The sequence below is a fragment of the Diorhabda sublineata genome, chromosome 8 (genome assembly GCF_026230105.1).
Source record: "Diorhabda sublineata isolate icDioSubl1.1 chromosome 8, icDioSubl1.1, whole genome shotgun sequence".
Taxonomy (NCBI): Eukaryota; Metazoa; Arthropoda; class Insecta; order Coleoptera; family Chrysomelidae; genus Diorhabda; species Diorhabda sublineata.
The window spans coordinates 6962087-7201184 of NC_079481.1; the positions used below are offsets into that span (position 1 = coordinate 6962087).

Consider the following 239098-nt stretch of genomic DNA (forward strand, 5'->3'; position numbering starts at 1 on the left):
TTATCTAACACCCCTGTATATTTTACAGTTATTATGTTTTTGTTATGAATCACAAAAAAAATTATAGAAATAGAATGGAGATTGTCAAAAAAATTGATAAATACAGGATGTATCTCAAAAATAGTTTTAAATGTAAAGTATGAATTCAAAATTTGATGTTTTTATGTAACACCCCTGTATATTTTACAGTTATTATGTTTTTGTTATGAATCACAAAAAAATAATAGAAATAGAACGGACATTGTCAAAAAAATTAATAAATACAGGTCTCAAAAATCTAAAAAAAAATATTAAATGTAAAGTTAGAATTCAAAATGTGATGTTTTTAACTAACCCCCCTGTATATTTCACAGTTATTATGGTTTTGTTATGAATCACAAAAAAATGATAGAAATAGAACGGACATTATCAAAAAAATTGATAAATACACGTCTCAAAAATCTCAAAAATAATTTTAAATGTAAAGTATGAATTCAAAATTTGATGTTTTTATCTAACACCCCTGTATATTTTACAGTTATTATGTTTTTGTTATGAATCACAAAAAAAATTATAGAAATAGAATGGAGATTGTCAAAAAAATTGATAAATACAGGATGTATCTCAAAAATAGTTTTAAATGTAAAATTAGAATTCAAAATGTGATGTTTTTAACTAACCCCCCTGTATATTTCACAGTTATTATGGTTTTGTTATGAATCACAAAAAAATGATAGAAATAGAACGGACATTATCAAAAAAATTGATAAATACACGTCTCAAAAATCTCAAAAATAATTTTAAATGTAAAGTATGAATTCAAAATTTGATGTTTTTATCTAACACCCCTGTATATTTTACAGTTATTATGTTTTTGTTATGAATCACAAAAAAAATTATAGAAATAGAATGGAGATTGTCAAAAAAATTGATAAATACAGGATGTATCTCAAAAATAGTTTTAAATGTAAAATTAGAATTCAAAATGTGATGTTTTTAACTAACCCCCCTGTATATTTCACAGTTATTATGGTTTTGTTATGAATCACAAAAAAATGATAGAAATAGAACGGACATTATCAAAAAAATTGATAAATACACGTCTCAAAAATCTCAAAAATAATTTTAAATGTAAAGTATGAATTCAAAATTTGATGTTTTTATCTAACACCCCTGTATATTTTACAGTTATTATGTTTTTGTTATGAATCACAAAAAAAATTATAGAAATAGAATGGAGATTGTCAAAAAAATTGATAAATACAGGATGTATCTCAAAAATAGTTTTAAATGTAAAATTAGAATTCAAAATGTGATGTTTTTAACTAACCCCCCTGTATATTTCACAGTTATTATGGTTTTGTTATGAATCACAAAAAAAATTATAGAAATAGAATGGAGATTGTCAAAAAAATTGATAAATACAGGATGTATCTCAAAAATAGTTTTAAATGTAAAATTAGAATTCAAAATGTGATGTTTTTAACTAACCCCCCTGTATATTTCACAGTTATTATGGTTTTGTTATGAATCACAAAAAAATGATAGAAATAGAACGGACATTATCAAAAAAATTGATAAATACACGTCTCAAAAATCTCAAAAATAATTTTAAATGTAAAGTATGAATTCAAAATTTGATGTTTTTATCTAACACCCCTGTATATTTTACAGTTATTATGTTTTTGTTATGAATCACAAAAAAAATTATAGAAATAGAATGGAGATTGTCAAAAAAATTGATAAATACAGGATGTATCTCAAAAATAGTTTTAAATGTAAAATTAGAATTCAAAATGTGATGTTTTTAACTAACCCCCCTGTATATTTCACAGTTATTATGGTTTTGTTATGAATCACAAAAAAATGATAGAAATAGAACGGACATTATCAAAAAAATTGATAAATACACGTCTCAAAAATCTCAAAAATAATTTTAAATGTAAAGTATGAATTCAAAATTTGATGTTTTTATCTAACACCCCTGTATATTTTACAGTTATTATGTTTTTGTTATGAATCACAAAAAAAATTATAGAAATAGAATGGAGATTGTCAAAAAAATTGATAAATACAGGATGTATCTCAAAAATAGTTTTAAATGTAAAATTAGAATTCAAAATGTGATGTTTTTAACTAACCCCCCTGTATATTTCACAGTTATTATGGTTTTGTTATGAATCACAAAAAAATAATAGAAATAGAACGGACATTGTCAAAAAAATTGATAAATACACGTCTCAAAAATCTCAAAAATAGTTTTAAATGTAAAGTATGAATTCAAAATTTGATGTTTTTATCTAACACCCCTGTATATTTTCAGTAATAGTTTTGTTTTAAAACACTAATGAAAATATCAAAAAAAAATATAAGTACATAAGTACAGGGTGTATTTCAAAAAACCTTTCCTAGTTAAAATAATAATTCAATACGTAATGTTTTTTTCTAGAACCCCCGTATATTTTAAGTAATGTTTTTTAAAAAACTAATGAAAATAGTAGAAATGGATATCGAGGATCAAAAAAAAATTCATAGGATGTATCTCAAAAAACCTTTTCTAGTTGTAATAAAATTTCAATATTTGATTTTTTTTCTAAATCCCCTGTATCTTTTCAGTAATGGTCTTTTGTTTTAAAACACTAATGAAAATAGTAGAAATGGATACAGGGAATCAAAAAAATATAAATACAGGGTGTATCTCAAAAAACCATTTCTAGTTAAAGTAAAATTTCGATATGTGATGTTTTTTCTAAACTCATCTCGTAACGTGCAGGTGAATTATGTTTTAAATCTATTTAAATTCATGCCATTATGTTCGTTCCGTTATTTCTAAGTCTGTAATCATTTTTTTTTAATCTCTTTAATTATAAAATGCAGGTATAACTATTCCACTAAACATATAGACCATTGCATTCGAAAGTTAAAAACAAAAAGGATACAAGTTATTAGTTTAATTATTCAGCCAATTATTATTTTCCGGATATGTAGGTCGACACAAAACAGATAATTAAGACGAAAGTTTTCGTATTAATGAAAATCCTATCAGTGAAAACTATAGTTAGTGTCTAAGATGTAAAAAGAAAAAATCATCTTCGTCGAGTTCATCAACCATTCTACTAACTTAACCAAAACCCTTCATAATACAGTAAAAACGTGATCAATTTGAAAAAGTTAGGTTAGAATTCTCCGTTTCATGTTAAACTGTGGTTTAAACTACCCCCAGACTTCCGGTAAAATTTAAACCGAATTTTATCAATAAACGCCATCTTTAAAACGTGAAAGGTTTAAAAATCAAAATCCATTAGTTGATGCTCAATATCAACTCTATTCAACAAACTTTCTTCGCTGTCCAAGGTCATTAAGCTTCAGTTGTTGTGTTGATTCAATTTGTAAGAAATGGAGACGCAGATTTTGAGCTAAATGATTCTTGAAATTTGCAATTCTTGTACATAATGCTTCGATATTGACATATCTTTGGTATTTCCAACGGACCCTGTCTCATTTTTATTACCCATAAATTACCAGTTGTCGATTTGTTTTCTTTTTAGGGTTGACAACACTTGACTGCATAAATGGCGGTGAATTTAAATGTTGCGTCCATTTTGGAACATATTGATTCGAATGATTTCATTTATTGGATTTAAGCAAACAAATAACCTAAAAAAAATGAATGATTGTGATTTTTTTTCATTAGGAAATATCCCTCAATATGCCACGCGTGTTTACAGGCGATCGAGTTCAATAAAACTCTCAAACAAAAACGTATGTAGACATTCTAAGAAAGGGTTATGTGTAGCGACATAAGACAAGACGTGAGCAAGTGTACAGCCACCGCTTAGTTTTATTTAAAGTTACTAAAAAACTAATGTCGCTATCAAGGCCTACAAGTTGCAATTGTAATTGTTAACTCTCTAAAAAACACATACGTCTTTGCAACATTGTAGGCTACTATTCGCAGTGGCGCAGCTCCAACAAATAGTAGCGTCGGTCACTAAAGAGCGAATTTAAAAATATAAAATAAATATCTTCCACAATAAACTATCTATCCACACACTTGCTGTAAATCTATCGATGTTAACCTCGTCTGCTGGTGGACACAATCGACTCTTTTTCATTGCAAGAAACGACCTGATGTCCGCCGAAGCTAAATTGGGATTGTACGAAGGCTGTGGAAGCAAAATCAGCCAAAAACTTCTGAACTCTTAAAGAAGAATACGTCAAGAAATCGTTTCGCGAATGAATATTGAATGTGGCAGCTAAACTTCGAAATGCTAAACGAAAATACAACTGTGTGGACTTCTTTTTGTACACCAGGCAAAAGTCTGTGTGAACTTGATGCCAAAAAATCTGACTCCTGACCAAAAGCGTCAACGGGTCTGCTCAGATTTCCTTGAAAGGTTAGAAAGCTTTGAAAGGGACCCAATTTGAGTCGATGGAAGCGGTGAAGCAGAGCTCCTAAAGGCATTCACCAAAGAAGACTTCCAGCATTGCTTCAATCAATGGAAAAAACGTATGGAAAGGTGTGTAGCGGAGGCAAGGAAAGGATTTTTATAATAAAACCTTTTTTCGTAACCAGTTTCATTATTTAATAGCCAGACCTCGTAGTTTCTAAAATTATTTCCAACCCCCCAGACTGATTAGATCGCCTTCTACTTGCCATTATTTAATTCCCTTAACAGTATCGTAAATGTACTAAATATAGTTTTTTCTCATTAAAAGGTTTCTGGTCTCTACTTTGAGGCCCTTTAACTCCAAAGGGATTTGAGGTTATAGAGGTAAATTACCTCCAATCGTCATATTTTAAGCTCCCTTTTGTTGTTTCTTATGCGGGACACCCCGTATATCGTAGAGGATATAATATACTTTCCAACTACTACCCGTATATATGTGGCATTAGATTGTAACTAGGTGACGTGTGTTTTAAATCAAATAGAATGAAATAAAGGTTTATATACATGTAAATATATTTTTATTAACATAATATAAATGATTTATACCCATTTAAACGCCGCCACTGAAAACTGGACACATACCTATATGTTGATAATGAGTTTTATCGACTATACCAAAACAACTCAGTTTTTGTTTATGGCTGTTGATTAATATCAAGAATATTATTTAAATAACTGGATTTTATTTAATTAATTACAAAAGTTTCTTTGATTATACGTATAGATAATGATTTATTATTTGCCAAAATTGATGACTTTTTTTTATAATATGATTTTTTAGTTACATCATTTCTTTTTAGTTCTAATTAAAACGAGACTACTGAGTGGTGAATCAGAATATCAATTCTCGTACGTTTCTTTTTCAAGTTAACACTTACCCTTTTCAAATCGGCAAATAATTAAACAAAAAAACTTGCAGCAGTTGTTTTCTCAGAACGATTGCGGCCATTGTATATTGTCGATTTATCCTTTTAGAGACGTCGTAAGCCTCTCCTTGTCATGTTCGAACAAATAAATGATTTAAATCCAAACGAGAAATACTCACCTATTAATTGTTGGACTCTGTTAGGTTTACAAAAGATTTACAGTGTCGTAACTAATAACAAAATGTTTAATATTTTATAAGTAGTTATAAGCATATCACTCAAAATTATATTTGATTTATAATATCGATTTATTCATTAAGAAAAGTTTAAAGTAATCGTTTATAAGATTTTAAATTTTTATATTAAAAAGAAATTCAATCAGAAATGAATCGTCACTTTTTAAATTTTTCGGCAACAGTTTCCATATTATTTTTCATACCTTCCAGCTAATGTATTTGATATACTATATTTTACTATATTAGCTTCCGGCATTTTAAGAATTATTCAGAAATTTGATATTGAAATATGAATATTTCAATCAATTTGAGTCAACATCAAACCGTATAAAACGGGAAAATATAGTCATTATTTATTCATTTGACAAGATGTCAGTCATTTTTCGCTAGACTGTATAGTTGTGTCTAAAGCTCCACGTAACGGAGACTCAATAAAAATGCAAAATAAATTGCGTCAACATTTTTATATTTAAAACGTTTCGTATTTTCTGAAACTATGTATATAATGCTCCTCTGACGTCATCATTTATTTATTTGGATTCACATCTGTTACATTGCATGAAATTGTCTATGTCTAAAGCTCCATTTAACGGAATACTTGTTATACAACCTCGTATAAAAGTGCAGTATACAACTTCACGTCAATATCTATTCATTTAAAATTATGTCTAACGTATTTCGTGAGAATTTATAGCTGTGTCTAAAACTCCACGAAGCGGATTTTTTGTTATACAAGACCTTATAAAAGTTTAGTATAAGGACAATCTGTACATTATTCGGATCGGATCATTTATTGAAGTGAATTGATAACTGTCATATGTCAAGAGTTGCGTCTAAAGATACTCTTAACGGAAAGCTTGTTATAAAAGCTCATAAATAAGTGTAGTACACTACTTCACATCAATATATTTATTTAAAATTATATCTGTCATATTTCATGAGAATTTGGAGTTGTGTCTAATGCTCCACATAACGGAATTTTTGTTATAAAAGATCATAAAACCAGTGCAGCATAACTGTAGATGGTACAGCATCGTTTATTTAAGTTAATTGGTAATTGTCATATTTCAAGAGAGTAGATAGTTGAGTCTAAGGCTTCACTTTGCCGAACTTTTGTTATACAAGCTCGTAGAAAAGTGTATTACACGTCTTCACGTCAATATATGTCTGTGGTATTTCATGAGAATTTATAGTTGTGTCTAAAGCTCCACGTAACGAATATTTTTCATACAGTATACTACTTCATGTCAATTTATATATTAAAAATAATGCGTGACATATCTCACAAAACTATATGATTATGTCTAATGTTCCGAATAACGTGATATATGATATATTTATCGATAATTAAGAGAGACCTAACAAATTAGGGGAAAGACAAAATTTTAATAAAAAAAGTCGTCAAGTTTCAGAAAACAATTATATAGGGTGTTTCCCAATCAGAAGATCAGAGAAACACATTTTTTATATGGGAAATGATAGTTCGGTTAAAAATTTCACAAATCATTTTGGTTTGTGATACATTGGTTCGTCTTGTATATAATTCATGGGAGAGTGCACCTGAAAAATGTCTTTCAATCATCACCGGTCCCGTCTGTTAACGACACAACAATTACTCGGTTGTCTTATTTCATCGGTGCTGGTGCTGATGACGGAACCGCTAAATTACCAGAATTGCAGCCGTGTGTGTAACTAAAATGCAACATAACAGGTTTCCTAGTGTACTTAACTGCTTTTATGAACCAACGTTTGTTGTGATCATAATTTATTTTTCGTCAAAACTTCTCATTCGTTTCGAAATTAACAATTAATCTATCATTTGTTCCTTTGGTACAATCTCGAACAACTCGGAACTGCTTGTTCGTAATATTACTCACATTATTTGAGTTGAATATGACATTTTTTAATTTATTTTTGAAAATATAAAAAAATTAATATTAATTATAGATATTTGTCTTTAAATATCAGAAAAAATTGATGTTTTATTAAGTATCAACCCCTGAGTTGCTCGTAGTGAAGTTCTATGACCATCAGTTGACAATTGACAGTTGACGTTCATAATTAAAAAGTCAGTTTAATATTTTTTATATATTAATAATGATATAATATCATAAGATTTGAATATAATTCATTTCATTCATATTAATATACGCAAAAATAAATAAAGCCTCATAAAAATTTTATCTCGTTATCTTAACACATAATACAAGGTGTAGTAGGTGAAATACATACAACGTTAATATTTTTCGTAATAAAAATTATTTCAGCGTATTTTTTATCACACTTTGTATGTCTACGCCTTTAAAGTGTAATTGAATGGAAAAAAATCTTATTGGAAACCCATTATTGCATTTATTATTCTAGAATTTGTTCATGTTATTAAATATAATCTATAGTTCTTATTGAAATGTCCACCCAAATCATCTAAAAACCTCTTCCAAAAGCCCCCTTTCCTTTATGCAGCACTTTGCAACGTTCTCTACAGACTCGTCCTCTTCTAACGAGTGTATTTCCTTAATCTCCATACTATTTTCAAAGTCTGGCAACTCTGTACGAATTCGGTGACGTGGATTTTTTGGTCTACTATAAACTTTTTCAGTTTGATCTCAATTTAATGTTGGTATCACTTATTTCAGAATTCTTTACTTGTTTAAAACATTTTTAATCACCAATTGGATAGATGTTTAACATTCCTCCAGTAGAACAAATCTTTGGGTATAAATAAGTTCTAAAATGACATATTTAAAATTTGTATAGGTTAGAACAATTTTTTAATGTACCCTGTACATCATAACAATGAAATACGTATGTTAAAGAGCTTCGACAACAGTACTTAAAGTCAAAATGAAATTATAAGAAATTTTTTACTGTCCCCGGTAAACTACTTTTACGTCAAATAAATCAAATCGTTGAAAGTAATAATTCAACCCCTTAAGTAAATATTCACTTTTCATTAACTTTATAGACGATTTAAAGTAATAATCAGCCTGTTGACTAAGTACATAGTATATCCGTCGAAGCGAGGATTTACTCTGAAATCATTATAGGCAATTTGTGTGTGTAGTGGCATAGGTCGTTACTTAGCAGTGCCGTAAAGAGACTATTGGCATACCATGCTGCCGACATTGTTCACATTACTCACTTCTTAGGTTAGTAGATACAGAGCAGTATTCACCAAAAAGATAAAAAAATACCTCTCAACATTAAATAATATAGAAAAAAGAACAAATAAAATCGATAATAAATAAAATATATAAACAACGTGAAGGTAGGCAACATCTTATACACAAATAATTCGTAAATTCTAAATTTTATTTCTTTTATATTATTTCTTATATTAATTGTGATAATTTTAATTATTATATTTAGCTTCTGAATATTTCTATATATTTTGAAAATGAAAATTTGGAATAAAGTAACGATTTAATTATTTACTTTGGAATGATGTGGCATAAATGTATGTGTTTCGTGTTAAGTCCGTTTCTGTATATTCTATGATAGGTTCATAACGCATGTGGTCTTCTCTTGTTCTGTGTTGATACAAAAAAATGTGATATAATCTCTAAAGAAAAGCAACTACCTACTAGGTAATAACCTTGAGCTTTCCGTGTTTTTAATTACATAAAATCTCGCAAAAAATATGTGAACTTCTAAAAGGGAGAACCAACATTGTTGTTGTTTTATAGGTTCCCAGAACGCACTAGTGGAACTATTAGTAATTTCAGATATTTTTACGGAGTAGTACTTTACAGTACCGGATTAACAAACACAATAAATTCATCGAACTATATAATATTATCAGTGAGTACTATTTTGATATACAAATAAATAGTGTTTGTTAAGAAATACACTCTAAAAAATAGTGACTAAAATTATTTTATATAAAACAAGGTGAGTATAACAAATCAAAATCGTCTGTGATGTATTAAAGGGGTTAAATCATTAGATGCAATGTTTCAAGTGAATTTTGAACCTTAAACGTCAGTTTAAACCATAGATATCGACATTTTCACGTTTTGTAGATGCGTTCACTTCCGGCTTAAACGTTACCATCAGTGTGAGGGTAGCTTAAACTTTAATCTATTAATAATTATAACCTAACTTTTCCAAATTGTTCACGTTTTTACGATATTACCTTGCGTAAAAGGTTTTATGTATTCTAAAATGAATGAAGATACACACTTCGTAGTTGATGAAATAATTATGAACATTCACTTAATGCTAATCATCGAATTTAAAGTAAAGAAAAGAGGTGGAAAGAGTATCTTTGTCAATGGAATTGTTTGATTCGATTGTGTGAATAACGCATCGAGATTTAGGCGGCTCGGAATTGAGGTTATTTCAATATCGACAAAAAAGATCTTATTGAGGCTGAATCCACACTTGTATTAGAAATACCCAAAAATCGACTACTCGCAAGAGTTTGAAGTTATAGGTAATGATGGATTATCAGAATCAAAAGAATGACAGATGACAATTGAGAGCTATCGCGTCGTATAGGATGACATTTGACAACTTATACAGACAAGAAACACGTGGAATGGGATAACACATGGTTTATGATGATCGATTACTATCAACTAATAATAAACGACAAATGAAAATTAAAACGTGACCTTTGGCAGATGATAGACTATTAGAAACGCTAGAAAAATGACAATTAAGAACTATCACGTTGTATAGAATGATATTTCACAAATGATAGATTATCAAACTCAAAAGAAGAAGACTACAATTGAGAATTATTGCGTCGTATAGGATGACATTTGACAACTTACACATTACCAGATACAAGAAACAGGTGGTTTATAATGAGTGACGTATAACAGATTACTATAAACTGATAATAAACGACATACGACAAATAAAACGTGACATTTGACAGATGATAGATTATCATAGACGCTAGAAAAATGACAGATGACATTTGAGCAGTGAAAAGCGTAACGTATGACGTATTAATTATTTTGTTCGCTCATGAATATGTGAATATTGGAGGAAATTTCAACTAGAGCATATTTTCAACCTTTTACTTACACTATCATATGAATATTATTATTTTGATGATTTTGTTTAATCAAGTTTAGGAGTTTTTTCATCCAAAGTTCTGTCGTTTTTCTTTAAATTCTTTTTTTTTGGTAAATTATTAGTTGGAATGCTGGAATGAAACCAAAGTCAATGGTTTTAATATATTGTATTAACAGTAAATTATACACAACAAAATAATAGGTACAACCGATATCGCAAGCCTCTGTAAAAAGCAGTATAATTTTTTTTTCAAATAAAAATTATTAAATCAGACTAAAAACTATTTAAAAAATATATTACATCTGTTATTCTATTTAAAAAAATTCGATTTGAATCAATTACTTGCAAAAAAAACAAAATTTAGTCAAAATATTAAAATAGGAACCAAAACTTGGTATTTCGGCCACAAAACACATTCGACAAAATTTTAAAAACAACAAAGAATATCTATATCGAACATACTGTGGATCATAGAATATGGAACTCGATAAGAAATTTTTAGATATTCTCTATTGCTCTCAATATTTTTTTATATGTAATGGAATCACGCCATCGCTGATACCGGTAATGAACTATGTTTGGGTTTCGTCTTATTAACAAAAACCTTAATGCAACCGTTAAAGTCTGCTGATATTAAGACGTAGCCACCGCAACCTTTGGTATGTTGTTCCACCATCGGATCTTCGATCTATAGTAAAATTTTCGCAATTAATTCAATAAAAAAAAACAAAAAAGAATATGTGATATCTGACGTTTGACATATGATAAACCTTAGACAAATAACAAGTGACAAATAAGAAATAATATAGGGTTTATTGTAAGTGACATTTGACAATTAACAAGTAACTCATAGTTAATACGCGGTTTATACTGAGACAGTTGACAAACGACAAGTATCACTTCGTTTATGATTAATGACATTTGACAAATGACAATTGAGGCATGGTTCATAACAAGTGACAATCAAAAATGATCAACAGGGACGAATAACAACCGACAGACGGCACATAAAATGTTATACACTGTTTATATTGAGACAAGTATCACTTCGTTTATGATTAATGACATTTGACAAATGACAATTGAGGCATGGTTCATAACAAGTGACAATCAAAAATGATCAACAGGGACGAATAACAACCGACAGACGGCAAATAAAATGTTATACACTGTTTATATTGAGAGAAGTATCACTTCGTTTATGATTAATGACATTTGACAAATGACAATTGAGGCATGGTTCATAACAAGTGACAATCAAAAATGATCAACAGGGACGAATAACAACCGACAGACGGCAAATAAAATGTTATACACTGTTTATATTGAGACAAGTATCACTTCGTTTATGATTAATGACATTTGACAAATGACAATTGAGGCATGGTTCATAACAAGTGACAATCAAAAATGATCAACAGGGACGAATAACAACCGACAGACGGCACATAAAATGTTATATACTGTTTATATTGAGACAAGTATCACTTCGTTTATGATTAATGACATTTGACAAATGACAATTGAGGCATGGTTCATAACAAGTGACAATCAAAAATGATCAACAGGGACGAATAACAACCGACAGACGGCAAATAAAATGTTATACACTGTTTATATTGAGACAAGTATGACTTCGTTTATGATTAATGACATTTGACAAATGACAATTGAGGCATGGTTCATAACAAGTGACAATCAAAAATGATCAACAGGGACGAATAACAACCGACAGACGGCAAATAAAATGTTATACACTGTTTATATTGAGACAAGTATCACTTCGTTTATGATTAATGACATTTGACAAATGACAATTGAGGCATGGTTCATAACAAGTGACAATCAAAAATGATCAACAGGGACGAATAACAACCGACAGACGGCAAATAAAATGTTATACACTGTTTATATTGAGACAAGTATGACTTCGTTTATGATTAATGACATTTGACAAATGACAATTGAGGCATGGTTCATAACAAGTGACAATCAAAAATGATCAACAGGGACGAATAACAACCGACAGACGGCAAATAAAATGTTATACACTGTTTATATTGAGACAAGTATCACTTCGTTTATGATTAATGACATTTGACAAATGACAATTGAGGCATGGTTCATAACAAGTGACAATCAAAAATGATCAACAGGGACGAATAACAACCGACAGACGGCACATAAAATGTTATACACTGTTTATATTGAGATAAGTATCACTTCGTTTATGATTAATGACATTTGACAAATGACAATTGAGGCATGGTTCATAACAAGTGACAATCAAAAATGATCAACAGGGACGAATAACAACCGACAGACGGCACATAAAATGTTATACACTGTTTATATTGAGACAAGTATCACTTCGTTTATGATTAATGACATTTGACAAATGACAATTGAGGCATGGTTCATAACAAGTGACAATCAAAAATGATCAACAGGGACGAATAACAACCGACAGACGGCAAATAAAATGTTATACACTGTTTATATTGAGACAAGTATCACTTCGTTTATGATTAATGACATTTGACAAATGACAATGGAGGCATGGTTCATAACAAGTGACAATCAAAAATGATCAACAGGGACGAATAACAACCGACAGACGGCAAATAAAATGTTATACACTGTTTATATTGAGACAAGTATCACTTCGTTTATGATTAGTGACATTTGACAAATGACAATTAAAAGGTAAATACCGGAGACAAGTAAGAAATTTCAAACGGTAAATGAAATTCAATACACTTCTAGATTAAGCGGCATTTGACAAATGACAAGTGACACACAATTTATGAAAAAAGACATCCGGAAGTGAAGTTTAATGCACGATTCATGCTAAAATATGTAACAAATGACAAGTGACACAATTTATAAAAAAAAACATTTAAAAGTGAAATGTAATACACGATTCATGTTAAGACATTTGACAAATGAGAATAATCACATAGTTCAAATTAACAGATGATCGTATACAGGGAAAAAATATTTTTGAGATTAAAATTAAGTGACGAATAAAAATGTTTGTTTCGAACAAAAATAACGAACCTTTTTATCGGCATCTTCTTCTTGTTTTAGCTGCCTCCGACTTTCCTCCATCATTTCGATAATGGCGTCCGGATTCGGTGCGAAAATGGCACAAGTTACTGTAGCGTTGTGGGCTTTGATAGCTTCCCAAAAGTCGTTTCTGTCTCTGCGCACCGAGGAAAATTTCGCGTAATCGTGATTCGTTTTCCAAATGTAAATATCCCTATTTTCCGATCCGCTTATTATATATTTTCCGTCGTGACTAAAACTCGCTTTGATTTGGCTACTCATATTCACATATCCTTTATATTTACAAGAAACGTTCAGATCCCTCAAATCGTACTGTCTGATTCTGCTGTCGTTTGACGTAACCAAAATTTTGTCTTCGCCCGGCATCGGTTCGATTCCGCTGATCTTTCTACCGACGGCGTTGCGCCCTCTAGAAGAACGAACGTGTATTTGAGTGTGATATTTCAATTGATCTGTTATGTAAAATATGCAACGCCCGTCGTATGTACCGACTACGGCGAATTTGCCGTTCTGACAAAAATTCGCTGCCGTTATCAATTTCGTATTGCCTTCCACTTCGTTCCATACCGCCACCTGCAATTTTTCCAAATGTCAAACACAAAATTATCATTTGTTCGATGGATGATACGTGACATTTGACAAGTTGATTAACAGTGACACATCACAAGTGACATTTAACAAGTATTGACAGAGACAATAAATTACCAAAGACAAGTGACAGATGACAAACAAGAAAAGGCACCACATGGTTCATGATAAGTGACATTTGACACATGATACTAGTAATAACATATGTGTATAATGACAATTTGACAAATGATAGGTAACCATCGAAGTTCAACATATGATAAATTATCGAGCACAAGTGACAGATGACAAAAGAAATATGGCACAAAGTTCAAAAAAATTGACATTTGGCAAATGACAGATGACAACGCACAATAAAAACTGACATTTGACAAATAGTAGACTCAAAAGGATGAATGAAAAGTGTAATTTGGCAAATAGTTTCAAATAACAAATTATATTTGACAAATAGTACTTTAACATCGACACATAACAAGTGAAATTTAACAAATGATAATTATCAAGGACAAGTGACAGATGACAAACGAAATGTGACATATTGTTCATGATAAGTGACTTTTAACAAATGAGAGATGAACAGATATAATAACAAATGAGATTTGACAAATAGTAGACTGAAAAAACCAAATAAGAAATGCGATTTAACAAATGGTATCCTAATAAGGACATATAACAAGTGTCATATGACAAATTATTAGAAAGAAGTGGCAGAAGACAAACGAGAGCTAGCACAAGATACATTTGACAAATTACACGTGATTAACAACGATTAAAACTCATATGTGATTTGACAAATAACAAATGACCAGGAACTAACGACAAGTGACATTTGACAATTAGATTGACAGCGACGTATAACAAGTGACATTTGACAAGTGATAGGTGAGTATTTAAAAAGAAATACGAACTTTTTTGTCGGGTATGTTCCACAATCTCAATTTTCCGTCCAATGAACCGCTGAGGAAATATCTGTCGTCTCTAGGATGGAAAACGATGGCGGTAACGAAATCGATATGTTGAAAACAGCAAAGACATTCTTTCCTAGAGATATGCCACAATCTGACAGTCTTATCCATGGAAGATGATAATATGAAATAATTTTTCGACCAAGATACGTCGAGGAGATCGGAAGTGTGGCCGGTGTAAGTGCAAAACGGTTTCGGCATGAACGTTAATTTGCTAGCTTCCTCGGCGGACATTCCTTCGTAGGCGACGTGATGGGAAACTTCGGCGGAATGATGGGAGACGAGAGATTCTTGGGAAGGCGTAGGCGAAACTTTTTCGGCGTTGTATTTTGTTCTCATATCCTAATTACGGAGAAAAGCGATATCAAAATTTTTCCATTTTCGTCTCATATTTTTTTTATTTGCAACAATCTCTGAAGAAAAGTTAAATCTGGCAACGTAGCATATAAACGTCACTGATACCCTTCAGTATAGTTCGGTAAATAGAATGCCTTTATCATTAACTGAGCAAGTCAATTAGCAAACAAATCGGGAGATAGGGCAGTGTTGCCGGATTAATTCGAGAACCTTTCCTCAAAATAGTAACTAATGAATCAAATTACCGGTTAAGCTTTTTAATAACACGATGAAATATTAATCGTTTTTGACGTTTTATGCACTTTAATTCTCTTAGTCTGGCAACACTGGAACACAGTAACATTAAAAGCCCTCAGTTTAGCAATTTAAATTGAAGAAACAGTCACTAGATTTATAAAACAGAATATTTTACAGCGTTGCCAAATTTTGGGACGTAAAATTGAACCGTTACAGGTGCATAATGATTTAATGTGGAAAATATTTTTTTTCTACACTAAAAAAAAAATTTCGAACATACCAAAATACTTTTTAATAAAAAAAGTAACTACGATCATAAAGCAGAATAATTTACAATTACAGTTGTCAATTGAATTGAATAACAATTTAAAGAAGAGATTAAGAAATTTGTTTTTTTTTTGTAAAAACTAATAAAAATAAATTTAAAAAAATATTTCGATTTCGATAATTCGATTACCTGAAAAAATGGATACGCATCTCTGACGACCCATATCCTTAAAATTTTATCCTGTCCAGCTGTAGCCAACAATCTTCCACAACAGGAAAATTTCATACACCATATGGGTCCTTCGTGTTGATCGTCATTGAGCTCTTGAACATGCTCAACTTTTTCAAATTCGTACGGTCCCTTATGAGAATTGGAAGCCTATAATGAAAACAAATTTCAGGGGTAACAAGATAACTGAAATATAAATTTCAGTAATATACCTTCAATTTACAACACTGCTCTCCGGGATGAACGTTATCCACAATATCGATAACGTCTTCCTTATGTCTGGCATGGGAAACTTCTTGAGCTATAGATTTAGCTTTGTGCATCGTTTTTTTAACGGTAGACCCCAAGAACCTCTTCAATTTGGCAGTTTTCTGTCTTATACCGCCAACTTCCGTATCGTTCTCTTCCACTACAGGTATCTCGGATTTTTTATCCTCGCTTTCTTCATCGGTATCTTTATCTTTTTCCATACTAGAACTACTGACGTACTCCGATGTGATCCTCATTATATGTAAAGAAAGAGGATTAATACATTGGGGTAATTTATCTTCGGCGACGCTCAGTGGTACCCTTTCGCCTGTATCCAAATTGAGTACGGTGACTTGTTCCAATATTTCCAAATCAGAAAGTTGCTTTCCTGAATCCGTATGCGTTCGAACGTGAGTCGTGAGGTTTTTGAGGAAATTTTCGTCGCCTGCTGATTTTCTACGTTCTCTCGATGAATGTTTACTATCATTTTGATGCGTACCTCTAAAATTAAAAAGAAAATCCAATTTTTATTCGGTATTAATATTCAATTTGTATACCTATGAGGCCCCAAACTGTAATGTCCTACACTACTTCTATTACCGGACCCCCTGGGACTACTACTAACGTTATTCTTCTCAATAGAAACTATCAATTTATCCTGATTATCACTGTGGCGAGCTTTTAGACTTTCGTTATCCTGCGGTTTAACAACGAATTGTCCTTTTATGGCTTGTCTGATATCCAGAGAATGACCGGAACGTAAAGTGGAACTTCGACTTTGTTGATCGCTCTGTAATATTTTTTCGGATTTCGTTGATTTCACCGATGGTAGTCGCTCTAAAGAATGTTCAAATTCTCTTGTTAATGATTCTATAGTAGTAGCAGGGCTAGCTAGGTCAGTAGATTCGAAATTAGTGCTAGAAACCGATTTCTAAAATAAAAATTATTCGTGAGACTTGTCGAAAAGTGAAAAGGTACAAGTGGAAAGCTCAACTAAACAAAAAATATACACAAAACGTGTCAATAGATAATTAGAACCTATACACACTGAAATTATTTCGATTTTTACAATTTTTATATAAAAAATTAATTAGTTTAAAAAATTATATATATATATATATATAGATAGATAGATAGATATAATCAAAGATTTCTTTATATGAAGGGGTAAAATGGGGTGAATAAACCTTCAATTATTTTAGTAGTAGGCGGTTTATTTACAGTATTTCTTCTAAATAATTTATAGGAAAGTCTATTTATTTATTACTTTCGTTTGTTTTTGTTCTAGAACTTTTTAGAATTTTATTTAGGCATATAAATGATTTGTGTAAACTCAGTTAGCATCAAAAAGAACCATTTTTTATTGGTTTGCTGAATTTAAGTGTGGTCGTACATACTCCTTCTGTAGGGTAAATGAGGAAAAAAAATATTTGATTCTTTTTTTTCCAGAATCTATTATTAAAAATCAAACAACCAGTTGATAGATAATAGAGGGGATGTGAACCTAAGATTTGGGGTATTTTTCAATCAATTTTGATACTAAATAAATTTCCTATATTAATTAATATACAAAAAACAATATATATAATAAATAACAACAATATATATCCCTTCAGGTACTTTTTTTCGTTTCAAGAATCAAATATTAATAATAACCTAACCTAAAAATTAATACAATTACAAGGTTAAGTTAGATTATTATTAATATTTGATTCTTCAAACGAAAAAAGTACCTGAAGGAATGGTTTCTACCCCCTATATACATATATATTATTATTAAGCTTAATTTTCTCTATAACATTTTAATAAAATCGAAGGCTTATAACCTAATCTAGAGAATAACCAAAACTGTTTCTATTCACCCCATTTTACGATACATTCCAATTTCCTGAACGTTTTGTGCTACTTCCTATATGCTTGATGTCCAAAAGATACAACACATCAATTCATGGGAACCCATCGTTATCCATTAATTCATATAAATCGATAATCCTAAGTAATTAAGGTTGTGTTAATTTCGTGAAATATGTTCATGATAAACGAATAGATAACAAAATTTGGAAGATGGAAGATTGATGGGATAAATAAATAAAAGACGAAAAACCAACTTCAAGGAAACCTTCCAAAAAATGACACGAAAGACTGTATAGTACAGAAACAAGACTAAGTCTTAAGAAAAAAGAAAGAAGTTAACAAAATTTGGAACATGGAAGTTTGATGAAGATAAATAGACAAACCAACTTCAAGCAAACCTCCCAAGAGATGGCACCTAGACATCTACTTCACAAGATACTGAATCATAGAAGAAACAAGATTAAGTCTTAAGAAAAATGAAGATAACAAAATAAAACACGCAAAAGTTTTCTATAAAATATTCAAAAATTAAAAAAAAAACTTTATTTTGTTTTGAATGAACCCTTTCCATTCTACAGGGATATAAGAAAGTTGATTTGGATTACAACCAACATTTCTGGTGTACAACTTACATGGTTAAAAATAATTAATATGTAAAAATCATGAATAAATTATTGATTGGGTAACTTTTTGGACATCATGTATATATATTGAAAACTAAAATCTTACTGTGAGTGCCAGTGTCGTTGTCGGTACTTTATTTTTCTTTTTACGTCTAGGTGGAGCAATGGGTGCATCTACACCAGTCGACGTGTTAGATTGTAAACAATCGAAATTTTTTTGTGATGATTTTGTGCTAGCAATAACATCGGGTTCTTGCAACGGAAGACATGCTTTTTCGGAAGGGCTCGCTTGTGGTATACCTGCAGATAAATCTCCATTTTTTTTCTTCATTAAATCAAACAAAATCAGTTCAAAATTCGTAATTTATATTGAAAACGAATATTCAATTGATTTTAGATATACTATACCACACATTGAGTTAGTTAATCTGACTTTTTACATGCTTGTTACAGACATTAAAACAAAAAAATATTATTTCAATCGAAATATTTCCCCTGTATTGATTAAAAAAAAGCCTCCCGGTGTGTTAAATTTTTACAAAAACATATTAAAGTGAATAAAATAACAACATTTTCAATAACAAAGTATTTACAATACGTCCCCTCACCTGGAGATAAAGTGAGCGTACTGGGATACTGAGAATATTGTTTGTTTGAACTTTGTGTTGATTCTGAATCCAAAGAACTGGAAGACAAAGCTGAAACTGATGTTTTCTTTACGGGATCTAAGAAAAATATAGTTTTTTTTTTATAAAAATTCAACTCCTTGCTATGTAAAAAGATTAAAATAAATTACGTCATACCGTTATCTTGTACACCCCCTAAAATTCTTCCAATTCGTCCTAGAGAATTAAGGCTCTGTAAACTGACAGTATCTTGTTCTATAATCCGAAAAGGATGCGTAGCTCTGCTTGTTACTGCAAATACTCCTTCCACCGATGAATTTTGACTATTCGGTGGTGTAATGTTCCCCGTTTGATAATCATCATCATCCTGTAACCTCTGACGAAGTTCTTTAAATCTCTTTCTACCACCCACTGATACTTCTTTTACTCTATCTTCAGATATCTGCTTCAATTTATCATTCTCCTGACAATTCACATCAAAATTTTTATCTTCTTGAATACCTGATATGTTTGGTTCTGAACTAGCCCTTTTTGTGATATTATTCTCTTTTATAGATTTCTTAAGTTTCCTACAAATAGAACCCTAGGAAAATCTGACATTTACCTTGTCAATTCTAAATATACAGGTAGGTAATATAATTTATATTATACAAAAACCATTTATCAAATTTTGAAGTTTTTTTATATTTAAAATGAACGATAATATACTAAAAATTTAAAAAAATAAAGAAATTTAAAGTCGTTAAGAGGATCGTGAAATAAAACATCCGGATAATAATTGTCACAGAGATACCAAAAATTAGTTAATCAAGAAAGGCTTGTTTGTTTATCTGCTGTCAAGTAAATAAAGTGAAAGTCGCGAAGAATTTTCTTTAATTACTATTCAACTTGAAAATTGTCGCAATATACAAGCAACATCGAAGGTAAGTAGTTAATATTATTTATAAACTGCAATTTAATTATTGTACCTTGTACTTCTGGGCGAAATATCTTCCGCATCGTAAAATTCATCGGAGTCACTATCACTAGACATACTTGTCGTGTTTAACGTTCATTGCAATATTTATTTAATTATTATGAAAGGTAAACATATTTGTGTAGGTGTATCACTAAAATTTTGATAAAATATAAGATTATTTTTCAATTTCCACTTGTCAACAAAAAGATTGACAGTCTACAAGATAGTTTTAAATCTCTACTTTGCCGACACATACCTTTAAGGGAGGTCTACACGTATCATTAAAATAATTATTCAACGATAAAGGTTTTTAATAAATTTTACGTTATAATTACAGAAAATACGTCTCGTTCGGATAAAAATTTAAAAATATTGGTTTGACAGTATAAAAAGTAGAAATGTTTCAAATAAGGGATATTTTAATTTATGGTAAAATTATATTAAAAATTCAATAGTGTTCTTGTTTTAGATTAATTTTGAAAAATATCTCTGAATTTTTAATTTATAATAAATAATATATCGCGCATTGACCAATAAGAATCGCTTATTGTGAATACGTAATTTATTTACAACAAATAGGAATTGTCGAAATTTATAGTGTAAAATAACAAAAAAAAAGTTAAGTTGTCATCCTGAAAGTTGACGTCTTAAACCCACCTTAATATATTTTGATCTTTAACTCAGAACCACAGCAAACCTCAAATACGCTCTCCGCTCAAGGTTGTTTTCTCTTGCAAGAACCAAATCAACATGGAGGACTTAACTGTGGAAGTATGCGGCGAAAACGGCGCTCTTTATAAGGTTCGTACGACTTTATACGCTTAATTTTTCAACCGAAAACCAATTATAGTAGTAGCTTACTTTTTGACGAGTTATTTTTAATATTAGGTCATGATTACTAGTAAGTACTTCTTTGGAATTTTTAGAAAATGTGATTCACTAAACGCGGTTCTTTTGACGCCATGACCATTTGACAGGGCGTGAGTTCACCATGTGTCTTTATATCGTTAAGAAAATATATTTTCGGGCGATATTTACCGTGCTAGATATATGTAATATGTCGAAATATTTTATTAGTATCGTGAATCATTATGATAAAGGTTAGGTTCAAGAGGTATCATATTACTCTACTTTTTCGATATTCAAATACAATTTCCCATTTCAGGGTTACGTTATAGATGTTTTCGACGAAGAGGTCCTTATACATTTTGAAGATGAGTGAGTTTCTCAACAAATAATAATCTTTATGGTTTCACTAATTCGGTTTTTTTCCCACAGTTGGCAACCAGATTCAAAGTTTCCTTATTCCCAAGTTAAATTACCACCAAAGTCTGAAGCAAAGATAGAATTCACAGAAAATATGGAAGTTGAGGTATATTCTAGTGCGAATAGTCAGGAAGGTTATGGATGGTGGAAATCAAGAATAAAGGTAAATTATTATTTTTTTTATTAACAAATATGTGAAGAAATTTTTCAGTGTTATTAAAAGAATTGTTAATACTTGAAAATAATCGTTTTTTTACTAGATTTGTATTTATATAAAGTTTATTTCTATATTTAGGTCATATTTCTAATTTATTTTAATAGCTTGAGATAAATCGTTTGTAATCAGATAAAATTTAATACTTTTTTTCTATTGCGAACTTATGCATTAGAGTTATGTGAAATTTAATAAAAAAAAACTTTCTAGTTTTGAAAATATCAAAACTTCATTATTTTTTATTCAAATGTGCATCTCAATCATTTCCTTTTGAAATTTTGATAAATTTTAGCAAATATTTCAACTTTGATAAAGTGATGACTGTTAATTATTTTTATACTAGAAATTTGAAACAATAGAGATTTTAAATATACATTTAATCCATGAGTAACAAAGGTGTAATTTATGGTAATTTGTGATAATTTATCATGACATTAATGTTCGTTGTAAAAAAGATGAATAATTTTAATAAAAATTGTTCTCAATTGTTTTTATATTCCCCAAAGTTTTAAAAACTCGTGTACATGATGAAATAATAACTACAAAAGGATTTATCTTTATAGTTAATTTCATAACCATTAGAATTTACAATTCTATAGGTTATTTTATTGACCTGGAGGCTTCAATAAAATAAATATGTCCTGATGAGACTTCTACAGTGAGAAAATCTCATTTTAGATGTCCTAACAGGTAGCATAGAGGAATCAATGGAAATGAACAAGGAAACAGAGGAAGAGGAGAGGATCAGATTTGAAAATGAGTTAATACAAAAATATGTTAGAGGATTCCTTCATAACATCAACTGTGCTGGAAGAGGTGTACAAGAAGAAAGTAAAGAAAAAATATTGACTTTATAAAATTGTGTGTAGAAAAATAAGTCTGCGGTGACCCCTGGTGTAAAAGCAGCCAAAAAATTAAGAGGATGGAAGATGAAGGAAAAAGAATGGAGAAATGAGAGTGTTGAAGGGGAGAGCGAAATGGAAGTGATGGTGAGAAAGCTAGGGGAGATGAGTAATCTCATAGAGGCGGCCAAAATCGGATATCCAGAAATTATAAGAAGAATCGGAGAAATGAAGACTAAAGGGATGAAACTCCTCTTAAATGAGGTACAAAATCCAAACTATAGCGACCTTCGAAGTTGAATCAACAAAAGTCACCCTTGGTTAAGTTTCTTTTTATATCACAATTTCACAAAATGGTTTAGCTCTGAAAAAATTCTAAATATTTGATATACTGTTATTGGAAAATATTCTGAGGGAAAATTCAGCTTAAGAGGAAATGGACGCAAAGCAAAAATTTAACAATAACATGGAAATGAACGATATTAAACAAAATCTAATCATAATATATAATCAATTTAAAAAATCCAAATCGATTATATAGCCTTAGAGGCATTGCACTCACCTTATAGTGAACTAAAGAGGCATTCAGCGACGCTAATCCCGACAGTAAAACTAAAGACAGGATATCTGACAGATCACCTCAGAATTCTTGAACTGATAAAGTTAGAAAGCACTGACAAACCGATGTACCAAATGAACACCATTATTTGCAAAGATATCCCATTCTCAATGGTAATTAATGACTGTAAATAAAAATCTTCCAAGGGGTTGAAATGTGTCTTATCTGGTACACAAATGACCTTGCTTCGCTAGTTAGATGACGTTGAGGCGGACCTGATCCAGCCAGGGGGCACCATGCTTAGGACAGAAAGGATTGGCAGTTGATTGTTGAGAAAACCATTGTTCTCAAAGGAACGTAGCGCTGGTTAAAGAAGAAAAAGAGTTGCCATCATACCTTATATTCATTTGGAATTAAACTACAAATTAGAGCATTGTAAATGACAGCGACAAGCGTTTTTTTTTTATTTTTTGTCCACGCATTCTTTATTTTTCTGTATATCTTTATTGTTGTTTTTTTTTTGTTGCATTTAGATGATGAAAGGCGATTTCTACGTAATCGAATACGTAGGATGGGAAAATACTTACACGGAAATAGTTAGCGTCGATCGTCTTAGGTTTAAAAATAGTAATCCACCAATCGATAAAACAACGTTCCATAAATTTGAAATAGAAGTTCCTGAAGATGTACGTGAATAGTAAGTTGAATCGAACCACGAAAATGTATCAAATGAATTTCAATTTGTTTTTTTTTGTTGTTGTCGCCACAGTGCCAAGATAGAAAACGCCCACAAAGAGTTCCAAAACGCAATAGGCGCCGGTTATATAAGCTACAACGCCGATAAGGGTGTTCTAATAGTAATATCTCGAAACGAATGGAGTCGTAAACGAGCCTCGATACTTCAAGATATGCATTTCAGAAGTCTATCACAAAAAGTGTTCTTATTAAAACGTACCGAGGAAGCTGCGAGGCAGTTGGAAAGTACCAAACTGGCGACAATAGGAGGGTAAGATAAATGTAAAATACAACCTTTAATGCACTAATTTTTTGAGCCCTCGTTATATAATTCATCATATCTTGTAACATTTCTTTTAGGTATTCTGATGAGTTCATTGTTAGAGAAGATTTAATGGGTTTGGCTATAGGAGCCCACGGTGCTAATATCCAGCAAGCTAGAAAAGTAGACGGTATAACGAATATTGAATTGGAAGAAAATTCGTGCACGTTTAAAATTTTCGGCGAGACTGACGAGGCTGTGAAAAAGGCACGATCAATGTTAGAATACGGTGAAGAATCTCTTCAAGTACCGAGGGCTCTAGTTGGAAAAGTTATCGGTAGAAGCGGTAAAATAATCCAAGAAATCGTAGACAAAAGTGGAGTGGTAAATTAATTTTCTCACCCTCTATATCTCGATTGAATATTTTTTTTATTTTTCAGGTTCGGGTTAAAATTGAAGGGGATAATGAACCGCAGCCGACGATCCCTCGAGAAGAAGGGCAGGTACCTTTCGTTTTTGTAGGAACCGTAGAAAGTATATCGAACGCAAAAGTGCTTCTTCAGTATCATTTAGCTCATCTTAAGGTAATTTTTTTCTCTAATTTTGATAATTTTTCCAATAATTAAGGATAAAACATAATAAACAAATGATGATACATGAGATACGATTGAAAAATCCGCCATAAAAACAGGGATTTTTAAGAAAAAAATTCATTTGAACCGGAAGATTTTTCCGTTTTCTAAAACCACGAAACGAAGGGAGCGAGATGGTATAGAATTACCAAAAATTGTGTTTTCCAGTTCATTGAAATGTTGAATTAGTTTTGAGACACCTGTTATATCAATTTTTTTTCATGTAACCATCCCTTTAGTAATTAGCTTAGAATTCTGAAGACCAGATGACCAGAAACTGGTGATCAGATGCCATTGCAGATTCTGTTAGCAAACCATGGAAACAGCAAATTTCATGTCCATCTAAACTCCTCTGAAAGGGGTAGTCAACCCAAAAGAAGAGTAATTATATTTTGAAGGAAAAAGATATACAGTCTTGTACAAAATATCTTCTAGGTCTAGAAGAAGAGCAGCTGGGAAGCCAAAACAATCTACAATCTAACCAATGAGGAAAAAACTTTCACATTCTTGGTACTAATAATAATGGTGTTCAAAGTTGATCCTCAGTATTGAAAGTGGTGACTTCTAACCGCTAGGTTTTAGACATATAAACCTTGTTTTTAAGTAGAATAATCTTGAACGCTGTAAACTTTTGATCAAAATGTTTTGTTTTTATTTTCGTAGGAAGTGGAACAATTGAGACAAGAAAAATTGGAAATCGATCAACAGTTGCGCAGTATACATGGTACCGGTATGGGTTCGATGCAGAGCCTATCGATGAACCGCCGTAACGATCGTGGTTACAATTCGGATATGGACGGCGGTAATCGATCGGGTAGAGGAGGTTCGATGAGAGGTCGAGGCGGTCGGGGCCGAGGCGGTAGAGGCGGCAACGACAGATACAATTCCGGTAGTAGTAATATTTCAGATTACGTTAACAATTTGGATAAACGTAAACATATCGGCAATTCTAGAGGTCATACGACGAACGGTCGACCGCCCCGAGGCGGTAGATCGCACAATAGAATAGATGTCGAAGTAATGGGGGATGACAAGGAACAAAAGTGATTTTATCAGAACGGATTTTTTTTTGTACGAAACGCCGATTAGGCTTTATACATCACTTTGCTTTTAGTATCGTTGGTGTGTAAAGCCAGAAAAAAACGATTTCCGAGTGACTTTATAGACTGACCCGGCCGATGACGATTTTTTCCGAACTCTAAATGAAACTCTTGTTGATCGTTCGTTTCTTTACGCGAACGTTTCAACAAAATACGATATGGACTATAAAAAAAATAATAAAAAATGATTTTGTGCTATTTCGGCATATTTAACGCGGTATGCTTCTACTCGATGTTTTCAATTAAAAAAAAATCGCTTTTACGAACTTGTCGTCCTTACAGGATCAATTTTTTTTCTAATTATCCTTTCGGACAAATCTGATAGCGGATTGTCGACAAATATATATATATATATTGTACATATATGTATTACTTTTGACTTATTCATTGCATATAATACAGCAGGTCGTGTTTTTAGGAACAAGAAATAAAATAGGGGTTAACGCTAAAATTTCTATTAATTTACAAGATTTGATTGAAATATTACGATATCAACCCCATATCTAATATCCCTGGTGTTATTTTATAGCTAAATTGTTACCCAAAACTTGAAATTACAAAATATGGTCCTACCTACCCGGCTCAGAGGACCAGATAAATCCTTATATCGTCATGTCACAATCGGCTCGAAAGAGCAGAAAATGTAATTTTGAGTATCGGTGTAGAAGTTTTCCCAAAATTTCTAAGTGTATCTTAATGGAAAAGTCTATTCCTTTCCAAATAAAGATTATATTCTCCAATTTTATTCTTTTTATGAAACTTGAGGGATTAAATTTTCCACATAGTTCTTTGCCATGGTCACTAGAAGCAAGATCTTGAAGATATGATGGCACGGTTTGACCAATCCAATGTGATATTTGTGAATTTTGATCAATGTATTTACAATTTTTGTAACTTTTGCTGATCAATTATTAATCCCTCATTACTATTTATCTTTTTTTGAGCTAATTTTTCCAAAAAAAAACTTGCATTCCACTGTTTGTTTAACCAATCTTGTATTAGGGATGTGTTGGTGTATTTTATATACCTCTAACCTTATTTAAACATCATCCAGTACCATTTTATTATTTTTTTCTATTTTTTCAACTTTATTGGTGGTCGAAGTGGTGCTGGGAGTGTCTTCTTTCAAAAACAAATATTTAACGACTTTGATTACTTAATATTTCGTGTAAAATCCCGCAACGACTTTCTCAAGTGATTGTCAAACAATAATTTTGAAATTTGGCTTCGTATGTATTGTTCACTCTGTAGATTCTATCGAGATTTTACTGTAATTGTAAAAACTTACTATCTACCTCATATTACTACACCAAACCTCATGTAATTACACTTTCTGGTCCTTCGAGCCTACCACACGTCAAATCCGGCTCGAAGGACCAGAAACTGTAATTATATGAGTTTTGGTGTGTGTGTGTGTGTTAATTTGTTCCTATTGATACGGCTCGCTTTATATTATTAACGATTCAATTTTTTTGCTTTACATGCTCGCTAGATATTGGCTTGTGTGTACTTAATATTTTTTTTTCTTAAAAAAAAAAATAACCAGCTCGCGATAAATAGTTTAGTTCTTCCTGTATTAGAATTACTATAATATGGTATTTGTAATATGTAAAATGGAATTTTTGATAATCGACTCAAAAATTCGCCAAATTTTTCTATTATAAATGGACTTTTTGTATAATATTGTAATGGTAGGTGCAGTTTGTTTTCAAAATATAAATATAGGGTAAAAATTGGGTAAGTTAGTTGAGGCGTTTTAAAAAAAATCGAATATGAAATTCCTAGAACCGTCTCATATTTGTACTACATCAATTCTAATCTGGTCCTTCGAGCCGGATTTAAATCAGCGTTTATAATACCTGAGCTACTTTCTTCCAGTGACATTTTCCTATGCTTTGGGTCCACAATTTGCCCTTTCCATAGTTACTAGGTCTTTTCTTCGAGACAAATTGACTTTATTAGTCATTTATTTAGATCCATCACATCTATTTCCTTCCAGTGACCTCATTTGCACTTTCCATTGCTTCCATATCTTTCCTCCAAGCCAAATTTGCCTCTTTAGGGCATTGATTTGGATCCCTCGGTGTCTTCCATATATTTTATTGATATCCCAGCTAAATAATTTTGATACTTCGTTATTTTCTGATCGCCTTCATGTCTCAAGCTTTCACAATGGTGAAAGCTTGAGACATCCCCTCAAAACCATATATCTCGTAAAGATGTATTTGATTTTCAAAAAATACATTTAAATGTCATTAATCTGGTCCTTCGAGCCGGAGAGACGTAATGCTCAAAGGACCAAATAGTGTAATTTTCGTACATCGTTTAATACGTTTATTGAAAAATCCTTTCAGTTATAAACATCTGCACCTTCCATCCGGATTGTAACGACATCAATTTGGATGTACACTTGAAACAGCAAACAAATATTGAATTTTGTGTGTTTGCTGGTTGGGTGAATATACGGTATTAGTAAACCCAAAAAAGCTTTTTAAATATGTCAACATGTATTTGAAAAAAAAAAAATGCTGGAAGGGTACCAACGCAAGTTACACGTATATATAGATATATAATCGTATAGTGAGTAATTCAAGTTTGTAAATTCTATTTGTTGACCTGGGTTTTTATCTAACCGCTTTTAGTTTCGATAATTTTTTTTTAATTTTGAAATTGACGGTTTTGGATGAAATTGAAAGAAAAATACGTCAAGGAATTATAAATAACCAATTTTTCTATTAATACAAGGTTTTCGATATGAAAAAAGTGTTTAAAATTTACTTTTAGTTGTTTGTCTTGATGTAAGATCCACTTTCCTATATATCCAGTTTCTTCTGGATCTACTTGTCCTTTAATAGAGTCTTAATAACATATCCTGCGGATATAATTTGCTCATTTGATAGCTTCTATTTTTTACTTCAAATATCCTTTTTGACATTTATTCGGGTCCTTGGTATCTTTCATTATCTTCTGGGCCTAATTCTCCACCAGTGGCCTCTTCTTCCTGGTATGTCCGAGGGATATAATTTTATAATTTGAACTTTCAATTGCTTTCGTTTCTTAAAATCAAATTATATCCATCGATAAGGTTCCAAAGTGTCTTACCATATATTTCCACGACTTTGGTCAGTATTCCATTGCGGCTTCCTTGTTTATAATGACTGCTCTACTTTGGGGTGACTCTCATTGAGAATACAGCCACCCCCACATACATCAAGTTCCTTCCAAAACCTTTTTCCAAGCTATATTTATATTAGGTCATTAATTTGGAACCCTTGGTCTCTCTCCATTAGTTTCCAAAATTTCAAACAATATTCCATTGCGGTTTTCGGTTTTGGTTACTTTTTTTTATTGATATCAAATAAATCATTCCTCCAAGATGTTATCTTCTCAGTTGTCCCCTATTTTTCATCCTTATCCTCCAAAATGGATAAATCTCGTGTCATCCGTATCGAAATAGTTTTAAATAAAATTTGGCAACTCTTTAATCTGTCATTTTAATGGAAAACGAAGATTCAATTTTTTTTTTTTTTCAATTTAAGGCATCATAATTTTTCTTTTACATTTAGGGGTTGACGAATAGAATATGCTTTCGTTGAGTTTGCTAATAATGTGAAAAAAAAAACCATAAAAAAATTGACAACCTTGAATGCCAAATTAAAATGGCAAAGACTGGCTCACTAAATATGTCTTGTATCTTAATTGTGAGACTTTTTTTAGAAATATAACTTGATACAAAAAAAAACATTTTTGTTTTATTTCTAATAAAATGAGCTCGTGACTGGTATACCCTTCCAGCAAATTCGAATAATGGGTTTAAAAAAAGTTTGTCGATGTTTTTTTTTGCTAATTTTCTTACTAATACCCGCTTGTGCATGAGTGCTTGAAGGGTTGAAAGTCCTTGCTCTATCTAACAAATTTTCAAAACTTTTTAACACATTATTTGGTCCTTCGAGCTTACTATGATTCAAATCCGGCTCGAAGAACCAAAAATTTACCTTATCTGGTCCTACGAGTTTACTATGTTTCAAATCCGGCTCGAAGGACCAAACGATCACGTTATCTGGTTTTACGAGCTTACTATGATTCGAATCCGGCTCGAAGGACCAAATGGGGTGTTGATTATATTTATATCGATAGTTTTTCAGTTTTTTTTTACATAAAAACAATAACACGGAAGTTTTTTTATCAATCTTATGTTATTTTCAAGTTTAGATCACTGATTGGTGAAAAAATTGTCGTATTTTCAGATTTTCGGTTACTATAGGTTTCTTTAATCTTTTTATTTTGAAAGGAACGTTATTTGTTTTGCAGTGGTTTATATTTTTGATTATTCATGGGGGTTCTAAGTTGGAATTACTGAATTTTTATACTGAACACTATCACTACAACAACATTCGGAATTATATTTTCTGATCCTTCGAGTCGCGTACGAATCGACGATATGTAGACGGCTCGAAGGACTAGATAATGTAATAGTGAATGTTGTATTGGTGGTAAACTGTTAATGTTAACTTTTTGCGGAAAAAACAATAGACTGTAGATAAACAATACGTACTGCTTTTAACAAAATTTACGGTTACACTGTCTGGTCCTTCGAGCCGAAAACCAACTAACGATGTATGAAGGCTCGAAGGACGAGATAATGTAATAGTGAATGTTGTGGTGAACAATTTTTTTACTGTATGTTTCTTACAGTCCTGAAAAATTTTTTTTAAAATTTTAATATTTCTTGAAAACTAATGATTTTATCGATACTAAGTTGTTATTCCTCGTTATATATTCCAATTACACTATCTGGTCCTTTAAGCCGTATACCAACCAGGCTCTAAGAACCAACGCAAGTGATCAATCACCGCCAGTTACGAAAATTATCATTTTTCATTGAAATAATTGCAAACAGGTTCTCGACATCAGACTCCGGATACGGCGGACGAACGAGTCCACGATTTACCGCCACGTTATTATGGTGGACTGAGAGGTAGAGGTCGTAGGGATCCGAGGCGAGACGACAGAAGACGTACCACCGATGACGAGGACACGGTTTTAGATAGCCAAGACGTATCCAGCGTCGATAGAGGTGAGATTATACATTATTTTACGTTATTTTATAACGGAAATCGAAGTTTAAACAAATATTATGACGTGATTTTGTTTCCTTTCATGTCGTTCGATTATTTTGTACGAATTATATATCAAATGTTCTCGTAGACTACGATGTAGAACAATCCGGATAACTTTTAATAAATTTTTTTTGTTTTTTGTTTATTTTTTATTAATGTTAAATATACGGGGAACATTATAAGATACGTTTTGGTGAAAGTATATGAAAATAAGTGTTTTGTAAATGGCTCTCTGTAGAGTCGGTATCGAGCGCAGACGTACCTCTACCCTCCGATGGGGGATCTCAACGTAGACGGAGACGTCGTGGAAGACAACGCAGTCATACTCGTTCCGAAACGTCGACAACTCGACAAGTTGGTGATAATCGTAAGTCTATCTCCGGTAATGGCAAAAATTAATCGAAGAAATTAATGCTTTCGATAACGTTTCATTTGTTTTTCATCATTAATAAACCCTGTTTGCTTTAATTTGATTGATGACTAAAATAGCAGCTGCGGGTACATCAAATTCGCCCGAAAATTTTTTGAAATGACATATTTAAAGTGACAGCTGTCATATTTTGAGCTCGTTCCCTCCAAAAAGCGAGTATCTATCGGTAAATAAAGGATTTAAGATGGTTTCTACTATTTATTTGCAGAAAGCGCTTTAAAACTTTTTTTGAAGCCTGTTTTTTGTTATTGACTATTTCTTTTTCTAATACATAGAAAGTACAAGAAGAAACAATATTTTTTCTACGATAAGACCACAATCGATGAGCTCAAGTCCCAAACAGTTGATTTTAACACAATTCGAAAGTTTCTTCGTCCAATTTTTTGCTATTTTCAATTACTGTTTATAAAAAAAATAACAAAAACTTTTATCGCGAATTTTCCGATACCATTTCGAGTTTTTTCCAGTTTTTAGTAACCAAACGTACAAAATTTACGGTTACACTCTCTGGACTTTCGAACCGGTAACCAACTAACGATGTATGAAGGTTCGAAGGACCAGATATTTTAAGTTGAATGTCGACTAATAGTTAAATTTTACAACTGCTATTTTGGAATGTTGATTAACGAACCGAGCTTTAAACATTTCATAATTGCTTGTTACTAATGATTTGTTAATTAATTACTGTCAAAAAATGTATTTTCTATTTTTTTTTTGACATTTATACTATCCTCCGAAAGCTTGGAGAATTGTTTTTAATGTAATTAATACCATATCTTCGGAAACGACTAAAATAAATATAATAAATTGATAGTTGATTCATATAACGAGTTATTCTCAGCAAGTCCTGTCATTTCATACCCAAATTGAGGGATTGCATTAAAAATAACTAGTCAGCCATCTTAGATATTTCGCCATGTTGATTTCAGAGTGACGTCATTTCATTTTTTCGTGTTATAGCAAGTCCTTTGATTTGATACTCATAGGAGTATATCAAAATTAGTCCGCCTGTAACCTAAAAGGTCACATTTTGGTCTCCGACTAAGCTCATTATGTTAATGTGTGTTGTCAGGGTTCGTTGAAAGATTTTGATGCTTACAAGTTCTAAACGGGACGCCACTCAGTTTTTTAACCTAAACTGAGAAAAGTATAGAAATAGGTTGAGGTATCTTTAGGAATAAAGCTACTTGTTGAAAATAAAATACAATGATTTATATTTGAAATTATAAAAAAACAGGTTAAAAAAGTTACCCGCAAAACTAATAAGAGTTGATCTGACCTTTAACAACACATGAGACTCCCTACTTGTCAGGAAAATACAAACAGGACCACATCCTTGGAATGCGGTCAGGAATTAAAAAAGTTCGTTCTGTTAATTGTCCTCGACTGGGTAGTTCCACGAGTCAAAGTTTGACGTTAAATCCCAATTAAAGTCGTCTAAGTTTCAAACCCCAATAAAGGTCCTATGTCCATAACTAGGTCCCTTCCTTTTTAACGAAGTCTCAGTCGGAAATATCACGACTTCCGCAAATATAGAATTTGGAGCCAAATTTAAAAATTTATAATCAAATCCCTAATGAAACATTCTACATCGGTTGACAGCCAAAAAGAAAATATGAGTGAAGTTAACAGCAGACTTCTGCCGTCATGACGACAATCCAGCCAGGTACAACAATATTGGTTCCAGAGTGACGTCATTTCATTTTTTTCGAATTATTATCAGCAAGCCTTTTCATTAGGTACCCATATTATAGGGCGGCATTGAAATTAATTAGTTTCATCTGATACTAATGTTATAGTAGTATCTTGAAAATAACTAATCCGCCATCTTGATTTCAGAGTGACTTCATTTCATTTGGTCGAATTATATCAGCAAGCCATTTCATCTGATCCCCATATTGTAGTATTGCATTGAAAATAATTGATCCGCCATTTTGAAATAACTAGTCAACCATATTGGATGGTTCGCCATGTTTATTTCAGACTGTTGTCATTTCATTTTTTGAGTTGTTACTCTGAGCAAGCCATTTCTTTTGTAACCCATATTGCAGGAGTACAATGCAAATAATTTATCCGCCATGTTGATTTCACACTGACGTCATTTTATTCCTTCGATTTATTCTCAGTCAGTATTGCTTTTACGACGTCATCTTGAATGTTTCGCCATTTTGGTTGGTTTGGTCAGGTTCAAAAGTAACTAGTCCGCCATGTGAGGATTAAAATGGCTGACCATGTATTACCATTCAAATTCAAAATGTCGGCTGAATTAGTCGAATCGAACAAACATACGAAGCAAGTTGCATTAAAGCTTAGTATGAAGTTGTCAATTTGGTTACGGTTCACGTACTAATAACTCAAATGTCATTGGAACCGACGCCCAATTCTATTGAAAACAGTATTTGTTTCAGTGAGCAACCACCACGGCGCCACCGGTACTAACGACGTGTCTCACACCAACGACAGCGGACATCACGACATTTCGAGACCTCGCGACCCGAAAAACCGCCCAAACAGACCGCCACCGACTCGCCGAAATGATCCCAAACCAAAGGAAACCATGGTGAACGGTACAAGTACATAGAGTTGTATGTTTCGACGTTACATTAATCATATTTGTGCGCTGTCGGCCGTTGTGGTATAGTAAAGTGTTAAAATTGAAAATGAAGAATGCGCAGCTTTAGGTATTTTACCTATTTATTTGGACTTTACCCTACCGCAAAGGCAGCTCGAATTTTTTTTTTTTATTTTTAGTTGTCGTTATTGTTAATTTTTTTTGTGTTGCATATCTTTCCCCGGTATAGTCACGACTTGGAAAAAAAAATTTTAAAATATATATTTAAGTGGGTGGTCTGCTACCCCACCTCGGATGAGACCCAGAAAGACTGTTTGGTTCTGTGAACCGTCACAGAAGAGACTGTTTTACTACAATGTTCAGCGAAGTCTGTGAAAGTGTGTGATTGACAATTTAAAAATTTTCATGTAAAACCTGGAAGATTTGTGACAACTTTTCTAATTTTTCATACATTGGATATCGAACTCTCTCTCCCCCATTTAGGCGCACATTTTTTTCTCGTCGTTGTTATTTCTTAGGCACAAGAAGTACGTTTATAATGATGGTCGTTATCTGGTCCTTCGAGCCGGATTTGTATCATGAGGCTCGAAGGACCAGTTGGTAGTAAAGAATTTATATCGGTATTTTTTTTTTTTTTTCGTAGAAATATACTCTGAAAGTATTTCCACACAATATATTTTTGTTTTCAATTTTATATCGTTATTAATTGCTCAAAAATTAATGAAACTATTTGAAACAATAGATATTTTTTGAATTTAATTCCATTATTTAATTGATATTGAGGTATTCCTAGAACCGCTATAAATAACAATTTTGCAATCTGGGCTTTCGAGCCGGGTTTAAAACAGCGCCATGTTGAAGATCCAAACGGTTATGAATGTTCGGCATATTTATATCGGTAGTTTTTTAGCAAAAATTCGAAATTTGATCGTTGTTTATCACTCATCGCATTATTTTTTTCTATATTTTAAACCAAACAAGACGTACTATCAGTACAAGAATCCTGGTTCTTCGAGCCGCGTATAAACCAACGACTTATAGAGAGCTCGAAGGCCTGGTTGTTTATTTGAAGTTTTCAAAAAAAATTTGCAGAAGAATACGACATAATTTTCGTTATCGAAACATTCGATTCTCACATTTTTTGTTTTATCTCATTTATTTGATTATTTTTATTTATTTAAATAAATTTACAACTTATTGCGATTTACGTACCTCTTGTGCCCTTAACCTCGAAATAGTGGCATAAATATACAAGTTAATACAGTTTAGCAGCAATTGATGGTAAATATTGTAATTATATCAATTTCCATTAATTTTTTTCCATTTTTCGTTGAATATGTCTTATCACGAAGAAACTTTTCCGGGTGTAAAATCATTTATTTTTATTTTTTTAATTTTTCTCACTAGAAGTGAATTTTCATTATCTTTGTATGTAGTTTCCGATAAATGGCGCTAATTAACGCAATTCTTGGAAAAAATTGTTAAATCGTATATTTCAACCTCTAATTTTATGCCACTGGAGGATTGTTTAAAAATATTCTCTACATATTCGATTTCCTTCATTTACCATCGGTTAATTAATTTTTTGAAAAAAAATATTTCTGTAAAATTTGTATTTATATATTTTATTTATTATTTTTTATTTTGTTTCTCTTGGTAGTTTGTAGCACTGTAAAAAAATTACAGATTTGTTCTTTTTTTCCTTTTGTAATATTAAGTGTAACATTGTAAATACACACGTCGTCCTGATTTTTTTTGTAGATTTTACAGCGTTTTGATTAGTTGCTCATGTTATGTTTAAATTACACCGATATGTTTATATGCTGTGTATTAATATCACATTTTGCATTAAATAAAATGAGTAAAAATCCTTATTTGTTTTTTTTTTCCATTCCATAATTTTTTTCATCAACGAATTTTACATATAATGTTTATTATCATGGACCAAAAAACAATTTTTACGTTGTTTATACGATTTACTCGTTTCACGGACCAAACGACAATTTCCGGATTACAGAAACAGTTTATTTTTTGTATACAACGCTAGATGGCTCCGTTAATATAATAGAATTGAAATTTGCGAAATTGAGTCTTAAAGTAAATAATTTTGTATTGGTAGCATTGGATTAATTAGCTCTATTCGTGGCTTTGGTTCTGAATTGGCTTGAAGAAATTTGTCGTTCTTAATAACTATTTCGATGGTTCTGCCAACATAAATAGAAATAAAGTGATGCAAATATGAATTATTTATATTTTTGGTCAATAAATCGAGAAAATTAAACAAAATTGACAAAAATCAACAGATAATTGATAGTTATTGAACAAAATAAACGAAAAAGTGAACAGAAATGACAAACCAGCAGCAAATGAAAAAATCAAAGATTAGCATCCAATATATGACAGTTATCGATAGAAATCAACAGATATCGATATTATCAGACAGAAATTGATAGCAATCTATGATAATCGATTGTAAGCAAATGAAATCTTCAGAAATCTACATTGATTGATGAAAATGAACGGATCTTGATCCTAATAAACAAAAGTCATTATAAATTAAAATCCTATTTTCAAGATTAGTTCTCATAATATATTCTCGATTCTTTTTCAAATATGTATTTAAAACTACAAGGCATAGATCTTCTATTTTTAAAGGTTAGTTTTCAAACCATTTTATTAATTCTTCTTTTTCAAATAAAATAAAATAAAACTACAGAGCATTCAATCAACTTCTATTTTTAAGGTTAGTGTTCATAATACGATTCTTCTTTTTTTACTTTAATTTATTAATTTTTTGTAGATTAAGAGAAAATGTACAAAAAAAGTTTATTTGATTACTTTTACAAAAAGTTATCAGAATATTTATATATCAAAAATCATGTTTGCATATTTTTTTTTTCTAAAAACAAAATTCTTTAAAATCGGACAATTTTTCTAATTTCTAAATCCATAAAACGATGAAACTGCAATAGTATATAATTATCGTAAATTTTATTAGATTTAGCAACCTTTTCTATGCTACAAGTTCATAGTACACCCTCTCCTTCGTAAAACTAAGAGGTTATAATTATTCCTATTAACAATGCAGCGTTACCACATATTTCATGTAAAAATCCTGGTTGTTGAAAACTACTTTTTATAGTAAGAAATCGAAAATTCAGTATAAAAATTCGTTTCATAATACACTTAAATCCAAGCCCCGCTTTCTATTCTTCATATGAGCTTCTGCAATTTTAGCAAAAGCTTCCATATTCAATAACCTGTAATTAGTTGCCAAAAACCGCTCTACAGTAGGATTCAAACTATCAATACCGTGGCTAATAATGTTCCAACCGAGTTCTATTCCTGTACCAAAATCGCATTCATCCGTTGCAATACTTGTATAAGTAAAAACTGGTTGGAGTTCCGAGAGACATTTCTGTTTATCTTCTTGGGTTTTAGAGTTTTGCAGTTTAGTCAGATTCACTTCTAAATCTTTGTTACTTAAAGCCAATTCCCTGTATCCTATTTGAGTCCTATAAAAAGAATCCGTTCAACTACATCCAAATATAAAGTAATCAACTCACTTTTTATCATAAGGTACACAAAGACCGATTTTATTGAAGGTTCTTGTAACTATTTTCTTTTCTCTAGCGATCATTTCTTTGGTTTTACTCGCCATATCGATACCAAGTTTTCCTGCTTCTTCAATTAACTTTGATTGTAGTTTTCCTATCGACATTTTCCTAAAAGGATTACCAGTCTTCTTGAGGTCCTCTAAAAATATACTAAAACACAAATCGAAATGAATTTATTTAAATATTTTCATTGGAAACTGTATAATTTTGAATTTCCACAAATAATTCACCCTAGAATAAGACTCAAAGAACTAGAGGAGGAAATTATTTCAAAATTGTTTCGGGCTGATAAAATTACAAAGTAAAAAATTTTTTAATCTATATAGCTCATAGAAAATAGATTCTTCATTTGAAGAATATGTTTTGATAAAAGATAATTCAATTGGAAGCCTATAAAGAAGATAAAAAACTGCTAATAAAAGAAAGTTATTATAAACCATTCTACAAGGAAAAAACAGATTTATTTGCACCAAATCTCACCACAATTTTTTAACCGCTTACCCAAGATGTGCAACAAAACCAATCACGTCGAATAGTAACAAAAGATACCGTACAAACTGTACCACCAAAATAAAATTACTGAATTAGGAAATAATCAACTGAAAACGACCAAATTGCCAAAATACTGGTGGAGTAGTCTTCCTAACCCAATCAACATCACATTATATTACCCTAAAAATCCACTTTCAGTTGTTCCCAAACTAATTCTACCAACACCCACAACAAATTTGTATTTCAATAGGAATGTTTAACAATACAAGTTTATTAACTCAAAAACTAATAAACAGAGTTTTAGAAAATTAATAATACCTCATTACTTGATGTTTATCAAGCCTTTGACAAGATCCAACACCTGGAACTGCAATACAAAATCAGTAACAAATTTCCTTATATGATACAAAACAACAGAAATTGATAACACTGATATCCTGTTCAAGCTAACTACAAAGATTGAAGATAATAAAAGCAAATTACTACACATAACATTGATTATTTATGAGAATACTCATGTTAAACAATACCACAAGAAGATAATGTCAAAGACTCTACTGGAAACAAAGTATCAGCAAAAAGAAAACACAACTTGACATAAAAGCAAAGGAACTGCACTAGTTGATGGAGAAAAAAAAAATAAAGAAACAAAATCTTGATTACAAAATGATCATCAAACTCATATGGACCTATGGAATCACAATATATGGAACCACACCATCCAAATAGATCTAGTTGAACGAAAAAATACAAAAGAGAACTGAAAAACTTCACAAAATCTTAAAAATTCATCTAAACTCACTATTAGAAGAACTATTAGTAACAAAACATAACAAACAAGTGGCCAATAGACCTAAAATGGGGTATTTTCTTGATAAACTTCACTAAGACATTGCAGAGGCCAGAGGAATAAGTAAAAGTTATTAAATTAAACCTTAGAATATAAAATAGACAATTCACAAAATTTTTTATAATAAAATCGAAATAAAAACTCGCTTCACCCTGTAATTAAAACGTTAAACAAAATTTTTGTTTAATTACAAAATCAATTAACTTGCTATGCTAAAAATAGTGAAATATTAACCCAAATTTAAAGATAAAATCCAGAAATACAAACATTTAAAAGAACAAACTTGTATATAAAGGAAAATAATATTTTTAAATTGACTTACTTAACTGCCGAAAATATATTTCCCCCCATAGGTGTTAAGATACCGTTCTTTTTGGGAGAATTAGATACTAAAAGTACCGGTAATTTATCTGGATCGTCTCTAAAATATCCAATATGATAACCAGAAATATCGTCAGTTCTTAGGACAGTTTGAAGTTCAGGTGGATCCCTATAATACCTCCAATGAATTAGATATTCGTTTTCTGTCTTTTTTACATTCAAAAACTTCCCTAGAAACAATAATATGACCTAAAATGTAAAAAATAAATATTATTTAACATGTTACCTGCAAGTACATCATACGGTCCTACTAAATAAAGTCCAACTTCTTTAAAAGCTTCCAAAGGATTTGATGGCTTGAGTTTTTCACAAAGATCCCAAAATTGGTAAAAATCATCAGGCATGGAAACTAAAAACTTCTCCTTGATGAAAATCGACCATTGTTCTCGATTAGATTCTTCTGGAATTAAAATTATGTAACGATAAAATACCTTAAATTAAATTACTCACCATTCTTTTGGGAAATGTCGCTTTTTATTGTATCCGTACTACTGGCATTATCTAACTTGTCTAATATATCTTTAAATGAATTATTTCCATCAAAACTGCTTAAATTACTACACGAACTTTCACTGACAGAATCGGATACATCATTATTAACTTTTATATTTGTGTCGGAATTTATTGAACTGTCGGAATCGTCTTGAATTGAAATATCCTCGGATTCTGATTCATCTTTAATTGCCGCTACTTTATCTTCAGTTTTAAACTTCTTCGTAGATCTATCCGAAGAATTCACCATCTATGCATATATTGTGATATCACGTATTTTGTATTAAATGCAGAAAATGAGTTTACCTTTCTCTTTATGGGATGTTTATATTTCTTTAAGTGTGCAGGATTCTTTTGATAGCATTTTGCACCGTACTTACAAGGAGTTCGTTTGTCTAATTGATACTTTTTATTTTCTTCCTCCATTTTTTAACCAGAATAACAATAATTTGATCACTTTAAAAAAATTTTGTGCTTCTTGAACGTAAATAAATTTAAACTGTCATGTAAAAAATTTAAATAGCCCATAAAATGGTTGTATGACAAATGACAGTTTACTTTAAACAAAGTTGACAGCTGTTTAATGATATTCGGAAATTACGATATTTTTCTATCTTCTTGACAAAATTAACCCAATTTTGACTTTTTTCTGCCTCTTGAACGTAAATAAATGAAAACTGCCAAATAAGATATTCAAACTTTCTACGAGTTAGCTGTATGACAAATTATACTGAGCAGAGTTGCCAGTTGTTTTATAATATAAACAAATTATAATATTTTTTCCTATCTTTTTAATAAAATTAAACTAATTTTAACTTTATAGTTCATTTAGAAAAAGTTATGTGAAAGTTGATTGTAGACTCCACAATTCTTATACTCTGATCTGCTTACGTTGAGCATACAAAATTGACTTTATTTTAGGCACTCAACAAATTCCAAAAATATATGAAGCGTAGATGAAATCATTATACGTGTATTAGGGAAAAGTATATTTTAAAAGTTGGCACTAATGTATCGATCTTCGATGTGGGATTTATTATTCTCATAATCGAGCAATTATGTCATTTGTCAATTGCATTCTAAATAAAATTCATAGTGTAAAATATAGTCAGTTCTTTTATAGTTATTTAATAGAGAATATCAAAAGTTAGAATCAAAGTTGCGATCTTTGTATTTTTTATTTCCTATAATTCATTTTGAGGTGACGTCACAACTATCCTTCATATTGTCTTGGAGGACGCATATTGGGCTATTTTCATGAAAATTGTGGTTATATTGTTGTTTTTTGCCCAAAGCTATTCATTTCCATCAAAACATCTCTCAAAATAATCAATTCTCTATACAAAAATGGAATAAAGTGTTTGTCCACCACGACAGTATGGCCGACGTCTCAAATCACCTTATTCGAGATGACCTATTGATTGAATTATCTGTAATTTGTAAACTCAAAATATCATTTTAGGATAAAATTTACAACGTGGCAACAGTGTAAATATCTCTAGTTTTAAACGTAAAAAGGTAAAGGTACAAAAAAAGACAACGTTTACTTAAATAAGTTTATTATACATTTTTTCTATTAAAATCACTTATAACCGTAAATAAATATTTTTTTATAATAAATAGTTAATTTCAATAAGATAAGCTTGATTTACAACGACTTTGGACAACGTTTTAAATTATATTTACAATCATTTCATAATAAATATACAAAATAAATAGATATGTATATATATAGGACAATTAAAAAGTCGTAAAACATTGTTATCGTTGTGACGATTTTGCTATTTTAAAAATATCCGTTACGAATAAGATTTGTACGTCCTCGACCTTCTTTTATGTTTCACTGTACAAAAAAGTATCATGGAAGATATCAATCCATACAACTATAAAAAAAAGCATTGCATTGAAATATTTTATTATTTATATAGAAAATTCGAGTTTAATTTAGTCAACAACGCCATATGTCACTTGTCAAAGTTAATAGCTATATTGATCTAATTAGTAATAGTAAAGTGAGGTTAGAATTTTAACTTACTTGAAAGAAAGCAATTAGTATACCAACAAATCCAATAATATCCAGTCTTCTTATGAAAAAATTGTGTATTTGGGCGTAACAGCCTTGGGTATAAATATTTACATCTCTAATTTTACCACAATTAAGGTCGTAATTAGCTGGAAGGCAACAGGAATCTGGTACCCATTTCTCGTCCGGCCAAGCGTCTATCATATACCAATCTTCATAACTTTTAACCCCACAACATCCAAACTTGAAAAATTAAAATTAAATATCACATTAATTAAACAATTAAATTCGTTTTACTTGAACTTGTATATTATCCCATATCTGCACTAAACTGTTCGGCCCTCGTAAAGACGTATTGTAATGATGGTATATGCCGTTTTGTAATTCCTCGCTGAACGTGTGTTTCAAGCTGTCTCGAAATATGAAAGCTAAAGATCCGAAAATAAACTCCAGCAAAAATATGAATACGACTAGGCAAAAATACTAAAAATGAAAAAATGATAGGGAATACCAAAAATACGTCGAACGAAATTTTTACCGTTATAAGCATACATCTGTTTTGAAACCATGAACCACAACATGCGAAAAAAGAAAAAGTAAAAGTTATGATTCCTAAAGCTATGGCTAAAGCATCAGCACTAAGTAAGGCGAACTGAGGTAGTAAATTCGTATACCCCTCGTAGGCTACTCGTAGCCATATTCCGCCACCCAATAAACCGCAACCAGTAATCTGTAACATAACCACAATACATAATTATTTTATTTATATTTATATATTTATATTTATAAATATTTTTAAGATGCAATTTCATGTGGACGCTCGACGCTTGCTCAAAACGTCAAATAAGATCACGTGGTACAATTTTGACTGGAAACGTCATCTTAAATTGATGCAGCGTCGAAACTAATCATTGTTAATTTTTCACATGATTAACCTACGAATTTAAATAAACAATTATTGAACAAATCATCTAATAACAAAAGTGATATATTTTTTCGGTGTTTTGAGCTCTACTCTGCATTAATTTAAGACGGCGCTCCAGACGAATTTATACCACGTGTCCTTATATTTGAAAGCTTACTTACTAGAAAAAACTTAAGGAATACGTAGTTTCAGCTGTATTAGTTTATTGAAATAGATCTAAATAGTATCTGTGGAGTTTTCTTAATATCACAAAACAACTCTCGATACCGGAAGAAACCAAAAAAAACCTATTACGGTCGATTGTTTACCCCACGAGTCATTCTGACGTTGATCAGCTGTTTTCTTAGATTTACTAATAAAAAGAAGATTTCAAAAGCAAAATTAGAATAATAAATTTCGTATGTTTTGGGTTTAATGGAAATATCTTTCATAATACATTAAAAAGAGAAATTTATGACGATTATATAAATACTATTGTTTGCTTACATCTATTTAACGTCATAAATTTATTTCTTTATTAAGAAAACAATAACAGTAGAGATCTCTAGTACCCATTGTGTATACAATTACAGCTTTTTATTCTCACGTACTTACATAATTATTAATAGACTTTCGAGAAATATCAAAATTTAATGTTCGAAATAATAAAACGAATTTGAAAATAAACTTTTCGTTGTTATAGTATACAAATAGTATTTGAAATGATGCTTTAAAATAATTTTATGTTCCATAGAATCTTTCAATCATTCTTTACAACAGTCACAATTATTTTCAATATTTAATGTTAGAAACATGTTTCATCGTCAATGATTTGCTAAATGACTTGTTCATAGTAGCATTACGAGCGGCAAAGGGGCCGTTGAGCACACGTCGTACCCCATCTGGTGGCTGCCCAACGAAATTGATCCTATTTGATCCAAACTGCAGTTCTTTGTGTAAATGTTCAAAATGACTTGTGATTGTTGACGTATTATGAATATAAACTTACCCAAAACAACACATTAACCCAACAAAACACTACTCGTATACAAGTATAACCACTAATCGACATCTTCAAGCTTGTGCACCATCAGTTCGTTAACCTGCAAAGTGTTTTTTTTTTATAAACAATTTAAAAAAAAACAGCGAAGTAACACTAATTTACTTGTTAACATATAATACTTGAATCGACGTTTTTTTTGCAAGTGGACTTCAACCGAGTCCGAAATATGATAAACTAATTTGTTGACCTCCAGTTGAACATATTATTGTAAACATTTGAATAATTTATTATTATTTTTGGTACATATTTCGAAATTTGTATTGATTAGATATCGGGTGCTATTAGCATAAGGCAGGAATTGACTAGAATAGGTTTTTAGAAGAATCTGGTTCTGTTTATTGACTCATGATGGATGTAGACGATTCAAGAGTCAAACAGTTTAAATTTATCATATTTAGTACAGTGAACAACGGTAAAAATGTGGTATCACCTCAGGATTCCACCAAGACGTATGGATTTGCGTGAAATTTAGGAATTAAGTTCTATTTATTCAAATATTCACTTCAAAATCTACCCTATGCCAATATATGCAAATAATTGTAATAGATCAAAACTACCCCTTATTGTCAAAATTCAATAAAATAAAATTCAAACCATTTAGAAATTAAAAAAAAAAACATTATTAGGATTAAAATTAAAATCGCATGATGTTATAGTTTACTATTTATGTTTTTCAATCCTTAATCATTGTATTTCAACCCTTAAAAAACCCCTCTTATGATAAAAATGTAAAAAAAACAAATATAGTTAGTATTTCATCTCACTTAACTTATATTAAATGTTTTTTTATTTTATTCAACTCAAATGTAACTTTTTCACCAATTTATCACCCTTAAAAATCATCCCTTATTACGAAAAAGTTGAAAAAAAAAAACAATTCTGATCTTATTTATAGAATTAAAAATATTAGGTATGTTAAATTGACTTTTTTCGTAGTGCTTGATTTGTAAATTATTATTTTTATCCCTTATAAACTACCCCAAACTTCTTGATCCTATTATTTGTATTAAATTAAAGTGATTTGAGAATTTATAACATTTTATTTCAATTAAGGAGGGTAGAAATGATGTTTTTTCATGAAATGGAGGGATTCTATCTTATTTTCGTCTTATAGAGTCTCATTTTAATGTTTTTTTAAAGTTGTTCAAAAAATATTCAATACATTTTTTTCGTAAAATTGACGGTTTTTCATTTAATAAATTTTTCAAAATCTTCTATTCACTAAATAAATTCCACCTCTAATAACTCGGTCTGTATTAGGTAACCAAAAAAACAAAACATTCTTTTCATTTTTTTCAAACTACATTTAACCCCCCTACAGTTTTTTCGATAAAATCTAAAGTTTTTGAACTATTTGTGAAAAATTCATTGAAAATGCTTTTTTCCATCGATTTCTACAATTAGTTTCAATAAAAAAATTACTTCCCCCTAGTTGGGGTGATATTAACCCCCAGAGAGCACATATCGGCATAGAGTAGACTTCTCTTTTTCAGGTATTTACAATCTACTGTTAAAATTTCAAGCAAATCGTCTTGTTGGAAATCTGAGATAAAAGCCGTGGTTCACTGGACTAATAATCTAAATTGGTCATTTAGTCAACCATAGATTTATTTAACTAACTCTAATAACATTACAAATGGAAAAAAACACTGTTTTAATAAATGAAATATTCATTTTTTAGTGATATATACAAACTTATCAAAAAATTATTATTAACTCATTATAATTGTGAATTTATTAGCATATATTCGTGAAACTATCATATGATAAAATTATAATGTGTAATGACGTCATTCATATCACCAAGGTTATATATTGCAACCGAATAGTTACCAGACCTAATACATTTTTATCATGTTTGTCAGTAAAAAAAGTTAATTTATTTTTTTACTGTAATATATTACAGAATTCGGTTCATTTAATAATACAGTAGCGTTACTGTAGATAATTTAAGTTTTAAGTACGATTTATAATTATTTTAAAACAAGTTTTATTATTGGCGTTGTTAAAGATATTAATATAAAATCGTATTTGAGTTAGAGAATCTTTATATATAAATTATTATTTATTCTTATTGCGTTTTTTCTAAATATCATGCATATATATAACTTCATTAAGTTGGTCATTATTAAAATTTAACGCCATCTTCACTTTTAACTGCAAAGCTATAAGATCAATTATTTAATTTTCCCGTACTACAGGAAACTGTAAAAAGCTCATCTCTCTACTTGTATTCAAGGATATCGAAATTTTTATTGTTTTTATTATAATTTATGTGAATAGAAGTTATTTAGGAACAATAATAAATGATTATCACAACTTTCAACGACATATTTTTAGTTTTGTTTAAGCCCGCCATCTACATGTTCAAACCTACAAAAATAATTTCGACACATTACAGGTAACTGTAACAGTATTGATACAATTATCATGTTTATTGTTGTGATCAAAGTAACTATGTTAACACTGAATTATCAAATTTATTTTTGACAACATAAACGTGAAAAGGAAAATGCCTTTAGCAGACGTCGAAAAAGCTTTATTAAAATACGAAAAAGATGAAGAAAAAATTGATAAAAAACTGCAAGAAATAAAAAGTGATAAAAATCTAAACGTGAAAAAGTCTGAATTTACTTCGATTAATACTCTAGATCGCGCTGTGAAAAGAAATAAGGAGTTTATCAATGAATTAGAGGTCATTAAAGGTAAAAAATAAATATTTACCCTTTTGAATATATTACAAAAAAACTAGTGACTAAAATCTTGTTTTTTGTTTTAAAAGGTAACCTCCGTTCAAAAGCTATTTATAGTCCAACAGAAATGCAGTGGAAAAGAATTTGCGAAAATTACAAAGTCGAGCCATCATTACCCGTCACAACTTGGAAATGTATTTCACCTATTTTCGTTTAAATTGCTACAAAATACTGAAGCCGCCACTGGCGAGTTTCTAGAAATCGTCCGTGAACGGAATAGAAATAGCGTGATATAAATTTCTAAGAAAATATGGCGAGGGAGAACTAGAATTAATGTTTAACCAAAGAAAAAAATCTGTAAAACAATGTATAAATAAAATAAATCGGAACATCGCTTAGTTTTTTTTTTCGTATAAAACTTTCTCTTTAGATAGAATTCTTCTAATAGTACACTATAAATTCAAAGAAATGGCTTAGAATTTTCTTAAAAGTCATAAATCTGTTGGTTACTTTCACGTACAGATCTAATAATTTGTTAAATGAACCGAGATACATCTAATTTCCATAATAAGATTACCGATCTGTCAAAACCACGTGACCATAAATAGTCAATTGAAATTACTGAGTGGATTGATTGAATTGAGGTTACATTCAACTTCTTTTAAGATATTTAATTTGATATATTTATACGTATATTCAAAGTAACTCGTTTTGAATAATTTTAAAGTCTAATAATAAAATTCTTGACCTTCTTTCAAAGACATATGATTTCATTGTTAACATATTCTTTTTTTTTTGGTTCATTCGCGACGAAACAATGAAGTGTCACATAACTGTATATCGAATAAAATGTCACTGAAGAATGTAATCGAGGTTTATGTCTAACTAGACCATCACATAAATTGTTAATTTAAAAAAAATATATTATAAGACAAATAATTTTCAAGAAAAAGTTTGTTTTAAGATTGTTGTCACGTTTATTTTAAGATAATGTGTCAACTTTTATTAATTATATAATTGCTAGTTATAATACGAGGGGTATTCAAAAATTTAAACATCGTTATTGTTTTTATAGTATTTTATTACTACTTCAATCATTTTTATAATAAAATTTCAAGTCCTAGTTTAGCAATATCTGCGTATAGTAATAAAAAGAGTGAAATCGATGCGTTTTGTATAACGTATATCACAGTTTTCTTAACTATGTCAATGAACTGTTCCAAGATCTATTCGATTTAATCGTTTTATAAGAAATCAATGATATCAATTACGTTTGATTGCTTGTAACAGAAACTCTTTTAATTGATATTTATATTAGCACACAGCTGTTTTTCTTTAAATTATTTTTTTAAATCGATTCTGTAGGTGGATAACTTTACTAATTTTATAGCTTGTTGACTTTTAACAAGGTAAATGTCAAGCTTATTAATATCGTTTGATAATCAGGCCAAAGTTATTTCGCTTAATATACAGGGTGAATAAATAGACGAAGAATATATATGTAATATAGTCAACGTTATTTAGTGTTAATTGATTTTTGTGTATTTTTTTTGATTTATAACCAAATTAAATATACTGTTAGGACTGACGAAAAACATATACGACGTCTAAGTGCTTTACCGTGAAGTACTTCCAGCATCGCTCAAGTACTTGAAAACTTTTAAGGTCCAGACGAGATATACGGACACGAACAATAATAATTTCAATGTCTGGATGTCTGTTTAGATGAAGCGATTTTATTTGAGATCATTTTCAAAACACCAGATGGAAATTTACAGTAGTTGAGCTAAATATACGTATTCTTTAAAATTTAATGCGAGTTCAAATTATAGACCGGCTTTATTTAGATCAGCATTATCACTTCAAAATCAGATGGAAGGATAAATATTGAAAGTTTGTTCGAGCAATAAACAAATAATACGAGGTGTGATCAAAATATACCGAAAAATAATGTTTACTACTTAATACCAGTTAAGATGATCTTTGTAAATTGGTAATAGTGAAGTAAACAGTAATAAGGTCGAAGTTTCAACTCGAAGAAAGGTTTAGAACGATGTATCAATGATAAATTGTGTTTCAAATGGATATAAATATACTTAACAAAGTAAAATATGGTATGAACTATTTAAAAATGTTGATGAGTGAGTTAAGGATGTTTGTCGACGTCAAAACCAGACGAAAAACTTGTTTATTAAAACAGGCGATTGATTATACAAAAGTTTAGCGAAGAAAGAGAACCAAAAATTGAAAAAATACTTTGTTTTTCATCGTTAAGTTGTATAAAATGTTTTAATCACACCTGGTATAATACTAATTACATCTAATAACATAAAACGACTTTATATATTTCTATTAGTCTTCCTTCTGTGTTCGATCTAAAAAACGTATCACACAATTTATTAAAACAAAATTTTACGTACATAATTTATGGTTCTTAACGACAAATAATCTAATATTGGATCAAACAAAGCTTTAAAAATAATATAATGTTTCAGTACGCATGTGACCTTTTTTTTTAATCACCTTGTATTATTTCATAAAGTTTAGTGGAATTTGTAACTCCCCTATTTAGGAAAGGGATTTAATAAACACTTTGTATTGTTGTAGTCACGTTTTTTTCAACATAAAAACCATAGTCCAGCCAGAACTGAATTGTACTGAATTATACAAACTGGTTTTACTACGTTAAATTTAATTAAAACCAGTAGCTCAATGTTAATGTCAAGTCAACATTCACTACCTTTCAAAGCTTAATGGCATTTAGAAAACTATTTTCTATTCCATAAAAGTATTCGGAATATATGTGTATTAACACAATTAGATTTAATTATATACGTACGCCACTGTACTTTTCAGGCACAACATAAAAACTATTATAATAAATAAAGAGTAACCTTGTGAATATTTTTATGTATTAAGAAATACCCTGTATAATTTACCATTTGTAAGTAGCGGGAAAATGACAACTTTTTGTGTGTAGGTAGTATACACATCACACCTATTTCTGAATGGAGATCGTATCTACCTACCCAAAAAACATTCAACAGGTTTATTGACACATTGATTACAGGTACCCAAATTGACGCATACAATATATACACAAAAAGATTGTACCACCAAAAAAGGTACAGTTCCGTAAAAGCATTATGCAAATATTTGTCTTTTCCAGCGGTTTTTAACTTCTAAAAGGATATAGGTACTTTAAGATGGTGTTTGATTAGATCTTTAAATTGTAAACTGTAGCTATGAGCTTATTAAAATTAAATATTTAGTCGATTTTATGGTCAATAAACATTTTCATAACATATGAAACCCATATAGCACTATAGTTTGATATTTCGTACCAGAACAAAAACCTAATATTCTATTAATTTAAAAAATATAATATTGTACTTATTTTTAATTGTTATTAAAAGTTTTATAAATGATTTAAATAAACGATATTTAGAATATCTAATAAATATTAATAAAATGTCTGTACACTACTATAATACGTAATACTCACCTTAGTTCCTTATAGTTTTGAATCCTATAATTTCAAAACACATGTTTGTTGAATTCATAAAAACAAGGTCAAGATCGGTTAATTTTGTATTGGAACTTTCTCAATAAGATCATCGATAGAATATGTAAATATTGCGTAAATGATTCGTCAATAAAAAGCGCCAAAACAAACACATTTACCACCAATGCACAACATGTACTGTTGATATTTTTTGAATTTCCTACTTCCATGTTTTGAAGTTCCGAACTACGTCGATCGGCAATTGTCGGATGAGCTCGAATGGCGGGATTTCAGTGACTTAACAGAGGTTTACAATTAGGTAAGTTTAAGGGTAATTTATTGATTTTTCATAAAAAAGGATGATTAATTGATAAAAAAAGTGAATTAAATGTCTATATATAACTATAATTGATATATTTTGGAGAAAATAAAATGTTCGACTCGAATTCAGATTAAAATTGAGTAGCAACATCATGTTGTCAATTTTTAAAAATCAGTGGTAATATCAATTCATTTCTGTAAATAAATTATATTTTGAATGTTTTAAAGAGAATAATTCACTTCAATTAGTTTATAACTATAATAAAATTACGATTTTATTCTCGATGTCACACGACTACCACCGCTTAAAATATAATTTTTAGATTTTGTTCAATGTCTGCAATTGTTAATACTAATGTCAAAATTTCTTCATTTTCATAGAGTTAATATTGAAGATAGAGAGATCGTTATAATGTCAAAACCGTACGAACGGTAAAGGAAAATAACAAATATTATTTTAATATCGATTAGAGAGAGGTAGAGAATGGTTTTATCTTTATTGAAATAATATCATCCCTTTTAGCCGCTTTCTCTATCTTTAATTTACTTCATTTAATGTTGGCTCAACTTATTGGTCTCTTTCAACAATATGTGAATATGAGGAACTAAAAAAAATTCTCTAAAGCTCAACAATTATATTTTTTTAATATGTTTCAGGACAAAAATATAAAAAAGAATTTTCAAAATTCATTATAATTCAATTATTTAATTTCTTTTTTTTAATCTTCCCAACTTTTAGGTCAAAAAACAAGGAAAAAATAAATATATTTTTTTTTAAATTTACTGTATTCATAAAATTCTTTCTTTTTTTAAATTTCTTCATATTTCAAGATGAAACCAAGGATAAAAATAAAAAAATTAAAATTTTCATATAAAAAAAAACAATTTATTCAAACCAATAAATAAAAATTTTTGAAATTTATATCAAACTCCATTTTTGGGCTGTTCAAAAACGTGATCAGGAATTTTTTCCTGATTAAACAACTCTACAAACCTAATCAAAGTATTTTTTAAATCATAATCGCATTCTTCTAGATACCTAAAAATCGAAATAAAATAATCCACGAAGAAAGAAGCACGAAACGTTACTCACTTAATGCACCACTGAGTGTTCATGTTGGTGATGAGCTTAATGGCTTTTAAAACGTGTTTTCGTTCCTCTGGATTCTGAGGAACGCTAGGGGTTTCAATTAAGGGCTGTTTGTACTTGAAACTATCCCTTACTTGCCAAGAAAGAGCGTTGTATACGTGAATTTGATCATTTACTATGTAACACAACCCATCCCTATTAATTATTTCAATTACAAATGTCCTAAAAAAACCGTATATCCTTTCGTCTGTCGAAATACCATCGATACATTCTTTAAACACCCCAGATATTGATAAAATAATGGAACTATTCTAAAAACACGGATAAGGAATGATCTAAATGAAAATTGCACGAAATTTTCAACTTACTGTATAACTCATAACGTCTACTGTAAAAGAATAAGGATCGTGTTGTGTAGCTGGTAAATTTAACAAAATATTCGCGATTTGTTGATTTCCTAAATATAAATTGTTATGCATCATCGAAAAATTTGCTAATTTTTGCAAATTTCTCGATATTTGACTGTAGGTGTGTATCCTGAAATGTACACAATATTGGAATTCTAAAAACGCAATCAATAAATAGTTTGGGTACCTTGCGCTTATAGATGTCACTTGATTTGGGTAATAAGTGGAATTTAGTGAAAGCATAGCGTCTTTATGATACAATTCCTTCAAACCTTCCCTATTATTCGAATCGTAAACGTGATAAAAATGTTCTAAAAATTGATTCACTAAAGGGGCCACTTGAAAATTGCAGAAATAATTACGTTTAGCAACAGGTAAATTGTCTAATTTCAAAAGTTGACCATCCTAAAAACACATCCTACTAATATCACTATTTTTATAAATTTAAATCACATAACGAACTTTATTCACGAAACATAACCTCTAAAAAGTGTTGTTCATCATAACATAAGATGTTTTTGCGCAGTTATCACGTACTTTTTTTCCTGTTTAGTATAAAATAATGTAGGCAAATAATAAAAGATTCAAATTTTATATGATTATTTATAAAAAGCAAATTAGAAACGAGAAACACGAAGAAAAATTCTAAAATAATGTCCATATTTTGACAATAATAAATTTTAAAACATCGTTGTTATACACGACTACCAATATTAAGTATGTAATTTCCTCTGATACAAGAGAAATGATTTCACTCACACTTTAGATATTTATATTTAGTTCGGTGGCTGCAAATGTCATTACCACACCACACGAATGCCAACGTTTATATGTAATTTTGTCGATAGCTGTACTTGTTGTACTGTACTAGATATTTATGTTTAGTGGCTGCAATTATTAACCTAAATGTCAAAAGTAAAGTTAGGTTAGATAAATAAACTGAGGCAGAGGTAACGTTTTTAACTTTGTTAAATGTGAGTATAAATTTATATTATATTAGTTAAAAATATTATTTTATTAATTATTAACAATAGAAAATATTATATGTGCATTTTTTTTAGCAAATAATTCAGATATTTTTATATTGTTATTTGAAAAATACATTTAGTTTAAAATAAATCAGCCCTACCCTGGTAAAGCAACATATTTCTATGGAAGTGAAAAATTACTTACTAACTTTCTAAGTCCTTTAACTGTATTGGTTATTAATTTAACATACTCATCTACAGATAGCTTTTCACAGAAAGGATTTCCGTCTAAATACAATTCAGTCAATTTGAAAATATTCAAATAATGTAAATTATCAATATTCGATATCTAAAAAATAGATATCAAGTGAAAAAATGGGGAGATTATGTTGTTTTGGAGGGGGGAAATATTCATCTATACTACGGAAAAGTGTTCAGAATAATTGTTATTTCTCCAAAAAAAATTAGCAGAAATAAAACTTTAAAATAAGAAAACAATATACACACAAAATAAGTAAAAAAAAAACAGAAATTAAGTTAAATAATCAATTTTAAAATAATTATAACAAAAGATTACTTACATTGTTATATCTTAAATCTATACTCTTGATGTAAGGTACTTGTGTTAACAGGGACTCCAAAGGATTCAATATTTTGATTCCGTTATTTTGCAATAAATATACCTCAGGATGTGGAAATAAAGATTTCGCTAAATGCAGTACAAAAAACATTATTTTTGGTTGGGAAAGTGGACAATACTCTAATAAATCTGAAATATAGAAGATTATAAATTTGTAAACAATAAAAAATAATCATGAATTTACCTTGTTCTTCATGGAATTTAACCAAATTAAGCACTTTAGTTAAAGTATTAAATCTTTTTGTCAAAACTACCAAAATATTTTTCTTAATGTCTATTGTAAACTCTTTTGTTGTAGCAAATTTTAATACAAGGTTGAGTTGAAACTGAAAATGTTTATATATGTCTTATAATTTAATAATACTCGCTTAAACTTACCTTTTTATTAGTTTTTGGATTAGCAACAACTAAATTATCTTTACAAAGTTTTTCTATAGCGTGTTCACAATTCCTCGCTAAAAAATTAGCGCCGTGATTGTCTCTCCAAAATGATACTGGAATCAAGTCCATAGGATAAACTTGTTCCATAATTGCATCTAATATATCATTTCGAGATGTAGACGCAGCATTGCAAACCTATTAAAAAAACTTTTCATTTATAATATAATTTAATTCAATATTTGATCACATACGATAAATTTATGCCAATAGTTCTGACTAGAAAGTAGAGCTTTGTTTTTATATATTATACCGGTTGGGAGATTTGATGCAGTAACGTAAACTGCTCCTGAATTAGGCATCATATTAGCCGCCTTTCCGATTTTCATTTTCACTATGCTTCTATCAAATTAACTGATTAACTACACTATTAATTATTTGAGGTTAAAAATTGTTGACGTTTGATAGCTTTGTTCGTTGGTTAAGTCTAGAATCGATTCTGAATTAGTTGGTAATTTATTTAAGATCGATGTAATGCTCATGTTTTCTTCTATAAGAAAGGTTACAACTTGACGTTTGATCTCAGAACACAGCTGATTTAACAAATTTTGCTACCGCTTTCTAGCAAAAATTAAATACGCTTCGAAACATTGCTTCCAGAACGTGTAGATTTTGTAGCGTATGATTGGTTGTGTAATAGTTGCACTAGGTTTCGTTCGCTGAATGCAACCATGATTGGTAAATGTAAAAGCGGATTTTTTGAAATTTTTTCACTACTCGAATAAAATTTATTTTTTTCAATAAGAAATATTGTTCTACTATTTAGATTGATTTAATTAAATATGGAAACTTTTCATTCAATTCTATAAAAGTTTTTGAGATCACATGAAATTGCCTAAGAATGTCAAATGTCAATCTTTTCAGTTGTCAAAATTATTATATATTGTGAAATGCTCATGTTTTTCAAATAAAAAATAATTTTTGATCAACTAATGTTTTCTATATAATGAAAAAAAAAGTAAGTTTTATTTTTAAATATTTATAAAACGTTTATTTTGTTCTTAATATTATAGCGTAATAATGTTTTGTAGTCGAAACGCATTATTCTAAGAAATACTAATTAATGAATGTTGTCTAAAATAATTCATTGTCAGAATTTACAAAGATTAGTAGAAATATGCCGGCAGCTACTTTAGGTAGCCTTGCACATCCGAATAATGAAGATTGCGGTATTCGAGACGTATGGGCTCATAATTTGGAAGAAGAATTTCGAACAATACGACAAATAGGTACTTAATACACAAATAAATCAACTTTTTTTTGTTACAAATTTAATTTTTAGTGCAGAAATATCAATATGTAGCTATGGATACTGAGTTTCCCGGTGTAGTAGCTAGACCTATTGGAGAATTTCGCAGTTCAGCTGATTATCAATACCAAATGTTGCGGTGTAATGTAGATTTATTGAGAATAATACAATTGGGGCTCACGTTTCTCGATGATAATGGAAAAACCCCGGGAGGTGTATACACAACGTGGCAATTCAATTTCAAATTCAATCTTCAGTAAGTATATTTGAATTGTTACCAATATTTATAGTTATTTTTATTATATTTTTCAGCGAGGATATGTACGCACAGGACAGTATCGATTTATTACAAAACTCTGGGATCCAATTTAAGAAACATGAAGATGAAGGTATAGAACCACTGGAATTTGCGGAATTACTCATGTCGTCCGGGATAGTTTTAGTGGAAAATATCAAATGGCTTTCCTTCCATTCCGGCTACGATTTTGGATATCTCATCAAATTATTAACTGATAATCATTTACCGCATGACGAAAACGAATTCTTCGATTTACTGAAAATATATTTCCCTACGATATACGACGTGAAGGTAATTTTTTTCATTATTTTCATAATTGTTTTTTCTAATTAATGTTTTCGTTTTTAGTATTTAATGAAATCTTGTAAAAATTTGAAAGGGGGGTTACAAGAAGTGGCGGAACAACTAGAATTGGAAAGGATAGGACCCCAACATCAAGCAGGATCGGATTCCCTTTTAACAGGAATGGCTTTTTTCAAAATGAAAGAGGTATGCTCAAATTTTTATTTATTAAGGATAATTTGATGAAAAAATTTAAAGTTTTATAACTAAATCAGTAAATTTTTGATAATTTGATTAATATATATATATATATATATATGTATATATATACATCTTCAGTGGATGTGTTAAAAATAATATTTATTAATCAAAATATGTTTAGAAGAGTATTCAGGACTATTGTATTGAGTGTTTCAAATATGCTCAATTATAAAATTAATTATAAATTTTTCATTTAAAGCAAAATTAGGATTACCCCAAATGGTTTCTTGGTTTCTCCATTATTTATTCCATTTTTTAAGGGGAGTTGTGAAAAAAAAACAAATTTATATATATATATATATATATATATATATATATATGTCAATATGTAGAATTTGTGGATCTAATACAATGTTTAAATACTTCCAAGCATATTCTATGATAGATAGACCAATTTCAAAACCCCCGATATGTTACAATGAATTTATTTAAATGAAGAAAAAAAAATATGATTTTCTCAATGCTAGTATCAAAATCTGGCAACATTCCGCAACTATAACATTATATTTGTTGAATGAGGTGGATATATTTTGATTTGGTGTTGACTTTTAGATGTTTTTCGAAGATACCATCGACGATTCGAAATTTTCGGGTCATCTGTACGGACTCGGTACTTCTTTCGCAGTAAACGGTACCACTAACAATTATTCAAACGACAATGGTGACACGACGAACTCTTCATGAAACTTACTTGTCCGTTGTCTTTTGAAATTGTTGAATATAACGTGGCAAAAAAATTAATGTGACTCATATTTCTGAAAAAAAAAACAACTAAATATAATGATGAATAATGCATACTGTGGACTTCTGTTGTCATAATAGATTTTAAGTTTTTTTTTTATGTTTTAAAATTAGGTTTTTAAACTCGTAAATTTTTGGAATATTGGAATTAGAAATTTAATAAAATATTTGAATTTAATTGTTGGGTTTTTATTTTCAATTTCACTTATTGTTGACGTTGACAGATGAAAGGTAAAATTTTAACCAATAGAATACGAAAAAAGTATGACAATATGAAATGGAACCAATAGGTGTTAAATATTCCTTCATATTAGATAAAGAGAGATAGTCACCAGTAGCGTGTACATTTATATTATCATATTATTGACAGATGACAAGGAAAATTTGCACAGAGTTAGAAGAAGATATGGCAACATGATAGGGGAGAAATAGTTGTCGAATGTTCTTCCATATTAGATCAAAAGAGATACTTGCCAGTGGCGTGCATATTTCTGTTATAAATATTTTAATTCATCGATCATTATTGACATTGACATATGACAGGTACAATTTGAACTAATAGTCTCCAAAAAGATAGGGAACCAATATGTGTCAAATATTAGATAAAAACAGTGTCATCAATGGCGTGCGAGAAAAATGGGGAACCAATAGGTGACGAATGTTCATTCTTATTAAATAAAAAGAGATAGTTACTATTGGCGTGCATTTTTTTGTTATCAGTATTCTAATTCGTCGATAATTATTGACGTTGACAACTGACATGTAAAAATTGAACTAATATCGTGCGAAAAAGATGGAGAACCAATGGGTGTCGAATGTTCTTTTATATTAGATAAAGAGAAGGTCATCAGTAGCGTGCACTTTTTAGTTATCAATATTCTAATTCGTCGATAATTATTGACGTTTACAGCTGTGAGTATTTTAATTGAAAATTTGTTTTTGGAATAAAGGTTTTGATGTATATAGAAAAGTTAGGTTATGTAAAATTGATTGTTTCTAAATAAATTATAATCTCAAATCACTGAGAATCGCACTAAACACGTGACTAATTAAATAATCGCAGGCTATATAAAATTCGTACAATGTTTTTTCCACTTTAAATCATAATTTTCTTTCTTTATCTATTTTTTAGTAATTTTTCAGGTATCTTAAAGGTAAATAAAATTCAATTTCATCCTGTAAAAAATGTATTATCACTTTATATATATATATATATATATATACATGAATAAATATATTGGAATTATTCCATAAAATCATATAACATATAAATAATACAAAATAAAATGAGTACCAGTAGATAGACAATTTTTTTTAATTAAAGTAGTACCTGATTATACTTTACAAATTTTAATTTTGTTATATTCACAAATAAAATTAAACACATCCCTTTGTTAACGAGCCGCTAATGTTAATAGAACAAGATGAACGTTTCAAAATCCACTATAAATTTCAATTTGTCGTTTTTGTTTCATAATTGTTTTATAATAAAGATTATTTGTGCTACTACCTAGATAAATTGAATTTACTACAATTTAGTTCAAAAATAAAATCCCTTTTTAACGAGTCGCCATTGATAAACATCAAAACATTTCAATAAGAATAGAGTGAGAGAGGTATAGAAAGATTGACAACAATTGCAAACTATGTTTTAGTTTTTTTATTTGCATTTCTTTATTTTTATTTTTAAATTAAAATTCGTTTTTTATCTGATTTAAAAAATTATAGATATTTGATATAACCCTAAGTTAATTACAAGAACAATGCGTTTTAAAATGAGTAGACAAAGAGAGGGAAATCAAACAAATATAGAATAACTTATGTATTAATCTAGTCGGCTGTTAACTGACAGTTAATTCAGAAGAAGGCGTTGGATTGTGTCGTGTCTGTCGTGAATAATTTTAAATTTTTATAAATTTAGTGTGGAGAAACTAATAATTAAATGTAAACAAATTGAAATAAGTGAAAGTTTTTAATGACTTTTGTGTGTAAAAGTGCAGTGGTATCTACAAAACACAATCATTTATCCAGGAGTCCAGGTATGTGTAAACTTTTTGTTGGGCTCACATAACCTATAAAATATTAGCTCGTCTAACAATAAGGAAGTATTCAATAAGCTAGATGGCAATTTTGGGTATAAATAATTTGTCTTGAAATATAAATTATGTAAATATAGGTTATATTTGAACATATATTTCAAAAACAATTTTATCTGAAAATAAAATTCAAGTGATATAAAATATTTGAATATAACAGGTAGATTCAATAATTTTATCGAAAATTATTTAAATAACTATTATTAGTTAAATCAAAACATTACTTTTCGTTTTAAATTTATTATAATTGGTTCGAATATTTATCGAAATTGAACATAAAATCACATACACCATCACAGAGAAAAATCAAAAAGTATTATTAGAAAAAAATTTCTATCACAATTGAATAAATGACTAAAGGGATTCTGCCTTTTAGGTCCGGACAATATCATTCGGTACGAATTGTTAATTTTGGTAATTTTAAAATATCAAATAATACTTTGTACAAATATATTTCTTCTCAATGTAATCATTTTACATGTGATCCAATTATTTTCAAACCCGGACTATTCTAAATTCTACTAAGTTCTCATTTTGAGCATAAAAAATTACCAAAATATACCTTTTTCAATATTATATCATAAAACTAAATAATAAAGTATAAGATCACCAATTCCACACAATACTTAAGAGTATATACTAAAACATTGATTGAAAAAATAATTATTTATGGATTTATTTTTGATTTTAAAGAAAAAAAATATAAATTAAACGTTTAATTTGACTAGGTTATTCAAAATTTAGAAAAAAATTGTATGTATACATTTTTATACACAAGAATCTTTAATTATCCCTCAAACTCTTTACGAGGAAACGCGAGTGTGAAAGTGAGGACAGGTCTGTTGTGTCCTCTCGTGTCCCTGTCGGTTTTATGGGCGTTTTCCCTATTTTGACTTTTTTTTTTAGTTAGGTAACATAAATTAAGAAATTATAATATCGGTAGGGATATAAAGTATATAATTCTCTTGAATCACGTCCGTTTTGTAGTGGACGTAGCGGGCAACTGTTTAAATCGAGAGTGAGGATGGCTGGTACTCCTGCCGCCTTAATTCGTGTCAAGATTACCTGAGAGACGCCTCGCGATAGTTTGGATCGGATATAACAGATGAGATATTCTTAGAAGATATTTGGCACCGTGGTATTGCTATTTAATTAATTTTATTTATATTGATTGACATTTTTTATTTTCTTAAGATATTTGTGTAAAAACTTTGATGAATTATTGAAGAAAAACTAAATCCATTTCGAATTGATACAAATCTTAAATCAATATAAATGAACAATGGATTTGGTCATAATAATAAATCGAATATGTAATATCCATGCTCGATACTAGGCTTTAGTCAAAATTGGTTACTAAAATACCATAAAAATGATATTAATTAGATAATATCGATTGATAAGATTCAATTTTTGTGATCACTTTAGCACTTTATATAATGAAAATAATTGATAAATCTCATTTATTCTTCCCTAAATAATCATCAGATATTTATTTATCGAAAAAAATTAGATTCAACAGAATCAATATGTACAGGGGTTGGTTCAAAATCATTATTATCTGTTTAAGGTATACAGGACTACTTTATATGTATTAAAAAATGAAGTTTTGTTCTAAGTTCGTTGATTCTGCTCCTGGGATCATTTTCACACGTTTATTTATCAAAAAAAAAATTGAATTGATATATTTAATATGTACAGGGGTTGGTTCAAAATCATTTTAGTCTGTTTGGGGTATTCAGTACTAGTTTGAATCTTAAAAAATTGAAGTTATATTCTAAGCTCGTTGATTCTGCGGATCGTTGTCACACGTTTATTTATCGAAAAAAATTAGATTTGACAGATTTAATATGTACAGGGGTTGGTTCAAAGTCATTATTACCTGTTTGGGGTATTCGGTACTACTTTGAATCTTAAAAAATTGAAACTAAATTCTAAGGTCGTTGATTCTGCCCCTTGGATTGTTTTCTTCTTTTAATTCAAAAATATTTTAGAAACAAATTTTGATCATACCCTTGATTCGGCCCCGGTTTTTTCGGGTTCTATTCATTCTTTTGATCGTTTCGTCTCTGTATGTTAACATCGGGTGTTGGGGCGACATCGTGAAAATTCCTTAACATCATCTCTTCTAATGTTAATTAATTAATTTTTTTCAATGTTACTTTAATCGAGTGAGAAGTACAAATAACTTGCACTGTTGCCAAACTTTTTTGCATTTGTGTAAGAATTTCTCATCAGGTATGAAATTTAGACAAATTCGTTTTTCAATAATTTGAAGATTTAGTTAAAAATTTGATGGGTATTCATCCTTAAATCAATACAAATATAGATTTATATATAAAATTATATAGTAAATAATGTTGATTGGTACAAAAAGAACCATTTTAATGTAATTTCGAAGACGATGCTTCCTTTCAATTGCACCTAAAATGTTTTTTAAAAAATAGTCTCTTCATTATCATTCATTTCATAAATTTTAATAAACAGAATCATGAAATTTTGCACAATATCTTATTTCTTCGAAAAGAAAAAAACTACACTGAAAAAATATCTTTTTTCAAATTTGAAATTCGTTATGTTTATATTATAAAGTCAAATTAAATTTGATTTACAATTTTTTTTGTATTTTATGATTGATTCTATTTATTATCATTCTTGTGACTTTTTCGTCGAAGGTGTAAACTATATTATTTCTACGACTATTTCTATATTGTTTTTTTTTTATTTTGCCATTGCTATGATTGAAAATGACCCAGACTATTCCTTCTTAAAACTAGTGATGTGTTTTTTATAAGGTACGGATTAAACAAATGGTATGATAATAAAAATGTACCATACATACAAACTCATTTAAATTGTAAATATACACGTCAAATCTGAAGTTATTAAAAAAAAATTTGTACCAAATTAAAGGGCGCAAATTTTGTGAATAACTTTAGCTCTTGTTTTTTGTGCAATATAAATGAGTCGGACTGTATACATCTTATGTAGTGCAAATTGATTATTTGTACAAAATACTGCAACAGTATTTTCATGATAGATAATTTAATTTAAAAATTAAAATAGATATTCCAGTAAATTTTTGATTTTTTCTTTATTTTTCATAAAAATAAATATTTTTGATATTTTATGGAAAGTTAAAAAAATGTGCTGTTTCCGATTGAATCATTTGTATAAACAGTGGTGCCAACTTGAGTATTATAATACTATATATTATATAGTATTATATATATAGTCCTAGAGAAAAGTTGTTAAAATAGATTTTAACAGAAATAAATTGTTTTTCAATTAGTAAAAAAATATAACAGTTTGAAAATAATTTGATAAAAGACCCTTACGAGTTGAAATTTGTAGTATTTATTATGATGATATTTACGACTAAATAGTTCCAAAATCGTTTAATAATCAATTTCAAATTTAGGGCATTTTATTGTTAAATTTAGGGGATTTTCAAATAGATTTGGGGAAACATTTTCTCTCAGTTGGCTTCACTGTCTGCAGTAGTTCCTATATTATCAACATTATTTTAATACTGAATCTTTCCATTATGGTTTCTGTTAAAAATTTATCTATTTTTTAAAAAAATAACAAAACATTAGTAGGAATAATATTTAAAGGAAATCGATCAGTTTTATGAGTATTTTTTAAGAATAATAATCAATTTAACTTGCCATATTAATAAAAATAATAAAAAAATAATTCAATCGAAATATTATAGCAAAGATATTAAAAATTAATTATGAAAAACAATGTATATAAGACAGATATGGCAAATAATTGAAAATAGATTTGAGCAGCATTGAAACTTTTTATAAAAATGTCAGTAAAAGATTTGATTTTATTTATTCGGTTTAACACTGTTTAGCTGCAAAAATTGTGATATTTTAGATTTTGGAATGTGTAAAATCTCAAGTAGGGTTAATTAAGTATCTAAATTGGCATTGGCACCATAGGATACCGGGAGTTTTCAAAATTGATTTACCCATTGGGTGGTATACAATTTTCTTGGGTAAATACATGGTTTGCTGGGATTTTTTTTAGATTAAAACTGTTAGAACATCAACGTCCATTTTTTATTGTGATACAGGGGTGTACTAGACGAATCAGTCTTTGTTTACTGAATTTCAATAATATAATGTTTATATTAACGAAATGAAACTCTTTAATTTGCACAATTAAAAATTGGAAATACATGATTAAAATTTCTATTTTTGAGTATTTTTAACTAATTTGAAAACTGATCGATCTACGATAAATATTTTTCGTAAAAATTTTGAAAAAAAAAAATACAAAATTGAGTATCTATTTTACTTTTCGCTGTTTTTGGGCAAATCTCACGATCTATTTATAATACTTGACTGTATTTGAAATAAAAAAAAAATGTAAATCTACCGATTTTGCATCAACTTGATCCGAAGCATAAAATACGCCACTATCCTGAGGAAAATGAAGAGTCCTCCTAATACCCCGACGTCGATGAGGTAACTTTCCATATCGCCGCTCATCGACATTTGTTCTAAAAATTTCTTGGGATATTTGAAATGACAGTAATCAATGTTACACGCCAATTTAGGCCTATCCATACCATATATTGCTATCATACAAGCTTCGAAACCGTACTTGAGGTAACTCAAATACGGTAACCACCTCAAATAGAAAGGAATGTCGTTTAAATTCGAGAAGAATCCCGAAAAAAGTACCATGGGGATGGTGGAAATCGGTCCGAGGAATACTCCACCCTGCAGGGAAAGAAAATTGTGTTAAGGTGGAAATATTTCGATTTAAAATTCAATATTTTCATTTTTTTTTTGTGGTACTTACCTCGATATTGAAAGCAGCACCAATAAGTAATCCAAAACTTTGTGATACCAACGCTATCAGTACCGTCACTAACAGTATCATACCGAATCTAGTGGCATCTAAAGGTTGAGATGTGATGAAGTAGACGCCTATAATGTAGCACAAGGTCATTACAATCTGAAAAATAAAAATTTTGACATATATAACTATGAAACAACCTTGTTTATACGTCCATATGTCAATAAAATAAGGTACCCAAGAAGCTACTACCCTCTCCACTCCCTTGGATCACTACTAAACGATCCCTTTCCTCAAAGCCTGCTATCGATAGTCTACGAAGAACTTCCTGAAAATTGTCTTGCCCCGCTTGACAATTCCTCCATCGCCGTTCTGCAGAGGAAATTTTTTCCTATATCAGGGCAAAATCTTAAACGTCCTCTTTCCAAAAAATATAGTATAGTATAAAAAAAATATGAACTCACCTGAAACGGTATGTCGGCCAAAGTTTTCGCCATGTAATAGGCTTTCAGGGAATACCAATAATTCAGGTGTTCCCTAATAGTTACAGACATCTCTAGCGGAACTAAAAACAATTATTATTCACAGGAAAATCGTCATTTATAAAATAGATTTTAGGGGTTAAAATTTGTGTACTTACAAGTTAAAATAGTCGGCATCATGGCTGTGTACATCATAAACATGACGCAGAAGAATAAACACCCTGCGTTACTAGTAACTTTAGCAGCGTCTTGTCCTATGTCGTAATAGATTAGGCCTATGAGACACCCTATCACAAAATGAGACACTATTCTCATTCTAGTCAGAGTTTTGTCCATTAAAATCATGTACATACTCCTTTTGAGCAAAATTGTAAATTGTTGAAGACCAGTCGTCGAAAAACCTACAAAAATCCATAGGAAAATGCTTAAGGCTGAGTGGTTATAGAGGCGCATCCGTCATAATATGTTATTTTCGATTTATTTCATCCTGTATATTGGAGGAAATATTTGAGGGTTGTAAATGTAAAAATTTTGATAAACAATTATGTATTTTCGTATTTTTGGTGTAAGGGATAGTTTTATACTATTAAAATCAGAAAGAACAATCTTTAAATAACTAAAATTTATCTAAATATAAATAATATTTAGCGGTAAATCTGGTAATCTGAGAGACATTAAAAATAGTATTATTTTCAAAAATGAACCGTTAAATAATTAGATGTTTTCTTAAGGTTACATGGTGAGAAAGGCGCATTCACCATACGTATAAGTTCATTTAGTTACTATATTTGGGGTTGGAAACTAAACGAATTGATGTTTTTTTAGACATTTCCGTGTTAGAAAATTCAGAAATTTCATTGAACCAATCAAGTACTTAAGGTTACGTGGTAAAAGTAGAAAGGCGCATCCACATTTGTGAAAATTATTAGAAATCTGGAAACGTAAAAAAATCCAATCAACCAAATACTTAAGGTTACGTGGTTTAAGAGGCGCATCCACCATACGTAGAAATTATTGAAAATCTCTTTTTTTGATTTTTAAATATTGGAAACGTGAAAAATTTCATTTAATTAAATACTTAAGGTTACGTGGTTGAAGAGGCGCGTCCACCATACATAGAAATTATTAAAAATCATTTTTTTTTTCGATTTTTAAATATTGGAAACGTGAAAAATTTCATTTAATTAAATACTTAAGGTTACGTGGGTGAAGAGGCGCATCCACCATACGTAGAAATTATTGAAAATCTTTTTTTTTTCGATTTTCAAATATTGGAAACGTGAAAAATTTCATTTAATTAAATACTTAAGGTTACGTGGGTGAAGAGGCGCATCCACCATGCGTAGAAATTATTGAAAATCATTTTTTTTTTCGATTTTCAAATATTGGAAACGTGAAAAATTTCATTTAATTAAATACTTGAGGTTACGTGGTTGAAGAGGCGCGTCCACCACAGGTATAAATTATAAATACTCGACTTCTTTCGATATTTGGAGGTTGGAAATGAAAAAAAATTCGTTTAACCAAATACTTAAGGTAACGTGGTTAAAGAGGCGCATCCACCATATATAGAAATTATATTTTTTCGATATTTGATTATGGGAATCGGGAAAAAATACAAAATATCCAAATAAAAAACCTCATTTAGGAATATGAGAGGTGAATCAACATAAAAATAGAATATATTTTACCATTTTTTTCCGAAGGCGATAGATTCTCGGACGAATCTAAAAGCGATGTGGTGCAAGTTACGGGCGTTGTGGGAGTTGCGGATTTGGCGGAACCATTTGGCACAGTAATCACATCTCCTGTGGTATTTTTGCAATGTCCAATATCTTTGACGATATCGTTGGATACGGTCTTACTATTTCTGTGATCGGGCGTTGCGAATTGATTACATCTACCGGCGTTTACGGCTATAACTAATTTTTGTACGTAATCACCGTGTTCCCCGCACGCCACTTCCATAACTACAAACGAAAATAATAAAAAATCCACACTGTATATAGTAATATTATTATTGATTACCGTAATCGGCTGGGTTGTGGTAACCGGGACAGTTGAGACCCATGCTGGATAGAAATGGTACTAGTCCTATTACGGGTCCTCTATAAATGCATTGTCCTTCGGCTAACATGTAGAGGTGATCGAACATTTCGAAGAGTCTAGCGGATGGTTGGTGGATGGTACAGATGATCGTCCTCCCCCCTCCGGCGAGCGATTTTAGTAAACAGAGACATTGAAAACACGAAGAACTATCCAAACCGCTGGTGGGTTCATCGAAAAACATAACTGGTGGATTATTAACCAATTCAAGACCGATCGATAATCTTTTTCTTTGACCGCCGGATAGATTTGAAGAGGTGATGTCGAGGCAACTCTGCAGTCCTAAATTTTCCAGTATTTCATTGACGACGACTTTTTTTTCTGATAGAGTCACGGTTTTACCCAATTTGAGATTGGCGGATACCATCATGGCTTCTTTAACTGTTAGGTGAGGTGATAGGCAATCGTCTTGCATTATATAACAAGACATTTTTCTGAATCTCCTCAAATTTCTCACTTTACCGTTAATTTTCACTTGACCGCTGAGATTTGATGTCCTGGAAAAGGATAAAATGCAAGAATTCGTTTTAGTTCGACTCGATTTTCCGCGGAAATGGTGTCCATCAGAAGTTAGTAGGCATATAAGAGGGAAAGAGATGAGAATAGCTTGGGACACCCTGATTCAAAATTAACAAAATATCTTTTGTTACCCGATAAGATTCCTATTAGTATTCGTAGATTGTTCTGACTTAGGTCAGAAGATCTTCCCTGGTCATAATTTCCCAGGAGAGTCTTTGCCTGTCACATCCACTGTAAATAAACTCCCTTAATAAAACGATAAACCGATGCCTGACCCAGAAAATTCAAAATAACCTACTCAATATTCAAATAACACACAATTAAATCAATTCTTCCCGATGTATCTGACTTTGGGAAAACCCAAAACCTTCTACCCACTCTTCCATACTTATACGAATCCAGGCGAGGCGTTTGGAATCGTGGAGAAATTTTTTCTGTTTCGAGGTCGCGAAGCTATCAGATCTCGAAAACCGAGACTTCAGCGAAGCTGCGCCGTTTCCAGAGATTTGGCTCGCCCGACCACAGAAGAATTCAGGTTCCATGAAGGGCTTATCAGCTATTTAAACTCCCTTCACTCCTGTGAATCCTGGAATAGTTGGTTTGGGAGATTCTTAGACGTGTTTCAAACATATTCGATAGGGATCAAACCTGGATTTCGTGCAGTCCATTTAATAGCACTGATATCAACATATTTTAGTACCTAGTGGTACTTACTATGTACAGGCGCGAAAACGCGAAACTATCCCTTTGGTTTCGGCGATAATCCCTTCCAGCGTGCATCCCCTTGAGGTCTGAGTTGTTGGGGGCCAGATCGGGAAAATACGGTGGACGATGGAGTCATGTTTCATCTATCGACGTATTGAGGATTGAGCAGCTCCAGAAACTTGATATCTTTAGGGTCGCGGTTATGTCAATCAGCTTCACTTTTTTGATGTTTTCGCATCCTTCAAGCTTGACAAACCACTTTTCAAGTCCGATTAATTTCTATCAAACTAAGCATTGATTTCAATAGTATTTGTTTTGCCAAAAATTCCTTTTTTCCCAATTTTGAAAACCAAATGTTATAATTCACAAACTGAGAGTATGTCAGTTGTCAAAATGATAGTGGCGCCATCGTCTTGGAGATATTGACGAACTAATATGATAATTTTCCAATAGACAAATTTTGCAAATTAACTTTGCTTATAATTCATTAAAAAAGTCAGTCCTTCATCAGAATCTACGATAAATAAGTACCATATACGAGTGATTCACGATAATTAGGTTAATTATAGTAATGGCGAAAGTTTTCGAGTAGAAACTCAGCCAAAAGTTGAAAAAAACTGTTGTAGAATTTAATTTTTTGGTGGTTATTTCAAAAGGTTTTAAAACGAGCATTATATACGGGTTGTCCCACGACGAGTTAAAACTATCTGTATATGACGAAATACTTATAGTAAAATCATGAAAATTTCTACGTTTGTGTTTTCGGATACGATCTTTTCAACTAAAATATTTTCAAAGATGGCCGGTTCTACTAGAACCTGTAACTTTGTTATTTTAAATAGAACATCCTGTATATTAATACATTTTTGAAATCTACGTAAAATTTTAGTATACTTTTGTCTAAAAACTTTTTTTCGAAAAATGCATGCTTTTTAAGTTATTAATTTTTTTGTAAAAAAATTTAACCATTGCAGACCCTTATAAATTATTTTTTTACAAGGATACCATTAAAGATATGGAAATAGTTTCTGTTCGATTGCTTTTAGCGAGGTCAAACGTATTTGGATCTATGTTGAAAAATTTTTCATTTTATACAGGGTGAGTATAAAAAGTGTTCAAAGTTTAACTTGATAAATAGGACCACCCGGTTTTTTCTATTTTAATGCATTTGGGGGTAAAAAATAAGTCAAATTCATGTATACTTTTCTATACGTAAACCTTACCGTTATCCGGATATTAAATGTTTTCTGTAAATTTTTAGACGTGTGATCTAAATTTTATTTTGACCCGTTGTTACAAACACTAAGAAATAAAAAAAGTATTTTTCTTTATCTTGTCGAGATCTGTAAAAGAAATCAAATTAATTTGTACCGGAAGTCAGCCATATTTGAAAATATTTTAATTAAAAAGACGTATCCGAAAACTTAAACGTAGAAATTTTCATGATTTTACTAGTATTTACTAAGTATTTTGCTACATACAGATAGTTTTAACTCGTCGTGGGACACCCTGTATATGTACATAAGGAACCGGTATTGTTAGTGAATGGTAGGTTCACGATGAGGTTAGTTTAGGTTTTTGCACTATACAAATCGCGAAAATATCGAAATATAACTTTGACATAAACCTGGTATATACCAAAATTATTAAAAATAAATATTTACTTACTTGTAACCGGCCAAAATGTTCATCAATGTGCTTTTACCGGCTCCCGAAGGTCCCATGATTCCCGTCAATTCGCCAGACTTGCATTTTCCGCTGATGCATTTCAAAATCGTCTTGTACCCCCTTTTTCTACCCTCCGATACCGAATAGGATAAATCGTTGAAGGTAATATCGACCGGAGGTCTTTTCGGTAAATGCGTTAACGATATCATCGGTCTTTTGTGATTACTGGGACTGCTATTCGGTACTTTTCTCAACGCGCCCCCGCTGTTGATGGTTATCGACGACGAGCCGTTGTATAAGTTAGTCTGAGAGCCACTGGAATACGAATAAAAACACATACGTTAGCGAGGAATTTAATTCCAGGTTATTATTACTATTTGTTCGTTAATAAAGTGACCTTTTCGACGGGGGCCAATTGAGATAAGTGCCGGTGATTACTCTCGAGAAAAATATACAATATCATCCGATTTCATTTATTATTGGGTCTCATCAGTATAATACACCTATATTTCTTTCACAGCTTCAACAAACTCAAATCTTGTTCTTTTTCGTACAGATTTGATCTTATGAAAAATGTAGAAGTCGCGTGGTGCACGATCCGGCGAGTTAGGCGGATGGTCTAACACTGGAATGTTGTATATGCGAGTTTCTTTAAAATATTTAAATCGAACACGACAATCCGTTGCTTTTTCACGCCAAAACAAAAAAAAAACAGTTTCTATATACACGAAGGCAACGGTTATACTGATTTGTCATCAGATACGGTGGACATCGCGTTCGGAAAAGTAGGCTCAGGGTTTCGTTACTGGCCACGTGTCACGATTTTATTTTACATTGGAAAAACCACATACAGAACAGTTTCGTTGAATAATTATTTAAAAAATTATTTTCTTTTATGGGGTTCAAATCTTCCCTATTCAAAACTAGCATTATGGTTAGATTCCATCGACCTTGGTACCTTTCACCATACTAGCCGTTAACGACCTTCAAATTCTCGGAAAAAAATAATAAATGGGAATTGAAAAACTTAATATACGATTTATACAGGGTCTGTTCTGAAAGTGGTTGGATTTTTATTCGTGAAAATAGTGAAAACGGTTAGAATTTTTCGTAATAGCACCCTTCTGAATCTACACACTTCTGCTAAAAAGTTTTCCGGAAATTTTCTGGAATCCTGTCCAGTTGACTATACAGTGTGTCCCACGATTAGTTAAAACTATCTGAAATATTTAAGAAGATGGCCGGTTCTACTAGAACCGGTAACTTTGTTATTTTAAATAGAACACCCTGTATATTAATAAATTTTTGAAATCTACGTAAAATTTTAGAATAATTTTGTTTAAAAACTTTTTTCGAGAAATGCGTCCGTTTTGAGTTATTAATTTTTTTGTAAATAATTTAACCCTTTTAAATTATTTTTTTACGGGGATACCCTTAAAGATATGAAAATGGTTTTTGTTCAGTTTTTTTTAGCAATGTCAGATGTATTTGAATCTATGTTGAAAAATTTTTCATTTTATACAGAGTGTGTATAAAAAGTGTTTAAAGTTCAACTTCATAAATATCAAATCTCCTTATGTTTTTAAATAGAACCACCCGGTTTTTTCTATTTTGGTGCATTCAGGGGTAAAAACTAAGGTAAATTCATGTATACTTTTCTATAACCCTTAGCGTTATCCAGATATTAAATGTTTTCTGTAGATTTGTAGATGTTAAAATTTTCACGATTTTACCATATACAGATAGTTTCAACACGTCGTGGGACACCCTGTATAGTTAACTGGACAGGTTTCCAGAAAATTTAGAGTTTCTGGGATACGAATTTAAAGTTTGACTATTTTTGGTCTTTGCTGCGCCTTTTTCCAAAGACTAATTTGTTGGATAGAAATTGGTAGAATAAGGAAAATTTTAATAGGAGGAGGGTTTTTTGGAGTGGGCCCTGATATAGGAATTGCTCCTCTGCAGGAAACCTGAGTCAGAAAATAGCTTAAAAACGGAATTTTTCTCAATAAAATACTTGTTTTAGCATATTATACTCAGCCAGCAACAACTAACAGATCTACTAACTAAATTTTTTGTTATTTTTTATAATAACTTACTAGATAATCATGATTTATACACTACCGATCGCAATTCAGTCGTTCAACCACTAAACGCATTCGACTACTGATTCGATCTTCAAGTGCAATAGATTCCAGATTAATTTCAAGTATTAATTGTTTTTAACAACATTGTATGAGCAAATGTGTAAAGTTCAATTATCGGAATATATTTTATTACGTATCTTTCCGGTCAGACGTTGAAATAAAAAAAAAAATGATTTGCTTACCTTAAAACAGAGGCGTTATTTAGAGATTCAGTTTCCTTGTACAAAGGCGAACAAGTCGCTTTGGTGTAAGCGACAGCTTGATTCGTGTCATCTTGATCCAAAGATAAATTTATTTTTATACATTTTGAATCATCCGCCATTTTCTTACGTTTGGTCATAAGTTCTTCAGGCTGTGCCACCCTTAACAACCAACAAAAACCTATAACAAAAATTTTTTTAGGACGTTAACTAACAAATTTCCCCTTGGGAAGTATTTGAAAGCGACTATCTCGAAACCATTAGCCTTAGCTTTATAATGAATGTTCTATGTCGTGAAAATCATAATTTATTTGAAATGAGTATTTAGTGTTTTCGCCACTGGTCCTAATAACAGCTTCCAATCGCTTTTTCGTGGATCTAATAAGTTTATTTGCTTGATGCTATCCCATTTTTAGTTAACGCCGTTTAGAAATCCGATTTCTAGACTGTTGCAAGCTTTCTAGCCCGAACTTTTCTGTTAAGTAGCGGAAATTCCAATATACTGTAAATATTACCTTACGTTACCTGCAGTATGATGAATTTTTCGCCGAAGAACCGACGTTATCCCTTAAAATTTCTTTTATGTATTGGTTCGCACTTAAACTCCCCGTTCCACCGCCACAAACCTCCTCCAAAAGCCACATTCTCTTTTATGCAACACCTCGTGCATCTTTCTCCAGGTCTTCTGAACAATGAGACCAAGCAGGTCTCTAATTAACCTGTTTTCTGGCAAATCCTGGGCTGGGGTTAATTTCGAGCCAGTAGCCCTGTAGGTTTCTGACCGTCCAGACACCAACTGCCACAATTCACGTTTTTCTGAGCCCTTGAACGACGGTAGCCGCCTTAAGTGTTCTTCTGAGTGTCCAGCATCTCCTTGCATTTCTTGGCGGACTTGAATAACGGAGATTTTGATTTCTCAGCGTTGAGCTGACAATAAATCGATCATCTCTGACTGACTCTTGTCGAGTCCACCGGCCATTTTCAGCTGAGACTGGCCAAACTTGAAGATTTTACTCCAAGGACTTGCGATTCCAGGGGGTCGAGTTTTTTGCTCCCTAGTGTATAATTTTATCATAAAATTTCGCATTTGCTTGGTGGAAAGCGACAAATGAAAAGATGACGGTAGAGGTACATAATGGTTCTAAAAATTCGCTGGATTGAGTGCGAAGACTTCAATAAATATTCTTTTTTTCAAAAATAACACTTTTTTTGATAAACTAACCGTCATCGTATACTATAAAATTATTACGAGATTTCTAATACATTTAAACCTAATCAAATCATTTACGATATAAAATAATTTTGTTGTAATCCATCTCGATTCCAAATTATTACAATGTTGGAATATTGGAATAAATAATCGTTAGATACCTTAATTTTTGGATTAAGTACTCGAGAAAACATTATTACGATAATAAATGATTTATTTTGAAATAGTAGAACAAAAACTTGCGGAATCTCTCAAAATTTAATTTACGAAATAGAAAATTTCTAATTACTTTGAGTCTAAATAGATTTCAAGTTTCAGCTTAGATCCATTTTATTATGCGAGAGTTGAGATCCCTGATATTGACATTTTCAGTGATGAACGTACTCAGAATGTTTCGTCGTGCGATGATTTTCGACGTGGAATAAACCAAAATTTGACAATCGTTCAAAAAAATGTCGATTGGTGCTCAGAAATGATGAAAAGATTCAATGACGGTACTTCAAAAATCACCGAGCTCACACACATCATTTCAAACAAAAACGTTTTTGAATAGTCAAAACATCGAATTTGATGGGTCTTCCGCCTTCCGCAGACAAAAATAAATCGCGAGTTCAACGTTTTTCTAGACCCGAAGAGGCGGTTGGTGCGTCCAAATCATATGTTTTGGAGGTACCTTAATCGGAATGGGAAAAATGCTTCGACAATTGGTTCAAACGCATGTAAAAGTGTTTTTGTTTGTCGAAAATTAAGTAGCAACCCTCTTAATAGACCACTCAGTCAAGTTTTTTCGAAAAATGTCGTCCTGTTATGAAATTTTTGATCAAAAAAGGATTAACAACAACACAAATCAAAAATAGATCGGAGGCTGTTTAAGGCGACTTGTGTCATTCAATTTCAACAATTAATAATTGGTCTAAGTTGTTTAATTGTTGACGAGAATCTTTAGAAGATGATCCATGTCCTGTGACGACGACTATTCCAATAAATTGCTGGCATTTCCAAAACAAGGATTCTACATGAGGACCAAGAAAGTGTAATCTGGAAAGGACTTCTTGCGCAAAACAGGCCACCCTGCTTTGCTTTCTAAGTCTTCTATACACGAATGTGGCTTTACACAGATGTTGGGTACCTACGATATAGTCCTGATCTGATTCCGTAAGACTATTTTTTTCGCGAAGCTGTAGGTGGCATAGATTGTGGATTTTTGTCGCTTATGTAGCTGTTCTGGAATGGGCTTTGTCACTAATCAAAATAATACTTGGAACAATTAATAAAAAAAAATCATTATTAGTCGTAAGAAAAATTTTTTGAAATTTTTTTACGAGTGTTCATATTTTCTATTGTTTTAAACAACGTATTGACAGAATAAAATTCTGAATGATGAATATGAAATTAATTTCGTCAACAATTGATTATAGCATGTTTTCAATTTCTGGTCACGTTTGTTTGTTATCCGAAGGTGAAATATTCGCCTTACTAATATGAATCATATCAATAATTATGAAACAAATCATAAAAACCAAAAAAAAGATAAGAGAAACGATTGAGAAGGAAGGGGAAAAGATCAGAGAAACGGATGTGTGACCTGGCGCATTGTCTTGATGAAAAAACTCGTGTTGCAAAAAGTAATTCTTCGCCGTAGATCAACGCCATGACCTTGCCTGCAGATGGAACGGTCTTTGGACGGACCCTGTTCCCTTTCATCCAAAAATTCGTGAATTTCTGTGAACCATGGCCAAACGCTCGATGGAAACGTCTTCACGACGCTGCGATGCTGGTTTTAGCGGGTCGTTTAAACTCTGCCACCAAATATTTTACTGTTGATAGGATCAGTTCCACTTAGAAAAGAATCTAGTTCAGCTTGTACATTGGTTTGGCTACATTGTACGGTTTATAGAGAGTTTGAAACGACACGTAGAACAAGCATAACCCAACCTAGCTTAAACTAAATTTGAAAAAGACTTAAAGAAAAGTCGAAACGTCAAATTTTATCTTTCTTCCAAAAATTATTGAAAAAACTAATTTTAAAACAGAACAGAACATTTAGATACATTAATTTTGAATTTATAGACATTTTTCGGTTTTTTCGTGCTCAGATTACTTTTTTTAAAAAAATTATTGTATTTATGGTTAGAGTACATTCTAATGATGAAAAAAATGACTGCCCCCAAGTGCTTAAACAATTTTATATTCCACATTTAGAGTCCCTAATCCCTAATATACAAAAAAAATCTGCAATTTTGAAAAATCATTAGCTGATCTATACTCGTAATTCAAAGTTCAGTACCACGTACAAATCATGTATATATTCCGATGAGGTAGCTGATTAATTTCATATCTAGTTTGTTAGACTAATGTAGCGACATAAAATTGTTTATAACCTGTAAATTAATACAGATATCCTTGGAATTGTCATATATGCAAGAATAGCTTTTAGATAAATACGTTCGACATTCTTTAATGAGTTTTATCTTGTTTTGTTTTGTCGACATACCATCGATAAACTACACCCACCATTAATTTATTTAAGAAAAAAAAACTACAACGATTGCAAATTCACTTAAAGATAATATATTAATGCCCAATCAAGTTTTTATGAGCCCGAGAAAATAATAATTGACTAGTAATAGTTAATCGTAGTTTGTTTATTTTCTTAAAATCCATCTGAGTTTTTTTTTGCAATCTGAATTTTGAAAATCTTCTCGCTCATTTCAACCCACCTCTTGACAAGGGTCTTTGGCGGTTTAAAACACTGAAGATGAACGTATTGTATTGATCAGTAAACGTGATCAACGACTCGTGGGCTCAGAAATACCAGATCGGATCAATGAATCTGAGGATCTTCTACAGTGTAAAGGAGATTGAGAGAAACTGGTCATTTTGGATGGGTAGCAGGGAAGAAGACGTCAAAATAAAATTGAGAGGTTGCAGTGGGCTAAATAACAAAAAATCGGAGGTATGAAATGTGAAAAAGATCGAGGAGTTTAAGTTTTGAGGTCTAATACTGGTAAAAATTGAAAGAATTTTGAAGGAAGAAGACTATAAAAATATTAGAGGAAGTTTTGGCTGGCATGACAACGATCCTAAGCATTCCTAGAAAATTTGAAATAATTGGAAAGGAAGAATTCACTGAAAGTGACGATTTGGGCGTCACAGTCGCCCGAACTCAACCCAATTGATCTGTGGGACAAATTTAACAGGAAAGTCACAAATCAGTGCCCTATTTTCACTTCAAATTTTTGGATTATATTGAAAAACGAATGGAACCATATGGACGACGATTATTTTTCGAAAATATTACAGGAAATGCCAAAATTGTGCAACAAAATTCATATATTACGTTATTCGAAATATAAATATCAAAATCGAAAAATCGTTTTGTTTTTATTTGTGTGTATCAAGCGAGCTAAGGGGTGAGCAAAAACTTTTGACCAGTAGTGTATATATAAAATCAGTTAATACGACTGCTATTTCGTATTTTCAAAATTTTAACTTCTTTAGACACATTTTCTCAATATTTCCATAAAATATCAATTTTATTTGGTTATTTTCACTTTATTTGCCGCAAAAATAGAGAAATCGAGGATTGAAAAAATTTTTTAAAACTTTGATAACTACATTTTTTTACCCCTATAAAATTGGCTGGCTCGAGTCAAAAAAGTGGGTTCGCGAATCAAAAATAGTTTTTGAAATATTCAAAAAAAAGTTGTTCCAACAGAGCCCCCTCAAAAATATTCGTAAAAATATTTATCGTAAACGAAAAAATGTGAAAACTTTCGAGTGTCCTAAGCTTCAAACTTTTTTTCAATAGTTTTTTTGGAACACGTGTTGAGAATTAAATATTTGTTGAAAGTTTTAAAATTCCCAGTTCTCCGTCTATTTATTTATTTTACTTTTTAAAGTACAGAATCAAAAGGATTTTTGAAAAAAAAAACGGCATCTCGCTAATTATTTAGATAAGTAATCAAAACCTGAGACTGAATGTTTTTTCCTAATCATATAAAACGCGAAATAGTTATTATTTTATTGCTTTTCAAAGAATCCTAATGTAAATATTTTGATTACATACCTGGTCTAACGAACTTCTATATCTGTGACTACGTTAACGAAAAATATTTGTATAAAACTTAACTGAAATATGTGAGTAAATTCTACAATTATTTTAAAGAAAAATTATTTGTTATACAATTTTCTTCAAGTTTAAAACTTGGAGGGTTTTCAAGTCCAAAATTTTACCTTCATTTCCTCATAATTATACGAAAATTCCTATGATATGGCAACGCTGATGTGATTATGTCAAATCTGACATTGACATCTTGAAGTTTGACATTTTTAATGGTGATGGTGCGATGATTTTCGACGTGGATTTAACAGTGATGAAGCACCATCTTTAGCAACCGTTTTTGGCTGGTTTTCGGACTTAGTCGTGGTCGCACAGGATGAAGTTCGTCCAAAATCGGCTGTGTGCCAGAAAACATCGATGCTGTGCGTAAACTGATATTGATATCACATTTTGAAGGTACCTCAATCTCAAAAATTTAATAGCAACTCTCGTATTCTTAATAATTTAATTATATTGGTAACATTTCGTAAAACAATGGTAATTTATTAATTTCTTCAAAATGTAAATTGTCTCTCGATAATTATATAATTTGTATAAATTAAAAACCATAAAATGGCTGATGTATATAAATAATTCCGTTTAAGTTACTATTTTAGAGAATCATTAGAATATTTAAATTATTAGAATATTTGATCACCATAATAATTAATAATTAATTCTAGGTTATTTTTTTTGAGACACAAGGACATTGTATTTTTATCCAATATAGGTAGTTACATCGTAAATTTATGCAAATACATAAACTTTATTCTAATTTTGTTGAAAATATATAAAAAAATAAAAAAAAAGACAGAGTGAGAATATATATAAAATATATATATATATATATATATATATATATATATATATATATATATATATATATATATATATATATAAATTAGCCCCTTCGTAAATAAAACAATGAAAACCAAACAAAATTCCACAGGGAGTTAATTGAAAACTAAAAAGAATCTCTAGTCGTCGATACGAGGTCTGTCTAAAAAATTTCCGACCTTAACCTGAACGTCACGAGAATTTCAGCCATTTTGATCCTTTGTGTGACATTTCAAGTTTTTATGTTGATCTTTTGTGATAATAACACTTTACTGCTAACATGCGAGTATTTTTGCAACAAGATGAAACCGCAAATATGTTTGTGAAACAATTATTAGACATTGGAAATGGAATATACAAAAGAGGGGATGTCTTGATCCCGCGTATTCCGACGGATTTTAAACGTTTACAATTTCCGGTACGTCTGGCATTTGCGATGACCATAAATAAATCGCAAGGCCATTCTTTGGAAGTTAACGGAATCAACTTGAAGTTTCCCCGTCGTGAGCTCACATTAGTGGGACTGAAACAAAACGATCCAACCCGCCAAAAAGCATGGATGTTGCTGCCCCAGCAGCGGTTTCAAATTTCAATCCCACCAACATGAAATGGCTGAAACAAAGAATTAATTAACCGTCCTTCATATTTATCAGATCTGACCCCTAGCGATTTTATCTTATTTTCTAATCTTAGGAGAAGGAAGGAAAGATTGTCATAAGTAAACGATTATTTTGAATATTAAGACTATTACTTCGAAAGATAAGTGGATTTTTAAAAATCAAAATGATTATGGAAAAACTTCTATTCGTATAATCCTGAAGGTCCTTTACTGATTTTTTTATCAATTATTTTACGATTTATTACAAATAAATCTAAATAAATTATAACCAGAAGCAATTATTTTTCAATATATGTGGACAATTTCATAACATCTTGTCGTCCTTGATTTTCGGTCAAACCTTCTACGTTTTGTTTTCAAATAAATATCGAATAACAAAATAAGATTTAATTTTAATTTATGCTTTTTCGAATAATTTTACGAAATCGAGAAAATTCAATTCATTTCATCTACAACCACAAGACGACGACTTTACATCTTTCTATTTTGAAAATTTTAATCGCGTGTTAATTCGATGGTTAGCGCGTGAAAAAACGTATTATTAAGGTCTCCGTAGTGTAGTAGTTAGAGTACGAGGCTCACATGCGGTAGGTCCCAGGTTCAAATCGCGCTAATGCCATTTTTTGTTTTTCTACTTATGTAGTAATAATTATTTTTAGTTATAATCTTGATTAAAATATTAATAAACATATTTTATACGGAAAAATACCATTAAAATTCTGTATTTTGATAATATATTCGATATTAGAAAAAATATTGTATGCAATTCGTGTGTAAAGCCCTTTTTTCGTCTCATGTGTTTGTCGACAATTTTCATATTCGTCGAAAAAATACGACTTTACATATTTGTTACATAAATAACTATTTAATTATAATTTTTTGGTTTAAATTCGTTGAAGGTGTAGCATATTAATTTCTTATTCTCTGCTAATTTATATTAAACTAAAATATAATTTTTTCTATTTGCCCTTGTGACAGTTACATTCTTCCATTTCCCTAACATCTATTCTTAGCGACATATAAATATTTAATAAATTTTATTATCGATTATGGAAGCAATTTTCTACCATAAATTTCCAGACAATTAAATTAATTATTGCAAAAAGAAATTTGTTACGATACTAAAAATGACTTTTTATTTTACTAATAATAATAATATAAATTATATTAATGTATATGAACAATGTAATACTGTTTAACACATTTATGTTAGTTTTAAAACAATAATTCTAATCAGAATCAAAGTTCGACTGCATTTAATACAAAAAAACACTCTTCCTTAACAAACCAAACAAAAACGATGACTCACGAATCACTCTTCACGTACCAAACATCCCGATTGTTTAAATCCAATCAAAAATCTTTAACGAACATGTTGATAGTTATAATGACGATTATTAAAAATAAAAAAAAATAGAAAGCCGTAATACGTAATACGATAATTACCCGGAAAAACTACGAAAGGTTAATTTTGACTTGTACTCACCATTTACACCGATAATACACTTAATAACACTTTCTTCCAGATCTTAATCATTAATATCATCGATCTATAAAGTTCTAATTTACTTAATAAACAACATCTTTTAGTTTTCAGTATTCGTCAGCTGTTCCGCTTATACCAACACAAAGGTTTTGGTGTACTGATCTAATAGTGTGTATTCTAGGCTATGGAGTTGAATGCGACTGTGTTTAATCGACGTTGCCGGATCGTCTAACTTGAACGAAAAGTGTTGCCTCTTTGTCTCAATCAGTCGATCTTTGTACCACTGCAGATTTGATATTATCATTGTTCGAAATTATGAAATATTTTATTTAAAATAAGTGTCTTAAATAGTAAAATGATTTGCATTATCTAATCATTTAAATAATTAGAAATAAGCACATTTATTTAACAAAATTTTAATTGAAATTTAAAAAAAAAAATTTAACTATATTTTTATTAAAAATAAACGTGAAAGTGAACGGAATAAAATAAATAATTAGTCTAACCTTGCTTGTAAATCAAAAAAGTAATCACAAAGACTTTCATTTGTATTTTTAAATATATTTTATTATAATTTCGGGTTGGTTAGAAGAAATTGTCCCGATAAAGGGATGAAAAATGTGAAATGTCCGTTTTTCACGCTTATCTCGTGGAAAAATAGTTTTCACAAAGTCGCAGTACTACCTTTCGAATATATAATATAAATTTCTCATTTAAATAACTATAAATATTTAATTACGTGTTTTGTAAAATATCCGCAGTCAAATTAGTGCGTAAAGGTCATTAACTATCATTTATTCTTTACTACTCTGGAATTCCAACCGATCCGACAACGCCGCTTCCCCCACACGATATAAAGAATCGAAGTTCCTTGGTTCGCGTGTACCTATCACAAATTATTCTAAAGCGTTACACTTTAGGTTCATATTATGATTCAATTTGACGTAAATATCGCTCTTACGGTATTCGGTGCAGACGAACTGATGAGTGTTGTCCTTACAGGGAAGTTTTTGAACTTTGGCGACTATGTTCGGTACAATTGGTGTGCAAAAATTTGAACGGCGATGAATAAAGCCCCCGTAATGGAATGATGAGGCTAGATTATTGTCCGTAATAGTTTTATTTGGTTTCCCACTTATTGTTTAGATAATGACATACATTATTATTGTTATTAGAGATATTTTATTCTGTCATACATAGTCTCCTTCGAATTTTGCTTCCTTATATCGAGTGTATCATCTATACCCAAATTCATTCACAAAAAAGTTTTAGCTTTAAACAAAATAATTTTCAAATCAAATCTACGTAACGCGGGACAAGGAAGTTTAAGCGCTATTTACCCTAAATTTAAGTGAGAAAAAAATATAGTAATTAATCTTCAGAAGACGTGAAATCATGTTTGCTTATGAAAATTGATATCAGCAAATTGTTTAGCTTTTAATCAACAATGATATAATTTTAATACTTCTGGTAACTAAAATTATTTTAACGTATCCTATATTAAAATCAATACAATGGAGCTTAAAATTCTTCACAACCAACGTTGCATTGAAACTAAACTTCTCTATCAGAGTTGTCGGTCATTTGACTTTTATCATGTTTACCAACTAGTGAAAAATAAAATAACCACGTCCTGACAATTTCTCGCGTTGATTGTGATGAAATGATTTCTTGGCGCTGCAATGGATTTTAAATCTACAAAAATAAGTTACTAAAGTTGGTCATCCAAAAATATAAATATGATGTATAATATCGTAAGAGTATCGTTGCACATAAATCAACAATATTTTTATATTTGGGGTGACTAAAATCCCTTTTAACGAGGTCGTTATTACAATCGATATAAAATGGCTATCATAGGCTTGAATTCTTAACATTTAACGTTACACTGAAAATTAGCTTGTATACTGAACTTCCGGTCATATGATCTCTGTCAGGATCGGATTTACAGTATGTTATTTGTGCCTACAGCACCGGAACCCCCAAAATAAAGACTATAGAAAAAAATTTTTTAAAAAAAGCCGGGGAGGTTTCGTTAACACTAATATTTAATTTCAGATATGATTATCTTATTTATTAAAAATCACTAGTAGAAAAATTGTTCGCTTTATTTGTAGAAGAGAAATACGTGGCGATTTTTTTTTCATTTATACCAACTGTCGTAAAATGCAATAACTATATACTGGCAATTTCTCGCGTTGATATATATTTTTAAATTGTCACTAAATCGGGTATTTAATTGTATTAAAATGAATAAAACTATAGTTAAATAAAAATCATTTAATAAAAATATAACAATAAAGGTGAAATTATCTAAATTTTATTTTAAATATGTACGGGGTATCTCAAATTCGAGAATATGAAACCTTTCAGAGATAATGACATCAGGTTATTCAACGTCACTAAGTTTCAATCATCTTCATGCTGAAATTCCTCGATAGCTTGTTGAATTATGGAAATGTGCGGAAATATGTGAGGATTTTAATAAAGGAAAAACAATATGGACGGCTTAGTAACATCAATTAAGTTTTTACACAAAAAATTAGCTCTCCGGATTTAACCCCTAGTGACTATTTTCTGTTTCCAAACCTGAAGAAGGATAAAAAATTGTAGATACTACAAACTAATCGACCCAGCCTTGTAAACGCTGAAGTATATATAAAAAAATACGTCTCATTTTCAGTTTTTGAAATCCTATTGATATTCTTCAAATTTGGGACACCCGGTACAAATAACGACGAAAATATTAAGTTTTGACAGTAATTTGTGGGTTCGAATTGAACCATTTCTTTTTGATGTAATAAACGGCTACGAAAGCTACAGCTAAGAATCCTAAACCAGCTACGATGCCTGTCGCTATTGCCCTTAAACTTTTGAATCCTGGAAGTATCGCTTTGACTTTGTCACTAACCGATTGTTGATCATCTATAGATAAAGCGACTACTTGTATGTCATATTCCGTGCCTTCTGATAGATTTGTTACTGGAAATTTTAAAATTAATGTTAAAAAATAAGTAATAAATGAAAAATAACTCAAGAATGGTTGATAAATTGGTGGGGATAATATACTAACTCTTAACAAGACATGATATCCTAATATATAATATTTTTACCCTACCCTGTAATAAAATTTGCATTCTTAAAATTAAAATGATTATAGTAAGGAAACACACTGTATATTAAAAATATACCTACTCAAATACGATGTATTGATTGTATCAGCAGATCCAAAGAAATAATCATCACTTCCTTTGGTCCATCTGACGATGTACCATTTCAAAAATTCCAGACCGTATTCAGGTTTCTGCCAAGATACTAATAAACCCCCTTCTGTAGGATGAACAGTCACATTTCGAGGATAACCCACCGGGGGAAATTTTGAAATAAATCTAGCTTCTGGTTCACCTTCCAGCTCTTTTGTCCAAACGGTTATTGATTTACTGAAAAATCCATCTTCGTTGTCGTCTTTACACATTACCATGAATTCATAAGCCTTCCCTAGAAATTTGGAAACCAATAAAGATGTATCCTTCGAAACAAATAATAATAGATTTTCTTTAGGACGAAAAGTCGTACAAAACACCGCAGAAGACGAATCATTTTCCATCAAGACTCTCACACATCAGTTTATAGAAAAACGTTTTTGAATAATCAAATCATCTCAGCTTGGTACTTAATGATTTCTTCTTATTCCCGCAGATCGAAAATAAATTGTGAGTTCAACGTTATTCTACACCTAAAGAAACGGTTGATGCGTTCAAATAATATGTTTTAGAGATATCTCAATCGAAATAGAAAAAATGGTTCATACGCAAGCAAAAGTGTATTGATCTTAATGGAGAATATATTGAAAAGCAATAAAACCATATCCATTTATAAATATTTGATTTTATTTGTCTATCTCAAAATTTAGTAGCAGCCCTCGTATATGGAAAAATAATTTGCATCTCTTATGCCGAAAAGTATGTTCCTGACTATTGTCATCTCTACATACTAAAATTAAAAACCTGTTTTTTTAGTTCAGTTTTAAATTTGCGAACTTCACGATTTGCTTACATTTTTTCGTCTTCGTTTTTCCTTCAACTGAGCATGACTGACACCTATTGGCCTCTTAGACACTGTTAAGTAAGAAGGGATAGGAAGTTTTTTAGTTATTTTAAACACTTTTTCATCAATACGCGGAAACATTTCTATATATAAGTGAAATTTAGACGCGAATTGATTGAAATTTATTATATTCGTAAGTGGTTTCAAGAAATACGTCAACGTTATAAAGAAACTATTGCGTCCCGCCTTTATATTAATGATTCTTAAATAAAAAAGAAGAAGAAGGAGATTGTAAATATCTCCTTATAAATAAACGCATCCGTAGTAGTTATCTCGTTTATATTTTCTCAAATGTGCAATGTTAGTTATTATGTGAATTAGTAAGGTGATTTAAAAAATATATCAGCGAAATTACACTGATGCACTCATAATTCGGATTGAAAGGTAACTAAAAAGTAAAAGTAAGCCTCACGTTTTTCAATAGTATTCAATCATACCTGGGTTCAAATTAGTTATAGTAGCTTCCATATTTTGTGTATTAGTTACAGAGTAAGTTTTCCATTCGTTAGTATCTTTTTCTTTGTACCAAACACTAAAATCGACATTGATTCGCTGCCGATTGACTAGCCATGTTAAGTGTACTGTTGTAGCCGACGATACTGCCGATAGATTGTATGGAGCACTGGAAGGAACATTTTCTACTAATAACTCGGTTTCTACAGTGATTGTAGCCGCTTTATTCGTCGCAGAACATTGATAAATACCTCTATCTTTCGTTTGAATATCCATAATTGTCAAGTTTCCGTCTTTGATAAAGTATCGACCTACTGGTAAAGTTGTACCGTCTTTCTGTTAAAAAAATGTGTTTAGGGTATTTAAAAATAGTTTGTATTTATTATAACATGTCCACTGTGAAGATTCTACTCACCTTATACCAAACAATAATAGGTTTATGACCATCTTCACCATCTCTAGCGTCACAAGTCATTTCCACTGTTTCCCCTAATTTCCTCAAATATAAATTATGAGGTGTTGTGACGAAAACTGGAGGTTTTTGTACGATAACGTGCATATTCGTCGAAGGTCCAGCTGTGCCTAAATCGTTATAAGGTGTGCAAGTATAAACACCATTGTGAGTTTCGTCAACTTTACTTATGTATAAGCTTCCGTTGCGTCTATAAAAAACACCTTGTATATTATAAGGATCGAAAAGGAAACCGTCTTTATCCCATCGGAGGTTAGTCAAAGGTGGATTGGCTCGGTAATTGCAGTCGAGTATAGCTGGACGGCCGAATGGTAAGTGAATTTCCGGTGGGGCGTATACTACTTTCGCTTTATCTAAAATAAAAAAAAAATTACGGTATTTCTAAATTATCGCGCTCCCCTCGTATTTTGGCTTTATAAAAAGAGATAGGGAGTGGTGTATAGGTGTTATTTCTTAGTTTAACAAGCTTCTATACCTCTAATTTTCTATCAAAAAGTACAGATACTATGTGTGTTTGAAATTCTTCTATGTTTTATATTTTTCTATGTTGAAGTATAGAACAGTTGTCATTTGAAAAAAGAAGAAGAAACTTGATCAAGAAAGAAAAAAGCGCGGTAAGAATATTATTAATTTATTGTTTGTTGAAGGATATATTTATTGTGATAAAAAGTTTTAAGTGAATTGGTTATTCGTGAAAGAATCCAAAATGAGTGTTGGTGAAATCTAACAATGTGAAAAAAGGTAGAGTTTGTAAAGGAAATCCGCTGTAAAAATAATTGCCCTTACATTGTACATTGAGGTAGGCTCTAGCAGTTTGTCTTTCGCCTTCGTAATTAGAAGCTTCACATTCGTATTCTCCAGTATCCCCAGAATCAGTCGGACGTATAACCAACGTATTATCTTTAGTTACCCAAGATCTAGTTAACAAATCGTGGTATTCCGATAATTCTATACCGTCTTTAAACCATTTCACTTTAATCTCGTAATCTTTAGTAAGACATGTAAATTCTACTTCGGCTCCTTCCAAAACGGTCTTGTTAAGAGGAGGAATAGCTAATAAATTTCCACCTAAAGTAGAAAACAATATGATGAAAATTTTATGTTAAATTTGTGATGAAGGTAATTACTTACCGCTAACAGTGAGATGGAACCACGTGCCGTTGTTTCTCCACGGTGGTGTTCTATTAGGGAAGAGAGTTCGGCATTCGAACCATCCAGCATCGGATTCTCTGATTGATGTTAAATTAATGGAACCCATACCGTAAATGGGGTGAGGTATTTTCGTTATCAATGTTATTCTACCGACGTAATCGTCGGCTTCCGTTATTCGTCCGTCGTACCAGGAATAAATAACTTCTCCCTGTAATTTTTATAACTTATAGTTTCATATTTTGAGGTTATGTTACTCGACATAATCTAATAACCCAGTTATTGTTGATTTTAATTTTCAATTTGTTGGAGTTTTCAAAACATTTTTTTATGAATTAATTAAAGATGGTTTAAGTGAGGTTAGGTAGGGTCTTTAATTGATGCGCGTTATCTGTCGGTTTTATTCTAATTACATTGGGTTTACAATATAAATGAGGATATTTTCGAAAAATTATCAATTAAGAGTTTTGAAAATATAATATATCATTAAATTGCGCTGCAATTTATCCACTATATGCGATCAGTTTGATTGGTAGTTAACTACTCGTACTAAAAGCCCTAAAACATACCATTCCCGCCTTATAACTGGCTAACTATAAGGCGGGGGTTGGAGTACTGATAAACATTCTTATTAGTTATTTCTGAAAGGGGATGTTTGTGTTGTATTATAGGATAGATAACAAGGTTCTAGTTAAATTAAAGTGATGAATATGCATTCTAAAACCAGATATTATAAACAAGGTTGATTTTCACATTATTAATAATAAAAGTAGCGGTTTTTAAGTGAGGAAAAAATTGTATGAGAACCTTTTTTTGTTAATATTCTGTGAATTTATGAATAAAATGTAGAAGATATATATTCATATATAATTCCCAATAACTTGTGAAGTATATAACCTATAAATGCGAAATATTTTTCGTTGGTTGAGTATTTCATGTTAATTGAATGTTATTGAAGCACCTAGAAATTTATCAGGTTTTCCAATTTTTTATAATGGGGCGAAAAATATTTTTTAAATTTTTAGTATTTGAAATTTTCTGTTCTAATTTCCTTAAATGTTTTGATTGTGTGAAATTGCACAATATTCAAATTTTCTACAAAATTTTGAAAATCTTTGTGAAAATGTGTGATTTTTGGAAAATTATTAAAATATCTTTCTAATTTTTGGGGTTTTAATTTCTGTTTATCTAAATTAGTTCAATTTTATTTTTTCTTCTCAATTTACATAAACGCGTAAAATTTTTGGAAAAATTTGAAAATATTTGTTTTTCCAATTTTGATTATTTTTGGATTTTTAAAATTCCTCTAAATTTCTTCAATTTTCAAGTTTTCTACGAATGATTGAAAATCTATCAAATATTTTTAAAAATATCGTGAACTTTCCAATTGAGTATTTTCGATTTTTCAAAATTTCTCCTATTTTCACACAAATTTTCTTTACTAATTACAGAAACTCTTCACATTTTTTGAATTAAATTTCTGGGAAAAATGTTAATGACGTGACTTTCCAATTTTTGACTATTTTTGAAACTTCAATATTTCCCTTATTTTAATTTTGTATACAAATTTTGAAATTTTTCTTCTCAAATTACAGAAATGGGTAGAATTTTTGGAAAAACAAAAATATGTTGTTTTTGCAATTTTGAGTATTCTTGAATCTTTAAAATACTTTTTAAATCTCTTTAATTTTTTTACAAATTTCTGAAAATCTATAAAACATTTTTAAAAATATCGTGACCTTTCCAATTTTTGAATATTTTCGATTTTTCAAAGTCTCTCCAATTTTCACACAACGTTTCTTTACTGATTACAAAAACTTTTCACATTTTTTTAATTAAATTTCTGGGAAAAATGTTAATGTCGTGACTTTCCAATTTTTGAGTATTTTTGAAATTTAAAAATTTCTCCAGTTTTCAGTTTTTATACTTTTCAAATTTTTCTTCACAAATTACAAAAACGCCTAAAATTTTTGGAAAAATGGAAATATCTTGTTTTTTGCAATTTTGAGTATTCTAAATTTTTTTAATTTCCTAATTTTTTAATTATTTTACAAATTTCTGAAAATCTATCAAACATTTTCAAAAATATCGTGAACTTTCCAATTTCTGAAAAAAAATGTTAAATGTCGTGGGGTTTCCGTGTCATGAAATTTACGAAAATATTTTGTTTCTCCAATTTTGATTATTTTTGAATATCTAAAATTTATCTAATTTCTTCAATTTAACACAAATTTTCAAAATTTTTCTTACAAATTTTCAATCTCTTTGAATGCTTAAAATTTCTGGAAAAAGTTTCAGTATTTAGAAATTTCCAAAATTCCTTAAATTCCCTAAATTTCTCCGATATATCCATTACATACAATTTCCAAAAATCTCTTGATCTATTTTTGAAATATTATATTTACATAAAGTTTCGAAATATTAAATTCTCTTTAAATTTTGCTTTTTCAATTTTCCACATTATTTCTGAACTTTTCAAATCATTTTTGAGAAGTTTTAATTTCCAAAATTTCCAAATTTTTGATTATGAATAACATTTTTGAAACCTAAATTCTACAGATTTCTTAAATTTTTATATTTTCCATGATTTCTAAATTTCTTTCATTGATTTCCGAAATAAAATTTCCATCCGAATATTTCAAATTTCATAAATGTTTTTTCACATTTTTTGTATAACTTTAACAATTGTTAAATATTAAATTTTCACAAAATTTCCGATTTTTCAACTCACTGCTAATTATTTGAATCGTACAACTTTTTGTATTCTGAACATTTTCTATGTTAAATAATATTTTGAATATTTCAGCTATACGTATTTTCAGTTTCAGATTATTTTTACGCTCTGTTTTCTCTCTATTCAAAATGTCTTTTCGAATTAATAAAATTTTCTATTATTTTCAAATATATTCCGAATTTTCTTGATGTAATTCTTGAAATGTTTTCCAAATCTCATATTTTCCAACTTTTCTGAATTTCACATTCAATATATACACTAAATCTACCCACCTTCCTTTTCCAAAATAGTTTATACGGTATCGGAAAATTCTGCGGAAAATCAATTTCACAATTAAAAACCACATGATCACCCACGGCAGCAGTCAGATATTTCGGTCGATTTTCCTGAAAATAATAACCTCCAACGGCACTGACAACGAAAAAAACCACAACGCAAATAATCGCCCCATTCATTTTCAATAAGAGGTTGTTGAGTACGCGTGCGGATTGAACGTCAACATTAAAATAAACTAGATCGGGCAAATCAAATATAATAACATCGAGAATTGAAGACCAACCTAGATATAGCATTTTACGTAGGGTCATTCAAGTTGTTTAGCAGAAAATAAAAAATACATGAAAGGATGGACCGTTTCCTGTATTTAATTTTGTTACGTGGCTAATTATTGAAGAAAAACACCAATTATTATCTTTAATTTCTTTTAACGTCCATTTATCTTCAGGAAAATCACCTCACGTCTCTTTCATGCATTAATTTTAATATACCATGCAGATCATTTCAATTAAACTAGTAAATAATCCAATAAAACACTTTTTGATCATCAATAAACGTAAGGAAATATCAACAGTTGGTAGCGGCGGTCAAACCTTGTTTATTAACACTCCCTGTAACCCTTTCTTTTCCAAATGTCCTGTACAAAATTTGGACATATGTTTATGATCACTGTCCATTTGGAAAATGGATCCATGTCCAATTAATCGCGAACCAAAAGAAACGGCATTTTGTTCCTAAAATTTTGTCTCATAATTCAATCAATTTTCATCAAATCGCCGATTCCATGGTTAGAAAAACCACCCCAGACTATAATTGTTCGTTGTCATCATCTTTTCTTGGGCACTAGGTCGAACGTAAATTCTTCGTTTTGAACCGAATAGCTCAAATTTCTCCAACTTCTTGTTTTGTGGCCTTAGCAAAGGTTTTCAAACGGCGACTGTAGTTAATAATAAAACATGTAACGTCAGGTAATAATAAGTCGGAAGCATGTGTTTTTTTGAAGCTAAATACCCCTTATTATTGACCGATGGGACACAAAAGCAAAGCATTTAGTCGTAAATCGTAAAATGGATGTACGTGCAAAAGTACTTGTTCCAAATTTTAATCTTCTCCATGTTTCGAAAAATATCTCGTAATGAATTTTGTTATTGAATTCATTTCGTTTTCATTGACTATTATCTAAGGTTACAGATAATAATGTTTGTTTGTTCGTTTAAATATGTAAACAACTATATTTTTGCACGATGTTTTCGTCGCAACTTTTGTTTTTATTTGTTACTGACACATACTGCATGTTGTAATATTTTATATTGGAGAAAAACAGAAGAAAAAAGTGCAAAATAATACATTTAGTACATTAATTGACCCAAAGATACGTACATTATATCTGTAACTATTCTGTGGATAACGCGGTTGCTTAGTGCTGATAAAAAGCTCGCTCGCAACAGAAATACAACCCATACAATGTATTTCATCCGAAAACCGTGTTCTAAAGAAAGTAAAACCCTTTTTTTGGCCTTTAAGGTCGAGCTCACAGTCTTTTGGTACTTTAAACATGGAATTTTTGATTTCCTGACACGTTTTGCGCCTGTCTTTTCGATCGATATTATTACAGAAACCTTCCATCAACACTTCCAAGTTGTGATATATTATTTTGAAGAACGAACTACATAAAGCAAAACAATAACTAAAAAGGTTAGATTTATAGCGTTAATTGACCTAAAAATACGTACATTATATCTGTAACTTATCTGTGGATAACGCGGTTGCTTAGTGCTGATAAAAAGCTCGCTCGCAACAGAAATACTACCCATACAATGTATTTCATCCGAAAACCGTGTTCTAAAGAAAGTAAAACCCTTTTTTTGGCCTTTAAGGTCGAGCTCACAGTCTTTTGGTATTTTAAACATGGAATTTTTGATTTCCTGACACGTTTTGCGCCTGTCTCTTCGATCGATATTATTACAGAAACCTTCCATCAACACTTTCAAAGTTGTGATATATTATTTTGAAGAACGAACTACATAAAGCAAAACAATAACTAAAAAGGTTAGATTTATAGCGTTAATTGACCTAAAAATACGTACATCAAATCTGTAACTGTCCTGTGGATAACGCGATTGCTTAATGCTGATAAAAAGCTCGCTCGCAACAGAAATGCAATCCTTGCAATGGATTCCGTCCTTCCATCAGAAAATCTACTTGGATTCACGAAACAACTTTCATTGACCCCTTCAAACCTGTGCCCTCAACTTACCTGCGCTTTGCATAGCAGATCTGTACCTTGTAAAGGACAAAGCTGTCCAGGATATTGAATAATGAACCTTCAAATATAACTAATGCAGAAAAAAGTATCGAGCTTCGTTACGTTATATCGCTTTATCCACCTTATCCTCCTGATCTGATTCCCTTCGATAACTAGGCGGAATGCGATTTTAAACAAATGAGGTAAGGGAGGTAAGGGGTAAGTTAGTCGCTGTCTGTGTATTTTATTTTAGAACTAAAGTGAGGGAAACAAGTTGATTAATATTTTTACGAAATTGAAAAAAAAAAAATAAGGAACTAACTGCATCTTACTGTAATTCTTATTGACTTAATGTATTAATTATCTCGTTGCAATCCTCCAACGTAAAAAGGTCAATTATAAGGTTGCGCAGTCATGTTGTGGCTATTAATTACCAAATTTAAGACTTTCGGTAAGGTAATGAGGTAAATGACGAATATTTGCATGAATTTGTTTTTTTGTATGCTTCATAGTGAACGAGTTCTATTAGTAATCATTTAGAAAAATTCTTATTAAAAATGTATGTATGTTTATTAGCTCTGGCTTAAAACGATCCCGTAGTTTGTCCTATATATTTTAGGTATAAAACGCGTAAATTTTGTCGGAATACACACAACACCAACAACTTTTTATTAAAATAATTCTCAAAATGTTTTTATTCGTAATTAGTGGCAACTTTTGTCGTACATCAACGTAAATAAAAACTAAAGGAAATATTGAATTAACGTCATTTTATAAACAGCCGCAATTTTAAATTTAATAGCCTCCTACGAACATTTTAAAATATCTTGAGGAGTTGTTGAAACTTTTAGGCCTTTCCTCATCATCGTTTTAAAACACTACGTTTACAGACCTTTTTATTTACACATTTCACTATTAATACAACTAATTTATGTTTTAAATACACTATTCATTAGTTTCTAATCGCGATTTGAGTTCTCGTTAGTCGCATTAATTAAACTATTATCTCACCAGTTGTGTCATATTTATACTTATAAGTATATTTCTCGAAAATTCGATTTTCCAGAATTCGTCATGCATTATCCTATATTTGAACGTTCTACAGTGGTTTATTAATCGGAAAGCCTTCTAGAACTATAAAATTAAGTGGTTTCGTTATAAAATTTCCTTTAAAAATGATTTTATGTTTATAGATCAAATTAATCGTAAAATTTCGTGATATTGGACACATCTCACTATTAATACAACTAATTTATGTTTTAAATACACTATTCATTAGTTTCTAATCGCGATTCGAGTTCTCGTTAGTCGCATTAATTAAACTATTATCTCTCCAGTTGTGTCATATTTATATTTATAAGTATTTTTCTCGAAAATTCGATTTTTCAGAATTCGTCATGCATTATCCTATATTTGAACGTTCTAGAGTGGTTTATTAATCGGAAAGCCTTCTAGAACTATAAAATTGAGTGGTTTCTTTATAAAATATCCTTTGAAAGTGATTAAAATTCACCCCTTTGAGATAATGAACGTTTTTTAATATAATTCAAGTATTTAAATCCCTATATAATAAAAACACATAAGAGGGTTGCTCCTGTTTTTAACAAATTTTTTAACTGCATTGAAATATTCATCCACAATTGCTACATTGTCTTTGTTTAAATTAGCGTCATTCTAGAAAGTTTTATGGACACGTTTTCAACATTTCTTCCATAAGGAATATTCTCCTCTCTACTCTTTATAAATAACAATTGTCCACAACCGTTTTTACTACATTAGGCAACCAATCTTACAATTAAACAGCTCCGTGTTTTAAGGTTTGATAACTATGATTGAAAGATGAGTGACAAGTGACAATTGACATTAGAACCGGCTTTAATTGATTATGATTAGACATACAAGCTTTTCCTATTTTGATGGTCGTTGGAACATTTATAAACTTCAAGGCCTTAACCACACTAATTTTTTTTTCTCCATATTTAGTTAAGAAGAAAAATAATTTCCATTTCGTACGAGTTAGGTGTATGTGAAATTTTGACAGGTGACATAAACATGGCGGAAACTAAGGTAGGGAACGTGTCACTTTTCCACTATTCTTCAAGGAAATAAAAGTGTGAGAATTAAAGAAAATAAATAGATCTGGCAACGTTTTATTGTATTTTTATTTAGATGTGATGCTTTATACAGCGTAGTTACATAGTAACAACTGTCGGTTTACTACTTAACACTTACAACTAAAAATTTCTACAACTAAATCGTCAGTGTGCTTCGTGAAATGATATTAATATACAGGTAGTTTTTTTTTCATATCCCGTTTAACTTTTAGAAAAGATCAAGTGCCTAGTGAACATGCAAAATGTTATTAAAAATGTCTCCGTCCTTATTTATCAGTAATAAATATCATTGGCAAGATTTTTTTTTGTATTTTGGAAATTTAACATTTTGTGAAGGCGCAAAAGCACTTTTGAAAATTTATAACTACAAGTGGTGTTGCTTTTACGCCTTCGGTATCCCCTAAAGTACTCGGTTTTTTTTTTAAAAGGGGGCTAGCGCAATTTTTGAGCTTTCCAAAAACATATATAAAAAAAAATGATTTAGGTGAACGAAAATCAATTCCTTCCTGTAGGGATTAGTACTTCCGGTATTACCAGCATTCCAGATAATTATAATGAATAAAATATGCTACTTTCGAACACAGAACTATTCCTTCAAATTTAGAGCAGAACGGTAACTTTGAAAGAGCGTTTGCGATTGGTTCCTAAACTGAATCGGAATTGAACCAGCGAACAAAGTATATCATACTTCTTTGTTTTTTATTTTTCTATGGTGAAGTAGAAAACAGTTGTCATTTCAAAAAAAGAAGAGAGACCTAACCAAGAAAGAAAAATCGCAGTACGAATAGAAAGTGTTTAGTTGTTTAAAGAATTAACTGTTATTTGTATTATTGGTTGTGAATAAAAGTGATTCAATTATTTGTGAATGAATTGAAAACTAGTTTTGGTGAAATGTAAACAATGTAAGAGAAGGCTACTTTTTATAGGTAGTATTATTATTTAGAGCTGTAAAAACATGAAAAATCAACATTTTTTGTATATTTTGTTTTGTGTAAATTGAGAAAAAACTATAATAACTTCATTGGACAGATTTAAAACCGTGAAATTAATGTAAGTTTTGCATTTTTTGTTGTCCCTATAATTTTTTCGTAAACACAAAGATTTAAAAAAAAAATTCATTGAAATCTGATGATTTTCTGGAACTAAAAAACGAGATTACTGTTATAGTGTACTATAACTGCGTAATTAATCAACAAAATCAACGTTGTTATAGGAATAGCTCAAAAATTGTAAGAATCTCCTAGCCACACACCTAATAGTATATAAATCAGTCAAAAACAAACAAATAAATTAAATTATGAATTGTACTAAATCAGATATCACTTATACAACGATAAATTCGTAAAAATATAAAAAATAAAGTAAAATATATTATTCATCGAATAAATATGAATTTGATTTAGTCTAAATCTCAAAAAAAAAACAGTTTGAAATATGAACAAAAGCGTGAACAATTTCTTTTCATATTTACAATTATTATCAAAATTAATCTTTAATTATAAATATTGTTCACAAATACGTCCATTAACAAAAATAAAAAGTATAGATACAAGGTGTACCAAACAAACTAGAAAATGGGGACATACTCAATCCCAGGCTAATAAATATGTGGCATCTACTTCTAGATTATCACAGTTTTATACGAAAATAATGATAATTGAGGATATAAAAATGTCGTGAAAATTTTGTTTGTTAAATATTTGAAACCCCCACTTGAATTACCCGTAAATTGATAATCATTTTCAAAAATAAAAAAACGTTCACTCTACCATACTCTTAAACCAATGAGAATCAACTAATAATATTGAAACAATGTTACAAAATTTTGAATTTGTTTTTTATACCTTTTATTTTTATGATTACAAATTATTTTTTTTTGTATTTAAATAAATTAATTAACATAAACTAGATGTTTTCAGTTATTTGGAAGTGGGTTTTAATTTAATTTATTTTTTCTTGCATTCAAGATAAATATGACAGTAGAGTTTGAAAAACCGAGATTTTCTCACTTTTATAACCAAAAAATTTAGAAAACCATAAATTCCCCGATTTTTCTTCGAAAATTGTATTTTTTTCGGCAAGTACATATAAAAAAAATATAATTTAAGCAATTTTTAGGTTAAGATTCACTTTGTTTATGTTACATTAATTTCATAACGTTTTGATTAGGGTATAAATTTTTTTTATTATCAATAAAAAGGTCCCCCTTTTTATTGCAAACAAATTGTATACGCTCGAAATTTTTTTTGGTATTGAAAATTTAGTTGATTCTCGTTTGAAATCCAAAAAGATTTAATAATATTATTGCACTTACATTACATCACTCAATAAGTCGTGTAACTGACACACAGATGGCAGTGCCATTGTTAAATCCGTATGACGTTTATGAAGTACCAACTTTCAAAATAGTCTGTGTAAAATTTCGCGACATTTCGATTAGTCAGAAAAAAGTGAGCAATTAATTTCAAAATCACTGATTCAAAACAATTTCTTGTGTGGTCGTACATACACTAATGATGGTGAGGGTTCTGGTCGTCCAGAAAACATCAAAAAAGTCCACAAAGCCTCCAGTGACTACTGGATATTCGCCGATGTCAAAAAAATGTTTTCCGGTAAGAAATTCAGATCAAATGAAGAAGCTGAAACTGAAGCCTATTTTAAGGCAAAAGACAAATCCTTATACAAGGACGGCATCGAAAAGTTGGAGAAACGTTGGAATACTGTATTAAAGGAAGAATAAAATCGATTTTTGGCAAAAAAAATGTTACAGTTAGTCACACGACTTGTTGAATGATGTGTTAAAACCTCCACTTTTAGTTTGTTTGGTTATATTTTCATAGAAATACTAAAACTGTTAACAAAAGTGAAAAAGCAATCAAAACGAAACGGATAATAATATTTTCTAACCAAACATTTTGATATGAAATGACAGTAGCAGAAGTACTCATACCGATCGATTTTTTCTCGATTAATCGATTCTATTGAATTTCCATAAAACAACGTTTTATGAGTTGACGTTTCCTCTTATGTGTTCTGTGAAGCGAACTGGAAATGAACTGTCATTGACAAAATTCGGGATACTACTAAATCCTAATATAGTTTATTAAGTAAATGGTGTAATGTTAATTTCAAACGATGATTTAAAAAATGTTTTTGTTTTTATAATTTGTTTCCAAGGTCCTTTGTTTATATATATTTAAAAAAAAAAATGATATAGGTTAGTAGTTTCCGTTTCGTTTTGACGCCGTGGCCCAACTTGGGATCCTAGGGGCGCCTCTAGTAGACGCAAGGTACATCACTATATATATAATGTGATCCTAAACATCTAATATTACAAAACGCAACAGCCTCTCTTGTTTAACAATGGCGTAACGAAAGGGTGGGTAAAAATATAAACTGGGGGGAAAATTTTTTTTGGTTACGCCACTGTTGGTGATCACGATCTCGAAGACCGCGCTAAAGCGTTAGAATTTATTGAAAAAGAATGATTCGATGAGAAATAAATTGTTGTAGTACAATCAAAAAAATTTTTATTAACGAAATATTTTTCGTTAAATTCGATTTAAATTGTTTGGGTTCCATCATTTTTTTTTGTGTAAATAACTTAAATTTTTTTATATCGAATTTCCCATTAAATTTATTAAACTATATTTTGGAAAAATATTTTTGTATGGGGTTTTTGAATTGTTAAAATTTTTTTGAATGTAATTCAATAGATTTAATTTCTCTTTCTATATCGATCATTCCTTCGAACACGTTGATACGTGTATTATAAAGTTGTGTAGTTTTTGGATTTGTACTGGAAGATTAAATTTTGAAATAGTTTTTTTTAGTCTTCTGTTTTTATGTAAAAACTGGATTTATTTTTCAAAATAAAATCAATGACCTAATTTAGGATCTTTTTTATTCCACAACAAAATAAATCGCATGAACGACAGATTTTCCTTATAGCCTTCCAGTGACAATCCGAGTTTGAGCCTCGTACTTATCCCTACATTAGAAATTACCTATGACAAATGTGTTTTTGTTTTTTTTTTAGTAATTTTATAACTTATAATCTTATTTAATTAATAATTTGATCTTATAAACGTCTCGTTTGGTTCTGTTATACATTTATTACAATATTTAGAACATATTTCGTTTTTTGCTTGTAGTTGTTACGATATCACACTGAAATCGACAAATATGAGTTTTTTGTATAGAAAATCCGATTTGGAAGCTCTAGAAATATCTCGATGATTATTTTTTTTTATAATACATCCTCCGAAATTGAATTAATCAAAAATGTGATCAATAATAATGACAAATGATTTAGAAAAACATTGTAATTTGTACTCTATACAAACCGAGTAAAATCTCACTCAAATACAACATGGAAACCTCACCCAGATACAATTTTATTGGAAATTTCAATTTTAAAAATGTACAGAAAAAATTATTCATTAAAAAATATTTTAGACTCAAAATCATTCAAAGACTTATTGATCAAAATATGGACCTGAGTCTTTCAAATTTCTCTTTCGAGTCCACTTCGTCCGCTTTTTTGATGTAGACCCATTTTTTTGAGATGAGGTCCTAGATACCTCGGTATTTATTTCAGAAGTTCCTCGGTTTCATTTCTTAGACTTATTTGTAAGGTGAAGTTCTGTATTGACTTTATTTTAGTTCTTGAGATTGGGATTTTAGCTCTACTAATTTTTTTCTGAATTGGGATTCTTTTCCATCTCCAACTCAATAGAGTTGTGGAAGCGAGTGTTTTTTTTTTTCGAAGACCTCACCAACTCGATTTTAAGATGGCATAATTATGTCTACAATGTATTTTTCAAGATGAGGGCCTCAGAGTCAGTCTTAAATTGTTCGCTCAGTTGGTGTAATCACTTCGTCATTTTCTCAAAATTTTCTCGCTATCTCTGTTTTTTAAATATATTGTCCTTATTTGCTTGATATTTTTTTTTCTTCCCTTATCGACTTATTTTGAGATGGAATTCCGCCTCCTCGGTTTTTTTTGAAATGGAATTCTCGCCTCGTCCACTTTGTTAGAGGTAGAATTCCCGCCTCGTTAACTTAGTTTGTGATCAAATTCCCTCCTCGTCGACTTTGTTTGAAATGGAATTCCCGCCTCGTCGACTTTCTTTGATGTGGAATTCCCGCCTCGTAAACTTAGTTGGAGATCAAATTCTTGCCTCGTCGACTTTGTTTGAGGTGGAATTCCCGCCTCGTAAACTTGGAGATCAAATTCTTGCCTCGTCGACTTTGTTTGAGGTGGAATTCCCGCCTCGTAAACTTGGAGATCAAATTCCTGCCTGGTCGACTTTGAGGTGGAATTTCTGCCTCGACGACTTTTGGGGTGAGATTCCCAACTTGCAGACTTTTTTTGAGGGGGGGTATGTCCGCCTCGTAGGTGGACATACCCCCTCAGATGAGGACTTCAGTTTATCGACCGTTTTTTTGACTTCTTTCAAAATTGAGTCTCCGCTTCCTCAATTTTTTTCTGTATTTATTATTATTATTAAATTTTTACTAAAACAGTTGCATAAAAAAAATAATTGAATTGAAAATTTATTTAATGCGATTCCAAGAATTTTGATATTCAAATATACCTAGAGCTTCAAATATTTGACACAAAATAAAAACGACGAATTCACGCACTCACCAAAGAAAAATAAATTGTGCATCAACAGGCACTTTCCAATTCCTGGCTTCGTCTTCTGCTGGCTTGCCTTTTCCTGAACTCGTTGAATTCTTGCTTCATGGCCTGAACTCTGGCGTCGATGTTGTCGTATCTGCTTCTTATGATTCCGTAGCTTTTCCGTTGAGGAGGTCCAGGACCGGAAGTATCTAAATCTATATCTCTAGAGCCTGTCGGTGTGGAAGGAGTAGGCGTGGGTGTACTGGGATCGAATTCGTAATGGCCGTCGACGCTACCGACATCTACAGCCTTGTGAATGTGATCCGAGGCCGAAGGAGAAGAACTGGCGATATCCAGCCAATGGCCAACAAGGGAGGGAGGCGGTGGTGGTAACATGGATGGCACAGGTGGCGGTGGTCTGTAAGGCGGTAGACCCCAACCTATCAACGTACTACCGCTGTGCGAACTCTGATTTTGTTGCGAAGTATTCTTACTTCCGAATCCGCTCGAGCTAGATCTACTTTCTGGTGATCTATCGAGGTGATCCAGCTCGGGAGCGCTTCTCGCTATCCGCGCGTGTCTGGGCGGTAACAATCTAGAGCTTCTGGCTAGTCTATGTTGAGGTATTACCCTAGGACTATCTCGTACAGGATGAACGGGAATAAAACCTTGATGTTCTTCGTGGATGGCTTTTAGCGGTGGTAGTTCTTGGGAATATCTTTCGTGAACGGATTTTAGTTGCATGAAACCTGGCGGCGTGGGAAACGACCGCTCTCCCGAGCTGGTATATCTAACTGAGCTCAAATCACTAAAGTACATGGGAGACCAAGGAGTTAATAATAATCCGCTGGAAGTCGCCGGGCTGCTTGACATCACTTGGGGTGTATGGGGACTGTATATTGTTTGTAAAGGTTTCAAATTCGATTGTTGTTGATACCTTTGTCCGATGATGAAAGCGGGTAATCCAGAAGCAGATTGTCCCGAAGCGTCAGATCGTAGACTGAGTTCGCTGGGATAACCTACGAGCGGTCTTCGCCACGAAGCTCGATTATTAGCGCCTCGTTTCGGTAAAAATCCCCCGTCGTCGCTGCTCGAAATGTTAGAGGCACTATCGGCGCGCAAACTCAACACCGAATCGACCAAAACGAAACGACCGTCGGCCGCTCTGGATATACGCGCCAAAGATTTGGAAGGAGAACCTGGATGGAGGTAGTCTGGATGCCAGGTGAGACTTGATAGGCTACCGGAACGGCATCGATCTCTCGGCCATATCCAGTTCGCGATGAATGCCAGAGTTCTCAAACCTGGTATTCGGCCTTTTCTAAGTCTGAAGGAAAAAATTTTTCACATTTTATTCATTTCTATGGAAGGAAAATTGCCAATTTTTTCTATTGTTACTGTACTTTTTTAACAAAAATAAATATTTTGACAGTAGATTGGATCGAATAAATGAATTTGAAATTTGAAAATAAGCTCCACAATTCGATATACGAGGGTTATTTAAAAACTGTGAGTCGACCTGTTTCCTAACCTCGAATTTCCACTTGCACAAGAGATATTTTTATCGGCGATGGACGTTATCACATGCCAGAATGTTTATTTTGATCATATGGATAGGTTAAAAAGGTTTAAATAGACTTAAAAGGGGTCCATGACGAAAAATAAAGGTCGGAATTTTTCATACAACCCTCGTATGTACAGTAATCATGAAAAAATTAGAAATTTTGAATTTTTCCTTAAATCTAACACAGAACAAAAAATCATTCGCGTGAACACCATGCACAATACAATGAAACTTCAACAACAAAAAATGTTTGAAGACGTAGTCGTTGCTACAAGGTGAGTATGAACTATAAAATCACTAGTGATTTAGTGGAAATTTTAGTTTAAGTAAAATTAGCGTGTGCCGTTTAATGTTTGTTATTATTTTTTTGACGCACCTTGTATATTCTTCATTTCATGCATTACTAATTTGTAAATTATCGTTCCTGCAATAAAAATAGTTATAGACTATATTTAATCTAACACAAACACCAAAATACGCATGCTCTATTAATTTATTTTGTTAGAATGGAAGCATATATCGAAATTCATTTATTTAACACAAAAAATGATTTCCCTTTTTTATTTATTAAGACGTACACATCGGTGAAATAAAACATTTCCATTTACCTCGTAAGATGATTTTCCAGAGTTCACAATTTATTTCACAACGTCCCCTCGTTTTATTAGCAGATTTTTTTTAAATATAGTTTTGGCTTATGTCATTCTAAGGATTCTAGAAGTATGATTACCGTAGAATTTAAAACTTGGCTTCGTTAATTGACGGGAATAAATTTGAAAAATAATTTTACGAATTTTAAATTTCCGTTGAAACTGCGATGTTTTTTTAATTTTCGAATTTGAATTAGAATCATTAAAAAAGTGACTCCATGGTTGATATTAAAAAAATATCTTCAAGAATATCAAAAAAATGTCAAATAATAAATGTTTACATTATAATTTCCTACAAAAATGTTTTGAATCACATTTGATGTACTTACAATAAAAATAAATATTGAATAAATTGATAAAATATTTCAAAATGTGTTTTTTTAAACCAATATCTATTCATGTATAACAAGTAAATAACCATTTAAATTTTAGAAAGCAGTTTTTTGGATCGAAAATTGAAAATGAGGTAATTTTTTTATCAAAAAAGCTGTAGAAGTGCAATTTAAATCGCGGCATCAGATTTTCATTCAAAACAAATTTGTTTTTGTTACGCCGTCCTGATGAGATACAAAAACATCAAAACCGGTTACCTTTAAGAAAATCCGTAGATTGTTTGGCAACTTTTTATAATTAAATCATTATGATACGCGATAATTGGAAAAAACTGTTTTCATTTCCCCGCTTTTCAAAAACATTTTTATTACGTCAAACTTATAAAATCTGTTCCCTTTGCAATTCCAACTAGTCGTCCTATCCCATGAAGGCTCTCTAGTATTCTACATATTCTACAATTTCTCTCCAAGTGATCACAACAGCTTGAGAAAGGATGAATATCGTCGCTTCCTTTTCTATACCTCATGACCTGTGATTAAGTCTATTAAAGTCTTTGCTTTTAGTTGCCGTATTTCCACCTCAAAGTTTGAGAAGTTTGCCTTATCTCTAACTGCTGTTCGTTTAATTCGCAAACTAAAGAAACATTGAATCGTGGATTATCATTTTGATGTTGGTCATTTTAGATCAGCGATTCCCAAAATGGTACGAGTGAACCTCTGGAGGTCCACGAAAGGCTCGATAGAGGCATCCACAAATTTCCATCGTTAGATCAGTGGTTAAGGTGACCTCCCAGGGATCCAAAAGAGACCTCGACATGGATTTAAGCAACTCGTTATGGATCAGTGATTCTTAAATTGGTCAAATTGAAACCCTACAGATCCATGGGAGAGATTGAACCAGGGGTTTAGGTGAATTTTCATCATTAGTTCTTCACATTTTTTGATCCAAGAGGACAAACAGTTTGAGAACCTCTGTGCTACTTTTTCCTCCAAAGTATCAGTATATTGAGGGCCTAAATTATTTTGATTTATCAGTCAGGAAATTTTTTTGTTCTACAAAAATGTTAATTTCGATATAATTTTACTACTGAATAACAAAAACCGGAATATTTAAATTTTTTCAACGATTTTTTTTAACCGCTTTCATTTTTTTGTGGAGTTCACAAAACCGGTCTAATTAGGGTACAAAACATCGTTAACAACACAATGAAAAACAGGTCCCAACTTCGTTAATTATAATGTAAGTTTTCGATAGTTTCGACACGTGAAATAAATTATTATAAATAACATTTGATTTATGATTTATTTTAGATACCTTATATATCGGAAACATGAAATTTGGAAGTTTTTCCTTACACAATTTAATTAGTATCCGAGGTGTAATGTAATCAATAAATACGATCTAACAGTTACTTGTGTTTAAACATATCATATACCCTAACAGTGGCGTGCCCAGAATTTTGCTCTGGGAGGAAGGGGTCAGGGCAAAATCCACTAAACCTCCGGGGGGTCTATAATGTAGCGGGGAACCATTTTTTTATATAAGACAGATCAAATTCTAGTAATTTCTTACAAAATATAAATTGTTTGATTTGTTTCGTGGAAAATTATTATATTTTTTGGCTCGGGGGTCCTATCCCCCCCACTTGGCACGCCACTATAGCCTAATGTGTTAAAACCAGAAGTAAACTTTGATAAAATCGATCTTGAAAAACGAATTTGAATAAAATTTTGGCTCTAGTTACATAAAAGCTCATAGAATGTTAGAATTTGTCTATAGAGTGGAAATGTATCAATTGGGATCTTTGGAATCAAAAATAAAGGCGATTGAGGGGTTAAAACGTTTTAAAAACGATAAGGGAAATATAATAAAGCAATACAGTCCAGTTCCATTATGATAACCACCTTATAGACAAGATTTAGCCCTGAGTGACTTCTGAATATAAAAAACGTGCTAGATTTTGACACAATTTTTAACGCAAGATGTAGAATTTTGATAGAAAACTTCTAGGAATGATTCCAGCCGTGGAAATCAACCAACAGGAATCAATAGTGTTTCGTTCAACAAGTTTTAGCATTTTTTTTAATCGCGCCTCGTATTTTTCATTGATTTTTTTTTACTTTATGAAATATCGTGGTACGTGTCCCTAATTGCCAGAAAAGTTCACGTGTTTTCAATAATTTGAGGTTATGTTCTGTTCAGTGTGCTGTTTAAAACCACAACAATCAAATTTCACCTTTAAAAGAAGTTGTTTTTTTTTAACTAGAAGAAATTTACTTCAAATAACACGTTGTTATTGATTCAACTCCTGATAATAAAATTATCAACATCGCCTCAATGTATTAGAGGAAACAATGACCTTCTAAATCATCCGATTTAATCCCGTTGGACTTCTTTTTATGGTGAGCAATTATGGGTAATAATAAATTATGAGTTGGGACTTCTTTTAAAGGTAATGTCGAAGCTTTTTAGTGCTGGCATGTAGAAAAGAAAAAACAAAAAACTAATACGTGTGCAAAGTGCAAACAGACGAGTGGGCAGTTCAATATCTGCGTAATTCTTCACCTTTTTTCCTCCTGCGCAGATCCAGGTGGAGCATTAATAACACATTTTTTTTTATAATAGGTGATCATCGATCCATTACAAAAAAAAATCGAAAAAAATGTCTTTCGAATTAAATTTTATAAAGGCGGATAGTCAAAATAACTACACATGCGTAGCACTTATTTTATTGCCGGCATTGGTAGTTTGAACATATATAGGGTGCGGTGAAAATAATTTTTTTTGTAATGGATATAAATTTGAAACAATCGCGTTCATTTTTTTGAGGAAAAGTTTGACAAAATAGTTATCAAAAAAATTCAATTCAAATTAATCTCAAAATAAAAATTTTAACCGACTAAAAATATACTAATACTAATTAAAAGTTCCCAACAAATGTTGAGGTTAGAATATTTCTTTCTATTCATGTCACCCTGTGTCTAATAACTTTATTACTTCCCCTCGTATTACATTACTTTTCCACTGAACAGGAAATTCATTTAAAATAATTATTTATAGATTAGTATACAAGGTGTAGCCAGTAAAATATGGTGACGATTTAATCAATTAAAAATAAATTTTGTATACATTAGTATACAAGGTATGGTCAATAATACGGAATTCGAATATTGTTGTATCAAAGTTGATAAGAATAGTTAGTGACGTTAATGACATTTTTTGAAGTAATTTTGTCAAACTGCTTCGAGAATTGCGAAAAAAAATTGAAATAACTTTTTTATGAAAAGTACTATAATAATCTATGTCTCACATATCATTGCATAGTAGTGTTAACGTAATAAGTTTGATTTTTTTTGATTTCGGAAATAAGTAAATTAAAAAATTTTGTAAAATATGGAAAAACTACGAAAGCCAATTGATTGAAAAAAAAATTATGGATAGAAAATTATTCCTTTTTTACAATTAGGTTAATTTTTAATTGAGATGTGTATGAAAAGACATGCATTACGTTAACAAAACCGTCCTAAAACATAAGTCAGCCATTTTCTAAAAAAAGTTAGAAAATAAGGAAAATTTCAAATTTTCCGTGAAAAAAATTTTAAATCGGACACAGAATCTTGAAACATCGTTAATAGAGTCGAACTGTGACCTTTCACATTACGAAATTTTCCGAAAATTTGACGTACAGAGAGAAAAGAGAAATGCATATTATAGAAAAAAAATTTCAACATGACAGAAACTCCTTGGATATAACTTTGAAAAAAATCAAGCGATAAATATATATAAAAATGAAATTGTAACTTGTTCTGATCTGATGAGACCCAATTAAATACAAACTGTTCGATAGAATTTATACTGTCGTTCTTGTAACTGCGAGAAGACAATTTTGTTCTGATGAGACCTGATTAAATGTAAACTGGTCGACATAATTTATACTCTAGTTATTGTAACTGTGAAAAGACATCCTGTTTTGATGAGACCCGATTAAATAGAAACTGCTCGACAGAATTTATATTTTTGTTCTTGTAATTGCGAGAAGATATTGTTCTGTTCTAACGAAACCCGATTAAATAGAAACTAGTCAACAAGTATATTTTCGTTCTTGTAATTGAGAGACGATATAATTCTGGTCTGATGAGACCCGATTAAATAGAAACAGGTCATCAGAATTTATACTGCAAGAAAACTTTTGTTATTGTAATTGCGGGAAGTTATAGGATTATTCTGATGAGATACGAATGAATAAAAACCGGTAGATAGAATAAATACTTTTGTTGTCAGAAATTTTGATATGTAGTAACAGAAACAATGAAAATTTGTATAAATATAGATATCTAATATTCGATAATAGGTTTTAATATTTTTTTTTTCATAATTTTGAACAATAATTTTTAGAAAATGGCTGGAACGCACCTACACAAAAACGACCTGCTAAACGTGGTCAAAACATTCCAGGAACAAATGAAGCACACTTAAGTGAGAGACTGGCGGTAAAGAAAAATATGCCGTCAGCGTTTCTCACTCTACGGGCGGCCGTAAATCTCGCCAATTTAGTGCGATAATATTTTTATTATAAAAAAAAAGAAGAAGAAAAACGGTCCAATTACTTAGAAATTATTTGTTGTTATCGCAATTTTTAGCGAGATCAAAGAGCCTGACGCTTACGGTTCGTGTCTAAACTTGTCCCAGGAATTATGAAAACGCTCTCATAGTCGCGGTACGATTCCGTTTCAACCGTCCTACAAGAAGACAGGTTTTCAGTTGTTTTTTTTTTCCGATAATTCAAATTCTAATTCAGATCCAAAAGAAAAGAAGAAACTCCTCATACAGAGACGAGAAAATTCGAAAATTTTTCGTTCCGACACAAAAGTTGAGGTTAGAATGTTTTAGGTTATGTCACACTGCCTCTAACATCATAACCTCTCTTCGTATTAAGCCACTCCAATTAATAATATACTGAATGATGCAATTAATGTACAGGGTATAATCAATAATTTATAATGACCATAAAATATATTTATGCATTATCATTAAAACCAAAATTTGAGGTTAGTTTGTTTGTTTTAGGTCATGTATAACAACATCGTAACTTCCACTCGTATAGAGCAACTTATCGACTGAAAATATATTGAATGATTCAATTGATATACGAGGTATGGTCAATAAAATAAAAGTTATTCGTCAGATACAAAAATTGAGGTTAGAACGTTTGTTTTAGGTTCTGTTTGATAACATCATAACCTCATCTCGTTTTTAGCAACTTTTCGACGAAAAATTCACCGATTAATAAATTTTTATTACGGGCATGTCAAAAAAATAAATTTGTAATTTTTTTTTTGCATCAGTACTAAAATTGAGGTTAGAATGTTAAGTTTCAGGTTGTGTTTGATGACTTCACAACCTCCCTTCATTTTAAACTAATTTTCAACTATAAATTTACCAAATAGTTAATTCTTATACGGGGTATGGTCAATAAAATAAAAGTTATTCGTCAGATACAAAAATTGAGGTTAGAACGTTTGTTTTAGGTTCTGTTTGATAACATCATAACCTCATCTCGTTTTTAGCAACTTTTCGACGAAAAATTCACCGAATAATAAATTTTTATTACGGGCATGGTCAAAAAAATAAATTTGTAATTTTTTTTTGCATCAGTACTAAAATTGAGGTTAGAATGTTTAGTTTCCGGTTGTGTTTGATGACATCGTAACCTCCCTTCATTTTGAACTACTTTTCAACTATAAATTTACCAAATAGTTAATTTTTATACGGGGTATGGTCAATAAAATAAAAGTTATTTGTCAGACACAAAAGTTGAGGTTAGTATGTTTGTTTCACGTTGTGATTAATGGCATCATAACCTCCCCTCGTTTTTAACTACTTTTCGACGAAACATTTACCGAATAAATAATTCTTTTAAACGGGGTAGGGTTTATAAAAATTTGTAATTAAGTTTGATTGCATCAGTTTTTAGTTCGACGTAAAAGTTGAGGTTAGAATGTTTCAGGTTATGTCACATTGCCTCTAACACTAACTTCAACTAAAAATATACTGAATGATGTAATTATTGTACAGGGTATGGTCAATAAATTGTAATGACGATAAAATAAATTTTTTTATGCATTAGTTTTTCATTTCAACCAAAAATTGAGGTTAGAATATTCGGTTTAGGTTGTGCCTGAATTTTTGTTGGGAATAATAAATTTTTTTGGTAAATAATGGAAATTTTCACAGGATTTTTTTAATATATACCAAAATATAGACCAAAGTGAATTTTAATATTATTGATAAAGTAAACAATTTCAAACTACTACAATTAATAATAATAATAATAGGATATTAGTTTTATACCTAAAATTGAGTTTTGTGTTGTGTTGTAAATAAAAAAGTGCAACTCACTTTTTCAAAGGCACTTGACTGTCTGTAGCGTTACCTCCATTTCTCGAATCTGTTATACGACAGGCTACCATATTGTAAGCTATAAAAAAATAGCATTTTTCAATTTTTCTGTTAGCATTCAACAAAGAAAAAACAAAAAATGCCACACGCTTGTTTCACAACCACACTAAAATTACTCGATCCCTCCAAAATGCGTCCCTTTTACGACATTTTCCACCTTAAGAAAGATAAAGAATATAAATCCGGCAAATATAATGGTCGAAATCTTTCCAAAAGCTAAAGTTACGTCGTAGATAACGCGAAATGGTAACTGTGCAGCACCCAATTCCTCACGACCACCGCACACCTGTCAAAGAAGTTGATCCATTTAGAACCACCATTAAATCTTCTTCATGACTTCAATTTGGGAATGGGGACCGTAAAGAGGGCACAACATCATTGAAAGGCGTTTTCCTACCGCTATTACAAAGGTGCACATCGTCTGGGGCTTTCGAGAATACTTCCAACAGAACTAGATCGAAGGGGATACTTTTTTGACGTAAACTCTTGCGCGATTAGATTTGGTGTGTGATGTAAGATCCGATATTGATGACCTCGTTTCGTTTTGAAAGCTCTAGTATGTTAACATAGCACAGTACTGTCATTATTCGACCGACAGCAACACTTGAACATCATCCATCCATTTTGTTTTCGAGTTTCAGGATCATAGTGAAGTATTCTGGTCTCGTATTCTGTGATTATCCAGCTTCTCACTTCCTTTCATTTTTGTTCTATAAAACCTCAAATAGATAACGGTTTATTTGTTGATATCCAACTCTGCACACAACCCAAAAATGGTTAAGACGCTGGTCATCAAGTTTATATGAGTGGTAACGGATTCCATTGATTCATGCCATTGTTGGAATAGCTTCAAACACGTGATCCCATCGAAACACGTAGTATTGCCAGTTCTCGAGTCACGATTAATTTACCAGAAGTTGATTAACAACCCTCGTAGATCCACACCGTTACAGAAGAAAAAAACGAAGATTTAGAAGAAGAGATTGAAATTTCGTATGATAAAAACGACGTTTCGGCAACGATTCAAAATTAAACTACCTCATGAAGACGCTAGTAGGGAGAAAAATATTTTTGGAAATATTTGAACTAACCTTTTTCTTGTTTCCGTCGTTTGCGTTTATTGCAAATTTTGACCGCGCAAACGGACAGCGTAATGGCGACTATGAAGAAGAGGATACCACCTACGACGCCGGCAGTAAGGGCTTTGTGTTTGACGCGAGCCGGCACTGAAAATTTCACTTCTTCGCTGGTTTCGTAACTCTTGCCGGAGTAAGCCAGAATGCGGAAATAGTAAGTGCGACCGCCTACTAGGTTTTTAACTGCAAAAAACATAAAAAGAATTTTCTTTTGTACATTCGACGTCACATTACGAAACCGACGTGACTTGATTTTACGGTAAAAAGACGCGTTTCACAGTGAAAAGTTTTCATATGAAGCATAGTCTTATAGTGAAAAGTGAAATTCACAACGAATATTTCACAAAATAATGTCAAGCATATCGAAAATTGATGGAATTTCACAGAAAACATTAAAATTTCATAGTAAAAAGGCGAGTTTCACAGTGAAATGTTTTCATATGAAGAGTCTTATAGTGAAAAGTGAAGTTTCACAACGAATATTTCACAAGATAATGTCAAGGATGTCAAAAATTGATGGAATTTCAGATGAAAACATTAAAATTTCACAGGTAAAAGGCGAGTTTCACAGTGAAATGTTTTCATATGATGAGTCTTATAGTGAAAAGTGCAGTTTCATGACGAATATTTCTCAAGATAATGTTAAGGATGTCAAAAATTGATGGAATTTCACATGAAAACATTAAAATTTCACAGTAAAAGTCGAGTTTCCACGATAAAAATTAAACTTCTTTGAAGAAAACAAATTTTACGGTAAAGACACATTTCTAAGATATATGGTGAATTTTCATATGAAGTGTAGTTTTATTGTGAAAAGTGAGGTTTCACAGTAAATAATTCACATAATGTCAAAAATTGATCATACTTTTAAAGTGAAAAGTAATATTTTATAAAAGAAAGTCAATTATATCAAGACTTAATCAAATTGCACAATAAGACTTTAGGAATTCACAAAGTAGGAGCAACTTTTGCAACAAAAAAGTTTTCAGTAATAAAAATTGAATATCAGAAAAAATGTTAAATTTTTTAGAAAAGTTTTGTAATGGAAAGAGCGATTTCATAGTAAATAATGACCAGAAGAATGTCAATTATGTCAAAAATTGATGGAATTTCACAAAAAACATTCAAATTTCACAGCTAAAAGTTCTAGTTTCTATAACGAAGATTCAAACTTCTCAGAAAAAACAAATTGATCGAACTGAATCTGAAAGTTTACAGTAAAAAGACGCGTTTCACTGTGAAAAGTGAAGAATTAATCAAATTTCACAATAAAACTTTAGGACTTCACAAAGTAGCCCCAACTTTTGCAAAAAACCTGTTACGGAAAAACGAATATACATCAAAAAAAATTTCACAGTGAAAAGTCACATGAAACATAGTTTTGTAATGAAAAGTAAGGTAATAAGATATGAAAAAAATATATAAATGGGTACTTACCTAAATAATGGGTGTCTTCGGGTCTAATTTGAGCTTTGTTCAATGTCTTCCATGGTCCATCAGTCCTATATTTGATCACATAGTGTTGTATGAGTTCAGCTCTTTCAACTGGTGGCATCCACGTGATTAAGAAACCGTTACTGATCTCGTTAACGGTCAGGTTTCGGGGTACGCCTGGTTTTGGTCCTAGATACATTATATAACCAATAACAAGATACACCGTTGCCAATTTATTTAATTATAGTATTGAAAAATTTGCTTGAATTGAATTTAATTGTTAGGAGGAACTGACAACATCGTTAACAATACAAGATTTATGAAAAACGTACTGTAAAACATTTTAATTTTGCAATTAAAAAATTTTGGTTCTGTTTTAGGCCTAATTTGGTCTCATCAGTATAACACATGATAAACCACGTTTTCATATACCGTTGAAATTGTACAATAATTATTGTTTTGGAAAAAAAGTAAAAATTTTTCGATTTTTCTTCTTACCCGCATCATCGTTTGGTGTCATGAAGGGCGTTGGGGTAATTTTTATAGGTTTTTGTTGACCCACCTCTAAGCAGCCGGAATAAAAGAAGGTATAAGTCAATTTATTGAAAAATTTCACCAAAAAAATGAAAACCCCCCGAAATTCAGCTACAATAATAATAAATTTACTCACCCACAGTTCGCACTGTAATAATCTTGCTCATCATTCCATCTCCCAAAGCATTCTTTCCTATCACGTGGAATTCGTAATTAGTTCCCGGAGCTAACCTATTTATTGTTACAGTAGTCGCACCAGATGGTGTTACGGGAATCGTCGACCATTCTGTTGTTCCGGCTTCTCTGTACCACATGGTATATTCCTGTTTGTAGTCCGGGCCTCCGCTGTAGCCAGGTAACCAGCTGAGGGTTACGGAAAATTCCGTAGCTATTCCGGTAAGGTTGTATGGTGCGTGGGGTTGAGTTCCTGTCAACAGATCGACTTGTTCGGTGGATTCACACATCGTTTTATCGAAATGGCAATTATGACAATAGTGACAATGAAATTTTACAAACAAAAAGTATTTTTTTTAAAATATTGTAGATATAAGTGAATTATGAATTAAATTTTTTTTACTGTGAAAATACAGTTTTCACAGTCAAAACTCAAACGAAAAAATTCTACAAAGTTGGAAGTAAATTTTACATTAAAAAGTTTCTACCGAGAAAAGTGTAATTTCGCAGAAAAATACTGAGTTTAATTGAAAAAAATCGCAAAAAAAACAAAAGTCGAGTTTTTATAATGAACATTCAGACTTCTCTTAGGTGAAGACACTTTTTCGAGTGAAAAGTGGAATTTTGAATGAATATTTTATAGAAAAATGTCAAGTTTCATTGAAATAAGTCGATTGAAAACCAAAAAGTTGATGTTTTAAAGTGAAATTGTCGAGAAAACAAAATTTGTAGAAAAAATATTAAATTTCACGGTGAAAAGACAAGTTTTACAGCGAAATGTTTTATGGAAAAAGTCAAATTTCATTGAAATAAGTCGAATAAAAGCCAAAAAGTTGGTGATTTAAAGTGAAAATGTCGAGAAAACAAATTTTATAAAAAATATAATAAATTTTACGGTAAAAAGTCCAATTTTCACAATAACCATGGTTTTATAAAAATTTCACAGAAGATTGTCGAAGTTGTTTGAAATTCATGGAATATCACAAAGTAGAAACAAATTTTGCAAGAAATAGTTTCCATTCAATAAAAATGAATTTTGTGAAATTTTATAGTGAAAAGATATATTTCACAATGAAAAGTCAAATTTTAGAAAGTAAATAAATCAAAGTGAAACTTGGAAAGATCATAAAAAATAGAGAAATCTTCGAGGAACAAAATGAAATCCGATAGTGAAAATATTCAGATGCCAAATTTTCATAGAGACAGTGATATCTGGTGTTCATATCAAAAAAAAGCATTAAAGTTTAGATTAGTCGATTTTTTCAGGTTTTCCATTGATTTCCATTTTTTTTTTTTTGAAAAAAGTTCCTCAAACTAAATCGAATTTCACAATAAAAATTCAGTGCAACAAAAATATAATTTTACAGTGAAATGTTTTAGTTAGGTTTGCAAAGCAAAAAGGTAAGTTTTAAGTAAATATGAAATTTGATAGAAAAAAATCTGAAATTATAAACAATCTTATGGAAAATATGGAAATTTGGAAAGAACGAGTGAAATTTGAGAAGGGAAGTCAAATTTTTCACAATAAACAAGACATTTCACAGTATAGAAAAACACAATACGTAATTTTTTTTCTATTCGGGAACAAACCATTGAAAAGAAAAGCGCATAAAAATTTCGACTTAAAATTAACACGTAAACTGACGATTTGTCTCTTACCTTCTACCACTAACTGCGTCCCCGTGATGATCGTAGCTACTTCGTTGGTAGCGACGCATTGATAAAATCCGAAATCCAAGCGACGAATCGACTCCAAAGTCAAATTGCCTCCAACTAACTTGACGCGGTTCTTCGGTAGCGGAGTACCTGAGAAGAAAACGAGCCGATACAATTTTCAATAGTTGCCGGATATTAATCGACTCACCGTCTCTTCTCTGCCATTGTATGGTAGGTTTTTGTGTACCTTCGGCTTCGACGGCATCGCAGGGCATGTCGACGGACTCCCCTACTTTCCTCTGGTACATCGTTTCCGGTTCGATGATGAATGTTGGCGGTTTTCTAACCAATACTTCCATTTGTCCGGAACTACCTTGGGTACCTTGCGCGTTGTAAGGGGTACAAGTATATCGACCCTTGAAATATATAATTTATGAGTTGTTTGGAAGGTTATTAAGGCACACGCTTTTCGAAGCGAACCCTTTTTGTTCCGAAAGGGTCTTGGAATGTGAATTCTGGGGTAGACTCGTAAATTTTTAATAAACGTTACTTCGGGTATGGTAGGAAATAATTAATTATGTGTTTTTTTTTTCAATTTTGGAAACGCTGTAAGGGTTGAAAATAAATTTTGGATAAATTGTATGGTGAAAAGACAAGTTTCAAGGCAAAAAGACACGTTTCAAGGTGAAAACTCAAGTTTTGCAGGTTTCACATTTTAGAGTAACGGCAAGTTGGCAAAAAGTTAATTGAATTTTACCAAAAAAATGAGAATTGATCAAGTAAATCGGAATTTTTATGAAAAAAATTGAATTGTACATGTTTTCTCCAAGAAAACTTTGTTTTTATTGAAATAAATTGAACAGAAACCAAAATGTGAGATTTTCACAAAAAACTTTTATTACAAAAAGTTTTGTTTTTATAGAAGAAAACAAAATATTCAATAAAATTTTCGGTGAAAAGTGAAATTTCATAATTAAAAAAATAATTTCTAAGAAAAATATTGCGATTTCACAGTGAAAATTCAATTAAACATCATAGAAACAGAAAATTTAATGATGAAAAATCAAATTTTGCAAAAAATACAGTTTTTTCTCGAGAAATTTCGCAGTGAAAAGTGAAATATGAGTTTTTGCAACAAAAGAATGTAAATTTTGGCAAAAATAAATGGAATAATAATTAAGATATTACAGAAGCAAACAAAAATTCAAAATATTTTGCAGTAAAAAGACAATTTCCCATATAAAGTAAAATATGAGGTTTTCAGCACAAATTTTACAGTTTATCGTTAAGAAATATAGCAGGAAAATAAATTTTTCATAAAAAGTATAATTTCATAGTGAATATTGAGGTTTTACACAGAAAAATATAAAATTTCATATTTATAAAAATAATGAATTTACAACTAAAGTTTTATAAAAAAATTACTTTTACAAAGTTTCAAAAAAATAATTTCTAAGAAAAATAATTGCGATTTCACAGTAAAAATTTAATCACTACCATCGAAACTGAAAATTTTATGATAATAAGTTAAATACAGTTTTTCGTTGAGAAAGTTTACAGTGAAATAAATTTCCCATGAAAAGTATAATTTTATAGTGAAAACTGAGGTTTCACACAGAATAATGTCAAATTTGACAAAAATAATGGATTTACAACCAAAGTTGCACGAAAAAAATGAGTTTTACAAAAGAAAACAAAATTTAAAAAAAATCTCCGAAAGTTCATGATAAGAAAATGATTTGTAAGAAAATTATTGCGATTTCACAGTGAAAATTTAATTACATATAATAGTAACTGAAAATTTCATGGTGAAAAGCAAAATTTTACATGTTTTCGTTGAGAAAATTTATAGTAAAATAAATTTCGCATAAAAAGTATAATTTTATAGTGAAAACTGAGGTTTCACACAGAAAAATGTCAAATTTGACAGAAGTAATGGATTTTTCGTTGAGAAAGTTTACAGTGAAATAAATTTTCCATGAAAAGTATAATTTTATAGTGAAAACTGAGGTTTCACACAGAAGAATGTCAAATTTGACAAAAATAATGGATTTACAACCAAAGTTTCACGAAAAAAATGAGTTTTACAAAAGAAAACAAAGTTTCAAAAATTTCCCAAACTTCATGATAAAAAAATGATTTCTAAGAAAATTATTGCGATTTCACAATGAAAATTAAATCACATTTAATAGTAACTGAAAATTTCATGGTGACAAGCAAAATTTTACATGTTTTCGTTGAGAAAATTTATAGTAAAATAAATTTCCCATGAAAAGTATAATTTTATAGTGAAAACTGAGAAAAATTACAAAGAAATTTAAACTATTCTCGTTGAATAGTAAAGTAAAAAAATGAAATTTTATAGTGAAAAGTTAGTTTTCACAATGAAAAGTCAAATTTTATAACAAAATTTCAACAAACCAAAAGAATTTAATATTTTCTGAATTATACAAGCAAATGCTTACGAGCTTCACTTTTTTTTATATTATGATCGTTTTTCAAAAATTTAAAAAAATATTTTCGTCCTTTACCACGGAGATGAAATAAATAAATTTGACAGATTTTCTCATTTCAAACCAATTTAAATACCTACCATCTAGGGCTACCAATAAAACGTTTAATTATATACATTTCACACTACAAAAACAATTCAACAACGTTGCCACACTTTCAAAAAAATAAGGATATTGAGGAAACTATAATTACCTGATGGTTTTCATTGACTCTGGTGAACAATAACGAACCATTATTCATAATGACGATATCCTTGGTCTGGTAAGGTTCCAATAATCGTTTGTCCTTAGTCCACGTGACGTATTGCAATGGAGGATTCGCCTTAATATAACACTGAACCACGCCAGCTAGACGAAACGGCAGGTACTGTATCGTGGGAGTAAACGTTACTTTCGCCGGATCTGAAACCAAAATCAAAACACGCATATTTTTTTTTAATACACATATGTGAAAACAAAAATTCAACTTACATTCGACGTTTAAGTAGGCCGATGCTGATTGGGGTTCCCCGATACCGTTGCTAACCTCGCAAAGATATTGACCGGAATCCTCCGAACTAACCGGATTTATAACTAGAGAACCGTCTCTTTTGATGGTGACTCTCGTTTCCAATGAAGCTAATTCCTTAACCGGGGCGCCTTCCCTGAACCATTTGACGGTTACGTTGCCCGGTTGCGCTTTAGCTTCGCAATTGAATTGGACTTTTTCGCCTTCTAATTTCGTTTGGTTCGTCGGTGGTACCATAATAACTGCGCCCCCTGCTATTATCACACGAGCCGTATGCGAAATTTGACCTTCGCCGTTACGAGCTATGCAAGTGTAATCTCCTATATCTTCATGTCGGATGTTGGATATACGTAATTCGGTGCCGTCGTTGAAAATGCCTTTAAAAAAACAAATTTTTGGCGCTAAAATTCGGTTTACTTTGAAGATGGAAACATGTCTATCGAAACAAGCGTTAATTTGCACCCCAATGGCTACGAGTTCCTCGAATTTGGAAACAAAATGGGCTAAATCTGGGGAGAATACAACGGTTCGTAGCCCAATTAGGTAGTTGGTACGTTATCGTGGTAAAAGAGCATCCAATCGGTCAAATAATTCCATCCTGTATGCGTTTTTTTCCTTTTCCAGATAAATCACACCTTTGGGAATCCAAAAAACGGTGATCGTCACCTCTTCGATCGATAGGATAGTCTTCATCTTCTTTGGAGCACGTTCGTCGAGAACAATCCACTGTTTCTGTCCATGGTGTGTACTAGTGGATCCGTGTTTTCATCTACTATCACGGATTGCTCATTGAGAGCGTTAAACACTGCTCGAAACGGTATCACGATTGTTATCGAGATTGGATATGAGGGTGGCTTATCAAAAACCAACGTACAACTAAATTGAAATCCCAATTTTTGGTAGTCACCATCGAAGGAAAATAATCGCACAGCAAACGAACGTTCTTTAGTTTTCATAAGCGATTTCCTTCTTAAAAAATGAATCCATATTGCTCTTTTTCCATTTTCCAAGATCAGCTTCCACGATCGGTCAGAACAAAATTAGGACTCCAACTCGAAATCTCTATATAAGGGCCATCGGGCGGCGATGCTAAATACACATCAGACTTCCCTCGTATAACGAAAATGGACCAGAGTAACCGGGCAAGAAGGTAAAGGAAAAATGAAGATAATAAATTAGAACGTCATAAAGACCATTAAAGGAATAGGACTTCATAAAGAAAACCATTAAAGGAAATAGGACGAAAGAAAAACCATTAAAAGAATAGAACGTCATAAAGAGGAACCATTAAAGGAATAGGACTTCATAAAAGAGAAACAATTAAAGGAAATAGGACGAAGAAGAACCATTAAAAGAATAGAACGTCATAAAGAGGAACCATTCAAGGATATAGGACGAAAGAGGAACCATTCAAGGAATAGGACGTCATAAAGAGGAACCATTAAAGGAATAGGACTTCATAAAGAGGAACCATTCAAGGATATAGGACGAAAGAGGAACCATTCAAGGAATAGGACGTCATAAAGAGGAACCATTAAAGGAATAGGACTTCATAAAGAGGAACCATTAAAGGAAATAGGACGAAAGAAAAACCATTAAAAGAATAGAACGTCATAAAGAGGAACCATTAAAGGAATAGGACTTCATAAAAGAGAAACAATTAAAGGAAATAGGACGAAGAAGAACCATTAAAAGAATAGAACGTCATAAAGAGGAACCATTCAAGGATATAGGACGAAAGAGGAACCATTCAAGGAATAGGACGTCATAAAGAGGAACCATTAAAGGAATAGGACTTCATAAAGAGGAACCATTCAAGGATATAGGACGAAAGAAAAACCATTAAAAGAATAGAACGTCATAAAGAGGAACCATTAAAGGAATAGGACTTCATAAAGAGGAACCATTCAAGGATATAGGACGAAAGAGGAACCATTCAAGGAATAGGACGTCATAAAGAGGAACCATTAAAGGAATAGGACTTCATAAAAGAGAAACAATTAAAGGAAATAGGACGAAAGAAAAACCATTAAAAGAATAGAACGTCATAAAGAGGAACCATTCAAGGATATAGGACGAAAGAGGAACCATTCAAGGAATAGGACGTCATAAAGAGGAACCATTAAAGGAATAGGACTTCATAAAGAGAAACATTAAAGGAAATAGGACGAAAGAAAAACCATTAAAAGAATAGAACGTCATAAAAAGGAACCATTAAAGGAATAGGACTTCATAAAAGAGAAACAATTAAAGGAAATAGGACGAAGAAGAACCATTAAAGGAATAGAACGCCATAAAAGAGAACCATTAAAGGATTAGAATTTTATAAAGAGGAATTATTAAGGAAAATAGGACGTCATAATAGAGAGCCATTCAAGGAAATAGGACGTGTTAAAAAAAGAACCAATAGAGGAAATAGGACGTCATAAAGGAGAACCACAAAAGGGGATTAAAAAGACATAAAGGAGAACCATTAGAGGAAATGAAAGTAAATTACCTATCGTCGAAGATGGTTCGACAGGATTGGCGTCTTTGAACCAAAGAATTTCAGGAGTGGGCGTCCCTTCGGCTTGACAATTTAGAATAATGGCGTCCCCCAGGTTAACGTAGATGATATCTTCGGGTGTCACTACGAACCTGGGGGGTGCGTGCACGTCCAAATGGAACCAAGTACCGTTTTTCGGCTGATTGGGAGGACGGTTGAGGAATACCACTTTGCATTCATACCTTCAACACACGAAAAAAATCGTAGTAGTTTAGATTTTTTTTTTTGGTATATGAGTTGTGGACTCACCATCCTTGGTCCGATTCTCTAATATTTGTGAGGTTAAGGGAGGCGGCTCCATATGGGGAATCCGGCGATACCCTCGATACCCTACCTTCGTATCCTTCACCGCTGTGCGTCGGGTAACTTTCATACCAAATGTAAATCGGTATGTCCTGTCCCTTTAAAAAGTACTCAATCAGGGCGCTGCCTTTCTATATACATACAAAAATGACTTTAATCCTTCACTTCAAAATTACGATAAGCAATCATTAAATTATTTCATTGATGTATTGATTTTGAAAAAGATGAGAGTTGAAAGTAAGAAAAAGTAGGTACTACCACCACATCTGATTTTTCTAGTTAAATTTCTTTCTTAAATTAATCGTTACTAATTCAACTAGAAACTAATTTCTACCAATCTCAGATTTGTTTTCTAATGTACGAGGTACGATCAAAATTTACGTCTCCAAAGAAATGTTTTTGGTTCATTTTCAATTCCTGGAAAGAGGTGGATGTGGATAGACAAGAAGATTATTTAGCGACCAAAAATGAAAATACTGAGCCGTTTACTCATTTTTTAAGTCGCTCACAAACATTTCGTGAGCTACTTTGACGCAAGTTTAAACAGAGCTTAAGCTACGCAGCTTCAACAGCATTCTCGTCCCAGAACTCAATCGATTCAAAATGCAACGTTTTTTCACTTTGGGAAAGGAAGAGAAGTCACTGTGGTATAGAAACGTCGAATAGGATGGATCGAATCTTTCTGGGTGTACTCTGTCTCTAAGTCATAGAGTATTTCGCGATAGAAAACTCGATTCCAGGTGGAATATCGAAAAAACTGAACTGAACTTCAGTTTCTATTTCGACTTTCTACTGCTGGCTTATTTCCTTTGTGGTAATTCAAGATAAAAAGTTCAAATTTTAGTTTGAACGCTACTTTATTCGATAGTTTCGAGAGAATACAAAAAAGAACCGCGCAAATCACACTCGCCACAGAAAAGGGAGAAAAACAAAGGTTGTTATTATGTTAGTTAATAAAAAATGATAATAAACCTAGAAAATAACCGTTTTAGGAAAATTGTGAGGTTAGGTTATGATATTTGATCATTTTTGTCTACATATAATTAATTAGAACGTTTCTAAGGAATCTAAATTACATACTCACTTTTCCCGATCGACTAAAGAGAGAGATTAAAGTCATTTTAAGGGAGAAAAGGCCCAACAAAAGACCGTTAATTAACACAACAACAATGTCTACGAAAAGCTGAAAAGCATTTTCCAAACTTTATAATATTAAATCGAGCACAAACAATACCCTAACCGTTCAGCACAACAACAATGAAAAACATTACGAATTTTTTTTATTATATATATAACGTGCTCAAATTATATCGTCTAATTCCATTCTCACACAATATTTAAAACGTAGTTTCAAATCTACCGGTATAAATGTTCAAAGAGCGTAGCTGTTAAACCATTCTTACCAAGATCTAAATCAAACTGTAACAAAACAGGTTGTAAGGCAAGAGCCGTTCGTGTTAGACCTCTCGAAAAATACATTTTCTACAGCAAATTTTTTTGTCTTTTAATATGCCAGACATTTGTCTAAAGCGATTGTTTTATTCCTACCGCCATGTTGCTTATGTCACCTGTCAAATTTTCAAATAAATCTGACAGATAGGGTAGTTATTGTTTTCCTTGTTGCATGAATAAAAAAGAACGAGAAACCGAGAAAAATTCACATAAATATTAATTCATTTTCGTAAATTATGTAACGCCTAATATATAATCACCCATATTTGCAGAATGAATCAAAAAAATTTTTTTCTAATACACCCCAACCTGTTAAAATATTTTTGTGTCATATAATGTATAAAAGCTTGAATTTTGAAAAAATAAATGTTAGTCGTAAATAGTTACCTTTTTGTTCCTTAATCTTTTTACGTTCAATTTATACTATACCGCTGTTTCCGAGTTAATTCAATCTCTTACTGTATACTAATCGAGTCGGAACTAATTCCAACCGTCAATTAAAGAGGATCACCTTTAATCGTAGACCTTCCTGTTCAATAAGTTCCCAACCAGAGAAACCAGGAAGGTCCCTGGAGTTTGTAAATAGCGATTGGACATCGGGGACATGACGAGATTTACAAGATAACAAATAAGGTTTGGTTAGAGACAAATAAAAAATATTTTTGTCTCGTTAATTTATGGATTTCTCATATAATCAATTATTTCTTTTTTGTAATCAAACGTGTTAGAACGAATTTAGACGAATTTTTAGGCTATGTATTATTTGTTATGCATAGTAAGTACTACTAAAAAAAACTAATCTTAAACAAGCAGCCACAGAGAGATAGAGAGAGACAGAAATCAGTAATCGCATTAAGTTTTTTTGTTTTTGTCAAATTGGTAGCACCACACACCACTCATTGGCTTGAAAAGATGATAAAATTTCCATTCTTATTAATATGTTTATTCCCTTTGATATAAATATCACCGAATTATTTTCATTTCATTTTATTTCTTAGAAATTTGTAAACGTGTCTGTAGAGATGGTCGCGCATGCAAAAACCGTTGTAACAATAGTTGTTTAGGAACACACGCATCTTGAATTTTCTAGGTTCACAATATGGCGTTTTATATGAAAAATCACGTTATTTTAGAAATATTGGGCATTAAAAAAATATTTTCATATCTATATATTCCAACTACCGAAAATAAACTGATTTATTAAGTTCGTTCCAAACCATCAAAAAACCATCCTTGGTATGGTGACGAGTCTGCGCAATAGAGGTTATGTGTTCCAGCCGAACAGTTACGGTTATATGAACGATTTTGTTTTGTTTGTTTTCTTCCAACCGACTTAGTTTGTAAACAGTTTTCGGGACGGTTTTTGCGATACTTGGTTCATAACATGTACTGTTACCAGAACCGTGCATAGCCGAAGATTGCGCAGAAAATATCATTTAAACTGTCCATATTAGCAAGTTGGAACAAACCTATTGAAAATGTGACATAACGCCCATCTCTATACATGATATAAATAATGACATATAGTAGACAAAAAAGAAGAAGAGAAGCTGTTAAAAGAAATGGCGTAATGGTTTACTATTGTATTATTAAATAAAAATAAAGAAGTTTGTGTTGGGTATTATTAACAAATAAATAAATAACTGCAATATTTATAATTAACAGATCCTAAATCGGTGCTTCTATATGAGTTTTAAGTTATATGTAAGGTTTTGATGTGTATTTCTTTAAAGTGTAAAAATGCGATTACTGAAAGTAAGTTTTGTTTTTGTTAGTATTAGGATTTATTTTGAAAAATAGATACAATTAGAAATTTTTTCATGCTAGTATTTGGATAAATTATCTTGTGAAACTGGTGCAAAGAAAATATATTGCTTCACAACATTGATATTTAGAAAATGATTCAATGGCATTTTCGTTTATGCGTTTTATTACGAAATATCTAACAAAAGTTTTTTTTCTTGTCCCAGATACATTTTCAATACCTGTTTTTAGTGGATTCATTAGTTTATACCCCTAATTTTTGTTTTAAATTTTGTAACTATAATTGTATTAGATATTATACTAGGAAACATTTAATTAACCGTTTTTCAACCATGTCAAATTAATGAACATTTGTTCAGTTCGGCACAATATTAATTTTATCCAAAAAGCAAACTAAATTTCCATGAATTTCGCTGCCAAAACGACTCTCTACAAACATTCAACTAAATGAAATACTACCAAACATGAATATCGATATTCATTTTAACTAAAAAACAGAATGCCCGTTCGTAATAAAACACATAAATGTTACGTTGATATAGAATCCAATGAAAATGATGATAAAACTTTTTTTACTCTGCTCTCTATATCCCAGAGACAGTGGCGTAACCAATATTTTTTCCTACGTCAAATAAATTTTTTTTTTATTAAATATTTCGAGAATTGAATAAATAAAATGACCTTAATATGTAATGAATTGTAAATAATACCAGGAGTGGTCGAAAAATAGTATGAACTGAATTTATGAAAAAATCAGATAAACATAGTTAGAATTTATACGTGGATATATCAAAAAAAGTTGATTAAGTATATAAATCCATTCACTATCCATTTGATTCTAAACATGTTGGAATTTCCTAACCATTAGTGATATTCGTACTGAACACACTGTTTACACCTAACCAACACTCACAATTACACTATTTGAAGCGTGTTTCCACCAAGTTATAGTCTTCAGAGGCTGAAGGTAAACAGTGTCTGAAGATGATAACTTGGTTAGCGAAACGCGCTTCAGACAGTGTAATTGTGAGTGTTAGTGTAGTGGTTGTTTAAATAGTGTGTTTAGTATGTTGTTTCTTTTTTCAAAACAAATAAGGGACGTTCTCTAACACTAAGATTCAAATTTTATAGATTTTTGACGTGAAAACATCTTCTAGGTCATGTCAAAATCGTTTTAAACCATCAAAAACACATGCGCATAACAAAAATTCACTGTTACGGCTATACTGATTTGTTTATAGTGTCACTATATTCGTAACAGAACAAGAATGAAGCTGCCAGATGATGGCTGTTGATGCGTGCGCAGTTCTGTAGCACAGTTAGTCTCGTTAGAAATTTCTAGGCTATATTATACGGAGTATACCGTGGGATTTATAAAAGAAAGGCGGAGACAGATATTGAAATAGAAGATATTAAGAAATATGTTAGATTTATTCGAATGTACATTCAAAAATTGGATTCATCTATTGATATTCGTTATATTTTCGTGGTTTTTTATATTTTTTCGTAAATTTAGGGTAATTTCAAAGTATCTCAACGATTTTTTTAAAATACACTTTCTGAATTTCTTATATTGGATACGCCATTGATCAATTCAACGAAATATACTGTGGCCAAATATATTTAAACAAAAACTAAAATTTTGCGTGAAGCGTCAGGTTGGTTTTACGCAACTTTTGACACCTCCGAGATTAAAATTAAATTGTCAAATTAGAAAAAACGACGACAATAAATTGCTTAACACTTTTTCGCGTCATATATCCAACATTGAATCGAAAAATCATTTTTACCCTTAGTTTCGTACAGACCACTTCTCGGTGTGCTCGCAGACGCGAATATCTCGACCGAAAAATCACGAGTCCATGCAAATTCCTTTTCAAGTAGCCGTTGAATCTTCACCTTGGTGAGGAAGCCCAGCCGCCGCCCTCCTCGGGCGCGTCTACGTGGGCATTAGGAGCAAAGCGCTGCTCATTTTATTCGCTCAATCCAAAGCCGAGAGATGTATGTATGAACAATGTCTGAGGGAAATCTGACGAAAACCACGACAAATCCTTCTCTTTCCGTCAAGAGCTCTGAGAAAACAGGGGCCACGGAACCCGCTGCTCCCAAAGCATCGGTTCCTACCGATGTCGAAGCTTTGACTTGTGCTTTTGCCAAGATCCAACTCAAGGAAGGCCAAGGCCACAAGTGACTTCCAACTCGAAGGTCCTGGTGAACTTTTAAAGAGGCAAAGAACGTTCATGAATCAACGAGTTGAATCCAGTGCTAGAACAGCTGGTGGATTTCATTGACGCAGTGATTGCAGCCAGGGCAATGGAACCAAGCCATCGCAGTTACTGCCTCTTCGGTTAATTCGTCGAAAGGTTCAAGAGAAAGAGTCTGATCGCTTTTTAAAGAAAGCCTTTGGTAACTTCAAGTGGATAACGACGAACATGCAATGACTAGTTTCTGAACAAACTCGGAAAAGTGTATAAGGCGTCTTTTTTTTTAATTTTACACATTTCGTGCTTTATATTTCCGATTTATCAATTTTTTCACGTTTCGAATATAATCCTCTCATTTTATTTAATCCTGTCAATGACAGCTTCTACGAGATAAAAATTTATATCTGGCTTATTTCCGCGATCAATGCCCGCGGTAATTATGGTCCAGTAAATGTCATAAACCAACTTTATTGCTCTTATATTTGATTTTAGTAGATCCGCCCTTTTATATCGACGATCTTTTGTTCCACTGGATTGTCGATGAAAATTAGTTTTGGATTTTTATTAACGAAACTTTAAGAGTAAATTCGAAAATATAAAATGTCTTTTGAAGTAAAGTATTAAGCTATTTATCGATTAGTTCATCTTGCGAAATCTCTTTTAATTTTGTAATTTCGCAAGTACCAAACCATGGGCTTATTTCAAAGTCCAATTTACGAGATCGTGGCCACCATTATCACAGTAAGAGAGCAGATGTTGTGAAATCCTACCGTTTCGCCTACCTTCTTCTCCCATTGCAACACGTATGGCACGGGATGTCCCTCAGGGAACTCCACGTGGCAATTGAACACCACCGACTCACCGAGTATTGCTGTGATGTGCACTGCATCTTGAATACAGTCAACTGAAATTTAAATAGAAATGATCCATTGTTTAATTGGACTATTAGACCATCATTCAACTATTACTACCTGACGTTTCGTCACAATCGATCCAAGCAGCAAGAAATAACGTCACGAGACACTCTCTTGGATTCGTGACACTAAGAACTGGAAGGCAGATGAGTTTGCAAAAGGAGGGTCGAGAGGAGAGAATGCGCAAGAGGCAGCAACCGATGAAATTGTTAAAAGTTGCCATGGCACATGAATCAGAGTCAAACATTAGGATATATGGTCAACGATAATCGGAGCCAAGGATTAACGAAGAGAATACAAAAAAGATTACAAGGAACAATCCAAGAGACCATTGGAGTGGTCATTGTTCCGTTGTGGTAAAGGAGAAATGACATCAATATTACCTCGAAAGAATAGCAGAATTAGGAAAAGTAAGGAACTTTATTTTGGAACTCCTAGATCGTAGATAACACCATGGGCCTCGGATCTTCGAGTGAACCAAAATTTTTCCCTTGAAGAGACTCAATAAGCTCGCTAACGAAAGAACTATAGGACAACTCTGGTTACCTGGACATAGAGGACTTAGAAGCAATTACAGAACCTGGATTCACATCGTGGGAAATTAAGAAAAAACTTTTTAAAAGAGACTAGATTGTAGATTGTTTCGGGGAGTCGTTTTGAGTTTATAGCAACTCTGCACCTATACCTAGAACATACTATTCGCAGAGTAGATGTTCTTTGCTTGTTAGCAGAATCTGCTGATGTCGTACAGGTTATAAGAGATTAAGTACACGACATCCTCTTCAGAGGACATGTAGAAGTCGTTCAAATGAACACTTAGAAGATAATCCTTGGATTTAAACTAGTGGAAGATCTTTGTTTTCTAGTCAGCGACATCTGGAGGGTTTTCCAATACTGGAAAGCGTCTATACCGACAAAGCGGACTTCAAATGAGTTATTTAAGCTACTCGCTCTCGATTGAACGAATATACTTTATAAAATCGTACGTTATAAAGCGAGGAAATTGTCAAATAGTACGTTTCCTATTTATACGTGTTATATTAGATTTAGAGGGTTGTTGTACAACACATTAAGGGAATACACCCGTTCATCTTGAAGTTTTGGAAACCTATCAAATATTCATTGATTAATAACTGGGTTTAATCAATGGGTATCTTGGTAATGCATAGAGTAGTTTCTCTTCGTCATGGTCGTTTTTGTTTGTCTTAAGTACAATCAAATCTAAATCTTTTGAATATAAAGCACGGTATAGTAGAAAAATATGGATAATTCTTAGGAACCCCCATAGCCTTCAATGTTTTTACAGTAAAACCAAACTACGACTTTTTATAAACCAAATTCAAGTATTAACGCACCCTCACGACTGTCTCAAACTGTCGACGTTCCTTAATTTCGGGGAAAATAACTTTTGACAACAGCGTAATCTTCCCTACATCGATGAATCGAAATAATTTCCTTAGTTTAGGGAAAAACTACGTTTGACAACATCGCAAAACTGATATGTTTGGAGCTTCGGCAACACTGTAATCTACAAACTTTTGTTTACAGTAAATTATCGAAATTCCTTAGTTTTGAGGGAAAGATAGCTTCGACAACAGCGTGAATCCTTTATATTTTTCTAGTTATCCAACGTCCCTATGTCTAATGAAAAACAATTTCGGCAACACTGCAATTTCTAAACGTTGAGTTATATTTAGTTAATAAATCTGCCCAGTTCTAAAGATGTTTACAGCAGGTTATCAGTTTTTGGAAGACAAACTATCAAATGTCTTCAATTCCAGGAAAAATTACTTATGGCAACACAGCATTAACTGTCACAAAAAGTGTTTTTTTTTTGCTTACCTGTTTGTATCAAGACGAAAATGAATAAGGCTGTAAGAAGTGTATACGCGGGAAAAGAGCTTTGAGGCAGTACCGGTACCGTTGCGTTGGTCAATGGACGAAACTTGCCCTTTGGGTTTGTACACATGCCCATCCCGGCGGTCCCATACTCCCAGCTAACTTAACCTCATTACCGGTTCGTCTGAAACAAAGAAAAAATATAAATACAGAAGGATATCAAAACAATGTTGTCTGGAATTTAAATTCCAGTTCTATTTTTATCACCGGTAGCGCTTCGATCGCAGTTACGAGCATGCGCAGCAATTACTCGGGCTCAACTTGCAGTTGAGTAAAATATTTAAGCAAATCTGCGAGGTTTACGGCCATGAATGATTCAATGATTAGAAGAACCAGACAGGACGTGATCAAGATCACGAAGTAGAAAGATATTGACGCCTAACTTCAACCCAGTCAGTTTACTGCGAGACCATTAAGTCAAGGATTACTGTCAATAGGTGTTGTTTTATCCCCTTACAACCTCCGCACAACCTGGATCTGGATCGTAGCGATTTTCGTCTCTTCTTACAATTAACATCTTTCTTGTTAGTTGCTAAACAATGTATTTATTGATATATAAGGAGTAGGACTTACGATGATGACCCCAGAAGTACCTGTCCTGAGAGTTTAAACGAGGACGAGTACGATCTGAGAAGACCAGCATCGCAGTGGTTGACCAAATGAGGCGAGGACACCAGAAATGTTAAAGAAAGCGGTACTGGATGATCGTCGACTGGAAGTTTGCGAGCTAGCAGGCATAGTAGGTGAAGTACATCGAATATTAACTGAAAATTTGGACATGAGAAAGCTGTGCGCTAGTTGGGTGCCGCGTTTGCTCACAATGGAACAAAAACAGCGTCGTGAAACGTGGATCCATCACTTCACAATCAAAACAATGGACTGGAAAGGAAGTAGCGTCTTTAAAGGCCAGGACTGTTCTATCTACGGGTAAGATCATGGCGTTGGTTTTTTTGGGATAATCTTCAGAAAAGGAAAACTATCTTTGGCAGGTCTTATGCGAACTTATTGCAACGTTTCAGCGAAGAAATTGAGCATTTGGCTATGAGGAAAATTTTGTTTTGTCAATACAATGCACCCAAATCAAAAAAACAATCAAAACAATGGACTGGAAAAGGAAAACCAGCTCCAAAGAAGGCAACGATCGATCCATCTGCAAGGTTTGTTGGGTTGCGGTTGGGATAATTTTCATGACTATTTTGAAAAGAAAAAAGCCGAATTTGGTTAAGAATAAAGTGTTGTTTCATCAAGAAAATGCACCAGGTCAAATATCCGTTATTGCTATGGTCAAAATTAATGAATTAGATGCACCCTCTTCTCCAAATTTATCCCCCTCGGATTATTTTCTATTTCCAAACTTGAAAATTGGCTCGGTATTAAAAAATTATCCAACATTATATTTTCTTTCCCCGAAATTTTTGTTGGATCAGATACTTCGAAGACCATCCTCGTAGTTTCCTCTTCGATAGATATTCTTGGTGAATAACGACCAAAATTTCGTGTTTTCTGCCGTGATTATTGCAGGTAAACCAACTTATATCTCTAAACTAGTTTATACCACTTTGTTTAAGTTTGTTGAAGACCCTGCTAACTTCAATTGTTGTGTAGTAGTCCTGTTGTTTGGAACTTCTTCGAAATTGTGTAAATATGAAATATATAATTTAACTAATTATCTTATATACAGAACGTAATCAAATATTATTATATCAAAGCAAAAAATAACGTCAAAAAACAATTGTTGAAAATTAATTTGATGTCTTCGTTCGTAAAAGTACAAAAATGAAAGTGTTGTAAATCTACAAGCTATATCTGTCAAAAAAAAATTACAAAAAGATTCGATTCCTCTACAAAATCTGGTATAAAATTCCACTCCTAACCTATATCAAGAAACCCTGGATGCAGCTAAAAGTTATTAAACGATCTGGAACGAAAACTAATAAATATATTACCAAATTAGAGATTTCTTCTTTGACTGAACATGCCGTTTTGAAAAACCTTGCCATTTCACTCGATCACACCATACACTAACGTCCGAAAAATTATTACCATGCGTTAATTACACTATTAGACAGTTTCCCGAGGGTTATATAATATTTAAAAACCGTCGAAAAGTACCATGGAATGTTTTAACTTCTAAACTAACCGATAGGGGAAGCTATAAAATTTTAAAACGAAAAACTACACTATTAGCTTTATCTAGTGTATATGTTGTACGCCCTCTGAGATACTGTCATATTGATCCGACCCGCTAGGATTGGCGCGGAATTCTCAAATGCCGCGAAAAACGCCGAACGTCGACGACGCATCCCGACGGGATTTCCTCAAAGGAACGTTAGCGAATAAAGGAAAATTTACAAAATTAGGTGAAATTAGTTAAATATTTACGTAAAAAGAATTTCACGTCACGAAATTTATGCGGAACGGACATCGCCTCTTCATTGTTGGAAAATCTTTAACCACACAGAACAGAAAATAATCTAAGGATGCTAAATCTGGCGAATAAAGTACCAATTCAAACTTTAGTTCATTAATTTTGGCCATTGCAATAACGGATGTGTGAACTGGTGATTTGTCTTGATGTTTTCTTCGTTCAAACGTTGATAGTCAATGGAAATTATCCCAAAAACCCGACGCCATGATCTTGCCTGCAGATGGAAGAGTCTTTGCCTTCTTTGGAGACGCTACTTCCTTCCAAGTCCATTGTTTTGATTGTGAAGTGATGTACCCACGTTTCATCATCGACAAACACTCGATGGAAACATCTTCACGACGTTGTTTTTGTTCCTAACGCGGCACCCATCTTTCCCATGTCCAAATTGGCGACGATTAACATTAACCTCGCAGTACTACAGGCACTTCCTGGTGCGACCGTCTGGAGCTGTCAAAAAGTGACAAAAAATTATACGTATTTTCGTATCCACGATTACTTTCCCTACCAAACTCTATAGGTCTGTTTTTTTTTCTGTTAAAATTTTATTAACCCTTCCAGGAGGCGTGTATAGACGTCAAATTAGAAACATCGTCTTTTTGTGATCGTACGTCCTTGGCAGGACGAATATTATTTCTCACCTGTTCGTTTTCGTGAATAATCTTTTGTTTTTTGTCGTATTTTTACTGTGTTGGAATTAAACGTTTTAAAATTTAATATTTTACGAAGAAAAATCTGTTTTACAGCGAATGAACATTTTTCTTTAAAAGGAATTAAAACAGTAATGGACGCAAATCCGACAAAAGCATCCTCTGGTAGTTGTAATAAATCTTCACAGACGTCCTGCACTTAAAATGAAATGAAACAGGTGAGCGGTTCTCTGAATTTATACCCCCAACAAACAGTTTTTGATTTATAGGTTAGAATGTTATTTTTTTTTTCAACAATTTCAATGCTACTATGGAATGGTTACATCATAGACCGATTCATATATTTATATACGAGAATTGGCTGAGAAGTTTCGACATAGTGTCTATACATAACCTTTTTAACCTTTTGTTTGAGGTTAGGTAAGAGGAAAAAGTCCCTAGGGATTTAGTTAGACATGAGAAACTAACCTTTTCAAACGATAGTTGTCGTTTTCCTTCTTAAAACAGGCATACCATCCTCGTAAGATAAAAACTGTCAATGTCAACGAAAATTTGAGGTTAGGTAAGAGGAAAAGTTCCTGGGGATTTAGTTAGAAATGAAAAACACTCTAAGGTCGATTCGAATACATAGATTGACATTGGTTATGGTATTGGAAATGACGGGTGTTGTATATAAAATAAGATTCATTAGGTTGCAGGCGCTAGGAACTTGGCGGGATTCCTTTTCTCCTAGTTAATTAGTTAAATGCTGCAGAGAATTCGAAGATGAACGTTCCGGATGAAAATCGATTTTGGAACGAAGGAATCACGAAAATGCTGAAAAATCGAGATAATTCCTGATGTCAGCAAGTCCTGCATGTTTGAAAGAGCCCTTTAAGCTATCGACTTCTACGACTAAAACATAAAGAAGATGGTACCCAGTATGTGAAAATGCACGGATTTATTACTCGATGCCGATAAACATGTTTTTCATTGTGAAAATTCGTTGGGAAACTCATTTTACGGACCTGTGCAACCTTAGAGAAAAAAAAAATAACATTTTCCCGAATTCAAAAATATCAAAGATCGACGTACAGTTATTGAACATCCCATGTGTTTACCTGATTTGAACATGTGTGATTTCTGTTTATTATTTAACCTGAAAAAATATTCGTTTCACGATTGAGGATAGTTCAGATAGAAAAACTTAATAATTTTTTGGACAGTATTCAGATACAAGCTTATAGAATCGACATAAATACAAATTTTTTCGTAAAAAACTTGTTTTTGTTTTCCCTATCAAATTTCCTGATGCTAAACATTCCGTTATCGAAATTTTTCGTCAACGGTGCAAAGTCTGGACTAAAGGCCGGATGTAGTGGGAGTTTAATAGCATTTTTCCCAATAGTCTTGTTGCAACTTTTCTTATTTACTTTCTCGCTAGGTTCTGGATACCTATTTCACGTATTTTTATAAAAATTCTATGCTGAAATTGCTCATTTTCGGCTTGCCGTCCTCCATGATGTTGGCAAGGCGATTTTTTTACTTTTTCTAACCTTGCGAAGAAGAGCTTTTGATCAGGAGTCAGCTTTTTTTATGCAGACTTTAGTCATATGAAATTCATCGTGTAAAATTTTTCTAACCGTTTCTTTATCATTGTTAACAGCCTCGGCAATCATCCCGATGCTCATTCGACTATCTGCAAGCACAATTTAGTTGATTTTGGAAACTATTTCCGGAATTGAAACAGTTACAGTGCGACTTGGGCGCTGGTCATCTTCAGTGCTCCCTAGGCCCTCACTAAAACGTTTAAACCACTCAAAAACACGCGCACGAGATAGAGAATTGTCTCCATTGGCCTCTTGCAACAATTTATAGCTCTCAGTTGGAGTTTTTTTCAAAAAACACGTATTTTGGAACGTGCATAGACAAGATATCTAAATACCCAACGCGTCTAGGGCGCCCTCTAGGCGCGTAGTCTCGTTATTTAATAGCCAGACCTCGTATAATTCTATGTTGTGTTATCATTAATTTCCCAACGAACTATTCTAGTGTTAATCGATTAAAGTGACAGTGACACGTCGTTGAAAACGATCCTTTTTCTATTTCCTAACTTTAATAGCTACAAAATTCCTGTGAATAACGGAACAAATAGGTTTTCAGTATCCTGGATGCCCTATTTCATCCACAGTGGGACGGTGAAGCGCGACGGGCCAGGGTGTAGGATCTTTTTCACGTGTCTGCAATTTTGGTTCAGTAATGACGTCAGGGGCGGGTCAATGACGTCACGACGTATCGATTTAGCGAAACGAGAATATATATATATATATGTATAAAGAGAGAGAAGGAACGTAAGAGAACATCAGGCGAAAGGCAGAAATGCCTTCGGCTGAAAATGTATTGTATTACAATGTATAAATTGGTCCTTGCTAAAATAGCAATAGATGATCCTGAGGGCAATTGCAAAATTTGAAGGAAAAGGGGAGTTGGAACGGGCGCGAGCATTATTTCGAAAATGGAAGATCCCCAAGATCGAAAAGTTACAATAACCTTTGTATTTTATGAAACGAAACAAGCAGTTACGTAATTTTGTCAAAATCTGTTTGTATACAATTACTTTGAATAGGAATTATCAATTGGGAAATTCGGGAGGCGATAAATTCATCATTTCAATATCAAAAATTACTTCTAGAGGATGAACCTTTAGTTCTACATTTAAAAAAAATCAATCGGAGAGAAGGTAAAGACCGTCGTGGTGTCAGTTTTTTGGCATAATTTTCATTGACCATCTTGAAAAAGGAAAAACTACCAACGGCGAATATTATTACAACGTTTGAGCGAAGAAAGCAAGCAAAAACGACCCGATTTGGCCAAGAAGAAAGTGTTGTTTCATCAAGACAATGCGCCAGCTCATGGCTGCATGCAATGGCTAAAATTAATTAAATAAAGTTTGAATTGCCATCACTTTCGCCAGATTTAACCCCCTCTGACTATTTTATATTCCCAGACTTGAAAAATAGACTCAGCGGCCAAAGATTTATTGAGTAAAATAGTTCGGGGACTCGCTCGATTTCAATCGACGATCATCCAGTACCTATTTGTGGATTTTCTTCAATATTTCTGGATTCGTCACCTCATTTGATCGACCGCTGCGATGCTGGATAGGTCTACTGTTGATAACAAACTCACCCAGAGTAGAATTTAGTTTACGTTTTATAATGGTTGGCCTACGCTCCTCAATTAAAAGTATTATATCACATAACGATGACCAATTTACAAATTCACTGAAAACTTTGATTATTAACGGCTACCAAACAACGTGACATGTTCAAACTTGAAACATATGCGGTATAGAGCAACTACCGCCATCTCTAGACCAGTTCAGGTACTTCAGGCGCAATTTCACGTACACTAATGAGTTTTTATATTAAAATTATCCATTATGAACGTAAGGTTGATTTAAAATAAAAATTTAGAATCTAATAAGAATGTTTTTGCTACGTTTTGGAAAAAGGAACATTTTAAAAAATTGGAAGTTACGAGCAGGTAAATTGAAAAGTGACATTTTACGAATGCTCTATAGTTTTATTACTCTTTCATTTATAAAAATAGACTATAACCTCATCTATTACACGCTTCTGGTGACAATAATTGAAAATTTAAGAAAGAGGCGCTTTAAAAAGTAAAAGAATGATAACGTTCCAAGATGACGTAAAAGATATGATTCGTATATTTTATATGCTTCAACAAGTTCAAATTATTTGGTCATCATTATTAATTTATGGGTCTCATATTAAACACGCCCATATATACGGTTTACCGTTTGTATTGATATGTTAGATAGTGACCTGATAGGGTTAATTATGATTGAGGTTAGAGATAGAGTATTAGGGGAACGTTCTATAGGGTTTAGATAAGCTGACAGGCGAGCAAACCACTAGGGAGGATATCAAAATATTTGATTTCGATATTATAAAGTTTATTCTTAAAAAAATAAAGTGTCTGTATAAGATATAAGTTAGTTTTTATTAAGAAAAATGAAATTTTGCCCTACGTAACGTTTATTTAAGTATAGCTCGTCCTCTGATATAGACCGCGAAGCCGGCACTGTTCCATAATGTTTACCTATGCTAAAGTTTGGCGTGTGCACTGGATATTTTTTTGTCACCTGTTTATATTACGTTGTAAACAATTTATTTTTGGCAAACTAGATTTCAAGTAAACGAAATTTCTGAATTGGACTCTTCCAATAAGGATCTAGCAGTTAATAATTTTACGTTATCGAGATGGTATAAAGTTAACTGTAATTGAAATTTTTAGTTTAAAAAAAAATAATTTGTACGAGAACGTCGACGAAGCGAACTTCTATGTTCCCTGTCTGTGAAAACTTCTCCTTGATTTCCCGCGAGACCATAACTTATCGAACAATCTTCAGAGTGTTATCTGCAGAACGTCCAGATTTAATTTTTCATTTCCGAAAAGAAAAATAATCTTTATTCATTAAAGTACCTCGAAGTATTTTGAAAAAATCTACAATTTTGGGTCAATCGTTGTTTATCGAAAATAATCCCTTTATTTGGGATCAAAACTTTGTTGTGTGGGGTTATTATGATTGGAAAAGAAGGAGAGCTGGGACTCTGTTCCCACTTAAAACTGCGTTTTTAGTAAAAAATTCAATGTGTTTGTATTAGCGTTTTTTTGTAAAACAATAGCAAGCGATTTTTTATATCCCTATGGTATATATATATATATATATAAAAAAAATGAATAAATAAACCCCTCAAAAATTACCAGCTTCTCCCCACATCTCCCTTTTGAGGGGTTTTCGACCCAAACTATAAAAGAGAGCTATTAGATATTCACTCAGACTGAACCTTAGGGCTCACTACCGAGACTTAGTTTGCCTAATTCGTAAGCACGCCTCCACGTTCAGAATTACTTAAGTGCTCGATATTTTACAATGCAAAAAAATGCACAATCATTTGCCAATTGAAATCAAAGGCTCTCTCTCTTAGATAACTAATTGCGTAATTATTGTTCAAAATGACGTCTATACAAGAAATTAGACACTATGGTACTATGGGACAATTTCTACCATTGAAGTACTTCGTATTGCTTGTCGTATCTAAGCTAGTTAGGTCTGGAGATCTAGGGGTGACGATATAAATAAACTTCCACGTCATTACGAATGGTTGAGGTTATGTCTTCTAAAATAACTGGCGATTCGTTTGTTAAAATTGAGTTTTTCAGGATTGTTGTGTATAATATTTAATAGCCAGTTGCAAAATAGTAAATAGAGGAAAAATTCTCGTCTATGCGGCCCAGTTTTTTCCAATAGCTTGTTATTATTTACTTTTCCTTGAGGACTTCATCCAGCGAAACTGGAACTTATAATACTTAATAAGAGAAGAATTTCCTTGGAAAAAAAGACAATTTCCAAAGTTCTCGACTAGTAAATATTTATTCTATTCAGTTTGTTTGCATCTGATTGCATATTGAAATATGGAAATCGGCATTTTCTCCGGTATCAATAGCTTTAGGTTGTGAGACATGCAATCCGAAAATTTCGATCAGAAATGGCTAATGGAAAATTCATACAAGTTGTCAGTATTGGTTATAACATTTAAACGACCGTGTAAACCATAATAAAATTATATAAATTTGTATATAATTATACAGAGGGTGTCTCATAAGTTCAAAGCAGCCGTAGCAGCGAAGGAAATTTCTTCAATTGAAAGGGAAGACGCAGTTAGGTATTTGGTACATTAGTTTGTCCCTTTGGATATCCACTTAAGCTTTTTCTACTTTAAAATGAAGAGGAGGAAAATTAAAAAGCAAGCAGAACGATTGGTGCCTTCCGTTTGGAGATGTCTGTGGATATTGATCTTGAACTTCTGCAGGTTGTACTACCATGGTAGCTAGAATCTACAGGCTTGCACTTCTCCAAAGAAATCGATGTTCTAGGGGATTGCAGACGAATTCGGTATTCACGAGACGCGTCTTACAAAAACTGCTCCAGATGGGATTATGTTGGACAACTCGGGAAAGCTGCGTTAGGTCAGCGGTTGATGTGGGCGACGACACCAGCTACTACCTAGGAAACATCAACTTTGACTTCAAACCTTCCCGAGGTGTGTTCACCAAGAAGGAACGGTCTCAATTGGTGATATTCCATCTGGATCTGACGTCCAAGCCACATCTAGATGTCGAAATTCGATTGCTGGCTTCGATGTACCAACTCCAGGCAATTGTTGAATTTGAATTTGACCAAAAGAGTCCGTTTTTTCTTTTGTGGTCATTACGATTGATCAATCTCCTCAAATCAACGTTGGAATTTTCGATATGCGAGTTTCAAACACTTGGGAAAGTCGTTTGACTCGTCACTTTAAAGGTTTCAAACAAAGTTACGGGATTAGATTATGAATAGGATGGCAATGAAATGATTATTCTAAATGTAATGTATATTAGTTTATAAATGATGTAGATTAACTTTGTTACAAGTTGTTTTGAAAAGATCGTAATCCATGAGGAAAAAAATCAAATCTGTATTTCCATCTAAATCCGCAATCTCATACCTTCATTTAGTCCCACTTGTTTGTAATAGATTTCATTTTTCGATACGTGAAAGCCGTGAAAGTTTTCCGAAATGCCGGCGTTGTTAAAGTTTACGATGTGGCTTTTTCAGAACTATAATTCACTTTTCCTTCTACATTCGCACCAGATAGGTTACGGAATATCGAATCAATTTATGCGTTTAAATCAAGCTTTCCTTTTTTTTTAAAAAAAAAAGTCGAAAAAATTTGATTTCAGAATTGTTTGTTGATAGGCAGCGTTTTTTAACTTCATTCAATCTTTAATAAAGTTTTTTCGACGTATTTTCCGTTATGTAAGATAAATTGTTAGTTTCGTTGAATCATTAGCCTTTTTTACTTTGGGTATTGTACCTGGTCCAACACAAAAATTTTTAAATTACTCAACGTAATCTCATTTTAGCTCCAAACACTTTTCCCATCGATGTTCAATTAAATGCAGATATTATTGTTGGAAAATCTTTAACCGCGCAGTTATTTTTTCCAATCTAGGAACAGAAAATAATCTGAGAAGGCTAAATCTGGCGAATAGCGAGCATGAAGTATCAAGTCAAATTTTAATTTATTGATATTGGCCATTGCAAGTATTTTAATTTTTGATACGTTAAGTTTTTTCAAATTTCTACAAAAACCGATGATTTGAGATATATGAATTTACTAACGAAGTCCCCTTAATTTAAAGCGTAGAATCCAATGGTAAAGAGAAAAATGGGGGTTGCCATTTGAAAAAATTAAGTTTTTGAGGTTTTTATATAGCGAAATTCGGCATTATTTTCTGAACACCCTATATAAATTTTAGTCAAGGTTTTCACAGATTTTGAAAACTGTAAGTGTTATTTGTCCAAATCCGAAAAATATTAGACCTGACTCACTTAAACTTAGAAATATAATTTTTTTAGTGGAGGGCTGCATGTGTCCAAAAATTTCGAAAATGTGAAATAATTTAGGCATACGATGCCTTATATAAAGTTATATCGAAATTTCGCGTATATTCCAAAAATTTAATAAAAACCATAGCATTCCGTTCAAAAAAAGCGAGTTTGGGTCTCAGAAAACTAAAATTATTTTAGCAAGCAAATTTTTGAGAAACTAGTCGCAACAATCAACAAATTAGAAGAAGAAGCAAGCAATTACGGACTGGAAATAAATGCAGAAAAAACAAAATATACGAAAATATAAAATCACAAATACTCAACTGGGCTGGGCATATAATGAAAAAATAACGCAATGAACCCCAAGATGTTTAGAAACCGAAACGTGTGTTTTAATGTTTAAATAATTTCCACAATATGAGTTTCGTTTTCAAACGCTGCGATCGATTCAAAATAAAATGTAAGCGACATCTTTTATTCGGTCTCGCAAATAAAAATCTAAGCAAGTTAAGTCTGGAGATACGGGTGGCCAAATGGATAACCTTCAACTCTTATACTTGAACTTCGTTTTTTTCAGTTATTATTAAAAAAAATCGTTACAAAAACGATTTTTGGGGTTGAATTTACTAATTTCCACCCCCGGGAAGAAGTGGTATACGTACAATAGCCCAATTTCCAGTAGTCCAGCCCCAATTTCATCATAATTAGTCTTGATTGAATTAATCACAAATTGTATGTGACTGGACTATAAACCACAACTAATTCAAACATCCTGTATATATATTATCGAAAAGCGACAAATCAATTTCTTATTGTATCGATAATTGAACGATTTAGATAAAAATTTTTCGTGAAAAGAGTATATTGACACAATCCCTTATGTTTGGTGGTGGTGCTGTTTCGACCGAGAAAATCGATACTTCAACCCTGTAGCGGGTGCGGTTTGGATTCACTCAATCGTCCTTTATATAAAAAAAAATCGTAATAACGACTCGAGTAACATAAATACCTGATTCAGGTCGATTTTTTATCTCAATTATACGAGGGTTGCTACATAAATTTCAAGATTTGCTACTTTTCCAAATTAGATCGTAGTTGCACTTCGCTACAGGATGAATTTCGTCAAAAGTCAGCTGTTATATTAGAAAACAAGCTGCAAAGATTTGTTCGCGTCGGATACCGCGTAATTTGACAATCGAAATAACTAGATCTGTCACCGTTCCGTATTAACCCTCGTATATATACATTTATTTAAATAACCCTAAACGGATGTAAGTCCGGTGAGTTTGGAGTCCATTCGGTTTTACCAGGTTCTATTATCGAAAGTACTTTGAATCCAACGCTTGCTGGAATCGAATCCCTTAAAATCAACAGGAAATAACGAGGTTCGTGCGAGAATTTAATATTATTATCTAATTACGTTTCATATTATACATAAAGTGTAATTAGAGCATACAAAAAACAGAGGCGTGCATTTTTTTGTGTATTAAACTCAATTTCACTAAATAAGAATCGAGTAATAAGAAATTTCTTATTTTTTAGGTTAAGTTCTTCTGGTTTCCTTATTGGTTTGTTTATAATTGAAAAACGAAAAAAAATTTACGCGATTATCAACCTTAAATTGTTTTTTCCGACAGAATGATTTCTAAACAGTTCTTTGATTTGAATAGTGGTCATATGAACACAAATTGTGCTTAAATCTCGAAATAATTGATAAACTCATATTATTTTTTGGTAAAACTAAAAACAACTGACATCGGCATACATTTCAAAGACGATACGATAAAAAATGAAATTATTTTTTATCTATAAAGTCAGAAAAAACTTTTGTACTGAACTAAACTTTATAATAAACAAACCTGTATATAAAATAAATTTTTACACGCTCTATATAGAATTGAATGAATCAACGTCTTCAAATTACCATAATTACTAATTTTCACCATAATTTTTCATGTAATTTCATTATAATACCTTAAGAATTCTCGCATGAATCTATTCGAATAAAATGTACTCGTTGGTATTTATTTTACATAAACAGTTCAGTGTAGGAAACTTTATTAAATTCTATAATACTATAAATTCAATCTCTATTCAATAAATTTCTATCGTAAAAAGCTAATTACTTTGTTTAAATACAGATTAAAAATAATACAGGGTGATTGATTAGTACGACAAAGTCCAGTGCCTCCTTTGTCGTAACCTGGTGAACCGTTTCACCAGCCAAATGGCCGCAGCTGTATCCACACGCCCCCCATTTAAATTAATAACAAAAAAATACAAATACTAAATCCCCAAACCGAGAAAAACCGTTTTTTAATAATGTATTAGTATTTTGATTCACCCTGTAACAGATTCGATGAATATTAAAGAAATAAATAATTTTTCGAAAATTTTACTACTATTCGAATATTTTCCAAGCAACATATATTCAGTCTTGAATTTCTCTTACACTATACAGGGTATTGAACTTGATACGATTTTTATAGAAAATTTGTTATAACTTTTCAAATACCCCGTAGAACACATCACAAACTCTATATAATTTTAACGAGGAAATCAATCTATTTGCAAGTATGTAATAAAATACAGGGTAATTCATTTGAAAAAAAAAACAAGAAAATAATGTATTAGTATTTTGATTCAACCTGTAACAGATTCGATGAATATTAAAGAAATAAATAATTTTTCGAAAATTTTACTACTATTCGAATGTTTTCGAAGCAACATATATTCAGTCTTGAATTTCTCTTACACTATACAGGGTTTTGAACTTGATACGATTTTTATAGAAAATTTGTTATAACTTTTCAAATACCCCGTAGTACACATGACAACTCTATATAATTTTAACGAGGAAATCAATCTAATTGCAAGTATGTAATAAAATACAGGGTAATTCATTTGAAAAAAAAAAACAAGAAAATAATGAATTAGTATTTTGATTCACCCTGTAACAGATTCGATGAATATTAAAGAAATAAATAATTTTTCGAAAATTTTACTACTATTCCAATGTTTTCGAAGCAACATATATTCAGTCTTGAATTTCTCTTACACTATACAGGGTATTGTACTTGATACGATTTTTATAGAAAATTTGTTATAACTTTTCAAATACCCCGTAGAACACATGACAACTCTATATAATTTTAACGAGGAAATCAATCTAATTGCAAGTATGTAATAAAATACAGGGTAATTCATTTGAAAAAAAAAACAAGAAAATAATGTATTAGTATTTTGATTCACCCTGTAACAGATTCGATGAATATTAAAGAAATAAATAATTTTTCGAAAATTTTACTACTATTTGAATGTTTTCGAAGCAACATATATTCAGTCTTGAATTTCTCTTACACTATACAGGGTATTGTACTTGATACGATTTTTATAGAAAATTTGTTATAACTTTTCAAATACCCCGTAGAACACATCACAAACTCTATATAATTTTAACGAGGAAATCAATCTAATTGCAAGTATGTAATAAAATACAGCGTAATTCATTCAAAAAAAAAACAAGAAAATAATGTATTAGTATTTTGATTCACCCTGTAACAGATTCGATGAATATTAAAGAAATAAATAATTTTTCAAAAATTTTACTACTATTCGAATGTTTTCGAAGCAACATATATTCAGTCTTGAATTTCTCTTACACTATACAGGGTTTTGAACTTGATACGATTTTTATAGAAAATTTGTTATAACTTTTCAAATACCCCGTAGTACACATGACAACTCTATATAATTTTAACGAGGAAATCAATCTAATTGCAAGTATGTAATAAAATACAGCGTAATTCATTCAAAAAAAAACAAGAAAATAATGTATTAGTATTTTGATTCACCCTGTAACAGATTCGATGAATATTAAAGAAATAAATAATTTTTCGAAAATTTTACTACTATTTGAATGTTTTCGAAGCAACATATATTCAGTCTTGAATTTCTCTTACACTATACAGGGTTTTGAACTTGATACGATTTTTATAGAAAATTTGTTATAACTTTTCAAATACCCCGTAGAACACATGACAACTCTATATAATTTTAACGAGGAAATCAATCTAATTGCAAGTATGTAATAAAATACAGCGTAATTCATTCAAAAAAAAAACAAGAAAATAATGTATTAGTATTTTGATTCACCCTGTAACAGATTCGATGAATATTAAAGAAATAAATAATTTTTCAAAAATTTTACTACTATTCGAATGTTTTCGAAGCAACATATATTCAGTCTTGAATTTCTCTTACACTATACAGGGTTTTGAACTTGATACGATTTTTATAGAAAATTTGTTATAACTTTTCAAATACCCCGTAGTACACATGACAACTCTATATAATTTTAACGAGGAAATCAATCTAATTGCAAGTATGTAATAAAATACAGCGTAATTCATTCAAAAAAAAAACAAGAAAATAATGTATTAGTATTTTGATTCACCCTGTAACAGATTCGATGAATATTAAAGAAATAAATAATTTTTCAAAAATTTTACTACTATTCGAATGTTTTCGAAGCAACATATATTCAGTCTTGAATTTCTCTTACACTATACAGGGTATTGTAGTTGATACGATTTTTATAGAAAATTTGTTATAACTTTTCAAATACCCCGTAGAACACATCACAAACTCTATATAATTTTAACGAGGAAATCAATCTAATTGCAAGTATGTAATAAAATACAGGGTAATTCATTTGAAAAAAAAAACAAGAAAATAATGAATTAGTATTTTGATTCACCCTGTAACAGATTCGATGAATATTAAAGAAATAAATAATTTTTCGAAAATTTTACTACTATTTGAATGTTTTCGAAGCAACATATATTCAGTCTTGAATTTCTCTTACACTATACAGGGTATTGTAGTTGATACGATTTTTATAGAAAATTTGTTATAACTTTTCAAATACCCCGTAGAACACATCACAAACTCTATATAATTTTAACGAGGAAATCAATCTAATTGCAAGTATGTTATAAAATACAGGGTAATTCATTTGAAAAAAAAACAAGAAAATAATGAATTAGTATTTTGATTCACCCTGTAACAGATTCGATGAATATTAAAGAAATAAATAATTTTTCGAAAATTTTACTACTATTCCAATGTTTTCGAAGCAACATATATTCAGTCTTGAATTTCTCTTACACTATACAGGGTATTGTACTTGATACGATTTTTATAGAAAATTTGTTATAACTTTTCAAATACCCCGTAGAACACATCACAAACTCTATATAATTTTAACGAGGAAATCAATCTAATTGCAAGTATGTAATAAAATACAGCGTAATTCATTCAAAAAAAAAACAAGAAAATAATGTATTAGTATTTTGATTCACCCTGTAACAGATTCGATGAATATTAAAGAAATAAATAATTTTTCGAAAATTTTACTACTATTCCAATGTTTTCGAAGCAACATATATTCAGTCTTGAATTTCTCTTACACTATACAGGGTATTGTACTTGATACGATTTTTATAGAAAATTTGTTATAACTTTTCAAATACCACGTAGAACACATGACAACTCTATATAATTTTAACGAGGAAATCGATCTCATTGCAAGTATGTAATAAAATACAGCGTAATTCATTCAAAAAAAAAAAACAAGAAAATAATGTATTAGTATTTTGATTCACCCTGTAACAGATTCGATGAATATTAAAGAAATAAATAATTTTTCGAAAATTTTAGTACTTTTCGAATGTTTACAGGGTATTGTACTTGATACGATTTTTATAGAAAATTTGTTATAACTTTTCAAATACCCCATAGAACACAACATGCAATAAATATGGGATGTTTCATTCTGGAACACCCTGTAAGATTGTAAATAATTTTAAAATGTCAAGACTATAACCCCTAAAATTTTCGAATTGATATCTCGAAAGACAAAGGAGACACTGAACTTTATCGCACTAATGAATCACCCTGTATATATACAAAACCTATTCTCCCTATTTATAACCTCAAATTTTATGCGCCGACGCATCGTTTCCGAATGGTGACTATAAATTACATCGTTGCTGATGAATCCTTGCGGGAATTTAAAAATAGACCTTACTTGTGTATGTATGTGTGTGTGTGTGTGTCTGTGTGTGTGTGTGGAGTAGGTCAGCATTGCAAAAAATATATATGTATACAAAAATAGATAAATGCGGAAATATGACATTAATTTCATATACAAAAGACATATGCGTAGGTAAGGGGTATCAAATATCAAAATTATTGACTATAAATATGATGATGCTTTTCACTATACACTGTGTTTAAAAAAACATACAGAGGTGATAATAATTTGAAAAGTAATACTAATTTCAAGGGATACATTTTAGTATTATATTTGTATATTACAAAGCGTGTATCTTCGATAATCAAATTTTCTTTACGATGATTTTTTTTAAATTTAAAATATGAAAATTTGACTTATAAAACTATTTAAATTATTATATTCGAAGAATTCCTCAAAGTTAGGAAAAACTTCCTTTTTAATTAAAGATACGCCTTTTAGTGGTTTCAAGAGAACCTTCAAAAAAACTTGAAAGTAGATTAGTTTGGAGTTCAAATGGCAAACTTATTAAAAAAATATAAGAATTTTTTTTTAATGAAAGTTAAGTAGATGATAAAAACTTTCTGGGGATGCTCTAAAATAAAACAGAACCAAAACTGAACATTTAATATACAGGGAGTTAACAAAACAAAAACCGTTAGTTTGAATATTTAATATACAGGGAGTTAACAAAACAAAAACCGTTATTGTGAACATTTTATATACAGGGAGTTAACAAAACAAAAACCGTTAGTTTGAACATTTAATATACAGGGAGTTAACAAAACAAGTACCGTTAGTGTGAACATTTAATATACAGGGAGTTAACAAAACAAAAACCGTTAGTTTGAACATTTAATATACAGGGAGTTAACAAAACAAGTACCGTTAGTGTGAACATTTAATATACAGGGAGTTAACAAAACAAAAACCGTTAGTTTGAACATTTAATATACAGGGAGTTAACAAAACAAGTACCGTTAGTGTGAACATTTAATATACAGGGAGTTAACAAAACAAAAACCGTTAGTTTGAACATTTAATATACAGGGAGTTAACAAAACAAGTACCGTTAGTGTGAACATTTAATATACAGGGAGTTAACAAAACAAAAACCGTTAGTTTGAACATTTAATATACAGGGAGTTAACAAAACAAGTACCGTTAGTGTGAACATTTAATATACAGGGAGTTAACAAAACAAAAACCGTTAGTGTGAACATTTAATATACAGGGAGTTAACAAAACAAGTACCGTTAGTGTGAACATTTAATATACAGGGAGTTAACAAAACAAAAATCGTTAGTGTGAACATTTAATATACAGGGAGTTAACAAAACAAGTACCGTTACTGTGAACATTTAATATACAAGGAGTTAACAAAACAAAAACCGTTAGTTTGAACATTTAATATACAGGGAGTTAACAAAACAAGTACCGTTAGTGTGAACATTTAATATACAGGGAGTTAACAAAACAAAAATCGTTAGTGTGAACATTTAATATACAGGGAGTTAACAAAACAAAAACCGTTAGTTTGAACATTTAATATACAGGGAGTTAACAAAACAAAAACCGTTAGTTTGAACATTTAATATACAGGGAGTTAACAAAACAAAAACCGTTAGTGTGAACATTTTATATACAGGGAGTTAACAAAACAAGTACATTTAATAATAAATCTAAAATTAACGAGATCTATTTTTATATCAGCTTTAAAGCTTTTGTATGTATACTCAATGTACGAGGATGGTTCAATAAGTACCTAGCCTGACCTAGAGACGGCGGTAGTTACGTCAGAGCACCAGGAAGTACCTGTAGTACTTTGAGGTTAATGTTCAGCATTGAGAAAGTCGCTGCGCTACTACTAGCTATTACAGAGCCATCTGTTGTTCTGATCACATACTATATTTGCACAATTTGGACATGGGAAAGCTGTGCGCTAGTTGGGTGCCGTGTGTACTCACAATGGAACAAAAACAGCGTCTTGAAGATGTTTCTATCGAGTGTTTGGCGATGATGAAACGTGTGTCCATCACTTTAAAATCAAAACAATGGACTTAGAAGGAAGAAGCGTCTCCAAAGATGACAAAGACTCTTCCATCTGCAGGCAAGGTCATGGCGTCGGTTTTTTGAGATGCGCGTTGTATAATTTTCATTGAAAAAGGAAAAATTATCAATGGCGAGTATTTTTTTGAACTTTTTGCCACGTTTGGGCAAAGAAATTAAATAAAAACGGTTAAAAAGAAAATTTGAATTGCTACCTCATGCGCTCTATTCGCCAGATTTAGCCCCTGATTTTATGTTCTGAGACTTGAAAAAATGTATCGGTGGTCAAATATTTTCCAACAATGAAGAGGCGATGTCGGCAGTTAATAGCTAAAAGGAGAAATTCCAAAATTTTTGTGTTTTCTTTGTTGTGCCAGGTGCTTCTGGGGCCACCCTCGTATATCCTTAAGAAAAAATTGTAAACTGATTCCTTATTTGTTCAGGATGTTGGTTTTTTTTATGATTTCGCTATACACGCACTGGGGTTTCTGTAAGGATTCGATATCGTCTTCTGACCACATTTACTTTGTAAAAAAAGTCGTTTTTGATATTTATTTTTTGAATAACGACAAAATTAAAAATATGCAATAAAAAAAATAACAAATTTACGCGAATTTCCTTTTATTTCCAATTATCAATTGAAAGGAAAAAATAATATTTCCACTGTATGAATTTTAATTAAATTATTTGGAATTTTATCTGGATTATGGTTTAAACTGACACTCAACAGCTGAGATATCGCGTTCTGGTTCAATTAGAAACAATTAATGGATACAGATTATGGAAATCCACTTCAAGTGCTACAAATTTGAAGATCCAATCCTAACTTTACATCTTGGATAATGAACATTTTGCGTTTTCTTCTTCCTCTTTCAATAGAACCAGGTCCTGTTCAATCCTGTACGTTTGGCCCTCTTCCTGGATCTTCCTGAGAAGCTGAACTCCAACTCTCGTACCACCTCTTTGGTGGTCTGCCTACAGTTCTGCGTGTGTTCGGTCTGTGGGAGTTTTAGCCCATTTTGTCCATCTGTCTTCGGTCTGTCTGTCATCTTGCGTGATTTGTCGTATACCACTGACATTTTTCGAGTCATTCGAATGTCCCAAGTACCTTGTATGACCCTCTGAAGAGGGTTTTATTGTACTTTTTCTTCGGCCTTTTGTTTAGAAAGCTTTTTATCAATTAGAGCACTTTTCACTAATCCATACAAGTATCACATGGTGCATTGAAACCTTGTCGATTATCACAGTGAATAAATTTAGTTTTATTCGAGGTGGTCATACTAAAATCTGGTCAGATACATTCACGAATCACGATATTTTGACATGAAAACTTTGTTACTAAGCATTTTATATCTAATAATTTAGCATGTTTACCAAACATCATGAGAAGCGACTTTTTTCTTTTGATAAAATGTTTTCTTTTTATTATTTGAGTGGCCTTGACCGATTTGTACGTATATAGAGAAATGCCCACGAATCAATTTCTCTATTACATAACAATCGCGTGGAAGTAAAAACAAGTTAACAATGAAAATAAAAAAATATATTCATAACGAATCTAAATAATTTAATACGTAATGATTGATATTAATAAATTACAAAGTTTTAGGTAAATCGAAAAATGGTGGACGTGATTTTAACAGATTAGAACAAAGCACCACGTTCGAGAAAATCAAATTGACATCTATCTAGTTTAAAAAAGTCGACGTAATATTTTTTTGGATTCGCAAACATTTTCTTTTTGAGAGAATTTCTGTGTACAGTAGAGAAATTCCATGGGTTTTTTGATGTTTTCGTTAAAGTTAGGTTCCCTTTGCAGGGTATAAGAAGAATATATAGTATAGGGTAGTTTTGAATGTAAGCTTGAGTGGTCATCCAAGTAAAGTAATTCAAAATTGATTGCTAGTTACAGAAATGTTTTTTTTATATAAAAACGAACCGTTAATTGCGTTTAGTGACTGTTCTTTACGTAATCAAACCGTCATTTGTATTTAGAGACGGTCTTTTTCGAAACTGCACCGTCATTATTTGTCTATACATACTGTCTTTTCCAAAAACCAACCGTTATTTGTCTTCAGAGACTGTCTGAACTCATTATTTGTCTTTAGAGACTGTCTATTCAAAAAAACAACCGTTATTTGTCTTCAGAGACTGTCTGAAATCATTATTTGTCTTTAGAGACTGTCTTTTCCAAAAATCAACCGTTATTTGTCTTCAGAGACTGTCTGAAATCATTGTTTGTCTTTAGAGACTGTCTTTTCCAAAAACCAACTGTCATTTGTGTTAAGAGACTGTCTGAGGTCATTAGTTGTCTTTACACACTGTCTTTTCCAAAAATCAACCGTTATTTGTGTTAAGAGACTGTCTGAAGTCATTATTTGTCTTTGGAGACTGTCTTTTCCAAAAACCAACTGTCGTTTGTGTTGAGAGACTGTCTGCACTCATTATTTGCCTTTAGAGACTGTCTTTTCCAAAAATCAACCGTTATTTGTCTTCAGAGACTGTCTGAAATCATTGTTTGTCTTTAGAGACTGTCTTTTCCAAAAACCAACTGTCATTTGTGTTAAGAGACTGTCTGAGGTCATTAGTTGTCTTTACACACTGTCTTTTCCAAAAATCAACCGTTATTTGTGTTAAGAGACTGTCTGAAGTCATTATTTGCCTTTAGAGACTGTCTATTCCAAAAACCAACCGTTATTTGTCTTCAGAGACTGTCTGAAATCATTGTTTGTCTTTAGAGACTGTCTTTTCCAAAAACCAACTGTCGTTTGTGTTGAGAGACTGTCTGCACTCATTATTTGCCTTTAGAGACTGTCTTCTCCAAAAATCAAACCGTCATTTGTGTCAAGTGACTGTCTGAACTCATTATTTGCCTTTAGAGACTGTCTATTCCAAAAACTAACCGTTATTTGTCTTCAGAGACTGTCTGAAATCATTGTTTGTCTTTAGAGACTGTCTTTTCCAAAAACCAACTGTCATTTGTGTTAAGAGACTGTCTGAAGTCATTAGTTGTCTTTACACACTTACAGACTTGTACACACATTTGACTGTCTGAACTCATTATTTGCCTTTAGAGACTGTCTTCTCCAAAAATCAAACCGTCATTTGTGTTAAGAGACTGTCTGAAGTCATTATTTGCCTTTAGAGACTGTCTATTCCAAAAACCAACCGTTATTTGTCTTCAGAGACTGTCTGAAATCATTGTTTGTCTTTAGAGACTGTCTTTTCCAAAAACCAACTGTCATTTGTGATAAGAGACTGTCTGAGGTCATTAGTTGTCTTTACACACTGTCTTTTCCAAAAATCAACCGTTATTTGTGTTAAGAGACTGTCTGGAGTCATTATTTGTCTTAATAGACTGTTTTTTCCAAAAACCAACCGTCATTTGTGTCAAGTGACTGTCTGAAGTCATTATTTGTCTTAATAGACTGTTTTTTCCAAAAACCAACTGTCATTTGTGTTAAGAGACTGTCTGAGGTCATTAGTTGTCTTTACACACTGTCTTTTCCAAAAATCAACCGTTATTTGTGTTAAGAGACTGTCTGAAGTCATTATTTGCCTTTAGAGACTGTCTATTCCAAAAACCAACCGTTATTTGTCTTCAGAGACTGTCTGAAATCATTGTTTGTCTTTAGAGTCTGTCTTTTCCAAAAACCAACTGTCATTTGTGTTAAGAGACTGTCTGAGGTCATTAGTTGTCTTTACACACTGTCTTTTCCAAAAATCAACCGTTATTTGTGTTAAGAGACTGTCTGAAGTCATTATTTGCCTTTAGAGACTGTCTATTCCAAAAACCAACCGTTATTTGTCTTCAGAGACTGTCTGAAATCATTGTTTGTCTTTAGAGTCTGTCTTTTCCAAAAACCAACTGTCATTTGTGTTAAGAGACTGTCTGAGGTCATTAGTTGTCTTTACACACTGTCTTTTCCAAAAATCAACCGTTATTTGTGTTAAGAGACTGTCTGAAGTCATTATTTGCCTTTAGAGACTGTCTATTCCAAAAACCAACCGTTATTTGTCTTCAGAGACTGTCTGAAATCATTGTTTGTCTTTAGAGTCTGTCTTTTCCAAAAACCAACTGTCATTTGTGTTAAGAGACTGTCTGAGGTCATTAGTTGTCTTTACACACTGTCTTTTCCAAAAATCAACCGTTATTTGTGTTAAGAGACTGTTTGAAGTCATTATTTGCCTTTAGAGACTGTCTATTCCAAAAACCAACCGTTATTTGTCTTCAGAGACTGTCTGAAATCATTGTTTGTCTTTAGAGACTGTCTTTTCCAAAAACCAACTGTCATTTGTGTTAAGAGACTGTCTGAGGTCATTAGTTGTCTTTACACACTGTCTTTTCCAAAAATCAACCGTTATTTGTGTTAAGAGACTGTCTGAAGTCATTATTTGCCTTTAGAGACTGTCTATTCCAAAAACCAACCGTTATTTGTCTTCAGAGACTGTCTGAAATCATTGTTTGTCTTTAGAGACTGTCTTTTCCAAAAACCAACTGTCATTTGTGATAAGAGACTGTCTGAGGTCATTAGTTGTCTTTACACACTGTCTTTTCCAAAAATCAACCGTTATTTGTGTTAAGAGACTGTCTGGAGTCATTATTTGTCTTAATAGACTGTTTTTTCCAAAAACCAACCGTCATTTGTGTCAAGTGACTGTCTGAAGTCATTATTTGTCTTAATAGACTGTTTTTTCCAAAAACCAACTGTCATTTGTGTTAAGAGACTGTCTGAGGTCATTAGTTGTCTTTACACACTGTCTTTTCCAAAAACCAACCATTATTTGTCTTCAGAGACTGTCTGAAATCATTGTTTGTCTTTAGAGACTGTCTTTTCCAAAAACCAACTGTCATTTGTGTTAAGAGACTGTCTGAGGTCATTAGTTGTCTTTACACACTGTCTTTTCCAAAAATCAACCGTTATTTGTGTTAAGAGACTGTTTGAAGTCATTATTTGCCTTTAGAGACTGTCTATTCCAAAAACCAACCGTTATTTGTCTTCAGAGACTGTCTGAAATCATTGTTTGTCTTTAGAGACTGTCTTTTCCAAAAACCAACTGTCATTTGTGATAAGAGACTGTCTGAGGTCATTAGTTGTCTTTACACACTGTCTTTTCCAAAAATCAACCGTTATTTGTGTTAAGAGACTGTCTGGAGTCATTATTTGTCTTAATAGACTGTTTTTTCCAAAAACCAACCGTCATTTGTGTCAAGTGACTGTCTGAAGTCATTATTTGTCTTAATAGACTGTTTTTTCCAAAAACCAACTGTCATTTGTGTTAAGAGACTGTCTGAGGTCATTAGTTGTCTTTACACACTGTCTTTTCCAAAAACCAACCGTTATTTGTCTTCAGAGACTGTCTGAAATCATTGTTTGTCTTTAGAGACTGTCTTTTCCAAAAACCAACTGTCATTTGTGTTAAGAGACTGTCTGAGGTCATTAGTTGTCTTTACACACTGTCTTTTCCAAAAATCAACCGTTATTTGTGTTAAGAGACTGTCTGAAATCATTGTTTGTCTTTAGAGACTGTCTTTTCCAAAAATCAACCGTTATTTGTGTTAAGAGTCTGTCTGAAGTCATTATTTGCCTTTAGAGACTGTCTATTCCAAAAACCAACCGTTATTTGTCTTCAGAGACTGTCTGAAATCATTGTTTGTCTTTAGAGTCTGTCTTTTCCAAAAACCAACTGTCATTTGTGTTAAGAGACTGTCTGAGGTCATTAGTTGTCTTTACACACTGTCTTTTCCAAAAATCAACCGTTATTTGTGTTAAGAGACTGTCTGAAGTCATTATTTGCCTTTAGAGACTGTCTATTCCAAAAACCAACCGTTATTTGTCTTCAGAGACTGTCTGAAATCATTGTTTGTCTTTAGAGTCTGTCTTTTCCAAAAACCAACTGTCATTTGTGTTAAGAGACTGTCTGAGGTCATTAGTTGTCTTTACACACTGTCTTTTCCAAAAATCAACCGTTATTTGTATTAAGAGACTGTCTGAAGTCATTATTTGCCTTTAGAGACTGTCTATTCCAAAAACCAACCGTTATTTGTCTTCAGAGACTGTCTGAAATCATTGTTTGTCTTTAGAGTCTGTCTTTTCCAAAAACCAACTGTCATTTGTGTTAAGAGACTGTCTGAGGTCATTAGTTGTCTTTACACACTGTCTTTTCCAAAAATCAACCGTTATTTGTGTTAAGAGACTGTTTGAAGTCATTATTTGCCTTTAGAGACTGTCTATTCCAAAAACCAACCGTTATTTGTCTTCAGAGACTGTCTGAAATCATTGTTTGTCTTTAGAGACTGTCTTTTCCAAAAACCAACTGTCATTTGTGTTAAGAGACTGTCTGAGGTCATTAGTTGTCTTTACACACTGTCTTTTCCAAAAATCAACCGTTATTTGTGTTAAGAGACTGTCTGAAGTCATTATTTGCCTTTAGAGACTGTCTATTCCAAAAACCAACCGTTATTTGTCTTCAGAGACTGTCTGAAATCATTGTTTGTCTTTAGAGACTGTCTTTTCCAAAAACCAACTGTCATTTGTGATAAGAGACTGTCTGAGGTCATTAGTTGTCTTTACACACTGTCTTTTCCAAAAATCAACCGTTATTTGTGTTAAGAGACTGTCTGGAGTCATTATTTGTCTTAATAGACTGTTTTTTCCAAAAACCAACCGTCATTTGTGTCAAGTGACTGTCTGAAGTCATTATTTGTCTTAATAGACTGTTTTTTCCAAAAACCAACTGTCATTTGTGTTAAGAGACTGTCTGAGGTCATTAGTTGTCTTTACACACTGTCTTTTCCAAAAACCAACCATTATTTGTCTTCAGAGACTGTCTGAAATCATTGTTTGTCTTTAGAGACTGTCTTTTCCAAAAACCAACTGTCATTTGTGTTAAGAGACTGTCTGAGGTCATTAGTTGTCTTTACACACTGTCTTTTCCAAAAATCAACCGTCATTTGTGTTAAGAGACTGTCTGAGGTCATTAGTTGTCTTTACACACTGTCTTTTCCAAAAACCAACCGTTATTTGTCTTCAGAGACTGTCTGAAATCATTGTTTGTCTTTAGAGACTGTCTTTTCCAAAAACCAACTGTCATTTGTGTTAAGAGACTGTCTGAGGTCATTAGTTGTCTTTACACACTGTCTTTTCCAAAAATCAACCGTTATTTGTGTTAAGAGACTGTCTGAAATCATTGTTTGTCTTTAGAGACTGTCTTTTCCAAAAATCAACCGTTATTTGTGTTAAGAGACTGTCTGAAGTCATTATTTGTCTTAATAGACTGTTTTTTCCAAAAACCAACCGTCATTTGTGTCAAGTGACTGTCTGAAGTCATTATTTGTCTTAATAGACTGTTTTTTCCAAAAACCAACTGTCATTTGTGTTAAGAGACTGTCTGAGGTCATTAGTTGTCTTTACACACTGTCTTTTCCAAAAACCAACCGTTATTTGTCTTCAGAGACTGTCTGAAATTATTGTTTGTCTTTAGAGACTGTCTTTTCCAAAAACCAACTGTCATTTGTGTTAAGAGACTGTCTGAGGTCATTAGTTGTCTTTACACACTGTCTTTTCCAAAAATCAACCGTTATTTGTGTCAAGTGACTGTCTGAACTCATTATTTGCCTTTAGAGACTGTCTTTTCCAAAAATCAACCGTTATTTGTGTTAAGAGACTGTCTGAAGTCATTAGTTGTCTTTACACACTTACAGACTTGTACACACATTTGACTGTCTGAACTCATTATTTGCCTTTAGAGACTGTCTTCTCCAAAAATCAAACCGTCATTTGTGTCAAGTGACTGTCTGAACTCATTATTTGCCTTTAGAGACTGTCTTCTCCAAAAATCAAACCGTCATTTGTGTCAAGTGACTGTCTGAACTCATTATTTGCCTTTAGAGACTGTCTATTCCAAAAACTAACCGTTATTTGTCTTCAGAGACTGTCTGAAATCATTGTTTGTCTTTAGAGACTAGTCTTTTCCAAAAATCAACCGTTATTTGTCTTCAGAGACTGTCTGAAATCATTGTTTGTCTTTAGAGACTGTCTTTTCCAAAAACCAACTGTCATTTGTGTTAAGAGACTGTCTGAGGTCATTAGTTGTCTTTACACACTGTCTTTTCCAAAAATCAACCGTTATTTGTGTTAAGAGACTGTCTGAAGTCATTATTTGTCTTTAGAGACTGTCTTTTCCAAAAACCAACCGACATTTGTGTCAAGTGACTGTCTGAAGTCATTATTTGTCTTAATAGACTGTTTTTTCCAAAAACCAACTGTCATTTGTATTAAGAGACTGTCTGAGGTCATTAGTTGTTTTTACACACTGTCTTTTCCAAAAACCAACCGTTATTTGTCTTCAGAGACTGTCTGAAATCATTGTTTGTCTTTAGAGACTGTCTTTTCCAAAAACCAACTGTCATTTGTGTTAAGAGACTGTCTGAGGTCATTAGTTGTCTTTACACACTGTCTTTTCCAAAAATCAACTGTCGTTTGTGTTGAGAGACTGTCTGCACTCATTATTTGCCTTTAGAGACTGTCTTCTCCAAAAATCAAACCGTCATTTGTGTCAAGTGACTCTCTGAACTCATTATTTGCCTTTAGAGACTGTCTATTCCAAAAACCAACCGTTATTTGTCTTCAGAGACTGTCTGAAATCATTGTTTGTCTTTAGAGACTGTCTTTTCCAAAAACCAACTGTCATTTGTGTTAAGAGACTGTCTGAAGTCATTAGTTGTCTTTACACACTTACAGACTTGTACACACATTTGACTCTCTGAACTCATTATTTGCCTTTAGAGACTGTCTATTCCAAAAACCAACCGTTATTTGTGTTCAGAGACTGTCTGAAGTCATTATTTGTCTTTAGACACTGTATTTTCCAAAAACCAACTGTCATTTGTGTTCAGAGACTGTCTGAAGTCATTATTTGTCTTAATAGACTGTTTTTTCCAAAAACCAACCGTCATTTGTGTTCAGAGACTGTCTGAAGTCATTGTTTGTCTTTAGAGACTGCCTTTTCCAAAAACCAACTGTCATTTGTGTCAAGTGACTGTCTGAAGTCATTGTTTGTCTTTAGAGACTGTCTTTTCCAAAAACCAACTGTCATTTTTCTTTGAAGACTATCTTTTACAAAGAAGGAGCCGTCATGCAAGTCAAGAAACTAACTCAAGTCTTGTTTAGTCTTTAGAGACCATCTTTTCCAAAAACCAAACCGTCATTTGTCATCAGACATTGTATTTTCAAGAAACAAACTGTCATTTGTCTTTGGAGACTGTCTTTGACAAAACCGAGCCGCCAGTTGAGTTTAGGAACTGTCTCACGTCATAATTTTTCTTTAGAGACTGCCCTCTTCGAAAACAAACTGTCACTTTTCTTTACAGGCTGCTTTTGTGAAAAATCAACCGTCATTTAATTTTAGAAACTGTATTTTTAAAAAAACAAAGCATCATTTATCCCGAGAGACTGTTTTTTTACAAAAATTTAAGTATAAAAATTGGCTTTTTAATTTAAAACAATTACGATGAGAAAAATCTTTTTAATTCAACTCCATTTCTCAATTTACTATAGAATCTCCCTCTAGCGGAAAACAATTGATCTATATAATTAACGTGAATCTTTAATATTGCCAACTGTTATTCAACATTTTTTGTACAAATTAATGAATTATTTAAATGCGGAATTGAAAAATAAAAACAGATAACAATATTTTTAACAAACATATCGCGAAAAGGTCGCAACCTAGTGCATCTGGTCAACTGATTTACAACGGTTTCGAAATCGCTTCAACACAAACAAAAATTATTACTTGAATCTACTACTCTTACAAGAAACGGATGGATTGGATCTGAAGGTCATCCTCTTCGTCGTTGACGAAGGAAACGGTTGGAAAGAATAAATTTAAATTTAATGCAATCGATAAAAAAAGCTGACATCAAATTAAAAATAAGCTAAAACATTGACATTATTTTTTCAAAATAGATGAAAGCCTCTCCAAAAATAATAGTCGATTCATTTTAACCCATATTTTTCTATTTACAACACTGATTATTACATATCATATTAGACCCCCGCAGTTAAGAAAATTTAGCAGTTTTTCTTGTCTGCTTCACCCTAATTCGGGGCTAGTTTTAGTATAATACGTCAAATCTTTACCGAAAACAACACTAATTACCAGATTTATATCCCTGTAACTTTTCCCTTTAAAGAAAGGGAATCTATACATTTCTCTACATGTCGGACAGACCAAGCTACTTAAAAAATCATCAATCATAACAACAAGCAAATAATAATAATTTCAAATGTTTATAAATGAATTTTTTCACAATTAGATAGTACATTTCAAAATAATGAAACATAATTTTCATATAAAAATTTTTAAAAGTCTACCTTAGAACTGCCGTTTTGTAGGTAGGCAGTACGTAAAACCGCAAGAATGCCAAGAAGTCAAAGAACAACATACCTTTAAAAAGTATTCCCAAGTTTTAAATTCCAATGTAGGTACAGAAGGTAAAACTTAAAACACGAAACCAAATTAAATCACATACACAACCACGTACACTATTTCATTCAAAAATTATTTAAATCGACAGTTAATATTTGTTTAGAAAATAAAAATGATCGTTTAAATTCTAAGATGTAGTCGCTAGCGATTATCGAATGTTTCGAAAACCCAGGCTACTAAGAGTCGAAGCGTACAAACGCCCGTACCCAGTCCAATCTATACTACAGACGGTTTAAATGCTCGTCTTGCGTACTAGAGATGATACAGGGTGGATACCCAATCGAACTATCCCAGCTACTGAAAGATTTCGACTCGGAAAGCGTTCTTTTCCTTTATAATCATAATTATAAATAACCATTGGTCATTTTCAATATTTTCCATATATTTAAAACTCTTATACCCAAAATGACATCTTGAAATACATTTAAAAGGCTATTAGAAAGTATAAATATCATTTCTAATCTTAATAATGCAATTAAATTATAAAATAATAACAAATTAATCTTATTCTGATCAAATTTTAACCCCTGCAATGTCTCCCAATAGCAAAACGCTTTTTTTACCATGAAAATAGTGATAACGTTTTTTCAAATTCAAAAAATTATGAATTAAAAAACAAACGAAATATTGTAACGGTATTTTACGTTATTTATAACCAAACATCAACATTCAACACATTCTTTTACAAATTTATTATCTAAATTTTAGCATGTCGTTTGGTCCAATATATGCGGTGACACTACTAGAAAAAAAAACTGGTTTTCGGAACAGTTGCTGAATGTATTTATCGCGTCTATTATCATGCTAGAGATCACATTTAATAAGAGAATATATCTGTATCTATGTTTATACGTATTTATATACCAAATCCTTGTGGTCATTCATTCAACGAGAACCGAGATGATATAGGTGAATGGCCTCGACTCTGAACCTTTGTAAAATGTGTAAACATACCTTTACAGTTGTTGAACTAACTGCAAGGTGTATACAATGCACTCGTTTATTTACAATAATGGTTATATACTTATCAATAATTTATATAACAAAGATATTTTTTATCACATCACCTGTTTATTCAATCTTATTTTTTTAGTAGCCCTCGTAATAAATATTATTATAAATAGTCACGTTTCTTTAACCAGTTCGTACGAATATATTATTGCATTCTTTATTATAATCCCTTTGAAATATTATTTACTTATATTTCACTCACAACCCTAAACAATGATTAGTACTTCGTATAAAACAGAGTTTACGAAATTATTGTCGTCTACTCTTTTCATTACATTGTAAACAATTGTGAATATACAAATAAATTTATTTTAATAATATTTTAAAATTAATAATTGTCTAAATGTACGTATTAATTGAAACAAATTTTGTATTCAAAAACTTTACTTACCCAATTTAGGTATGCCGTTTTGAAACATTTCATTTACACACACTCACACTGTAATATTATTTATTTATATCCAAGAAATTGCGTATATCTAACCGAACACAATTTTTTATCACTACATTTCTGTTTTTTTATCATCATAACGGTAACAAAAAATAATGGGATAAACACTTTTTTTCATTTATTCTTAAGCCCTACTGGCATAAACAAGTTAAAAAAAATATGTCTATGTTTCGAATAGACACAAGATTGAATGGTATGCAACTAATTATACACATGTCTTCTTAGAAAATAAAAATTTCTTTGAAATTTGTTGAATAAATATAACTACAAATCAATTTTAAATATTCGCTTTTCTTATAAAAAATATAATATATGAACTTATGGATTATATCAATAGAATTTTTTTCATTCAAAACCACTACACAATATAAAAGTAGTTGTATTTTTGGTTGCATAAAACCAAAAATAATTACGATATAAGTTTAAATATATTTTTTTGAATTCAGAAAACTATACGGATAACTTTATTATTTTTCCACATGATTGTTTTTACCATTATTAACAATAAAATGTTATCGTTATGATTTACCAAGCAAATTTATACAAAAAAAAATATTTGGTTGTTAGAATTTGAAATGAAGCAGTAATTTCATAATAATTATTTAAACATAATGAGGTATATACAATTTTTTTTCAAAATAACTAATATTCATAGTTAATTATATAGTAAGCTTACGAAAAGTAAACGTAAATTCTTAAGTTTCCCTCACATTTTTTAGCGGAAACGTGTTGGCAATTGTCATCTGTCAAATAGTTGATAGGGTACAATTACTTTTCTTTTTGATTCGGAAGTGAGCACGTTGTGGAAGAAGTAAGTTATTTTAACAATATTTTCATAAAATATATCTGAAAACTAAATGAAAACAATATAATTCTTGAATATTAATCGTAATAAAACGACACGTTGAAATAATAAGACATTTCTATTACAGAATCTGCCACAATGCAAATTTTCGTGAAAACTCTCACAGGAAAAACAATCACCCTCGAGGTGGAACCGTCAGATACAATAGAAAATGTGAAAGCAAAAATCCAGGATAAAGAAGGCATTCCTCCTGATCAACAACGTTTGATTTTCGCAGGAAAACAACTCGAAGATGGACGTACCCTATCAGACTACAACATCCAAAAGGAATCCACTCTTCACTTGGTGCTTCGTTTGAGGGGAGGTATCATCGAACCGTCTCTACGTATATTGGCTATGAAGTACAACTGTGACAAGATGATATGTCGTAAATGCTACGCTAGATTACATCCCAGAGCCACAAACTGCAGAAAGACCAAATGTGGACACACGAACAACTTGCGCCCCAAGAAGAAGATCAAGTAGACAATTAACCCGAGTTTTATTTTCTATTTGAATGTTAATATATTAATATTACAAATGTTACTTGAAGATTGATTCATTATAGGAAACAAGATCATCCTAAAATGTGTTTTATTTCATTATGAGTGCTTTGAGGTGGTAAATTTATCGATTAAATGCATTAAATGAAATACAAGTTTGTCTATACTTTTTAAATGGGAGTTATATAGTGAAATTTTACTGGTGATCAAAACTGTTGGAGAAAATCAAGGTAGTAGTTTCTATTTCTTCTTTATGTTTGTAATTTTTTTTCTGGCTGCTAATTATTTTTTGGGTATTAAAATTTAACTAAATTTCAACGTTTTTATTAACTTTCCCAAAATTAAACAAAACTTGTGCAGAAAATATTCCCTCAAGTCTATTATTTACGTCTTGGACGAAAATAAATATTGAAATCTATAGAAATTCCTAATCTGCCATTTTTCTAGAAAAAAGTCAATAGAAGTAATAAAAATGTTTTTGCATAAATAAAACACAAATTTTATTATATTTATTTTCGTGCAGAAAGTGTTTTAATTCTAATGAATTTCACTTGATACAATAATTTCTATAATATTTTATAATTAGTTTATATTACAATCGGAAATTTTGACAATGACGTTTAACTGCTAACTTCATGGCACTAAAAATCTTCAATTAATATGTATTTCGTATATTTTTAATAAAATAATATTGAAATTTATATTTTCATTTAAATTAACTAAACATTTATTAATTTCTAATCGTAATTAATTTTCATTTGTGTTTTAATTGTAATCGGAACTTTTGACAATGACTTTAGCTGCTAACTTCATGCCCTTGAAAATAAAATAAATTAAGGAAGTATTTTGTGTATATTTAATAAAATATTATTTCTTCCAAAATTTTTGACATTAATAATTTCTAATATTTCATTATTAGTTTTCATCTGTATTTATATTATCAGAAATTTTGACAATGACGTTTAGTTGCTAATTTCACGTCGCTAAAAATCTTCTGCATATTAAATAAAACTTTATTTAAATTATTATCTAAATTTTTAAAATTTACATTTTGATTAAAATTAACTAAACATTTCTAATGTCTAAAATTTTATAATTAGTTTTCATTTGCGTAATTATTGTAATCGGAAATATTGAAGATGACGTCTAGCTACTAACTTCACGCCGCTAAAAATCTTCAATAAATATTTTTTTTCAATTTTATATTTTTGATGAAAAACTAACTAAACATTTATAATTCCAACTCTACTTTCACTATGGATAATAGTAATGGAAAAGTGTTTTACCCCATCATCAACTCAATTCAAAGAATTGCTTTATACGAGACTAAATCGGTAAGAAAATAATTTTGAAAACAAAACAATCCTTTAAATTGAAATTTCAATAAATTTGATGCTAGAAAAGAAGTGTTTTTATTATAGAAATATTATCTAGTTGGATCAAACAACACCCAAACTCGATTTCGCTTATTAAAAATAGATCGAATGGAATCTAAAGATTTAGAAATATACGATGATAAAGTTGAATACACGGCAGAGGAAATTCGCAATTTAATCGGTATGATCGAGTCGGGAAATAGAAGATCCGGTGGGGGAGGTTTTTCAAAAGTAATATCAGCATTTGGTATTGTAGGTATGAAAACTATAAATTTCACCCTATAATACATTATATCTCGCGTTTTCTTTATAGGTTTCATAAAATTCTTGGAAGGTTATTATATTATACTAATCACCAAACGAAGGAGAGTTGCTCTTATAGGTCATTACACAATTTATAAAATTGAAGATACTTCAATGGTTTATATCCCTCATGAATCTATCAGAATCGTACATTCCGACGAGGCTCGCTACGTCAAGATGTTCCAAAACATTGATCTCGCCAGTAATTTTTATTACAGGTAAGTGAATTTAACTACAATTGAATACTTTTTAATTCCGTGGTGTTATAGTTACAGTTACGATTTAACTCACACGCTTCAATATAATTTGTCCACTCCTAAGAGGTTCATACACGATAAAAAAGACGTGAATCTTTCAACTTCAATTTTATCGAATTCCTCTAATCACGAATCCCAAACTTTTGGTATTAGGACACAGCCACACAAGAAATTTGTGTGGAATCATCATCTACTTAGGTTGTTACTTATTTCGAGGTTTCTTCATATTTTTAACGATTTTTTTTAATTGTAGTGAAGCTTTAAAAACCGAACTGCATCCTGATTGGGTGCTTTATATAATTCACGGTTTTATAGATCAGTTAAATATTAATGTTTTCGGTAAAGCTATTTATATTACTTTGATAGCGAGGAGATCTTCTCGATACGCCGGGACGAGATTTTTAAAACGTGGCGCCAATTTCCAGGGAGATGTTGCTAATGAAGTGGAAACTGAACAAATAGTTCATGATTCTAGTATTTCCTATTTTAATAAAAGTCATTTTACGTCGTTTGTACAAATGAGGGGTTCAATTCCAGGTATTGTCGTAATTTTTTAGTAAATCATTTATTTATAGGTTATATGTCATTAAAATTGATTTACACTATTTTTATTGGACAATTAATTGCACTTTCAATCAGTAAATTTTTTAACCAATGAACATATCTAATTTTATTACTAAATTATTTAAAAACCAATAGAAATCTTCGATATTATGTTGTAGTAATTTTTGGTTTTCTTTAGTTGACATCATTGGTTATAAATGTCAATAGTTCATTGACAGTTCGGATATCTTCGCAGGGTGGCCACAATCTCATTCGAATTCTTGTTATGTTTGTAAACAGCGAGTTTTTCGTTTTTTTTTTTAATTCTTAATGTCAGGAAAAATTATTTATAAATACCTCATTATTATTTTATTGTATATAGCTTATCTTTTTTCCGATTTCTCGCCATTTTCATCAACATATGAAAGCATTAAATTGCACTGTCAGAACTTAGAAGAAATGCTTGTTTAAGAGCCTTGAAACAGGGTCAAAATTGTTTATAATTTATATTTTTTATCTTATCGACATTTCACATTAATGCTTAAGGTCAAACAATACAGGGTGTCTTAGAATATTAAGGCTTTTTTTGTATGATTACTATAAAACTATAGGAACAGTGGAGACTGACATTATTTATGAAACCCTCTATATTCAATTTAATTTATTTTGTCGTAATAATGTTAAAAAATGCTAAATATGTACGTTAAAAGTTGATACTTTGTGTGCCACCTAGGCAAAATGGCCGAATTGTCAAAGTCAGGTGTTCTAGAAGGGTCTATTCAACTGTATAGTATATGGAAAGAGAAACAACTCGCATTTCTGAGGTTATGTTTTTGTCATTATAATTGTTATGTTTACTACACAGTTTTATTTTGTTTTGATCGTTTTCTTTGTGCTTTTTTTGAGTGTTATATTTAATATTTACATTTTCTCTTTGAACCTATATTATAGTTTAATGATTTTTTGTGTAAACTCTGGTTTTATAATTGAGGTAAGTTTTTTAAACTATTTTAATAAATTTATACCAGTGTTTCATTAGTTTATAAGTACGATTTAAGAAGTTATTGAAGAAAAATAGATATCAAAAAGCGGCCAAATTAATAACTTTTAATATTTCGTATAAAATTATAAATAATTACTTGAAATAATTTATATTTGTTTCTCCATTATTTTTTATATTTTTAGTATCTCATTGATAAACGAATGAAAATACTTAGGTCGTGATATCTAAGTTAAAATAAATACAAAAAAATTATTAAAAATAACAAACTAATTGGGACATAACCTAGAAATGCGAACTTTTTCGTCGATTCAGCCCTCCTAGGTCAATTTTTTTGTATTCTGTGTTTCAATTTCCATGATATATGACGCGACCTAAAATGTGTCGTCAGGTCATTGGAAACAGGAGATGGGAAAAATGTTATCGAAACCCGCAATAACCATAGATTTCTACGATCCTTTCGCTGAAACGGCGGGAGCTCATTTTAACGAGCTCTTAAAACGATACGGAGCTCCTATTATTATATTGAATTTAGTGAAATCTAGAGAAAGAAAGAAACAGGAATGTCTTTTGAGTGATCGATTGTGTTCGGCTGTTGACTATTTGAATCAATTTTTACCAAACAAACATCGAATTATTTACAAGAATTTCGATATGGCGAAAAAAATTAAAGACCCTAATTCGAATGTAATGGGGCACTTGGCAGGGATTGCTAAGCACGTCGTTATGAAAGTCGGTATTTTTAATAACAAACCAAAATTTTATAACCAAAAAGACGATACTGTTGTTGGACAAAATTCGAATGAATTCGGGAGTTTACAGACTGGTATTGTTAGGACAAATTGTGTGGATTGTCTTGACAGGACCAACACTGCACAGTTCGCAATAGGAAAATGCGTTTTGGGTAAGTACGGTACTTGTAAATTTTGAATAATTTCACAATGTTTAATAATCTTTTGTTTCTTTCTAAAATATTATATTTCTACCAAAAATAAAGCAATTTTGGAATAATATGTTTATTTTAATGTAAAATTCACGCTCTAGGTACCATTAACTGCTTGTAATGTAATGACATTTACACAAACGAAAGATATATCGAAGTGAATCGTTTGAATAGTTTTGAAAAATGTCGATTATACATCGATATTTATTATATCAAAATTCAATCTTAATTTTTTTAGTTAAAAATGATAATTAGATATTTGAATATATTTTGTATATTAATTTGACACGGTTAAGGGACGAACTACACAATTTAAATGAAATTAATTTGAAATATAACAAAACTTTTAAAACAATATCGATTTTAATATTATCAGTAATCGATACTTCGATAAATACATGTTATTGGTTACATTTCCCAACGACAATGTACACAACTGTTAAAATTCATATTCCACTATTTTAAGATTACAAAATGGCGAATATATAGTGAAGTGAACATATATGTAGTTGAAAGTAACTATTTCATATGAATATGAATTTCATATAACTTTTTCATAGTATTCATGATAACACGTTTTTATTTCAACGTTATTTGCTATTGTTTGAATTATCGCCATGTTTTCGTGACGACCCTATCCGACTAATATTTTGGTTAGTTGAGTGAAATGCTACCTAAGTTATAATATTCTGTTTAATTATTCACTTGTATAACTTATCAAATACATAAGTGTAAAAGTTTTGTGTGAAATGTGGTATGAAAATTCAATAAAATAACGTTTAATATGGTATAACATTGCTCGATAAGGTCCGGAATCAATATATCGATTTATTTCTATAGAGATCAATTTGACGTAAGTTTTTAATTTATTTTGTAAATTCTAAAACCTCCTTTGTCTTTATAAAATCATAATAATGATCTGAAAGAAACTTGAGATTTGAAAAAATTGCCATAAACTATTTTTATATAATTCTTTTATATGTATAATAAAAACAAGTATTAAATTTTTACTGTATTCATCGTATTGATATTTTAATTTTATTCGCTTAGAAACTATAGTTTTCTTAATTTTACTATTAATTGAACATTAACGTATCTACAGTGAACGTCAGAAGTAAATATTTTGATAAATATTTATTTTATGGTTATCGTTTAGTTATACGAGGGCTGCTCCTTAAGTTTTGAAATTGACAAATAAAAACAAATCCTTCTGTGTATTCAAAAGAGTTTGTGTTTGATAGTATCCTCTCTAATCTATAGAACCTGTTACAAAAATTTATTATTATGGAAGTAAAAAACCATGAAAACTGAAAAAATCCACAAAGCTTTAGGGATTGTCGTTTTGCGTTTTGTTCAAACTATCATGGCAGATTTCAGTATTTTATTATAATCAAAATTAGATTTATTAGATAAATATAAATTACTTCACTTTTATAATTGAATTAAAATCGATAATAATAACCCGGTAAGTTAGTTAAAACTCCCCAAACCCTCAATGGTTTTATTTTTTCTATATTTTTCCTGTGCACAGGTTACCAATTATGCGCATTGGGGGTGATAGATACCCCTAACCTGGAATTCGATACGGATTGCGTGCGTATGTTGGAATCTTTATACGAAGATCATGGAGACACTTTAGCCCTTCAATACGGGGGTTCTCAATTAGTTCACCGTATAAAAACTTATAGAAAAACGGCACCGTGGACGTCCCAAGGCAACGACATCGTCCAAACGATCAGTAGATATTACAGCAACACTTTTTCCGATGCAGAAAAACAAAACGCTATTAATTTATTTTTGGGAGTGTTTCAACCGGAAGAAGATAAACCCCAAATTTGGGAATATACTACCGATTATTATTTCCACCATAAACCGTTTGTTTTCGGTTCAAAATCTTTGACTCAATGGTGGGACGAAGGGGTTTTGAGGAGCTTACCTTATGCTTATAATGATTTAACTAAGGGCTGTTCCGAATTGATACAGGTCTGTTTTTAGAGAAATTTTTTGTCGTGGGAAATTTGGTTTGGTATGATGATATTTTAGGTGCATTCCCAAGATGCCGAAATGATTGATTCATATGTAGAATATTACAGGCCATACGAATTGACGGTTTTAAGCGACGTTTTCGCTTTGAAGATTTCCAATTCGATTAGAGACTTTATGCCAACTTCCACTATAAATTTTAGTCCGTTTACTATAAGAGTTAGACCGGTTCGAAGGAGGGAGCACAATTCTAGTAAACCGAATGCTATGAAAAATCCTTCGGTTACTGGACAGAGTTCAGTTTGTTCGACTGCTTCTAGTACGAGGTAATTTGTGAATTATCTTCTTTTTTTTTGATGATTTGTTATATATAATTAATTGTTTGTTGAGTTTAGGTTTGCCCCGTATACAATTTCTAAAATTTATTTGAAATTTATATGTAAAAATGTCATTTTCGAATTAATATGCTTTTTGAATTAATTTTAATATTTAATCGAACAAAAATGTGGCAATTTTCAAATTCTGTTTCTGATTTTATCAAATTTTTGGAAAATTCTGGATATTTTGTGAAATGTGAATTTGTGAAAAAAGTTAATTTTAATATTAAATGGACTAAAAATTATCAGAAAATTGAAAAATTATTTGAGAAAATTGGTGAATTCAGGAAAAAATGGAATTTGGAAAATGTTTTGAAAAACTTTCAAAGAAATTCAAATTATAGCAAAATTGTTAGAAAAAAATTAAATTTGAATGGAAAAATGTTAATATTCCAAATAGTTTCATAATTTTTTTAGTTTATTTATAAGAAATCTAAAAATTATAAAAATTAGGGCTATTTGTATAATGCACAAATGAAAATTCGGAAAATTGGAAAATTATCTAGTTTGGAAACAAATTTGAATGAAAAATCCATCGAGAAACTTCTTTTTCAATTTTGTAAATATGTGGAAAATTGGAATAATCCTTGAATTTAGAGAAAATCTCAAAATATCGCATTTCCAAAAATCTTACTAGAATTTTTTCATATTTTTTGGGAAATTCTAGATATTTCCAAAAATTTTAAAAATGCTAAAAAATTTGTAAATCCTTGAATTGAAAAAATATTCAAATTTTTCGAATTTTTTTTTAGAAAATAGTCATTTTCAAAAAAGCGGGGCAATACAAAAAAAATTGTAATTTTGTTGGAAAAACAAAAAAGGCCAACAAAATATGTAAAGGAATTTGTGGATAATTTATCAATAAATAATCCTTGAAAAAATTATTATTCTCCAAATGGTTTTTCGAACTCTCCTAAATTTTTTCGGAAATTGTGGAAATTTTCAAAATATTGTAAAACCTTATTTTCCAAATTTTCTTTTGAATTTTTCTAGATTTTTCAAAAATTTTTACAAATTTAAAAAAATCGGTGAAAATTTAAAAACCACGTAAATTTGTTAGATCAGAAAAATCTTTTTCAAAATATAATCTCAGCTAAAAACCGAAAATAAAAAAAAGTTTCAAAATGTGTATTTTCCAAATCTTTTTCCCAATTTTCCAAAATGTCTCTTAATTTTTCTGTATATCTTAGAAACTTCTACAAATTAAAAAAAATGTAAAAAGGGTTTTCCAATTTTCCACCAAATTTACGAGTTTTAAGAATTATAAATTTTAACCAAAAATCGAAAATCCGAGGAAAAATTTGCAGGAATTAAAAAAATGTGAATTTTCCGAATTCTTTTTTGAATTTTTTTAGATGTAGATATAGAGAAATGCGAAAAAAACCAAATTTTAAAAAAATATAAAAACGTTTCTCAATACAAATTAAAAAAAAAACAATTTTTCCCATTTAATTTCACACATCCACAATTAATTTTCAATAATTTTTCCACTTTACTGTGGAACCCTTCAAATTTCAGTTCGAGTTCTGATGAAGGCTCAGCAGACGAAGAGGAAAGTTCGAATACCAACGATTCATTAGCAGTACCATCGAAAGACACCATACCAGAACCGATCACTTTCAAATCCCTTTTCCCTACCATGAAACAAGTTTACGGTACCGAATTGAAAAAACCGAATTTCCAAGACGTCCTAACCTATAAAAAGTACGTCCACATTTGAAAATTTCCTTATATTTTGATTTCTTTAATTTATTTTTGACACTAGGTACGTTCTGATAGGGAAAAAAGCGATCGGTACAGCGAAAAACGTTTTCCAATCCATTTCCACCAATCAAAAGATGTTGGACGAGTTTTCCACTGATTCAGTTTACCGAGTTACCCCTCCGGAGGTGTCGGCGACGTCTATAGATATTTACAAGCGGTACGTACAAGTTGGACAAAATGGGGGCTTTTCCCCGAAAACTAGTGATATTCAAATATACGAAATGTACGCCAAATACGAATAATTTTTTTTATCTGTGATTATTTTTTTATTATATTATTTACTATTTTATTGAAAATTAAACGTATTGTTAGAATTTTCGTTTTATTTAGTTTTTTCGTCGAATATACAGCATAAGCAAATAAAATAAGCGATATTCAACACTAAACCATCATAAATTAAGATAACAACAATTTAAATGGTGAATTATTTAAAAAAAAAACATTACTAGAGATATTTTATGTTTTATTACTTTCCCAAAAAGTTCCCTAAAAAAATCAATATCGATAAGACATGTAATATTTAGGCAACACACATTACATCTTCACTTCCGGAAAAGATGGGTTCTTTTATATAGGCAACACATATTACATCGTCAAATCAAATTTTTTTATATACAGACAATATACATCACATCGTCAAAAAGTTTATTTGAGTGTATAGGCAACACAAATTACATGGTCAATTCAAATTTTTTTCGTATATAGGCAACACATATTACAGCGTCAATTAAATTGTTTTGGTATATAGGCAACACACATTACGCTCTTTTATAAATTATGATAAAACATGTGTACACGATGTATTATTCAGAAACAAACAAGATAAAATATATTTCATGATATATTAATCTATTGAAAAATGCTTTAAAACGTTCTAAAAGGAAATTTATAAATATTTAGAAGACATACTGTAACATTATGAACATAGTATTTAGACAACACACATCACCTCGTCAATTTGACAAAAAGTTTGCTTGAGTCTATAGGCTACACATATTACATAGTCAATTCAAATTATTTTGGTATATAGGCAACACATATTACGTTCTCTTATAAATTATATGATAAATACAGTTTAAATAAGAAATCTTATGCAACACACATTATGGTGAATACTTATAAAATGTATACAATTGGATCTAGTATTTAGACAATACACATTACAATGAGTAATTATTTTCACGACAGTTACGTGATTCTATTGGATCTAATGCACTACAGATATACTTGTAAGCTGCTTTTTCAATAAATTATATTGAATGATGCGAAAAAAAACTCTTAATACTCAACAAAATTTTATTAATGGTAAATTATATACAAGGTGTCAAATATCAGTTTGAAAAACGGCCCGCGAAATAAACTAAAAGAGAAACGGCTCCAGTTCCAATCTGAAAAAAAAACTTTAGTTATACAGGTTGTCCTATAAAATAAAAACAGCGATTATATAATTAATTCAAGATTAAAAAGATTTTTTTTATTTGAAATATTTGACATATATGTCAAACTCACTTGTACAACTGCCATAATGTAACACTGAGATTTTAAAATATTCTGGTGCCATACTAAATCTCTACTCATCGAATCCAAACAGGATCTGCCGAAAGATGTTTCCGCTGTACATTCATCCTGAAAAGATTTTTTTTTTTTTTGAGAAACATCATAAAAAAATTTCTCATTTCGAAATCTAGTAGCGGCACTCACTTCATTACAACAAGAATTTGGAATATCCAAACCCACGGTTTCCCAGTCGTGGTAATTGGAAATTCCGCAACATTCTAAACGTTGTTGCATTCGATCCCACGCATACTTATCATCTTCGCTTGTATTATATCTCAAAAAAGAAAAACTGACGGATTTATTCAAATCGCTATTTTCCAAGGAAGAATATATTTGGTTATCGCCATTTTCCGTTTTCACCGTATAATTTAATCCTATAGATGAGCCAGTTATTAACAAAATACTCGAAAGCGTTATAATTATCAAAAGCTAGAACAAATAAATTTATTTCACCGGTGTCAATGACCTCATAAATCAGACGCCATAATGTAGCGGTAAGCACAATATGGCGTCTGATTATACTACATCCAATAATTATCCGTTTTATATAATTTCAAATAGTTAAATTAAATAAAATCAGTCTGTTTCTGAATTTTTTGTATTATTTATATAAAATAATATATATTATTCATAACTATATATACTGAGTTTAATTTTTTTTATGCATTAGTCCATTTGAAGTTCTATTAATGACAACTGACAGTTAAATACGTCAGCAATAGACAACCGGAGCGTGATGTCATGTGTATAATATGGTAATGTGGTATTTTTTTTCGAAAATGTATCAAAGAAAATTCGAAGAAATCCGAAATCACTAAACATTTATTCGATCGTCAACGTAGTTAAAACTTTGTTTGGAAAGTGTTTCCTGACCTGCTCTAATAGCGGTATGTGACGTCAACACTCCTGTAGTCTATTTTATATACATTTTTACGACGTTGTCACATTTATTTTTATAATTTCAACTATTTTTTTTCAATTTAGTTGATACTAGTACTAAAAAGTTATTATTTGGTTACTACAATTATGTGCTAGCATGCCAAATAAACTCATAAAAAATACTTTATTAAAGTGGTTGTTTTTAAAAGACAAAAAATTATAGAAGTAATTATTATTTTAAGTTTTTAAGCAAAAAAAATTGAATGAAAAGCATGGAGACTGATCAGACATAGTCAAACTTTATTTATAAGATATTTCAATTATCATTAATTCACTATTCGGAATGTAAGCAAGTGAAAATAATGGAACATTAGTACAAGTGGTAAAATAGTAAATTTTTCAATAATATCCGTTTATTTTATAAGCTGTCTTAATTGAGACGAAAACAAACGATTAAAAATGAGTGAAAAAATTGTATTATATCTAAACCTCAATCTACTTTCTAGATGTCAGACTATTTACAAATTCTGGCAACGCTGTTCAAATGTGACCTCGTACTAATTCAGAAACAAATATGGCGTCAACTCATAACATTATTGCCACTATCAGAGTATTAACGTAAATTTCAGTATACAATGAATTATTGTTTTACGGGTTGCATAATTTTATAAAACGCTATTTATTGTTATCAGTTTATTAATAAAATGAGGGGGATTAGCAGGATCATATAAAATTATTTTTACCTACATAAAATACGTCGAATTTTGTTTTAAAATATTTAATTTGATATCATGTTTGTTTGAGTGGCTGCGAAATATAATAACAATGTTAAAATAATGATTTTAAAAAATAATAAGTGCTATAAATCGGTTATTATTGGTTAGATTCTCGTAAGCTTACCAAATACGTAGATATTAATCTTTTCCTGGTGTTGTGTGACGATGCAGCTATCCAAAATCCAGGTAAAAGTAAAAAAGCCGCCGGTAAGCTAAAATACGGTATATCTACCTTTATATCCAACAAGTAACGGTAATTTACTGCTTTAATTACTAACGACCAAATAGACAGACCGATTAAGGATAAACTTGAACTCTAAAAACTTGAAAATGATAAAAAAAATGAAGATAAATTCGTTGAGTATCTAATAAACGATACGTACGAGCATAAGAACAGCTAAAAAACATAACATGAAACAAATTTCTCCTATTTGTCTACCACTTTGACTCGGCGGTACCGTTAACGGTCGATTTTTTCTCATTTTACCATTCCAAGGAAATTCCCATGAATCTGACGAAGATGTTGGTTTTAGCATGTCTGAAATTATATTAGGATTCGATAATTCGATCGAGGAATGTTTGAAAAACACATGGAAAATGTAAAAAAGTTTCTTAAATGACAGAAAAGTGAATAGACAGTAACAGGAAAAGTGCAATAAAGCGGTGTTTACACTGTTGAAGTGAGTTGATTATGTCAGTTTATTCAAAATGGCGACAATAGCTATTCTCGAAACGAATTAAGTTCTAGCTGAAGAATTAGCAAACATTATGCATAATAAGAAACAAAAGAGGGAGAAAATTTGAGTTATTGAGTGAATTACTCATAGAGTGGCACAAGAATCTTCAAATAACCTGAGTGAATTGAAAATGAAACGTTCCGAAAATTTTTCATGGATGATTGAACAACAGTTCCACTACTTACTAGAACAAGTTAAATTTTAATTTGGAAAACTTTTTTACCTCACATAAAACTAGAAATAACCCTATTTCCTTAAAAAATTTACATTTGCAAAGTACCAAAGTAATCTTCTCCCTTCTTTTATCGTAAAATTCAATACATTCAAATCAGTGACGGTTTACATGTTCAATTCGTTTTCATTGTATCATTTGACTTGATCAACTCACTTTATTAGTGTAAACGCTCCTTAAGAACTCGAGATGTAGTAGAAGGTCATCGATTTGTAACAATGAATATTGAGCTTGTTTTTATAGGAATGTTTGAAGATTTAACATTATTTCGTCAGTAATTACTTGTAGAAACAATTTTGGGTTCCATTATTATAATTTATACAGGTTGTAAATAAAAAGTACAAAAGTAAATAGAAATAAAATTTTCTAACCTCAAATTTGTTATATTGGTAATCGATGAATATTTCTTGGTTGAGTTTACTCATATAAAAATAAGAATTTATTTACAATAATGATAAAAAACGATATTTATTATTATATAATTAATTAGTAAGGAAAATAATCAGATTAAGTATACAGGTTATTTGTTTCTACTGTTTAAATTTAAAATCAAAAAATGATATTGTGTAATAAATTCCAATACAAGAAAACAAGGAATAAAAATTGTTTTAAAGACAGAATTTTATAATTATTAGAACGTATATTTGAATTTGAGTGGGTAAAAAAGACTATTTCATGTTTTATTCACTCAACCACGCGCTTTTTTCTAATCAATAAAAGTAATAATGAATTTTAGTTTAATTAGCAATAATTTGACATACCTTGAACATTAAACTATAATTTCTAATCACATTTAATAGTCCTATAAGAGTTACAGTCACTTTACCCATTATTAACACTGAAATTTTGCTTACAAATCTAACAGGAAGTAATACAGGATCATATTAATTGTTGTCACAAATTTGTTTGTTTGCTTTGATGAGACGAAATCCTCTTTATATTTCACTCGAACGATATTGCCAATGTCAATATTATTTATGTCGATACGTTTCAATATAAAATAGGAAAAATTTGCACCTAAGTATGAATCGTATTTAATGTAGATAATAAATTGATTACATTATCTGTCGAGACACGTAGCGATAACCATATTTTTTTATTGATAGTGATTATTCACAGAAATTCATAAACATTTTTCACATACCACAATATTTTTGGTGAATTTTTTGGATTTTCCACCAGAGGCGTCGATTTGTCAAATAATCAAATTATTAAATATGAAAGAAAGATTACAATGCACCTACAATATTTTTATAATTTTTAATTTAAGCAAAATAAATAATATAAAGAAATAGATATTCGTTTTGTTTATGTCATGAATAGACGCCATATTGTTAACTTCTTCGAAAATATTCTCATGAGTGTTGACATCACATACCGGCGCCATATTTACGTTCATATTACCAACATTGAATTAAACCTAAAGGAAGCTTCTGTCTTATAATTTTAATAACCAAAACTATGAAAAATATTGTCTCAGAATGTTGAAAATGACAGTAGAAATTCTAAAAATTCACAATTATTAAACGGAAATAATTTAATGTATGGTCAAATTTCTCTTACTAGTATAATATGGCGTCCATTACCATGCTTTTGGTATATATTCGATTATATACTATAATTTCAACAAATTGACCCCAATAGCAGATTTTAGATCCGCATTTTAATTTTTTTAAAACCCAGAGCGAGCGTATTAAATTTTCTCGACAGTCAAAGTTACGTATTTAAATTTGTTTTACTAGGCTAAGGCCGCTAGTACACTATCATGATTTTACGTAAGTTTCATTATATTTGATTGTTATTATTATAATTTTTCTTCATTTGTTGTGTTATAAAATGGATATACCAGTTTTTTGCTTATTGTACTTGGTCCATAATCATCATTTGCTTACTTGAAAAGCAACTTAGAAAAACTAGAAATTCAGTTATCAAAAAAAGAGAACTATTTAGAAAATGAAAGAGGCTCCGTTAAAAGTGTCCAAATTGATTTTCCACCACACTCCAACTTCTGTACAACCTTCAATAGTATATTGTTTCTCTTTTATAATCATTAATTATCACATTATACATCATTTTACTTGCATGCATTCAGATATTGAAAGTTTTGTGGCGGATACTGTCCACTGAAGCTTCTCAGACGCCATTTTGATTGCAAGTAATAAGATAATTCACTTCATATTTATTTTTTCTTTATAATTGATTGAGTATTGTTTATTTATGAAAATATACAACCATAATATTTGGTACATTACAATTAAATAATATTCACCTACGATAATAGATCCATAATAATGTAAACCGGCTTAAGATATAAATGGTTTATATATATATATATATATATATATATATATATATATATATATATATATATATATATATATATATATATATATATATATATATATATATATATATATATATATATATATATATATATATATATATATATATATATATATTTATACTGTGTATGTTTAGAATAAATATTAATTATACATACCTGATCAAATTTTCTATTGTGAATTAAGATTCAGGATTCACTATCATTCTTGTCGTGTTTCAATCATCCAAGGTCACATGGGGACTTTAACCGCACATAAAAAATGTGCTATTTTTGTCACTTTTTATTTCAATAATTGATTTTTTTAAATCACATCCCAAATAGAATAAAACAAATTATTGTACGGAAGTGAAAGTTAGTCAAAAAATGATGGCGAGATCTTCTAATCACATAACCTTTAGATCTTACTCACTTTTTATTTATTCACCTCAAATGTTAATATTACAATTTTATTAATTGAAATAAAACTTTTTTTTAACGTCTTAGTTATATTCGATTATGAAATATTGACACTTGCTTTAGTTTCTACTTCCACAACTGTACCCTAAGATTATATACTCAAAGGACTGTACCGGTCCTTTTGTTACCAGTATTTCGCGCGAATTTCATTTGCGTTACCATGACAACAGACTATTAGTCAATAACGATCGTTATATCGATTTTAACGTGGTGAAGTTAAAGCACAGAGTCGGCTCAAGGGAAAATTATTTTAAATTAGTACTTTTGTTTTATTATTTTAATTTTTTTAAATAACTACAACTAAGTAATAAGAAAACATAGTATTTAGTTTTAAAATTATATTTCGAAAACTATAACATCTTTAATTAAAAGTAAATCATTTTAAATCCAGCCCGTCCGTACACGCCCTGTCAATTTTGATTTCGCCGATAACGGATTTCCCTTATTATCATCCCTAGTTGACGAATGCGTGTCAGAAACATCCGGTTCCTTATTATCCTTTTTATTTTTATCGTAGTTTGTTATTGAATCATCGAGCGGTGATTGTTTTCCACGTGTTTCTTGATTCAAATTGGTTTTTGGAGTTTCTTCAGTAGGTATTTGTTGGAGTATTAAAGTGTCCGGTTTCAGAATAATCTGAGACACATCTGCACCAGACGGTTCATTACTTTTTGAGGAAGTACCGTTGGGATTTTCTTTTGGTTCCTCAATTGTACCAGGTTCGTCTGAAATAGTAAGTTCACATAAATTTCTATTATGACAAATTTATATTTGACCACTTTGTATATATTTCGGATCTATTAGATTTAATTTCAACTTTATATCATTCAGTATAGACGAATTGTAGTAGTACCAAAGCTTGTAGAGTACAGACTTTTGAAAACGTTTTTCAAATTAACCTTGGAAATTATTGGAGTGAAATAAGATATAAACTGTCAATTTTGAAAATAATTAGAATTAGAAAGATTGTATGTGATAGAAGATAAAATATTTCACTTACCAGGAGTTGTTAATTCGATTAAAGGAGGGAGACTCTCCTTATTTGTATCCTGGAATGTTTTAGAGAAAACTAAAAATAAACTCAATACGTAAACAACCAAATCCCAATAACCTTTTTGAAACTATAGTTTCAGGCATTAAATGAAGCAGTATAACTGTGATTGCTTGGTTACTGGAGGTTTGATTGTGATGGGAATTCAAAATTAGAAGCCAGAATGTATTGAAACCGCTTTTCAATTTCATAAAACAAAAATAAAAATCATCAATATATTCAGTTTTTTTAAAACAACTTAAGGAACCATCAAAACTTAGTAATTTAAAGAGATTTTCAAAAAAATGATTTTCGAATAAAGTTCTGCCTATCAAAATGTGATTTTTCATTTTTTTTTTAATTTCCGCATGCATAAAATTATAAAACAATAAATATACAAAAAAATTTAGAAAAATAATTTATAGACAATGAACTTGTCACAAATATTGGGATAGTATATTTATAAACAAATAACGAATAAAAATTTTCTTTTACCTAATAAATATCTTGTCCCAATACAGATATGAAAATAAATATTAGAAAAGTTTTATCTTAAATGACCTCGAATAACAACATTTAGTCCGTCTCTGTTGAATTAGCGGCATGGAGAGGAGAATGCGTCGAGGAGCCACCATTTTGATCTTTACATGAGTTACAGTTGCTAAGTGTCTCTCATGAAATTATAAGGTTATGGCGCTTATGTGTTAAAATGATCAAATTTTTATAAAAATTATGCGAAAACAGACATTTCGTCCCAAAAAGGGATTGTTGCAGTGCTAATATAAATAATACCAATAATTGAGGTTTATAATTTCAGTTCGAAATGGTGATTATACGTTGTTACAGGTGATTCGGTGTTGAAGATTTTTTTTGTGGCGTGCTAGTGTTTTCATAGTTTTGGTTATAGATACGTATTCTTAGTTTATAAGTGTCAGTTAGTGAACATTGCAGGTGTCAAGTTCCGATTTTTAGTAATAACGATGTTGTACGTGAAAAAAAGTGTAAAATTATTAAAAAGTTGGAACATAGAAGGTGTTTCCATTCACCGGTGAGTAGACCTGTATTATATGTACTGTAAAATTGATGTAACAATTTTCAAGTTATTAGTTATGTTTATTAATTATGTACATCTTTTTGGAGTTGGGTAATAATTATATTTACACAGATTTATATTAAAATGTCGACTTTGTTAGAAGCATTATACCGAATTAATACACATTTTTAAATAAGTTTTATAGGTGTACGACCTCAAAGACCTATTTTATTTGTGTTATTACGTGTTTTATACTGAAGTAACGTACCGTATTTTCAAATTTGCCGCCGAAATTAAGATCAACATGGTAGCGAGTACGTGCGCACATGTTAACGCTTATTCTCCCTTCCATCTCTCTAGGTAATAGTGGTGATGTCACGTTCAGGTTCCAAATAAAACAAACTTTTCTTATAAATTTGAATAGATGTGGTAACATCGTTTCAAAAGTATAACAAAGTTAAAAAACATTAACGTACGTGAAATAATTTTGGTAACATTATGTAATAATTATTGATTCATTTATTTAACCTTTCAATTAAATAAAATAGTAACCTCAACGTTCTCGATCTATTTGGAACCCAGAGACTCACATCTAATGTCATGTGATGTTAAATTTTCAACACCATTCTCGGAGATACTTCAGAGCCGGATTAAGGACTTTGATTTCGATTAATGGAATAAATTGCGTTCGGTATAATTTATTTATTTTGAATTACGTGATAACTTTAATTTTGAGTATAATTATTTGCAGATTATGTATGTGTTGTTGAAATAGGTGAAAACTGTTTTTAAGGTGAAAAACGGTTTCTTTAAATTCGGGACGTATTTCGGGTGATTTATCTGAGGATGATTACGCTAACGTCTAACTACGCTCCTGGATATATTTTCGGGTAAAGCAACCATTATTGAATGGTACATTAAAAAGAGGTGACAAAAACTATTTATAGAGATGTAAATGTTATTTATTGACGTATCGATCTACGATTCTAAATATCGTTGTATATTTATCGACTTACGTTCTGCGCAATAAAATCATCGCCAGATTGTGCCTTGTCTTGTTTATCTTGAACTTCAATCGCACCTCTATTACCAGTAGAAGTGTTAGAGATCGCGGCACCTTTCAAACCAATGATTTTTTTAAAATTTGTGTTAACGATTTTTCTAAGATTAAGTTAAGCTTATAGTTAAAAATAACTCGGGATTATTAATGTTTGGGTAGTGTTTGTGTTACGTATATTTAATTGGAATGGAAAAGAAAACGAGGAAAATTACATGGTAGGGTGATTGAAAGGTAGGATTTATCCTTTTAATAAGTAATTTTGTTACTCAAAGTTATAAAAAGTACATAAATTATAACCTTTGAGATGAAACATCGAAATGTTTATAGTTTTTAAATAAATAGCTGTTTAATTTTTTGTGAGACATTTAAATAATACCAATTCTTGTTAAAAAATTTGATCGTAATTAAATAATTATCTGAAATATTTTGTTTTGATATTTTTCTGGTCATTTGCCGTTTATTTATTGAAAATATTAGAAAAAAACTAGAATTTTTTTTTAGAATCTACACATTTTGGGAATTTTTATAAACCTAACATCAATTTGGTTGTTTTTCGATATTTCGGGCGCCATTTCAGAGATCACCTCTTTAAAGAACATTTTTATAGTGTATTTTGACGTTTACATAACATTTTTTTCAATATTTTGGGCCCCATTTCAAAGATAATTTGGAAATCTTTTGGAAACAACATTTTTATTTGTATAATTTGGACATTATACATCGGTTTTGAATATTTTTGTGACCACTTTTCGTTTATTTATTCCAAAATCTTGAAAAAATGGGTATTTTTTGTTGAAATCTATTATTTTTATCATTCCAAGATTAATCCAGCAGATTTTCAATATTTGGGACGTTCTCTCAGTGTTTATCGTTCCCTTACTCGTTCAAAATTTGAAAAAAGTGGGTTTTTGGATAAAATATTGAATATTTTTGAAATATTCACTATACCTCAGTGTATCTTTAAATATTATGGACGCCATTTCACAGATAATCCAGGAATATTTTTATTAGTGTAATTTGGACTTTATATCATAGTTTTGGACATTTATGTGTTAATTGGTCACCTATTTATCGAAAATTATGAAAAAACTACCATTTTTTTTTATCTATCAATTTTTCGAAATTTTTATAAACTTTGTTTTTCTAAAAACTTTCTAAAAAAACATTTTTCTTAGTGTTATTTGGCATTCACATAACATTTTTTAATATTTTGCGTCATTTTAGCGTTTCTCGTTCCATTAGTAGCTCAAAATTTGAAAAAAAATTTCAAAATCTTTCAAAAACATTTTTATTAGAGGAATTTAGAGAAATTTTTGATCATTTTTTGTTACTCTTTCCTTTCCACCTTCAAATTTAAAAAAAATGTTTGAAATTTTTGTAATATTCCTTCTGTAAATCTATTTTTAAATACTTTAGTCGCAATATTCCAGAAAATTTCAAGATATTCTAACTTTTATCAGTGTAATTTAGTGGAATTTCCATTTATTTTGAGTTTTTTACAAAAATATTCGAAATTTTTGTCAATATTATTCTATTATTCTATACAATACAATACTAAACATACAAAAAATTTTTTTCTGAGTGTATTCTTAAATATTTTGGTCGCTATTTCACAGATAATTTTAAGATCTTTCAAATACAACATTTTTATCAGTGTAATTTAGAGGAATTATCGCTTACTTTTTGTTTTTTACAAAAATATTTGAAATTTTTGTGAATATTCTGTTTCTGAGTGTATTCTTAAATATTTTGGTCGCTATTTCACAGATAATTTTAAGATCTTTCAAATACAACATTTTTATCAGTGTAATTTAGAGGAATTATCGCTTATTTTTTGTTTTTTACAAAAATATTTGAAATTTTTGTGAATATTCTGTTTCTGAGTGTATTCTTAAATATTTTGGTCGCTATTTCACAGATAATTTTAAGATCTTTCAAATACAACATTTTTATCAGTGTAATTTAGAGGAATTATCGCTTACTTTTTGTTTTTTACAAAAATATTCGAAATTTTTGTGAATATTCTTTTTCTGAGTGTATTCTTAAATATTTTGGTCGCTATTTCACAGATAATTTTAAGATCTTTCAAATACAACATTTTTATCAGTGTAATTTAGAGGAATTATCGCTTATTTTTTGTTTTTTACAAAAATATTTGAAATTTTTGTGAATATTCTGTTTCTGAGTGTATTCTTAAATATTTTGGTCGCTATTTCACAGATAATTTTAAGATCTTTCAAATACAACATTTTTATCAGTGTAATTTAGAGGAATTATCGCTTACTTTTTGTTTTTTACAAAAATATTCGAAATTTTTGTGAATATTCTTTTTCTGAGTGTATTCTTAAATATTTTGGTCGCTATTTCACAGATAATTTTAAGATCTTTCAAATACAACATTTTTATCAGTGTAATTTAGAGGAATTATCGCTTATTTTTTGTTTTTTACAAAAATATTTGAAATTTTTGTGAATATTCTTTTTCTGAGTGTATTCTTAAATATTTTGGTCGCTATTTCACAGATAATTTTAAGATCTTTCAAATACAACATTTTTATCAGTGTAATTTAGAGGAATTATCGCTTACTTTTTGTTTTTTACAAAAATATTTGAAATTTTTGTGAATATTCTGTTTCTGAGTGTATTCTTAAATATTTTGGTCGCTATTTCACAGATAATTTTAAGATCTTTCAAATACAACATTTTTATCAGTGTAATTTAGAGGAATTATCGCTTATTTTTTGTTTTTTACAAAAATATTTGAAATTTTTGTGAATATTCTGTTTCTGAGTGTATTCTTAAATATTTTGGTCGCTATTTCACAGATAATTTTAAGATCTTTCAAATACAACATTTTTATCAGTGTAATTTAGAGGAATTATCGCTTACTTTTTGTTTTTTACAAAAATATTCGAAATTTTTGTGAATATTCTGTTTCTGAGTGTATTCTTAAATATTTTGGTCGTCATTTTATAAAAAAGTTCAAGATTTTTTCTGAATAATTATTTTTATTAGTGTAATAATTACCTTCAAATTTAACAGATTGTTTACGTTCTATAGCTTCCTCCCCACCAGCTTCTTTATTTTCGGAAATCCTTTCCGTTTCCGATTTATATTCAAATCGAATTTTCTTATTCATAAATTTAGCGTAAGCCACTCTCGCCGTTTTCGGTATTTCCGTTAAATTAGGATTATATTCTAGAAAAATATATCGAAAAATTAAACAAACTAAGTTGTTAATTCTTCATCCTTCACTCACCCAATAATTTATCATCGTCTAAAACCGTATTACTCAAAATGTGTCTCCTCAAACTTTGCCTCTTTATTCTACTAGCCTCTAATTCTTGGGCGGTACCTATAGGATTGGAAGTCGTTGTATTCTTTCTTACTAACGCGTTCCAATCTTTTTTAGTCGATTTGAAAGTCGCCCTGCGGCCTATAACTTTGGCTATATGACCGAAAACGTTTTTCGTTTCGGTCGGGTTCATTTTCATTTCTTGAACTATACCTTCGACTATACCTATATGGAAATCTTTCATCAGACGTCTTTCCATCATTTTCCCCTTTTTCCCGGCAACTGAAATACGTGAAACATCATATTTCATTTAAATCACTTAACAACACGAGAAAATAGTAAAATTATTTCATATAACAAAATAACTGTAACATCTCTAACAATGATAAACAAATCAAAACATAACCTTTACATTTTTCATCCTTTTCTATCGAATATTAATGCATATACATACAACAGGTACGTTTGTCTTTTATTAAGTGATGACGTTCTTTTGGATACCGTAAAACACCGTTGCCAGTTTTTAAAAATAATATTGAAATCAAAGGAAATGTATATACTTACGTTGAGTATCTTCTAGATTAATTTGCGGCGTTTTCATCCCGTTTTTTCTCAATATATCAATCAATTCGTATCTCAAACTAGAAATATCTTGTCTTATTTCCATTACATCATCTTCAGTTACGCCGTAATCGTCTCTTTTCCTTTGCTCAGCCGTAACGTATCTTCTCACCAATAGTTTCATTACGGTTTCGTGTCTTTCGCGTACTTTTTCTCTAGATTTCGCCTGTAAATTTAAAAAAAAATCTACCGCATGTAATAATTAGCAAAATTTGTATTATGACGTACTTTAAAACTCGTAGTATTGATTGCGCCTTTATCACAACCGAAATTTCTAAGTAAAACTTTCGGACTTGGCATTATATTGAATGGAGGTGGGAGAGTATCGCCAGAATCGAAGTAGTTTACCCATAATCGACTTCTAGCGAATTTCCATTCCGTATCGGAACGTTCCTAGAACGTCGGTTAGGAGTTATTCGTGGTTAAGAAAAAAAAATAAAAATCGATTTATTTTTATTCCTATTTAATCTATCATTCGATTTTTACCGATTATGACTCATAGAAACACAAATTTATTTTCGACTTTTCGCTACTAAGCATCTTAAAAACGTCCGCATTTCATTTGTAGATTAAAGTTATAGTCCAGTCAAATTAGTTTAACTTTTATAACGACTTACGAAATTTTATTGTCAATTAAATATTTAGTTATTATTTTATCGTTTTGAGAGATTTGCTAAGCTATAATTGAGATTTTTATATACAGGGTAAGTAATTTTTGATTATTTTAAATAAGTTGTATATACTTACAGAAATAATCTGATAGGAATTTGACATCATCGCAATAAGCATATTGAGTAAAACTATGATGTTTATCACCGAATACGATCCAAACATCAATAGCGCCCAAAATCTTGTAAAACCTTTTATACCAGTTAGTTCGAAACACATCAGATCTACTAGTCCGAAGCTAGCCCAGAAAAGGGACTGAGACGTTTCGAACAAACTGAAAAAATCATCAGATAAATCACGATATCGTGTATAAATAATTTATTTACTTCGCGTATCTTCTCCAAATTGTACAAGCTTTATCGTTATTATCAAAATCCGGTAAACCACTCGGTAAATGGTAGCATTTCTTCTTTTCCAATTCGGCGTAGTACCACAGTAATTGGTTCAAACCTACGAAAGTTAATTACTTTAGAAACACACGAAAATTAGCGACTGAAGAATGCTTTTATGTTATCGAAACGTCGTTAAAACAATGACAAATCCCTGTTACTCACCACACCCAAAAGCGAACAACACCAACGTGTAGATAAAGAAGAATTTGACAATATCGATAATCATACGACCTAGAGATATTTGAAGAGGTCCTAGATGAGGATTGACACTGAATATATGTACCAACTTGAGAAAACTGCAAAAAAAAAACAATAAAAATGAATATAATAAGTCGTTTCCTATGATATTTCGAAAGTTCTTTTAGAACAAACGCGTTTGAGGTACTTCTGGAGACATTTTTAATAACCTAAAGTCACAGTTTCATGTGTAATTTCCTTATCTGAATCAAGCGTGATTTACAGTGGCTGATTCGACGTCCCGATTTGTCCCCTTGTTACTTTTTTGTGTTCCCGTCGTAAGATTTAGAAAACAATATATAACAATTTGTCTTTTGTGTATTTTATTTCCACACTTAGTATTTTGAAAGTCTGTACTTCGGTACGTCATATGCATTTGACAGACGCGCGCCATCTGTGTGTCAGTCACCCGACTTATTGAGTGACGTAATGTATGCTATGTGAAATAAAAGGATAGTTTTGTTAATAGTCAATATATTTGATGTTTCGACCTAATTACTGTTTTCATCAAAATATAATTTGAAATTGACAACAATTACGATTGAATTTACTTCATGTCCACGCTTGGTATTTGAAAAAAATTCGGTATAGAAAGAAAGGAACATTAGAAATATCAATCGGATCAATAAAAACTAATTGTTTTAATATGGGGTGTAAAACACACCCTAGTTTAAGTTAATTATATTTATTGTGTTGTACAGACATCAACAGATGTTGTCGTAACATCGTTGAATTCTGTTTCAGATAGGTTTTTATGAAAAAAAAAGTGATTAGACGAAGGTAAGTTTTTCAAAAACAAAATATCTATTAAAAATAATTTTTTTTTTAAATTAAATACCTGAATATCATCCCGGCAGCAAAAGCTCCTTCTGATAGTAGCATGGGTTCGAAAGAATCCCACTCTTCTCTTGGGTACCAAGTCGTTTTACCTTCTCTTTCGTCTCTCTAGGAAGGAATAAAAAAAATTCGCCTCCGAGATGGAAAAACACAATTTATAGTCCGGTCAAAATAGACATGTCAAATGAATAAATTCCCACAGTGTTAAATTTTCGATTTTTCTCGTAAACGGTGAGTTTTATCAAAAAATTGGATGAAATAAAAATTGTAGATCATAAAATTATCTATAAAAAATATCCGTATACTTTTTTCGCTTAGAACCACCATTTACGAGGAAAATTCAAAAAAATCTAAAATTTGTATCGTAACTTTTTTTAGGACACATAACATCAATGAAAACTTTACGTCTCCACTAAAAGTCAACTCTATAGGAATTTTAGTTGTTCCAACAATTTTTTTTATCTAATTTGCCCGGTCTATTAGTTCATTTTTGTAATAAAGTTATTTTTTTTATAAAATACACGTCAATATGTTACTATAAGATTCAAGAATCATTAAAAGTTAAATGAAATATATAACACACTATTTTCAACAAGTTTACAAGATTTTGTACCACCCTGTAGTTGTTTACGATGATTAAATTTATCGCATGTCATCCGCGTTTAGTATTTTTTCCCCAAAAACTCACGTGACTCAATTCATGATCGATAAATTATTTTAATAAATTACTTGCCCAACAAATATAGATTGTGGTTATTCTAAGCGTTAACCATATTACGTAAAAAATATTCGTTATAAAATCCACGATATTCCATAAATCAGATATATATTCTTCCAACCCGTCACACCATAACGAACGCATTTCACCCCATATCAAACCTACGAGCAAAATCAGATTTAGATTCTTTCAACATACCTACAACATAACCTCAATAATTGAAAAAAATCAACATACAGACATTAATCTCATTTAATTATCGACTGTTGTTAGTAAGTAGAAGAGAGAAATATTTTGGTCTCAGTTGGCAACGTTGTAAGCAGAGTATTCTATGATCGCTAGAAAGTTCGTAACTTAACAGTGTTGTCAGACTATCTTTAGTATCTAATATGATTAAAATTTACTTACATTGCGTAGAAAAATGTTTTATTGTAAGTTTAAAGAAATGGTTACAATAAAGGAAGTATTATTATTTTATTGTGATTAATTAATATCCGAATTGTATATCTTTTTAACAAACTTTCATTAAAATTTAAAAAATGACAAAACATAGTACAAAAACTGGAAATAACAGTTTTATCTTATTGGCAACACTGCAATAATCGTATCTCACTTTAATATTGTAACGAATTTTAATTGTATGGAAGCAATTTTTCCAAATAAGTTTTATAGATAAATAAAACTGGCAAATGCGCAATATTCTCAACGAATGATTTTTTTAGGTTAATTAGGAAACTTAACACTTACAATTTGGCACATAAAATCGCTTAAGACGATCATTTTTCTAAATATATTTTGAAATCGATTGCTTTAAAGAAAATATGAAAAATAAAAATTATTAAAATACTTACTTATGACATAAAATATGACACCACACTCCGCTATCCCAAAAAACGCCCCCCTCTCTTTCCTTTTCCATTCTTTAACCATATCTTGCACCCAATCGGTACCAAACCATTCGAGAAAAAGAACTTCCACTCTTTGTGAAGCTGCCCCCAACAGCGCTGAAATAATATTTGTTATAAACTTATTTTTTAACGTTATTAAATCATATTAATCATAAATAAGCTACGCGCCATTAGCGTGTTCTTCTTTACTGTTTTGGCGCCATTTCACATGACGCAGCTAGCATTAGAAAACACGACGTTGCCGTCAATATTTTTTTATAAGTAAAACTTAACCATAAAATAGTTAGCAGCACAACACAATAAAATGAACAATTAAACTTATTTTTTCTTTGTTTTGATTGAGTTAGTATTACATTATTTAAAATATTTTATAAAAATGTGTAATAATCCTTTAAATCATCTCTGAAGTAAATTTAAACTTGGCATTTTGGTCTCAAATCTATAACATATTATTTCGTTCATTATTGGTGGTTACGACGTTGCCAGTTTTATAAGAAAACGATATTTCAGACAGTATTTAGTGAACTATATCATAAATGACTTACTGAGAAAAAACGCATACGAAGCGGAATGGCAGATGAATTTGACGAAAGGTTTCTTCATAAACGACCCCATTTGGGAATTAGGAGCAACCATATAAATCATACAATATACTGGAAACATCATACCGATTTTTGCTACTTGTATACCTTGACCTATCATATTTTTTCTCCTAAAACCAGGTAACCCTTCATACCAAATCGTTGCAAGTAGCTGCTGGACATTAGGATGAGCAATAAACTGAAAAAAAAAAATAAAATGTATTGACTTTCGTGCACAACGTGGCAAAGTTGTATTAATGAAATACGTTCTACAGAAAGATTTCAATTAGTAACTGAGCGACATCTAACGGTTATCTAAGCAATTATGAAGTTTAATTTAATTCTTACCGCTTTTTGTTTATAATTAATGGCCATTTTTAACCTTTCTAATGTTTGTCTTTCTCCCGTTACCCAAATATCCCCATCCGGATCGTAATTTAACATTATTTCCAATTCGTAGGAAGTTCTAGCGTGATCTAATAAACTAGTAGCAAATTGTTGGACTTGGCTTCTCATATCCTTAAAAGATACAGATTTTATTTCTACAAAATATCGTTAGAGGGAGCTAATATTATATTAAGTGAATGACATTCTGTCATTTCATACTGACATCATGTAGACGAAATCATTATGAGTTTCAAATCATCAAAAGTTTGCACTTGTATCCATTTCTTTGATTCTGTACCAGACAAGAGTATCGTGAGGGAAAACGTTGTAAAACATTTGGACGGAAAAGGTATAAACGTTGTGATAAAAGATGATACAGATATGAAACAAGAACAAAGTAAAGAGAAAGAAACATCGCATAATAATTCAAAACGGAAAAGAAAATTCGGTTTACGTAAAAAACATGCTGATAATGTTACGATTAATTTAGAAAAAATGCCAAAAAAAACCGTGAAATTGAAAACACAACAAGTTATAGATATACCAGAACACATACACGATATGTGTAGCTTTATATTGAGACATGTTGAGGTTAAGGGAATTTTCAAAAAGAAAGGCAATTCAAGTAAACAAGAAGGTATGAGTTTAATCCAAACAGTTTAAATTCAAGCTTGGCAACACTGTAAATTGTTAAATCTTATATGAAATGGTTACCTTCCTTATCGGTAGAATCAGTTACGGGGTTGCCGGTTTTATGAATAGTTGATCAAAATAGACGTTTTTTTTTTCATTTAAATATAATTAAATATCGCATTTATTGTAAATAAGAATTATTTTAGAAATTCACTCTATGTTAAGTAATCAATTATATAAACCAACCCTTTAAATCTACCTTTAATGACATATTTTAATAAAATAATTGGTTTTAACAAATATAACTTGGCAACGTTGTATAAAGTTGAGTTGATCATCGATAGAACAAGTTACGGCGTTGCCAATTTTATTGATAGTTGTTTTAGTAAACACAACTATGGAAAAACCTCGAATTATGACTCGTTTTATTTTTGATATGAAGTTATACAAATACTAGAACACATACACGATATGTGTAGTTTTATATTGAAACATGTTGAGGTTAAGGTAATTTTTAAATAGATAAGGCAATTCAAGTAAACAAGAAGGTATGAGTTTAAACCCAAACAGTTTAAATTCAAGCCTGGCAACACTGTAAATTGTTAAATCTTATATGAAACGGTTACCTTCATTATCGGTAGAATCGTTACGGGGTTGCCGGTTTTATGAATAGTTGATAAACTTGAGACTGATTTTAAGGTTATGTATATATACACATTGGAGGGTTATAAACACGTTTCATACAAAAAAAATTAGAAAATAATCAAAATAGACGTTTTTTTTTCATTTAAATATAATTAAATATCGCATTTATTGTAAATAAGAATTATTTTAGAAATTCACTCTATGTTAATAATTGTTTTTAACAAATATAACTTGGCAACGTTGTATAAAGTTGAGTTGATCATCGATAGAACAAGTTACGGCGTTGCCAATTTTATTGATAGTTGTTTTAGTAAACACAACTATGGAAAAACCTCGAATTATGACTCGTTTTATTTTTGATATGAAGTTATACAAATACTAGAACACATACACGATATGTGTAGTTTTATATTGAAACATGTTGAGGTTAAGGTAATTTTTAAATAGATAAGGCAATTCAAGTAAACAAGAAGGTATGAGTTTTAAATTCAAGCTTGTCAACACTGTAAATTGTTAAATCTTATATGAAACGGTTACCTTCATTATCGGTAGAATCGTTAAGGGGTTGCCGGTTTTATAAATAGTTGGTAAACTTAAGACTGATTTTAAGGTTATACTTTTATTTTGAATAATTTGCATGCAAATACATTTTAATGTATAAATTATGGTTTCGGAAATGATTCTGATGATAATCTACTAGTTACTTGGTTTGTTGGGGAAAAATTTGATATATTGGAATTTTTTCGTACCAAATTAATTTTTATAAAAATTTATGGTTTAACTTTATAGTTTAAATTATGTATACACTGGAGGTCTTATATTTGGAGGGTTATAAACACGTTTAATACAAAAAAAAATTGAAAAATTATCAAAATAGACGTTTTTTTTATTCAAATATAATTAAATGCCACTTTTATTGCAAATAAGAATTATTTTAGAAGTTTACACTATAATAAGTAATGAAATATAATGAATCAACCCTTTAAATCCACCCTTGATGAAAAATTATGAATAAAATTGTTTTTAAAAAAATTTAAGCTTGGCAACGTTGTATATAGTTGCGTTGATCATCGATAGAACAAGTTACGGCGTTGCCAATTTTATTAATAGTTTTTTTAGTAAACTTGAGATCGATACATTTCCACCAAAACACAACTGAGAAAAAACATCGAATTATGACTCGTTTTATTTTTGATAAAGGTTTCTGTAAATGTGAATTATACTTTTAAATTACCATTGGTATTTGTAGAAAACTTTATGATTGGTTGATAAATCGATAGTTTTTTTTGGCTACATTTCAATCATCTTAAACAGTTCGAATGGCCAAAACATTCCACCAAAAATTGATATAAACAAAACTGAGTATTCCATGTTTATGTTGTTGCCGAATCTCTGGCATATAATTATGTCATATTTCGAAAATTTCTTATTACAATTTTGATTATTTGTAATTTTAAATTATTTTAAGGTAGCAATAACACATATGATTAAATATAACCAATGTATTCCGACCGAAATTTACTCTCCGATCGACGTGAGTGGGGCCCTGCTTAAAACTTTGAAATTACTACGAGAACCAGTAATTCCATGTAAATATCACCCTTTACTGTACGCTTGTTACGACCACGAAGACAACGAGAACCTTTTGCTGTTAGCGTGCTTGTTAATGCCAGTAGAAAACGTAAATATTTTGGCTTATTTGATGCAATTTTTCAACGAAGTTTCTAAACATAACGTTACAAGTCAAACGAACTTAATCGAGCAGATAGGGTCTGCCATAATGCCCTTTTCAGAAAACAAATACAAATCCAATAAAATCATCGGTATATTAATGAATAAATCTGAATTTATTGGAATGGTTCCCGAAGTGATGACGTATAAATGGCCTTTAAGGAAGCCCAAAACTATTTGCGACAAATTTAACGATGTCATTAAGTCGTTTGGAAAAATATTCAGGAGAATAAAACATTCAACTTATTCAAATCGTTTTTTTAATTAAGGTTATGTGCATCTAAGACTTGACTTTGTCAAATCTAACCTATAAATTTTTTGTACAACTCGAATTACTTCGTTATTATCTTAAGTTTTTGCGTCATGGGTAGTACAAAGAGTAACGATTTTTGCTATAAATACGGGGTGTGTTCAAATATTGTAGAAAAGTTCGTAAAAAATATCTAGTTTGAATATTTTTTGAAGTCTTGCTCCCCCGATTGTGTGTATGGAATATTTAAATACGACGGTTGCTTCTTGAGTTTTTAAATCTCTTTTTAGCTCTATAGACTTTTCCGAGGGAGCTAAATCTGGCGAATGAGATAGCAATTCATACTTTAGACCATTATAATAATGGCTGTGTCAGCTGGTGTATTGTTTTGATGAAACCACACTTCTTTCTAAGCCAAATTCGGTCGTTTTCACTTGATTTCTTCGATGAAACGTCAATGAGAATTATCCCAAAAAACCGACGCGTACAGATACAAAGGTCTTTGCCTTCTTTGGAGTTGGTTCGCCATTTTCAGTCCATTATTTTGATTGTTTTTTTGATTCGAGTGTGAAGTGATGGACCCACGTTTCATCTATGGTTATGAAACGACTTTATTTTTGTGAAACACTCGATTGAAACATCTTCACGATGCTGTTTTTGTTCCGTTGTGACCAAAAGTGGCACCCATCTTGTGTACGGCTTTTTAAAGTCCAAATTTTCAGGTAATATACGATGTACTGCACTTTTTGAGCCAAGACCTCCAAAAAAGCATTTTGTAGTTTTTTTTTAAAAAAAATTCATGCTTAAAGGACTCAAAAATGGTACATTCCGCGATTGAACGCATTAAACGTCAAAATTTTAGTTTTATAAATTTGTAATTCCCAAAATGCTGCGTATCATTAACATATTTTGAGTTATTTTGAAGAAAAGGCGGTTCTTCACTAAATTACTCAATTTTTTTCAAAAATATTTACTTCGAACTGGTCAAACACTCACAATATATTAAAAGTACACAAATAACTCAAATTGTGACATGGTTTTTTTTAAATGGGGTGAGATTTATTTTTTACAACGAGAAAATTGAAATCGACATCAATTCCCTTCATAACTCATTCAGTTTTGATGCTAGAAACTTTTATAAAAAATAAAAATGAAGGATTTTCGGAGGACTTTGGAAAAGGTTCTATAAGTTAATCCCGAAAAAAGCCTCAATTTTTGGTTATTTAAAAATCAACTTTACACAATCAAGAATTCCGTTTGTATTGGGTGTGCATGCATCACAAATTTCCATTTATTTGTAAAAAACCGACAATATCTCTCGCGACTTCCAGAAAAAACCTCCCACCCTTAGGAAAAAAGCAGCCCCTACACAGGGTGTACTTATAAATATAGAACAAATAGAACTTAATTAGTTAATTATGTCTTACAATATACTCCATCTTGAATTCGGTTTCCATCTTGCTAAGTCTTCTAAGATCCCACGATAGTTCGAAAGCTGTTAATAGAGGATCATTCGAAGATAAAGATATCAAAGAGGGCGAAGATAGAGCCCTGTAAGCGTTAATTCTCGCTTGTGAATGTCGAAGAGAATCAGCTTTACTCGAGAAAACGCATTCGTCGCATCCGCATCTAGAAACGATGGAAAATTAACAATCAAGTTGAGGCAATTGAAATCACGCACCTCACGTCGTGAGGCATTGGCAGGGTAGCACCTCTATCTAGAAGTAATTTTATTATTTCGTAATTGTTTTTGTGGGCGGCCAATATTAGAGGTGTTATGTCGGAGGTAAACGTTGAAGCCGAACGATCTATTTTCTCCCAACTCTGAAAAAATACCAATAAAAGAAGACCATTACTGCACTTTTTATTACTTACGTAAGGTTCACCAACGGCATGATGTTCTTCTTCCCAGTTCAATAAAACTTCTACGGCTTCGACGTATTCTTCTTTAATTGCGTGTAAAAGACCGTCCTAAAAAAATTTTATTTCAATAACCGTACAAAATTCTTGAATATCAGCTTATAAACTTTTCACCTTGACTTGTATATTTTCGACAAGAAGCAGTTTGATAAGTTCGATGTTTTCGTTTTCGATTGCTGATATAAGGGCGGATCGATTCAATGGATCCACGCAATTTATATCAAATTCAGCCGGATTATCTTTATATTCGTCTATAATCCTAAATAAAACAAAATATATACAGAGTGAATCATATAAATAACGCAAATACCAAATATATAATGAATCTCGTATATATATACGTTTTAACGTTAAATCACCACTAATTAACACCCCAAAATCATTCTATCGCCTTCTCCTCCCCATGTGGTTCGGTTGCTTCGAAATTTCGTCATATTTTGAACTATGTTTTATATTGGTTGTTATGAGGGACACCCTGTATATTAATATGCGTCATACTGTACCTTTTAACGGTAGCACAATCACCCCGTTCGGCATGAAGTAAAAAAGTTTTTTCTATTTGCGACAAAGGTCTATCTAATAATTCTTTTAGAATAGGTTCATCATTTGGATCATCCCCCGTATTATTTATCAATTGTTCAATCGATTCTCCGATCTTCATTATGTACAGATCGAAACTGGAAAAATAAATATTTCAAAATACGTCTCGATATCGATATTAATCGATTGTTTATCTGATTTCCGATCGATTCCGATATTTAATATTCTTTTATATCTGTCAAACTGTCAAAATATTTCACTAACAGTTATTCAATTGGCATGTACGTTTGTTAAGAAAATGATTTTTTTTTAATAAAATATAAAATCGAACTTACTATTTACGAATAAATCACGTCGTACATTTCATATTAACATCACTGGGTCGTTGATATACTGATTATAGTGGGTAAATATGATAAAAAAAACCATTTAAGTGTTGCCCCAATCGACTACAAGCTGATAATTCAATTAATGTCTTAAAAATCGATTGATTTCAATATAAAGATTAACCGAGTTTCTTATATGGTTTCGGCGTTTCTTCAAGGCACAACTCGATCGTAATTTTTATTTACCAGGTATGTCCGAAAAGTTAACTGAAATATTTTCGACGTATAAATAAGTTCTGCACAACTATTTACCAAAACGATGGGGGACTGAATCCAAACGTGGCTGTAACAACTTGACATTCGCGAAAAACTACGATAATCCGCATATCGTTAAAAAAAGTGTGAAGGTTTCAGATCTGGGGATCTCGATGGTCATTTCATAGCTTCCCTTCTATGTATAAATCTGTTCAGGATATTAGATTCTATAGGTTAAGGATAATTAATAGTTAGGCGTTCATTCCTATTAGAAACTTCTTAGAATTTTCTTCGTGTTAAGTCAATTTTTATTTACAAAACTGTAGTACTCTATCAAAATCATATTGCAGTAATTCCAGGAGAATTTTAAGTATTTGTGCATACAATTTATCTACTTCTGTGTATAACAGCACTGGGTATCTACGAGGGTGATCCCAGAAGTACCTGGTTCAACAAAGAAAAGGTTTTTGTTTCATTGTGAATTAACGCGGCATCCATGTTGCGCGCAGCTTTCTCGTGTCCAAATTTTTGGTTAATATGCGTTGTACCGAACTTTTTGAAATGTCTAATATGTCTGCTGTCTCACCAAGAGTAGAATTTGTTTGAAGGTTTCTAAAAACGTAAATTGGAGATTACTAGGAAACGAAGTATGTATAAATTCATCCATACGATTTAAATAAATAAGAAAAAATATTAATACTTACATATATATTGGTTAGTTTAGAGATAAAGTTAAAGTGTTTTCTAAAATATTGTATGGGGTACTAAATTTTAGGTTAATATGTCAATTTTCCTTATTGCTCCATTGATTTTCGAAGGACGACTAATATATAATCCAATTATTTCATAACTGGATATCTAATGGAATTAAATCCCCATGGTGTTCACAAAATATTTCTCATTTTCTTTCTAGACGTAAGATGTTTTAGTTTTATCTTAATCAGCGTCTTTTCATTTTTTTTATTTTATTTTTGGAAATGGATGAAGATGTCGTAAGTAGAAAAATTCTTTCTCTTTATTATCAAATTTGACAAATGTTTCGAATCTTGACTAAAATTTTTGAAAAATAATTTCAAAAAATGAAAATTTCTTCTCTCGCCTTCTGCGTTTGGTTTCTCTGATTTTTTCGAAAACAAATTATGGTGTACCATTAAGAATTAACCGCTCTATTTTGCTCTAAAGCAGGGGTCACCAAACTTTGAAGCCTTCGGGCCAGGATAATTTTTTAGTTGGGATTAATTCCATATTTGTTATTTGTTAGTTAATAAATATGCTCAAGTTAGATCTTCTAGTTGAGTTTTCTACATCATCATAGTTTTACCTTGCAATTAAATAAAGTAATTATCACTCTGTGTTTCCATTCTTTTCCATACAACTTATCACAGTACAAACACAGTCTTAAGCTGTCGCGGGCCGGATTGATGGAACTGGCGGGCCGGATCTGGCCCGCGAACCGTAGTTTGGAGACCCCTGCTCTAATGAAACAACAAGCGAGCAGCTTTTGGTTGACATGACTCGAATTAAAATCCCCATAAAATCGATTGTTGTTTAGTTTTTTTTTGTTCATATCCATAGATCCATGATTCTTGATCCTGTAGACGCATTTTGAAGCATCTCCATTGAATTATTTCAGTATATCTTTGCACCAATCGACACGAGTTCTTTTTGAGTTTATGTTGAGGCGTGGAATCAAAAAATTCGTATATTTTTGGTCAGAAAATGTTTCTCGTAATTTGGCATTTGTCTAATTTTCCAAATAGAAACATTACGTGTTTGTTTGGAACCCAAATATTCAGAAAAGCAACACATGGAATAAAAATCGAAACTTAGAAGTCTTAGTACGCCCTCTAAGGGTTTGGAAATCGTAATCGACGATGATTCATACTTTACCTTTAACGGGAATGAAACGGTGAATAAAAAGACTTGTTTTTGTCAGAAAGACCATTCAGAATTGTATTTCGAAAGATACAAAAAGTTGAATTCGAAATTGTTTGTATGGTTGTCATTTTGGAAAGTCAGTAACCGCCAAAATATATGAAAAAAAGTGTGTTAGATCTTTCTTTCAGAAATGAAGAGCATCCTGAAGGAAATTTTGTGTTTTGGCCAAATGTAATGTAAATGACCAAAAAGTAGGTTCTAACTTTTTACAAAACCAACAAGGCTAATTTCACAAATAAATTGATAAAAAAACAGGAGTAGACACTTTTTAGTAGCCCCATGAGAAACTCTACATACGTCAGAAGTATGTAAAGTTTCTCATGACTCACCCTATATATATTTTTAGGTAGATATTGAGTCTCGTATGACTCGTAGATCATTAATAATGCCCAAACTACCAAACGTTTTAACTTTAGAAGAGAAAAAATATCTTTTAGCGGTGGAAAGAGGTGATTTAGCCAACGTTCGAAGGTATAAATCATACATATATATATACAATCACTCAATAAGTCGTCTGACTAACTAAGAAAAACCCTTTTTTTTGCTAAAAATCCATATGTAATCTCCTTCATGAGCAATACAATCATTCCAACGCTTTTTTTGAGATCAGATAATAGCCAGTAGTCACTGGGTGCCAGATCTGATCTATACGGTAGCAATTTGTTCAATTTAACCATCGGTGCATTGTTTTTGTGGAACAGTAGTTTTTTCTTCGACATTTTTCTTTTATTTTTGCATTCAAACGATCCAACAACTCAATTTAGTACCTTCCCAACTGACTGTTGTACCTTTGAACGTTGCAGTCCTTTCGGATGATGATCGTTTTAATTCCCGATTGAAGTGAAGGATCCATGTCACATATCGATGCAAAAAATCTGATTTATTACGTATAAACATGACCAGAACGCATATCTCATATCCTTATAACCTCAATCATTCAATTTTCTGTAGTAATTACCTCAATATGGTGACCAGAACGTCCACCATTAAATTAGCTTCACTTAAATAGCTGTCAGTTTATGAAGTTGGTAGTTCCTAAACGTCATAATGGATTTGACAATGACATCGCCATCTGTTAGTCGGTCACGTGACTTATTGAGTGACGTTATAGGTATTTTATCGAGTAACGACTTGGATGAAATTTTTTTAGGATATTACAGAGAGCGCAGAAAAGACCAGGCACTCTCGATATTAATTGTATGGACAGTTTAGGTAGAGGAGCTTTAACGATAGCGATCGATCAAGAAAATTTAGAAATCGTTGAAATATTAGTGGTCATGGGAGTTGAGACTAAAGATTCTCTTTTGCACGCCATAAACGCGGAATTCGTCGAGGCAGTCGAGCTACTTTTGGAACACGAAGAGCTCATCCATAAAGAAGGAGAACCATACGTAAATACGCAATCGCAATCGGTGTTTTTTTTAAATTAAATATAGTTTTTTAGAGTTGGCAAAAAGTCGATATTAACACGGCTATGTTCACGCCAGATTTAACCCCGCTCATTTTGGCTGCTCATAGAAACAATTATGAGATCCTGAAACTCTTATTGGATAGAGGGGCCACTGTTCCCATGCCTCACGATATCAAGTAAGTAATCAATATTTAATTACACAATTACAGCTGGAGTTTTGATCATCATCGAATTTTAGCTCCCGGTTTGGTCGTTATCTGAGTTTCGTCCAATTTTTGGTTATTTCTCTTCCCCGTGGGTCGTGCAGGTCTGCCTCTTCTAGTTTCCGTCGTGTATGATCTATCCATATCTTGTACTTGGTCTTTTTCCTTTATGTTCCAAAGGTAGATCTGTTAGTATGAACATTAACATGGATCTGAACCTTAAGTCTTGATCAGGATCAGTCCAAAACTGTCTTACGGTCATCTATCTAACTCCTTCTGCAGCTTGGGTCATATATCTCACTATCTCTTTCTTTCAGATGCGGATGTAACGAATGCCTACAAAAATCAGAAGAAGATTCGCTCAGACATTCTTTATCTAGATTAAACGAGTATAAAGCCCTTGCCAGTCCGTCCCTTATCGCCCTTTCCTCTAGCGATCCTTTATTAACGGCTTTTCAGTTGTCTTGGGAATTGAGGAATTTGGCATTTGCCGAACCTGTAAGTAATCATAAATTTTTTTCATTAATTTAAATAATTTTTCTACAGAATGCGAGCTCTCTAATATATATTTTTCGTTATTTCAAGTCTAGTTTGCGATCCGATCTTCAGAGACCGGACATAACCTAACTTTCGGTCTCTGAAGACGAATTCGATTATCGAAACCCCAGGCGAAAGTTTTTGTTATAATATCTTTACAGGAATGTAAATCTGAATACATGGATTTGCGATTACAATGTCAACAGTTCGCCGTTGATTTGTTACATCAATCTAGAAATTCGCAAGAATTGGCGATAATACTGAATCACGATCCGGAAAATCCCCCTTACCAAGAAGGGGAGCACATGAAATTAGCTAGACTAGAATTAGCTATCCAATATAAACAAAAAAAGGTTTGTATTTTTATATAAAAAGAATTTACGTAATTTCCTGCTATAACATTTATCTAAATTTAACAAAAAAATGAACGTTTCCTTTAAATTGTACCAGATTTGTTAGTGCCAACTCTAGCTTAGATATAACCCCACAGGAAAAGTCCATAGGTATTAAATCGGAATTGCGTGAAGGCCAACTCATATCATCTCTCCTGTAGATCAATTTACCACGAAAAATTTCACGAACTCGTTGCCGAAATCTATCGGAAGCGGCTTGAACATACTCCGTCGTAATCTGGAGTTCGGGCACGAAGAAATCGTCTAACATCTGTTCTCAATTCGCCGTAGGAATTTCAGATGCTTCATCATTAAACTGAAATTTGTAAGGGTGCTCGCTCAAAGGAACAGCGAGCTTCCGGATGGACAAGTGAGGCTCGCTACGAACACACCGAGTGACCGTTATAAAAAACGGTTTATCTAATGTTGGATCCGAATTTCTCGATCCGTCTTCCAATTATTACAGCACCTGGAGCGTCTTTGAAATCACGAACTCGTTGCCGAAATCTATCGGAAGCGGCTTGAACATACTCCGTCGTAATCTGGAGTTCGGGCACGAAGAAATCGTCTAACATCTGTTCTCAATTCGCCGTAGGAATTTCAGATGCTTCATCATTAAACTGAAATTTGTAAGGGTGCTCGCTCAAAGGAACAGCGAGCTTCCGGATGGACAAGTGAGGCTCGCTACGAACACACCGAGTGACCGTTATAAAAAACGGTTTATCTAATGTTGGATCCGAATTTCTCGATCCGTCTTCCAATTATTACAGCACCTGGAGCGTCTTTGAAATCACGAACTCGTTGCCGAAATCTATCGGAAGCGGCTTGAACATACTCCGTCGTAATCTGGAGTTCGGGCACGAAGAAATCGTCTAACATCTGTTCTCAATTCGCCGTAGGAATTTCAGATGCTTCATCATTAAACTGAAATTTGTAAGGGTGCTCGCTCAAAGGAACAGCGAGCTTCCGGATGGACAAGTGAGGCTCGCTACGAACACACCGAGTGACCGTTATAAACAACGGTTTATCTAATGTTGGATCCGAATTTCTCGATCCGTCTTCCAATTATTACAGCACCTGGAGCGTCTTTGAAATCATGAACTCGTTGCTGAAATCTATTGGAAGCTGTTTGAAGATGCTCCGTCGTAATTTGAAGTTCAGGCACGAAGAAATTGTCTAACATCTGCTTTTTAAAGCTCTAAATTCGCTGTAGGAATTTCAGATACTTCAAAATTAAACTGAATTTTGTAAGGGTGCTCGCACAAAGGAACAGCGAGCTTCCGGATGGACAAGTGAGGCTCGCTACGAACACACCGAGTGACCGTTATAAAAAACGGTTTATCTAATGTTGGATCCGAATTTCTCGATCCGTCTTCCAATTATTACAGCACCTGGAGCGTCTTTGAAATCACGAACTCGTTGCCGAAATCTATCGGAAGCGGCTTGAACATACTCCGTCGTAATCTGGAGTTCGGGCACGAAGAAATCGTCTAACATCTGTTCTCAATTCGCCGTAGGAATTTCAGATGCTTCATCATTAAACTGAAATTTGTAAGGGTGCTCGCTCAAAGGAACAGCGAGCTTCCGGATGGACAAGTGAGGCTCGCTACGAACACACCGAGTGACCGTTATAAAAAACGGTTTATCTAATGTTGGATCCGAATTTCTCGATCCGTCTTCCAATTATTACAGCACCTGGAGCGTCTTTGAAATCACGAACTCGTTGCCGAAATCTATCGGAAGCGGCTTGAACATACTCCGTCGTAATCTGGAGTTCGGGCACGAAGAAATCGTCTAACATCTGTTCTCAATTCGCCGTAGGAATTTCAGATGCTTCATCATTAAACTGAAATTTGTAAGGGTGCTCGCTCAAAGGAACAGCGAGCTTCCGGATGGACAAGTGAGGCTCGCTACGAACACACCGAGTGACCGTTATAAACAACGGTTTATCTAATGTTGGATCCGAATTTCTCGATCCGTCTTCCAATTATTACAGCACCTGGAGCGTCTTTGAAATCATGAACTCGTTGCTGAAATCTATTGGAAGCTGTTTGAAGATGCTCCGTCGTAATTTGAAGTTCAGGCACGAAGAAATTGTCTAACATCTGCTTTTTAAAGCTCTAAATTCGCTGTAGGAATTTCAGATACTTCAAAATTAAACTGAATTTTGTAAGGGTGCTCGCACAAAGGAACAGCGAGCTTCCGGATGGACAAGTGAGGCTCGCTACGAACACACCGAGTGACCGTTATAAAAAACGGTTTATCTAATGTTGGATCCGAATTTCTCGATCCGTCTTCCAATTATTACAGCACCTGGAGCGTCTTTGAAATCACGAATTCGTTGCTGAAATTTATCGGAAGCTGTTTGAAGATGCTCCGTCGTAATTTGAAGTTCAGTCACGAAGAAATCGTTCAACATCTGCTCTCAATTCGCTGTAGGAATTTCAGGTGCTTCATCATTAAACTGAAATTTGTAAGGGTGCTCGCTCAAAGGAACAGCGAGCTTCCGGATGGACAAGTGAGGCTCGCTACGAACACACCGAGTGACCGTTATAAACAACGGTTTATCTAATGTTGGATCCGAATTTCTCGATCCGTCTTCCAATTAGTACAGCACCTGGAGCGTCTTTGAAATCACGAATTCGTTGCTGAAATCTATCGGAAGCTGTTTGAAGATGCTCCGACGTAATTTGAAGCTCAGGAACGAAGAAATCGTTCAACATCTGCTCTCAATTCGCTGTAGGAATTTCAGGTGCTTCATCATTAAACTGAAATTTGTAAGGGTGCTCGCTCAAAGGAACAGCGAGCTTCCGGATGGACAAGTGAGGCTCGCTACGAACACACCGAGTGACCGTTATAAAAAACGGTTTATCTAATGTTGGATCCGAATTTCTCGATCCGTCTTCCAATTATTACAGCACCTGGAGCGTCTTTGAAATCACGAATTCGTTGCTGAAATTTATCGGAAGCTGTTTGAAGATGCTCCGTCGTAATTTGAAGCTCAGGAACGAAGAAATCGTTCAACATCTGCTCTCAATTCGCTGTAGGAATTTCAGGTGCTTCATCATTAAACTGAAATTTGTAAGGGTGCTCGCTCAAAGGAACAGCGAGCTTCCGGATGGACAAGTGAGGCTCGCTACGAACACACCGAGTGACCGTTATAAAAAACGGTTTATCTAATGTTGGATCCGAATTTCTCGATCCGTCTTCCAATTATTACAGCACCTGGAGCGTCTTTGAAATCACGAATTCGTTGCTGAAATCTATTGGAAGCTGTTTGAACATACTCCGTCGTAATCTGGAGTTCGGGCACGAAGAAATCGTTCAACATCTGCTCTCAATTCGCTGTAGGAATTTCAGGTGCTTCATCATTAAACTGAAATTTGTAAGGGTGCTCGCTCAAAGGAACAGCGAGCTTCCGGATGGACAAGTGAGGCTCGCTACGAACACACCGAGCGACTGTTATAAAAAACGGTTTATCTAATGTTGGATCCGAATTTCTCGATCCGTCTTCCAATTATTACAGCACCTGGAGCGTCTTTGAAATCACGAATTCGTTGCTGAAATCTATCGGAAGTTGTTTGAAGATGCTCCGACGTAATTTGAAGCTCAGGAACGAAGAAATCGTCTAACATCTGCTTTTTAAAGCTCTAAATTCGCTGTAGGAATTTCAGATACTTCAAAATTAAACTGAATTTTGTAAGGGTGCTCGCACAAAGGAACAGCGAGCTTCCGGATGGACAATTGAGGCTCGCCACGAACACACCGAGTGACACGTTTTGGACCATTATCGGTTTATCCAGTGTTGGATCCGGTTTCTTCGAGTTTCTCGATCCGTTTTCCAATTAGAACAGCACCTGGAGCATCTTTGAAATTACGAGTTTTGCGCAAATTCCCGAGAACCGGGTTTACCTCCCGTGCCTTTCTTCTGAAACACCTTGTACAATAATTTCTTGATTTTTAAATAAATATTGATCGTTGTAATATAGCGGGAACTTTATCAATGTTAGGTTAGGTTCTTATTCGTTTCAGTTTGTATCTCATCCGAATATTCAACAGCTGTTGGCCGCTATTTGGTACGAGGGCGTTCCGGGTTTTAGACGAAAATCTAACAAAGAAAAAATTATGATAATCGTGAAAGTAGCACTACTATTTCCTTTTTACTGTTTATTATACATGGTGGCGCCGGAAACTAAAACGGGAAAACTTATGAGGAAACCTTTCATGAAGTTTTTAATTCATGCTTCTTCGTACCTTTTTTTTCTGTGTAAGTAAATCATTTTTATATATCTATTAGGTCTATTTTGATGTTTTTTTTTTCGAGAATTGATGTCGATGTTTATCAAAATTGGATTGAAAATCGTGTTATCGAGATATTATATATACAGAGTGATTCATTAAACGAAAAAAAAACAATCATTAAAGCTTTTAGTGAGTTGGTGTGTAAACTTTCGTTGTTTTATCCAAATGTTGTGTTTTTATACAAAATTAAAAAATTTCAAACAAAACTGTCATTTTTTGGTAGTTTAAATATTTTTTTTTTCGAGTGTTTTTTTTATTTTACTTTGTTTTTATTATTTTTGCGTCTCAGTGTAGCGGGAATTTATTATTTATACACTGGAAAAAATGAAAAATTTTGTTTACGTATCGAGTGTTGTTAGTCCGAGAAAATAAAGTATAAATTTGAATTTGGAATTTGAGACATTTTCTCCGATATTTCTTTCATTTTTACTTTCACAAAAAAATTGTAAGAATCAAAATCGTAGGAACTTATATGCCCTATAACATTATAGAATTATATTTGAAAAAAAAATTTTTAACTATTAATTTTTCAAAAATTTTTGAAACATTTTGATTTATACGGTATATAATATAGTAAATATTGAAAAAACAAATTAAAATTTTATTTAAATATAAAGGAAATGTTTCTAAAAAAGTTGTTGTTTTTCAATTTTGAAAATTCATAATGGCGGATTCGTCAACTGAATTTGAAATAAATGAAACAAATTCAATTTACTCCGCCTCCATTTTGAATTTTCAAAATTGAAAAACAACAACTTTTTTAGAAACATTTTCCTCATATTTAAATAGAATTTTAATTCGTTTTTTTTGATATTTACTATATTTACCGTATAAATCAAAATGTTTCCAAAAGTTTTCGTCAATTTTTGAAAAATTGAAGGTTAAAATTTTTTTTTTTTAAATATTTGACTGTTTGAATGTCATACAATTTTTTTAGGAAACTTCCTTATTTTAAATAAATTAATAAACATTTAACTTCATACACAAAATTCGTACGACTAATTAAAAAAAACACAATTTTTCACTAAAAATCACCTTCAAGACCAATACGACCATTCCAGCGCTTCTCTAACTTCTCGATGCCGTTCTTGTAGAAGGATTTGTCTTTTAACTCAAAATTTGAGTCAATTTGAGCTAAATTTCTTACCAGCGAGCATTTTTTTGTAATCAGCGAAAAGTTATTAGTCATTGAAGGTCAGATCTGGACAATACGGTGGATTAGGAAGCAATTCGTTCAATTCAACCATCGTTGCCATCGACTTGCGAATCGGTGCGTTGTCTTGGTGAAACTGTGGTTTTTTCTTCGACATTTTTCCTTGTTTTTTGCATTCAAATAATCCAACAACTCTATGGAGTATTCACCATGGATTGTTTCTTCCTTTTGGAGATATTAGATGAACAATATTCCATGTCCATCACGAAATAGTTGAACCATAAGCTTCCCAACTGACTTTTGTGCCTTTGGACGCTTCGAACGTGGTGCAGTCCACTCAGATGATGATCGTTTCTTTTCCGGAGCGAAATTATGGATCCAAGTTTCACCCATCGTCACATATGGATGCAAAAATAACTGTACCCATGACCAAACACTGCTATGAATCATCAACGTTGTTGTTTTCGATAGACTGTGAATCAAACGCGGCGCCCACTTTGAAAAAAGTTTCCTCATGGTCAAATGTTCTTTTTTCTTTCGAGTTAGTACTCAATTAACGTTATATGGATATGATAATGTTATATGTGGTAACGACTTCGATAAAATAATGGAAAGATGGAAGTCAAAGAGGACCGTGATGAAAACAAAGAAAAGATAAAGGAGAAAGAAGTTGCAGAAGGCTCCAGGACCTTTCAAATGGTATAGACCCAAAAATATAATTTGAAATACTGCAAACATACCAAAATACTGGGAAGTAGCATTGTTACTAGTGCTGGGAAAATCCTAGATGAAAAACTGAATCAGATCAGTAAGGAAATGGTTCGAAAGGCGTTTGTCAAGCACTCCTCAATGTTTGCGAACAGAAATCTAAACCTCCACGTCAGAATAAGATTCATGGAATGTTATGTGTGGTCAGTACTGCTGGAAATTTGGACCTTGAAAGCTCAAATGATACAAAAACCTTGAGGTATTTGATACGTGGCATCCTGAAGATAACCTCGACTGACAGAATCACCAATCTAAGAAGCATTGATCGCAAAAGAAAACTGTTGACAATTATTAAGAAGACACAACGACAAATACAGAATATGATGCAGGACAGAGTACTTAGAGGGAAAGAAAGTAATCGGCAGGAAGAAGAAATCCTGGCAGGAGAATGAGAAGACGGCATGAGAAGAAGAATAAGACGCGCTTCCACGTCAACAATCACATCAACACTGTTAACTACCTTTTCTCAAACCTGGTTATATCGACCAAAATCTACTGTACAAGCAGTTATATAAACTCCTTATCAAGAGTTTTTTCCCACCTCATTTATCCATTAACCAATCGGCTGATTTTATTTTTCCAGTGCTACTGATTCTAGTATCACTTAGAGCCGACGATTTGGTTTTAGAATATTTCGGATCGGATACAATGCGAGATTACGTTAGACAAAAATATGACAGACAAAGAGGAAACCCACCAACTATATTAGAATACGCGGTCCTGTTGTACGTCATAGGTAAACGATCGAAACAAAAATATAGTGTGTTCGTAAAGTGTAGAGGTCGGCGTAAGTCAGGCACAAATTTGAATTAAGATAATAACAAAAGAAATTCGAAATTACTGCGAGTGTTCGAACGGAGAAGCAGGTCCGGCGAGGATGACAGGCTGTTCGCGAACAATTCAAAATTTTTCAATTGTAATTCGAAGATCGGGAAGAACGCGTGGTGCGCGCGGTCTTTGGGAAAAATCACTTAACACTCAACGAATTCTCGTCTGGCTATCCATTTTAAAAACTGAACATTAAACTCCATCCTACATGAAACGACTGATTTTCGCGAGTGTTCGTTTAGCTACGCGAATCATCGAGCGTGTGCTCGTATGGATCTATGGATATCTGCCCACACAAGCACCCCTGGTAGGTTTAACTCGATGGATATATGAGGATTCTGGTCGTCCTAGTACACGTATGAAGGTTGCATCATCCGACTGCAAAATGGAATGCTAGAACGAAGAACCGCTCGCGAAATTCCAATCTGCGATCCTGGTGAAGGAAACGCGGACGATAAACTTGATATCAGTCGTCGAGAATTCGACGCGTCGTTAACAGAGCCTCTTTTTAGCAATTTTTGATACTACTTCCACACTTTTGAACGATTTTGTCGCGGTGGAGTCGGAATTTATTGTTGGAAATCTCCCGATAGCCGCATTGCAGATTGTTTCGTCTGCTCAACTAACGCCATCGCTACTATTTCCATAATTTCGTTGGTTGTTACTGATATCAGTCGCCGAGAATGCGGCGCGTCGGTAACAGAGCCCGTTTTTAGCAATTTTTGAAACGTCTTCCACATTTTTGAACGATTTTGTCGCGGTGGAGTCGGAAATTATTGTTGGAAATCTCCCGATAGCCGCATTGCAGATTGTTTCGTCTGTTCAACTAACGCCATCGCTACTATTTCCATAATTTCGTTGGTTGTTACTGATATCAGTCGCCGAGAATGCGGCGCGTCGGTAACAGAGCCCGTTTTTAGCAATTTTTGAAACGTCTTCCACATTTTTGAACGATTTTGTCGCGGTGGAGTCGGAATTTATTGTTGGAAATCTCCAGATAGCCGCATTGCAGATTGTTTCAGCTGCTCAACTATCACCACCGCTACTATTTCCATAATTTCGTTGGTTGTTACTGATATCAATCGTCGAGAATGCGGCGCGTCGGTAACAGAGCCCGTTTTAAGAATTTTTGAACTCTTGAAGCGTGAGCTTGTATCGATTATTCACGCGTCTACACGTGTTATCATAACGCAGACACAACTGTCTGAAGAACGAACACGACAGCGTTGCCGGACTTTCCTGATTCACGCCGACCTCTGTATACAAGAACGAATTGAAACGTTTGTTGTTTCCCAAGGATTCATTTTCGAGGAAACCCAAGAGATATTTGTGGAAGGGATAAATTCGTATTTAAGGAACTTATGGAACTTCATCGATTTCACGAGGAACGTTTTATATACGGCGGTTTTCTTTTTACGTATCGCGTCGTATTTTCAACAAGCCGCCGAAATTGAAAACGACGAAGAAACCGCTAAAATCAGAAGGGAAAATTGGAACGCTTTCGATCCGCAGTTGATCGCCGAAGGATTATTCGCCGCCGCTAATATTTTCAGGTAAATTCATTGAATTTTGAACGAACGCGATGAAATATTTCTTTCATTTCAGCGCCTTGAAATTAGTTCACCTTTTTTCTATAAATCCGCATTTGGGACCGCTCCAAATATCTTTGGGTCGGATGGTTATTGATATAGTTAAATTCTTCTTCATCTATTCGTTGGTACTTTTCGCTTTTGCTTGCGGTACGTGTTTAATCGAATTATTACATAAATTACCTTAAAAAAATTATCTTTAGGTCTAAATCAATTATTGTGGTACTTCTCCGATCTGGAGAAACAGAAATGTTATCATCTGCCTAATGGAGAACCGGATTTTGATGGCGCTTCCGATTCTTGTATGAAATGGAGGCGATTCGCTAAGTAACAAAAAAAAACCGAAGAATTTTCCGTTGTAATAATGATAACGCATTTTTTTTAGTGTATTCGAATCGTCCCAATCGCTTTTTTGGGCCAGTTTTGGTATGGTAGATCTCGATAGTTTCGAATTGACCGGTATAAAAACGTACACGAGATTTTGGGGTCTACTGATGTTCGGTTCGTACAGCGTCATCAACGTTATCGTTCTCCTGAATCTTCTCATAGCCATGATGTCTAATTCTTATGCTACTATCGATGTAAGTCTCGTCGAAATTTATGTCTATTATTGTTGCTTTCGCCGAATTTGATCGTTTCTTTAAGTTTTAGCCGAATCTTCGTATCTTCGGCCGCAATTACGAACGCATCCATCTAAAGTTTAATCCATTTTAGCATTTACGAACGCGATCTCCTTCACCTAAAATTGAATCGACAATCGGGCGCATTCACCTTAATTTTGATCGAAAATGTCAAAATTTTATCGATTTCAGCAACTACGAGCGCATTCGCCTGATTTTCAACCGGTAATATCTTAATTTTCGATGAAAATGTGGATCCATCCACCATCCACCGAAATTTTGCTTGATTTTTTGCGTTACGAGCACGTTCGTCTGAATTCTGATCGATTTCATTGATTACCAGTGCATTTACTTGAATTCTTATCGATTTTAGCGATTACGAGCGCATTCGCCTGATTTTCAACCGGTAATTTCCTAAATTTTCGATGAAAATGTGAGCGCATCCACCATCCACCGAAATTTTGCTTGATTTTTTGCGTTACGAGCACGTTCGTCTGAATTCTGATCGATTTCATTGATTACCAGTGCATTTACTTGAATTCTTATCGATTTTAGCGATTACGAGCGCATTCGCCTGATTTTCAACCGGTAATTTCCTAAATTTTCGATGAAAATGTGAGCGCATCCACCATCCACCGAAATTTTGCTTGATTTTTGGCGTTACGGACGCATTCGTCTGAATTCTGGTCGTTTTCAACGAATACGGGCGAATTCACTTGAATTCTGATCGATTTCAACGATTGCGAGCGAATTCCGAGAATCGACTAAATTTTCCGTGAAATGTGAGCGCATCCACCAAAATTTCGATCCATTTTTGGCGTTACGGGCGCGCTCATTTCGGCAATTAAGAATTTTATCCGGGCCCCTCCACCGACATTTTAATCGATTCCTGAGCGTATTCACGTAAATTTTGATCGATAATTTCAATTTTGAAAGCGTCTATTTAAATTTTAATCGATTTTATCATTTAGAAGTCAAAATTTCAATCGAAAATCTCAATTTCGATCACATGCACCTGAATTTCATTCGATTTTCGCAGTAATGGGCGACTTTACCGAAATTTCAATCGATTCTTGGAGTTACAAGCGTATTAAACTAAATTTTAATCGATAATTTCAACTTTGCACGCATCCACTTAAATTATAATCGATTCTAGTATTTATGAGTGCGTTCCTTAAAATTTTTAATCGAGAATATCAACTTTGAACGCATTCAACTCAATTTTAATTAAGTTTCGCAACTTCGATCGCATCTATCGAAATTTTAATCGATTCCTTGGGTTACGAGCGAATTCACTCTAATCTTAATCGAGAATTTTAGCCTTTAACGCATTTACTCAAATTCCCTCCCCTATAATCACGAAAAAAAAATAGTCAATTTGAGATATTTTAGGTTTTAACATCCCAAAAAATAGTTTTACGTAAAAAATGTGTATAATCTTTTTTGTAGAACTTTTTATGAATTCCATTTTTTGTTTGAAACTTTTTTCTATAAAATCGATATTTTCAGAAATATTCGGCAAAATAGATCTGGCTGACTCAGAATATATCGATAAGAGTCAAATTGACTTACCTAACCTAACCTTACGTAGCCTAACCTAACCTCAACTAACTTAACCTAGCGTAACCGAACATAACCTAACCTTCTCCTATTGCTTGCTGTCGTTGACTACCAATATTTTAGGTTATAACCGCAAAACGAATAGTATTACGTAAAAAACGTATATAACCTTTCTTGTAGAGCTTCATTTTTTGTTCGAAACTTTTTCGGAGATATTTAGACTTTATTGTTAGGTTCAAGATATTTCGTAACCTTTTCAGGAACATTCGGATACCGAATGGAAATTCGCCAGGACGAAACTATGGATGAGCTACTTCGAAGAAACCGGCACCCTACCGCCACCTTTCAACATTTTCCCGAAACCGAAGATGCTTTTGAAAATGTTCGGGCTACGAAAAAAGGACAAACTTAAAAAGATGTCGACTAAAGTAATTAAACGTAGTTATCTTAACACGTTTACTAGCGATTTTATTTTCTAGAGGAGGAATAGAGAAGAGAAAGAAAGAGATTATAGGTACACGGCTGTAATGAGGGCGTTAGTTTGGCGATACGTTTCGGCGAAACATAGAAAATGCGACGAATCTTCGGTCACCGAAGACGATATCAACGAATTGAAGAGTGATATTTCTTCGTTCCGGTACGAATTACTGGAAGTTTTAGGTAAAAACGGAATGGATATTTCGTGCGCCGAAAAAAAAGACAAAGGTAATGAAACTTCCGTATCGATAATGATAACGAAATATTAACTAATTTTTTTTTTATTTTTGCAGCTATATTAGGTCGGAAAATGAAAGTTTGGGAAAGGAGATTAATGAAAGATTTCAAAGTAGCTCCGGTATCGCAAGACGAAGAAGTAAACTTGGAATTATTCGCACCACCACCGGAAAACGAAAGCTCCCTAGCGAGGTATAAAACCATAGATAAATTAATTTAATATTTCAGAAATAAATAATCCCCCAATTTTGCTACAATTATCATTAAAAGTTGTTCTTTATTGAAAAAAGATAATCTCGAAAAGGATTCTTACCGATAAAGTTTCGTTTACTCCCCAGCTTTTTTCAGAGTTATACAAAATTTACCGAATATATCCGAAAATACGTCAATATGACGTATTTTAGATCATAACGGCCGAAAAAATAGTTTTACGAAAAAAACGTATATAACCTTTTTTGTAGAGCTTCTTACGAACTTTATTTTTTGTTTGAAACTTTTTTCTCTAAAATTAATTATTTCGGAAATATTCACCAAAATTTTTAATGGGGACGAAAGGCAAACGAAACGTTGTCGTTTTATAAGTTATACTGTCACTATGACGTTCACGTGTTCGGTTTCCAGATTCAGAAGAGTTGCCAGATTGGCCGTTCTCGATTCTAATACTCTAAAATGGAGACAAGTTGTTAAAAGTGCCCAAATAGCGTAAGTCGATATTTAAATTTTTCGGGACATACTGTATAACACTCCTTTTTGTAGTTCACAAATTGGTCGATGCCATCGAAAAGATGAATTGAAGAAACAAAAAAATCTACAACGGGCCATCGCCGAAGCGCAGCGTTTAGCGAATTCCAAAAGTCCGGATAATATTTCCGGTACATCGACACCGATCATTCTACCGGATTTAACTGGAACCGATTTAGTTCGATTAATAAAAGGGGATGATACTTCAGGTATTTACGCGTAGAAACAAATTTTTTTTGGCTGTATACTTCGAAGAAAAAGGCCGATAATAAAAGAAGAAAAAACGCGCCAACTTAACTTTGTCTAGTCTTTGATTTGAGTCCGTGGCTTTAGTATTAAAAGTAAGAGACCGACAAAAAGAAAAAAGAAGAAGATTCAAAAATATTTCGGATTTGAAATAGCCTCCAGTTCGAATTTCCGAGGGTCTATCACCAAACTTTGCAGTCGAAGTGACTTTAGCAGAAACAAAGTTACAACTTTGGACTTTCAGACCTCCTAGTGGTACAGGAAGTGATTCTTAAACCTCACCGATAAAATCGATTACCTCCAATCTAATCATCCGAACCAAATCGCTGGTGACTGTTCATCGAGTTAGCTGGTTAAATTTTTCCAACAGAACTGAAGATGATGGACGAGAAACTGAAGATTTTGCCAACTCAATGAACCAACCGGAGCCCCCGATCGAGATGGTGCCTTTACTAGCCTCCTAGGCTCGGTCGAATGGAAGCATCTAAAGGATTTCCTTGGAATAACAATTTCAAAGACCCTTCAGTAAGTACAAACGAGATTTCTGGAGCTAAATCTAAAGCTGTAGACTAAAGATGATGGATCAATCGCAGTAATCGGAAAAGAGGAACTTGTTGGATCGAATTTTTGCTTCAAACTTTCGATTCGCGAGGAAAAACTACCATCGACTCAACCTCGAGCTGGTGCATCGATGCCAGAAATAAAATTTCGATATCCGGACGTGGCGAAACTTCTCAAAGGCTTCGACGTCAATAAAGCCACCGACTCCGATGGAATACCACCAATAGTATTGAAGAAATGCGCAACCGCGATACGAATTCATTGTTCGGTTTCATATCTAACCCCAGCCGTGCAGAAGACCGATTCCTATACCAGGACCCACTCCAACAAATCCTCCTCCTTATCCTACCAAATTTTAACCAACGAATCTCTCTTATCCATACCAAAAAAATGTAAAAAGACGGTTCCTAGCAATTACCGTCCGATTGTTGCAGTCCATTGCAATAGCATTCAAGGTTGCCGTTAGAGGTCGCCGTTGGTGACTTTCATCATAAATCCGTTTGCGTGTGTCATTTTGACGTATGACGTTTGAGCGTTATTTTGAGGTTAACTATCTTTCTGTTTGATTGTGGTGATCTTTTTGATTTTCTTGGAACTTGGAACCATTAGGGCCAATTCGGGTCGCTTTTGAAACCGAAAACACTTGAAATTGTTGTATTTTTTTCTAATATGCTGTTTTCATTGTAAAAAACCTCTTTGGTTGCATTAATATAATTTCTACGTGAAAATGAATGTTTTGTACAAATACATACATTTCATGCACAATTTTAAGGACGAAATCTATTAGCAACACGCCACGCCACTAGTCGAATAAGTGATCTTAACATCTGAGAATTTTGAATTATCCCACGTGGGATGCCGTGTGTACGTAGACAAATGAATTAAATGGACACGTGTCGTGGCGTGTGAACTTTTAAAAACTCATTTTTCTATGATATTCTTCAATTTTCAGATAAATCCAAGAGAAGCTACGCTTTAAGTCCGAATATTTCTATCAAAAACCAAATACCTAAATCTTTAACGCCCACTATATCTATTAAATCACCATGTAATGGTGTCGATAGAGAAATATCGACTTCGCCATATCGAAAACGAGATCTCATAGAATTCGATAGTGCTAAACAATCCCCAGTGAAAAAATCAGAAGAATCATCTTCTGTCGATTCTTTAGATCGAATCCTCGACAACATACAATTTTCGGAAACTGATTACACTGATACGGTCACTTCACCTCCGATAATAGTGTCTCCACCTTTGGACGAACTTGAAAGTCCTGGAAAACATTCGCTCAATTCGTTGGTTCATTTGAAACCTAGAAGTGAAATCGACGATATTTTGGGAGAAGATTGGAATTTGTCTATGGACGAAAAATCTATTGAAGACGAAATTGAATCTTTACCAAGACCTACTAGTCCGATTCCAAAGTTACTAGAAGAAGAAGAAGAAGAATCGATTCCGTTATCATCTTTAGATGGGAAAACAGGAGAAGAAATACCGCGAAGTATATTGAAAGATGAAAATAGTCCACGACGAATTAGTGATGAAATAACTGGAGAAGAAACTGAAAATAAAGCGCGGGAACAAGAAGATGAAGATAATTTAAAAGTTGACGAGGAAACAACACCGGAATCATCGATTGCGATAGCAGCGAAACCTGTTAAATTAAAACCGGTAGTGACGTTTGCGGATGTAAGTGATTATTCGAATTACATCACGGGGGCTGCTACTTTAGTTTTGAGATATGGCAACGCTGATGTAATTATGTCAAATTTGACATTGACGTGAACGTGTCGTTATACGAATGCTATTTGAGTTGTTTACAGATATTTGAAATATTGATCTTGGTGAAAAAAGGGAATTGAATCGTGAACAATTTACTTCTGTAAAAGTTTATTTATGTAGAAGACAGTTTCTAACGACAGATGCCAGTTTATCTCTGTAAAAGACACAGTTTATTTTTCTAAAAGACTCTCTATAACGACAATTGACAGCTTATTGTTGTAAAAGACAGTCTCTAACGATAAATGAGAGTTTATTTGTTCCAAAGACAGTCTATAACGACAGATGACAGTTTATTTCTGTGAAAGCCAGTCTATAACGACAAATATAATGAAAAACTACGATGTAACAGATATTATGAAACATTTTTTTTGTTAATTTATCTCAGAACTTCAATAGCGACCCTCGTATTAACAAAAAAACACGTTTTTGTTAATTTAACGTGGCAAATTTGTCATATTTATGATTCCAATTGGTCATTATTGTTTTTTTTAAGGAATCGTCTCCTTCGCAAAGCCCCGCGACTACACCTATGAGTCAAAGAAATATTCAACGGGTTCACGCGAAAAGAACTCAGCCCAAATATGGCTGGTTATAATCCATTTAAATTGTTTCGAATTTACTTTATTAAATATATTATACTTGAATACTTTCTTTTATTTACTAATACAATTTTTAAGAAAAAATTGAAAATAATACCTACTCCGAAGTGATTTTTCTACAATTATTATTGACAGTTGATTTCTATAAAAGACAGTCTATATTGACTAATGACAGTTTATTTATGTCAAAGAAAGTCAATAACGATAAATGACAGTTGATTTATGTGTAGGACAGTTTATAACGACAATTAACAATTTATAACTACAATCGATTCCAATGGAGACTTTCTATAACGACAAATGACAGTTTATTTCTACAAAAGACAGTCTATATAACGACAAATGACAGTTTATTTGTTTCAAAGGTAGTCTTTAACGACAGATGACAGTTTATTTCTGTGAAAGGCAGTCTATAACGACAATTGAATTTATAGCTACAATCGATTCCAATGGAGACTGTCTATAACGACAAATGACAATTTATTTCTATAAAAGACAGACTATAACGACAGATGACAGTTTATTTATTTCAAAGACAGTCTTTAACGATAAGTGATAGTTTATTTCTGCGAAAGACAGTCTATAACGACAATTGACAGTTTATAACAACAATCAATTCCAATGGAGACTGTCTATAACGATAAATGACAGTTTATTTCTGTAAAAGACAGTCTATAACGACAATTGATTTTGGACAATGGATTATTGGTTTCAAAGACATTCTTTAACGATAAATGATAGTTTATATCTGTAAAAGTCAGTTTTTAACTACATATAGCAGATTATTTCTGTTGAAGACAGTTTTTAATGACAGATGACAGATTATTTTTGTTAAAGACAGTTTTTAATGGATATGGAATGGTTTTAGGGTTTAGAATTAAAAGTCGATTTTAGAGAGGTGAATAACCTTTATTAACTAAACATAAATTTTAAAACATCTCTCACACAGATTAACATATTTATACAATATAACGAAACTTTCCAACCCACAACCTAATTTTACAATCTACTTTTGTGTTAGGTAAAAATCTCCAACTGAAAAGAAAAAAAATAATCTCGCCGGGGGTGTAAAATTCGGTGTTTCGGTCTCTAGCACACGTCGAGACTTCACAGCGAATAATTAACCGACCAAAACATAACGAAAGAGACGTTCCCAAAAAAATAAAAAACAACTTTTATTCGAAAAATTAAAGAAAAACAGAAAAGGTTTTTCAACTAGTATTGGTCCCTATCAGTTTTCCGGATTTTTTGTCTAATAAAAGTTGACGTTAATATTTTTTGGAAACTTCTCGGGAAACGCAGAAAATTGACTAGATTTCTAAAAAGGGGAAAAAGTAAATCGAACAAGTCTTACGAAAGCACTCGATTTGAAAATAAAACCTGTCCCGAATACTTTTCTTCGTCTTCCAACTGAAATTTATAAAATTTTTGTGTGAAAAGTTCCACATTTTCAAGCGATATATGTATATTCAAGCATTAGGTATAGATTATATATTTTTTTTAGTTTGAAAGCTATACACACACACGACATTTAGATTTAAAGTATAAAGAACAACTATTTTGAAAATTTTTCCTTTTTTATAAAATATTCAACGGGAAAGCACAAAACACGCATAATGAGCTCCTCTTATTAGATTTATACAGTGAAATATTTAAATGGACTTACAAACTACGACTGCTCTACCCAACTTGACGTCCTGACGCACTATACAAGGTGAATTTTTTCAAAGCAGTGACGAGATATAAATTAGGGGAAAAAAAAATATTTTGCGTTGCTATTTTATAGCGATTATCTAATTTATCAGGCTCCAAGTTGAAGTATGATTGTTTTAGACATCGACGACCATTTTTTTGTGTATGTCGGTGTTACCGACAACGTTGCAGAATTCGTCGAATGATATTTTACCGTCTTCATCCTTATCTGCGAATAGGATGGTTTTATCGACGATCTGCTGAAGCTGGGTGTCTTTTAAGTTGTTACCTACCATCATCTTCAGAACCTAAACACGAAATTAAATAGTTTGTGTTAATCATTACTCCTCCTCCGTTCCTGATAAAATTAAAAATAATAGAATATAATAGGGACCTTGTGTCCTTAACACAGTAAAAACTTTATCGGTATCTATAACCATAAATCTTGTCGTAATAAAAAATCAATAAGAGGTGAATATATCCATGCACAAGTAGGGCACGATCACTAACACCAATCTTGATTAACTAGCACTTTACAAATGAAAAGGTTTTTATCAATAAAGTGTTTTATCGAGTTATTTTTAGTTACAAGTGATTGTTACGTTTTTTGACGATTTGAAAATCTATAATACAAGATTCATTTAATATACACAAATAATAAATTGTAAAATTGTACTGATTAACAATCGCCAGTTGCCTCACAGTCGGTACGGTCCTGTTGTTTGTTTACAGTACCGAGCATAACTGTCAATTTATAAGTACGGTTGGTTATGTAAACAAACTGCAGGGCCGGACTGACTTGGATTCTTATATAATTTTTACAGAAGAAAGTCAACTTTTTATGAATATTTTCGACAACCATCATATTTGAGAAACAAAAATATTTCAAGTTTTTTAGAAATTCCAGGAAATCGAAGTAGTTTGATAAACACAAAGATGTAAAATCTTTGTAGAATTAAAAAAAATAAAAAATTTGGAGAAAAATTCAGTAAACGCACATGCAAAAAAATTGGTTTGTAAAACTAGTGAAATCTATGAAAACTGGAAAAAAATGTACAAAATTTCAGAAAAAATAGATGAAAACGAACATTTTGTAAAACAAATGTTTAAAGTGAAGTTTGGAGACGTTTTTTCGACTTTACTTTTTTAGAATTTTATATTTCTAGAAAATTGCGAAATTCGAGAAAATGAGATAAGATTCGGAAATTCTGGAAAACTCGAAGTAATTTGAGTAAAAAAAGAAACTCGTAAAATACCTGAAGAAAACCACAAAATTTCAATCATTACATTTGTGTAAAAAAAATATATTTCAGTATAAAATCCCCCATAGTCAAATTATACCTTCTATAAAATATTATACACTATTTTTTAGTAATCTAGTCCTTCAAAACATTTTAATTTGGATAAATAAACTTCAAAAAGTTAATATCAGGTATACATCCTTAAACGACTGATGTTTATTGTCGTAAGATAATTTTAATTGCGTTTCTCCAAACACACAATAAAACTGAAACTACTCATTAATATTATTGCTGATAAAACAATTTTAAATTCACGTTCACAACAAAAATAGATTTAATGTAAACACAATTAGAAAACATTTCAAATTAGTTCGCTTACCAACTACCGTACTAACAATTTTTGATAATCAAATATATTTAAATACCTGGAAGAGTTCCCCATTCGAGATGTATCCATCATTATCCATATCGTAAATTCGAAAAGCGAATCTCAATTTCGACAGCTTATCCCCTTTAACGCTGAATTGAGATACACCCTGTATAAATTCTATAAAAAAAATAACAATTTTTTCCCACTTAAGTGATGTATGCGAAAATACGCACCCTTAAAATCAACTTCCCCATTACCATCTGCATCAAATATGTCGATCACACGTTGAACTAGAGGATTCTGCTGCAGTTCAGGCAAAGACATAAACTCGTCGATGCTGAGAGCACCCGAATTATCCAGATCTAATTTTCTAAATCTTTTACCAAGACGCCGAATTTCGTCAGCATCGACTGCGAAAAAAACCACCATGTAATAAATACGAATTTGCTGACAAGCACAAGAGTGAAAATTTAAAAAAACAAAAAAAATATCAAAAACCACAAATATTTCAGTCCAAGGCTATTCAAATGTTGTTAAAGTACCTACGGAATATCCCAACCCAAACATCATACTTAAAATTCAAATTTACGTGCATAGACGCGTCTACAAGACATCAAATTTCAAATAATTTATGTTTTGAAATATATGAATACAATCATGCTTTAAAAAGTTTTTTAATACAAATTATAATCTATGTTATGTCAATACTAACTAAAACCTTCACTAAATAAATTTAATTAAATTAAAAATGGACACAAAACGAACTAAACATAAAAAACATAAACCAACGAGTCATGGATACTAAAACCTTGACAACCAATTATTATGCAGTTTAAATTTTTCAAATTACGTGTAATAATTATTGTGAACGTGCATTAATGAAATGTAAACTTACAGTTAGAGCATAGCTCCATGGGTAGAGAGCTCTCGTTACCCTGAAAAACAACATGTTCTTGTAAAACAATGCAAAAATCTGGGGGAAAAAAACTGGAATATCAAAATGGGCTTGTCCCTGAAAACTAGGCTAAAGCGATGCAACCTTGAAGTATGCCAAATTTTAATGGTGCAAGCTAATTCTATTTAATATTATTACGATCAATGCATTATCCATAAAATAAGATATTTACCATGGTCTGCTCCCGGCAATCTAACTTCTAATTGATTTATGATTTTTTTTAATGATCGACAAACCGAGGATAAATAATTTACCTTAGTTTGTGGATCTCTCGAAGAGGTCGCTAGTATCGTGACGTCTTGACAGAGATGTTAAAAATATTTTTAAAAAATATAATAAATTTAAGTTACTCAAAAAATATACCTATAAATTTAACAAACGAAATCGAATTATCGAAACAAAAAATAAATAATATAATAGTGCTCAATGCACAGATCTTAAAAACGACAATTTGGAACGTGGGTATGAAGCATTGCTCGATTGGGTGTTCAAATTGTTAATTGGAAAGCAACTAATGTGCAACGTACCAGTTTTATTTAAATTATAATATTAAACGATGAAGTATAACGATATGAAGTTTAACAATAAATTTATTCATTTATTTTATTTATTTAATCGGATGAGATACGGATCGCAGCTTTGTATGACATTGTTTTGATTTTTGACATATGTTTTTTGTTTGACCGACAGAAGTGTCAAGCTTTCCCGGTGATGGGCGTATAGAACGAAAGTTGATTCATTTTAAATCAATTTAATAATTCAAATTACGCCCAATTATAGTTTAAGTACTAATATTATTAATTACTATTAAGTATATATAGTAGAACCAAAACTGAAGTATATTTAATAATATTTATCCTATTTACATAGTATATTCCTTATTAGGTATACAAATTTTATGTAAGTGAGAAAATTTAAATCATGGCGTGGAGATTTAAAGCGAGTAAATACAAAAATGCTGCCCCTATTGTCCCTAAACCCGAAAATTATGTTCGAGATATCAGTGTGGGTTCCTATCAAACTTATGGAAACAATATTGCTGCTTCTGCTAAATTCATGGCATTTAATTGGGACCACTCGGGGTCTAGTTTGGCTGTGCTCCCCTTAGATGATTACGGCAGAAAAGGAAAATTATTACCTCTTCTGCACGCTCATTCTGATACTGTGACTGATATTTCTTTTTCGCCATTCCACGACGGACTTTTAGCTACAGGTTCTCAAGACTGCTTAGTAAAAATATGGAACATTCCTAAAGAAGGCTTACAAGTGAGTTATAAGAATCAATTATTTTAATAATTAACGTTTATCATAATTTTTAGGAATCGCTTAGTAATGCAGAATCTACTTTTTCTCATAAACAACGTAGAGTAGAATTAGTTGGTTTCCATCCGACGGCCGATTTTCTTCTTCATTCCACTTCTTTCACTACTTTAACCTTATGGGATTTACTCACAGAACAAGAATTGTTTTCAAATTCTGATGCCTCAGAAGTAATCCAATCTGTTAGTTGGAAAAGGGATGGAACACTACTGGCTACCTCAGCAAAAGATAAACAAGTGAGTAATATGAATAAATATCTTGAAAAAAATTTGTTTTATATAGAATCAAGGATTAATCAACTTTGTTAGATGTGGCGTTTATCTCATTTGGCACCTTTTGAACTATAATTTAGTTGAAAATCTAATTTTAAGGGATTCTTGTGTTACTGCTGCTCAATTAAAAGACTAAATTGATGGCTTTCATTATAAAAAAGGTTTTTTATTGCAAGAAATTTTTTACTAATACATATAGTTTAAAACCTCATTCCACTAATATCAAGATTTAATTGCATTTTTTTATTAAATTTCTTCTCAAATTCATCTGTCATTAAAGGAAATACAAAAAAATTGATTTAACCTTAATTTTCTACAACTTTTTACTTCCTACATCTTTTTATATGTTTTTTTTTGATAATTTTCTTGGTTTTTGGTTACTTTTGATAGAAAATCAGTTTAAAATAAAAGATGAAAATTAATGTTTTGACTTTATACTCATTTTATATAAAAATATCTAAAATCATGATGATTTATCATGTATAATGTTATTAATGTTTTATATTTCAAATTTTTTAACTTCATTGTGTCCTAATTGTTTGGTTTATTCAATAATTTCACCTATTTTTATTTATTTTGAGACTTTTATACTTCTTGCTATATTTTTTTTATATTTACAGATATTTTTAGTTCATAGTATTTCAATGATTATTTTAAAGTTGTTTTTTGTTTCTAAATTGTCTTTTATTGATGATCCTATGCGGATGTTTCTTTTTATTATAAGGACAATGGTGCCTAGGACAAAAATTAATTATTAAATTTATCAAATTGGAAAGAAAATTGTCATACTTCAGATGGTTTCCTGCAGTACCACAAACACACAAAAATTTGCTAAATTCTCTTTTGAGTGTAAAAATAATCAAATTTTTCATCTGTATTGCCTGGGATTTATGTTAAAACCTTGGAGCATTACATTTAAAAGACCCTCTCTTTTTTGATATCTGTATTGTTGAATTTCCTGCAATCTGTGGTAAAACCTGGAGGTATCGCACTTAAAGGGGTCTAATAAATGTAGATAAGCGTTTTTTGGTAGCACCATATAATATAGGACTTATTAAATTTCAAATCGAATGCTGCTTATATGAAACGCTGTGTCCTAGTGGGTTAGTAATAAAATTATTGGTAAATGATGAACCATTTGTCAATGAATTGTCTTTCAAGGTACGAATTGTAGACCCTAGATTAGAATCATCCTGTATAAAATCGACAAATTCCCACCCGGGAATTAAAGATTCCAAAGTAGTTTGGCTCGGTGAACAAAATAAGATTTTAACGACAGGATTCGATGCTCAGAGATTAAGACAGGTGATAATTAGGGACCTTCGTAATATATGCGAACCTGAAAAGACTTTAGAATTAGATTGTTCTACTGGTATATTGATCCCGTTGTATGATGCTGATACCGGTATGCTCTTTTTAGCTGGAAAAGGTGAGTTAGATAATTATTTATAATAATATTAGTTAGTTACCATATAATTCGTTTTTTTTTAGGGGATACAACCATTATGTACATGGAAGTGACCGACAAGGATCCTTATTTTATAGAAGGTATAAGACATTCCGGGGAACAAACAAAAGGGGTCTGTTTAGTACCGAAACGTGCTTTAAATATAATGCAGGGAGAAGTTAACAGAATATTGCAACTGACCAGTTCTTCCGTAATTCCAGTGACTTATCAAGTACCTAGAAAAACATACAGGTGAGAATTGTTGTTATTTGTTATTAATATAACAAATCAAATTGAATAATGGTATTTTATTTATTTCTAATGATACGTTTACATAGAAAAGCGTTAACTGTTGTTTTATAATTGAATAAACCTGAATTTATTCACTAAGTGCGTGCAATTGGAGCTGAAGGACATTCAGGACCGTTTTCGCTCCAGAAAAAATAGAAGGGGAACGATTAATATGTACAGGGGTTGTTTCAGAAGTATTACATATTTAATACATTTTGGACCAGTTTCTTTTATAAAAATAATAGAAAACGTGTTCGATTTTATTGCTCCTCTCCTTGATTAATCCTCGGATATTTATTTATCAAAAATATGCTATATCTCACAGAAATAACATGTACAGGGGTTATTTCAGAAGTATTATATGTTTAATACATGCAGGATCACTTTTTTTATTTAAAAAAATGAAATGCATGCTTGGAGTGTACTGATTATTTCTTTTATTAATCGTCAGACATTTTTTTATCAAAAAATATTATATTTCACAGGATTAACATGTACAGGGGCTGTTGCAGAAGTATTATATGTTTATTACATTTTGGACCAGTTTATTTCATAAAAATAATAGAAAATGTGCTCGAATTTTATTGTTTCTTTCCTTGAATTACCCTCAGACATTTATTTATCGAAAAAAATTAGATTTTGTTGAATAAATTTGTGCAATAGCTATTTAACACTTATTTATCTAAAAGTGTATATCTTTATTTCATAACAACCCCTGTATAAATTAATACTGAGAAATTTAATTTTTTCTCAATTAATAAATGTCTAGGTATGATTCAAGGCAAGAATAAATAAGCTTCGAGCATGTTTATTATTTTTTTGTAATAAACTACTAAAGTGATGAAAAAAATTGATATGAAAACCGAGATTAAGTCTTTTGGTAGTCTTTTGGGGTCTTTCAGAATCAATTTTTGAGTTTTTCACGTTCAACTCGGCCCTTTAGCCGCTAGTTTCAACTCTATTGCCATTCTTAACGAGATCAAAACATTTTATTTATTTTATTCAGGGACTTTCATTCGGATATCTATCCAGACACTCCAGGTTATATAACAGAACTAGTATCGACTGATTGGTTCCAAGGAAAAAACGTTCCTTTACAAAAAATGTCTTTAGATCCAGCCAAACGCGAAAATGGAGAGGAACCAATAGTCGTAAGTTTTTCTCTATCAACATACTGATAACATGAATAGAAAATTTTTTTTTTCCAACGTGTCCATAGTTATTTTCAATTTTTTCAGTTTGGAATGAATTTATTGTTGTAATAATGTTGTATTTAGGTACATAGGGGTAGTATACAACAAATGCGAGAAGACTACAACAATCTTAAATTGCATTCTAAACCGGAACCACAAAAAACGAAATCGACGCCACAAAAGGTTGATCTTCATCCTGTTAAGGGATTGATCAAGGATTTCGAGAAGGATAATAAACAGATCGAAGAAGAAAATAATGATATTAATGCAAAAATCAACGATAATGAATTAGAAAAGGTAATTAATTGATATTGATTTTCTATTTCATAAATTAATTAAACATAAGTGGGTCTAAATAACTTTAATAATCTATTTTTTGGTTATTTGGAATAATTTTGAAGGTCCTTCGTATATTGGTGACTATAAAGGGACATAGTCGTTGATTAATTAATACGATACAACTTTTTTAATCCGACAATCTATTGCTATGGTATAATATGATCTTTTTATAAAAATATCAAAAATTAACAAAAATATTGAACCAAAATCACATTTTTTAAATTTAAAAATATTTAAATTTGTAATTTTAATTGTCTATCTCACAAGTCAAAGCTTCATCTAGATCGACCAAAAACTTCTTTGTGGTTCATTGACACCAAATCCGTACGTTTTTCGTCGTTTGATTCACTACCATCGATTGCATACCGTTTTTAGAATGGTAAGAATCTTATCAGATGTTTTTTTTGTATCCTAGAGTGAAAAATTGCCATTTTTGGTAGTTTCTCTGCAATGTTTTTAGGAAATTTCACTAATTCAGCATCTTCATCGTAAAAGCTTGTAACTTTTCTCCCACACTTTGTATATACTTTTTAAACCCATAAAAACGTTCTAAAGAATGTAACCGACCAGTTAACAGTCACACCAGCTTAAAAATGTTCAAATAAACTACTTTGAAGGTTATAACATAGTTTAAATGGAAAATATTTCTTATAACTTTTCTGGTACACCTCGTATATACTTTTGAATCTTATTGGAACGTTCAAAAGAATGTGATCAATAATTTAAAAGTCACACTAGTTTAAAAACAACTTTTGTTACATGTTTAGATGTTCAAATAAACTACTTTGAACGGTATAATATTTTTCAAATGGGAAATAAGTCTTGTAACTTTTATTACGGACCTCGTATATATTATTTAGACCCATAAAACGTTTATAAGAATGTCACCGACCAGTTAAAAGTCACACCAATTTAAAAACAACTTTTGTTACATGTTTAGATTTTCAAATGAACTACTTTGAACGGTATAACAAATATCTGTGTTGTAACTTTTCTCGCGCACCTCGTATATACTGTTTAGACCCATAAAAACGTTTAAAAGAATGTCACCGATCAGTCAAAAGTCACACCAATTTGAAAACAACTTTTGTTACATGTTTAGATTTTCAAATGAACTACTTTGAACGGTATAACAAATATATGTGTTGTAACCTTTCTCACGCACCTCGTATATATTGTTTAGACCCATAAAAACGTTTAAAAGAATGTCACTCTGTAGCCTTCACTAATTTTTGATTAACTTTCACCCATAAATCATTTAGAAAATGACTTTTCATTCAACTTTATCCGGAAATTTTTCATTATAACCAAAAAAAAATTTGAAACACTAAAACAAAAAAAAATCACCGAGTTTAAAACAAAACAAGCTACGGTTATATTTGAACTACTTCACTCGTACAGTATTGATTAGTTTTATAAATGTTGTATTTTGATTAAAAAAAATTGAACATAACCTCGAATGGAAAAATTTTCGTAGATAACTTCTATAATTCCCCCTAAACCTTTACCGAGGACATCGAGAACAAGTTCAATTTGTGATTCCCAATCAATCGATGATGCTAATGTACCTAAACCCGTTGCTAGACCTCGTACAAACAGTTGCGCCCCCGTTGTTACTTCTGTTAGCCCCATCGCACCTGCCTCCGGTGGATACAAGGTTATTTCCAGTGTTACGATTCGTTTTTTATTTGTAGATAATCACTGTGTGATTTTTCGCTCTGCTCAGTTGCAATTTCATTTTTTTTTTGTATTCTTGTTGAATTTTTTTGCTTTTTTTTGTACATATTAAAAAATTTCACAGCATGCGTTTGCTTATTTACATTTGATTTTTGGTTTTTATTTTATTTATTTTTAATTATATATTTTAATATTTTTTAGCCACGATTGGGTCCGAAACCGTTTACCCCACCGAACCTCAACGACCCCGAAAACACTTTTTCTAAAGTATTTTCAGTACCGGCTGTACCGACAACGATAAATCAAGAAAAAGAAGTACCGGATGCATCTAATATAAAAACCGAAGAATCGAATTTGAAATCAGAATCCGGTAACGGAAAATCTGCTTCTAGTGGAGAAGAAGAAGCTAGCAGCGATTCTGGCTACGTACCGAAAACTCCAAGTACCGCAGAACGTAGAAAATTATTCGAAAAATCTAATTCCAAAGAAAATGATCCGGAAGAAATGGATTCTGTTGATTTCGAAAGGGGATCATTGCAGAGGGCTAGTATCGCCGAAAGGAGAAAATTGTACGAAAATAGGTGAGTTTATTGGATGTTTGATCTTGTTAAAAGCTATGTTAGTATCCGAAAAGTGAAATTTTCAAATATTATCCTTCGAATTAGGTCTATGACTGTACAAGAACAAGGTTCGGATAAAAAGGAAAATTCCCCGGTGATGCTTAGACGAAAAGATTCATTAAAAAATCGTAAAAATACCGATGATGTTTTGAAAGATGATAACAATAGAAAAAGTATGCCGATAGCTAAACAGCAATCAATGGATCCGGTTGGAATGAGGAAATCGGAAGTGTCTGTACCAACACCAAAAAGAACCTCCACTGTTTTCGGTACCGTAATAATATACAAATATATTTTTATTTTTTTTTAATTATGTTTTTTATTTTTAGGTCGGGTTTCGAAATTTAGACATTTAAAAGGTACTCCGTTACACAAATCGTTCCATATTGAAAACATCAGGAATCTAAGTAGACAAATACCCGGTGAATGTGATGGATTCCAAGGTAACCGTCATCATTTTCATCTCAATTTGATTTAGATCATCAACACCGTTTAGTTCAATAGAAAGTACATAGAAAAAAGGATTTCTTCCTTTGAAAATTTTTAGTACCGGGATAACTTTTTCTAATATTTTGGTGTCCTTGGGATTCAATTAGGGATGTAGGAGCGCTTCTACTTTGAAAACTATACGTCCGGATCATTTTTACGAATACCTGGATAGTTTTTTCATCCTTATTTATATTTGGTGACTTTGGGATTCGATTTGGACACCTTGGGATTAATTTAAGAAGAAAGGAGGATCTCCAGTTTAGTGAGAACATCTAGTAATGGATTCTGAAAAAGATTCTCCAAATTCAATTGGACATTTCACTCATTAGGACACTAACTGGATGGTTTTTTCATCTATGTTTGAATTTGGTGTTCTTGGGATCCAATTGAGAATCTAGGAATACTCAAAGTGCTGGTAAAGGGATTCTAAAAGGATAATTTGAATTTCCTTTGAAATTGCACAAAGTAACATTATATTCGGATAGATTTTTCATGTATTGTTTGCATTTGGAGACCTTGGGATTCAATTTAGGATCTAGGAACGCGTCTAGCTTGTAAAGAATATTTGGAAAAGGATCCTTACAAATCGTTTGGAAACTATGGCTAGTAAATAAACATCTGGATGATTTTTACGTCCTTATTTGAAGTTGGAGACCTTGGGATTCAATTTAGTTTGAAAAAATGGGATACAAAAAGGATTCTTTCAAATTCTTTGGAAAATATGGTCAGTAAGTGAACATCTGGATGGTATTTTCGTCCTTATTTGATTTTGGAGACCTTGGGATTCAATTTAGTACTTTGGGATCTCTCCGGTATGAAGAGAGTAGCTGGAAAAGGAATCCAAAAAGGATTCTTACAAATTTCTAGGAAATGATGCTTAATAGAGTCTAGGAAAGCTTCAATTTAAGAATATTATATGGAAATGGGTTTCAGAAATGATTATTTCTGACCACTGCAGGTTTATCCCGGTTTTTCTATCTGTACTGTATATATCAATCCCTGTTTCGTTTAAATCACTTTTTTATGGTTGTAGCTAATCCAGAAAGAGTGGCCGTACCTCTAAGCGGACCTGGAGGTAAAATCGCCGTATTCGAAGTAAATAAAACGGGACGGTTACCGGACGGTGTAATTCCCGCCTTAGTTCACGGTAACAACGTCATGGATTTCGCATGGGATCCGTTCGATACGAAACGATTGGCGGTCGCTTGCGACGACGGCGTCATTAAATTATGGAGAATTCCAGAGAACGGTCTTACGGAACAAACAAACGAAGCGGATGAAGAATTCAACGCTCATTCCGATAAAATTTATTTTGTCAAATTCCATCCAACGGCAAAGGACGTTTTAGCTTCCGGTAATAATTCATTATAAGTCCTTAAAAACAGTTATTTTTATAATTTTCGTAGGCTCCTACGATATGACGATCAAATTATGGGATTTGAGTACTTTAACGGAAAAAATCGTGTTAAAAGGACACACGGATCAAATTTTCAGTTTCGCTTGGTCGCCGTGCGGTTCTTATTGTGCGACAGCTAGCAAAGACAGTAAAATCCGCATATACAAACCTCGAGCTAACGAATATCCAGTAAGGGAAGGTAAAGGTCCCGAAGGGAACCGAGGAGCCAGGATCACTTGGGCTTTGGACGGTCATTTTGTAGTAGCAACCGGTTTCGATAAAGTATCCGAACGACAGATTTACGTTTACAAATCGGACAATCTCATCAATCCTTTGAATACTATCGGTTTGGACGTTTCTCCTGCTATTCTGATTCCCCATTATGATGAGGACAGTTCGACTTTGTTCGTTACAGGAAAAGTGAGTAACTCCATCGAATCGATGTTATGATTATACTTTTTTTTTATTTTAGGGCGATTCGACTGTATACGCTTTCGAAATAACCGAAGAACAACCGTTCATCTGTCCTTTGAGTCATCACAGATGCACTTCTCTGCATCAAGGTTTATCGTTTCTTCCGAAAAATGTCTGTGATGTATCGAATGTTGAATTCGCCAAAGCTTTTCGACTTACCAATAATTCCATTGAACCTTTGTCGTTTACGGTACCCAGAATTAAGGTAATCTTTGTTTATTTTATTGTTAAATCAACTCGATTTTTAAATATTTCGATTAAATAGTTTCCTCCTCATATAATTGAATATAATTATTAATTTCGATCCTTTAAAATCGATTATTTTTTCATATAAAGTTATTCAGTTTTAAATAATTTAGAAAAACATCATAAACTAACCCTAAATCTTCTTTTTCTCTGGGAGTACTTTTAGTATATTATAGGGGTTCAAGAATACTACCCTGTCGAATACTTCTTTTTGATACACTTTTTTTTAATTTTTGAAATCATTGTTCACAGCTTTTGGAATGATGAACCAGGTGCGATCAAAGGATACATTTAAAATTTGTTACAAAAGACTGCCCTTGGTTAGCAATACACGTTTTATCTAAACCCGGGAGGTTTCTTTCTGATTGACTATATTTTGTGGCTTTCTAAATATCAAAACGTTTCAATTTGAGCTTATTTTTTGATTTTTCAAAAAAACCAGAAGTCTTACGGCACTAAATCTGTCGAATAAGATGGATAAAAGCCTTGTAACATCCAAAAAGTCTCGAATCGAAAACGAATTGTGACTAAAAGTGAGGAATTGTGTCAAAAAGTTTCCCTTTGAGCTTATTTTCTGATTTGTCGAAAGAATCAGAAGCCTTATGGCACTAAATCTGGCGAATAAGATGGATAAGGTAGACAGAAAGACTTGTAACATCCAATAAGCTTCGAATCGAAAACGAACTGTGGTTAAATATGAGGAATTATGTCAAAAAGTTCTTCTTTAAGCATATTTTTTTTTTTTCGAAAGAACCAGAAGTCTTACGGCACTAAATCTGGCGAATAAGATGAATAAAAGTCTTGTAACATCCAAAAAGCCTCGAATAGAAAACGAATTGAGACTAAAAGTGAGAAATAGTGCCAAAAAGTTTCTCTATTAGTACATTCTTCCATTTTTCCATGAACCATAAGTCCTATAACACTAAATCTGGTAAATAAAGTGGATATAGGTAAACCGAAAGATTTCTAATGTCCAAAAAGTCTTGAATCGATAACGATTTGTGGCTAGAAGTTGCCTTTTAGTATCTTTTCGCTTCTTTCGAAAAACCATAAGTCGTATAGCACTGAATCTGGTGAATAAGGTGGATATAGGTAGACAAAAAGGCTATTAACAGCAAATAGTCTCTTATCGACATTGATTCAATGTCAAGGATGGTATCAAAACGTCTCTCTTTTAGTACATTATTTTTATTTTTTCGAAGAACCACAAGTCGTATGGCACTAAATCTGGAGAATAAAGTGGAACTTAATGCTCATGAAGTTAGATAAGAAACAAAAGTTTGAACTAAGTTGATTTATCTAAATGATTATGCTTTTTGTTTAGACGGATCTCTTCCAAGACGATTTATTCCCCCCAACTAGGGTAACTTGGAGCCCGACAATGTCCAGCTTGGACTGGTTCAATGGAAAAGAGAAGCTACCACAAAAAATAAGTTTGCAGCCCGAAGGAATGGAATTATGTAAGTATTTAAAACTTTTTGCTATTTTTTTTTGAAAAATGAGTGCCTTAAACTGAAAAATACGGTCGAAAATAACCTAAAAATGTCCGTTCTGTTGTAGTATCGGAATCCCAGGGCCAGGCGAATAGTGGTGCGGAAAGGACAATAAATAAATCCGCATCTAGTCCTTTTATAGGTCTTAATCATGGTAAAGTCGGTTGGGACGTCGACGTCAGTGACGTTAAGAATAAACAAGACGAAGTAAGAATTGTTTTTTAATTATTTTGTCTACTTAACGAATAAATTTTCAAAATCCTTCAGTATCGCCAAGTTATATACAGAAAAAGCATTTATCACCTTTATCGTACCAAAAATATTTTTATGTACGAGGGAGAATCGATTAATAGTTCATGATATCTTTTTGAACGAAACTGAGTTTTTTGAATTGGAAATCGTTTTATTTCCCAAATTTCTCGAAATACATATTCTATTTCAGCCCTATACATTATGACAAAAGTTTTTTCCTTATTTTCTTTTTTTTTCAATAAAAAAATCTGTAGAAGTAATCAAAATAGGTATCGGAAACAAATCTCTTTTCCTCAGCTGTTTATGCATATTTGTAACCAAGGAATAGTTAATTTGAACTAAATCTGTAGCGTAATTCATGGAGTCACGTCTACTTTAGGGTCGATTTACCCCGAGGGGTGTATTCTTATCCATATTTCAGTTAAACTACAACGAAAATCCTTCGAAGTTGTCATAGAATTACGTTTATAATTAATTCCGAAGAGGTTTTAATAAGAAACTTTTATCGATTCGTGAATTAAAACTGTGTAAAAACAACATTTAAATTTTGACATTAGTCGAATGACAGATGGTTATTTATATGAGCAGTGTTTCCTTATCAATGAAGATCCTGGAAATTCTAAAAATCTTCTGTAGAATCGATTATCTTTTTCCCGACCTACTCATTTTGATTTGGAAACGAAAAATAGTCAGTTTGGCCTAAATCTGGAGAATATATAGCCTAATCAGAGGGATTTTTTATAAAAGTAGTACAACTTTGTATTTTCTTGGTGGAAAAGTACTTTTTTCTTGTCCAAAAGCAGTCTCACCTACTTTGAGGTGGTTTTACCCCGAAGGGGTGTGTTCTAATCCATATTGTAGTTCAACTTGAACAAAAATCCTTCAAAGTTGTCACACTTATACATTTATAATTACTTTTGAAGACCCGTTAGTCTTCTACAGAGTCGAATTTTTTTTCCGGACCTACCCATTAAGATTTGAAAGCAAAAAATAGTCACTTTGTGCTAAATCTGTAGAATTCGTAGTCTAATTCATGGATTTTTTGGTAAATATTGTACTCCCTCGTAATTTTTTGGTAGAAAAGTCCTTTTTTCTTGTCCAAAAGCAGTCTCATCTACTTTGGGGTGGGTTTACCAGGAGGGGTGTGTTCTAATCCTTATTGCAAGTTGAACTACAATAAAAATCCTTCAAAGTTGTCACACAATTACGTTTAAAATCAAAATTAAATTTTTTTTCAAATTTTTTCTTTATTCAGATAAAAAGATCAGTCAGCAATAAATTGCAAGTCAACCTGACCCTAGAGCAAGACACCATGGAAGGGGTGGACGAGAAAGAATGGTTGGAATAAAATACTGCAAAAAAATTGACAAAAAAATAGCTAAATATTAATATTATATTTAAAATTTATTCGAAAGATGTTGTATCCGGAGTAACATTTTGTAATAACTGAAAAACACTCACAGCCTGATTCATTTTTTCCTATTTTATATTAATTACAATTATCTTTCATCTTTTTATATAAAAGGACATTGTAGATAGGTACAATTTAAAAAAAAAAATGGTTTGTTATGGTTATTTTTGGCAAAAGGACGAAAAGTGAAGATAAATGGCGCAGTCAGTAGGATTTTCATCAAAATTTGGTAAAATATATAAGTTTATCACTTCAATTATGAAGGAACCAATATATACTAATATTTAATTTATAATATTGTCAATAATTAGGGGAAAATATTCCGAAATCCCCGTTAAAATTGAGAAAAATGATTGGAAAATGTGGTACATACGTGAAAACACTGAAATGACTCCAAAATTTTTGGAAAATCGTGAAAACCTGTATAATTGGTAAAAAAATTATGTATACTAAAATCAAGACAACTATTTAAAAAAATCAGAACGTCCCATAACCAAAAATAACATAGCAACCGTTAATTAGCATTAATATCAATAGTAAACAAAAAAAATCAATTATAAGATAAATGCGGAAAAAATCTTCGCTCATACAAAGCTTTCTACTCTTAAAACAAATTTCAAGAACCCCCCTGGTATTTCACAGCTCATTTAATATAACAAACATAAAGATCCCCTTCGTATTTATATTCTATCAATCCCTATAAAGAATTCAAGGTCCCCCTTATATAGCAAAACACTGAAATGTTTTTCGTCTAATTTTTCAAAGATTTATTGTTCCACTTCAAGATCCCCCTCGTATTTCAAAGCTTTCTATTCCTATAACCAACTACAATATCCCCCTCGTATTTCGTAGGTTTCATAAAACAAAATCAACGTACCCCTCGTATAACAAATAATTATTTTTTAAATATTTGAAGTTTTTCACAGTATGTTTCGATTAATATAAAACAAACTTCAAGATCCCCCTGGTATTTAAAAGCTTTCAATCCATATTACAAAACTGAAGATCCCCCTCGTAATTTTAATTTTTCAATCCCCATAACAAAATTCAATGTTCCCCTCGTATAGTAAAACGCTGAAATGTTTTTTTTTACTTTATATACAGTATGCGCCTAAACTTATATAATCAATTTCTTCTTTTTTATATAAATATTTATATATGTATATGAAATTAGCTTCGTGTATTCTTAAAGAAAAAGCAATACGTGGAAAAATGTAGTTTTTAAGGTATATTAGAAATGGAAGTAAGATTTTTTCCGTATATCAAATTTCAATTCAACTGCTTTTCATGATTTTTTTCTGTCATAATTTGACATAATCACAAAAAAAAATCATACGACGTCTAGTCAGTTGACAAATGCTTTAATTATGGTAAATGTTTGATCTCTACTTTGAGCTTCTCTAATAACCATTCGAAATAATGAAAATTTTTTTGTGGAAATGTTTTTGATAAGCAGTTGGTGTGCCAAAAAGAAAACGACCAATTGTTTTTAGTTTTATATACGTGCTCAATATTTCCAATAACGTAGTGACCTATTTGTATTTGTTTTTCCAAAATAAGTGGTGTATGAGGAAAGTAATAATATTTGGCAACGTTGTACGTGGTGAAAACATTGAAATCACCAAAAAATTTGAATAACTCTTGGAAATATGAGGAGAAGTTTAATAAAGAGGGAACATTTTTGAAAATTCTGTGAAGTAATTGGAAAAATTGTTGAGAAGTTGATTGAAAAAATTTTGGCTGGAAAATTCGATAAATTTTGAAAATGAAAAGCTTCTTGTAAGATTCTGATATTCAATAAATTTGAAAACTGCCAAAAAACTCCTAAAATTCATGCAAATTTGAACAAAATAATTCATGAAAACCTTGAGAAAAGTTGAAAAATTAGTAATTATCGGAAAATAGTTGGAATGGGAAAAACCCTAAAATATGTGGGAAATGTAGAAAATCATTAGATTTCACTCGAAATATTGGGAAAATGTCGAAAATGAGAAACTCTGGAAGTTTCTGAAATTCGAAAAAATTTCAAACCACAACATAAAAATCAAAATTTGCCGAAAAACTAATAAAATTCATGGAAATTTGAATAAAATAACCTTGGAAAATGTGGAAATTTTGAAAATTTCGTAAAATTAAGAGAAATACTTAAAAATTGAGGGAAAACCTACACTTTGTGGAAAATGGTGGGATTTTGGCTGAAAAATTGGAAAAGTGTGTAAAACGGGAAGCTCTGGAATGTTCTGTAATCCGAAAAATTTGAAATTCCTAACAAAAAAATTAATGTGCTGACATCCTCAGAAAATTAAGAGAAATATGGTAAATTTGGATAAAATAATTCATAAAAAACTTGGAAAATTGATGAAAATATATTCGAAAATTCCGTAAGATATAGAAAATTGAAAAGCGTGTTTGGAAAGTTAAAAAAATGTGAAATTTGAAGGATAAACTGAAAGATACAGAAACAGGAAAAAAACCATTGAATTTTACCGGAAAACTAATAAATTTCATGGAAACTTGGAAGAAAATAATTCATAAAAACCATGGGAAAAGCTGGAAAATTAGGAAATATATTTGTAAAATTAGGAGAGGACCCAAAATATGTCAAAAAAGGAAAATTAATGAATATATATCTAAAAATTGGATTGAAAAATCTCCTAAAACAATTGGAAAATTGAGAGAAATTAAAAATCCAAGATATATTTTTCTATTAAATATAAACATAACCTCATTGTTCTTGGAAACCCATACTATTTGAAAAATTTGACAACGTTGTACAAAATTACTTTTTTCAAGACATGCACCGATTTTTATAGTATAAAACCCATATATATTCATAAAAACCGATCAAACATCGTTTTGTAAAAAATATATTTGGGTCACTGATGAATTCAATGTATTTTGATATATTTTTTTTAGTCTTTAAGTACTTTATATTGAATATTTTTTACAGTGGGACAACAAAATGTTCTCTTTTTATATATATACAAAAAAAACAATCTATAAAGTACCGAAAAAGTATTTTCTTTTTCGAAAACTTTAATAGTAGCGTAGTAATTTTAACCCACGGTATATATACACACTAAAAAAATTTTTATTTATTTATACGTGTACTTTTTTACTTAAATTAATGTTGTGAATGTAGTAATTTAATATTAAAACACTCATATAGTAATAAATTATTTCTACCCCTTTTTAACCGATTTTTAATCCACTATCCCATTGATTTATGTCAAAGAAAAAAATTCAACAGTATTAGATCAGTAAAAATATTGTTTATTTACAATGTTTTATTTTTATTTTTAGTCTTCTTCTTCTTAACTTTAACACTCAAGTTTAATTCTTCTTCTACGTTATTAGTTTCGTGTACACGTTTCTCCCCGCTGGAATTAAACAAAATATGTCAAAACTATTTAAATTGACGAACTAAAAACACATAATCAGATTCAAAATTTCTTTATACCATCATAAAAAAATACCTTTTGATTGTTACAATGGATTTCTTTCCTTTGCCCGTCAAACTTTTCGCCCATTCATCTTCCCCACCTTTGATAGCGAACTGCTCCAAATTCTCGTTCTTCAACTTTTCCAACTCCTTTTTTTGTTTCTTCTTCAATTCTTTAGCGGCTTCTTCGAGTTCGTCTTGTACACTTTGAGCTACCGGTGTCATGTTAACTTCTCCGGTGTTCTTTATAGGTAAGAATCGTTTTTCTATATCTTCCTCGACGGCGCCGGTAAGATACTGACTACAACGTCTTATTAAACGATTAAAAAGACCTAAAAGTTGACTGGAAGGTAAGTCTAGTTCTTTTGATAAATCATCTACTGTTTTGTGTTGTAAACCGAGGCCTAGAAGAATCGCCTAAAAGAAAAATTTTGTTCAAAAATACATAAAAGATCATTAATGACTTATATAATCAATATATTTTGATAAATCATCCACTGGTTTGTATTACAATTCGACAACTCAAAGTATAACCCAAAAGGACAATTTTTGTATAAAAGGAACTTAAAATACAATATAAAAGAAAAAAGGGGCTATAATTGTCATTAATTGAATCCTTAATGACATATCATCAAAATATTTTGATAAATCATCCACAGGTTTCTATTACAATCTGAGAACCGAAAGAATCATCTAAAGGGACAATTTGTATATTAAAAGGACCCAAAATGCAATTTTAATACAAAATAAAACAGAAAAGGGGCCATTATTGTCACTAATTGAATCATTAATGACTTATATTATCTAGACTACCATCTAAATATTCAAATCACCTTAAAGAGAAAATTTTTGTACAAAAAGAACCCAAAAGGCAGGGTATAGAGATATAAAAAAAATAAAGAATTAAAATTGTCATTTAAAGTGAAATTACTAATGATATGTATAATTTTTAGTCCTTGGTATAATATTGCGGTTTGTATCTCAAAAAAATCACTCGAAAGAGAAAAGTTTTATATAAAAAGAACACAAATGGCAGGATCAAAAACATTTTGACAACAAAATAAAAGTAAAATTTATGAGATAATTAAAAGAAAAATGCTAAAGCTAATATATATGTAGTTACATATAACAAGAGACATAACCGAATCTCTTGTCTCTATACTTGGGACTATACCAGAAGTCCTAATAATATCAGAAAGGATCAAAGAACTAATAGTTACAGAGACGTTCCTTCGGAATAAAGCAAAATCAAAGTCATAATAAATCCTTCAAGTTCCAGTGTATTGTCACCCCTTCGAATATACATTCAAAGTAGCTTACCGATTGAACTGCTGACATTTGCACATCCCCCAAATTATTCAAAAAATACAGTTTGGCTAAAGCAGGCATTAAATCCATTATAAGATGATAATCGACCAAATTGTTACTGTACATTTCCAATCTTTTCAAATCGTACTTCATAAAATGAATATCCAATTCCATTTTAGTTAAATCTGAAAAGTAATTTATAAAAAATTTTTACAACCCGAAAAAAAAAAATTTCACTAACCTTTAGTTTTCAATTTGATGTTTTTATTCGATAGCACCCCCAAAGCTAAACTAGGTGAAAATTTACTAAACTGATAAGCCAACAAATTAACGAATCTCCTACGGAAATCCGTCCAATATGCAGCTAACCAATCCACTTCTTGTATCTCCTCGGTATTCAAAACATTTAACATAATACAAGAATGTTCACCAGTTAAATCGTTCGTAGTTTGTCGAAGATACACAGGGACATAACTGAAAAATAAAAAAAAATAAAAACTAAAACTAATAAAAATAGTTTTGAACCCACCCAGCTTTTTTCCAAAATTTCAACAACTGTTCTGTCAGTCCAAAAGATACCCCGATATAATCCAATCTCTCCGGAGGTCTTTCATTCAATTTAAAAAGTAAAGGTGGTAAAGATTTCCTCGGTTCGATAGTTTCTTCTAATAAACCCACTTCCGAATCAACTACATTATCAATTTCTTGTTTCGGCAGCTCAGATTCTTCCTCTAAATTCGGTATTTTGAATTCGTAATATTTCTTAAGGATATCCAAAGCTCTTGCACCGTATCCCATCTAAAATATGATAAATTAATAATTCATATAAATAATTATTTCACTTACCCCTTGATAATCCGGATGTGTGGCTATTCTCACTATCCTAGCACCTGCCAATTTAGGAAAATCAGCATCCTGATACTGCTGCCCTATTGTCCATGGAATCAAGTCTCCGGATGCTCTCTTACCCCTAGAAAACCCTTCCAATACACTATTTTTAGAAATTTCACCTTCCAAGCAAACTTGAATTATCACTAAAACTTCCGGTAGAGTTCTTCTATTTGGATCTACAGGGCCTAATAGACAAAATAGATGGTGGGCAGGTGCGTCAGACATCATTTGAAGATCGTTCGGTGTATTTTTATAATGCGAAGCTACATATAAGGCTACTATCCTTTGTAAAAATTCTTCCGAAGCTTTGTGGTAACAAAACAGAGTATCACGATTTATGTAATATAAATCACAGTTATCCGGCGGGGGGCAACCTGATGAAATCGGTGTAACCGACGTGGAATCTAGACATAACAATTTCACCAGCCAAGTTTCCACTGCGTCTCCTGGTTTATAACGAATCGATTCGTTCAAAGAAACCTATAATTCATGAAAATTAAAGTAATTAAAAAAAATATATTAGAATAGTACCTCGTGTAATGTTCTTCCTGTAGCTGCACCGGAATCTTTCTTATTTACAGCGTTTGTGTTGGCGCCTATCGGTGCTGCTTGTATCCTTAGTTGATTCAATAGTTTAAGTGATAATGATCTACCGGTTCCTTCGTAACCGTTGATTGTTGATGCTAAGAAAACTAAGTAAGGCCCTAGCATGGATTTAACGTATGGTAGAGGTATAGCTGCAGCTTCATCTATTACTAATAATTCCGCTTGAGACAGTTTCCCACTGTCTGTTGGATGTATATACTGAAAATTTATTTATATCATGACTAGAAAGGTTTCTTTATAAATAATGCTCTGTAGAGGTCTTTAGGATTGGTGTCAAAACATTTCCTTTTTAGAACTATCCAAAATCTACCTTTTTAATTTTATTTAAACTGAACACGATTTTATATAAGTTTATCAGACTTGAAATAATTTTAGCACTAATTTGTCTGTTACAATGATTTTCATGGATCCATATGAAAGCCTATGCTTTCTAACGGTCAACTTATAGCAGTTTCTCTTATATTTTTGACCCCTCCTTGCCTTCTACTGACTCAATTCCACTTTTAAATTGCCAATAATCAAGTTTTAATCAATCTTAATGTTTTTCGAGAATCATTTTTCACTACAAGTACTATTTTCACTAAAAAGGTTACAACAATCACTGCTTGCCTTAACTACTAGTTAAAATAGGGCTTAAATAGTCATCAGTGAAAAGTCTTGGTAAAAATTTGTCACCTATATGTCTAGTTTGTAATTTATATGTTAAAATGATTTTCATGGATCCGTATGAAACCCTTTCTCATATGTTTTTGAGATTTAGAAGAAAGTCTTGATCCCTTCTTGTATTCTACTGACTCAATTCCACTTTTAAACTGCCAATAATCAGATTTCAATTAATTATAATGTATTTTCCAAGATTCAGCACTATTTCCCCATAGCAATCACTGCTAATTCTGCATAATTTTTTTTTCATCTGTTCAAATTGAAACACTATTTTTTATTTCAATTTATTAGTCAAAAGTCTTGAAAAAAAATTTACCTCTCATTCATTTCATTTGCTATTTATATGTTATTGAGCTGTTTAACAGTTAACATTCTATGTGAACAAACAAATTTACTTCTAGAACATTTTTTTTATGTTTTTGGATCAAATACAACCCTTCCTTTTTTTATTGATTCATTTCCACTTTTGGATCACCAATAAACAAATTTTAATTAATTTTGATATTAATATGTCGTTAAAGATCAATTTTTCACTGCAAATACGATCCCACTAAAGCAGTTGCAGTGGTGTCTATTCATCTCAATTACTAATTAAAATAAAAGCAATTTAAGAAATCCAAATTCAAGCATAATATATTTTGATCACACCTCGTACATAAAAATAAATACATAAACAAATATAATAAACTTACCTGAATAGTTTGTCGATGTTCTCTGAATACGTTAACCCTAATAACTGCTTTATTGAACTCTGGATTAGTACTTTGCATTAAACCATAGTCGATGTGTTCCTGATATTCCAAAGCGTCGAAACCTTTAAAAACAAACTCGAAGAAAGTATTCAAATTCTCAGGACTGGGACTCGTTACATAAATATTTGAATATCCAAAAGCTATTGCTGCAGAAACTGCTAATCCCAAAGCTGCAGATTTGCCTCTTCCTCTCGAAGCAGTTAGTGATACAGTAGATCTGAGAGTCTTTTCTGAAATCGCTTCTACAATAAAAAAACTTTTTAGTATAAATCAAATTGAAAAAATATTAGAATCTTACCTATAAATTTGAGTAGAGCTTTAGCCTGGTCGACAGTTTTACAAAGATTTACTAAATTTCCCACTGGTTGCGTATCCCTTAACTGTTCTTTCAAATCATTGAGTTCGGTGACGTTTTCATCAAGTTCCTGTACATTTTCAACTGGTTTGACATGTAAATTGTGCGACGATATCGGAAGAACTGAAAGCTGATCATCAACTACCAAAGAACGTTTACAAAATGCTAGCGACAATAAAAATCTTTCGTTAAATCTACAAACTACATCTTGGTGGGCTTCTGTTCTAAATCTTTGATGTACGTCCATGCTCATAGTATATAATTGTTTAAGAGAGTTCACAGATCTTAGTAATAAAACTATTAAGCCGCCTCCTTCTACGGTTTCTATAGTTCTGGCTAGTAAATTTGGAGTTAGAGCTTCAAAATCTTGTAAAACACACATCCCATATGTATTTCCGAGGATTTTGTGCGTTTCCGAATAATAACAGAATCGTATTTTCGTAGAAGCTAAGAATAATTCAAATGGATCATCTTCATTAACACTTAGTTTTCCGGCTTGAACTTTATGTTGAATTTGCTTCATTCGCTTTTTTCTATGACTGCTAAATCCAAGTTCTTTTTTATAACACCATAATACCGTTGGCCTGGCTTTAACTTCTGCCTTTGCCAACATGTGGTGTAAAATAACTACCTAAAATTTTTTATTTATAAATAACTAATTATAATGTTGTTTACTTTTTATTACTTGATCTTTTCCTTTATCCCCAACAATTACAAATAATGTCCTGTGTCCAAGTTTAACCCCATTTTCGATTAAAACTCGGATTCTGTTGTCTATTTTCTTTCTAACCATGTTTATTTTTCTAACCTCAAACTGGAAATAAGGTTATCTTGTTTGTCTTATATTAAAATTTAAATCTTCTTTTTTAAAACTTGTTTAATAGTGCAAATTAACTACTACAATCTGTCAATTTCAAATGTCACTTTCTTTTTTATATAATAATTTTTAAATAAACGTTATTATATTATATTTGGTTTTCAAGTAAACAAAATGGATATTTTTGATATAAATTATCATTCTTTTATGGTTAGATTGTTAAAAAACACATTTGTCGACAGTTAGCAAATTGAAGAAAAATATTATAGCATTATTATTAATACGTCTCTGTTCAATATCTGGAATAATTATCAAGTATATGAATTATTTCTATATATTTTATACTTTTCATATATAAT

At 31.5% G+C, this 239098-nt stretch overlaps 18 protein-coding genes and 1 long non-coding RNA gene across 48 annotated transcripts; 8 read left to right on the forward strand and 11 right to left on the reverse strand.

Moving 5' to 3' along the window:
- Positions 1 to 10707: 10707 nt before the first annotated feature.
- Positions 10708 to 20806, reverse strand: LOC130447723 (WD repeat-containing protein 44). Of its 5 annotated transcripts, none has more exons than XM_056784693.1 (10): positions 20593 to 20806; positions 19802 to 20193; positions 19607 to 19723; positions 19105 to 19298; positions 17079 to 17452; positions 16485 to 17022; positions 16234 to 16422; positions 15126 to 15524; positions 13621 to 14202; positions 10708 to 11248 (listed from the first exon to the last, which is right to left on the reverse strand). In XM_056784693.1, the coding sequence occupies exons 1-10, from the start codon at positions 20655 to 20657 to the stop codon at positions 11105 to 11107; spliced, it is 2994 nt and encodes a 997-aa protein (XP_056640671.1). In that variant the 5' UTR covers positions 20658 to 20806; the 3' UTR covers positions 10708 to 11104. The 5 variants fall into 5 exon arrangements, with proteins under 5 accessions (XP_056640671.1, XP_056640673.1, XP_056640670.1 ...); XM_056784695.1 differs by having other exon boundaries at positions 10710 to 11248; positions 19607 to 19702; XM_056784692.1 differs by having other exon boundaries at positions 10710 to 11248; positions 19105 to 19310.
- Positions 20807 to 21242: 436 nt separating this feature from the next.
- LOC130447453 (fragile X messenger ribonucleoprotein 1 homolog) lies at positions 21243 to 36184 on the forward strand. 5 transcript variants are annotated; one of them, XM_056784270.1, is made up of 11 exons: positions 21246 to 21383; positions 21748 to 21800; positions 21861 to 22011; positions 23997 to 24160; positions 24233 to 24469; positions 24559 to 24844; positions 24901 to 25044; positions 25756 to 25981; positions 31093 to 31269; positions 31551 to 31679; positions 34151 to 36184. In XM_056784270.1, exons 1-11 carry the CDS (start codon positions 21333 to 21335, stop codon positions 34321 to 34323), a joined length of 1791 nt encoding a protein of 596 aa, XP_056640248.1. In that variant the 5' UTR covers positions 21246 to 21332; the 3' UTR covers positions 34324 to 36184. The 5 variants fall into 5 exon arrangements, with proteins under 5 accessions (XP_056640249.1, XP_056640250.1, XP_056640248.1 ...); XM_056784268.1 differs by having other exon boundaries at positions 21274 to 21383; positions 31551 to 31694; positions 34139 to 36184; XM_056784269.1 differs by having other exon boundaries at positions 21274 to 21383; positions 31551 to 31694.
- Positions 36185 to 36839: 655 nt separating this feature from the next.
- Positions 36840 to 40911, reverse strand: LOC130447293 (histone PARylation factor 1). Of its 2 annotated transcripts, none has more exons than XM_056784027.1 (6): positions 40453 to 40878; positions 40105 to 40396; positions 39881 to 40051; positions 39596 to 39824; positions 37881 to 38081; positions 36840 to 37829 (listed from the first exon to the last, which is right to left on the reverse strand). In XM_056784027.1, exons 1-6 carry the CDS (start codon positions 40570 to 40572, stop codon positions 37490 to 37492), a joined length of 1353 nt encoding a protein of 450 aa, XP_056640005.1. In that variant the 5' UTR covers positions 40573 to 40878; the 3' UTR covers positions 36840 to 37489. The 2 variants fall into 2 exon arrangements, with proteins under 2 accessions (XP_056640005.1, XP_056640004.1); XM_056784026.1 differs by having other exon boundaries at positions 36842 to 37829; positions 39881 to 40054; positions 40453 to 40911.
- A 777-nt stretch (positions 40912 to 41688) lies between these two features.
- LOC130447301 (tetraspanin-9) lies at positions 41689 to 50534 on the reverse strand. Its single transcript, XM_056784043.1, has 6 exons — positions 50335 to 50534; positions 44083 to 44176; positions 42708 to 42899; positions 42467 to 42652; positions 42182 to 42412; positions 41689 to 42029 (listed from the first exon to the last, which is right to left on the reverse strand). The coding sequence occupies exons 2-6, from the start codon at positions 44143 to 44145 to the stop codon at positions 41946 to 41948; spliced, it is 756 nt and encodes a 251-aa protein (XP_056640021.1). The 5' UTR covers positions 44146 to 44176; positions 50335 to 50534; the 3' UTR covers positions 41689 to 41945.
- LOC130447302 (uncharacterized) lies at positions 46582 to 47216 on the forward strand. Its single transcript, XM_056784044.1, has 2 exons — positions 46582 to 46841; positions 46919 to 47216. The coding sequence occupies exons 1-2, from the start codon at positions 46649 to 46651 to the stop codon at positions 47044 to 47046; spliced, it is 321 nt and encodes a 106-aa protein (XP_056640022.1). The 5' UTR covers positions 46582 to 46648; the 3' UTR covers positions 47047 to 47216.
- A 680-nt stretch (positions 50535 to 51214) lies between the features above and the next one.
- Positions 51215 to 54631, reverse strand: LOC130447407 (nuclear RNA export factor 1-like). Of its 2 annotated transcripts, XM_056784208.1 has the most exons (9): positions 54393 to 54631; positions 54139 to 54336; positions 53945 to 54086; positions 53702 to 53889; positions 53326 to 53469; positions 52340 to 52557; positions 52114 to 52282; positions 51749 to 52056; positions 51215 to 51694 (listed from the first exon to the last, which is right to left on the reverse strand). In XM_056784208.1, the coding sequence occupies exons 1-9, from the start codon at positions 54525 to 54527 to the stop codon at positions 51580 to 51582; spliced, it is 1617 nt and encodes a 538-aa protein (XP_056640186.1). In that variant the 5' UTR covers positions 54528 to 54631; the 3' UTR covers positions 51215 to 51579. The 2 variants fall into 2 exon arrangements, with proteins under 2 accessions (XP_056640186.1, XP_056640187.1); XM_056784209.1 differs by lacking the exon at positions 53326 to 53469 and having other exon boundaries at positions 51519 to 51694; positions 54393 to 54606.
- Positions 52986 to 57207, forward strand: LOC130447408 (CCR4-NOT transcription complex subunit 7). Of its 4 annotated transcripts, none has more exons than XM_056784212.1 (6): positions 52986 to 53126; positions 55230 to 55427; positions 55481 to 55703; positions 55760 to 56036; positions 56094 to 56234; positions 56841 to 57207. In XM_056784212.1, exons 2-6 carry the CDS (start codon positions 55316 to 55318, stop codon positions 56970 to 56972), a joined length of 885 nt encoding a protein of 294 aa, XP_056640190.1. In that variant the 5' UTR covers positions 52986 to 53126; positions 55230 to 55315; the 3' UTR covers positions 56973 to 57207. The 4 variants fall into 4 exon arrangements, with proteins under 4 accessions (XP_056640190.1, XP_056640191.1, XP_056640188.1 ...); XM_056784213.1 differs by having other exon boundaries at positions 53075 to 53126; positions 55212 to 55427; XM_056784210.1 differs by lacking the exon at positions 52986 to 53126 and adding an exon at positions 55045 to 55156.
- A 998-nt stretch (positions 57208 to 58205) lies between these two features.
- On the forward strand, positions 58206 to 107873 carry LOC130448007 (uncharacterized). 2 transcript variants are annotated; one of them, XR_008910294.1, is made up of 3 exons: positions 58206 to 59068; positions 106818 to 106903; positions 106969 to 107873. It is a non-coding gene; the product is annotated as an uncharacterized LOC130448007 (long non-coding RNA). The 2 variants fall into 2 exon arrangements; XR_008910295.1 differs by lacking the exon at positions 58206 to 59068 and adding an exon at positions 84307 to 84515.
- On the reverse strand, positions 59062 to 80187 carry LOC130448004 (ATP-binding cassette sub-family G member 4). Of its 2 annotated transcripts, XM_056785143.1 has the most exons (9): positions 80025 to 80187; positions 71753 to 71951; positions 69424 to 69738; positions 66454 to 67028; positions 66117 to 66395; positions 64584 to 64826; positions 64408 to 64508; positions 63947 to 64102; positions 59062 to 63864 (listed from the first exon to the last, which is right to left on the reverse strand). In XM_056785143.1, exons 2-9 carry the CDS (start codon positions 71908 to 71910, stop codon positions 63514 to 63516), a joined length of 2178 nt encoding a protein of 725 aa, XP_056641121.1. In that variant the 5' UTR covers positions 71911 to 71951; positions 80025 to 80187; the 3' UTR covers positions 59062 to 63513. The 2 variants fall into 2 exon arrangements, with proteins under 2 accessions (XP_056641121.1, XP_056641122.1); XM_056785144.1 differs by lacking the exons at positions 71753 to 71951; positions 80025 to 80187 and adding an exon at positions 71523 to 71591.
- On the reverse strand, positions 82289 to 90352 carry LOC130448005 (protein borderless). The gene is made up of 7 exons (XM_056785145.1): positions 89212 to 90352; positions 86188 to 86416; positions 85843 to 86124; positions 85000 to 85409; positions 84569 to 84920; positions 83220 to 83522; positions 82289 to 83006 (listed from the first exon to the last, which is right to left on the reverse strand). The coding sequence occupies exons 1-7, from the start codon at positions 89524 to 89526 to the stop codon at positions 82771 to 82773; spliced, it is 2127 nt and encodes a 708-aa protein (XP_056641123.1). The 5' UTR covers positions 89527 to 90352; the 3' UTR covers positions 82289 to 82770.
- LOC130448002 (protein turtle) lies at positions 93576 to 158060 on the reverse strand. Of its 10 annotated transcripts, none has more exons than XM_056785132.1 (16): positions 156339 to 156616; positions 127189 to 127369; positions 125215 to 125336; positions 118959 to 119143; positions 118662 to 118891; positions 116128 to 116541; positions 115850 to 116058; positions 113352 to 113559; positions 113147 to 113293; positions 111450 to 111740; positions 111278 to 111343; positions 110783 to 110968; positions 109301 to 109528; positions 108150 to 108228; positions 99228 to 100530; positions 93577 to 97744 (listed from the first exon to the last, which is right to left on the reverse strand). In XM_056785132.1, the coding sequence occupies exons 2-15, from the start codon at positions 127319 to 127321 to the stop codon at positions 99249 to 99251; spliced, it is 3780 nt and encodes a 1259-aa protein (XP_056641110.1). In that variant the 5' UTR covers positions 127322 to 127369; positions 156339 to 156616; the 3' UTR covers positions 93577 to 97744; positions 99228 to 99248. The 10 variants fall into 10 exon arrangements, with proteins under 10 accessions (XP_056641109.1, XP_056641115.1, XP_056641113.1 ...); XM_056785130.1 differs by having other exon boundaries at positions 125203 to 125336; XM_056785131.1 differs by lacking the exon at positions 156339 to 156616 and adding an exon at positions 157783 to 158060 and having other exon boundaries at positions 93576 to 100530; positions 125203 to 125336.
- A 501-nt stretch (positions 158061 to 158561) lies between these two features.
- On the forward strand, positions 158562 to 159274 carry LOC130448006 (ubiquitin-60S ribosomal protein L40). The gene is made up of 2 exons (XM_056785147.1): positions 158562 to 158653; positions 158775 to 159274. Exon 2 carries the CDS (start codon positions 158786 to 158788, stop codon positions 159170 to 159172), a length of 387 nt encoding a protein of 128 aa, XP_056641125.1. The 5' UTR covers positions 158562 to 158653; positions 158775 to 158785; the 3' UTR covers positions 159173 to 159274.
- Positions 159275 to 160153: 879 nt separating this feature from the next.
- Positions 160154 to 168049, forward strand: LOC130448003 (polyphosphoinositide phosphatase). Of its 2 annotated transcripts, XM_056785140.1 has the most exons (10): positions 160154 to 160523; positions 160611 to 160821; positions 160879 to 161086; positions 161138 to 161323; positions 161379 to 161662; positions 163060 to 163572; positions 165143 to 165594; positions 165655 to 165920; positions 167490 to 167675; positions 167737 to 168049. In XM_056785140.1, the coding sequence occupies exons 1-10, from the start codon at positions 160446 to 160448 to the stop codon at positions 167975 to 167977; spliced, it is 2625 nt and encodes an 874-aa protein (XP_056641118.1). In that variant the 5' UTR covers positions 160154 to 160445; the 3' UTR covers positions 167978 to 168049. The 2 variants fall into 2 exon arrangements, with proteins under 2 accessions (XP_056641118.1, XP_056641119.1); XM_056785141.1 differs by lacking the exon at positions 163060 to 163572 and having other exon boundaries at positions 160187 to 160523.
- A 968-nt stretch (positions 168050 to 169017) lies between these two features.
- Positions 169018 to 172975, reverse strand: LOC130447414 (tetraspanin-6-like). The gene is made up of 6 exons (XM_056784221.1): positions 172678 to 172975; positions 171331 to 171485; positions 171072 to 171263; positions 169437 to 169721; positions 169245 to 169361; positions 169018 to 169123 (listed from the first exon to the last, which is right to left on the reverse strand). The coding sequence occupies exons 2-6, from the start codon at positions 171481 to 171483 to the stop codon at positions 169067 to 169069; spliced, it is 804 nt and encodes a 267-aa protein (XP_056640199.1). The 5' UTR covers positions 171484 to 171485; positions 172678 to 172975; the 3' UTR covers positions 169018 to 169066.
- Positions 172976 to 174978: 2003 nt separating this feature from the next.
- LOC130447378 (transient receptor potential protein) lies at positions 174979 to 193685 on the reverse strand. Of its 3 annotated transcripts, XM_056784172.1 has the most exons (22): positions 193488 to 193685; positions 192538 to 193395; positions 192166 to 192339; positions 191777 to 191921; positions 191618 to 191713; positions 191424 to 191566; positions 191170 to 191371; positions 186445 to 186615; positions 186061 to 186295; positions 185459 to 185611; positions 184623 to 184768; positions 183891 to 183997; positions 182978 to 183111; positions 182750 to 182873; positions 182502 to 182697; positions 181983 to 182147; positions 181698 to 181920; positions 181098 to 181415; positions 180866 to 181036; positions 177796 to 177896; positions 175717 to 175765; positions 174979 to 175441 (listed from the first exon to the last, which is right to left on the reverse strand). In XM_056784172.1, the coding sequence occupies exons 3-22, from the start codon at positions 192321 to 192323 to the stop codon at positions 175098 to 175100; spliced, it is 3381 nt and encodes a 1126-aa protein (XP_056640150.1). In that variant the 5' UTR covers positions 192324 to 192339; positions 192538 to 193395; positions 193488 to 193685; the 3' UTR covers positions 174979 to 175097. The 3 variants fall into 3 exon arrangements, with proteins under 3 accessions (XP_056640150.1, XP_056640149.1, XP_056640151.1); XM_056784171.1 differs by lacking the exon at positions 193488 to 193685 and having other exon boundaries at positions 191424 to 191713; positions 192538 to 192730; XM_056784173.1 differs by lacking the exon at positions 193488 to 193685 and having other exon boundaries at positions 175301 to 175441; positions 175717 to 175785; positions 191424 to 191713; positions 192538 to 192730.
- On the forward strand, positions 193677 to 212772 carry LOC130447377 (transient-receptor-potential-like protein). Its single transcript, XM_056784170.1, has 19 exons — positions 193677 to 193775; positions 195068 to 195192; positions 195872 to 196112; positions 196166 to 196308; positions 196653 to 196833; positions 197034 to 197225; positions 201297 to 201531; positions 204071 to 204223; positions 205613 to 205868; positions 205921 to 206054; positions 206108 to 206231; positions 206290 to 206485; positions 208345 to 208512; positions 208564 to 208789; positions 208855 to 208990; positions 209420 to 209500; positions 209555 to 209748; positions 211299 to 212035; positions 212622 to 212772. The coding sequence occupies exons 1-19, from the start codon at positions 193761 to 193763 to the stop codon at positions 212721 to 212723; spliced, it is 3639 nt and encodes a 1212-aa protein (XP_056640148.1). The 5' UTR covers positions 193677 to 193760; the 3' UTR covers positions 212724 to 212772.
- Positions 212773 to 213615: 843 nt separating this feature from the next.
- Positions 213616 to 217295, reverse strand: LOC130448170 (calcineurin subunit B type 2). Its single transcript, XM_056785416.1, has 5 exons — positions 217158 to 217295; positions 216926 to 216965; positions 216264 to 216440; positions 216086 to 216207; positions 213616 to 214727 (listed from the first exon to the last, which is right to left on the reverse strand). The coding sequence occupies exons 1-5, from the start codon at positions 217158 to 217160 to the stop codon at positions 214557 to 214559; spliced, it is 513 nt and encodes a 170-aa protein (XP_056641394.1). The 5' UTR covers positions 217161 to 217295; the 3' UTR covers positions 213616 to 214556.
- A 367-nt stretch (positions 217296 to 217662) lies between these two features.
- LOC130447360 (coronin-7) lies at positions 217663 to 233097 on the forward strand. 2 transcript variants are annotated; one of them, XM_056784134.1, is made up of 16 exons: positions 217663 to 218251; positions 218305 to 218541; positions 219739 to 220006; positions 220069 to 220276; positions 221322 to 221466; positions 221593 to 221805; positions 223325 to 223504; positions 223726 to 224105; positions 224190 to 224413; positions 224474 to 224587; positions 225667 to 225987; positions 226040 to 226449; positions 226502 to 226708; positions 228074 to 228209; positions 228310 to 228449; positions 229750 to 233097. In XM_056784134.1, the coding sequence occupies exons 1-16, from the start codon at positions 217907 to 217909 to the stop codon at positions 229840 to 229842; spliced, it is 3621 nt and encodes a 1206-aa protein (XP_056640112.1). In that variant the 5' UTR covers positions 217663 to 217906; the 3' UTR covers positions 229843 to 233097. The 2 variants fall into 2 exon arrangements, with proteins under 2 accessions (XP_056640112.1, XP_056640113.1); XM_056784135.1 differs by lacking the exon at positions 223325 to 223504.
- Positions 231346 to 238736, reverse strand: LOC130447361 (RNA cytidine acetyltransferase). 2 transcript variants are annotated; one of them, XM_056784136.1, is made up of 10 exons: positions 238608 to 238736; positions 237866 to 238553; positions 237508 to 237809; positions 236078 to 236350; positions 235502 to 236026; positions 235185 to 235453; positions 234897 to 235129; positions 234668 to 234840; positions 233382 to 233764; positions 231346 to 233285 (listed from the first exon to the last, which is right to left on the reverse strand). In XM_056784136.1, the coding sequence occupies exons 1-10, from the start codon at positions 238713 to 238715 to the stop codon at positions 233183 to 233185; spliced, it is 3057 nt and encodes a 1018-aa protein (XP_056640114.1). In that variant the 5' UTR covers positions 238716 to 238736; the 3' UTR covers positions 231346 to 233182. The 2 variants fall into 2 exon arrangements, with proteins under 2 accessions (XP_056640114.1, XP_056640115.1); XM_056784137.1 differs by having other exon boundaries at positions 233158 to 233328.
- Between the last annotated feature and the right edge of the window lie 362 nt (positions 238737 to 239098).

Excerpts from the sequence above, each read along its gene's own strand:
- LOC130447408 (XM_056784212.1), top strand. The coding sequence starts at position 55,316 with ATGCCGGCAGCTACTTTAGGTAGCCTTGCACATCCGAATAATGAAGAT. Across the intron at positions 55,428-55,480 it reads TCGAACAATACGACAAATAG|TGCAGAAATATCAATATGTA; the intron begins GTACTTAATACA and ends TTTAATTTTTAG. Across the intron at positions 55,704-55,759 it reads AATTTCAAATTCAATCTTCA|CGAGGATATGTACGCACAGG; the intron begins GTAAGTATATTT and ends TATATTTTTCAG.
- LOC130447414 (XM_056784221.1), bottom strand. The coding sequence starts at position 171,483 with ATGCTAAAACCAACATCTTCGTCAGATTCATGGGAATTTCCTTGGAAT. Across the intron at positions 171,264-171,330 it reads TTTTAGCTGTTCTTATGCTC|AGTTCAAGTTTATCCTTAAT; the intron begins GTACGTATCGTT and ends TCAAGTTTTTAG. Across the intron at positions 169,124-169,244 it reads ACATTATGGCAGTTGTACAA|ATTGGAACTGGAGCCGTTTC; the intron begins GTGAGTTTGACA and ends TTTTTTTTTCAG.
- LOC130447378 (XM_056784171.1), bottom strand. The coding sequence starts at position 192,323 with ATGAAGATCGGAGAATCGATTGAACAATTGATAAATAATACGGGGGAT. Across the intron at positions 191,922-192,165 it reads GATTGTGCTACCGTTAAAAG|GATTATAGACGAATATAAAG; the intron begins GTACAGTATGAC and ends TGTTTTATTTAG. Across the intron at positions 182,698-182,749 it reads ATTTGGAGAAGATACGCGAA|TTTGTTCGAAACGTCTCAGT; the intron begins GTAAATAAATTA and ends TGATTTTTTCAG.
- LOC130447361 (XM_056784136.1), bottom strand. The coding sequence starts at position 238,715 with ATGGTTAGAAAGAAAATAGACAACAGAATCCGAGTTTTAATCGAAAAT. Across the intron at positions 237,810-237,865 it reads AGCTCTACTCAAATTTATAG|AAGCGATTTCAGAAAAGACT; the intron begins GTAAGATTCTAA and ends TTTTTATTGTAG. Across the intron at positions 236,351-237,507 it reads AACATCGACAAACTATTCAG|TATATACATCCAACAGACAG; the intron begins GTAAGTTTATTA and ends ATAAATTTTCAG.
- LOC130447407 (XM_056784208.1), bottom strand. The coding sequence starts at position 54,527 with ATGAAAATCGGAAAGGCGGCTAATATGATGCCTAATTCAGGAGCAGTT. Across the intron at positions 54,337-54,392 it reads ACTATTGGCATAAATTTATC|GTTTGCAATGCTGCGTCTAC; the intron begins GTATGTGATCAA and ends TTTTTTTAATAG. Across the intron at positions 53,890-53,944 it reads TAAATTCCATGAAGAACAAG|ATTTATTAGAGTATTGTCCA; the intron begins GTAAATTCATGA and ends TCTATATTTCAG.
- LOC130447453 (XM_056784268.1), top strand. The coding sequence starts at position 21,333 with ATGGAGGACTTAACTGTGGAAGTATGCGGCGAAAACGGCGCTCTTTAT. Across the intron at positions 24,161-24,232 it reads CCTGAAGATGTACGTGAATA|TGCCAAGATAGAAAACGCCC; the intron begins GTAAGTTGAATC and ends TTGTCGCCACAG. Across the intron at positions 24,470-24,558 it reads AAACTGGCGACAATAGGAGG|GTATTCTGATGAGTTCATTG; the intron begins GTAAGATAAATG and ends CATTTCTTTTAG.
- LOC130448002 (XM_056785131.1), bottom strand. The coding sequence starts at position 127,321 with ATGGGCATGTGTACAAACCCAAAGGGCAAGTTTCGTCCATTGACCAAC. Across the intron at positions 113,560-115,849 it reads GAGTCAATGAAAACCATCAG|GGTCGATATACTTGTACCCC; the intron begins GTAATTATAGTT and ends ATATATTTCAAG. Across the intron at positions 110,969-111,277 it reads GACACCAAACGATGATGCGG|GACCAAAACCAGGCGTACCC; the intron begins GTAAGAAGAAAA and ends TAATGTATCTAG.
- LOC130448170 (XM_056785416.1), bottom strand. Across the intron at positions 216,208-216,263 it reads TGGGGAAGTTGATTTTAAGG|AATTTATACAGGGTGTATCT; the intron begins GTGCGTATTTTC and ends TTTTTTTTATAG. Across the intron at positions 214,728-216,085 it reads CGAATGGGGAACTCTTCCAG|GTTCTGAAGATGATGGTAGG; the intron begins GTATTTAAATAT and ends TTTCGTGTTTAG.
- LOC130447302 (XM_056784044.1), top strand. The coding sequence starts at position 46,649 with ATGCCTTTAGCAGACGTCGAAAAAGCTTTATTAAAATACGAAAAAGAT. Across the intron at positions 46,842-46,918 it reads TGAATTAGAGGTCATTAAAG|GTAACCTCCGTTCAAAAGCT; the intron begins GTAAAAAATAAA and ends TTGTTTTAAAAG.
- LOC130448005 (XM_056785145.1), bottom strand. The coding sequence starts at position 89,526 with ATGACCCTACGTAAAATGCTATATCTAGGTTGGTCTTCAATTCTCGAT. Across the intron at positions 85,410-85,842 it reads AGCCTACCTCAATGTACAAT|ATAAAGCGAAAGTAGTATAC; the intron begins GTAAGGGCAATT and ends TTTTTATTTTAG. Across the intron at positions 83,007-83,219 it reads AATCAATACATCGTATTTGA|TAACAAATCTATCAGAAGGC; the intron begins GTAGGTATATTT and ends TAAAATTTCCAG.
- LOC130448006 (XM_056785147.1), top strand. The coding sequence starts at position 158,786 with ATGCAAATTTTCGTGAAAACTCTCACAGGAAAAACAATCACCCTCGAG.
- LOC130447377 (XM_056784170.1), top strand. Across the intron at positions 195,193-195,871 it reads GATTTAGCCAACGTTCGAAG|GATATTACAGAGAGCGCAGA; the intron begins GTATAAATCATA and ends AAATTTTTTTAG. Across the intron at positions 206,486-208,344 it reads ATTCTTATGCTACTATCGAT|GAACATTCGGATACCGAATG; the intron begins GTAAGTCTCGTC and ends TAACCTTTTCAG.
- LOC130447301 (XM_056784043.1), bottom strand. The coding sequence starts at position 44,145 with ATGTCGATTAGTGGTTATACTTGTATACGAGTAGTGTTTTGTTGGGTT. Across the intron at positions 42,900-44,082 it reads GGGTTAATGTGTTGTTTTGG|ATTACTGGTTGCGGTTTATT; the intron begins GTAAGTTTATAT and ends GTTATGTTACAG. Across the intron at positions 42,413-42,466 it reads GGGATAATATACAAGTTCAA|TTTGGATGTTGTGGGGTTAA; the intron begins GTAAAACGAATT and ends TAATTTTTCAAG.
- LOC130447360 (XM_056784134.1), top strand. The coding sequence starts at position 217,907 with ATGGCGTGGAGATTTAAAGCGAGTAAATACAAAAATGCTGCCCCTATT. Across the intron at positions 220,007-220,068 it reads GCTCTTTTTAGCTGGAAAAG|GGGATACAACCATTATGTAC; the intron begins GTGAGTTAGATA and ends GTTTTTTTTTAG. Across the intron at positions 224,588-225,666 it reads TGAATGTGATGGATTCCAAG|CTAATCCAGAAAGAGTGGCC; the intron begins GTAACCGTCATC and ends TTATGGTTGTAG.
- LOC130448003 (XM_056785140.1), top strand. The coding sequence starts at position 160,446 with ATGGATAATAGTAATGGAAAAGTGTTTTACCCCATCATCAACTCAATT. Across the intron at positions 161,663-163,059 it reads AATGAGGGGTTCAATTCCAG|GTCATTGGAAACAGGAGATG; the intron begins GTATTGTCGTAA and ends ATGTGTCGTCAG. Across the intron at positions 165,921-167,489 it reads TCGACTGCTTCTAGTACGAG|TTCGAGTTCTGATGAAGGCT; the intron begins GTAATTTGTGAA and ends TTCAAATTTCAG.
- LOC130448004 (XM_056785143.1), bottom strand. The coding sequence starts at position 71,910 with ATGACCAAACGTAAGAAAATGGCGGATGATTCAAAATGTATAAAAATA. Across the intron at positions 67,029-69,423 it reads AACATTTTGGCCGGTTACAA|GACATCAAATCTCAGCGGTC; the intron begins GTAAGTAAATAT and ends ATCCTTTTCCAG. Across the intron at positions 66,396-66,453 it reads CCACAACCCAGCCGATTACG|TTATGGAAGTGGCGTGCGGG; the intron begins GTAATCAATAAT and ends TTTCGTTTGTAG.
- LOC130447293 (XM_056784026.1), bottom strand. The coding sequence starts at position 40,572 with ATGGAGGAAGAAAATAAAAAGTATCAATTAGACAAACGAACTCCTTGT. Across the intron at positions 39,825-39,880 it reads ACCGTATGATGTACTTGCAG|GGAAGTTTTTGAATGTAAAA; the intron begins GTAACATGTTAA and ends TATTGTTTCTAG. Across the intron at positions 37,830-37,880 it reads TGTGTACCTTATGATAAAAA|GACTCAAATAGGATACAGGG; the intron begins GTGAGTTGATTA and ends TTCTTTTTATAG.
- LOC130447723 (XM_056784692.1), bottom strand. The coding sequence starts at position 20,657 with ATGTCTAGTGATAGTGACTCCGATGAATTTTACGATGCGGAAGATATT. Across the intron at positions 17,023-17,078 it reads TACAGTTTGGGGCCTCATAG|AGGTACGCATCAAAATGATA; the intron begins GTATACAAATTG and ends TTTTAATTTTAG. Across the intron at positions 14,203-15,125 it reads GGAACATACCCGACAAAAAA|GTGGCGGTATGGAACGAAGT; the intron begins GTTCGTATTTCT and ends GAAAAATTGCAG.